The sequence below is a fragment of the Schistocerca americana genome, chromosome 1 (assembly GCF_021461395.2).
Source record: "Schistocerca americana isolate TAMUIC-IGC-003095 chromosome 1, iqSchAmer2.1, whole genome shotgun sequence".
Classification (NCBI taxonomy): Eukaryota; Metazoa; Arthropoda; class Insecta; order Orthoptera; family Acrididae; genus Schistocerca; species Schistocerca americana.
In genome coordinates, this window is record NC_060119.1 from 127,140,268 (window position 1) to 127,428,625 (window position 288,358).

Below are 288,358 nucleotides of genomic sequence, written 5' to 3' on the forward strand. Positions count from 1 at the left end.
GTGTGACCAGGAGTAATGTAACATTTCAAGTCGGAGCACTTATGTGCTAGCGAGAAACTCACATGCAGGAAGTTCAGCTGGGGTAAGGAACCCATACTCAAGCAGAGTGCGCTTTGAAAAGCTGGCAGCACAAGTATGCAGCTATATGGGTATGGATAATCGAGTTTAGGTGCACAAAGCATTCTGCCGTGAAGACATTCTGTCCCTGTCTTGAACCAGAGAAAATGATGGGTTTCTGAGTTTCAGAGAAACCATGGCTAATCCTTGACGATGAAGACTAGATGTCTACCTGCCGACTGATTAGCTCAGAGTTCCGGCATGAGGCCTACCATACTTGTGGTGAGGTGGTTATGAGGCTTGGGGGAATTTGAAAGATATGGGGAGCTGGTGTGCAGTCAACCATCACCCTATGAGAGACTGCAGTCCCTCTATGATCTGGTTAGAGAAGGCTCAATACCGTGGTCTCCTAGACACCTAGACGTCATTGGCCACTGTCATGGTCTACCCTTGAAGGTGACCAGGGCATCTAGTGTCGGCTATTGCACCCAAGTGCACGAGAAGGAGCGACGAGTACGCACGGAGATGTATAGCCAGCGAAAACCTGGAGGGCCTCTGTGGGCCATGCTTGTTTTTCGCCCACTGGCGACCCAAATGGCGCTCTGGCAGCAACAGGCTTTGGCCCAGGACAGCAGCACGATCGGGGCAGCAGAGCACTCCACAATCAGCTGCGTTTGCGCGCGCACTCACACACACACACACACACACACACACACACACACACACACACACACACACAATGCGGCTCTGAGACCGGCTGAAATACTGTATAATGCTGCTTGAATAACGACTTGCGAATACTATCAGGGTTTAGCTGCATGCTCTACCTCGTCAATTTTCTCGTCCATCATAGCAGCCCGCAACAGGCTGGCAGATAAACAGAGATAAAATACATTGTAAAAACCTCTAGCAATGTCTTCAAAGTCAAATGGTTCTGAGCACTATGGGACTTAAAATCTGAGGTCATCAGTCCCCTAGACTTAAACCTAACTAACCTAAGGCCATCACACACACCCATGCCCGAGGGAGGACTCAAACCTCCGCAGAATGTTCTAAAGCGTCACAAAACTCACTTTGCACCTAAATGGGATGGGCGTTATCGTGTAAAGAATTATATTTACAGCACAAATTTTAAATGGATAACCTCCAATTAACTTGTTTACAATAAATTTACCAGCCTAACCAAAGACGAGGTGAGTGGGTCGCAGACTGTTTGTAGGTCTTAGATCGAAAATGTACACATACTGCACACTGATGGGTGCCACCTGGAGGTGGACAAAGGTATCAAGCAGCCTCAATTGCTCTCGAGGCTGAAGACTACTTGAAGTGTCTCCTCAGTGCTGTTGCGTGTGCGTGTACGAAATATTGACAGCTGACCATGTCTTCTGGGTGGTGCTCCACTTTCTTTGTCTGGCAGCATATATATATATATATATATATATATACAGGGTATAAATTGCAGGGCACATTCCCCTATGAAGAGGAAGAAATTGTATTATATGAATATGGTGTTGAAGCGCGTTGTTTCCATGATATAATTCATTTTCTCAAACACATTAATCATGGGAAACACACAAGACCATAACATTAGAATCATGTGGATCATGCACTCTTGATGACGTCTGGTTATGTTGCGCACAGCTTGTGTTTTGTTTTACACGTCTGTGTTGACATGCGACGTACATCATTGCTTGTTTACAGCCAATATCAAGTGTTCCAGCAATCAGTACGACTATTGCAAGCACATTGGTTACTATGTAGACCTAATCACAGACTTAGCTCTACAAGGAAAGATTTCCAGGACGAAGATGCCCCGACAGGAAAAAGTTGGAAGCCAAGGGGCATTTAAGCCTGATACTGGTTACCGCGGTACGCCTGGAAGGACGCGGACACCGCAACGGGAGGCGGCAATTCGTGTAGTTGACGAAGGCTCTATGTCGGTACAAGACATATGGCTGCAATACTGAATGTTGACCACATGACTGTCTGACGAGTGTCACACGAGGATCAGCTGCATCCATACCATTTACAGCGTGTGCAGCTGAGTTTCCCGCGCAGGTACTCTTCTGCGAATGGTTTGTTCGACAAAGTGTCAATCCTAATTTTAGGGCAACGGTGTTGTTCACAGATGAGACATTTTCACAGTTGGCTTCTATGGGCAGACGTCAGTCTTCACGCAGCTTTTAAAGCAAGTCACCAGCGAAGATTTTCTGTCAATGTTGGGCCGGAAATGTTGGTGACTTCTACCGAGGCTCAACGGACGCAATTATCATAATTTCGAAGAGAATGATCTACCTGCTCTGTTAGCAGATGTGCCTTTAGCTGTGCGACAAAACATGTACTTCATGCACGACGGAGCACCTCCTCATTTTACTGTTAATGACCGTCGGCTTCTAAATAAGAGATTCGGTAACGGACGATAGGTAGAGATGGACCAATTGCCTGGCCTCCACGTGCTCTGGTCCTAAGCCCACTGGACTTTTATTTGTGGGGGCACTTGAAAACTCTTGAGTATGGAACCCCAGTACAAAATGTTCAGAGTCTCCGTGCCCATATGATGGAACACTGCGGAACCATACGCAGTACTCTTGAGCCGTGGCTTGTTAATGTTATGCGTTGGATTAAACCTTGATTGCTACTCTGTGTTTAGTCTCGCGATTATGCTGTTATCCTCTCTCTCCGCGAGTGGCAGCAGCGGTATGTGTCGATATTCGCACCTTGTACTATCTTTGGCCTGGTGTTTATAGTTTCAGGCTGTGCTGTGTGCGACCAGTTGGTCGGTTGGCGTGGAGCAGCGAGGAAATCTCCGCGGCGCGTAGTTTGGCCGAGGCCGCTGGCGGCGTCCACGCGCGGTCGGAGTGTGTGGTGCTGTTCCCATTGCTACGAGATCCGTGGCTCACCGATCCTGGACACGAAGGTTGAGTTTTGACTTAAACTACCAGCGAGTCACGACTGCTCACATTGTGTCGTTTGGATTCCGTTGTCGGCTGTTGGGACATTCCTGCGAGCAACAACGTGTGTTTTCAAGTTGGCAAATTTTACCCACCCTCCGGTGGAGTTTACCTGTACTTTGTTATTTTGAATTGAAGTGCACCAGCGGAATCTTGTGCCTTGTGGCCGTTAACGTTCCGATTACCTGCCCTGGCTGTTAACGCAAATTCAGGGTATTTTCCTTATCGTGTTGTCGCTTTCCAGCACGGTGTGTAGTTCGACAGCTCAATGTACGAGGTCTGTTCAGAAAGTAAGCTCCGATTGATTGCCAAATTGAAACCACAGTGAACATCAGAAATGTTTTACTTGTAACAATTAGCTACACCTTTCAGCTACTTCTCTACGTAGTCGCCGTTCTGACTTAGACTTTTGTCATAGCGTTGTACCAACTTTTCAATAGCCTCATCATAGAAGGCAGCCGCCAGTGCTTTCCGCCAATTCTCCACGCTGGCCTACACCTCGTTGTCTGTGTCAAAATGTTGTCTTCAAAGACAGCGGTTCATGTGACCAAAGATGAAACTCAGGGGGAGACAATTGCGGACTGTATTGTGGGTAATCTCACATTTCCATTTGAAAACGATGCAGGAGCATCTTCATTGCCCCTGCAGAATGCGGCTGAGAATTGTCTTGAAGAAGAAACAGCACGACAGTTATGTAATGTTAGCTGCATAGCTTCAGGCGAAATTTCTCACCAGGCCCTCGTACTTGGCGGCAGACACTATTTTCTAGACATCTTTACGCACTCAGTGCGAGCTCAGAAATGCGAAGAGCGACGTGATGCTAACTGGGGTTATACTAGAGGCACTACCCAACACATCTGTGCAAAGCTTTATCGGATTTTCATAGTCGTTTCCATTTCGCGACCGATCGGAGCTTACTTTCTGAACGCCCCTCGTATAATTGGTTGCAGGCGCCAATACTTTCTACGTTGTTCCATTGAACTCCCTGTTGTGTGCTGATCGGGTGGAGCGGAAGCTATCTTGTCAGTGGGACCGTTGACTGTCCGTCGGTTGGGTTGTCGCCCGATCGAGGATGGTTGGTCCGACTGCCTGTCTCACCGAAGCGAGCGTTAATGTTTGAATTCCAGGCCGACCATCGGAAACTTTTAAACGCCGTTGGCTGTACTGCCATTTTCTTATTTGTTCTTGTTGTTCGTATTTGTATGGCTTCCAGCCGATTTTTAAATTAATGTAGTTTTGCCCTTAAGGCGTAAGATTGTTTGGGCCTTCAGCCTAATTTAAAGAACTGTTTTAAGGTAAGGCCTTTGGCCTTTTAAATTTCTCATATTGCTTTGAGTCTTAAGTTATTGGTCTTCAGGCGATTTTAAATTAAAGTCGTCTTGCCCTTAAGGCATGAGATTGTATGGCGCATTAAGCCGGTAATTAAGTTCCAAAAATTAATGATGTGTTTTTTTTTTAATTTCTTAGCTCTTGTAATGTTTGGTCAAATAAATGTTCGAGTGTAACTGACAGCCGCTTATTTTGGCCCCTTTCCGCAATTTAAACTACCAGTCCTGTCCTGCGGGTTTAGCAGGACGTCTCATCTCCAGGGATACGTCGGCGCGTCCCAGATCCACTACGACGGGGGGGTTGATGCATGTATCAGTGCCCACGGATAGCATATTAAACATCTCCTGTGGGAAAGGGTTGTATGTGGTATGCTGGTGCGTTCTGTTCATGCGTGTTTCCCACAATTACTGACAAGGGAACCTCCCCATCGCACCCCCCTCAGATTTAGTTATAATTTGGCGCAGTGGATAGGCCTTGAAAAACTGAACACAGATCGATCGAGAAAACAGGAAGAAGTTGTGTGGAACTATGAAAAAAGAAGCAAAATATACAAACTGAGTAGTTCATGCGAAAGATAGGCAATATCAAGGCAAAAGTAAACCGAGGAGCGCCGTGGTCCCGTGATTTGCGTGAGCAGCTGCGGAGCGAGAGGTCCTTGGTTCAAACTTTCGCTCGAGTGAGAATTTTAATTTTTTATTTCCGGTTTGCAAGACAAACTCTTATGTTTTAATCACTTTTTTGGGAGTGACTATCACATCCACAAGAAAACCTATAACGGGCAAGGTAGAAGAATCTTTTTACCCATTCGCCAAGTGTACAAGTTAGGTGGGTCGACAACATATCCCTGTCATGTGACGCACATGCCGTCGCCAGTGTCGTATAGAATATATCAGACGTATTTTCCTGTGGAGGAATCGGTTGACCTATGACCTTGCGATCAAATGTTTTCGGTTCCCATTGGAGAGGCACGTCCTTTCGTCTACTAATCGCACAGTCGCAAAACACAGACACTAAACTTATTATAGTGAACAGAGACGTCAATGAACGAACGGACAGATCATAACATTGCGAAAATAAAGAAAGTAAAATTTTCAGTCGAGAGAAGATTTGAACCCAGGCCCTTCCGTTCCGCAGCTGCTCACGCTACCCACGGGACCACGGCGCTCCTGAGTTCAAACTTTCCTTGATGTTGCCTATCTTGTGCATGGGCTATTCAGTTTGTATATTTTGCTTATTTTTTCATAGTTCCACACAATTTCTTCCTGTTTTCTCGATTGATCTGTGTTCAGTTTTCCAAGGCCTATCCACTGTGCCATCTTATAACTAAATGTGAGGGGGGTGCGATGGGGAGGTTCCCTTGTGAGTTGGAGAAAAGGAGTTGTAACATGGAAAGAAAACGTTTCCAGACCCATGTTCATAGAAAATAATTTATTCGTGTACGTGTGAGGAAAGTGTCCTGAAATTTGTGCTGTACATTTTTGTTACACCCTACATTTGGAGCCTTGGCCGTTTTGATAGACAGAACTCAATATTAGATACCGTATTGTTTTTTAAATATGAATAAAATTTCTTGAAAGACATTGTTTACTGTATTCTTTGCCGCCTAATGTCTCCGCAAATGGTTTATGACGCTGTTGGTGTGGCATCAGGAGACATACCACAGACAACGTGTGTAACAGTTTTCAGGTGATGGCTACAGTGACTCACAACGTGCTCCATTTACAAAAGCGGAGCGGTGCCAGCAAGCGGCGGCATCACCTGGCGCCATCTGGCCCTGTCTCAGCTAGATGCTGCCCAGTGGGGGGCTCACACTGCTGGACACCGGCCGACTTGGTGACACGCCACGCACACTGTTCCCCCGTGGCAGGGCTCTACGTGGCGAGACGACGGGCTGCCCGTACTGCACGGCGACAGCCAAGTAGTCCAAGGCCCGCTGCTCGCCAACTCCCTGCCAGAAAGTCTTCCCTACCTCTGCTTGCGGATGTCTCCGGTGAGGCACGACGTCAACCGCAGCTTGCTTTCTTCAAACACGAAATGCCGATGTCAGATGCAGGTCGACAAGTAGTTTTTGTGTTCTCAGGTTTCTGAAAGGCTTTCAGCACTGTACCACGTTGTTGATTACTAACCTGCGATCATACAGAGTATCGTCCCAAATACGTGTCACCAGGAATATTTCATTAACATAACCCAATGAGTTACGCTGAACGGAAAATGATGCACAAAGACGAAAGTAGCACCGCAAGTGCTCAAAGTAATTGTAATAGTAACTCTAAGTCAATAAGAGGAAGTGTTGTGCCCAAAAGATAGGTGTACCTAGTAGCACACGATGTTTATTAGACGTTTTTTCAGTCGTGTGATTGGTTTCAGAATCACATGATTAAAAGCGCGCTAGAGACCACCATAAGTACCTTCCCCACTTTCTAGTTTTTGCTGTTGTTATACATCAGATTGTTTTGGGTGCAGTATTTGTAAATTTTTCGCATTTGACACATTTGCGTGTTGTTTTAAGTTCAAGCTATATGGGAGGTATTGTTAATTTCTCAGGTAAAGGATATTATGTTGAGTAAAATGCTATGTATAATTTTAGAATTTGTCGGCACGTAATCCATGCTATCTTGTCACGCACCATCTTGTACCTTGAAACAAAACGTCTTTTTCCGTGGAACATATGATACTTGCAAAAGAATTGAGTTCATTACTTTCTAAACAATTTTACCTGTTTTTAAAATACAAATTTATGATGATTTCCAGTAGCTTCTTTTTCAAAATGTGGCTTTCGATAATAGTTGTGCTTAATTTGATTTCGGTTAGTGATTATCGGTTCGTAGTAATCAAATACAGTATTGACAAGATTTTCTCGACTGCGGTGCTATTATATGTCAGTCGAATATTTGTTTTAAGGTACATGACCGTGTTGTACCTTGGAATATGTTTTCATATCTGGAAAAACCTCGATTTTCCGGAGTAGGTCTTGTAATTTCAGAAAAAGGCTGGAGCAAAAAAAAAAAAATGTGGATGACGCAATTGCGGGTTGTTTTGACATCAGATGAAAATTCAGCCTATTGGTAACTCATGAAAATTTCTGCCACATACGCAACGTCTTTGTTCTACGTAGTTAGTTAAAAGTACATAGCTTACTTAAAATTAAACACTATTTATAGTAAAACTGAAATGGCCAATGTTAAATTCAGGTTTAAATGAAAAATTTGTAAAGTTAAACAGTGGGATGTTGTAATAAAAATAAAGCAGACAGTTCAGATTTATCACGTTGCGCTAGATAACGCAACTTCCCTAACAAAAAGATGAAATAAGAAAAAACACAAATTAAAATTACATGAAAAGGACTCAATACTTCGTCGAAATTACATAACATGTTCCTGTTATTCGTAAACAACTTTTGCATGTATCAGTAATAAGAGGACATTCATGCCCTGGGTCAATGATGAAGAACGTTCTATTGTGTATGAAAACTTAGTTACAGGCAAAAGTAATTGCTTTGGCTACATAAAAGTGCAGAATTTATGCGAGCAAATAATTCTTGTTACTTATAAATGCAATTTATATTCTGTAACGATTTAAAATACACAGTAGACTAACAATGAATGATTTGTAGTTCTAATCACGTGCAGAACAAACAACCAAAGAAACAAAAAAACAAAGAGATTTCGTCGGCTCCTAGTTTCTGTCTTGAACATTCATTTGTCTTTCTTTCGCTACCAATGCTGCCAATACTACCGGCAATTCTACCATCGTAGTTTCGGTAGAGCGCAATTCTCGTCCATGCTTGTCTGAAGGAACAGACATTGTGAAACAAGTGAATATATTAAACTTCTATTAAAGAGCTGACAAGAAGCGAAAATCTGAAAGTGTACCAATTTACAATATTCTGCCGTATATTTAAGCTGTTTATCAGGTAGGGCCAGCAACGCTGACGACGTTACCGTGTACAGGAAGCTATCGTTCTTGCACGACCGTAAGGTATTGCTGAAAGAATTCAACAAAATTTGCGCTTTAATGCGAGGTATCTCTCATTAAATCCGAGTAAATGTTAAGATAATGCTTGTAACAAAGAGAAATAAATCGATAGTGTCTGATTAGAAGATTAGCCAGGAACTTCTTGGGCCTATGTTAAGAAGCGATATGAAATGGAACCATCATATAAAAATCAGTCAGTGTAAGACTTCGAGTTTTTGGAGCGCTTCTGTGAAAACGCAATACGTCTGTGAGGGAAATCTTAAAAAAGTAGATCCTAGTGCGTCCAGTTCCAGAGAATTGATCCAGTGTCTGGAGTTCGTACCGAATAGACATGACAGCAGGTATCGAAAGAAAACAGAGCCCCTCTGCTAGAATCGTAAACGAAACGAAAATTGTTTCACCGACCGGCTGTTTCTCTGTTACCAATAAAAAACGGGCACATGTAATGTGGAATGTTTCATTCGAATTAGTCTAGTCTGTCATCTCCTAAAATAGTTACTAGTACCCTCGAAACACCCTATACACATAGCTGTAAATGTAGATACCTATCTCAGAGAATGGAAAGTTCGCTGAATCATGTGTATGTTCGTAATCATGATTCTTATAACGGCTTGGACCCCAGTATTCAGTTATTTCGTGTCAGCTATCAGGGCCATTTCTTTCGTAGAATCGGATAAAGACGAACAGTGTGCAATCATAAAACATTTTTACCTAAGAAATATGTAAGACTTACTAAATATAAATTGAATCTGAAAATGTCACAGAGATGTTGCACAAACACTTAATACCACCAGTCACTGGTTAAATGGACTCAAGATTATTATTACAGAACTGCAGTTTTGATGGACATCAATCGACCGATGGCTAAGCCATTTAACTGCAATGTCTCTTCTTCCAGAGGAGGTATTCCAGCTACTTTTGAAGAAGGGTTTCTGTGATGATTGGAAGCAAGGAGAAAGGTACTGGCACAGGTAAGGTTGTGGCCTCGAGTCGTGACTGTTGCCTGGGTGGCTCTGCCAGAGGGAGTATTGCTCAACGAAGACAACGTCCCAGCACCAATGTGGAATGGAAGTGAAGTCCCATGCTTCTTGACAGAGCGTAGGGGAACGATGCGGGAGAGTCGCGCCGCCAGGTGGTTTGCCGCTGCCTTCAACCGACCGTAATAGGGATGAATGATGATGAAGACGACACAACAACTCCCAGTCATCTCACGGCAGCTGAAAATCCCTGACCCCGCCACGAATCGAACCCGGGACAGCGTGCTCAGTAAGCGAGAACGCTACCGCGAGACCACGAGCGGCGGACGAGCACCAATGTAGCATGCGATTGTAATCTGTCTGGGTGTTTCAAAACATCGTTGTGACAGCTGTGGTTTCGGATGTTTTTACTTAACCAGAATGACGGAGAGAAATTAGTAACTGCTGACGCTGATATTTATGTCTCTTAGTATTAGCTTACGCTACACCTAACGGGAATTGTTCCTTGTAGTATCTCTTTTGAAGACAATATCCCCTGTTTGTAGTAAATACGATGCATGGTTTTTTTAAAGTACTAAATGATCAATTGCAACTGAGCACATCACCACTCAAACTTTACACAATAAAGTTAACCTGCTACTAACCACAACGTGCAACGTGTCCCAATAGTAAACAAATTCACACCCCAATATAATGTAATATGCCTTATGTGTTTACATTCCTAACAGTAACTCAATTGAAACAATGTAATATTTAGTATATATTAATGCACAATTTGCTAATAACAAAATGTAACTGCCAAAGGAAACATCGCTGTTGTACAGCCAACAATTAATGTCCGGTGCAACTGTTCACAACAAATACCAAAAAATTGAAAATCTGTAATATTGCGTATTCTAAATAATTCTAATTGTTGTCACACATGGTACTGAGAAATCATAAAATATGATTTTTTTATGTTAGAGGACAGTTTTACAGAGCAAAAAGTCAGAAGACCCGTTTGACAATACCATAAATATAGATTGTGTGTAAGTGCGTTGTATGTTAGTCCAGAATGTTTGGTTCGTAAGAACACAAGCTCCTTGTAAACAATAGGCAGTAGTTATCTGAAGATGGCCCAATAAGCCGAAAACTAGTTCATACAAATAAAATTCAGTAGAACAAAAAACCGCTTAAGTGTTATTCAACCCTCAGTATGAAATTGTTGTATTAATAAGCGACGGAAGAATCCTTAAATAAGATTGATGATTTCTCTATTTTCATTCCGGAGTGAAGCAGGTTATATGACAAACTGTCCTCCAACTGTGTGGGTGAAATGCCACTTTGCAAAGTGGAAGGACTGAATCTGCGTTTTAAGTAGACATCACTCACCGTTGGCAAACTTTAATACCATTCAGAAAACACTCTATATAAACTAAGAAAAAATCTGAGATCAGCAACATTCTTTTAAAAAAGCAATTAAAAAGGGAACAACGGTTTACATACAAACAGTTTTAAAATGAGACAGAGACTTTTATCAAATTGTACAGTTTTATAGACAAGGTCATAAACTGGAAATGTTTAGTGTCAAATCATGACCAAATATTATCGGTTAAAATACAGACAGTATTTATTTTAAGAAAGGGCAAAGCTTGGGAAAACAGTAACGGACACTAATAAGTTAAATACAACTCTCCATTACTTTCGACAATAACATTACAAACTTGCCACATTGAGTTGACTGAAAGTTTAAACAACCATGTAGCTAAGGCCTGAATTTTAGAATTATAAAAAAGTAACGGATATCAAATATTTGGACTAGACACTGTCTCTATACCTCCAACGATTAAAAAATTCCGGCGCCGTAGTTGACCTTACAGTTCAGTGGGTGAAGAAACAAATTTCATATTTGGCGCTGTGACCTTTTCCTTCCCCCTGGTGAAAAAAAGAGTAAGTACAAAATCAAGGAATTCTACCCTGGGCGAGATCGGTCACAGTTAACAGCGCGCGGCTGAAATGTTTGGCAGTGTTAAATCCCTTAAGCAGGAGGTTTAAGCCACGCAATGCAGGTTATACACTTTTCCTCTCACAAGACTGATTGGTAACACCAAACACAACAAACAGAACCCAACAGGGCGATAATCTGAAAAAATAATGAATAACTAGTAAGCTGTTGGTCTCTATGAAATACAATCAGCTGTGGCCAAACCAAGCACGAGGTCCCTAAAGCCATTGCCTTTACATTCCCCGACATTAAAAGAAAAACGGGGGTAGGGGGGAGGCTGCCACATTAAATAAGCTACTGAACCGAAAGAATGAGAACTTTACAACAGGAGCAGCTTCCCATAGTAATTAAGAAGACTTGGCCAAGTAAGCACAGTTAAAGCAAGGGGTACAAAACTGGCATAGAATAACTAATTACTTATCTGCTTAGAACGAGAAAAACAGCAGTTATATAAAATAGCTGGCAGGTTATAATTATAAATGTTAGCGAGTGGCGATTTCCATTGACCGCTTAGACCAGGGCTAAACAACTGGCCGGTTTTGAGCGCGAGTACTCGCGTCTGCTCAGGCACGTGCTTGCGAGCAAGTGCAAGGTCGCGGAGTAGGGAGGGAGGGGAGGGAGGGGAAATGCGCGCGCATGTTTGAATGTGATCTCGCGTTCTTAGCAGATTTAACTAGCCATCTGAATGCTTTGAACATTTTACTACAAGGCAAAGATCTGCTAATTACTCATTTCATAGATCGAATACGAGCTTTTAAAATGAAATTGACACTTTGGATGAGTCAGCTGGAAACAGGAAACATAGCTCATTTTCCTAAATTATCATCCATGCTCACATAGTTTAGTTGTATCAGCGCTTTCAAGATCTGACAGCACTAGACAGTGATTTTGATCTGTTCTCTCCATATTCAGCGAATATTTAAGAGATTCGTCCTGAGCTGCAGCAAGAAATTATTGACCTGCAGTGTGACAGAGAATACAGAGACAAATTTCATAAAAAAGAAAAACATTTTGGAATTCTACAGACGCTTCCCTCATGATAGATTTCCTCGTTTGCACAAACTGACGGCTACAATAATATCAATGTTCGATTCCACGTATGTTTGTGAAAAACTGTTCTCTGCAATGAAATGCAACAAGACGCGCCTGAGAAACGCATTGTCTGATCGAAATTTAAACTGCACGCTGCGCCTAAAATTCACAAGAACAATTACTCCGAACATAGATGCAATTGTAAAGGGCAAAAAGTACAAGATAACCGAGAATCCCACACTTCAGTGACACCTTTTATTGTGTAACAGTTCACAAATTAATGCGAATATAGAGGCATACACTAAGCTAATAAAATTATGTGGCGTGTGTACATTCTCCTTTGTTTGTTTCATTTGTCGCAGTAATAATTCGTGAGTGATATCCCTGCAGGTGGCCGCGGATTTACATTGACTGGCGGCAGCTGTTGTTTGCCCCACGTGACTCTCCCCACTCTCCGCTCTGGTCCGGTAGTGGGGGTAGCGTGCTCGCGCTGCTCCGTGCTCGCGCCTTGCTGCTCACAGCTTGCTCCGCGAGCACGTATGTTGTGAAGCCCTGGCTTAGACGCTTATAATGAGGAGAACCCCAGTTATTTTGAAGCATTTAAAATATTACAATTACATAACTTGGCGAGCGGCGACCTCCTCGATGAAGATGGTGCAGGTCGACGTTGCGTGTACAAGCACAGGTGCGAAGACACCAGCATACCACACTGTCCGCGACGCTGCAACGTATTGGAGGCGCGTCTAAGGGGGCCTTCACTTCACACTCACCAGTACCACGGCTGCAGCGCTCTGTACTGTGGGTATCACAATAGATGGCAGGCTAGAAAAATAATTCCACAAGTAATGCAAGGCATGGACCAGGAAACGTAAACAGCCAGAAATTTGCAACTCGGTCCTGTCGAATTTGCAAATGCACCGGTAATGAGGCAGGCGAGGCAGTGAGACTATAACATCGCCGGAACAATCACTCTCACTTATCAAAGTCCGGTCTACTCTTTCAGAGAAGTGGGTTTCTCCGAGCCAAAATTCAGACTAGGTGAACGAGCAACAAGAGGGCTCAACTCCGTGGCCACAAACCAGCTGTCAAGCGGAACTAGATTGCCACACGGAAATTTAATCAAGTCTGGAAGACTTGAGCGAGCTCTACACTAAGAAAGCCATTGCACACAAACCCACTTCCAAATGGCGAAGGTCAGTATGCCTCGCCACTAATTTAAACCACGCGACTCCCTTGACGCCGAGGGAGGAGGACGTCGCCGCCCACTCACTATTGGTTCAAATGGCTCTGAGCACTATGGGACTTAACATTTGAGGTCATCACTCCCATAGACTTAGAATTACTTAAACCTAACTAACCTAAGGACATCACACACATCCATGCCCGATACAGGATTCTAACCTGTGACAGCAGCAGCAGCGCGTTTCCAGACTGAAGCACCTAGAACCGCTCGGCCAGAGCGGCCGGCGCACTATTGGTCCCAGCTCACTACTCCCATAGCAACGCACCACCACCACGCCCCCTAAATAAACAGTGCAGTCTGTATAGTAGCTGCAAACACATGTGGATAAGGCAGGCCATTTGTAATAGAGAAGGGAGCCAACACGGGTCAACATCCTCCACCAAAACTAGAAAATGGGGAACAGGGCCCGCTCCCCCCTTTTTTTGGTAGAATTAGCTAATTATCGTTGACTTGGCTCATATGAGCCTGTGTGGAGATCCGCAAAAGGACGCTAAGAGGACTTAATTTCTGCACCATGGAGGAACCATGAAGCCAATTTACTAGCGTAACCCGCCTCCCCTTTTAAGGCGACACAAACACAGTCCCCTGCTTTATCTTTAAAGTCGTTACGACCACGACTGTAATGCCTGTCTAGTTTCTGATGGGAGTGATGGATGTTGTGTCTCGCCCTCCTCCGATTCCAATGAACAGTTTCTCTACAAACCAGCTACAGAAGAAGGTATTCAGTAGACTGGTTGTTGGCGCTTACGGGTGTTGAACGGCTCAGCGATCAATGGACCATTAAGTTAGGTAAAGGGGAATGCATCTGATAAGCAGAAGTGAAGGCAGGAAGGCCCTAAGAGACTCATGTTGGGATATACTGAATGCGAAATTGAGCCAGGGTATCGAAAGGTGCCACTACCTTTGAGAACTCCCATGAAAAGTTATCAGATGTTTTTTATTCCAGTCTTTGATCACAATATCAATTCTTTTGACGATGACTGGTTTCAGTCCGTAATGACCATCCTTAGATCTTTTCTACAAAATGTCCGAAAGTGATAAGGCCATAATGGCATCGTCAAAACATATAAATATAATCAGCACAACATCGTCACATAGATCTAAACGCGCAGTCCGGAACCACGGGACTGCTACGGTCGCAGGTTCGAATCCTGCCTCGGGCATGGATGTGTGTGATGTCTTTAGGTTAGTTAGGTTTAAGTAGTTCTAAGTTCTAGGGGACTGATGACCACAGACGTTAAGTCCCATAGTGCTCAGAGCCATTTGAACCATTTTAGATCTAAAATAAGGTGTAGAATAGGCCACATCGTCCACACAGTCATTATCTGTTCGTATACGCGACTATGTCGCAGCTGGTGAAAAATGATCAGCGCTACCTTTAAATAACGATTAATTCGTTCTACAAAGGAGGGTTCCTGGTAGTATGGTGTGGTGGTGATATGGTTGACAGCATTCTGTTAAACCCTTTAATGAACAGGAAGGAGCATGTATTTGGATCAAGGGTGATCTTGTATGTAAAAATATTACACTTTGTGGTGATGTAACATTATTATAGAAATTCAATAAATTTTCCCCGTTCCCAGGCTGGAGCATTATCACTCACAAGAGACCTAGGTGGTTCAAAGGTGGAAAAAATACTCAGAAGGTGGTGAATGATCAAAGTAGCCGCTCGGGATCAACACGCAGAAACGGGGAAAGGCCTCAACAACCACAAAGACATACTTATTCCCAGCATGAGTACGAGGGAGAGGTCCTATGTAATCAATAAAAAGGAGCTCCATAGATCAATCGTACCTAGTCGACTGCAAAAGTCCCTTACGCGAATTAGAATTGGGTTTAGCACTCTTGCAGCTTTCACACTCTCCAAAAAATCTCCAACTATCGTTATAAAGGTACACCAAGTCACATGTTCTTTAACCTCAGCAGTTTTTTTTTATGAATACCCTGAATACCCAAGAGGCCACCCACCACGGTAACGTGAATGTAAGGGACCAGCAAAACAGGTTCGCTCTCGCCGCGGCCTATTTACAAGCTGTACCCAGAGATCTCTTCCCTCTCTTATCACCTCCATGTAACCCCAGCAATACTAGGGGCAAGATATTGCTTCCCCTTGAAATTAGCAAAGAGTTCATGGACCTCCGCCAAACTCCTGTTACCCCCTTCACATTGAGAGTGGACGCCACCGTCCAAGCACCACCGGGCCCAGTTCTCTACTGCCATGGCAACGCCTCGCATCCGCGGTCACACCTCCACCACGTCCCTTAGATAAACAGCACACTGTATACCGTGGCTGCGAGCTCATTCGCAAATTACGTCACAATTGGCGGGCAGTTTGTCAAAAGACATGCAGCTGACTCGGCTCAACGTGGTTGCAAAAATGATTTACATGTGGTTATCCACAGAATAGTTCAACAGATAGTGTCGGTTGTCTTTTTTGCAGTCAGAATCGTTATCCACTATGCGCGTTTGGTTAAAGAATAGTAAATAGTTATGTTGTGAGTCGTGATTTCGTCTTTTGCACGTTTCTTAGAGGGCATCACCGATTAGCCTTAGCAGGGATAAAATAGTTTCCCTCTGCGCTTAAATTAACAGCCTCAGTCATGTGCGATATTTAGTTATTAGGCAGATGTGCTTCAGTTTTCAGTGTTAATCAGTTACATGTAAATGAAGAGTATCAGGCACATGCGTTTCCGTATTCATTTCCATTTTCTCAACTCAACAACGAAAAACGTTCGAACTGTGCGAACCCGAATAAAGTATACGTTACACGTAGAATCTTTTCAGCTAGATCCCAGCGAAGTGCAACTAGAGGGAATTTCCACTTTAGGAAAGAGACTACTTATTACTGAATTTGCCTTAAAACCGAGGTAACCTCACTAAAACACCGGTCAGAATTGATGGAACTGTTTTTAATACATTATTGTGTGAATTAACGGTAGTGAAAGAATGAGCGTATATTCCGCCTACGAGCACAAAGATTTTGTATCAGATATATATCACACTGTGTTACGCGTCGCGGCCGGCCGCGGTGGCCGTGCGGTTCTGGCGCTGCAGTTCGGAATCGCGAGGCTGCTACGGTCGCAGGTTCGAATCCTGCCTCGGGCATGGGTGTGTGTGATGTCCTTAGGTTAGTTAGGTTTAAGTGGTTCTAAGTTCTAGGGGACTTATGACCTAAGATGTTGAGTCTCATAGTGCTCAGAGACATTTGAACCATTTTTTTTTTTTTTACGCGTCGCGACTGTGAGATTAAATAAACATTATTTGTTTGAAAAGCGATATTAATGTACCAGACCTTTATTTGATAAGCTGGGGAGGTCAAAATGAAACATACTAGCTAGAATAGCGCTAAGGTCTGAACATTACTTCCATGGAAATTAATAAATAAATCGTCCCCGCCCCCCCCCCCCCGCTCCAATTTTACGGAGAAATATAGCTCTTAAATTTGAAATAACGTTACACCTGTTCTGTTTCACAACTATCTCCTGTAATTATGATGTAATTTGAGAATGTTATTCAACTAAATCCTAAATAGGAGCGTAATTGCTCTCCACGTAACTCGTACAATTTCTGCGAAATGCGCCACTCATCTGGTCCATTTTATGTATAATGACTGTTCTACAGTATCTGAAATTAGGGCGTGCAGTGGTTTTTCTGTAGTGAATGTTCATATTTCATTTGTTTTCAACGCACACAGAATTATACTGTCTACGTTCTACCCACCGGTTTTAGCTGTGTTTAACAGTTAATATGCAAACTTATTAAATAACTTCTGTACCAAAAATACAATGTGAAAAGCTGTGAGAGGGCAGGCTAATCATATGTAGAATTATTGACTGAAGAATCGTGATTTTGATTTTCAGTGGAGCTATATACTTATTCCGGGGTCATTAGGCTTCGAGTAGGTGCCGCGTAGTGATGTGTAGAGTGTGTGCTACTGCTACTAACATGTTACTCGCGTTTCTGTCGTCTTCTGCTGTTCTCCTTCGTTGGTCTATTTTATTCTTCACACTTCCTATTCTTGACTTTTTTATAAAATTTACAAGTACGAATGGTGATGAGTTGGTACGACCAGGGAATTTATCAACGTACAACCGCACCGCTGTTATAACAGTTTGGTGACATTCCCCTTAAAACAGAATGACCTTTTCTACTGTCGTATACATTGTGAATATCTGTATAGATTAAAGGAAAACAGTCTAATAGCTACAAGGGAATTTCAAAAACCAAGTTTTCTTCGTTCTGGTAGGCGAAGAAGTTACTTTTATTGAATGTTGCACTAGACTTTACAGTAACTCAGACACAAGACGCTATTTTTCAACAAAGTGTGGCCGGCCGAAGTGGCCGTGCGGTTAAAGGCGCTGCAGTCTGGAACCGCGAGACCGCTACGGTCGCAGGTTCGAATCCTGCCTCGGGCATGGATGTTTGTGATGTCCTTAGGTTAGTTAGGTTTAAGTAGTTCTAAGTTCTAGGGGACTAGTGACCTCAGCAGTTGAGTCCCATAGTGCTCAGAGCCATTTGAACCATTTTTTAACAAAGTGTGGCGTAACTGGCCACTAGAAAGAAGGTGTGGGACGGAATACACTAACTGGCATATATTTAAAAACAACATTTAAGGATCAGTACATGTTACAAGAACCTGGCAGATCGATCCGTTTTAATTTTAACTCAAGTACATTGCGCTTCAGAACTTAAGTACGAGCAAGATAAAGCAACATAACGTATCAATTATTCGATGGGAATGAATAAACGTACGGCTGCAGGCTGCCAGAGGTCACCAGTCGTACAGAGTAAGATGGACGACACATGGCGTGAGGGCAACATAACTGTAGCACCAAATGGCAGTGGCCCGGCAACACGAGACAGTAACAAGAACACATAGCGTTTGTCAATGAGCGAGCTATATCTTGCATGAAACTTCCTGGCAGATTAAAATTGTGTGCCGGACAGAGTCTAGAACTCGGGACCTTTGCCTTTCGCGGGCAAGTGCTCTACCATCCTTTTCTTTTTTTTTTTTTTTTTTTTTTTTTTTTTTTTTTTTTTTTTTTTTTTTTTTTTTATCTAATGAACCGCTGCAGGAGCAGGACGACGGGTAGGGCATGGGTCGACACCCGAAGCCTGGCCATCCCGCCGCCACGCCCAAGCAACGTGTTCGAGTTCGAGGATCGAAGGATCAGGAAGAGGACGGAGTGGGTTTGTCGATGTTGTTCTTTTTATTTATTTATTTATTTAATTTTTATAACATTTTTTTTGTATTATAGATTTATTTTTGTTTCATTACAAAGAAAGATCCTACAACTGCCGTAGCCGAGCGTCCGAGTCGTCTTCTCGTCTGTTGGGAGGGGTTCCCCCCTATTCCGTCCGTAGAGGATCAATATGCTCCAGGATTCTTCTTCATTTTCAGCGTCTCATACCCGGAACGCCCCAGTGAGCAGGAGGATCCGCAAATAATGAACCTAAATAATTTGAGAAACGAGTTCTGTACTTCGGGTAGCGGCTGAAAGCTGCATGTGTCGTCATCAATAGGGACCAAAAGTCGAGTGTGCCTTTGGGAGCATCGCAAAATATGTAGTAAACGGCCATGCCTTTTAGCCAGCTAACGGCGTTCGTTCTGGTTGATGGAAAGTATACGACGTCGGGGCGCAATACGTCATCAGGGGAGATAGACTCCGGCAATCGCCGCAAGAGTAATGCCAGCATGCGCTGCGTCAGTAGCCAGCACTCGCTGGTCGCGGCACACGTCAGACGGTGTGCATCCGAGTCAGCGACTGAGCATGTCGGACACAAGGGGTCGTCCGTCAGATGTATAGAATGTAACCTCTGACGAGTAGCGAACTTCCCATTCACAACTACGTACCACAATGAACGCACCGTCGTAGGTAGAAAAGGCGTGTGTACCGCTCGCCACACCGTGTTCCAGGCAACTTCAGGGTGTCTGTGGGTGACCGTATTTACAGGTTGCCGCTGCTGATAGAGGCGATAATAGTCTTTTGTGCTGGGCTTCCGTGTCGTCGGAAGTTCTGAACGTAAGTAGCTGAAGTCAATAAAGAAGTCTCTGATGTGGGTGAGTGCCGGTGAAATGTGTCCTACAGAAACCGGGGGATGCAGAGAGTGTGGTGCCACTTCCGCTATCAGGGTGCCCGTCAGAGTGGCGTGGGCAGAGGTCCACGTGCGACGCATAGTGTTGAGATAAAGCGATCGCGCACGGTTATATACGTGAATTAAACCGATACCGCCCGCCCGCTGCGGCAGTGTCAGGGTGGCGTATCGGACTTTAAAAACCAGACCGGTGCTTACGAAATGTCCATATGCTGCTTGAAATCTGTCGGCCATCGTAGCTGTCAAGGGAAGGATATGCGCAAAATAGTTCAGTTTTGAGACAAGATAGGTGTTGACATAACGTGTTCTGAGGAGCATATCCAAGCGACGCAGTTTGTTGTCCTGCAGCAGAGCACGTGTTTGGTGTAGGAGCCGGCGGTACGTCGCCGCCGCCGTGCGGCGGACATTGCTATAGAATTGCACTCCTAAACACTTGAGTACGGGCACCTTGTCAAAGGGCACCGCCGTTGTGTGGGAAATCCCCCCTCCGACATCCATGTATTTTGTCTTCTTCACGTTGATGACGCTCCCAGCGACCGCCCCGTACTGGCGTAGCCACTGTAGCGCCATATGCATTTCATCCTCTGATCTGGCCAGGAACACCACGTCATCGGCGAATGCACCACAACAAAAGGTCACGTCCCGCAAGGAGATACCAGTTAATCGCTGCCGTAGACCATGTAAAGCTGGTTCAAGTGCTGCAGCAAATAATATGCCCGACAGGGGGCACCCTTGTCGCACTGACCGTCCAACAACAATGTGACCAGACTGATAACCGTTGACCATCATGCGGGAGCGCGCTCCGTGGACCAGTCGAAGAACCACCTGTGCAGACTCCGGAGAGAGGCCCATGCGATGCAAAACTGCGCGTAAGAAGCCGTGATCGACGCGGTCGAATGCGTGGTCAAAATCTACGGCGACAAGGGCGCCTCGTATTTTGCAGGCCGCCGTCAAAGCAATTACGTCGCGGTATGCTCCTAACGCCGTATGAATGTTGCTGACACCACCTAAACATGTCTGATCGGTGTGGATGGCTTTCCCGATAGCGGTGTGGAGACGCGCGCGGAGGATACGGGCGAAGATCTTGTAGTCGTTGTTGAGGAGTGTGAGTGGGCGAAAATCCTGCCACCTACAACCACCATTCGGTTTCGGAACTGGGATCAGAATGCCTTCTGTGAATTCTCTGGGGACAGTGAAATCAGGGCGGATCAGGTCTTGAAACATTTGGAGCCACTTGTCACCCATAAGGTGGCAAAAAGTGCGGTAGAATTCCAGGGGTAAACCGTCCGGTCCAGGCGACTTGTTCGGTGCTCCACGTGCCAAGGCCGATGTCAGCTCATCGGGTGTAATGGGCAACAGCAGACTGTCATCGGTTGCCACGTCTCGAGGGGCGGGAAAATCGTGCAACAGCTCGTCATAATCACGTACATTTCGCGGATCTTCCATGTACAAGGTCCCATAGTGTCTGGCGAACGTGTGCGCGATGTCCGTTTGTGTCACTGCGCGCCCGCCGTCCTCCGTGTTTACCGCCATAATGAGCTGACGTTTGCGGTGGCGCCTCTCGCGCACAATGTGATACACTGACGCTGTTTCGTTGGGGATACAGTCTTGCACTCGCGCACGGATGCGGACACCGTCTAGCTGCTCTGTCCTGATGCGAAGTAGACGAGCTTTGATGCGTTGTACGGACATCTGACGTTCGGGAGACGGCGGTTGCGTCGCCAGCTCACGTAACGCTGTATAGTAAAATTCCGATGTTGCCCTTTGCCAGTTCGATCTGTCACGCCCGTAGGCCATCAAGGTCTTTCGGAGGGCAGGTTTGACACATCCCAGCCACCACAGCAACGTGGAAGCATACATAGGCAGGCGCCTGATACATCGACGCCACGTGTCAGTGACTGCTCGCCGACACGCTTCCTCGCGAAGGAGGGAGACGTTCAGCGTCCACGGGCCCCTGCTGCGTCTTGTGAGTTGTCGGGGCAAGGTGACAGTGCAGATGTACGCGAGATGGTCCGTGAAGGCCGTCGGCCAGAGTTCTGCATCACGGGTTGCTGTGCGGAGGGCACGCGAGACGTATATCCGGTCCAGACGACTGGCAGAATGGCTGGTAAAGTGCGTATATCCACTCTGGGTCCCATGATGCAAGAGCCATGTGTCGTGGAGGTGGTGGTGGTGGTTAGTGTTTAACGTCCCGACGACAACGAGGTCATTAGAGACGGAGCGCAAGCTCGGGTTAGGGAAGGATTGGGAAGGAAATCGGCCGTACCCTTTCAAAGGAACCATCCCGGCATTTGCCTGAAACGATTTAGGGAAATCACGGAAAACCTAAATCAGGATGGCCGGAGACGGGATTGAACCGTCGTCCTCCCGAATGCGAGTCCAGTGTGCTAACCACTGCGCCACCTCGCTCGGTTTGTGTCGTGGAGCGCGAGGTCACGTATCAATGCTTTTAGAGCCGGGCATGGGACGTAATGCGGTATCTGGTCCTCGGGCCGCAGAACACTGTTAAAATCGCCGCCCACTATGTAATGGTCCATATTTCCTTGCAAAAGTGGGGCCAACTCCTCCGAATAGAAGACATGCCTGTCACCACGGTGCGAATTACCGGAGGGAGCGTAGACGTTAATGAGGCGCACTGCGCCAAGTGTGAGTGCGATGCCTCGTCCGTTCGGCAAGTACGTCGCGTCCGTCGCGTCTATGCCATCTCGGAGAAGGATGGCCGTTCCTCCTGCGCCATCACCTACGGGTAGGCTGTACGTGGTGTAGCCATATAGGTCTAAACACAGCTCGGGACGGACCTCCTGGAGAAGGACAATGTCCAAGTGTGCCGCTCTGATCATGTCGTATAACATGCGGGTCTTGACAGTGGAGTGGACACCATTTACGTTGACTGTTCCCACACGGTATGACTGAGACATATCAAGTGGCGGAGGCAGTGTGCCGGTGCAATCCCACAGTGATTTCACACACCACACAGCCATCCACCTGCATGCTGTGCATTACTGTGCCGTAGGAGTCCCTGACTGGCAGAGCCCTCCGGGCTCATTGTCAGCCATGGGCCCTGGTGGAGATATCGATGTTTGCTGTGCGTCATCTGCCTCCATATAGTCTGCCCAATCACCAAGAGACGATTGTGATGTCATTGGGGGCTGGACGCTTTCACAGGAGCCCACATTTTGGGAGTCGACGCAGTGCGCCTCGTTTTCTGGGCCACCAGATTTAGGAGAGTGTTCCTTGTCTTCAGGCACCTTCTGGTGAATGATGCCACTGGAGTCCGTTGCAATTGTGGGCGAGTCAACGAAGTCGATGTCTTCCGCCGGCTTCACATTCCTGTCCTGTTCGTCAGCTGACAATCGCCTCTTCTTGTGTCGCTTGGGTGATTTTTGCTTTCGGGTCCGAGATTCGACATCCACTGGAGGGCGGGGCTCGACACAGTCTCGGTCGCTAGGAACCCCTGTGTCTGATCCCGACAGTGACGGTGGCTGGGTGCCCACGACGCTGCGGTGGGCGGAGGCTGTAGGAACCTCTGCACCGTTGGGCTGCGGCGTCGTCGACGGCGCTGACTCTCCAACGGAGCTGGCAGCGGCTTGCGGAGGTAGCAGGTTTTGATCATCCATCACATCATGTCGTGCCGCCTCCACATATGTGAGCGGGAGGGAGGTCATAGTGGATCGTTGGGGAAGTTCATTGCGGGGCACCTGAACGAGGCGGCGCTGCAGACACTCAGTTCTAACATGGCCCTCCTGGCCGCAGCCCGAGCAGGTCATCGGTTGTCCATCATATATAACAATTGCGCGGCAGCCACCCACGAAAACATACGATGGAACGTGCTTCTTAAGTTCTATGCGCACTTGTCGTACCCCGTTAAGGACAGGGTACGTTTCGAATGTGTTCCATTTCTCCTCTGTGTGGCTCAGAACTGTGCCGTATGGCCGCAGCGCATCAACGACTAGGTTGGCAGGAACTTCGAACGGTAGTTCAAAGATGCGCACGGTACGCACCCCCAGACCAGCATGGTCAACTCCTACCACGCTCACGTTACCGTCTGCGTGACAGAAGCGAAAGCCGTTTGCAGATCGTTGGAGTAATCTGTCGCAGGCCGCTTCGTCAGTCAGTTTGAGGTACACCGTGCTGGTTACAATAGACAGGTGAATTCCTATCAGTTCTTGTGGTTCGATGTGCATGATGTCTCGTAGAAACCGTTCAATTTCATGTGCCTTCGGTCTCGTGTAGGATGCGTTGAACGTTAGTTTGATTGTAGCTTTTCGATATGAGAACGCCATGTCGGGTCGGTACAGGTACTATACGGCAAGACAACGACGCGACCGCGCGCTAGCGGGTAAACAACAACACCTGCGGAGCACTGCCCGGCGCGCCGAGCCCGTCCGCACGGTAACACGGCTGAAAGCCGACTTTTTAAACCTAACTAACCTAAGGACAGCACACAACACCCAGCCATCACGAGGTAGAGAAAATCCCTGACCCCGCCGGGAATCGAACCCGGGAACCCGGGCGTGAAGTAAATGAAAGGGAGCCAACAGCACGTGGTGTTCCTATCTGAGCTATCCAAGCACGACTCACGCCCCCTCCTCACAGCTTTACTTCTGCTAGTAACTCATCTCCTCCTTTCCAAATTTCACTTCCTTCCAGGAGGGCTAGTATTGCAAAGTTCGCAGGAGAGCTTCTGTAAAGTTTGGAAGGTAGGAGGCTAAGTACTGGCGGAACTAAAGCTGTAATGATGGGGCGTGAGTCGTGCTTGGGTACCTCAGATGGTAGATTACTTGCTCGCGAAAGGCAAAGGTCCCGAGTTTGAGTCTCGGTTCGGCACACAGTTTTATTCTGCCAGGAAGTCCCATATCAGAGCACACTCCGCTGCAGAGTGAATATTTCATTCTGTTACCTTGCAGTAGAATGGAGTTCTTCGTTACTTCACTTCACTTGGGGAAGAATCGTCAGGAAACTGGAAGAAGGGCAAAGTGTGACGACTGCAGCCCATGAGTTAGGTTTTGCTCACAGCGTTGTTTCACTCTGGTTGGGAGTGTTACGACCCACAAGCAGTGCTGCCCGAAGAAGAGGTTGACCACGGTCAACTGCAGCATCAGATGACCGCTGCATTGTGCAACGGGCAAGAAGGAATCCACTTCAAACTGCACCCACATTTTACAGAACTGCAAGGCACGCTGTCTCACGCCCCATAGTGGTATGGTGACACCGTGTGGATTGTCTCTTCGCCAGACGACCATTTCGTTGTGTTGCGTTGGCACCCACACATAGACGATACTGTTTGCAGCGCTGCGAAGAGGATAGGGACTGCACCAACGAGGAATGGAGCGCGTGTTATTCCTGGGTAAGAGCAGATTCAGTCTGAGTGTGATTCTTGAAGTACCCTCATACGGTGAGAGGTGGTAACACGTAATACACCTAGGTACATCGTCGAACATGATCGTTTTAGTGGTCCATATGTTGTGGAGACATACAATGTTGCACTGGCGTACTAATCACAAGATATTTGAACGCGATATACTCACCAGTCAGCATTATTGTGAGACTGTACTCGTTCCCGGTGTGCGTCTTTCCAAGGGTGTATTGGGCCCTGACTTCATTTCTATGGACGGCAGTGCGCGACAGCATCGAACGGCGCTGGTGGAGGAGTTGTTGAAACGGAAATATATTGGGCGAATGGACTGATCTGCCTATTCCCCCGATTTACACCCCATGGAGTACGTGTTGTATCGGTAGCACAGCACTCCGTCTTCAGCCCACAAGTGGCCCATCGGGACCATCCGACCGCCGTGTCATCCTCAGATAAGTATGCGGATAGGAGGGGCGCGAGGTCAGCACATCGCTCTCCCGGTCGTTACGATGGTTTTCTTTCACCGGAGCGGCTACTATTCGGTCGAGTAACTCCTCATTTGTAATCACGAGGCTCAGTACCCCCCGAAAAATGGCAACAGTGCATGGTGGCCCGGATGGTCACCCATCCAAGTGCAGGCAACGCCCGGCAGCGCTTAACTTCGGTGATCTGACGCGAACCGGCGTATCCACTGCGATAAGGCCACTGTCTGTTGTATCGGTGGGTAGATGAATTCCATCACGTACACATGCACCAAAAGCCATCCAGCAGTGTCACACAATGTGGCACTACACAAAACTGGCGCTAATAGCATCGGCTCATAGGGAACACACACGACACAGGTCTGTAAGTCCACGGTATTGGTGATAAGGCGTGAAAACCGTCCCGAAACACATGTGCTACAAAACGCCGCTGTGCCTGTACCCCGACATCAATATGGGATATGATCACCATGTCCACGTACACAGCCCGCACAACTGGTTGGCATACTCTGGATCAGGTGGTCGAGTAGCTGCTGAGGTATAGCCTCCCACTCTTGCACCAGTGCCTGTCGGAGCTCCTGAAGTGTCCTATGGGTTTGAGAAACGTGCAGCGATACGTCGACCGAGAGTACCCCAGACGTGCTCGATGGGGTTCAGGTCTGGGGAACAGGCAGGCCACTCCATTCGCCTGATATCTTCTGCATCAAAGTACTCCTCCTCGATGGCACCTCGATGGGGCCGTGCTTTACCATCCATCAGGAGGAAGTTGGGACCCACTGCACCCCTAAAAAGGCAGACATACTGGTGCAAAATGACGTCTGGATACACTTGATCTGTTGCAGTACCTCTGTCAAACACATGCAGGGGTGTACGTGCACCAATCATAATCCCACCTCACACCATCAAACCACGACCTCCATACAGGTCACTGTTCAGACTATACCTGGACTCGTCCGTTAACATAACCCGGGACCACTGTTCCAATGACCATGTACTGTATTCTTGACATCAGGCTTTACGGACTCCCCTGTGACCAGGGGTCAGTGGAATCGATCTTGCAGGTCCCCGGGCGAATGAACCATATCTCTTCAGTCGTCTGTAGACTGTGTGTCTGGAGACGATTGTTCCAGTGGCTGCAGTAAGGTCCTGGGCAAGGCTACCTGCAGTACTTTGTGGCCGTCTGCGTGTACACTCTGGACGTCTCGTAGCGCCGGGACACGTTTTCTCTCTACTGGAATCGTTGCCATAATCTTGAGATCACACTTTGTGGCACTCGGAGGGCCTGTGCTACGACCTGCCGTGTTTGACGAGCCTCCAGTCGCCGTAGCCTAACCCTCATAACGTCATAAATATGTGTTCTTTGAGCCATTTTCAACACACTGTCACCATTAGCACGTCTGAAAACGTCTGCACACTGACTCGCTGCGCAGTACTCTGACATGCACCAACACACCTCTGCGAATGTGGATTGCTGGCAGCGCCACCGTGCGACGACCGCAGGTCAAATGCACCGCATGGTCATACCCTGAGGTGATTTAAACCCGCAAACCGCCCACCAGAGCGTTGTTTCACCATGTATCAGCATTATCCTTAATTTATGAGCACGAGTGTAAAATGTAGCAGTTCTTTCTATGTATTGTCCAAGCTCAGTGAGTCATGTTACTTGGCAGTGACAGGTCATTCGACAGTTACTGTCATCCTTCAGTTTAGCGCGCCAGTGCAGTTCACCTTTTAAACACTAAGAGTTAGGCGGTCCAAATGCATCTACAGCTTTGAATAGCAAGCCTCCAAGTAACGTACAAAGATCACCACGTATAAAATCAAAAATCGTTTTTAAAATTTAGCTTAATGATAGTAAAACCAATATTTCGATGGTTCGCGGACAGTCTTGTGAAACGGGGCTGCTATTAAGGTCCAGCTGGTTCCATTACACACATGGACTTATACAGCATCATTCTGGGTACACAATCAATCCTCATCCACACAAATAGTTGAGAAGCATTTCAACTGTTACTCAATGAGTTCAGTATTAGGCTCAAGAAAGAACGACACGTTAACTACATAACTTAACACGAATTTACAGTCATTCACTGTGGCATGAAAGCTGATTACTGACAAGTAGCTAATTTCTAACAAGTTACCACAATTTTCGGCGAATTAAAACGCTTCAGCCACTGTTGCCAAACGATGGCGGAGTTAGCAAACATCAGCTGGTCGAAACACCAACTTTCTGGGCAGACGCTAATCACATTTACGTACGGGTAATGCTAAATGTATATTGTGCAAGTAGTAAAAAGCACTCGACACCAGAGAAAAACACGATGCAAAAAGCCAAGTCCGTACTCTGCCCGAGACAGTGTGCCTCCACTGCTTTTATCCTTCGCTCTGCGCCCTCCGCAGTCAACAACGCATAAACTAGGTTCACAGCAAACTCCATGCCACGGCTTGGAGCCGTGAGATATCACTGTTTTCGCCAAACGGAGCAAGCATCATTTCTGACCAGCGACTCGTAAAACCATCGCTGTGCCAACCTTGTAACCAAAATAACAATCGTGCCACGTATCGCACAGAAGTTACCAAATCACTGCAAATACCGGTCGAAACGTTCTAACCGATCGATGATGTAAAGCCACTCCTTCGTCATAGAGCCATTCCAGAACTGCTGCGCAAATACGTCTTCGTCAGTGGATAATCTCTTTCCCCCCTGATGTTCTTCCGGTAGATAAGGCAGAAATCGTTTGTACAAGCTTTCGACTTCTAATCAGCATAAGCCATGTCTCTGCGACCTTGGTCCAATTTTTTGTATCATTTCACTGACGCTGGTCGCGACATTGCATTTGGTCCATAAGCAGCCAGAATTTCACGGTCAATATGTATGTAATTTTGACGTTTTGGTACTCTCTTTGTTGTGACTTGGCAAGACAGCCAATTCACTATGAGAGGAAGCCGAAAGGCACGCGCTTAAGCTCACGCAGGCTGGCGCGAGGTCTGGAACAGTTAAGGGAATTAATAGTAGCAAATAAAGTGCGTAGTTGATGTAATACTTAACTTTAATCCATAAGTGGTGTACATCGGTCTGACGGTACAGGCATCACAAGTTAAATGTCTATTGATAATGGCGCCTTGCTAGGTCGTAGCAAATGACGTAGCTGAAGGCTATGCTAACTATCGTCTCGGCAAATGAGAGCGTATTTGTCAGTGAACCATCGCTATTAACGTCGGCTGTACAACTGGGGCGAGTGCTAGTAAGTCTCTTTAGACCTGCCGTGTGGCGGCGCTCGGTCTGCGATCACTGACAGTGGCGACACGCGGGTCCGACGTATACTACCGGACCGCGGCCGATTTAAAGGCTACCACCTAGCAAGTGTGGTGTCTGGCGGTGACACCACACTCTTCTGGCAATGCGCCGTGCTTGTTGGGCAGTGGTCTTAGCGTGAGATGACATGCGTAACTTACCTTCTGTAGTTCCCATGTACAACAGTAGAGCACAGACTCATAGCGAGCGCACACGTTAAATACACGGTCTGTGCCTGAGTTTCTTGTTTGTCTACTTTCTTTGCAATAGGAAAGACTTTTGTTGGAGTTCTTCTCTTGAATGCAGCATAGTGGTTTGCCACGCTTTATATCGGTAAATAAAGACATTGCCTCTGCCAGTTACTTAAATGTGAATTGAAGAGTACTGATGTTGATGCAGACAGAATCAAGTTTCATACGTGTTACGTCTTAAGTCCTCTACGATGCCTCTTCGCAAAGCTATAGACACCGAGTACATGGTTTTAATGTTTGGGCCAAACGTTCGTCGCCCTGATACTATAGCCACCTGAGAAAGGGACCACAATGCCCTGTGCACTTGCACTACGACGGATCCCTCCCCCCCCCCCCCCTCCCACCAACCCCATCAGGTATTATGGAACGCTCGTGGTTCTGAATGCGGATTGACAACTTGAAACGAAAGCAGATAAGCAGATATAAAGCCAGAGATGGCAAAGGGACACATCCATACTGTTCTTTAGGCATAACTTCCTTTTCAGTTATGTGCAGTCTTTTTGCCGTCAGAACTTTTTACGGTACGATATAGTGAACAATGAATTTTCAAAATAATTTGATTAGCCAGTAGAAGAACGTGAGCAGGGCTATCGAATGTATGGCCACACCCAGACACAGTGCTTAGGCGAACGCTAAGATACCGTCCTGGAGAGAGAGACTTCGAGACTGCAGACACTTCCTAGTGAGACTCGACAGTAGAGACTTTACTAGGAGACACCAGGAAAAGGCATCGCCGTTGGCCTTCATCAGACTTGCCACCTGAGCACTAATACCACTAATATCGGACATCATACTCTGTCCGCTGCTGAAAGACACGCTTGGCCAACCGCAAGCCGCCGTGAGATATGGTAGACTGGTCCCGGCCGAGGTTCGAGTCCTCCCTCGGGCATGGGTGTGTGTGCTTTTGTCCTTAGGATAATTTAGGTTAAGTAGCGTGTAAGCTTAGGGACTCATGATCTTAGCAGTTAAGTTCCATAAGATTTCACACACATTTTAACAAGAAAGCGAACTACAGTTGTGTAATGTTCGCTGCATAGCTTCAGGTGAAATTTCGCACCAGGCCCTCGTACGTGGCGGGAAACACTATTGTTCTAGGTATCTTCATGTGCTCCCTGTGTGCTCAGAACTAAAAAGAACAACGTAACGCGATCGACGGGCATACTAGAGACACTGACCATCACAATTGTGCAAAAATTCATCGGATTTTCACTGTGGTTTCCATTTCGCGACCGATCGTTCCTTACTTTTCGAATAACCCTCGTACTAACATGAAGTATGTGCGCCCCCGGTAGCTGAGTGGTCAGCGCGACAGACTGTCAGTCCTAAGGGTCCGGGTTCGATTCCCGGCTGGGTCGGAGATTTTCTCCGCTCAGGGACTAGGTGTTGTCCTAATCATCATCATTTCATTCCCATCGACGCGCAAGCCGCCGAAGTGGCGTCAAATCAAAAGACTTGCACCCGGCGAACATTCTACCCGACGGGAGGCCCTAGTCACCCGACATTTAATTTAACATGAAGTTGAAAGACGATTACTGTTAATGAAGTAAAGATCCACGCAGTGCACACCAAATGTAAAAGCTACTCCTTATGTTTCTGATCTAGACTGCCATAAAAATGCGAAGGAACTGTTAATCAGACTCAGAGAGACGCTGTAGTCTAATTCACAGTCGATTTATAGATCTTAAACAAGACAAGACAACAAAATTATTAAAGAATCATGATACAAAAAATATTTATTTATCAAAAGCCTTACTAAAACGGGATCTATGGTGGACAAAGTGATCTGCTGGGGATCGACACACGACACTACCCAGAACACTACTCGCTCTATCTCATTTCATACATGTGAATCCAGGTTATGGCATCAAACTACGCCACCACCAAGCATCTATGTTCATTCGAACAGGGTGCTGAGAAATAGATATTAGAGCCCTACGTCGCAGCAGCAAATACTTCACCATCCTACTGGTCAAGGCGCCACCCTACGATGAGTTCGGCGACTGAAGTCATGGACAGAGGCAATCTGTTATTAAAGCGCGTTCCCGAAAAATGCAAGTACGGAGTCTCGCGTTCAGTTAATTCAGAATGTAGGTACTTCCCTAAGAGCCTCTGAAACCCCGACGGATTCCAGTGTGCAGGTGGACCCGTTTGCTGGTCTGCCAAACCAATCTGACTGAGTGCCGCGACTGTGCGTGTCGGAATACGTCAAATGTTTGGGTGGCCGACTCAAGACAAATAAAAAAACGCGTAACTCGTTGTGACCGTGTTGATATAAGCAGTACCTCTGATGGTTCAGAAGGTGACTGGCACAGGCTCTAAGTCGCACCCTAGCAAAGGACACAAGTCTCACCGTTTAAGTAGAGACCTGCAGTTCTTTACTAGCGCCAGTACAAGAGACCTGTACCAGAGTGACGATCTCCCTTTCTCTGTGTTGCCTCCTCATCTCGGTTCCAAAAGCACATTTCTCTTTTTTAACTTCCCCAAATTTCGCACAAGCCAATCACGAGCTGGAGCCCGGCATTCTAAGCTCGGTGAACGGTCTTTGCGTGCAAACCGATTTGGACAATCAGAGACATACGTTAATTGGCAGAAAACGGAAGAAAATTCAGCTTTGCCGCCTCTTTCCCACATGTTTGACGTGTCTTTTGCTAACACAATACAGGGTGTAAGCACAGCCCTTCATAAACAGCTTGTCATCTCCCCATCAGAGGTCATTAGGGGCTGCAGTGGACAAGTCGTCTGGCTGCGTCAGCATGTTGATGACACTCCGGCCATACTTGTCTTTGAACCAAGATGTCAGTCGCAGTCATTCCTTGAAGGTGCGCAGATCAGGTTGGGAGCTCGTGGGCGATCACCAAGCAAAACAAACCCTGGAGAGGCGAGCCCCATAGAATCGCAAGGTGCATGAAGACAGCAGCAGTGTGCTGCAATAGGCAGCATGGGGCACGACCATCTGCAAAACATACATTGTCGAGCTGGGGTAGCAGACGGTATCATCTTGATGTGGCTAGTGAGAACACGACAGATCATATTCAGCGAAGCTGGTTACGGTAAGACAGTGCTATTTGGGCCATACATTGAAATGACAGAAGTTAGGTGACTCATCCTAAGATGTCGGACCTCCTTCTGCCCGGCATGGTGCAGCAACTCGACATTGCATGGACTCAACAGGTCATTGGAAATCCCCTGCAAAAATATTTAGCCATGCTGCTTCTGTGGCTGTCTATAATTGCGGAAGTGTTGCTGGTGCAAGATTTTGTGAACGAACTGACCTCTCTATTATGTTCCATAAATGTTCGCTAGAATTCATTTTGAGTATCCGAGTGCCTAAACCAATGGCTCGAGGTGTCCATCATGATCTTCAAAACAATAGACAACAACTGCGGCCCATGACATGGCGCACTGTCATCCGTCGGAATTCCGTCGTGGTTTGGGAACATAATGTCCATGAACGGCTGTGAATGGTTAATGATCGAGTCATTTGAACTAGAGGACCCCAGTTCATTCCATGAGAACACAGCTTACGTCATATGAAGCCACCACCAGCTTGCACAGTGCCTTGTTGACAATCTGGGTCCATGGCGTTGTGGGGTCTGCGCTACGCTCGAACCCTACCATCAGCTCTCATTTGAAAGGACCACAGTTTTCCGGCCGCCGAGGGTCCAACCGCCAACGCACGAGCCCAGCAAAGGCACTGCAGGCGATGTCGTGCTGTTAGCAAAGGCACTCGCGTCGATCGTCTGCTTTCGTCGGCCATTAACGCCAAATTTCGGCGCACTGTCCGAGAGGATACATTCATCGTACGTCTCACATTGATTTCTGAGATTATTTGACGCAGTTTTGCTTTTCCGTCAGCACCGGCAACTCTACACAAACGGCTCTGCTCTGCCGTCGGTGTTGTCCGTAGTGAGAGCTAATTCCTGAAATTTCGTGTTCTTGGCACACTCTTGGCTCTTTCGATTTCTGAATACAGAATTCCCTAACGATTTCCGAAATGGAACGTCCTATGTGTGTACTCCAACTACCAATCCCGTCGAGCCGCGAGGAGTGGCCGCGCGGTTTAGGGCGCCATGTCACGGAATGCGCAGCCCCTCCCGCCGGAGGTTAGAGTACTCCCTCGGGCATGGGTGTGTGTGTTGTTCTTAGCATAAGTTAGTTTAAGTAGTGTGTAAGTCTAAGGACCGATGACCTCACTAGTTTGGTCCCTTAGGAATTCACACACAGTTCCCGCCGAGCGGCCATAATCACATAGGAAATGAGTCACCGAAGTACAAGTGACAGCTCCACCAATCACTCCCCTTTTTGCACCTTGTGTATGCGACAGTACTGTCATCTATATAAGTGCATATCCCCAGCCCTTGACTTTTGTCATCTAAGGGTATTCGGCATTGGCAAGCAGTAATCGTCAGAGTTCAGAGGAATAGTTCACGCTGCGGCGGCGCGTCCCGCGAAAGTTAAAATCAGCTAGATTCAGATTGCTGTTTCACTGTTTCATGAAAACATGTCAAGGCTGTGTGGAAAGTGATTGTGTCAAAACTACTGCCAAATGTTCAACAGAGCGCGGCCATGGTGTCATAGAGTCTAACATTGTTTGTTGTCATATCGTAAAAGGGTCTTGCCCATTTCTGAATGACAGTTTACTAGCAGTACGTCACTGTGTCTTTTGCTTATCTATGTTTTATGTCCTTGTGCCTTTGATTATCTGCATTTTGTTGTGATCGACGTAGTACAGTTATGTGTGGTTTTGTTGTCTGTAGGAGCCTGTTCCTGGTAGTGGACTGTAGACAATTATAGCGAGGCAGCTGCTTCTCCTGGTTTATTTTAGTGCACATTTGTAAAGTTATTAGCAAGTAGAAACTAGTCTGTTCTTTTGATTGGTGCCCGAGCAGATACAGGTTATTTTATTTTGACGCCCTCTTGTACAGATATTCTGGGCTGAAGCAAAATTATTTTGTTTATAAATGTGTACATGCATTTTAGCATAAGATCTCATGTATATTATTATCGCTCTTAATGAAATAAACCTGTTGTATTTCTGTTTGGTGTGGCATATTTTTGTTATTTCTTGTATCAATAGATTCCTGAAATTTTTATTTTTGAAACGAAACTGAGAGAAAAGGATTAATATTTGTAGCCGCTCTGATGTTCCAATATATTGTCTAGTGTAGGAAATATCAATGATAATCCACGCTTGTACAACCCCCAGTCAAACTCCACTCCACCCAAATTCTACGCCGCAATTTCATTGACTACTCAGCATTCTGGGCGCCTGATACTAGACATTATCTAACCTTCTTTGTCAGCATCCGTGCCTGTAGTAATTTGGAAACGACTCTGGTTGTTTCCAGTGAGATTGCCCTCGAAGTAAGTAATTAGACTGCGTGACAAAAATGGCCTTAACCGATATAGTCCTGTGTTTTCATTTTAACCGATCTGATGTCCAGCTAAACAGATATTTCCTGTGAGTTTGGTGTCGCTTTACTCGGTTGCTGAAAGATATGCAGTTATGTAGTTTTAATAGTAGTGTACATCTATGCTCTGCTCAGCTCACTGTAGCGGACCTACCAGGCATCGGCGGAAATAGAAGAGCTGGTCGCGTTTCATAATAATTAAAATTAGCTACAGGAGATAGTTGCCAACGGCCTTGCCGTAGTGGTTACACCGGTTCCCGTCGTATCACCGAAGGTAAGCGCTGTCGGGCTTGGCTAGCACTTGGATGGGCCACCGTCTGTGCCTGCCGAGGGCTGTTGGCAAGCGGGGTTCCATCAGCCCTTGAGAGGCCAATTGAGGAGCTACTTCACTGAGAAGTAGCGATATCGGTCATGGAAACTAAAACGAACTGGAGAGCGGTGTCCTGACCACATGCCCTTTTGTACACGCATCCGATGACGCCAAAGACCCGACGATGACACGGGGGCCTGTCGGTACCGTTGGTCCTTCAAGGCCAGTTCAAACTTTATTTTTATTATTGAAGGAGGTAGGTTAAAGAGGGATTAAATACTACAGAAATTCGTGCACTATGTGTACATTCGTCTTGGCATCATGAAATGCACACATCAAAAAAAGTTTTGCATCACCTCGGTTCCAAGAGTTCTGGAGTCTATACAGAAAATTGGAATAGAGATCGACATCGTTTCCGCCCTTTTTATTGCTCATGAAAACCTCACATTGCTTGTTGTACTACCATACAGCGAAACCTTCAGAGGTGGTGGCCCACATTCGTGTACACACGGCATTTATAATACACACTAGCACGTCCTCCTGTGTTGATGCATGCCTGTATTCGTCGTGGCATACTATTCTCAAGTTCATCAAGGCACTGTTGGTCCACATTGTCCCACTCCTCAACGGTGATTCGGCGTAGATCACTCAGAGTGGTTGGTGGGTCACGTCGTCCATAAACAGCCCTTTTCAATCTATCCCAGGCATGTTCGATAGGGTTCATGTCTGGAGAACATGCTGGCCACTCTAGTTGAGCGATGTCGTTATCCTGAAGGAAGTAATTCACAAGATGTGCGCTATGGGGGCGCGAATTGTCGTCCATGAGGACGAATGCCTCGCCGATATGCTGCCGATATGGTTGCACTGTCGGTCGGAGGATGGCAGTCACGTATAGCACCACCGTTACGGCGCCTTCTATGACAACCAGCATGGTACGTCGGCCCCACATAAAGCCACCACAAAACAGCAGGGAACCTCCAACTTGCTGCACTCGCTACACAGTGTGTCTAAGCTTGACCTGGCTACCTCCGAACACGTCTCTGACGATTGTCTGGTTGAAGGCATATGCGACACTCGTCGGTGAACAGAACATGATGCCAATCCTGAGCGGTCCATTCGGCATGTTGTTGTGACCATGGGCACCACTTTACATGGTGTCGTGGTTGCAAAGGTGGAGCTCGCCTTGGACGTCGGGACTGTAGTTGCGCATCATGCAGCCTATTGTGCACAGTTTGAGTTGTAGCACGACGTCCTGTGGCTGCAAATGGTTCAAATGGCTCTGAGCACTATGGGACTCAACTGCTGAGGTCATTAGTCCCCTAAAACTTAGAACTACTTAAACCTAACTAACCTAAGGACAGCACACAACACCCAGCCATCACGAGGCAGAGAAAATCCCTGACCCCGCCGGGAATCGAACCCGGGAACCCGGGCGTGGGAAGCGAGAACGCTACCGCACGACCACGAGATGCGGGCTCCTGTGGCTGCACGAAAAGCATTATTAACATGGTGGTGTTGCTGTCAGGGTTCATCCGAGCCATAATACATAGGTAGCGGCCATCCACTGCATCCCTTGGGCGGCCTGAGCGAGGCATGTCATCGACAGTTTCTGTCTCTCTGTATCTCCTCCATGTTCGAACAACATCGCTTTGGATCACTCCGAGACGCGTGGATACTTCCCTTGTGGAAAACCTTTCCGGCACAAAGTAACAATGCGGACGCGATCGAACCGTTGTTTTGACCGTCTAGGCATGGTCGACCTACAGACAACACGAGCCCTGTACGTCCTTCCTGCTGGAATGACTGGAACTGATCGGCTGTCGGACCGCCTCCGTGTAATAGGCGCTGCTCATGCATGGTTGTTTACCTCTTTGGGCGGGTTTAGTGACATCTCTGAACAGTCAGAGGGACTGTGTCTGTGATAAAATACCCACAGTCAACGTCTGTTTTCAGCAGTTCTGGGAAACGGGGTGATGAAAAACTTTTTTTGATGTGTGTTGATTTTTTCCCAAATGTAGATTTACAATATCCTTTCGCCCTTTAAGTATGGCACCCTAATGTCACTGGTTCCAAGGCTCATATCACAGTGATTAGAAAAAAGATATTTCTTTTCTTGAGTTATACCACTTGGATTTAGTTGCTTTCATCAGAATAGGAAACGCAGGCTTGGAGAGAGTGGACACATTTACAGACGCAATGCTGGTCTACTTTCGAAATTCAAGAAGTTTACAATAAATCGGATCGTTACGGAAAACGAACTCAAAAGCCGTTTTCTCACCTTTTGTAACGAAGTTGAGATATCGCACTGGAAACATCGACATCTGTTTTGACCTGAATCGAGAATTTCCCAGCGTAAATTCAGAGTGGAAATTATGTTCTAGGACGCTTTCAACGGAACCAAATATTACTGGCCAACTCCTGTTTTGGGAGTTTCACTGACTTAACAGAATTCCAGCGATGAACGTCGAACAGAGAGTACTCGGTGAGGACAACTTAAACCTATGTCGCCCGCTAGGATTAGAAAGAGAATTTGATGGTTTCCTTTCGAAGAACTGCAGATAGGAACGTTAGTACGTGTATATGGGATACAGGTATTAACCGTAAGGAAGTACCTTAACGGCATGCTGTTGCTTCAAACGATCTCTGATGTGCAATTTAGAGTGGTACAAGGCACTTAGAAGCCGGAGCAAGTACTACATCAGCCGAGCCACGCCTACACCAGCAGTCACTGACGTAAAGATGCAGCCCTCACCACAAGCGACTGAAATCGAAATTCCACCAAATTAAATTTCAAAATACTTCGATAAACACACCGCAGCATGCAAAAATAGGTTACATTACTTCCATTTTTCCAGTAAACTTACTTTCATGTTGAGAATGTGCAGATTACATGTTGTTACCAAAATGATACAGTAACAAATTATCGAAGAAGCAACCATGTATCGAAGTGATGAAACTTTAATCTGGCTCCTGATAAAATATATTGTGTTTAGTATCTTTTTGATCTACATTAGAGCACACTTTCTAAGAATTTGTATTTATTTTTATTTGGCCTATTGGATCAAAAGATGTACCTCTGTAATTGCTCGTCAGAAATGAGGGTACAGCATTGTGTGGAGGTGGGGACAGCGGTAGTCAATGGTAAGCAAGCTGATAGCCGTAGCAGAGGAACATATACTAAGTGAGACTATGTGACGAGACTCCGAGAAGGGGGCACAGTGTGTAGACACTTCGTGGTCAGAGGAGGAATAGCAAAGAAAATCTGGTTTCAAAACTCATATTTGCGAAGTGTTGTAAGATAGATTTTAGGCGGTGTATGACAATGTAGTGCAGAAGCATTACGGACTTAGAAATTTTCGTGACTCTAATCTACAGGGGACATAGTATTTTCGCATGTTATGCCACATCTGTCAACATTAAAGATTTTTAGTAGAAAGTGTAAATAGACATTGGAGACCATGCTATCGAACATTTACTTAGGTATCGCGTGTAACACTTCTGAAATTGGTTTCCAGATAGTGTTACTGAGTAGATCTACATGTAATTTCCGCTGTATCAGAGTTCTTTTGTATAGTTAAACAGTTGACTTTTACTGATGAATGATTAGTGTTACATAGCTTCCTTTCAACATTTTTATCTCCAATTACTTTAGTTGTAGCTGATGCAGTCAATAAACCTGCTGACAATCATATAAACTTATCATAAAAAATAGGAACTGTTTTACACCAGTGTGCCATCGGTCTCTAGTCTGACGACTGATTATTTGGCGACAAACATTTGTATAAACCCAATCGTTCATTCTCGTCCCCTACTCAGGTGGTGGTTCACAAATCATGGTGGCAGGTCGCAAAGTCCGCAACTTCGATAGTCTCTGTTTCCTGTGCTCGCCCCATTTACAACTTGAATATCTGGGATGGCGGATGGTCGAGACGTGATAAGGGAAACTAACTTCGCTAACCCACAGGTTTGTACGTTCTTCTGTCGGTCGGGATAGGGGCTGATATAGCCTCTCCGATCATCACTTTCAGATTATTTTCTCTTTTGAATGTTTGTACATTTACGAATAGCTTGTACTCAAAGTGTGCTACTTGTGAAGGCGATCAGTGGCAGCCCAAGAATTGTGATGCTTCCTGTGCCTTGTAATAACAAGAAAGATATGGCATTGCTGTAGGACACACGGTAGTCTTGTACTTCCCAGGATTTGTGCTACCACAGAAACTAAGCAGTATGTTTTCCTTAAGTCGTTTCCCTCCACCTGGAAGCATCAGAAACAGGCCCCAAGACGCTAAATTCATGATGTTGATCCTTTGCTACCTCGGCTTAACCTGTCATATTAATTATGGAAACAAGTCACCAAAAAAAACACTTGAAACCACTTTGCACACTAAACTGCGTTATTCCACAAGGATACCAATCTGAAAATTACAGCAGATCTCATATTTTAATTTAATCTACTTGGAAATAGGACACATAAAAATCTGAATAAAAATGAGGTTACGTACCAATTCTATACACCGTTTTATCACTCGGTGAGCATTAAAGGAAAAAAGCTCATAATGAACATTTCCATTACCTACCGCTTTCATTCCTGATTTGAAGCTCTTTAATTTCGTACCCTAACAGGTTTGTATTTGTAACTACCATTTAATATTAGGAGTGTATTTCACCATCATCATTTGACATGCAGTGCTCCATAGTGGCCTCTACATTTCTCTGTATATTACGTCCTTCAGCCGTATGATGTTGCTACTATAGATATATATTTTTTCATCAACCAGCCCTCCATTAGGTCACATCTCAGTCCTCTCAATTCACTTGGCTGTCTGTCCCTCCCACTTGCATTACACCTGTAAACTTAGTTTTGAAAACTGTATTTAGTTTATCGAAACCACTCAAGGCCATCTTCTCCTCTGTTTACGTCTTTTGCTGCCCAACCAGTCGTTCTCAATTGCTCTACTGTACTAATCTACGTCTCTTTATTCTACGACAGAATTGTTAATCTGATCTATGAATTTATTTCTTTAGCTAATCACAATTTTTAATAGTTATTAAATTTCAAGACATCAGCAGCTGAGGAACCGTACTTTTATAGTGTCTTCAAGACAGCCTCATGAAAACAAGGTTATTTGTCTAATGAACAGAAAGAATTTAATCTATGAAATTCGCCGAGTAAGTTTTTCTCAACCCTACATATACTCCACTACACGTGTGTGGACCGGTGAAATTGCTGACTGAGTAAAACATCACTTATTACGTTTCTTGAACTTCGTCGGGCCCCGCAGGAGCTATGTCACGAGATCTCTGGCGTGCTCCGAATTGGAGAACACTAGCCAAAAGGATTTTTTTTTTAAATTACGATCAATAGAGTACGTAAAATCCTCCCTACCCTCCTCAACAACTCTATCATATAATCAAAAATATGGTTCTATGACTTTTTTTGAGAGTTGATGCCGAAAACAAGATACCTCAGTATAAGAGCTGAATTGTCACTAGCCAAATATTAAATACATCTCCCTGGTCAATTTCGTTTGCAACCGTAGGTGGAACACTGGCCAACATTACAACCTGCCACAGTTTTTCAGAAGATTGCCAATGGATTCTTCATCATCTGTCTTATGGTATTTAGCATCCACATCTGTTACGTCACCAAACTGTTCATTCCATTTGCTCTTACTTACAATTAAAGTTTTTTCTAAATATTCAAAATATGAACTGGTAATGTACCCGTTGCGGCTTGTTGCTCACTCTCGATGGTTTTGTATGTAGTCGGTGCAGAGCCTGTCTAACAAACATCACGGCCGCAACATCTGGTGTGAGCATCGGAAACGACAGGAAACGTTGGACAGCTTACACTGATGACACATTCCTTGCCGTATCGTCGTCGGAAGATCTCGATTTGGCGAGCAGCGTCACAGTGATTTTACTGTGGCAACGGCTGCTCAGCTAAATAAAAGTAAAACCTCCCTACTCCACATCGGTGACAACATCACTGGCACAGGCCATTCTGACTAGTATCAACAAAGCAGCTACCACAAACCCCCTCAGTATATATCTGGAAGCAATACCCCACAAGACACGAAATTGGGTAGACATGCTAAACGAAATTACGACCAATATCAAATTTCGTTGCGACAGGCAGCTGAACTTGTTAGAAAACCTGCAAAATATCTCAGTATTAGGTAAACTGAGTTATTGGACCAAGATATTTTAAGCTCATGTTGTCATAGTATGTAACATCCGACGAGCGCTATGCTGGTTTATCATGACAAGATATATTTTTTAAGTGCGTTGCAGCACCTAAACTCTGCCACTCATGACGGTTGGTCTAAACCCTATGGGTGTAAGACAGAAACTCATATCTCTTGTGATCAGCTGCATGCACAAAAGTACACGAAACTGGGGCCATGGTATTATAGAAATCTTAAGTAAGAAATAGGAGCCAATAAGGGTGGAGTTGCCGGTCGACGTACCAATTATACCAAAAGCATTAACACATATTAAGTGATACAGAGCCGCCATCGAAAAAATAGTAACCAACGAACAGTTATTCAACATTCACCTCAGCACTGCTTTCATAAGTGAAACGTATGGTGTTATTGACATGTTAATTCACAGGTTCACCAGTGGAACCACATCTGAGCTGTAGTCTTAGAAAGAAACTTATAATCATAGATTGCTCAACCCGTACTGCATTGACATAACGGGAATGATAAGGTCGCTAAAGCTCCGATACGCACGGTCCAAAAGTAACGCAACAAACTGACTGATCGAACATACGGCTGCTTATGTGATTCGTAGTCTATCATCCGTCTATTACTCACATACAGGGTGGTTGTTTTAGCTAGCAATCTCGAAAACGACGCATCGTACAAAAAAAAATGTAGTAAAAGGAACATATGCCTGTGCTACAACTGGCCACCCATTAACCACCCCTCCTCCGTGGGGGTGGTGTTTTCGAATGGGAACCCAGCATTTTTCCTGCATATTCAGACTCTTCACCAAGCAACACGTACAATTGGCTCAAACCATTGTTTCCCATTCATGGTAGATGGCATTGCAATCGACAAATGGCTTGTGTGTCTGTTTCTGCAGTTAAGAGCCGACGCATTTGATTCTACGTTTCATTTATGGTGCCCCTTTTTCGGGGTAATTAGTTGTCTCAAGTTAAAACAAACACCCTGTGTGTAATTATAAAATCAATCAATAAGATGTCGTAAGAACTGTGCACACTTATTTGGCATTTGGCTGAACACAACGAGCATACCACGGCATCTAAGAAGAGTCGAACGAAACGGAAGAAGAAAGGGGAGAAAAGAAAGAATAAGGAAGAAGAATTAAGCGTTCCAAAGTGTCGAGAGTACCTTCACATACTGAAGATATTGTTAGTTGCGATAGATAAGTTTTTCTTCTTTCTTTGCTTTTGCTTAATTTAATCTGCACATATATCTTTCATGGTCTATAATATTTCTTTGTTTTGTTCTATAGTATGAAATATGACTACTGTCTGCTTTAATTAATTTGCGACATGAATCTCCTACTAATTTAATATGCAGAAGTTTGAACTTCCGTGGAATGATTTTGTCAAACGCACATTGTATAACTAAATGTGATATGCAACACTGTTGTACAAACGGTGATTCGAGAGCAATATTGATAGCTGCTGCGGTAGTGGGTGTGCAATGTGGTGACATTTACCTGCGCCTATGTTGCATAATTGAGCTAGAAGGAAACACACCAAAATTTGCGGCCTCTGTCTGATGTTTCGACCACAGGTTTGAACTAAATTTCGATGTTAGCCCTTGTGAATACTGTAAACTTTGTGGAGTACTTTAAACAGCAGTGACAATACACACGCGAATGGCCAGTGATTTTCGTTGTTAGAACCGAACTTGGTTGTATTAACTAACATATTATAAAATTATATTTTAGTTGCCACACACGGAACGGCCGCGCTCATTAAAACATTAACCGCTGCTGTGGAAAATTTGAACTTTTTATTACGTGTGGAAATGTTTCGCTGGAACCGTGAATTCGCAATTGCGAGGTTATGCTGAGATTGGATGGAATGTAACTTCGCGACCGGCGAGCTACAGTGAATTATGTACTGTTTTAAAACCTTGTTCTGAATGTTAGTAACCGTGTCGTGTGCATAAGAGACGTTATTGTTGCGCACATACGAATCTGGATCAGTACAGCAACGTTAGCTCCGACTGGCCTGTGACGAAAATTGCGAGGAAGGACAAAATAACTGCCAGAAGAAACACGTACTAAGCAGGCTCACAACTGGTGGAGCCACAGTAACCATGCCGCTGGCACCAACGCACAGCCGCTGACGCGACAACGCGTCAACTACGAACAGGTAAACTGCAATCTAAAACTCTGGCGTTTTCTACCGCCGAGTAAAGACTCAAAGCGTTGTAAACAGTAAAAATTGTAATTTTTTTTCCTTATTGTGAGAAACTTCTCTAATTTTTTCTTTCTTTAAAAATAACTTTAGTTTCAGTTAAGTGTGAGACAGTCTGTGTTCTGATTTCAGCGTTAGCAGTAGTCATTTCTTTCTACCCTCTTCATCTTTATCTTTCGTTTCGTTGTAGTTGTTGTTGCATGCGTTTTTTCGTATATTTTGGAGGGCAGTGTTTTATCAAATCTGTTCACATGTTTTGTTGTGGTATGCGGTAATCCGCTTAGATTCCGAACGCCTACCAATCATAGTAAGGCTGTTCGTTCGATAATGCTGCAAAGCACGCTATCGATGGGAACTTTAAATCTGATTGCTGTCCAACTACGTGAACCGCCTTTCCATTAAGTAGAACTTCATATAACCGCAAACTCAATACCAAGTGAGAGTGTATTTTGCTTTACATTTACAACTAAGCAGAATTACAGCCTTTTTCATCCTCATTATTGAAATTATTTAGTTTTTTCTTAAATTTGTATTCTTTTGGAGATCGTTACCAAATTCTGACATGGATACTTTCTTTAACTTTGGAAGTGAAACTGGTTCTTTTGAGTTTAACTAATAGAAATTCACGGTCAAAATTGCGCAGAGTAAATCTACTAGAATCATTTTCTTTTCAGCTTGACGAAAGAAACCGTAGATGCATCGGAAGGAAGACAAATATTGCAGTATACATCACATGGTAGATTGTTTGTTGTAATTCACTATGCACTGCAATTTTTAGAGTTATCAACCAACAAATTTCGTTAAAAGCATCTATGCTCCCCACCAAATGTCGTGCATGTTTCACGTATCACATAAAGTAGGACCTCATCTTCTCCAGACGCTTGCTTTGGGTGATCTTTTCAACTCTTGTTTACTATTGATGCTGCAATTATTTCAGTCTTCAGCGGTGGGTTCATCTCCTGGCGGTTTGGTAATTCGTCGGTACCTTCGGCTTTAACTTTAAATCATGTAATACTGTTCAGAGACAGAATACCAACGAAGTAGTGGTACCTGTATTGATCAAATATCTAGAAGTATCTGCCTACAACAAATATCCGCTGACAGATAGTTAGAGAGACCTAAGAAACGAAGAAAAATACTATACTTTTTCAATGTATGAAATATACAGCCGTCTGGATACATAAGTTTAATGTACGAGGGCAGTTCAATAAGTAATGCAACACATTTTTTTTCTGAAACAGGGGTTGTTTTATTCAGCATTGAAATACACCAGGTTATTCCCCAATCTTTTAGCTACACAACACTATTTTTCAACGTAATCTCCATTCAATGCTACGGCCTTACGCCACCTTGAAATGAGGGCCTGTATGCCTGCACGGTACCATTCCACTGGTCGATGTCGGAGCCAACGTCGTACTGCATCAATAACTTCTTCATCATCCGCGTAGTGCCTCCCACGGATTGCGTCCTTCATTGGGCCAAACATATGGAAATCCGACGGTGCGAGATCGGGGCTGTAGGGTGCATGAGGAAGAACAGTCCACTGAAGTTTTGTGAGCTCCTCTCGGGTGCGAAGACTTGTGTGAGGTCTTGCGTTGTCATGAAGAAGGAGAAGTTCGTTCAGATTTTTGTCCCTACGAACACGCTGAAGTCGTTTCTTCAATTTCTGAAGAGTAGCACAATACACTTCAGAGTTGATCGTTTGACCATGGGGAAGGACATCGAACAGAATAACCCCTTCAGCGTCCCAGAAGACTGTAACCATGACTTTACCGGCTGAGGGTATGGCTTTAAACTTTTTCTTGGTAGGGGAGTGGGTGTGGCGCCACTCCATTGATTGCCGTTTTGTTTCAGGTTCGAAGTGATGAACCCATGTTTCATCGCCTGTAACAATCTTTGACAAGAAATCGTCACCCTCAGCCACATGACGAGCAAGCAATTCCGCACAGATGGTTCTCCTTTGCTCTTTATGGTGTTCGGTTAGACAACGAGGGACCCAGCGGGAACAAACCTTTGAATATCCCAACTGGTGAACAATTGTGACAGCACTACCAACAGAGATGTCAAGTTGAGCACTGAGTTGTTTGATGGCGATCCGTCGATCATCTCGAACGAGTGTGTTCGCACGCTCCGCCATTGCAGGAGTCACAGCTGTGCACGGCCGACCCGCACGCGGGAGACCAGACAGTCTTGCTTGACCTTGCGGCGATGATGACACACGCTTTGCCCAACGACTCACCGTGCTTTTGTCCACTGCCAGATCACCGTAGACAATCTGCAAGCGCCTATGAATATCTGAGATACCCAGGTTTTCCGCCAAAAGAAACTCGATCACTGCCCGTTGTTTGCAACGCACATCCGTTACAGACGCCATTTTAACAGCTCCGTACAGCGCTGCCACCTGTCGGAAGTCAATGGAACTATACGAGACGAAGCGGGAAAGTTTGAAAATATTCCACAAGAAATTTCCGGTTTTTTCAACCAAAATTGGCCGAGAAAAAAAATGTGTTGCATTACTTATTGAACTGCCCTCGTACAAACACTGACCAGATTTTGATACCACTAAGCGTAGTTCTTTAGAGAAAAGTCAGCTATATTGCTTAACATATTATGAAATAAACGTCTAAAATACTTAATACTTGAACAAACTGAAGAGGTGAACGTGGAATAAAATTGGTAGTTATACGACGTTAAAATTGTAAACATACACGATGTGCTGAGGATCTCAAGTCAGAAATCATAAAATATGAAATAAAGTCCTTCATAGAAACTGTATAAATTGTTACAATAGGTACAGCGTGTTAAAAGAGCAGAGATTAGACCGAACGTTTGGCAACTAGTTACGATGTCAGTTAAAAATCGTGTCGAGTGCATCACTTACTGGGCGCTGGTATCGTAATTAACACTCAACTGTCCGAAATTGTTACATTAAACTTATGCAATCGGTTGGGTGTACAGATTGTGTGTTGACAAATTTTCTGTGGTCGCTGCTTTCAGCCATGTTTAAAACTGTGAAAAATATAATAGTATTAATCGTGTATCTACAGATTCCTTATATCTTTAAACAGCCCCCTTCCGGGAATCACCATTTTTTACCTTTTTCTTAGATTGCTTAAAGTGGATGCAAATATAGTTCCTCGAACGTTTCTTTTTAAATAATATATTATCCATGTTTACAACCTCACTGCAGCGTCATAATGTCAGCTTTTCACAAGGAAACACAACGTGAATTTGTCACTCACTGTAAAAGAATTTACAATTAACAGGCAGCTGTTTCGGACATGGAGAACGCTGACATAACTCAGTCGCTGGAAAATACGCGAATTAACAGTTGTTTAGTTGGCAACCATGTTCCATTCTGTTACATATTCCAGAGACTATAATATTTGTTGTTTATAAAAAGATATTCATACAGGGGCTTTGACGGATGCTGTGTTATTTCAGCTGTGAACCAACAAGATCGTCGGGCAAACCCACTCATGTTAAACGCTTTCAGTACACAGCAGAGACAGCTATGCACTGAGTGCACTCTGTTCCATCTGACATGCGCGCCCGCATCATGTGTAAAAACTAATTGTATCATCTGCTCTTGTTCCCTTTTTTCCCATCTGCACAGGCACTGCAACGGACATTACTGTTTTATTATGAGTGAAAAAGATGAGATCGAATAATCGCCACCAAAGCTGCTAACATGAAGTCAGTGATGGCAGTCTCATACTGTGCACCGGGCTTGTGTTTGTTACTGCTTCGTCCTTTGCTATAGATCATATCTAGGTCTTTAAAATAATTCATTGGTTTATCTCATGCAATGGCTATGCTTTTCTCTTGCGATTTAGTCTCCACAGACTTTGTAATCAAGGTACAAAAGACACATAATGGAGCTGTGAAGAGTAGAACACTACATTTCGCACATAGGAATTCTATGTCTGCTTCACAGATATGTTTGAATTCTGAACTGACGAGTTACTGAGTGTATTTTAGCAGCGAAACTGACCTTGCGTGAAAGTGGTGCCCTAAGCTCATTCGGTTTAAAATCGCAGTAATTGAAAACGTTACTCAAAACTGGCATAAACCCCGTGTAATACGGCAAAACAAATGAAATGGATGACTACACCAACAAGCATTTGATAATTTGCACTATACACGCGCAAAGTCTCTGCTGGTTAGTTTTAAATTACGGAAAAAACATTTTATAAGAAAATTGAAACAGTACATCGTTGTCCTCTGACTAATTAACAAAGTAGATTGCTCCAAATAATGACCATTACATAATAAAGATCAAATGGAGATAAAAGAAATTTTCTTAGGTACGAAATCAATTATGTTCAGACACTCTGCTTTCAGTGACTACAAAAATAACTGCTTCTTAGTTTTAAGTAATGAGGAGTTAATACCCAAATTGGTCGCATTTGAATCTGCCACAAAAATTGATATCGGCTGTATTTCACCTCGTAGTTGGATTACGGTGATTCATAACGACAATGGCTCATGATACGGGCATTTATCCATGTAAATTTTGATAACTGCAGATTCTTTATTTGTTCCTTTCACGTAATCTTCATATTCTTGTCTTTATTTAAATTAACCATCAAGAGAATTAATGCTCTTAGGTGTTGTGTGTAGTGAATACACTGAAGAGCCGGCCGTGGTGGCCGAGCGGTTCTAGGCGCTACAGTCTCGAACCGCGCGACCGCTACGGTCGCAGGTTCGAATCCTGCCTCGGGCATGGATGTGTGCAACATCCTTAGGTTAGTTAGGTTTAAGTAGTTCTACGTTCTAGGGGACTGACGACCTCAGCAGTTAAGTCCCATAGTGCTCGGAGCAATTATATTATTAATACACTGATGAGCCAAAACATTAGGACTACCTGCTTAATAGGTTGCTTGTCTGTCTTTTGAACGAAATACATCAGTGTTCTGCGTATCAGGGATCCGACAGTTCGTTGATAGGTTTGTGAAGGTATGTGGCATTAGATATCTACGCACAGGTCATGTAATTCGCGTAAATAACGAGCCGCTGATATTCATAGGCGGTGATGACGCCCGATAGCGACCACTGTTGGTTCTGTAGGATTTATAATAGACGGGTTTGGACACCGAGACATGAACGTGAGTTCACTATAATGCTCCTCAAACCACAGTAGCACCGTTCTGGCTACGAGACATGGACAGTTATACTGCTCAAAGATGACATCGTCGTTGGGGAAGACATCGAGGATGAAGGGACGCAGGTGGATCGCGGCTGTCAGCGTATCTTCGATTACAGCCCAGAGCATTATACTGCTCACATCAGTCTGCTTCCATGGCGCGCTGCACTTTTCGAGCCACCGTTCGCCTCAATGATGGCGTTTGTGGAGACGAACATCGACCTGTGTAGCATAAAAGTGATTCACTCCAAGAGCAGACACGTTTCCACCGATCAACAGTCAAGTCCCAATGGTCTCGTGCCCATTGCAATCGTAATTGACGATGTCGTTGGGTCAACATGTGAACACGTAGGGGTGTTCTGCTGTGGAGCTCAATGGTCAACACTGTACTATGAACGTGCACCAAGATTGTGCTCTTGCGGCAGAGATGCCACAGACCACCATCTATCCTGCTTTACAGAGCAGACAATCCTCCGAATGCTACGTCCTGTGAAGAGTCGTGGATATCCAACTATTTAGGGCCTCGCGCTAGTTTCACTGTCCTTCCACCTCTTTCTGTAGATGCTCACGACAGTAGCATTTGACCATTCGACAAGCTTCGCAGTTTTCGAAATATTCCTTTACAGGCTCTGCGTAATAGTAATCTGCCCTTTGTCAAAATCCCTTCTCTCAATGTATTTCCCGATTTGCAGCCCATATCTTCGCTAGGGCGAACGCCGTCTGCGTCTGCTACGCTTACATATTTTTTATACAGTGTCACGTGCCCGCAACTCCGCCAGGTGGCATCCAACATTTCGGAGGGCAGTGGTCTAAATGTTTTAGCTGAACAGTTTCCGTATTTACTGTTCCAGAGTCACGCATTTCAGATCTCCTTACTGGTTCACATTGGTTCACGGTTATGGCACAGATCTTCCGTATACCGTAACGGATGGGTGGGAGCTGTCATTCCTGCTCTTTCAGAAGTTATTGGGCTTTGTACAAGCATTACTATTAATACATATATAACACTCCCAGTTGAAGCTATATCGTTCACAACGAAGCTATGTAATATTAATCTCACTAATGAGAGTTATTTAATTAAGTTTACAAATTTTTTAATTTTTTACAAATTTATTAACAACTGTGTACTGGCGAGATTATAAATTAGTCGCCAAGTAATGTCTCAGCAGTGGATTTTTCTTTGTTGTCCGGTATCGTTAAGATCATGTTAACATTTTGTAAGTTTGACGGCTTCGAGTTATGTCAGCGATGTTACTTGGTTACAGATTTGTTTTTATAGATCTATGGAGTTTTGTGATAGTAAAATCTTTGCAGTTGTGTATTGGTGTTCGTTTTACGAAATTATCGGTTGTCAATGATTTCCATAAAGTTATCAAAATAGTTTTTATGTTTTAAATCGGTTTGTTCGTTTAAAATTTGTTCTGGATATTTGCGGGAGTGTATATAGATTTCTATCTCTTCCAGAAAGTTCAATATAGGGCCTTTCGGAAGAGACAGAAGTCTATATACACACCCGCAAATATACAGAACAAATTTTAAACGAACAAACTGATTTAAAACATAAAAACTATTTTGATAACTTTATTGAAATTATTGACCACGCATAATTTCATAAAACGAACACCAATACACAGCTGCAAAGATTTTACTATCACACAACTCCATAGATTTATAAAAACAAGTCTGTAACCGTGTAACATCGCTGACATAACTCGAAGCTGTCTAACTTACAAAATGTTAACAAGATCTTAACGATACTGGCCAACAAAGAAAAATCCCACTGCTGAAACTATCTACCGCTTGTAGGCTGATGCTTTGGGAGTAGACATCCTATCAACCAACGAAGATTCGCTTCTTTTCTACTCCCTTTCTGTTTGCCTCACTTTCTTTTAGGCAATTTATGTCCTATATTCTCCTGTGCAATAGAGGTACAGTTAAATTTTGAATACAACTGTGACGAAAAGTGGAAAAAATAAGATTTGTTAACTCGAGTTGCTAATCCTTGCTCCTATATTATGTTGGAAATTCATAAGTTGCAAACCAGGTTGGACATCGATTGTCTTCAGCCACATTGCTCCACAGGCCAATTTTGAACAAGTTTCAAGGGGAAGTTCCCTAGACTCTACAAATAGAAGTATGAAAAAATTACTCTGATCACTATTGGTACATTTGCACATCCAGTTATCGCACTTCGACAAACTGCAGAGCTTATTCATCTTGGATAGTAAATCCGGTTATTCGCCTGGCAACTGGGATTACAACGGTCGGGCATACACCCAAGTGCTGCCGGTAGTCTAACTGCATGCGCCTTAGGGGCTTCTCCACCAGATTCGCCAGTTTCTCCACAAGCTGTGATCACACCTCCAACGGCGGTGTTACGATCACAGTCGTTTAATGAACAAAGTAAGAGCATATGAACTATCAGACCAAATGTGTGATTGGATTGAAGAGTTCCTAGATAACAGAACGCAACATGTTATTCCCAATGGAGATAAGTCTTCCGAAGTAAGAGTGATTTCAGGTGTGCCACAGGGGAGTGTCATAGGACCGTTGCTATTCACAATATACATAAATGACCTTGTGGATGACATCGGAAGTTCATTGAGGCTTTTTTCAGATGATGCTGTGGTGTATCGAGAGGTTGTAACAATGGAAAATTGTACTGAAATGCAGGAGGATCTGCAGCGATTTGACGCATGGTGCAGGGAATGGCAATTGAATCTCAATGTAGACAAGTGTAATGTGCTGCGAATACATAGAAAGATAGATCCCTTATCATTTAGCTACAAAATAGTAAGTCAGCAACTGGAAGCAGTTAATTCCATAAATTATCTGGGAGTACGCATTAGGAGTGATTTAAAATGGAATGATCATATAAGGTTGATCGTCGGTAAGGCAGATGCCAGACTGAGATTCATTGGAAGAATCCTAAGGAAATGCAATCCGAAAACAAAGGAAGTAGGTTACGGTACGCTTGTTCGCCCACTGCTTGAATACTGCTCAGCAGTGTGGGATCCGTACCAGATAGGGTTGATAGAAGAGATAGAGAAGATCCAACGGAGAGCAGCGCGCTTCGTCACAGGATCATTTAGTAATCGCGAAAGCGTTACGGAGATGATAGATAAACTCCAGTGGAAGACTCTGCAGGAGAGACGCTCAGTAGCTCGGTACGGGCTTTTGTTAAAGTTTCGAGTACATACCTTCACCGAAGAGTCAAGCAGTATATTGCTCCCTCCTACGTATATCTCGCGAAGAGACCATGAGGATAAAATCAGAGAGATTAGAGCCCACACAGAAGCATACCGACAACCCATCTTTCCACGAACAATTCGAGACTGGAATAGGTGAACCGATAGAGGTACTCAGGGTACCCTCCGCCACACACCGTCAGGTGGCTTGCGGAGTATGGATGTAGATGTAGATGTACTGCTTCTCACCAGCAGTCGCGTGCTTCCATGGCGGATATCCGTCCGTCCGCCTATATAGATCACAGCACGACAGCCAGCATACAGTTGGGCCCTGCTCTAGACTTCATGCCGACCGCATCCTGCGGTCCATTAATTAGAGCCACATCGCTCGTTTTTTGCAACTTCGTGTTGGGTTTCTAGCCAGCTTTCCATTTGGTGGCAACAGTTTTTTCCCATTACCACTCCATCTGCATTGCGAATGCTTTAGACGCGCAAGAAAATGAGAGCGTCATTGCACTCGTGTTTCAATTTTATTCTACACTACCCAGTAGCAAGTGAATAGGCGGCTAGGCGTAGTCATGATATGTTGAGCAGCTGAACAAGCGATGACACTTTTTTTTCCTATAGTGGTTCAAATCATGGCACTGGATGACGTCCCAGAACATGTATATATAGCCTGTTGTGGTTCTACGGAATTAGTGCGCGTCTCTTCAGTTTTACCATTCCGTCTTTACACCAGCCCTCGAAGAACACGGATTATCATCTTCCTGTCAAAAATTGTTTGGGTGGTGACTGCAGAACCCTAATCGCATCAGTTATTAATAAAAGGGAAGAAGACAACCTACATCTATCGTCTAGGTAGGTAACGGAGTGTAGTGTGGCTGAACTTAGAGACAGCAGAGTCGACCCGTAACAAACAACTGTTCCCCAATTTCAGGTACCAACCCCGTCTGTAATGTTGAAGGTAGAAACGCTACGTGATATTGGTAGCGGTTTCACCTATGTCAGGCATTAAAATGAGTTGAAAACGATAGAGAAGAGACCTTTCAAGTTGAACCGCTGAATGTAACCCACATGGTCTTTCCATTAATTTGCCATCATGAGTTCCCACATAGTGACGCAGGAAGCGCCGTGTATAAATACTCTAAGGCGACAAAAGTCGTGGAATACCTGCTGATGTAGTGTCGGAACTCCTTTTGCCCGGTGCAGAGTAGCAACTTCACGTGGCATGGACTCAAGAAGTCGCTGGAACTCCTCCGCAGAAATATTGAACCATGCAGTCTCTGTAGCTGCCCATAACCGAGAAAGTGTTGCCGGTGCAGCATTTTATGCACAGCTGACCCCTAAATCACGTCCCACAAATCTTCTATGGGATTTATGTAGGGCGATCTGGCTTGTCAAACAGTTTGCTCGAATTGTCCAGATTGTTCGTGAGACCAAACGCGAGCAACTGAAGCCCACTAACAAGGCGTATCATCCAAAAGGCGTGTCATCCACAAAAATTCCATCGTTTTTTCATATGAAGTCCATGAATGGCTGCAGATGTTCTCCAGGTAGCCGAACATAACGGTTTTCAATCAGTGATTGGTTCAGTTTGACCAGAGGAGCCAGCCCACACCCTTATGGAGCCATTACCAGCTTGCTCAGTGCGCAGTTGACAAACCAGTATACATGGCTTCCTGGAATTGGGCCACACTCGAAACTCCCATAAACTCTTACCAACTCGTCTGACCAGGCCACGGTTTTCCAGTCGTCTAGAGTCCAACCGATTTTGTCACGAGCCTAGGAGAGGCGCTGCAGGCCAAGTCGTGCAGTTAGCAAGGGCACTCGCGTCGGTCGTCTACTGCCTAACGCCAAATTGCGCCGCACCATCCTAATGAATACGCTCGACGTACGTCCCACATTGATTTCTGCGGTTGTTTCACGCTGTGTTGCTGGTTTGTTAACTCTGAGAACTGTACACAAACGCCGCTGAAGTCGTTAGTGGAGGGCGTCGGCCACTGCGTTGTCCACAGTGAGAGCTAATGGATGAATTTAGTATTCTCAGCACACTCTTGATTCTGTGGATCTCGAAAAGTTAAGTTCCCTAACGATTTCAGAAATGAGATGTCCCACGCATCTACACTACTGGCCACTAAAATTGCTACGCCAAGAAGAAATGCAGATGATAAACGGGTATTCATTGGACAAATATATTATACTAGAACTGACATGTGATTACAGTTTCACGCAATTTGGGTGCATAGATCCTGAGAAATCAGTACCCATAACAACCACCTCTGGCCGTAATAACGGCCTTGATACGTCTGGGCATTGAGTCAAACAGAGCTTGGATCGCGTGTACAGGTACAGCTGCCCATGCAGCTTCAACGCGATACCAAGAGTAGTGACTGGCGTAGTGTGACGAGCCAGGTGCTCGCCCACCATTGACCAAACTTTTTCAGTTGGTGAGAGATCAGGAGATTGTGCTGGCTAAGGCAGGAGTCAAACATTTTCTGTATCCAGAAAGGCCCGTACAGGACCTGCAACATGGATCGTGCATTATCCTGCTGAAATGTAGGGTTTCGCAGGGATCGAATCAAGGGTAGAGCCACGGGTCGAAACACATCTGAAATGTGACGTCCACTGTTCAAAGTGCCGTCAATCCGAACGAGAGGCGAGCGAGACGTGTAACCAATGGCATCCCATACCATCACGCCGGGTGATACGGCAGTATGGCGATGACGAATACACGCTTCCAATGTGCGTTCACCGCGATGTCACCAAACACGAATGCGACCATCATGATGCAGTAAACAGTACCTGGATTCATCCGAAAAAATGACGTTTTGCCATTCGTGCACCCACATACGTCATTGAGTACACCATCGCACGCGCTCCTGTCTGTGATGCAGCGTCGTAGCCGCAGCCATGGTCTGCGAGCTGATAGTCCATGCTGCTGCAAACGCCGCCGAACTGTTCGTGCAGATGGTTGTTGTCTTGCAAACGTCCACATCTGTTGACTCATGGATCGAGACGTGGCTGCACGATCCGTTACAGCCATGCGGATAAGATGCCTGTCTTCTCGACTGCTAGTGATACTAGGCCGTTGGGATCCAGCACTCCGTTCCGTATTACCCTCCTGAACCCACCGATTCCATATTCTGCTAACAGTCATTGGATCTCGACCAACGCGAGCAGCAATGTCGCGATATGATAAACTGCAATCGCGCTAGGCTACAATCCGACCTTTATAAAAGTCGGAAACTTGATGGTACGCATGTCTCCTCCTTACACGAGGCATCACAACAACGTTTCACCAGGCAACGCCGATCAACTGCTGTTTGTGTATGAAAAATCGGTTGGAAACTTTCTTCATGTCAGCACGTTGCAGGTGTCTCCACCGGCGGCAGCCTTGTGTGAATGCTCTGAAAAACTAATCATTTGCATATCATAGCATCCTATTCCTGTCGGTTAAATTTCACGTCTGTAGCACGTTATCTTCGTGGTGTAGCAATTTTAATGGCTAGTAGTGTAGCTGCAGCTACCATTCTGCGTTCCGAGTCTGTTAATTCCCGTCTTGCAGCCATAATCACTCAGGAAATATTTGCACATGAATCACCTGATTATAATGAACAGCTTCGGCAGTGTACTGCAATTTAAATCTTGTCCACGCGATGTTAGCACCAGCTGTATATTTGCCTATTCCTATCGCATGAGTTTGTCGCCTCAGTGTAATATTATCTGTTTATTCAGAGTTTCTGAAAACAAAAGGTTGAGAAGCGATTGATTTCGTCCATAATGACCATTTTCAGAGGTTAGTGGTCAAGTCTGAAGATGCCTCATACGGATTTATGATCAGAAAATAGAATTTTAAAAGCAGTCAATACTGAAGATAATAAAACCAGATTTTGCATGACTGAGCGACTCAGGCTGTGGAAAGGGGCCCAAATCAGATGCTGCTAGTTGCACAAACATACAACGTTTATTTGATAAAAACATTTAATCACACATGCCCTTAAAAGAATTCAGAAGGAATGCGGCTGAAAGCCAGAACACAAGTTATTAAAATCGCGTTAAGGAATACGCACGGCAGTAGGCCTTAATTAGAAGAACTGAGAGCTTAGGGCCTGGATAACAAGATCTCCAGTAAGAAAATTTTAAAAAAGGTTTTAAAATACTTATCGATAAGCGCTGCTGCTGCTGCTGCCACTCACGAAGAAGCAAACCAGCAACTTAGTGACGCCAAAAAAAAAAAATTGAATAGGAAAGAGGCGACAGAACCATAAAAACAAGATGACGAGCAATAAACGGCATGACCGCGATCCGCGCACGGCTCGGGTAAGTTATAAAATTTCCTGTTTTTCCTTTACTTTTCATCCAGGACATAGGCGGACAAATAACAATTTTGATGCTACTTATCTACTCAAGCACTCGCAAAAGCGTGGTTTGAAAATCGCTACAATGTCTTGAACTATGGCCAGAAATGCCTGGCGTTACGAAGCATTGTGGTGGAAATTGAGGATGCTATTTCGTCGATCTACCGCTACACTTCCTTTCTTCTGCGATGTAGATATCTCCATATTTAGACTGTGTTCCACTATTGACGCACATTCTCTTTCGAGAATAAGCACAGACAATCTTTATCACCTCCTGTTTAATAGCGTATTGGAAGGTAGCGGTTCTGCATTTTGCTAAATGTTAGCACGCGTCCCACCTTTGCGTCCAGGACACAACGTGAATTCTGTCTGCAGAGACAGCTTTGTAGGTAAATACCAGCCCTGGCGCTGTAGCATCCTCAGGGAACTCTCTCTCTCGTTCTCTCTCTCTCTCTCTCTCTCTCTCTCTCTCTCTCTCTCTCTCTCTCTCCCTCTCTGCCTGCAGTTACTGGCGCAGCAGTTCCCTTCACACACAAATTAGATTGTGGTTTAGTTCCTTTTGTACAGGTAAACTTCGCCAAGAACTTGGGTCAAGGAGAGACGGGTGTACTTCTGTGTGTTGAGTAACTGAGTAACAAAGGCAAGTGATGCGCCGTAATGGGCTGTTACACTACTCCACTGTACCGTGTTCAGTGACTCTGCTACTGTCTGGAACTGTACTAGACACAGACGCTGAAACTAAACGAGAAAATCGTAGAACAAAGCTCGCTCTTTGCAGTGCAGTTAGTTATGTAACGGAATTCTCTGGGAGATTAAAATCGTGTACGGTATCAGGACTTGCATTCGGAGTTAGTCTTTGAAGAGGAATACTCTTCCTGCGAAGGACCTTTAATAAAGCCTGGCAGTTGCTTTCTAACAACTTTACACAGATGTGACAAAAGTCATGGGATAGCTACATGCACGTACACAGATTACGGTACTGTCGCCTACACAAGGTATAGAAGGGCAGGGAATTGGCAGAGATATCACTTGCACTCAGGTGACAAATGCGAAAAAGTTCCCGACGTGATTATGAACGCACGACGAGAATTAACAAACTTTGAACACGGAATGGTAATTGGAAAGCGTTACGGACTTCAATATTCCGAGATCCGCAGTGTCAAGAGTGTGCCTAGAATACCAAATTCCAAGAATTACCTCTCACCATGGACAACGTAGTGACCGATGGCCTTTACTTAACGGCCGAGAGCAGAGGCCTCTGCGTAGAGGTGTCGGTGCTAACGGATAAGCAACACTGCGTGAAACAACCTCAGATATCATTGTGGGACGTACAACGAACGTATCCACTAGGACAGAGAGATGAAATTTGGTGTTCATGGGGCAGCTCAGATTGATCCCACTGGAAAAGCGCCACACGGCAGCCGAATAATGCCTGAGTGCGAAGTATTGCTCAGCATAGCGACAACTAGCGCCCTCTTATTTGCGTAATGTTGAAGTGAGAAAAGATTAGGGGGAAGAGGTTCATGTCTGCCTAACGTAATTTGAAATCTTGTTCGAGAATACATATACCTTTATGCTGAAATGGGTAAGTACTTCAGGTGCATAATACACTAAAAAAGATCAAAAGTATGCGGACACCCCCAGAAACATACGTTTTTCGTATTATGTGCGTTTTTCTGCCACCTACCGCCAGATACCCCATATCAGAGACCTTAGTAGTCATTAGACATCTTGAGAGAATAGAATAGGGCGCTCCGCGAAACTCACGGACTTCGAACGTGGTCAGGTGACTGGGTGTCACTTGTGCCATACGCCTGTACGAGGGTTCCACACTCCTAAACATCCCTAGGTCCACTGTTTTAGATGTGATAGCGAAGTGGAAACGTGAAGGGGCACATACAGCACAAAAGCGTACAGGACGACATCATCTGTTGACTGATAGAGACCGCCGACAGTTGAAGAGCGTCCTAATGTGTAATAGGTAGACATCTATCCAGACCATCGCACAGGAATTCCAAACTGCATCAGGATCCACTGCAAGTACTTTGACAGTTAGGCGGCAGGTGAGAAAACTTGGATATCATGGTCGAGCAGCAGCTCATAAGCCACACATCACGCCGGTAATTGCCAAACGACGACTCTCTTGGTGTAAGGAACGTAAACATCGGACGATTGAACAGTGGAAAAACGTTGTGTGGAGTGACGAATCACGGTACACGATGTGGCGATCCGACGGCAGGTTGTGAGTATGGAGAATGGCCGGTGAACGTCATCTGCCAGCGTGTGTAGTGCCAACAGTAAAATTCGGAAGTTGTGGTGTTACCGTGTGGTCGTGTTTTTCATGGAGGGGTCCTGCATCCCTTGTTGTTTCGCGTGGCACTATCACAGCAAGCGCCGTCTTGTTGAAGAGAAATTCGGAGATGGCAACTGCATCTTTCAACACGATCGAGCACCTGTTCATAATGAACGGCCTGTGGCGGAGTGGTTACACGACAGTAACATCCATATAATGGACTGGCCTGCAAAGAGTCCTGATGTGAAACCTATAGAACACCTTTGGGATGTTTTGGAACGTCGACTTCGAGCCAGGCCTCACCGGCCGACATCGATAACTCTCCTCAGCGCAGCACTCCGTAGAGAATGGGCTGCCATTCCCCAGGAAACCCTTCAGCACCTGATTGAACGCATGCCTGCGAGAGTGCAAGCTGTCATCAAGGCTAAGGGTGGGCCAACATCATATTGAATTCCAGCATTATCTATGGAGGGCGCTACGAACATGTAAGTCATTTTCAACCACGTGTCCGGATACTTTTGATCGCATAGTGTATCTGAATGGGACGGAAATCGGTAGATGTGACGTACATTCACGGGAAAACAAATGGGTACAATTAAAGAAAAATTCGACCTTCTCAAATTAAGCAAGTCAATAACGCCTTAGTCCGTGTGTTGCCCTTAAGCAAGCAGGTACTCAGCTTGGCATTCATTGACAGAGTTGTTGGTTGTCCTTCTGATGAATATCGGGCCGAATTCTATCCAATTGGCTCGTTAGATCGTGAAAATCCCGAAGTGGTCGGAGGTTCCTGCCCATAATGCTCCAAACGTTCTCTATCGGGTAGAGATCCGGTGACCTTGCTGACCAAGGTAGCCTTTGGCAATAGCGGAGGCAAGAGGAAGAAACTCCCGCCGCTTGCGGGAGGGCGTTATCTTGCTGGAATGATAAACGTAATTGAAATAGTTAGTGGAAGAATCGTTGCAAATACTAACGGCTGTAGTATATACAGTCGTATGTGTTAAGAGTGGAACAGTCACATGAAGCTAATATCACGGGAGGCGTATGCCAGACAGCGATACACTAGGAAGATCCTAAGGACATTACAACACTCGTTCGACCTAGACTTAAGTATCGCTCCCTCCAACATAGAGTAACAAAGCAGATAGAGAAGATCATATGAAGCGCACTGCATTTCGCCAAGTGATGGGCCACTTATTACTTCCTCGCACTTTCGTCTTGTTAACTAACTAAGGCAGAGAAATTTGAGGTCATACAGAAGTTCACCCATAATGACACATAGTCACATAGTCATTCCTGCTCACAGTTCGCGAATGGAATGAATAAGGGAAGAAGAAATAATGGTACTCAAAGTCACCTGTACCATTCACAAAAAAGGCTGGCTATGTGTGGCTGTAGATGTAAGCACGGAAAGTTGCTTGTCATAATGTGAGATTTCAAAATCATCCTTTCTTCTATCTGTTCTAAACGTAATTATGAAGCAGAAATATTGGGCATAAAATGAATGAAGGTATCACAGTCTGGTTATCTGAGTAAGGGGATGTCTCCCATGAGGTACTTCGATGAGTGGAGGTGCCAGCCAATAGAAGGGTAGACTGACCAGGTGGTCTCAATTTTGGGCTCCATTTGAATGACCGAAAGCACGCTAGTTTATTCCTGTTTGAGTTTCCAAGTGGTCTCCCGCTAACGGTTCTGACTGTTGCTTCCTCGTTTCAGCTGTGGTAAATCCCTTTCAAGTTGCTGCCTGATGTCCATTCTCACGCAACGAATTACGGAAGTATGGTGAGGCTGCAGCTAGCACTTCGGCACCTTGGTGTCGTATTTGCTTGCAGCATCTTCAGTTCATATTTTTAATGCTCCATTACTTGTGTTCAAATTTAACGTCTGTTGTTCAGTGAGGTAGTTAGCTTTCAATGTACATTGTAGAAAATGAGGTGTTAATTAATCCATCTGTACAGTAGGCGTGTTTAATACATCAATATCTCGTTCTTTTAAATGATTCCAGAATTTCGCAATATGTCTATAACTCTTGTATGTTCTATTCTTTCTTACGTAGTGGCCTTGTTTGCCATGCACAGCATTTATGGGCAATTTTGTTCTTTTCTGGATCCACGACTACGGTGTAATTTGTAATAATTATACACTGATTTGCAGTTTTTATGATTCATTAATATTCTCTTTTCACTGCCGAATTCAGATTTAAATATATGACTATTTCTGTAGCATTGTACACTTCTGTCTCTGCACTTCAAATATGAAAATTCACCCTTCTTCTGCCTTCAGCAGGAATGTTAGTCAATACGAGGCACAACTGAAATCAGTATAAATTTATTTTCCAGAACTGCAATAAGCAGAATCATTTTGCTGTTCTTAGCATGCTTTACAGGATAGAAGATAGGTGAAAGTGTGAAATTCCGAGAGTGCTGATCGTATTACGTTCGTTGCGACTACTTTGCATTGTTATATTTCAGATAGAGTTGTACCAACTTTCCAGAGCCGTTGTCCAGAGCCAGCGGTTCATATGAGCAGAGATGAAACAGAGTGAGACAATTACGGGCTGTATTGTAGGTAATCAAACAATTCCAACTGAAAACGATGCAGGAGCATCTTTACTTTTCCTGCAGAATGCGGCTGAGAATTGTTTTGAAGAAGCTAAACGCACGACAGTTGTGTAACGTTGGCTGCATAGCTTCAGCCAAAATTTCTCACCAGGCTCTCTTACTTGGCAGGAGACACTATTCTTATAGGTATCTTTATGTGCTCCCTGTGTGCTCAATACTAAAAAGAACGACGTAACGCGATCGGCGGGCATACTAGAGACACTGACCATCACACCTGTGCAAAAATTCATCGAATTTTCACTATGGTTTCCATTTCGCGACCGGTCGTTCTTTACTTCCCGAATAACCCTCGTATTTCTCCGAAGACATACTTTCGTGTTCTCAGAGCAATACGCAAAAGCGTTGCTGGCTTACCACGTAGATGAACATTCCTGCACAAAGAGCAACACACTTGCTGCGGGCACAATATTCTTTTTCTCAGTGCGAAATGTAATTAGATTAGGGGATGAACGTTGGTGAGAAAAGTCCTTTGTTGGCAGTCTACAAGTAAGGCAAAAACAGGAAGACCCTAAGCGGAAGGGAAATATCAGTGAACATTGTTTCTTCCTTCGTATATCTTGCGAACAGACCACGAAGATAAAATTACACAGATTCCAGCTCGCACGGACGCTAACCGGAGTCGTTCTTCACGCCAATTATTCGCTACTGGAATAGGAAAGGGGAAAGTGGTAATGGTACACGAATTACTCTCCGCCAAATACCCCAACGTAGCTGCAGAGCACAGAATCGGCGGGGAAAGTAAACACTCACTAACAGAAGAGAAGTGAAAACACCATGGAATTGCTGGTGGCCGAGCGGTTCTGGCGCTACAGTCTGGAACCGCGCGACCGCTACGGTCGCAGGTTCGAATCCTGCCTCGGGCATGGATGTGTGTGTTGTCCTTAGGTTAGTTAGGTTTAAGTAGTTCTAAGTTCTAGGGGACTTATGACCTCAGCAGTTGAGTCCCATAGTGCTCAGAGCCATTTGAACCATCGAATTGCTTCCGCAATATCAAAGGTGGTCGCAGATGGACAAACTGCTGAGGAACACAGAGACTGGAAACTAATATAGATAGCGCCCGCCCGGTTAGCAGTACGGTGTAGCCCACGGCTTTCCGGAATGGGAAGGGGCGCCTGGTCATTCTATATTCACGAAGATGCAAAGCTGGTACTTTTTGCCGATGATACAGGTATAGCTATAACACCCAACACACAAGAATTAACTGATGAAATTGTAAACGATGTTTTTCAGAAAATCATTAAGTGGTTCTCTGCAATTGGCTTTCATTAAACTATAACAAAACACAGTATATACAGTTCAACAAAGTAAATGGAATGACACCATTAATAAAGATAGACTTCTATCAGAAATCGGTGGCTAAGGTAGAATATTCAAAATTTCTAGGTGTATACATTGATGAGGACTTGAACTGGAAAAAACACACTGAAGATCTGCTAAAACGTAAGAGTTCAGCTACTTATGCTATTAGGGTCATTGCAAATTTTGGCGATATACATCTTAGTAAATTAGCTTACCACGCCCATTTCCATTCTCTGCTTTCGTATGGCATCATTTTCTGGGGTAACTCATCAGTGTATAAAAGAGTGTTCGTTGCACAAAAGCGTGTAATCAGAATAATTGCTGGAGCTCATCCAAGATCATACTGCAGACACTTATTTAAAGAGCTAGGGATCTTCACTGTAGCCTCACAATATATATATTGTAAGTAGGCTTTTTAGGTTTTCTTATTGGTAACGCCACGTAACGCTGTGTATGAAAATCACTGGCTGTGCTGTGTGCAGTCTGTGGCTAGTTTGCATTGTTGTCTGCCATTGTTGTGTTGGGCAGCTGGATGTGAACAGCGCGTAGCGTTGCGCAGTTGGAGGTGAGCCGCCAGCAGTGGTGGATGTGGGGAGAGAGATGGCGGAATTTTGAGAGCGGATGATCTGGACGTGTGTCCATCAGAGACAGTACATTTGTAAGAACTGCTCTATATATTATGACCTTTGAACACTATTAAGGTAAATACATTGTTTGTTCTCTATTAATATCTTTCATTTGCTAACTATGCCTATCAGTAGTTAGTGCCTTCCGTAGTTTGAATCTTTTATTTAGCTGGCAGTAGTGGTGCTCGCTGCATTGCAGTAGTTCGAGTAACGAAGATTTTTGTGAGGTAAGTGATTTGTGAAAGGTATAGGTTAATGTTAGTAAGGGCCATTCTTTTGCAGGGATTTTTGAAAGTCAGATTGCGTTGCGCTAAAAATATTGTGTGTCATTTTAGTGTTGATCAGAATAGGTAAAGAGTGAAATGCGAAATGTCTGAGTACGTTCAGTTTGCTCAGTTGTTTGAAAATCAAATAACGTAGGGGCTTACCAGCACAGTAATTCATTAATTTTTCTAAGGGGACGTTACATATGTCGACCCTTAGCCTAGGATACCTCACTGGAATCTTCTGATTTTTTCTTGTAGTTTGTGTAATTAGTGTAGCTTTTGTTTATTGCTAGCGCGTAATTGTAGAGAGAATCTCCTTTGTAGTTGCAGTCTTTCGTTGTTGTACGGTGAAACAGTTGTGGCATGCATGTAGATCTGCACAAAGTATTTCGCAGCTGCGCTTGCAATTAAGTAGATATTATTTTCAATGCTATGTTAATGTGTTTTCTTATTTTGCTCTTCAAATTGTGCTTTTCTGTGTTATCGTGTGAAATACGTGATAATTATGGCGTGTGAAAAACGTAACACTAGGCTCCAAAGTAAACTGAGAAATAATAGTGCCGACGAGCGTAGCTTATCAGCACCACTGTGCAATGAATTAACAGACATTCAAAGTAGTAATTTGGTAATTGTGTATAGGGAAATGGAGCGGGCGGCAAATAATGGCAGTGAAACAAATAGTGAACAGGGAAGCATTATCGATCGATCGGTCGGCATCAGCTCGCCTCAGGAATCCAAAATTACAGGACACAATCTTGCAAATACTGTAGATTCAGGTTTTGTGTCCTCACCGTTTTCTCAAATAAGTCAAGACACATTTTCTGCTTTTCAAAATGCGAATATTCAGTTAATGCAAAAATGGGACAAAGGCTACACAAGGTAGATACAACGCTTGAACAAAATCAGAAACAAATAGGACAAAATCTTCAAAAGTTAGACACAATGGAACAAAATCTTCAACAGTTAGACACAATGGAACAACACCAGAGACAAACACAGCAACAGTTAGACGCAATGGAACAAAATCTTCACACCACGCTTGAACAAACACGCGAATATTTAACTACTGAGTTACATAAAATCGAATCGAAATGTCAAAAAGTCTGTAATGACGTAAAAACACACATTTGTGAGCATTTCCAACCTATTTTTTCGCGGCATGAAAATACGTTACAGAATCACGAAGCAGCCATAAAACAACTGCAAACTATTGTTCATGAAAATCATGAGACCTTGCAAGCTAAAATTGACTCAGTTGCATCTACCGATTCGGTTACGCAACTTGCAAAAACTCAGGAAAACTTAAAGCACACAGTAGACACGATTTCAACACAAATGGACACTCTGAAACTTGGTTGAGAAAACACACTGAGGAAATAAGTACACTATCGGAGAAAGTAGCCGAACTTTCGGACCAGTTCACTAACTTATCTACAAAGGTAGATGATGATCTGAATGACACAAGACCTGTAGCCAGAAGAGTATGAACAAATTAAGAAATTTAAACAAAATCAGAATCAAATTAATACGCAACACAAAAGATAAATGCGGGAAGTATAAGATCAGTTGGCACAAGTAATACGTAAATTACATATGTCAGAGGACACTCGCGCTCCGACACGGGAAGAGGGACTTAGAAATACGGAAAAGCCACAAAATAATAACACAGGGCATTTCGGAAATTATAAAAGAAATTGGCAAGGTGCATCGAATTTTGAGATGGAACCGCCGACACGACGTAACAGTGACCGATATGCGACTCGCCGACACGATGATTTTGACTATAAGTTGTTCATTACTACACGTAAATTCAAAACAATTAAGAATTCCGGCAACGACAGTCGTCCACAAGCGTGGCTTCATCAATTCTCTCATTGTTTTCCTCCCAACTGGTCATTACAGCACAGATTAGAATTTATGTGTGGCTACTTAGAGAATGAATCAGCTGTAAGAATGCGATCGGTCATTCACGATTGTCACAGTGAAAGAGAATTTTATCATGCCTTCCTCTCAGCATATTGGTCTCAAGTTACACAAGACCGAGTTAAACATAGCATCATAATGATGAAACATTTCGAAGGGTCTGAATTTTCCAGTCTTGTGAAATATTTTGAAGACATGTTGCTTAAGAACCAGTATCTTTCAAACCCATACAGCCCCTCAGAACTCATCCACATTTGCTTAATCAAATTGCCAGAACATTTACGACATATTATGTTGGCAGGACGTTGCAAAGACGACATTGAAGCTTTTCAGGGACTGTTACAAGAATTGGAAATTGACACTGACAATCGCGGAACGCGAGAACAGGAGTACAATAATTACAGGTCACATCCGTCACAATTCCGCGATGACAGAAATAATAAATGGACACGACAAGGCTATTCTTACAACATAAATCGTGACCAAAACAGACACCACCTGTATGACAACCGTTGGCAGAGTAATAATAGTTACAAAGAAAGATCGCATTTCTGTAGTAATAAATGTGAGAGAGACAACCATATAAACAGACAATATGGGAACCAAAACAATTATTATCAAGGTAGACAGAATACCTTCGGACACAACGGTACTCCCCACAGTTACGACTCAGGGAGAAGTTCTCCACCACATTACCGACAAGAAATTAATTACAGAAATTACCGACATGACGACAGACGATGTAATCATAACGACAGGCTTGAATTTCATCAGAACTGGCGTGATTCAAACAGGGCTGGGCCCTCTCGGCAAGGTGAATTTGTAGAAGTTAGGTCTCCTAATCCCAGTAACAACACACGCCAACAAAGAAATGGCTCTGAGCACTATGGGACTTAACATCTACGGTCGTCAGTCCCCTAGAACTTAGAACTACTTAAACCTTACTAACCTAAGGACATCACACACATCCATGCCCGAGGCAGGATTCGAACCTGCGACCGTAGCAGTCGCGCGGCTCCGGACTCAGCGCCTAGAACCGCTAGACCACCGCAGCCGGCGCCAACAAAGAGATAGGAGACAATGACTCGCACTGCAGGCAGCCACGTCCGCCGACTGGCTCAGAGAAAAATAACATAGACGTTAACCTTGAGAAAAACTTGAGCATTCTTTACCGATGTACCATATACCACACGATAATTCCGTTGAAGTTGAAACTCTGCGTACTAGGAAGAGTAAAGGTTTACATCACATTTCACATGTAAAACCGTTTATTGAAAGATAATCTGCAATGTTTGAAGTTAAATATCCAATCAAGAACCAAGAGAACTTATTTAAACATAAATTACGAATTCATTGTTATAGTGAACAGACGACACAGTGTTGTTATTTGTCCATTATAATTATCCGGGCTGTTATGCCGTGGTCGGTTGATGTATTCTGTGGTGATTCCCAACGATTCGTCTCCGACTGCGGGAGACATCTTCAAGGGGGTCCGTAGCTTGATGGAAGTTCCAACACACACACTGGCTCGCTACTGACTGCCGCTAAATTCCGTGTCCGCGCGCCCCCGCGCCGCGGCGTGACGTCACGTGTTTTGAAAACGTCAGAGCAATTGGCCGCTGTCCGTCGTCGTCGATCGCCGTTGCCATCACCCAGTAGTGAACGGGTGGTACACATCTTCTTTAACACCGGCATCCATATACCGTTTAATTTCACGCCCTCCTCCTTTCCGTTGAAATTATTTGGGTGTTTAGCGATTTCGATTGCCTCCCTGTAGAGCCTTTCGTAGTATCCGCTCGTGGCCGCTAGTACTTGCGTCTCCTCGAAACGAAAATTGTGGTTCCCTGGCTGGAAAGCATGCTCCGCAACAGCTGATCGTTCCGTTTCTCCTCTTCTACACTTTCACTTGTGCTCTTCCAAACGTTTAGAAACAGTTCTTTTGGTGGTACCCACATAAACATCACCACAGCTGCATGGGATCCTATACACTCCAGATTTTTCCAATGGTTTGCGAGCGTCCTTGGCAGGCCTAAGGTATTCCTGTATCTTCCTGGTGGGCTTGTAAATTACGGTAATATTCCGCTTCGTCGAGATCCTCCCTATTCTTTCCGTTACATTTTTAACAAACTGCAGGAAAACCTTAGATTTTGCAGTAACCTGTACGTCAGTATGATTTCTGCGTGGCTGCCTCAACGCACGTTTTATTTCGGCGGACGAATATCCGTTCTTCGTTAGTGCATTGTGGAGATGTTCCATCTCAGCGTCGAACAATTCCAGTTCACAAATATTTCTAGCTCTGTCCGCTAACGTCTTGATGACACCCCGCTTCTGTTGTGGGTGGTGGTTCGAATCCCGGTGCAAATAACGGTCCGTGTGCGTGGGTTTGCGGTACACTGAGTGGCCCAAACTACCATTTTCGTTTCTAAACACAAGCACATCGAGGAAATGTAGTTTGCCGTCTACCTCCTCCTCCATTGTAAACTGAATTCTTGAGTTTATACTGTTCAGATGTTCGTGGAACTGGCTTAGTTCCTCCCTACCATGTCTCCACAACACAAACGTGTCATCCACGTATCGGAACCATACATTTGGTTTCTTGCTGGCAGTACCTAAGGCCTGTTCTTCGAATTTCTCCATAAAGAAGTTTGTACATTCTTGCTTGTTAGTTGCATGATCACGTAACGACTATAAGGCTCACATACTTAGAACATATAATGGCACTGCTAATGAGATTTTAATGCAACATTTTGGTTTACTTGAAAAGACATTCTTTATTTGAAGTACTTTCTGTGAGATTAAAGATGACTTAGTATTTGGTTTCTTTGACATCTACACGATTATATCATGATGCTACTAATGTGTGACACAATTTACATTGTTGCTTTTGTGCTGTACCTGCTTTATATATGCACAGTTTTTCTGAATTCTTCTGGAATGTAAAACATGTCTTAGTAGTAACTTTTGTGGTATAGCTACAATGAGACAGCTCTTTTCGTAGCACAACAATACGTTACAGTGTGGTGCTTTCTTGATCACGGAATTGTAAGTAATAACTACGATGTGTATACGCATAGCATTTCGCTTTTGTTTATTACGAGGTAAGTACATTGACTTCCACAGAACTTTGCTTACAGACGACGATAATTACGACACTTGGCACATTTTTTACCTTTAAGTAATGACAGAGATAATGTTATAACAAGACGCACAATTTAGTGCGGCAGTACACGTACTTGAGTGATTAATTTTGTACTTAAAACATTTATTTTTAAAGATTTTTGAATTACAAAGAAAGTTTTCCCTGATACATTTCCTTCCATTGCTGTAATCTGTAACATCTGAGGATATAAATACTTTAATCCTCAGGGGGGTACACGCCTACTTTGTGTACCATGTGTCTGGCAAGCACAAGGAGCCCTAGCTAGTATGGTATTTGCTTATACAACTTTACACATCGGTAACATATTTCTCTAACACATAAATTACACAGCTATCTGATCATTTAACTGAGAGAGACAAACATTTTTCTTACTACATCAGTGACAGATGTTTGCGTAATTACACAGTTGTATAGCTTCAGACTTATGAAATTGTATTTCATCTGTACTTTGTGAACTCTTTATATTTTTTCAGAACTATTGTGATACTATGAGAGCTTTGAATGATGTATTTGGTATGGGATCATGATACTTAAAGTACATTTGAGGTAGATGACAATATTGAAATGAGCAGAGAATTTTTTTTTGGTTTTGAAATTATTGCAGAAAGCTACGATGTTTTTGAGATTTGGCTGAGTTTTTATGATGTTATTATTATGATGACAATGTGTATTATGCTGTTGAGGTATGTCTATGATCAATAAGCTGATGCTATATGAGGAATATGATTATGCTACGTATTTATTATGTTGAAATATTGAAGAAGTGTCGATGAATATGTATATGTGTAATAAGGTAAGGAGTAATGAATAGTGGTTAGGGACTCTGATATGTGAAAAAGGATGTTGGAAACCAAGAATCATACTTTAAGAGTTATGACATGTGTGTACATGCGTGAATGTATCACAATGCCGCCGAACATTTCTGTGCTTTCTGTACTTTCTGTGAGATTAAAGATGACTTAGTATTTGGTTTCTTTGACATCTACACGATTATATCATGATGCTACTAATGTGTGACACAATTTACATTGTTGCTTTTGTGCTGTACCTGCTTTATATATGCACAGTTTTTCTGAATTCTTCTGGAATGTAAAACATGTCTTAGTAGTAACTTTTGTGGTATAGCTACAATGAGACAGCTCTTTTCGTAGCACAACAATACGTTACAGTGTGGTGCTTTCTTGATCACGGAATTGTAAGTAATAACTACGATGTGTATACGCATAGCATTTCGCTTTTGTTTATTACGAGGTAAGTACATTGACTTCCACAGAACTTTGCTTACAGACGACGATAATTACGACACTTGGCACATTTTTTACCTTTAAGTAATGACAGAGATAATGTTATAACAAGACGCACAATTTAGCGCGGCAGTACACGTACTTGAGTGATTAATTTTGTACTTAAAACATTTATTTTTAAAGATTTTTGAATTACAAAGAAAGTTTTCCCTGATACATTTCCTTCCATTGCTGTAATCTGTAACATCTGAGGATATAAATACTTTAATCCTCAGGGGGGTACACGCCTACTTTGTGTACCATGTGTCTGGCAAGCACAAGGAGCCCTAGCTAGTATGGTATTTGCTTATACAACTTTACACATCGGTAACATATTTCTCTAACACATAAATTACACAGCTATCTGATCATTTAACTGAGAGAGACAAACATTTTTCTTACTACATCAGTGACAGATGTTTGCGTAATTACACAGTTGTATAGCTTCAGACTTATGAAATTGTATTTCATCTGTACTTTGTGAACTCTTTATATTTTTTCAGAACTATTGTGATACTATGAGAGCTTTGAATGATGTATTTGGTATGGGATCATGATATTTAAAGTACATTTGAGGTAGATGACAATATTGAAATGAGCAGAGAATTTTTTTTTGGTTTTGAAATTATTGCAGAAAGCTACGATGTTTTTGAGATTTGGCTGAGTTTTTATGATGTTATTATTATGATGACAATGTGTATTATGCTGTTGAGGTATGTCTATGATCAATAAGCTGATGCTATATGAGGAATATGATTATGCTACGTATTTATTATGTTGAAATATTGAAGAAGTGTCGATGAATATGTATATGTGTAATAAGGTAAGGAGTAATGAATAGTGGTTAGGGACTCTGATATGTGAAAAAGGATGTTGGAAACCAAGAATCATACTTTAAGAGTTATGACATGTGTGTACATGCGTGAATGTATCACAATGCCGCCGAACATTTTTTGGACACTGTTATATTTATAGGATTTTGTTTCTACAGATTTGTAATGCAAATATTTCGACCTGTGAAATTTTATTTGTACCAAACTGTCACTGTAGCGTAAACTGATGTCATAAATATTTCGGTAAGGAAGTTAGGTCACCTTGATGTAATCCACTGTAAGCACCCAGCTGCGTGACAGTTGCCTGGAAAAAGCCAGTAGTGTGTGCCTTTCAGAGGCTCAGGCGGAGAAAAAAGGAGACCATTAACCTCGCTATTGACATTCCTTTGTAGAAAGCATCGCAAATACGACACCCTAATTACTTGGAAACATATCGTACTTTGTGCTACTTACTGAAATGCTTATGAATTGATGGGAAATATTCTTACATCTGCACACCTGATTATGACAAGTGTCTTTCTACGAGAATTGACAGAATTTCTACTAACTTATGAAATGCCACATGGCTATTGAATGTTATTTTTAAGCTTTGCTTTACATAGTTGCTTATTTTATTTGATATCTGGTTTCCAGCTGTGTTGCAGCATTGGTTTTATAAAATAAAATTAAAAGAATTTGCTAATGTGAACACTTTCTGTCAACAGATCTAGTAAATAACAATTTTATGATCCACATTCTTCGAAAAAGGAGCACTTGGAACGGAAAGAACAACAAGAAGGGACTAATAACAGTAACTGCATACATAATTTTCTTTCCAAGTACTTGGTAATTTTTTGTAGAATAAGTTTTTGTGGTGCAACACTTTAATTACATAGACATTAAGATGTGAATATACATTTCCCTTATCTGCATTGTTGTCTTTAGTGTACTTTTTTTTTGCTTGTGGGTTTGCCATGTTTAGATATAAGTTATTACATTTGCTGCTTCTGTTTGCCAGGCATAGTGCTACTGAATTTCACTTTGTATTACTCTGTTAAGCCCTGAATTTCACTTTGTATTACTCTGTTAAGCCAGTTTTACTACTGATTTATTTTTCTTTTTGCTACACATTGGCTCATATTAGTGATAATGTTGCATTTTATTTGCTAATTTGTATATATTGCTGCTTGCTTCACCAATTTGCATTTTTTTGTCATGTTAATTGTTTTGTACTGCTGCATTGCCTCGTCCCTTAGTATATACATCTGAGCTCAGTAAATTTAAGTTAGCTTAAGAGGAGGTAGACTATATAAGAAACTAACTATGGAGGTTAGGGAAAGAATGCATTGAGAAGTTATACGAAAAAGTTTGTAAAAGGAAAAGGTACTGTGCAATGAAGAATAATTATTTGGAAAGAGGATATGAATAGAATACTGAAAGTAGATATAGATAGGACTTTTTGGGAATAATGATGAAGGAATGGAGATCTCCAAGAAGTAAAGAAAGTTTTGTTTGCAAAATACTGCAGTAAAACAAACCCTGTCCTTTCCTTTTGTATTATTCTGCAATGTGTTTGTGTACCCTTGTATATTTGTGTTTTTCCTGTCTTTATGTGTTTAGCTGATGAGAGTTATGTTGTAGAATGTTTCTAATAGTATGTTATTTACTTTGTAAAGATGTTTAGACATTGTTTATCTGTTCTGTTTTGTTGTTCATGTGTGAAGTTGATGTTTCAAAAGTTATTCTGATCTTTTATGTATGTACTTATGTCATAATTCCTGTAACACTGATGTATATGTTATTTCTATTCTTTTGTACAGCCTGTATTACTACAAATTTTATCTGTATTGTTATGTCCTTTAATGATGTATTTTGTACTTTTGTAATTGTATTCGTATGTTGTAAATTTATAATTGTATAGACACCAGTTCTTCAAATTATGTTACATTTCACTGCACACCTTTCTGTTGGTCATAGTATATACACAATACGCGAGAAGTTGGAGCTGTTAGTGTTTGCACATGTGTTAATAATTCAGCAAGGGACTGGTTAATAGCATTGCTGGTTCCAAGGACAATTCCAAAAACTTTGTGAGTACACAATTGGTGGTTTATGGACTTGCTATATTGTCCGCAAGACTCTTCAATGGTGATTTTGCACCTGCACAGTCACAGCAGATGGCTGCTGGCCATCTCTACAAGGTCTGCAGTGGGTCTGCGCCTTTGATGACCCACCAATACCATTATTTCTACAAGGACCGCAGTGGGTCTGTACCTTTGATGGCCCACCAATACCATACTTTCTACCAGGACTACAGTGGGTCTGCTCCGTGATGTCCTACCTACCAATATTCTTCAAAACTTCGACTGACTCTGCTGTGGGTTTGCTCTGTTGTGGCTCACTAATTGTCTGCATGTCAAGAGTCAGCACTGTCTTTCCGTTGGAAGGACAACACTACTTCCACAAGATTGCATGGAAATACACTACTTCCGTGTGCATTTTATTTTACTGCTCAGACTTTGTGCATAAAATTGTAATTAATACTGTGATCAATGATCAGGACTGTCTTTATGGACTGTGAGAACATTTTAGCTTTTGACCAACATTGTATCAATAAGTGTGTGCATTTGATTTCTTTGTTATTGTAATTGTGAAAAAAATTTAACAAATATGTATTGGCCAGTGCCCAAAACAATTTTTAAAATTTTTTGTGGGGAGCATGTAAGTAGGCTGTTTAGGTTTTCTTATTGGTAACGCCACGTAGCGCTGTGTATGAAAATCACTGGCTGTGCTGTGTGCAGTCTGTGGCTAGTTTGCATTGTTGTCTGCCATTGTAGTGTTGGGCAGCTGGATGTGAACAGCGCGTAGCGTTACACAGTTGGAGGTGAGCCGCCAGCAGTGGTGGATGTGGGGAGAGAGATGGCGGAATTTTGAGAGCGGATGATCTAGACGTGTGCCCATCAGAGACAGTACATTTGTAAGACTAGATGTCATGAGCTGCTATATATATTATGACTTTTGAACACTATTAAGGTAAATAGATTGTTTGTTCTCTATCAAAATCTTTCATTTGCTAAATATGCCTAACAGTAGTTAGTCCCTTCAGTAGTTTGAATCTTTTATTTAGCTGGTAGTAGTGGCGCTCGCTGTATTGCAGTAGTTCGAGTAACGAAGATTTTTGTGAGGTAAGTTATTTGTGAAAGGTATAGGTTAATGTTAGTCAGGGCCATTATTTTGTAGGGATTACTGAAAGTCAGATTGCGTTGCGCTAAAAATATTGTGTGTCAGTTTAAGTACAGTCATGTATAATTGTACAAAGGGGACGTTTCAATATTCACTTATGAAATTTGTTATTAACAATGCGAACTAATTCAAAATTAATAGCAGTGTACATGGCTACAACACTAGGAGAAAGGATGATCTTCACTACTCAAGATTAAATGTAACTTTGGCTCAGAAGGAGGTAAATTATGCTGCCACAAAAGTCTTTGGTCACTTACCTAATAGCATCAAAAGTCTGACCGATAGCCATATGGCATTTAAAAGGAATTAATAGAATTTCTAAATGGCAATTCCTTCTACTCAATAGATGAATTTTTGGATATAGTAAGTGGGTAATTTCCCCACGCCCCCACAAAAAATATATTAAGTGTCATGTAATATTTTGTGTAGTGTAGAATCTTGTATAGACACCTTTTATTAACCTGACACGTAGCACGTCATTACGAAGCGTCGTATTCATGATATATGGAACAAGTACTAATCTAATCTAATCCCCGGCACGAATCCGCCCGGAGGACTTCTGTCGAGGTCCGGTGAGCCCGCCAGTCTGTGGATGGTTTTTAGGCGGTTTTCCATCTGCCTCGGTGACTACGGGCTGGTTCCCCTTATTCCGCCTCAGCTATACAATGTTGGCGACTGCTGCGCGCCGGCCAGTGTGGCTGAGCGGTTCTAGGCGCTTCAGTCTAGAACCGCGCGACCGCTACGGTCGCAGGTTGGAATCCTGCCTCGGGCATGGATGTGTGTGGTGTCCTTAGGTTGGTTAGGTTTAAGTAGTTCTAAATTCTAGGGGACTGATGACCTCAGATGTTGAGTCCCATAGTGCTCAGAGCCATTTGAACCAATTTTTGATTCCTGCGCAAGCAAGTTCAGGTTTAAGTAGTTCTAAGTTCTAGGGGACTGATAACCTCAGATGTTGAGTCCCATAGTGCTCAGAGCCATTTGAACCAATTTTTGATTGCTGCACAAACAAGTTCTCCACGTACGCGCACACCACCATTACTGTACCACGCAAACATAGGGTTACACTCGTCTGCTGTGAGACATTCCCTGGGGGGGGGGGGGGGTTTCACTGGGGGCCGAACCGCACAATAACCCAGAAAGAGTGGTTCAGTGTGGGGCGGCGGAGGGGTGAAGTGGACTGCGGTAGTCGTCGTGGGTTTGTGGACCACTGCGGCTGCGGCGGGGACGGAGCCTCTCCGCCGTTTATACGCCCCTGGTTAACATACGATACAATACAATATAGATAGCAAATAACTGAGGACGTACCAATAGATTGGCACGTGAGAGGAAATCGTGTCGAGTAGCTAACCAGTCAGAAGACTGGTGATCCGAAACAATCGCTACCTATTTCTATAGTGCAAACCCCTCCCCCCGGTGTACACGGTAAATCCACGGTCTCGGCAGAATGAGAATTTGTATTCGCAGCGCTACAGTCGTACCTCTCGGAGCGCGCGTGTTGCACTGTTGGGCTCTCGCGTCTCATTGGCTGCGGCGGCTCCGAGGGCAGGAGACGGAGACCCGGTGTATTTCAGAGGCCGGCCGCGGCCCTCCGCTTCCCGGCGACTTATCGCGGCTGTTTACTGTCTCGCCGGCGCCCACTTTGCGGGCGCTGTTCTCGCCGCAGGAAGTGCGATAGCCGCGGCCGGCCGTAACTCAGGTATCGGCCGCTTTATCTGGCCGCCTCGCCGCCGCCTCCGCTTCTGCTTCCGTTCACCGCGGCGCGCATTTACTGCAAACGTTCGCCGTTCACTGCTGCCCGCTGCAGTACGCTGCGCCGCGCTTCCGAACGCCAGCCACACGCCGCGTTAACTCGGTGTGCCGATCGAGTACCCAGCATTGTCCGCCCAGTTTCATGTCCCTGCCTGGGGTCTCATGGCAGTGACGACGTGAGAGCGTGTTTAAACGTAACAGTCACCCAGGATCTTAGATTTGCAAGGCAGTCTTAAAGAGGAAAGACCAAGGACATTCGTCGATCTAATAGGGACGTACATAGTTGTCAGCAGTGAGTGATTCGTATTGAACATATAACCTGTCGTGAGGAATTATACACCACTGGCCATTAAAATTGCTACACCATGAAGATGACGGGCTACAGACGTGAAATTTAACCGACAGGAAGAAGTTGCTGTGATATGCAAATGATTAGCTTTTCAGAGCATTCACACAAGGTTGGCGCCGGGGGTGACACCTACAACATGCTGACATGAGGAAAGTTTCCAACCGATTTGTCATACATAAACAGCAGCTGACCGGCGTTGCCTGGCGAAAAGCTGTTCTGATGCTTCGTGTAAGGAGGAGACATGCGTACCATCAAGTATCCGACTCTGATGAAAGTCGGATTGTAGCCTACCGGGATTGCGGTTTATCGTATCGCGACATTGTTGCTCGCGTTGGTCGAGATCCAATGACTGTTAGGAGAATATGGAGTCGGTGGGTTCAGGAGGGTAATACGGAACGCCGTGCTGGAGCCCAACGGCCTCGTATCACTAGCAGTCGAGATGACAGCCATCTTATCCGCATGGCTACAACGGGTCGTGCAGCCACGTCTCGATCCCTGAGTCAACAGATGGGGACGTTTGCAAGACAATAACCATCTGCACGAAGATTTCGACGACGTTTCCAGCAGCATGGACTATCAGCTCGGAGACCATGGCTGCGTTTAACCTTGACGCTGTATCACAGACAGGAGCGCCCGCGATGGTGCACTCAACGACGAACGTGGGTGCGTGAATGGCAAAACGTAATTTTTTCGGATGAATAGAGGCTCTTTCTACAGCATCTTGATGGTCGCATCCGTGTTTGGCGACATCACGGTGAACGCAGATTGGAAGCGTGTATTCATCGCCATATTGGCGTACCACCCGTGGTGATGGTATGGGGTGCCATTGGTTACACGTCTCGGTCACCTCTTACTCGCATTGACGGCACTTTGAACGGTGGACGTTACACCTCCCAAGTGTTACGACCCGTGGCTCTACCCACCATCGATACCTGCGAAACCCTACATTTCAGCAGAATAATGCACGATCGCATGTTGCAGGTCCTGTACGGGCGTTTCTGGATTCAGAAAATGTTCGACTGCTGCCCCGGCCAGCACATTCTCCAGATCTCTCCCCAACTAAAAATGTCTGGTCAATGGTGGCCGAGCAGTCACTACTTTTCATGAACTGTGGTATCATGTTGGAGCTGCATGGACAGCTGTACCTTTACATGCCATCCAAGCTGTGTTCGACTCAATGCCCAGGTGTATCAAGGCCGTTGTTACGGCCAGAGGTGATTGTTCTGGATACTGATTTCTCAGGATCTATTTACCCAAATTGCGTGAAATAGTAATCACATGTCAGTTCTAGTATAATACATTTGTCCAATGAATACCCGTTTATCATCTGCATTTCTTCTTGGTGTAGCAATTTTAATGACCAGTAGTGTGCAACGCTTTGGTGACACAGTCAAAATAAAAAAGAGAGAAAGAAAAGAGAGAGAGAGAGATTTATTGGTGGTGCAACAGTGCATCTGGAGTACATGCAATGATAACCTTTACAGATCAATAGCACAAGCGGTTCTGAGGTACCAGGTATCGACACGTGCTGAAACACGCATATTACTACGTGGCGTAGCTGTCACGAGCCTGCAAGCGCTGACTCTGGTATCCACCCGATCCTACAGATGGTGAATACTGTCCTGCGATACGTTATTCCACAACTGTTCGACCTGTTCACGAAGTTCTGTAAGAATTCTTCGCTTTCATGTCGGACGAGTCACTTCTCGTGCCATCATATCCCAAAAGTGCTGGATTGGAGACAAGTCCTGATATCCGGAGACCATGCTGAGTAGGGAAGTTGCCGCACGTCTTGCAGAGCACGTAGAGTTTCACAGGTAGTCAGTGGGCGTGCAATATCCTGTTGGAACAACACATCGCCTTCCTGTTACAACAACGGCAAAAAAGCGGGCCTAACAACATTCTACACATATCGAGCGCTCCAGAAAGACCAAAGGTGAACGTGAGCTGTAGTGTATCGTACCCCAGAGCGTAAGTACTGGGAGTGGGGGCAGTTTTTTCTTGGACAAGTCCGCTCTACGAGAGAACGCTCACCAGGTCTGCCCGGCCGCTGTGGCCGAGCGGCTCTAGGCGCTTCAGTCCGGAACCGCGCTGCTGCTATGGTCGCAGGTTCGAATCCTGCCTCGGGCATGGATGTGTGTGATGTCCTTAGTTAGGTTTAAGTAGTTCTAAGTTCTAGGGGACTGATGACCTCCGATGTTAAGGGGGGTAGGACGTCAAACTGGCCAACTTGGAGCAGGAGAGGACCACAGGACATTTTAATTTCCACTGCCTATACTTTTACAAATAAATTCATAAAACTTTGTCAGCATGATCAGGAGGGGTTCAGGATTCACGCTCATAGCAGTAGAAGTTAAAAAATATAACAAAATGGCTCTGAGCACTATGGGACTCAACTGCTGTGGTCATCAGTCCACTAGAACTTAGAACTACTTAAACCTAACTAACCCAAGGACATCACACACATCCATGCCCGAGGCAGGATTCGAACCTGCGACCGTAGCAGTCAAAAATACAACAAAATATATTTTTTTTACATGTGAAATGTCATCACTTTTTCACTTAATATTGGCTACATTCGTTGCTATAGGTACACTTCTCTTCATAAGTAACGGAGATTCTTCGATGAATTTTGTACAGCATACAAACCATACTTACATGTGTATGAAACTCTAGAATTTTCCAAATCTATTAAAAACTGTGCTAAAAATTGAGATAATTGACCATAAAATTTGAGTTTTTTCTAAACATGAAGTTTAAAATGTAACAGCTCATTCATTTTTTCATTGATTAAATAAATTATAGAGTCTCATACACCTGTAAGTATGGTTTGTATGCTGTTCAAAATTCATCGAAGAATCTCTCTTACTTGTAAAGAAAAGTGTACCTATAGCAACAAATGCAGCCAATAGTAAGTGAAAAAATGATGAAATTTCACACGTAAAAAAAATTATTTTGTTATACTTTTGAACTTACATTGCTATGAGTTTGAATCCTGAATCCTTCCTGGTCGTGCTGACATAGTTTTATGAATTTACTTGTAAAATTATAGACAGTGGAAATTAAAATGTCGTGTGGTGCCTCTCCTGCTCCAAGTCGGCCCGTTTGACGTCCTACCCCCCTTAAGTCCCATAGTGCTTAGAGCCATTGGAGCCATTCACCAGGTTTACGCCGTATGTGCAAACGACCATCACTTGCGTGCACACAGAATCTGCTTACATCGCTGAAGACCACGGTGCGCCATTCCCCACAAATCTTTCAAGTGATCCCCTTGCGGTGCCAGTCGACTCATGCACCTGGATGGTGTTCTTTGTGCAGAAGACGAGGCAGAGATGTGCCTGCTCATAGTCCCACTGCTAACAGCCCTACACTGTTCGTGTTGCCACGTCTGTGCTGGCAAGTCCAATTATCTGTGCTGTGGTAACTGCATGATCTGCCACTGCTGCCCTTACAATACGACGATCCTTGTGGGCGTCTGTGCTGCGTGGACGTCCAGAACGTCATCTGCGGCTGTGACAATGTTCACGTGATCACTGATACCAGCATCGTTGCACTACCGACGCGGCACTTTCAACTTGTGTGGCAGTTCTCCCGAAAGAACCATCCAGCCACTCGGAAGGTCACAATTTATCCCCTTTCAAACTCGCTCCGATGGCTATAGGAAGTGTCTGTGGAATGTTTGCCTGCTTGATTCACAAGTTTGCACCACACTGAACCTTCTTACTGCGAGCAGTTCCTATGAAAGGGTACACACAGATGGCGCTCTGACAGCTATGCCACTACGCTGTTTGTTGGTGGACAATGTTAAAACAACCGTCGTCGGATCAAAATCAACGTCGTTTTTCTAGGTGTCCTAATTATTTTTCCGACTGTGTATGTTCCTATTAACGCTCAACCAGTTGGATACTAGAAAAGCTTTTTCCACTGTGCAGATATTAGACAGTTGCAACTCATAATGAATTCTTTTCTTTTTCCTTTGAATGGATTTCGCTGTCGAAAAACTCTCTAAAAGTCACTGTTGTCGAGTTCTACTGTTAAATTTTTTTTTAAAAATCTACTGTTGCAATTCCAGCCATTAACCACTATGAAGTGCAACAACTGCGCAAATTTCGTGCCTTAGCACATCTCATAATTTGAAAATATCACATATGTGTATATGTTACCTTCACTGCGTGATGTACACAAATGACAAATTCTGTCTTGTTCCTTTCCCTCTCTATGCTATTTCCCTCTCTGCGCTATTTGAAAGTTACTGTCAAACAATGAGTACGTGTAGTAAGTTTATGTTGCACTCTATTTATTCATTTACGCGTCAAGTTCTGTAGGACCAAATTGAGGAGCAGATCTTCAAGGTCATGGAACGTATCAGTACACGAAATTAAAATATAAAAGTAATAACACATAAAAATAAAATGTTTGTGAACCCGAAAAAAGTCAAGCCGTGAGTTTAAGTAAACTCAATCAACAATACAAGAAGAATCGGCTTAATTTTTCAAGGAGCTTCTCGACTGAATAGAAGGAATGACCCGTGAGGAAACTCTTCAGTTCCGATTTGAAACCGCTTGGATTTATGCTAAGATTTTGGAATTCTAGTGGTAGATTACTGAAAATGGATGCAGCACTATACTGTACACCTTCCTGCACAAGAGTTAAGGAAGTCCGATCCAAATGCAGGTTTGATCTCTGACGAGTCTTAACTGAATGAAAGCTGCTTATTCTTGGGAATAAGCTAACATTTTTAACAAGAAATGACAGTAAGGAATATATATTGAAAGGCCAGTGTCAAAATACCCAGATTCGTGAACACGGGTCGACAAGAGGATCGCGAACTTACACCACTTATTGCCCGAACGCCCGTTTCTGAGCCAAAAATACCCTTTTTTTAATGGGAAGAGCTACCCCAAAATATAATACGACATAAGCGAATGAAAATAAGCAGACTAATTTTCGTGTCGAAAGAACATTCACTTCAGATAACGTTCGAATACTAAAAATGGTGCCATTAAGTCTTTGAACAAGACCCTGAACGTGCGCTTTCCACGACAGTTTACTATCTACCTGAACACCTAGAAATTTGAGCTATTCAGTTTCACTAATCATATGCCCATTCTGTGAAATTAACCTGAAAAATCAGGTTTTGTTGAAATGTGTGTTAAAAACTGTAAAAACTGAGTCTTACTGTGATCTAGCGTTAGCTTATTTTCTACAAGTCATGAACTTACGTCATGAAGTGCACTATTTGAAACCGATCCAATGTTGCTCACAACATCCTTTATTACCGAGGTAGTATCATTAGAAAACAGAAATATTTCAAAGTTACCCGTAATAATAGAGGGCATATCATTTATATAAATAAGGAACAGGAGTGGCCCCAACACTGATCCCTGGGCCACCCTCAACTTGACCGTACCCCACTCAGACCACACATCACAGCCATTCTAAACACTGTGAATAATGACCTTTTGCTGTCTGTTACTAAACCAAATGTGAGGTACTCTAAGGGAATAAAAAACAACACACTACGAAGCAGTTATCCGAATGGGTCGGAAATTGGTAGATGTGCGATACATGTACAGACAAATACATGACTACAATCTAAGAAAAACGGGAAGATTTATTCAACAGAAGGAGCTTTACAAACTTAGTAAGGTAATAACGCGGTGTTCCTCATCTGACCCTTATGCAAGCGTTTTTTCGGCTTGGAACTGCTTGGTGGAGTTGTCGGATGCCCTCGTGAGAGATATCGTGTCAAATTCTGTTCAGCTGGAGCGTTAAATCGTCATCGTCCCGTGCTGGTTGGATGGCTCTGCACACGCTGCTTCAAACGTTTTCAGCTTGGAAGGGGGGGGGGGTGATCCGACAACATAGCTGACGAACACAGGGTTCGGCATTCACGGACACAAATAGTAGGATTTTATCAGTTTTTTGCGCACACCCGTCCATCTTCCGTCACCGATCCCTTCACTGGCACAGTGTAGCTCCAGCCTGGAGCTTTTTTACCAGCGTAACACACCATGATAAAGAGAGTAGCGCGAGCGGAGTTACATTAAAAAAAAAGAAAAAAAAAGAGATACCCGTTTTCAAGTGATCATCAAAGGAACGCAGTAGGCTACTCTTGTGGACAAAATCTTCTATTTTCAGTACTTTTACCATAAAATTTTAGCTACATCGAAAGGAGGTACTGAGTCCAGGGGTGAAGCAAGAGTAGAACTAGAAGTGCAGCGATCGGCGCAAACTACTGGCCCAGGGACGCCAGTGCTGGCCGCTGCAGCTGTCGGTCCAGGCTCTCTCTGCGGTTACGACCGCAGGTGGACTGGCCACCGATACGGCCACTTTACGGCCGGCGCAGAGTAGCCAGTGAGAAACTTCCTGACGACGGCATTTATGGCCGAAACAGCCGCGCTAGTAGCAGCTACTACTAACACCCGTAAATGTCGATACGAACATCCAGATAAGCTACCGGCGTTCACTACTGCCTTCTCGTCATATCAATTTGCTTCCCACTTTTTTTTCCAAATGGTTTTGTCAAGTCATGTTACACGTATGTATACAGGCAGAATGTGGCGGTGCGGTCGGCAGAGCGTATATGAGACAACAAGTGTCTGGCGCAGTTTTTAGATCGGTTACTGCTGCTACAATGGCAGACTATCAAGATTTAAGTAAGTTGAAATTAATGTTATAGTCAGCGCACAAGCGATGGCACACAGCATCTCCGAGGTATGCGATGACTCGCGGATTTTCCCTAAGAGTGTACCGCGAATATCAGGAATCCGTTAAAACATCAAATCTCCGACATCGCTGCGGCTGGAAGCAGATCCTGCAAGAACGGGACCAACGACGACTGAATAGAATCGTTAAAAGCGACGGAAGTGCAACCCTCTCGCAAGATGCTGCAGATTTCAATGCTGGGCCATCAACAAGTGCCAGCGCGTGAACCATTCAACGAAACAACATCGAAGGCCCATTCCTGTACCCTTGATGATTGCACGACACGTAGCTTTACGCCTCGCCTTGGCCCATCAATACCGACATTGGACTATTGATGACTCGGAACATGTTTTCTGGTCGGTCGAGTCTCGTTTCAAATTGTATCGACCGGATGGACGTGTACGGGTATGGAGACAACCTCATGAATCCATGGACCCTGCTTGTCACAGGGGAGTGTTCAAACTGGTGGAGGCTCTGTAATGGTGTGGGGCGTGTGCATTTAGAGTGATATGGTATCCCTGATACGTCTAGATACGATTCTGACAGGTGAAAAGTACGTAAGCATCCTGCCTGGTCACCTGCATCCAATCATGTCCATTGTGCATTCCGACGGACTTGGCCAATTACAGCAGGACAATAAGACACCCCACACGTCTGGAATTGCTAGAGAGTGGCTCCAGGAACATTCTTCTGAGTTTAAACACTTCTTCTGACCACCAAACTCCCCAGATCTAAACATTATTGAGCATGTCTGGGTCGACTTGCAAGGTGCTGTTCAGATGAGATCTCCAAACCCTCGTACTCTTACGGATTTATGGACAGCCCTGCAGGATTTATGGTGTCAGTTCCCCCCAGCACTACTTCAGACATTAGTTGAGTCCATGCCACGTCCTGGTGCGGCACTTCTGCGCGCTCGAGGAGCCTGTACGCGATATTAGGCAGGTGTACCGGTTTCTTTGGCTCTTCAGTGTATTACTACCGCCCGCTGGCCTTCAGCTCACACAGCAAGATTAGCTAGAAACGACTCAAACACGTCAGTGGAGAATATGGACCTGTCCTGGATGGTGTTTGAATTCCTTTCTACAAACACGACGAGAAATATCGTCCCACAGACCTGTTGGATTACTCATCGTGGAAAAAGGGTGCCACGATCGTTCTTTGTGGGCCTGATAGTATAATTCAAGTAATTTGCAGGCAACTAACACGAGGCATCTGTATTACTAAAACGCTATTCTGGGGAACCGGGATCCTGGTACCGTTTGCAGCGCAGAGAAAAATCTAAACTTGGCGCACCTAACTCTAATGTTCAAAAAGGCAGCAGCATTTCTGCATATCATACAAAGATACAAGAAGCTCTTCCCTCTCGACCTGGAAAAGAAACTTGTAGAAACATTTATACTTCCAATTATTGATTACAGCGGCATTATCCTGCAAGGCCTTTCTCAGGAAAGCTCACTGCGAATGGAACTGGTTGTGTACACCTCTGTTCGGTATATCTGTGATGTTCGACTCATTGAACGCAGTTCACCATCATATGCGCAGCTATTCTGGCTGCGTGCAGACAAGCGCAGAGATTTCTATACCCTCCGTCTTCTCCACTTTCTTATCAATGAACATTGTCCCTCATACGTCTCGTCTATCTTAAGGCTCTTGTCTGAAAAACATGGCACAAATATCTGTTCTCATCGGAGTAAAATCCTTATTGTCCCACTCCATCGCTCAGCCAGCATATCGAATTCCTTCTCATCGGCAGGAACACGACTCTGGAACAACGTCCCGCATTTTATTAGAGCACTAAATAATACCTCCAGCTTCAAAAGACATGAAATGACATCTCTGCTGAAGAAAAAATAAGATTACCATTGTTCCTTTACGCACTCGTTACCCTTTTACATTTTTCTTTCCAACCTGATCTATTCATTTCCCAGTATTCTTATCCGACGTAGTATCCTTAAATTTCCTTTTCCCAGAACTCGTTATACGAGAAAAGACACATTTTGTAGACTTATAAATTCATCGTTTGCTACTATGATTATCGTTATTAATATCACAATTATTGTATTATTGCTATTATTATTATTATTTCTTTACTTTCTCAGACGTTAAGTCTGGTTAAAAATGGAAAGTGACGCGGACCTTGATCAAGCGTCACTTCCTTTTAACTGTACGGTATATGTTATATTGCATTTAGGAACTTTCGGGTAATTGAACATGTATCAATAATTACAGATTTCTGTAGTTGTATATATAAGTTTGGATGTAGCTGTATTGCATTGATGTACTGGTGGATATTGTGTGGTATGACTCCTGTAGTTGATAGTATAATTGGTATAATGTCAACTTTATCCTGATGCCACATGTCCTTGACTTCCTCAGCCAGTTGGATGTAATTTTCAATTTTTTCTCCTGTTTTCTTTTGTATATTTGTTGTATTGGGTATGGATATTTCGATTAGTTGTGTTAATTTCTTCTTTTTATTGGTGGGTATGATGTCAGGTTTGTTATGTGGTGTTGTTTTATCTGTTATAATGGTTCTGTTCCAGTATAATTTGTATTCGTCATTCTCCAGTACATTTTGTGGTGCATACTTGTATGTGGGAACGTGTTGTTTTATAAGTTTATGTTGTAAGGCAAGCTGTTGATGTATTATTTTTGCTACATTGTCATGTCTTCTGGGGTATTCTGTATTTGCTAGTATTGTACATCCGCTTGTGATGTGATCTACTGTTTCTATTTGTTGTTTGCAAAGTCTGCATTTATCTGTTGTGGTATTGGGATCTTCAATAATATGCTTGCTGCAATATCTCGTGTTTATTGTTTGATCCTGTATTGGAATAATGAATCCTTCCATCTCACTGTATATATTGCCTTTTCTTAGCCATGTATTGGATGCGTCTTGATCGATGTGTGGCTGTGTTAGATGATATGGGTGCTTGCCATGTAGTGCCTTCCACTTCCAATTTACTTTCTTCGTATCTGTTGATGTTATGTGATCTAAAGGGTTGTAGAAGTGGTTATGAAATTGCAGTGGTGTAGCCGACGTATTTATATGAGTGATTGCTTTGTGTATTTTGCTAGTTTCTGCTCGTTCTAGAAAGAATTTTCTTAAATTGTCTACCCGTCCATAATGTAGGTTTTTTATGTCGATGAATCCCCTTCCTCCTTCCTTTCTGCTTAATGTGAATCTTTCTGTTGCTGAATGTATGTGATGTATTCTATATTTGTGGCATTGTGAACATGTAAGTGTATTTAGTGCTTCTAGGTCTGTGTTACTCCATTTCACTACTCCAAATGAATAGGTCAATATTGGTATAGCATAAGAATTTATAGCTTTTGTCTTGTTTCTTGCTGTCAATTTTGTTTTTAGTATTTTTGTTAGTCTTTGTCTATATTTTTCTTTTAGTTCTTCTTTAATATTTGTATTATCTATTCCTATTTTTTGTCTGTATCCTAGATATTTATAGGCATCTGTTTCTTCCATCGCTTCTATGGAGTCACTGTGGTTATTCAATATGTAATCATCTTGTTTAGTGTGTTTTCCCTTGACTATGCTATTTTTCTTACATTTGTCTGTTCCAAAAGCCATATTTATATCATTGCTGAATATTTCTGTTATCTTTAGTAATTGGTTGAGTTGTTGGTTGGTTGCTGCCAGTAGTTTTAGATCATACATGTATAGCAAATGTGTGATTTTGTGTGGGTGTGTTCCAGTAATATTATATCCATAATTTGTATTATTTAGCATGTTGGATAGTGGGTTCAGAGCAAGACAGAACCAGAAAGGACTTAATGAGTCTCCTTGGTATATTCCACGCTTAATCTGTATTGGCTGTGATGTGATATTATCTGAATTTGTTTGGATATTAAGTGTGGTTTTCCAGTTTTTCATTACTATGTTTAGAAACTGCATCAATTTAGGATCTACTTTGTATATTTCCAATATCTGTAGTAACCATGAGTGGGGTACACTATCAAAAGCTTTTTGGTAATCAATGTATGCGTAGTGTAGCGACCTTTGTTTAGTTTTAGCTTGATGTGTCACCTCTGCATCTATTATCAGTTGCTCTTTACATCCTCGTGCTCCTTTGCAGCAGACTTTTTGTTCTTCATTTATAATTTTGTTCTGTGTTGTATGTGTCATTAATTTCTGTGTAATGACTGAAGTTAATATTTTGTAGATTGTTGGTAAGCATGTTATGGGGCGATATTTAGCTGGCTTTGCTGTGTCTGCTTGATCTTTAGGTTTCAGATAAGTTATTCCATGTGTAAGTGTATCAGGGAATATGTATGGGTCTGCAATGTAACTGTTAAATAATTTAGTTAGATGTGAATGTGTTGAGGTGAACTTCTTTAGCCAGAAATTTGCTATTTTATCTTTTCCAGGGGCTTTCCAATTGTGAGTAGAATTAATTGCTCGGGTGACTTCATGTTGCAAAATTATCACTTCAGGCATTTGTGGTATCATCTTGTATGAGTCTGTTTCTGCTTGTATCCATCGTGCGTGCCTGTTATGTTGTACTGGGTTTGACCATATGTTGCTCCAGAAGTGTTCCATGTCTGTTATGTTTGGTGGATTGTCTATTTTTATGTGTGTGTTATCTATTGTTTGGTAAAATTTCTTTTGGTTTGTGTTGAATGTTTGGTTTTGTTTCCTTCTATTTTCACTTTTTTTGTATCTTCTAAGTCGTTTGGCCAATGCTTGTAATTTCTGCTTCTTTTCATATAATTGCTCTATTGCTTCTTGTTGTGAGATTTTACCTAACCTTTTTCGTTTTTTGTCTGATATTTCATTTCTTATAAATTGTGTTAGCTGTCCGATGTCTTTTCTCAGTTTTTCTATTTTGATCTGTAGCCTGCGTTGCCATGCTGGTTTTGTGGGTTTCTTCTGTGTGTTGGTTGGTTCTGATCTCTGCCTAGTGTGTATATTTAGTGTAGTGAGTGATCCTACATAAACCAGTAGTTGTAACTCTTCCATAGTTGTGTATTCATTTATTTTGTTGTGTGTGATTGTGTTGATAGTTTTTATTGTTGTTTCGACTTGTGGGTTATTTGGTGGTCTATGCAAGAATGGTCTAATGTCTGTATTTGTGTCTTTGTATTCTATATATGTCAACTGAAATTTTTCTTCTATATCTAACATGTGTGTCACTTCATGTTCTATTTGTGCTTGTGCTGGTGGCTGTCTTAAGATTCGTTTTCCTCTGATTGTTTAATTGATGCGTCTTGTTCTTTGTTTGTTTTCTCTGGGATGTTTGAGTCCATTACTGTATTTTCTTCTTCTTCTGATTGCACATTATTTTGTTCCAGTATTTGTTGTACTTGTTGTTTGATGTTTTCTAATTCTGACTGGGGTATCCTCTTATTTTTGGTTATTACATGGATCTGATCAGCTAGTCGTTGTTCTGTTAAAAATTTTAGTTCCGGGTATCTGGTAATAAATGTTGTGTATACTTGTGATCTGTATCCAGTTGTGTTGGTTCCTAGGTTTGTTGCTTGATAACAACAGAACATCAGGTGTCGATTGACTTCATCTGACCATCTCATCCTCTGTCTTTGTTTTCCTTCTAGGGTGGTTGCAGGAAGCATATCCTGCAAAACACTTCTATTTGGATTTAAATCATTTTCCAGTTGGCTAGCAGTGTCGTTACCATTGTGGGCGGGCATAGGGTTCAAGCGTCGTCCCCGACCATGACGGCGCTTGTCCGAGGCTTCTTTAGTTCTGTCCTGAACCAAGTAATCACTCTAAAAGGGGGGTTAGCCCTATTAGTGGTTTGTTCTTTTCGTCGCCTTTTATGACTGGCAGAACATACCGAAGGCCTATTCTTTTCCCGGGCCTCCACGGGATTTATTATTATTATTAAGTTATTATTATTATTATTGTTAATATCATGGTTATCATTATTAGTGGCTGCATCTGCAGTAGTACAAATAATGCCAGTATTAATCCGGTTACTTCATAGTTACTATAACATACCCGCACTGCCACTGCAGACACTCAGATCATTTTAATACTATTTGTCATATTAAAATTATTGTTTTCGTAGGTAGCTATTATGTACCATACACTGTATGTGTGTAACCCTGGTCCGATCTAAGAGAGGGGCTGATGGCCCCAACTAGATTATGTTAAATAAATTAATAAATAAAATAGAGGCAATAAAAATTCGACTTGCAATACTGAGAGTAATTACTGACCGAATTTAAATGTTTAACGCACTGAGACAAGTGTTAGCAGATAGAAACAGTGTGTTTGTTTTGAGACAGGCTCACAAATAAGCGTATTTCATTCATCCAGTATTTGTGAATCAGAGCACTTAGTGACTTCCAACAAAACTTTTTCTCGCGAACACCGCCCCCCCCCCCCCCCCCCCATAAACATAAAATGATGTAACGAAAAAACTTCATCGCTTTCTACACTTCGCTGTTCGTGCAGTCAAATTTCACTGTCAGGCATCTCGTTTTAATTTATTACTTCTTTAGCACTAACTCTAGTCGAAACACAGTTTGCAGACGATATCCATTCAATGTACCTTCACAATTATACCATAGTACGATTCATATTTCAGTGAATATGACGTCATAAACATTCATATGTGTGAGAAACTAGCTCTTGCTTCAAATGAAACCCAAACTACCTACATTGTATTCATCTAACATTCCATAAGGAGAGTACTTAGTGACTTCCAACAAACTTTAAGCGTAATTTCAAACCTTTCCTGAGCTTCTTCTCGCTTATATGCTTAAAGGCAAATATTTAACACATTTACTCGTTTGTAGAGTAATAAGACGTTTAACACAGTTTATACACGACTCTAATTCTTTAAAGAATCGGAAGCCTACTGGTATAATTGTCGGGTGGTTGTAATTAAAGTGTATCTATTCACGGAGATCTAGCGTGTGCTGTAACTACTGTATGGTAGCGAAACTTGGTAGCTGTGCTTCTGCGTTAATGCGGAACCCATTTACGATGGGAAACAGATTAGTTTAAATTATGCCCACCAGGTGCAAATCCGGCGCTGTAAATCCTTTGTGTGATGGTATGACATCCACGCTGTCATTTGAGAAGCCATAGTGTGAGTACACAGTATGGTTATCGAGAAGAGAGACCGTGAGTTGTTATTGAAACTGTTTCATGTGTACGGCAGCAGTATTACAGTGTTGTATCGAGAGAGTATCGCCGACTCAAAGACCTGAGAAGTGGTCCAACGTCATTAAATGGTTTAAAGAATATTCAGTTAACAAAATTGCAGCCAAATAGCCATATACAGTTTCTTTGCTTAACATTTTACATTTACATATTACATTTTTGCATATTAATTTATCGATTTCACTCTTTTACTGCACAGTTCTATGTGATATCGTTCACAGGCTTCGTTACTCAGTTTACAAACACATGTTGTGGTTGGGTCGTGATAAGTTTTGATTTTGCAAATTAGATGATGAAAGCCGTGAATAGAAAATCTAGTTACGACATGTCGCAGTTAGAAGTTTGGTGCTGTCCATGAGCGGTTCGTCATTGCTTCGGTGCCATAGAACTCCGGCCATACTTTATCTCGTTTGTCCTCCATGATCTTCTTGATTTCTGGAAGCCCTGGTGTGTGGCATCATATATCGAAGTTTGATGTCTTCAATTAGGAATGTCTCTCTCGCTAGCAGGTACACCAGTGTAAATCTTGTTGGCTTTGAGAGACCTAGTGCTCTTTTAGATAAGTCGATTTTACCTTTCTAGTGTTTCTAGAGTTTTTTCTGTTAGGTGGTCCCATATAACCTCCATCCCATAGGCCAGGATTGGCATGATTTTTGCGTTGAATAATTTCATGGCTAGACTGAGTAGGTGGATGTTTTTGATGTCCTGTATTGCTATTATTGCTTGGGCTGCACGTTTTGTTGTATGTTTTGTGAAGCATTTGGCTGTTGGTTGCAATGTCACCCCTAGGTATTTAAAGCCCGATGACATTTTTGTTTTTTGTCCTCTGATGTTGATTTCCGGATTCTTGGGTATTCTGCTTCCTTTTCTGAAAACCACCATTTGTGTCTTTGCTATGTTTATGTGCAGTTTGTATTCACTGCACCATTTGTCTATTTTCTCAATGATTTTATGCAGCTTCTGTATATCTGTTGAACCTACGGCTACGTCGTCAGCGTATGCATATACGTGTACATCTTCTTCATTTTCCCCAACTCGCAGTACGCCTTCAGCGGCAGGAATGTACAAAAAGGGCTCATTGGATCACCCTGTAAGACTCCGTTCGATTGCAGAATGAGGTTCGAAAAAGAGGAGTTGTCTGACATTGTGATTAAGTTGTAGTCGAGGATTGACTTGATTGTTCTTGCCCATACGCTATCTTCTCCCATTGTGTTTTCCAGTTTTCAGACTATGTCTTTCCAGTAGGTCAAAAGCTTTGGTAAAGTCTATGAACACTGTGTAGAACATTTGTTTCTTTTGTAGCGGTTCGTCATTGTTGTTTAGAAGAAGCCTGATTGCCGTAAGTGTTTATCTTCCAGATCTGAAACCCATTTGTCGTTCTGGGAGATGACTGTCCACACAGGCTTTGATTTTTTGTGTAATTATCTTTAAAATATCTTGAACAGAGTATTTTCCAGGGCTATGCCTCTGTACTTGTTTGGGTCCGTTGGGTCTCCTCTACCCTTGTAAACTTTTATTGTCGAGTGTCTCCATTGGGTAGGAATTCTTCCAAGTTCCAGGCATTTGTTGAATAGTTTGATACATTCGTCTTGGAGGGCCTGCTTTGCATCTTTTATACGTTCATTATATATATTATCGGGTCCTGCTGCTTTCTTGTTCTTCAGTGCTTTCATTACTTCTTTTACATCTTCTTCATTTAGTGGTTCCCATACATTGTCTTTTTCCTTAGTTTGATGTTGTTTCTCTTTCTTTGGGGGTGCTTTGATTCCTCGTTTGTTCAGTATCTTACAGAAGTGGTCTTTCAATCCGTAAACACGTCTGAGCTTGGAGTGACACCTGGAAGAAAAAGGCGTCCTATTCCAGTGGAAATTATTGACGTGGTTGCTGTCGCTTTAACTGAACATGCAGCACGTGCCCCGTGCTTTTGCGATGTCACAAGAATTGTCCCTCCTATGGTCAACAACGTGGGGAGTTTTACAGTCTATTTTATTCTGGTGCCGGTGCAAGATCCAGACAGTGCAGAAAGTGGAATCTCATGATCCACAGCAAGATTCCGAGTTTGCTCTTTGGTTACTGACATAAATCGAGGTTGATATGATGCGACCAGGCAATATTCTATGGAGTGACGAGGCACATTTTATATCAAAGGGTTCAGTGAATACACAGGACTGCCGAATCTGAGGTAATGTTGAACCACGTGTTGTATACGAGGAAGCATTGTAGTCACCATATGTGACTGTGGGTGCGAATTTACTGGCACCTTTACTCTCGGTCCTCCCTTCTTTGAAAAGAATACACCCAGAGATCGTGTCAGGTGTATCGTGACGTCTGCACGTTATCGAGACCACTGTTTTCGTGCGAAACGGGACAACATTCTATGTCGCTCGCCCAACGAAAAATCTGCTTTATGCAACCTTCGAGGAACATGTTATATCCAGATGTTTTTCAGATGCGTGGCCTGCAAAATAATCTGATCTGAGTCCATGTGATTTTGGCTCTGAGAAAACTCGTTTAGCAGGAACGCCTTCGGACTCTACCTGACGTGAAGGCCAGTATACAGAAACACGTTACCTAGACTGCACTGGAAGTGCTGCATGCATCTGTTGATCACGTCGTTTTACGGATGCAGCCTCTCGTCCAGGTCTCTGGTGCACATACTGAACAAATTGTGTAAGCGACAGAAAATAGTGAAATCAACATTATATCTTTCTCATTTGTTTGACCTTTTCTGCTCACCTCCCGATCCTAATCCATTACATGTGGAAACATTTCTGCACATCTTCCGTGCATTCACAGCACCGGATTTGCACCTGGTAGCCAAAATTGGAACTAATTTTTTTCCAGTTTAAGTTCTGCGTTAACGCCTCAGAGTACCTACCAAGTTTCGCTGCCATGCGACATCTGCAGCCCACACTAGACCTCTGCGAGTAGCCGACTCTAATTGTAGCCACCCATCACAAAACGAATATCAACATAAAGCAAGGCTAACGGAATGTAGTCGAATCAAAACAGGCGATGCTGAGAGAATTTGATCCCACCGTTAATTACACCAACAAAATAGGGGTAAAGAGCAAAGTCGGCAAAGAAAGAGTGACACAAAAACATCACACTTGACAAGTCCGTCCAGATCACGACAACACCGTTGTCCACTCAGCAACTGGCACCACGATCTGATGTGAGGGCTCTGCTTAGCGGTCACATTTAGCTCACCTAAAAGCAACACCCGCTTAGAACACTGGGAAGTTCAACCCGAAATCCACACCAGCACATTGGACAGACTTTCGAAATCTCTCAAAATTTTCGTACCGCAAGAGATAACTTGATTGATCACGAAGGATCACTCTCCTCAGCTTCTGCAATTTGCTATGAAAACTCCACCTCCGCTCCAGAGGACCCACGGTTTCTGCACCGCACGAGGGCTGCCGGCCGACTCTTAGATTTCGCCTGCTCCCAACCGTGAAACTAACATCCGGGCCCTTTAGCTAATCAAGAAAGGAATCAAAGTAGTTTCAGTGGTCATTTCCTGCTCCTACTTATAACGCTTCTCTAGGTGCTGCTTCCTCCAGGGGCAATTAAAAGATTCTGTGTAATAGATGTTGGAAACATCGGACATCCTGAGGAAATCTACATCTGTATCTACATCTATGTACATACTCGGCAAGCCACAGTACGGTGCGTGGCGGAGGGTGGTGTACCACTACTAGTCATTTCCTTTTTTAATCCTCCAGTAAGTAGTGCGAAGGAAAAACCACTATCTATATGCCACTGCATGAGCCTTATCTTCGTGGTCCTTGCTTGGAATGTACGTCAGCGTTCGTGGATCTGCAGTCAGCCTCTAATGCTGTTCTCTAAATTTTCTCAAAAGTGTTCGTCGAAGAGTACGTCGCTTTCCCTCCAAGGATCCCCGTATGAGTTCCCGATGTATCTCCGTAATATCTGCGTGTTGTTCGAAGCTACTGGTAATAAATTTAGCAGCCCGCCTCTGAATTGCTTCGATGCCACCCTCTAATCCCACTTGCTGCGGATCCAAAACACTCGATCAGTATCCAAGAACAGGTCGCGCTAGTGTCCTACATGCGGTCTCCTTTGCAGATGTACCACACTTTCCTATAATTCTCCCTGTAATTTTCAGCGACAAACCGGTCTACCATTAGCATTCCCTTCTACAATTCTTATACGATCGTTATATTTCATATACCCTATTCGAACAGCACCCTGGTCCAGTCTCATATACGCAGATCTCTACCCATTTAGCAACTGGAGGCTGAAGGAAGCCTCGTTCCCTGAGAAACAGATCCTATGTTAAACAATAATATTGGTCATGCTGAGCACCACAGCTGAATTGACACTGATTTTAATGATGAAGCAAAATCATCTCATTGTAGTCTATTATCATATATCTGCAGCAGTCGAAAAGAATAAAGCCTTCGCTTGCTGCACATTAAGGTTTTTTTATTTAACTTGTGCACCCAAACGCGTTTCATCCTATTTTCAAGGCATCTTCAGGGGTATTCTGAAATATTATACGGTTTTTGCATGTATAGGCTATCGTTGCTAATAAAGGTTACAGATTTAACACAGTTCATTGTTGTTTAAAAATGGGAAGGTACCTACAGTTCAGCGTCTAATTCATTGTTTATATAAGCCAAACAGCTTTCTCTCTTGTGGAAACCTGGCTGAAAGCTTGTAGTTTTCCTGTTTATGAAATATAGCACTGTAACTTCCATTTTCTGTGAGTAAAATGTGACTCCTTTCTGTAAGTGTTGCCAATTTTCTCAGTTGTTTTCTGTTTCACTATAAACATGTTGATGTAAGTTTTGTGTGTGTATGTATGTCTGTCGGTGTATTTATACGGTTTTTATTGTGTTTATTTTTATATGTTATTTACTTTATTTGATTTATATTACTTTCGCTTTTTCATTTTTCATTCCTATAGATAGACCAACGGGATTTGTGATGATCTATTGGGATGTCTGTTTATTTTATGATCAATCAGTATAAACAGTGAGTGGTTGGTTAGTCATAGTCACTTGACCATTCATTAGTAGCTTCCTTTAGGCCGTTGTATTGTAAATGTGATACTATTTAAACTGACTGATCAGATAACAAGCTAAAATCCCAATAGATGATAACAAATCCTATTCCTCTTCAAAGTATGTAAATGTAAAAGAAAAAGAAGTAATATGAATCAATCATAGTAATCAAATAAATAAAAATAACAGAAACTTCATAATTAATAAATAAATATTAAGTAAAAGTAAAAAAGAGAAAAAACACATAACTTATGTCAACCCACATATAGTCAAATAATAAAACAATTGAAAGCAAAAGCTGAGAAAGTTGGCAACACTTACAGAAACGAATGACATTCTAGACACGGAGAAAGGCAATTATAGTGCTATATTTCATAAACAGAGGACCCCCGAGAAAATTTCAAGCTTTCAACCATATTCCCACATGACTGAAAGCTGTCTGGTTTATAAGCAATGAATTAGACGCTGACTTATAAGTACCTTTGCGGTTTATTATAACAGTGAACTGTATCGAATCTATAAGCTATATGTGCAAACGACAAACTATATGTACAAAGAACGTGTAATATTTCAGGACACACACCGAAGATGCCGTTTAAGTAAGACAAAAAGCGTCTCGGTGCATGATTTAAATAAAAAACATAACGTGCAGCAGTAAAAGGCGCTCTTCTTTTAAACCACTGAAATTTGTATACAGCTACTGCGAAAATAGCCACCAAAAGAAGCTTATTTTTACGCATTTATTGTGTTACTTCCGGTTTCGTTGTTAGAACTGGTAAATTGTGCTAACATCATGATATAAATGGTCTGGTTACCGTACGTAATGTTGAAGGATGTGATATCAGTTCATTTGTTATTTACCGCAGTTTAAATCATCAACAGTTTTTCACGCGCAGAGTTTTCGAATAATCCGTATTTCACCACTGCTTGTTGAAGAGTTATTTTGTAACTGCAAAGACATTGCTTGAGGATATACATGCACTCCTTATTACTGCTACTTTCGAATTTTGCCGTTACCAATTTCCATATTTGACTGCAGAAGAGGAATCCGTAAAATGCCACTAGCTATTTAATTTTGGCTAACTGTGTAGTTTTATGTGTTACCTATACCGCTCCATACTCTTATATACTGCCTCACTAGTACCTGTTTTTTCTCCAGTAAATACTTCTGCTGCCAAAGTTCAGCATTTAGGCAAAGTTATTGTCAAGTTTATATTTCGCTGATTATCTTTTTCAGTCCACTCTTCAAAGTTTCAAACTTCGTCAGCATTTTAACAATGCAGCTGCCTTTAAAACTTGAGATATGGCATTCGCTCACTCAGCTACTGGATACGCAGATGTTACTAGCGAAACTTTTCTCATACAGCTACAGCCCTGCTGGAAACTAATGTATGTGCTGGTTACTCTTGTTGCTACTACGATAAAGTTTACAATCATATTTTCTCTCATTCCGCCAAGAGCAATTCATTATTCAAAATCACACAAAATCACACTTGAGTGAACGATTGCTATGAACTTTTAATTGTTGCACATGAAATATCGTTAGTAAAAGTTTTATCCTGTAAACGTAAGATATCCCTTTGCAAAGAACCACTCACATCACCTATACTACTTTAAAATATATTTCCAGATTCCGCCTCGAATACCACAGTTTCTTCTTTTCCAAAATTTTTAAAGATGCGTCGGCCCATTACAACGTTCTCAGTACGGGTTACTATGTTTTATTGTAAAATATAAGTAGTACTAGAAAAAACAAGTACGAGAGACATTCCATATTAATTTGCACTTTATTTTTTTCCTCGTCATTCAAAGTTCGTCATTTCGCTCGTTATAGTTGCAAGTTTGTAGTACTTTGGTCTTACCACAGGATTTGTATTGCAGTGTTCTGCATGGAACTGGGGACCTAGAAACAACGGAGGAGCTTCGTCCCCGCCATAGCCCTCAGTGGTTCACAGCCCCACAACAGGCTACAGCAATCCACTCACTCCACCGCCGCCCCAAGTCGCACCCAGGATTATTGTGCGGCCCCCAGTGGACCCCCCCCCCCCCTCCCACAGGAACATCTCACACCAGACGAGTGTAAACCCAGTGTTTGCGTAGCAGTAATTTAATTATGGTGTATGCGTACGTGGAGACAGTGTTTGCGCAGCAATCGCCGACGTAGTGTAACTGAGGCGGAATAAAAGGAACCAGCCCGCATTCGCCGAGGCAGATGGAAAACTGCCTTAAAAACCATCCACAGACTGGCCGGTACACCGAACCTCGACACTAATCCGCCGGGCTGATTCGCGCCGGAGACCGGACGCCTTCCCGCCCAGAAAGCAATACGTTAGACCGCACGGCTAACCGAGAGGGCTTGCCGCAGGATAATCGCTACAAATCGCAGCTCAATTTTCCAACTGCTGTCATTACGTGAGCGTGGAGTTTGATCATCAAGGGCAGCTCTGTACGACGTGGTTTCTGAGGAAGGAGGGGGTAAACACTGCTGATATTCACAAGCGATATATTTTAACTAAAGTTCAGTCCTGATCACAACACTTATGTTTCAATAACATAGGTGACCAGTTTCGGTTATATTTATATAACGATCTTCAGACCCATGGCTTCCTTGGAGGATGGTAGGCGGAGCTCTCCTCAGCTGCTGTGAAGTCAACTTCGAAGCAGCTGAGAAGAGGTCCGCCTACCATCCTACAAGGAAGCCATGGGTCTAAAGATGGTTATATAAATATATCCGAAACCGGTCACCTATGTTATTGAGACATAAGCGTTGTGATCAGGACTGAACTTTTGTTAAAATATCATACTCTATTGATCACTGTTTCCAAAAATGTTTGCCAAAATTGTACAAGCGATAGGTGGCAATACGTGGATGGACAGCGTTCATCACATCGTCACGAAAAATGCTCGTCCCCGTACGAGTCGGCTAACCACGGCTGAGACTGCTGAAATGGAGTTCCACCATATTCGCCTGGAAACTCCTTCAATCACAAATTTTCGTGTTTTGTTAAATACACAACCCATTTCGAACCTTGTAGGTCCATCATCAGGTGCAACTTGTCATAACACATGATTTATTTTTGTCTTGAATGAGGTGAAATGCATATCCCCGTCATGAAAAGGTTTGACGTTAGGTTATGAATTTCGTAAGTCAATTGAAGAAAATATGTGTGAAATAGTGGAAAATGTGAACAGTGTAAACTTAACACATAATTAAAAAAAAACTTATTTTATTTTTAACAGCATCATGCAAGTTTTTCTCCATCCTGTTCATGCATATCACTTCACTCAAAAGGTACATTTGCTTACACACGTTTGTAAACACTGCACAGATGTTGTACATCGTCTGACCATATATGAATTCGTAGTGCCAGAAATCTAACTACTAAACAATTGATGTATGCAAGGAATAATTTTAGAACACGTCTTTAAAATTACTGAAATAACTGTGACTTGCGGAATCTGTTTGTTGATTTAACACAGATTTTGGTTTTCTGATTTTATGGTGGTATATCTCCAGTTGTTTGAACAGGTTTAGGGTCTTACCGTTGGCTCCATTATGTAACACTACCAAATTTTTTTCTAGACTGTTGATTTGTTACGTGTGTCACATATGTTGTGAAATAACCGATTTTTCGAAGTGGCTGAGCCTGAAAGCATTTATGTGTTCCCGAAAGCGGGTTGTGAAGTTTCCCTATATAGTGGGCAGGACAGCTGGGGCATGATACTTTGTAGTCTCCGCTGTTGTTGAATTTTTGTGTTTTTGATTTTATTATTATGGTCGAGTAAGTCTCCTAATTTATTATTAGTTGAGAATGCAGCTGTTACATTTGTTTTTTTGAAACGTTTAGAGACTTTTGTTATATGGGACACAGGTATGGGATACTGGCAAATATTTTCTGTTCTTTCACAGTTTGGCCATTTGTTGTCTTACTGTTGTGTATTTGTCTGTCTAAAGTGTCAGTTGTTTTGGCTGTGCAGCCATTGTTTATGGTAATGCTTTTTATTGTATCTAGCTCATTCTGCGGAATGATGTCAACCGAAAGACTTCTTCATAGCCTCGAATAGGAGGTAATCGGTGGGTGTGGTGGTACTTGGCGCCCCATTTCAGTGACAGCAGCCGTGATTTTTGACTCGTGCGGCAGGCCCTCTAGATTCTTATTAAGGACCATCAAACCAGCCTATCTCTCATTTCTAAAATTTGAATTCACCTGCATGCAGATTAATGTCATTCAGCTACTGCGTTACACTTTCATGCAAACTAGGTAATCGGATGCTATGTATTAGGATGTACGTGATCGAGTGAAGGATGAACGCATATCGTGATTCTGTTAATTTCAGAAAAGAGACGAGAGGGAACTTTAGGGCTGTGAGGACACCAGTGACTCACAATAGCAGCGAATGCTCAGAGGGCCTGTACAGGGAGGGTGGGGCGGGCCGGTGGGGGTGGGGGGGGGGGGGGGGGGGGTGTTGCAGCCGGTTACTGGGAACTGTGGACAGAGTTCTGACGCTTGGCTGGAAGATTTCTCTTTTAATGTCGGGTATGAGGCGGCAGAGTGACGGATCCTCGCTATTTTTGCAGTGGCTTGGGGCAGTTTTCTCGTGAAAGACTCACGTTTTGGGCAGGAACCCACCAGCTCGGCAACATGGCTGTGTTATTTTTTGAGACGTTCCAGAGAAATAGTCGCCGAGCTCCACGGGATAGGCGACGGAACAGTTTCACTCGTGGCAACCCAAGTATCACATTCCTTTGCCGCCCGTCGTCGGAAACATTACGGCTCCAAGTCCTGGCGGAGGCTGTGATTGGCTGCTCAACTATTAAGTCAGAAAATGTTTTCGGTCATCGACGGGAACTGGCGTGAAGGAATGGTGCTGGCCCATAGGTTGACGGAGTACAGTACAAGAATTTGTTGTAAGGCCATAACTGGCGAAAGGTTTTGGACAAGTTCTGGCACAGCTAACCGGTTGTTCTCTGGGTGAGGGGTGGAAGAGAATTTTGAACGAGTTGGTTGCTGGCCGCTGAATGAGTCGGTCGCGTACTTTGCCACCCTTGCTGCACAGTAATCTCATTCGCAGCTTCACTTTTCAGGCCACACCGGACAAACACTTAGGTTTTTTTTTCACGCTCTCGCTTCAATCGGACTCCCATGCGAAGCCCATCTCCATGCTGCGAAACCGATTACAAACTAGTAGCTGCCGTCATCAGCATGTCGCTTGCCGTACTGTGAGTAATATCCAGAGGTCCGACCTATAGGGTTTCAGTTGATTTTTTCAGCCTCCCACAATTTGAAGTTTCTCAGCGGTGGCATTTGTAGAGCCACATTGCCTCCTTAGCTGATATCATGACACTGCATCCGATTACTCACTTGTTTATCGCTGTTATACATTTCACCTATTTTCTTTGCTCCCCATTCTCGTAGTAGAGAAGCACAGTAGATTGCATGCAGTGTTGTTTGTACTAGATTCTTCCCAGTCCCCTATCAGTTGAAGACTATTTACACTGTTGGTCTATGATAATATATATGATTGTTCCTTGCACAAATTAATGATCAATTTTGTTTTCCAGTTTTAAAAAATGTAAATGTATAGCTCTAGGACGTCATCTATCTCTTAAACAATCACCCTCGCCAGCAGCCTCTCCCATCATCATTTTTAGAGGAGGAGTTTGCTCAATTAATTACAAGTTTGCGTTACACACCTTGTGCAGATTCAATACAAACCCACTTGGGTGTTATTTCCGTAACACCATGATTCTGCCCCTAAATTGCATATCAGTTATGGGTCCCACAACTGCATAAAGTGGCTATCCTCATTACCCTTTTATTACAGCATATTTCAAAACCTTCCATTCTTTTCTTGCCTGCACTTCGTATTGTCCACGTTTAGCTTTCGTTTCAGTCTACACGTCACACCAAAACATTCAGAAAAGACTTACTAACTGATAGCGTTACCTCTTTCCTAGAGAGACATGCAAACAAAAACATACAAACTTCAATAGTAACTAACACCTCACCAGGGACCTGCAATGGTTGTGCGTGAGAAGTAGGGATCATGGAAGGACTGGTCAAGCTGGTTTAATTAAACATAATTTAGCATGACATTTTAATGACATACTTACTGTAAACTGGTAACTGTACTGAATATCCAGGGGCAGTACAATTACTCTTTTGACAATGACAATTATTAAAAAAAACAATTGGGTAATATTTTAAATTAAAACACCAAAACAGATCCATACAAGGACCCGAAACTAGATACCCGTTTCCCGTTGATCGGAGTCATCTTTACTTTCAGAGGCCGTAGATCAAAGTGAAAACATAAAATTGGGCACCCAACGAACATCAAAAAAATTACTATAGCTACAGCAGTTAACTCTCAAGCAGAATCTTAAGTCTATAATAAAAAAACTATACAAGTGAATAACACAATAAGGCTGCACTTGACGTTGGGTCCACAAGCGTTCTTTCAACGGCCAGCCCTGGATACGATGACCGCTCCGACCAGTACAACCACCGGACCAAACCCATGCAGCGGCCCTGATCGGGTGCGGCAAAGGAGAGGCCAACTAGGACCACTACACAAACGCTGTCCAGAACAGCCACAAACCAAATTACAGTTGAACTTCATAACATTCACACATCAACAGTTAGTTTATGTACGCATGAAAATAAGGATTATTCACCATACAGATGAACCCATAACCAAGAGACACACCACAACCTGCATATATGTAAGGGGTGGCTTACAAGAATTTACAAACAATGAAGCAGCGTGCAAATATATACATATCCGTATGTATTTATATAGACCTCCACAAATAATGAGAAAACTATTTTGAACTGCTGTGCTTATAAATAAATGATAACTTATTTACACTTTTTTTAAACAATCAGTGAGAATAACAATAAATATGCACAAGTAACTTTTAGACAGCAGAGACGTTTTAAAACTCCAACGGTTCAGTGATTAAAACGAATTCGATATCACATCTCAATTAAAAATAGGTTAGCCTATAATAAATAATGTTCCCCTTAAGTAAGACAGGATAAAGACTACGGTTTGATAACAGGTAACAACTCGGAATTCAAACTTCACAAAAGTGACTCAGCATTAACAGAGGTTGAGCCAGTACTGGATCACCAAAGCGACAAGCCAGACGCAGAACAGATAAGTAGTGAGCTTAATTGCTGATTGATTTCAAACAGTCAGAACTGACAAAGACGGTCGTGAGAAGCAGTACAATACCAGCAAGCTGTTGCGGCCGGAAGCACTCAGTCAATATCACGAGTTACAGCCTCGGATCCACCGGCTGATAGCACCCAAAGATCACTTCGTGTTGAGTCGGCAATCCCCGCCGAGTCGTGCAGAACCCCCTCCTCCACCTTAAGGCGCCGGCTAACGCCACACAGCCGCAATCCGGTTCGGAAAGCCAGCAAGTTTCCACGTGCAGAGTTAACGACCGCCAAGTAGGTACACCCTTTACACGCTCGCTGCCACAAATAGGCTCACTGGGCACCGTCCAAGCGCTCGCCCCTCACTTCTTCCCTAACCCATTTCAAAACCAAATGCGGCCAAGGAGGCAAGACGTGAAAATAGGACAACACCAAAGATGTCAAAACAAGAATCGACCGCAACAGGTGAGCCGCACCGGCTCAGTAGCAGTTTTCATTAGAAGGTAATACAGTTCTCTTTTTTTTCAGAAAAGCTTGACTTTACAGCCTCTTTAGTTTTGCCGTCGATAGTTATTTTGGCCCTCAGAGGTTCAACACTCCTATTCTGGGTATGGGCTTCGCGAAACCAGTGTTCGTGATCTGTGGACTGGTAAGTGCGGCCAGTCTTCTGTCACCGTAAGTAGGGCATGCTTAAGCACTACCGTGTGGAGTCGCGGTGAAACACTGTGTGTCTCAGGGAACGGGGATCTAGTCTTGACTGCCCGGATCACGAGGATGGTAAAAACCTCTATACAAAACCCATCAATCACAAGGTGTGTTGCGCGCCTGTGAGATGCACGGTTTTTGAGATGAAACAGTCGTTAGCGGGCAACCTCTGGGGAACCTGCTGCATCTTAGTTGTAAAAGGGTCGTTCAGAAAGAAACGAGCCAGAGGCATAATTACAGAAACCAGTACCTGCATGTTAGAAGCACTGACACTGGCTGTTGAAACACGTGTCCCACTGTGATACAAGGCGGTGAATGGCTGTCTCATACAAATTCTTGGGTCTGCGAGGTTAACCAGTTCCGCACGTACAGCTGAACGCTCCTGTCCACACGAGTGCAGGAAAGGTTATGCTGATGTTCTTCTTTGACCACGATGAGCTCCTTCTGATTCATTTCCTGCAGCACGGGACAACAGTGAATGCCCAGCATTACTCGCAAACCTTGACCACTCTTCGCCAAGCGATCAAATCAAAACGATCAGGCAATTTTACCCTGGTGTCATTCTGCTCCACGACAATGCAGAGCCTCATAGGGCCAACACAGTCACGGCACAACTACAGAAATTCAAAAGGGAGGTTCTCGGCCGCGTTTCATACAGTCCGGACCTCTCTCCCTGTGATTTCGCCATTTTCGGTCCCCTTAAAAAGGGGAAGCAGCTGTACGTGCGAAACTTGTTAACATCGCAGCCCCGGGCATTTTATGAGACAGCCATTCACATCCTTGTGTCACAGAGGGATAAGTGTCTTAACAGCCAGGGTCAATACTTCTAATATACAGTTACTGGTTTCTCTAATTACGCCTCCGGCTCCTTTTTTTCTGAACGCCCCTTACATAAGGCTTGCTTAGGCACGGCGCCGGCCGCTGTGGCCGAGCTGTTCTAAGCACTTCCGTCCGGAACCGTGTTGCTGCTACGGTTGCAGCGTTGGATGTGTGTGCTGTCCTTAGGTTAGTTAGGTTTAAGTAGTTCTAAGTCTAGGGGACTGATGACCTCAGATTTTAAGCCATTTGAACCATTTAGGCACGGCGGGCTATGTCTGAGTGGACCCGTATTTCGCTGACCGAAATGGAACTCCTGACATTATATCCTTCTACCCACATTGGAAAGAGTGATCCTCTGGTAGGTACTAACAACCTTCTAACAAGAGGGCTTATGTAGCCAGTCCTCCTGGCTCAGGGGCTGTAAAGAGTTCTTTAGTATATAGTAAGAGAACGTATGTTGCTGGTCAGAGTCGGTTTTGGAAAGGGGATAGCTTTGACAAGGTTTCGCCTTTTTATATTGAGATCCGATGATGGCACCTATAGTGTGTTGAAACCGGTTATCCAGTAAACAGTATTTGAGCGATCTTGGCTTTTGAATTATTTCTATATTCAGAAAGGTTTTGAAGGCATCATTGGTACTCTGTGATTAGTCAAGCGGTTGTGTAACAGAACACAGTTGACTGAAAAAACGGAGCTCCACAACATCTTGTACCATAGCAAAGGCGTTGTGAGCTGCAGAGATCTGATCGACATTCCCAAGGTGGAATTGAAGGATAAGTGGGATCAGGATCGTTGATGTGCAAAATATATTGGAAAGGTTGGATGGAGATCTCATAAAATGTAATTCCTCCACTTTTACCTTCAATAGCACGTAACTCCCACAGCATATCAAGCTAGTTTTCCTTCGACTAAGCATACGCCCAAATGACCCCAACCCAGTGCACTGTTTTAAATGTCAGCGCTTTGGACGCACCACCTTAGGATGTAACGGTGAAGCCACTTGCGCCACCTGTGGCAAGGCCGCCCATGAGAGTGTTGGTTGCACCTCCCCTCCACAGTGTGTAAATTTCGCTGATGATCACCCTGACTGAAGTAGGGATTGCGCTATCTTACTTGAAGAAAGGAGGATACGGGAGATTGAGACTTCGGAACGTATCCCATATCGTGAGTCAGCAAGTTCTATAAGACCAAGCAGCCTCCCATGTTCACATCTTTTGCTTCGGCCCTTAAAACTCTTTCGACAGCCAACGCTTCTATGCAAACGAAGGTTGCTAGTGTCAGCAGTAGTTCTTTCGTTTATAGTGGACATTGAAAGGTTACAAGCCGACTGGCGACAGGAATGGCACTTTAGTTGCATATACTTAACTCTTTATTACAGGGAAATGCATTTTATAAAATTTCATTGGTCATCAGAAAAGTGACTTATAATTCAAGGCTGTCAAAATGTGAGAAATGCACAACTGGCGCACTGCTCTCAACGGGGCAGGTATGTCGCTGGCACTCAGAGTTTGTGCTGGCTTGCATGTTTCAAGTGGCCAGCAACGGAAGTTGACGAAACCTACTGGTCCCTGTCACTAACCCGGTGTTAGCGGTCTGTGGCACGGCTCACCTCTTGAGATGACCGACGGTAACAATTTCAAGTGCTTGCTGAACCACCACAATTTATGGTGAAAAAGTACAAATCTTGGTATATAGTTTGGCCTCGGGAAATTCAGAAGTGTTAAACTAAGCTCTGATTCGCCCATCCCCAACTGACGTCAGACGGGAATTTCCATGACAAACTAACAAGGAAGATGTGCTGTGATTGGCAAGTGACAGACACGCTTTTGACGGAAAGAATAACGTTTTCCCTGATTTGGCGTCTCTAGCCAGGTTTTTCGGGAATATACAGCACCGCAGCTCATTAGATGTGGTTTAATTTTACCTTTGCCATAGCTCCACTAAATGCGATTCATGCCTTAGTATCGTTTGAAGTAGTATTCAATGGACCAATCGAGTTTCTAAATTAACCGTTCGCTTGTATTGGATTAATGATTTAATTTGCAGCTACGATACGGTAGACATCCCTCGCTCATCTATCCTGTTAGTTGTTGTCAGTAAGGGGACTGATGACCTCAGAAGTTAAGTGCCATAGTTCCCAGAGCCATTTGAACCATTTATTTGAAGGAGCACCTAGTTCCCTTCAATTCACCGATTTATTCTACTGACTGAATGTATAGTTATATAGTAGGATTATTGCAGTTCCTACCTTACGATTCTATGTTAGGGCGTTTCAAGATAGCGATTCCTTTGCATAATTTATAGTTAACATGGGGTCTTAAGGGGAGTGTGACGGAGTCTGGGTAGGTCCATTACTCTGCTAGAGATATTGTAACATATCAAGTTGCAGTTGTTTCAGAGCCCATAGTCCTCCCAATAACGCCAGATAAAGCAACGGTTGCCACCACTGTGGACCTGCCAGTACCTCCAAAGGCAGAGCCAGGTAGAAAAATCCGGCACTGCCTAGACCGCTGCTGTAGTAGCTCCTACAAAGCTCTCACAGACTAAAAAAGCAAATGGGAAGCTTCCACCGCAGGCGAAAACAGGCAGTAAATCATATCATGTCGATGTCGTTAGACTTTATGGCTCTACTGCTTCTGTTCCAGAGCCAAAAGATTGTGAAGTCTCTCCAGGGCAACTATCTTGTCCCAAGGCTGCAACTCCACCCGTTGTGGGCTCCCTACCCTAACCGAAAGATAGGGTGAAAGTGTTACCCCCGTAAGAAATGGTTCCCATATTGTAGTGGAGCTTCAGTGGATTCAGCACTCATATGGAGAAACAGCAACTCATGGTATTCGCACAACCGCTATGGTCATGTTCACAGGAAGTATTTCAAAGCTACTGATGCCCCTGCGCTCTGGGGCTGCACACTCCACCGAGAGGATGGCCTGACTACGGAAAGAGCCAAGGGAGTAGTTGCTGTGTTTGTCAAAAACACACACCACTGCTCTGCCCTCCTTGATTACTGACTTACATGCAGTAGCCAGAGTAGTCCATGTGAATCGAAAGGTCACTATCTGCTACCTGTACATACCTCCACAGGGTGCAATAGACTCAAAGGCTCTCGCAGGTCTTATAGAAGCACTCCCCGTTTCCCCTAATGGATGATTTCAATGACCATGACGTATTTTGGGACTCAAACTATACTTGCCTCAGGGGTCCACTCTTGGACAACTTCATGATGTCTCAGAACTTGTGCATCCTCAACATCGGCAGTCCCATTCAATTCTCAGCTGCTACTGGGTCGTCCTCAGCCATCGATCTCTCTTTCTGCTCTCCAGTCCTTGCAGTGGGAAGCAACTGAGTATCATCATTCCAGTGACCACTTCCCACTGTGGATCCACCTACTTGATGTAGGAATGATTGAAACGTAGTCACCGTAATGCGTGGTCAGCAGGGCTATCTGGACACTATTCAGTCAACTGGCTGTGTTTGGAAACCACGACTGTATACAGGAATGGGTGGACCACATCACAGCAGTGATCCATCATTCTGATGGCCTATCGATCCCAGTGTCCTCATGGAATTTTAGGAGGCTACCAGTACCTTGGACGGCTTATGATACGTGGTACTTACTGGAATTAAGGAAAATCGTGGAAGGGAGGACCCACCAATATAATTTTCTTTTCACACAACCTGTTTATTTCACAATATATAAACTTTGTTTTACAGATAATCGAAGCATATAAACATAAAATTTTCTTTAACAAAATGAACAAATTTGCAAAATTCTTTTGATCCTAAACCTCAAGTTGAATAAACTTTTAGTCTTTGCAAAAGAAATCTGGAGTGCTGCACTGCAAAACAGCAAACAATATGACAATGATTACAAGAAGAGCGGACCTGCAGCCCGCCCGCTATCGGGTGAAACCGCGGTGTTTACTACGGAGCTGGACACAGTCTGTCTTATTAAGTGCCCTTCTGCATTACATGAAAACTATATAAGCTGATAACAAGAGTGATTCAATTACTCAAAACAGATGACTTAACTTTTAAGCTGAAGGCTGAATGTCGAAAGGTTCGGGGTCAAGATGTGCACCTGTGCTTAAAGGTTAAACAGATTAGCAAACAATATGACAATGATATGGCTTACTTAGAAGCAACCAACCTCTTAATTTCAACCGGCAACTAAGGTGCGACTGGATCCCAACCCGTCCCTTCTGACAATTTCATTTTGACTAAAGCCCTGGTGACAGTTGGCTGTTAATATTTTCAAAGTTACTAAGACCGCTCTGAAGGGACGTCTTAAAATATTACTTGCGAACACTTATTACACGAGAACTTACTCGGCGGAACCACAAGGTCCAACTAAAATACATCAATGATGACCCAGTATTTCAAACACATAGTCGAACAGCTTAGTACAACAGGTTGTTCATATTATAACTAATGACTGACAAATATAATTACAATCAAAGAATTGAAGCGGTTAATCTAATCACAAGGTCCCTCTTTGTGTAACAGCAACCTATGGCTTAGTACAATTGTTCCGGCTGTATTTATAACCAAGAGCTAATTAATTAGAACACTAATGGTCGGGTACAAACCAGAAAGGAAAAGCAATAAAACAGTGGCAAATTTTCAAACGACAACTAGTGTCTTAGTACAATACTACGGCCTACATTTATGATCAAAGAGCCGACTGAGTAAAACTCTGAGGGTCGGGTACTAACCAGAAAATAATAAGGAGGACAGATAGACAATGAAACAAATCACCACGAGGATTACAGAATGTTACTCCCCTGTATCAGCAAGCAGTTCCATGGATCCACGGTGCGTCTCAGCGGAAGCCGGGTAGAAGAGGGCAGCCAGGCCACGAGCGGTCGTCCGACACGGATATCGCCAACCAGCCTACAGGATGTTGGCCTGCTGCTTGTAGTAGACGCTGACCCCAGAGAAGTGCTCTGGTATCTTTACTCTGCGCAGGCCCTCCTTGAGCAGCTCGTCGCTTCACTTCGGCTGCTCGGACCTGGTGACCACCTCTTGTCGCAACGCTACGGCCAATCCCCAAACTTCGTACCTTCCCCTTGGGCCGGCGAACCTCGTATATATATCGGCAAGCAAAGATCTAAGGACATCACCCACAGATACCAACTCTTCCTCATAGACATTGGCAATGGGGCCGCAAGAGGGATAGTCGATACTACAAATGAGCCAGTGGCGCCAGACAGAACAGTCTACTAACTCTATGGCGCCACGACTCAAATACCGTTCAGTAATCTGGAACAGGCACTTGGCTCTTCCACCGTTTAAATGCCACCTGACAGCAGACAAACTCACAGCCTTTCGAGTCGCGAGACGAAGACTCAAAGCGTAACTAATGAGAGCGTTTCTGAGCTCTACCAACTGTTCCGCTTGTTCTACCAAAGTATGGGAAGCCATCTGGAGGATTTCTGTTAAACACAGTCGGTTACCAATAGCAGCAGTTGTGAAACATGGGTATCTCCAAAATGCCCAGAGACATCGTTCAGACACGGCAGAGCATTTTGCAGCAAACACAGCCACTGCCAGCCAGGTTCCGGAGTTTTGTCGCTACTGTGCAACTGCAGAGGGGGACAAGTTGGACTTAAAATCCCACAATTCTGTCTTACAACTAACCTTTCTCCATGTGGAACCTGAAATCGGCACTGTCTGAGATTCGTGACACTGCACTCTGTCACGAATGAATCCGTTACTGTATCCTTCGACTTTTGCCAGCAGGGTCAAGAGAAATCCTCCTCGAAAGATTTAATCTTATATGGCAGACAGGCAAGTTTCCCAGCCCATGAAGAGAAACAATTTTGATACCTCTCGTCAAACCGGGAAAGGACCATGCATGTCCCAGTAATTACTGGAGCGTCGCTTCAATGAGCTGTGCGGGAAAGACCCTGGAGCACTTGGTTAACCGCCATCTAGTCTGGTTGTTGAAGACCAGACAACTCCTCAGACGCTCTGTGTGGATTCCGGTGTGTTCGGTCCACTATTAACAACCTGGCCCTACTCGAGGCTGGTGTTCAGCAGGCTTTCCTATAAAAAAATCACTGTCTCGGTATATGCTTCGATTTCAGTAAGATGCACTAGACTACTTGAAGACACAATATCCTCTTACTGCCACATCAATGAGACTTTCGTGGCCACCTCCCCATTTTCGTATGGTACTTCGTGTCTAAGCGCTTTTTTCGGTCACGAATTGGTGACGTGCTGTGAGATCGTTTTTTAGCGTCTTTGCCATAGACAGTTCACATCTATGGTAAGGAATACTGTACAGTGCTCCTTATTTGTGGACGATTTCGCTTTCTTCTGTTCCTCCTCCAGTGTTGCAACAGTGACACATCCAAACTTAGAGTGCAGAGGTTACAGGACTGTGCTGCGAAGACGGGTGTTCAGTTTCGTGCGGATAAGAATGTGTGTTCATTTTAATCATTCTCGTCGTATTTTTGGATTACCAGACTAGCAGTTCAAGGACTCAATGAGGTTTCATGGCCTGATTTTTTTACCCCAAATTAGAGATACCTGGATGCACTGAATGCACTGAACTCTCTTAGCCACATGTTTTGGGGAACAGACAGGGTGTGTCTGCTCTGATTTTATAGGAATAGGCTATGGATGCTCACTGTATGGGTCAGCGAGGCCTTCTTACCTGAAGATTATTCACGCTATCTACCATGAGGGTATCAGGCTGGCAACTGGTGCTTACAGGACCAGCGCCATACCCTATCTCTGTGGTGAAGCTCATGGCAGGTCAGGCATGTACGTTTCTCACATACTGTTGCTCGTCCATCGATAGAACAACTTTTCTCCAATTGCCCACAAGCAACAATGCAATTTGGAACCTCCGTGCAGGGTTTGTTGGAGTCACTTGGTGTAGAGCATATGTTGTTGTTGTTGTTGTTGTGGTTTCAGTCCTGAGACTGGTTTGATGCAACTCTCCATGCTACTCTATCCTGTGCAAGCTTCTTCATCTCCCAGTACCTACTGCAGCCTACATCCTCCTGAATCTGCTTAGTGTATTCATTCCTTGGTCTCCCTCTACGATTTTTACCCTTCACGCTGCCCTCCAATACTAAATTGCTGATCCCTTGATGACTCAGAACATTCCTACCAGCCGATCCCTTCTTCCAGTCAAGCTGTGCCACAAACTCCTCTTCTCCCCAATCCTATTCAATACCTCCTCATTAGTTATGTGATCTATCCATCTAATCTTCAGCATTCTTCTGTAGCACCACATTTCGAAAGCTTCTATTCTCTTCTTGTCTAAACCATTTATCGTCCATGCTTCACTTCCATACATGGCTACACTCCATACAAATACTTTCAGAAACGACTTCCTGACACTTAAATCAATACTCGATCTTATCAAATTTCTCTTCTTCAGAAACGCTTTCCTTGCCATTGCCAGTCTACATTTTATAACCTCTCTGCTTCTACCATCATCAGTTATTTTGCTCCCCAAATACCAAAAGTCCTTTACTACTTTAAGTGTCTCATTTCCTACTCTAATCCCCTCAGCATCACCCGACTTAATTCGACTACATTCCATTATCCTCGTTTTGTTTTTGTTGATGTTCATCTTATATCCACCTTTCAAGACACTGTCCATTCCGTTCAACTGCTCTTCCAAGTCCGATGCTGTCTCTGACAGAATTACAATGTCATCGGCGAATCTCAAAGTTTTTATTTCTTCTCCATGGATTTTAATACCTACTCCGAAGTTTTCTTTTGTTTCCTTTATTGCTTGCTCAATATACAGATTGAATAGTATCGGCGAGAGGGTACAAGCCTGTCTCACTCCCTTCCCAACCACTGCTTCCCTTTCATGTCCCTAGACCCTTATAACTGCCATCTGGTTTCTGTACAAATTGTAAATAGCCTTTCGCTCCCTGTATTTTACCCCTGCCACGTTCAGAATTTGAAAGAGATTATTCCAGTCAACATTGTCAAAAGCTTTCTCTAAGTCTACAAATGCTAGAAACGTAGTTTTTCCTTTCCTTAATCTTTCTTCTAAGATAAGTCGTAGGGTCAGTATTGCCTCACGTATTCCAACAGTTCTACGGAATCCAAACTGCTCTTCCCGGAGGTCGGCTTCTACCAGTTTTTCCATTCGTCTGTAAAGAATTCGCATTAGTATTTTGCAGCTGTGACTTATTAAACTGATAGTTCGATAAGTTTCACATCTGTCAACACCTGCTTTCTTTGGGATTGAAATTATTATATTCTTCTTGAAGTCTGAGGGAATTTCGCTCGTCTCATACATCTTGTTCACCAAATAGTAGAGTTTTGTCAGGACTGGCTCTCCCAAGGCTGTCAGTAGTTCTAATGGAATGTTGTCTACTCCCAGGGCTTGTTTCGACTTAAGTCTTTCAGTGCTCTGTCAAACTCTCCACGCAGTATCATATCTCCCATCTCATCTTCATCTACATCCTCTTCCATTTCCATAATATTGTCCTCAAGAACATCGCCCCTGTATAGACCCTCTATATACTCCTTCCACCTTTCTGCTTTCCCTTCTTTGCCTAGAACTGCGTTTCCATCTGAGCTTATCATATTCATACAAGTGGTTCTCTTTTCTCCAAAGATCTCTTTAATTTTCCTGTAGGCAGTATCTATCTTACCCCTATTGAGATAAGCCTCTACATCCTTACATTTGTCCTCTAGCCATCCCTGCTTAGCCATTTTGCACTTCCTATCGATCTCATTTTTGAGACGTTTGTATTCCTTTTTCCCTGCTCCATGTACTGCATTTTTGTATTTTCTCCTTTCATCAATGAAATTCAGTATCTCTTCTGTTACCCAAGGATTTCTTCTAGCCCTCGTCTTTTTACCTAATTGATCCTCTGCTGCCTCCACTATTTCATCCCTCAAACCTATCAATTATTCTTCTACTGTATGTCTTTCCCCCATTATTGCCAATCGTTCCGTAATGCTCTCCCTGAAGCTCTCTACAACTTCTGGTTCTTCAGTTTATCCAGGTCCCATCTCCTCAATTTCCCACCTTTTTGCAGTTTCTTCAGTTTTAATCTACAGTTCACAACCAATAGATTGTGGCCAGAGTCCACATCTGCCCTTGGAAGTGTCTTACAATTTAAAACCTGGTTCCTTATTCTCTGTCTTACCATTATATAATCTATCTGAAACCTTCTTGTATCTCCAGGGTTTTTCCATGTATACAACCTTTTTTAATGATTCTTTAACCAAGTGTTAGCTATTATTAAGTTATGCTCTGTGCAAAATTCTACCAGGCGGCTTCCTCTTTCATTTCTTAGCCCCAATCCATATTCACCTACTACGTTTCCTTCTCTTCCTTTTCCTACTGTCAAATTCCAGTCACCCATAACTATTAAATTTTCGTCTCCCTTTAGTACCTGAATAATTTCTTTTATCTCATCATACATTTCATCAATTTCTCCGTCATCTGCAGAGCTAGTTGGCATATAAACTTGTACTACTGTAGTAGGCCGGGGCTTCGTGTCTATCTTGGCCACAACAATGTGTTCACTATGCTGTTTGTAGTAGCTTATCCGCACTCCTATTTCTTATTCATTATTAAAGCTACTCCTGCATTACCCCTATTTGATTTTGTATTTATAGCCCTGTATTCACCTGACCAAAAGTCTTGTTCCTCCGCCACCGAACTTTACTAATTTCCACTATATCTTTTAACCTATCCATTTCCCTTTTTAAATTTTCTAATCTATCTGCCCGGTTAAGGGATTTGACATTCCACACTCCGATCCGTAGAACACCAGTTTTCTTTCTCCTGATAACGACGTCCTTTTGAATAGTCCAGCCCGGAGATCCGAATGGGGGACTATTTTACCTCCGGAATATTTTACCCAAGAGGACGCCATCATCATTTAATCATGCAGTAAAGCTTCATGCCCTCGGGAAAAATTACGGCTGTAGTTTCCCCTTGCTTTCAGCCGTTCGCAGTACCAGCACAGCAAGGCCGTTTTGGTTAGTGTTACAAGGCCAGATCAGTCAATCATCCAGACTGTTGCCCCTGCAACTACTGAAAAGGCTGCTGCCCCTCTTCAGGAACCACACGTTTGTCTGGCCTCTCTACAGATACCCCTCCGTTGTGGTTGCACCTACGGTACGGCTATCTGTATCGCTGAGGCACGCAAGCCTCCCCACCAGCATATACAACACCAAATCCAGGGTTTTAAGGGCCTGCCATCATGGTTTCTGCAGAGGCCAGTGTAGTTTCAGATTTGGCGCAGTGCAGGAGAGATTACACTCCTGCTTCTGCTTTTAATGCGACAGTTTCTGACATTTTAACCGGGCACCGCAACTATGCAGCTGTCCTTAGAGACACGGTCTGAACAGGGGTACTCCTTTGGTTGCTATGTTGTTTCCCCTGATCGTGTCCTCAAGAACCACCTGCATCGAGACTTTACTGTCTACAGTGCAGAATTATATGCGCTCTTGCACGCTGTGGAGCAGATGAGACGTTCTTCACGTGCTGAATTCAAGTTCTGTTCCGACACTCTGAGTGCCCTTCACTTTCTATAGTGCTTGTACCCAGCAGATAAAGTAGTCCAGAATACCTAAGACGCCCTCCTCCAGCTGCAACAGATGGGTAAGGTGTCTTTCTGCTGCGTAACAGGGCACATGGGTATTGCGGGGAACGAGAGGGAGGGTCTGGTAGCCAAGGGGGAGTATCGTCATCCTCAGTTATTTCAGTGTGCCACCCCACTGCATGACATTTCCTCGCTGTCGAGGTACAGTGTCTTGGGTCGAATGGCTGGAAGTGACAGACAATAAGCTCCGCCTAGAAAAGCCCGTAGCGTACCTTCTTCCAGTCCCGTCGTTGAGACGAGGTCCTCCTTACTCGTCTTCGCATAGGCCACTGCCCTATGATGCATGACGTCCTGCACTGAGAGAGGACTCTCCAGTGACTGGTGCTTGTGGCGCACCATATTTTATTTGACTGTGTTTGAATTTCAGAACAGAGGGCAGCGACGGAATTACCGATAGATCTGCCCTCTATTTAAGTAACGTTCAAAGGAAAGTGATGAGAATTTGAAGGTTCTATTATTTGTTCAATTTACTCCTAAAATTTTAGAGAGATGTTCTTAACGTGTTAACAGAGTGATTGACTCATCCAGTTTTTTTGTAACTGGTCAGTCAATCACATTGCCCTGCGCCTTTCTCTTTGTTCTTTCGTGGTTTTACTTCTCTTTCAATCACATGTGTCGCACCTTTCACCCTTTCTCCGTTGGGTGATCGTGTGAGTGAATGCGAGTGAGGTGGAAGTAAATGCTGGCCGGAGTGGCCGTGCGGTTCTAGGCGCTACAGTCTGGAGCCGAGCGACCGCTACGGTCGCAGGTTCGAATCCTGCCTCGAGCATGGATGTGTATGATGCTTTAGGTTAGTTAGGTTTAATTAGTTCTAAGTTCTAGGCGACTGATGACCTCAGAAATTAAGTCGCATAGTGCTCAGAGCCATTTGAACCATTTTTTGGAAGTGAATGAGTGCTTGTCGTTATATATGCTTTCTCTTCACTATGTGGCGGCAATTTTAGTCGTTTTCTCCACAATCATTTCTTTTAATATGTGTAAGGGCCCTAATTACCTCGGTGCTGGGCGCTTGTAAGCTCCACACACACACACACACACACATATATATATATATATATATATATATATATATATATATATATATATATAGAGTCATTTTGGTTCAGTCATCAATTGCTTTCATTGTTTTCTTTTCTAATCTGATTCTCTAAACATCACCTGGTTTAATTCGACTACATCTCATTAACTTGTTTAATTTTTATTTCTGTTCATTTTATAAACTCTTTTCAAGACACTATCCAATGCTTTCGTATGCTCTTCCAAGACCTTAGCCATCTCTGAACGAATTACGGAGTCACTGGCATGCCACAGAGTTTTAACTTCTTCTCCCTAAACTTGCTTCCCCAAATTTCTGTTCCGGCCGTGGTGGCTGAGCGTTTCTAGGCACTTCAGTCCGGAACCACGCGGCTGTTACGGTCGCAGGTTCGAATCCTGCCTCGGACATGGATGTGTATGATGTCCTTAGGTTAGTTAGGTTTAAGTAGTTCTAAGTCTAGGGGACTGATGAGCTCAGATGTTAAGTCCAATAGTGCTCAGGGCTATTTGAACCATTTGAACCAAATTTCTCCTTGACTTCCGCCACAGAGTGGTCAATGTAGAGATTTAATGACATTGGATATAAGCGACATCTCTGTTTCATCCTCTTCTCATCTACTGCTCCCCTATCATTTACTTCAAATCTAACAAATGCTTTACAGTTCCTGTACAAGCTGTAAATAACCTTTCGTTCACTGTATTTTATCTTTGCTTCCTTCAGAATTTTATGGTGTATTCCAGTCAAAATTATTGAAATTTTTCACAAAATGTACAAATGCTATAAATATGACTTTTCCTTTCTTCACTCTGTCTTCAGTTCATAGCCATCAAATTATGGCCAGGTTTCACATGCGCTCCAGGAGACGTTTCACAGATTAAAATCTGGTTTTGAAATCCAATTTCTGCAATTATATAGCCTAACTGAAACATTTTGATGTCTCCGGGTCACGTATATAAACCTCATTCATGACTTCTAGACTAAGTGTTAGCCATTATAAAATTATGTCCGTTGCAAAATTCTCCTTCTACTCCCTTCCACGAGTACATGCTGTCCTACTATTTTTCCTTCTCTTACTTTTTCTCCCATCAAATTCCAGTTCATTACCACACTAAAAATCTGTCTCCTTTAACTGTCCGAATTATTTATTTTATCTACTCTTTGGTTTCAATCTCTTCAACATCTGTGGAGCTAGTTGTCATATAAACTTACGCTACTGCCTTGGGTGTTGGCTTCGTGTCTGTCTTGGCCACTATAATGTGTTTCATAAGCTGCTCACATCTGCATATTTATTATTAGAACTACTATTGCATTGTCCCTATTTCTTTTTGTGATGTTAATCGTGTACTGACCTGATGACAAGTCCTCTTATTCCTGCGCCAGAAAATCAGTAATTCCTACTATAACTGCAAACTATTTATTTCCTTTTTTAAATTCTCTAATCCATCTAACCGAATGATGGATCTAACATAAAATGTCTTGATCTATAGAACGTGTAACGACACAGTTATAGTAAGACAGTCACACACACTTAAAGGCAGTTAACTGCGAAACATAAAAGTACAGCATAAAGTTTTGAGTGTATTAGTTCCACTGTGCTGAGACCATAACCAGTAACATCATCTATTAGTAGTGCAGGGAACTGTTGGCATAAATATTGTCATTTTTGTCTGACCACTGTAGTATTTGCAGATAATATTATTTGTGTAATCAGTTATTTCGAAAGTGAAACTGTACTGAAAAGTAGAATGTGTTTTAAACGAATTTTTATCGTTATTGTAAGAGAAACTACGTTAGTTAGTCAGAGACTATACTTACCAGAACAACTTTTCGAGTAGTAGTCTGTGGCAGTCTATTCGTTCGGTAATGGCGTATACTCTGTGTGCACTTGTGAGTATTCTGTTATGATCGATGAAATACATATGGAAGAATATTTATAACCTGGCTATGTATGGAGATACTGGAAGAGTAAATGTGCCACTATGTTATTATTAGCGTAACACGGCAGTAAAAGGAACGAGGAACGATATGGACATTATTTTCCTGGCACTAAACAGCAACATCAATCCGGCCGAAGTGGCCGCGCGGTTCTGACGCTGCAGTGTGGAACCGCGAGACCGCTACGGTCGCAGGTTCGAATCCTGCCTCGGGCATGGATGTGTGTGATGTCCTTAGGTTAGTTAGGTTTAACTAGTTCTAAGTTCTAGGGGACTAATGACCTCAGCAGTTGAGTCCCATAGTGCTCAGAGCCATTTTGAGCCAGCAACATCACAATAACAATCCAGCTAAGCGTTATTTACTGATAAAATGCAGTTTCTCACTAACGGTTTGCTTTCATATTCTGAAACTGAGGAATTGAAAGCAGAGTAAACAACTGATTTCTTTTAATACCTATTTACACAATCCTTCGTTACATGTTATTCTGGCACTCAAGTAAAAACTTTCGTTACGATCGTGCTGTTTTCACTATTACAGTAAATATTTCAGGTTAGTAAGTGAACTTCATTATCAGTGTGGACACTTATACTGATTAGTCCATGAATAGTATTTTAATGTGCGTGCGTGTGGTGTGAATGATTACAGTGGGCATTGCATTGATAGATCATTATATGATCCAGTGAAGAATGAAAAGCACGTCGTTTGCTGCTCCAGATCGACCATCGTTAGTCGTGTTTGGTTTGTTTCATGTTAATAAAATTGTCAGGACGTGTACATAAAGTGGGATAATATTAACGCACGTACTGAAATATCGTTATAACTGGGCCTCGGGTAGTCTGATGTCTTCACGGTTATATTTTCAATAAATTAACATCTTTCATTGTATGTTGAATCCCAACGGCTGCGTTAAAAACGTAAGTTTCGTTTTTTGTGATGGCCATATTCTAAGTAATCTCCGCCCGAGGAATCGAATGCCTGACTATTTTACTTCTTGAATACTCTACTCAAGATGATGGCTTCATCGTTAAGCCATACAATATAGCTGCACGCCCTCGATGCCCCTGCAACTACTGGGAAGACTGATGGATCTCTTCAGGAACCGTATTTCAGTCTAGAGAATGGAGAAAAGAACAGCAATCGATCGGGAAATCTGTCGTTTTATTACAGCAGATATATACTTCATCTATTACATAGCCATCTTCAGTGCACATAACAACAGGTGACATCATTAAAAAAGTCACGTGATAAACAACATTGGTAGATGTCGAACATCAATAGAACATCAACTACTAGATGTTCTATATGAACAAATACTGTTTACTACGTGACACTTACGACTAACGTCACCTGTTTTGATGTGCACTGAAGACGACTATGTAATAGTTGAAATCTAGATCTGCTTTAATAAAACGACGGATTTCGCGAACGATTGCAGTTTGTTTCTCCATTGTCTGTTTTCAATTATCGCTGCGAACACGAGATCATATTGATTTCAGTCTCATTAATACGTCAGTCTGGCATTAGCTAAAATACTTCTTCAGTGTGGTTGCTCCTTGGTGCGCCTATCCATATCTGTAATGCACGCAAACCACCACACGGTGGCAAAGTTCGTGGTTCATAGGGTCAGTATTCCGTTGCACATTCCTACATTTCTCCAGAAACCAGAGAGATCTTTCTGTAGCGCTACCAGTCTTTCCCTTCCTCTGTGAATATTTTAAAACCACGACATGTTAAACTTGTAGGCCAGTAATACTCTGTTACGACCTTTCTTGATTGGTGTTGAGATTATTACAGTCTTCTTGAAGTCGGGACTACTTCTGGTGTCTGATATATCCCGTATACCAGGTGGAACAGTTTGGGCATGATTGGGCATCGCAAGGTTTTTTATAATTCTGAAGAAATGTCGTCTACACCAGGTGTCTTGCTTCAGTTTAAATGTTGCAGGACTTTCAATGCTCTACCCATCTCATTTTTATCCACTTCTTCTTCTCATTCAGTAACATTATTCTCAAGTTTCTTTCCATTATACAGGGAAAAATATGCAACGTATACAACATTTTGTATTGTTTACAGGATATAAAAAGAAACACGTTTTTAAGTGACAAAAATACCAGAGGTGGAGCGTTTCCTCCGACGTGATGCTCAGAGACGGTGTTGTAACTGTGATGTGATTGACATTGTTTCACAGATGTTGCTGATAATGTCGCCGTTTACATTAGTGCACAACTGGCATCTGTGTGCTAGTGATCGTCTAGCACGCTTGAATTTATTTTTGATGCTATTTGTGGCAGTTTTCGTGTTTTTATATCTATATCTCAGTTTACAAAAAACGCACTGCTACAATATTTTCTATGCACTCACCTTGTACCGATACACGGTACAAAATATTAAATCGTGCGATGACAAGTCAGACACAAAACAAAGTAAAATGAAAATTGTAAAACAAAACAAAAAAAACCCTCAGAAAATGCGCGTGCAGTTAGCTCTCATAACGGTAATTTATAGTGAAATGAAATAATAATGGTACAAGCAGACTCTATAACATAACTGTATAGGATGTTTGTGATAGTTAGTTGTTCTTTAACTCGCTGACGAAAGAAGCTAAAAAAAAAGACCAGCATTATTACTCACTCTCTTTTTTAGTCTCGAAGCTAACGAACGCTACGGCGGCCACTTCGCATTGTAAGTTGTAAATTTTAAATAATATATGGTAATTTATGCTGATTGTGCATTTTTCTTTCATGTGCATAGTGACCTTCATACAGAAGTAAGCGGGATAAACAACAAGAACGGTCGAACAATCGACCATTCTTGGCAGACATCTTGCGTAGGAATAATTTCATTATAATTTCACTGCGTTCCGTTATCAACGGACGCTGTATAAGACTCGCACCATAATTATTAAGGAAAAGAAGGTGAATAAATTAATTTTTGTCGTATTAAGGTAAAAACTAAGAACATTCAGTTAAATTCAGATATTGGCCACTTCTCGGCAAGACGAAGTTATTCCGTTAAAAAGAAGGGATATAGTTTCTTTCATTTACAGATTTCTTTTAATTAAATTTCACTACAGTAAAGATATCCTGCAGCAATATTTTAATGTGATAACACGAAATACAGTTCCTGAGATTACGTCTAGCTTTTTTTGTCAGTATGAACGCTCCACATAGATATTAGTTTTAACAAATTATAAAAGCGCCTCGCGCAATCCTATATCAACAAGACGGTGAGTCGCGCGCTGTTAAATAATCAGAGCTCATAGAACTATTTTACGAAAGTACAGATTCTAGTCCCCCAAATTATCATGATTCTTTCTCGTGTCCGCTCCACCAGATAACTGTCTGTTCACGATCTTTCCAGGCGTAAATATCAGTAAGGTTAGGCGGTAAGATCTTCTTACACTCTTTTCATCACATTCGTTGAGTACACCTTGAGTGTACTTGAAACGGTGTCCGGACTGTGGTGGTAGTGGTAAAAATGGCACCCAACGTGGGGCTTGACTAAATAAATATTGCTGTTCGGTCCCAACTTACAGATCAGAAATATTGCTGTAGTGAGTACAATATTATTGAAAAATGAATAGTACCAGATTATGTTTATGTATGTATAATAACAATTTTGTACAGTTTGTAATTCTGTAAAGGTTTGTTTCATTTACTAATAACAATTACAATCCATCACTCAGCACGGACAATAAGTAACTCGAGCTGCTGAACTGAGACAGACTCCAGGTGCCTTAAGATTATTGAACAAAATAGACATCGGAACCTTGATGCGGAGCGACGAGCAACAGAGATTGCCTACCAAGCTAGGGATACGACTGCATGAGCTCCCAAGTTCAATACTAGAATCATTAGGTAACTGGGGGCCATGCAGAGTGTTTACTGATTAAATAAAGTGCGACATTCAGTACTTCGATTAGTGCAACCGGCTATATTAATTTTAAACATGTGTTTGTTTGACAGCAGTGCTAAAGTTCAAGTGTAGCCACATTCTTTCAATTGACGTAGATATTTTGTGTGATAAGCTACACAGTCAGCTGTGTGGCTACAGTTCGTTTAAAAGTTCCTTTCAAGAGTAATTTTATTTTTTTGCCAAGGTGCTACGACCAAGTTTTTCAGTGTGAATTGGTTAGGATATAGTGCATTATTGTGTGTACAGTGTATTTGTTTGTGTTAGACTTTGTAAGTTGTGTTTTTTTGTGTCTTTTCCGGTACCAGTGTTAATACAAATAAGACCCAGAAAGAGAGAAAACTAGGCATGGACATCACAACAGAGATCGATGACGAATCTGTTTCAGCAATCCACAATTTGGAAACTGAACAGAGTAATGTGCTGCTAGCGGTCAACAACTGGAACAGCAGACAGAAGCTCAATGACGACTCGAACAAAACAACATCATTTGTAGAAGCAGTTAATGTGCTGCCTCTGCCAGCACCAAAGAATGATTTTCTAGTCATGTTGCAAATCTCGAATTGATAAAACAGGAACGAGAGAAACGTGAAAAAGGGGAATGTTTAGAAAGAGAGGAACGCGAAAAGGAGGAACGTTTAGAAAGAGAGAAACGCGAAAAAGAGGAGCGTCTCGAAAGAGAAAAGGCACTAATAGCTCAAGTGAAGAGTATATTAGAAGTAGAGCGTGCAGAAAACTAAAAATCGATAATTAATCTAGTTAAAACTATAGTAACCGCAGAATGAATGGAAAGGGAAAGGAAAGAATTGGAACGTGATGAACGTTTAGTCGGTGGACTAAGCCAGATTTTAGACGAACAAGATAAAGTCATCTTAGCACATCTTAAGGGGGAAATAGATGGTCTGCAGGAACAAGTTTCCGAATTGGTAACACAAAGCAAAGGTATTCCAACGAAAGTCCAGAAACCTGACGAGAAGGTAACCGAAGTCGACAGAGCGCAACAGGCACTGGAAGGTCAGGTGAAATCGCTAGCTAAAAATCTAGATCAAATGCTTGACAGTTGGGAAACAAAAATAGAACAAGAAGTAACGAATGCGTTGCAGAGATTAAATATAGGTGTTGAGTGCGATAGCCAGCGCTCGGTCACGCAATTAGGCCGTTTCCTACGTGAGCGATAAAAGCGAGCGACAGCGCACGACAGCTTCAGGCGACAAAACACAACCGCAGACGTGTCCTACACATCTGTGTCGCTGTCTGTCTCCCTCTGCAACTGGCGACGTTTGAATTCAAACGAGTTTGAATCTTGTCGCTGCAGCACGCGCGACACAGGGCGACAGCCACGTGTCTTCTGGGCAAAGCAGTGGAGCGGAATCGACGGCAGCTATGAATTACTTAACATCCGATTTTAAGAAAACCATTCGGTGGAAAAATTTGGTTCTTCCACAACCTACAGCTTTAAACAATGTTTAAACAATAAAGATCTGAATTTATTTTCGTTATTCGTCATAGTTACTGTGCTGCACGAAATTGAGTACATGGCTGAATGAAATTTTTAAAAATTTGCAGAGATAGAATCACATTGTGTAGACGTAGACTTCCCGTATAGTTCATTTAAAGCGATACATTATGCTGTATAAAATGTAACCAATATATCTAAATTGTATTTAAAGTTGAGACCGGAATGATATCTCTTTTCATTCTTGAGATAATGGTTGTTGTATCCGCGGACGGGTCGCTCGCGGCGCGTCCGAACCTTTTTCTGCGCTTCGGGAATCAAGTGGTCGTAAAAATCGTCGTATCTCATAAAAGGTTCAAGATATCGAGACGACTAATTTTGGAAATAACAGCAGTCAGAAAGGACTATTTTATCGTATGATTAACACTCGATACGCTTTAGTAAACGCGCGAGCAGAGCCGAAAACAAGACTCCCTATAACTTACACAATGACGTTTTGTCCAAATTTTCATAGACAAACAAAGGGAGAGAAGCAGGTAAAAGGGGATCAAAGTGACCAGTATGAGGTCAAGTTCGGCACGAAAATATTTAACTGCTTGAAAGTAATCAGGGTAATTAACGGAAACTTAATTAATAAGCTGAGGAAAAATTCAAATATTTCACGAAACGCTGCTGTAAATGAATTGTCAAAAATTTCATCTGTACAAGACCTAACACATAAAAAGATACATTTTTTGCGGTATTTAAATTTCAAAAAGGCTTCCTTCGAATCAGGTATGCTAGGAAGGCAAGCGAGGAATCAGTAAGATCATGCTTCTGAATAAAACCAGAAATTAAAAAATGAAATAAATCAGTCAAATATTTTCGACATCACGAACAGAAAACCAAACGTTTCCCTAATATTTTTTATTTCACACTTTTAGGCAAGTCATTACACAAAACATTACTTTCTTTTCAAAAAATTTTGTTAGCTTTTATTTTTACAGACTATTTAGAGTAATTGAAAAGCTTGGCCTTAACATTGACTGCTGATGAATTACGTTCGCAACATCAAATATCTGTAAAATTTCAAGGTTCATTGTAATTTATTAGGAATTAAATATGTGTGATAAACACAAAATTAGTGTACAGATTGTTAATGAGTCGTAGAAATATAAGAACGGCTCGAAATCTTTTTTTTATAAAAATATTTATTAAAGAAACAATGTTATACATTCCAAATACATACTAAGTACTTATACTAACCCTGTACACATGTTGTACATGAAATGATTTAAACAAAAACAGTTTCAACATTGCAATTATCCTGATGCTAAATAAATACAACAGAAGATTGTGTTACTGACTAAATTACCAGAAAGAAAACTTTTTTTGAGGCATTCAAACTTCAATATGAAGAAATAAAATCAGCACTTTGAATTACATGTGCTCCAATCTTTACAGAAGCATAATTAGCTCTTTATGAAGGATATCAACAAGCTGGTGGGATAATTTTTAATATGTGAATATACACAAGGAAATTGTCTCTGTGAGAGACCGGTTAAGGGTAGAAACTGATCTTTAACCTTCTCAGCTTAGTGAGACTAACTATGAGCATTTCACACAAATGCGTGGAAGTTACCAAATATAGAATATGGAATATTTATGCCCATTGCACATAAAAACAATTTAATAATCATATTAGACAACTTTTAAAATACTTCAGAATGGCGGAAAGGAGATATTATAAAGTTGACTAGCTTTCCAACTACACTTTCTGGACGTTAATTGAATGTTAAGTATCTGAAGTGGTCAGACCTATATAATAAGTCTTTCACCGCAAAACTCACTTACACATCCCAGTGCAAAAATGAACAGGGCATCGTACAGCCATTGAACACTAAATTATATCAGATAGAATCTTATGGTTTTAACCAATCGATATGGACATTTCCATAAAAACTATCAAGTTCCAGATTTCTAATATAAACAAATAATGCAGCTTTCATGTTGTGCGTTTTGACACTATTAGACACACAGTCTGACTGTCACATAAGTTCTGTACATTAGCTTACAAAATTTAAAAAGCTGCTCTTTAAAGTAGGAAAAGTACACACCAAAAAGTATAGTAAAATTTTAAATAATATCCTTAAGGTAACAACAATACATCACTGGCAACACAGTCTTCTTTTTCATATTAACCAATGCCCATTCTTTCAAATATAATTTTTAATATATTCCCGAACTTTTGCTTGTGGTTCGAATACGTTCTAATTTTGTGGAATTCACACAGCATGTGTACCTTGAGCTCTATGGTGCTGTCGGATCCCAATTTGTTAAGGAAGTAATTAACTAAATTTCCCAAAAACAGCGTTATTTTTTGCCTCTGGGAAATAGCGTGCTTCAGGCCTGTGTATCAATGACAGCGATATATACTTAGGGGATGTCCGTGTAATCAGAGCTATTTGCTCCTGGATCCACTTCCAACTATTCATGTGACCACTGCAAGTATATCTATGAATTTTTGTGTCAACTAGATGGCATTGTTGACATAATTTGTTTCACAGAGTTCGACTGCGTACAGTCTTTCATTGGTGCTAACTATGTTGTTAACCGTCTTGTACCATGAAGTTTTTATATTAGACTGAGCACATTAGAACTAATGTTTCTCCAAGTCTCAGTCCACTCAATGTTTGGAAACTGCCGTTTTATTTGGCTCCTTCCTTCGCTTTTCTTTCATTCCCGCATTATAGCTTTTGATGTTAAGTTTCGTGACTGCCTGAGTTGGAAAATTACATAAATAAACTCAACATAGAAAATCCTCACACGCTGTAAACGTCTGCTGATATACTGCACGCCAATCGGGGGAAGCAGGCTTCGAGGTTTAATGATCTCGAAAAGTCGACTGGTTATGCTTTCTCGCCAGTCTCTTATTAAATTAACCTGCCTTTTGATAAAAAGCGCAGAGGCTTTATCCGTTATATCAGCTAATCCTTGTCCACCATTTTTAGGATCTTAAGTGGCTGCTTTAGCAGGTACTCTGAACACTCCACCTCTCCACAAAAAGTTGGTGATTCTGGACGTTATTCTCCTCGCTAACATTCTCGGTATTGGAAACAGTTGGGCAGTATAAGAAGCTTTAGCAAGGATGCATGAGTTGACATACTTTGTTCTTTGAACCTGGTTCATATATCGAGTTAAATTCTCTGTCATGGCTCCTTGCGCTTTATCTGCTGCAACTTTCCAATTTAAAGCCGTCATTTTCATGGGGCATACTGTTAGGGTGATCCCAAGTGTTTTATGTTGTCGGACTAATTTTGCCCATTGACGTTGATATTATCAAAGCCTCTGAGATTTAACATCTTACTTTTTTTCGTTTGTATTGGCTCCAGATGCTCTACAGTACGAATCAATCACTGTTGCTAGCGTGGCTACCTCGTAATTATTCTTTATAATGACCACAATAACGTCAGCATAGGCTCTTATAACTGTGTTATGTACTGATAATTTTAAGCCCTTTTATCTAGCATGGACATGTCGGAGGAGAGGTTCCAGCGAAATGGCGAAGAGCGACATGGACAGAGGACTTCCTTGAGGAACACCTCGTTGTATTTGCATCGGCCTGGATTGTTGACAGTTCACCGCTCTTTTAGCATTTATGCTATGTTCTTAATCAACTGTATGACCCTATCGTTGAAACCTATTTTCTTCAATGCCTGTAGAAGATATTCATGATGTATTACATCGAACGCTTTATAAAAGTTTAAAAAAAAGCACACTTTATTTTTGTTACAGAAGTTATTGCAATGATATCCCTGAATTCTGCTATATTTTGAAACATGGTTCTGCCTTGCGCACAGTTCTGATGTTAACTAATAATTTTATCTGTAAGGCATGAAATTCTCTTATTTACTATTCTAGCTATTGGTTTATAATCAGAATTCAGCAGTGGAATTGGACGAAAATTATTTAAATCTTGTTTACATTATTTTACTCCCATTAAACTCAGCCGGAATAATTTTACCCTGAGTAACCTCATTTACAATGCCTGTGATTTTCGCACCTACTATTGGCCAGTGACGGATGTAAGACTCTGCTGGCAGACCATCCGGTCCAGGGGATTTTTTTGGTGGTGAGGCGCACAGAGTCTCACACACGTCCTCTTCACTGATAACCTCGAGAAAATTTTGGTTGTCATCTTCAGTCAGCTGTGGGGCTAGGATGTCAGGGAATTCTTCCAAGGAAACATCACTACTTTGATGTAAAGAATATAGCTCGCAATAATAGCCATAAATCTCGTACATGATACCCTGGTGGATTCTCAGAATTGTACCGTGTTTTGTCGAATTTCCTCAATAAAAGTCCTCTCGTTTTTCGTATGCTTCACTAAATGATACAGGGAAGTAGTTTTATCTTCTGACGTCGAATTTGCCTTCAATTTTATTTTCAACCCCTCCATTTGACTTCTCTTGATATTAAGTAACTTGGCTTTGATTTTTTTTTATGTCTGCTATCCGAAGTGAGGAACCTGTTGAGACTTGATCATATAGATCTCTCAAAACGGAATAGTAATATTCTATAGTGCATTTCATTTCTCTTGCCCTCTGGGCACTGTATTGAATAAGAACCTTCCTCAACTTTGGCTTCCCATTTGACTTCTGTTGATATTAAGTAACTTGGCTTTGATTTTTTTTTTATGTCTGCTATCCGAAGTGAGGAACCTGTTGAGACTTGATCATATAGATCCCTCAAAACGGAATAGTAATATTCTATAGTGCATTTCATTTCTCTTGCCCTCTGGGCACTGTATTGAATAAGAACCTTCCTCAACTTTGGCTTCGTCATTTTAACCCATCAGTCGATAGCAGTGGCATATCTACTACGAGCGCGCAGAAATATTGCCCATGATTATTTAATCAAGTCTTCTAATTCATGATTTACTAACAAGGAAGTGTTCAAATTCCACTGAATCGGCGAACTGGCTGTCTTGTTAGATTTATGCAAGCTAAGACACTTGAGTGGTCTGAAAAGAACGTAGGAATGGTTTTTACTTTTGCCACGGAAGTTTCAAGACTTTTAGAAATACATAATCTATCAATCCTGCTACGTGATGTTGCGGTGACATAAGTGAACTCAACAATAGAGGGTATTTGATTTCCCATATATCATATAATTCTAAACCAGTAACTAGTCGTTATAGTTCACTTGAGAAATTAAAACTAGGTAACTGATCTTTTCGCTTTTAAGCACAATTAAAAACACCTCCAAGTAATAACTCTCTTGGAGTTTTCCTTAACAAATATATCAGGTCATCTCTGAAGAAACGTGCCCTGTCAGCCCGATGAGAACTTCCTGAAGGGGCATACAAGTTGATGATAGTCACGTCAAAGATATTTAGTCATATTCCCCTTCAGGATTCCAGTCGTTCCATCTCGCTTACTGTAATCCCTTCCCTCACCAAAACAGTTGTTCCAACACTTGTTTCGGGAGTCACATTTATGTAACTGACAAAACCGGGAATTACTAAATCCGAAATTAGAACTTCTTGTAACTGGGCAATATTATTGGCGGATTCGTACAAAAATTCCTTAAGGGCTGACAATTTCAAACCAGACGTAATTTTGTTTATGTTTATAGTGGTGACAGAATAAGACTGCGTCATTGCGCTGTCACTATGTAGTTGTTTTGATGAACTAATTTAGTTTTCTGTGGTTCAGGGTTCAGTTGAGCTATAACAGTTTTCTAAGAAGACTGAACATGGAATAACACTTCAGTCAGCTTATTAGTTACTGTCCCGTTTATTTTTACTTCTGATGTTTTCTCTTGTACCGCAAGCAGACCGATTTCCTGGTAAACGTCCTGATTTTTCCACCAGTGATTCGTGTAAGACCATTTCGGACCGAACATTCTTTGGGTTTGGGCCGCCCTTACTGGAATTTCCCTTCCATTGGTTACGAGATACATTCTCATTTAGTTGCGTCGGTATTTTACTTCGCAGATTATATGGAGCAGCAGCAGACGCTTTCACAATTTCGGTTCCGGCGCCTGCCCTGAGGTGTTGACCGTGATTTCAGTTTGGCCACGACTTCCTCGTTCTTTATTAATATCACTTACTTCCTGATCGAGGGAAAAAATGGAGACCGCAGTTTTGCAACCTCTCCCTGAATTTGTTCATTAACAGATAGCTGCTGATCTTTGCAATCGGCTACTGCGCCTGTTGTTTCTTGCAAATTGATACTGATTACACCCCCTTCATTTTCTGGCACCGTATGCGTATTATCTTTCTGTTCATTAGTTTCTATTCGCATTTTGCCTTCCGGTTCCTCTCTCTCCTCATCGCACTGTTTTTGCTTGCGAAGTGAGGGAGTTGGACAGGACAGCTCGTCCTCTGAACAACTATCATTTGTCTCCAGAGGTCGTTTTTTCGGTTGCATTTCAGTTTCACGAGTAATGGTAACAGTGTTTCCCTTTGTTGTTAACGGGGAAAATTGACTGTTATCGTGAAGGGAGACATCAGCTTGGCCCGCTGCGTTAACATCCTCAACCAGTTGATCCGGGCTATTCTTTAGTAAGAGATCATTTAAGGTAAGCTTCTGACGCTGTATCAAATTACTTTTTAAGAACAACAGTTCGTCGCGGACATTCCTGTCTGAAGTGGCTGGTTTCGTTACATATATGACATGTAGCTTCCTGACCAGTATAAACAATTTGTGCCTTATACCCACAAACAGTTATGTGAGACGGAATATTCGTTTTAACGTCCATCTCTACACAGCGGAGCCCGTTGAAACGCTGCAGTTTAAAGCGAGGCGACCATCTTTCATTTGCAATTGATTTAACGTCCCAGTAATTTGAAAGAGCTTCCTTAATCTTATCATTTTCAATTTCAGTGGGAAGTTTCAAGACACGAACCGTTTTGTAACGAATGTCCTCACTATAGATGGAAACCTTACTTTTATAACCATTTCTATGCACAAAATCTACTTCATAGCTCCACTTTCGTAACACTTTATCAACAGTCACAGCACTGATTAACTTGACAAAAACACAGTATTTTTCCTGATCCAGTTGCCAGGTATGGACGGTTACCTGTGTAATCCAGTCATCTATTTCCAGGGATGTCGGCTGAACAGTTCGGGATTCCATGTGAAAAGCAAGCCAAGGTTAATCCAGCGGTGCAGTTTCAGTTAAACAACCGAAATTCCAATTAGCAGCAACAAGACCAGAAAGAGCGATCAAATCACAAGGAATATGAATGGACACGGAGATTAACGGACGGACAGTACTCGGCGAAGCACAAGTACAGCGATGTAAACACGGACGTGCAACGCAGCAGTTAACACCGACCACTCGCTAGCGCGGCTGAAACGGAACTGGAATCGAACCCACGACCTCTTCCTTATACGTAATCACTAACTGTAAACACTACCGCTACACCACAGCTAACTTTTGTTTTACTGGTTTTAATCTGTGTAGTTATCTTTGCATATAGCATAGTTAGTCATTCTTCTGCATTTATTGGCTGTTAAAAGTTCCTGATCATGTAAAAAAGACACTCGTATTTAATTTATTGTGAGATAGTCGAATGCTCCTCTGCTCATTCATGTGTATTCGAAGAATTTGTCTGGTGATCTTCGTAGTTGATGATATTTATTAAATTCTCCATGGAGATTCCTCCCTTTGTAAATTTCATGCACAGCATTCCTTTTCGCTTTATTTTCTTAAGTAGACCTAATCCTGTAGCCTTACTCTCGAGCTACAGTATTCTACAGGTTAGGGACGCCGTTTTATAGAAACAGCTGGTTGGCTGTAAGCAGCCATCTTGTAGCGCGACATGATCGCTCGCACGCAGGACACCCAAGCTTTTCCCCCGATGCTGATGATTGTCGCTGGAGTGTCGCGTATGCAAAAGTCGCTCGCTGTCGCTCGCTGCTGTCGCTTACGTAGGACACGACCTCAGACCCGGAACTAAGAGAGATACTGCAATGCACTTTCGCTTTAGAAAGGGAAAGTGGCAGTAGGCAACACGACAACAGCCCACCGCACATTAGTACTCGGTACAGAAACGTACCTGTGAGTAGGTCAAACGGTGAGCAGCTTGCAATAATGCCAAGCAGTATAGCCCGTGCAGTTATGAGAGTATTGTTGGTGCAACAGATGCGGGTGCAGTGCCAACTGTCACACAGTTAAAACATGAGGAGTCGCTTATTAAGCACATGCAGTTCCAAATATTCACTGACGAATGAAAGTCAATCCACCCAGTGATATGTATATATATCAAGAGTTTTAAAAATGTTTTACCTCTTTCGTCGACAGAGAAACAGAAAATAAAATCCGCGATTTATTTTATAAACGGAGATGCAGCTCTCGGGGCAATGGAGGCTGCAGAGAATTGTCAAGCATACTCAGACTTTGAGAAGATGTTTTTAGCTCGTTTCTGGTCGTCATGTGTCTTTCCTTTCCCTTTCCAAGCGTTCTGCGATTACTATAGTTTTAACTTGATTAAGTATCGATTTTTCATTTTCCGCACGCTCTACTTCCAATATACTCTTCACTTGCCTCTGGGCAATGGAGACTACAGAGAATTGTCAAGTATACTCAGACTTTGAGAAGATGTTTTTAGCTCGCTTCTGGTCGTCATGTGTACAAGAACGACTCAGAAAGCAGGTGTATAACCCCGAGCCGTTCAATCTCCAGCAAGTCAATCTTCGAAAATACTTCGAAAGATATTTAAACAAGACACGATAGTGGGACGAACACATGCTTCAGAGAGATGTATTGCGTATATTAAAGAGCAAGCTACCCATTTCAATTAGGGAAAAGCTTGTTCATGTACCTGATACGGACCTCGTACAATTTATGACCACCATATATTGATTGGATTTGATACAAGAAGACGGCAGGCAAAATGAATTTGGCAATGGTGGGCCAGGATCGGACAGTAGCAACAATAAGCAAAGAAATCCGAATGGAAACAGTCTCAGAAAAGGTGGACAGAATAGAGAAAGTGATTACCACGCCGACCACAGTAACAACAAACAAAATAGTCAGATGGTTCGGCTTGCTATCAATGCAATGGAAGTAGTAACCGTTCCCCGAATATAAACGGAAACAGAAATTTTAATAGGAAACGGGGGAATGAAGATTTTTACATCTCCCTCGCTAACAAAAATATGCGAACTGCAAATGAGCAGTAGATATTTTGTGTGATAAGCTACACAATCAGCTGTGTGGCTACAAATCGTTTAAAAGTTCCATTCAAGAGTAATTTTAATTTTTCTTGCCAGGGTGCTACGACCAAGTTTTTTAGTGTAAGTTGGTTAGGACATAGTGTACTGCAAATGAGCAGTGGCATAAATCTGTCCCTGCAAATTGGCGAACACAGTACGCTTCCGACGACCGGAATGTGCCAGTGAATAACGTAAATGTTATACCAATGCCGCCGTCAACTATGTAGCAGCAATGACACCGCAACCGCAATATGTCCCCAAACAGCAACAACAGAAACAAAATGAAACAGTACGCATTGTGGAAGTGCTTGAAGAGCCGCAACGGGGATGTTCGAGGGCGGTCAACTACAACCGACCTGTGTAACCCTTCCACATAGGGTCGGTATGGCATAGGGCAAAGGCAGGCATAGCGTGCAAGCATTCATGTTGAAATATAATGAAGGCGGAAAACTCAGGGAGGACGTAATTGTTGAACCGAGACAAACACAGCAACAAAAGGCTGAGTTAGTACAAGCTGCTTTTAAGGCTGAGATAAACGGAATACCGGTAACTGTCGTTATTGATACAGGAACAAGTGCTGCAGTTATTAATCATGAATTTTATAAATGCGTAGACCAGGAAAAGAGATTGCCAAATTTACCAGTGTAAAACTAAAATTGTGGTCCTGAAATGCTCACTCTTGGTCATTAGGAACTTAGCGGTATCCTGTATCCTGGTTTTGTATACGTTGCGTGAGAGGAACGCAAAGATAGACCTCTCTCGTGCGACATGCACCTTGAAAAACCAGCACCGATAAAGACTGCTGCCACATATAACAATTACTGTATGCAGGTTCCGGTGGATGTCTCTGACCAAAAGGTACTGCATGTAGAAAAATTACCGCTACAGGGGGACTTACAATAAGATAGACCATCATACTGAATTTGAAACAAAAGAAATAAGACAAGGCATTGAAGTAAAGGTGTAGGAATCGAGTTACCTCGGCCTAACCAAAATAATGAACTGACTCATCTGCTAAACAAGTATAGTCAGGTATTCTCCGAGAAACCTGGTATAATAAGTGGATACACGTATAACATGCAAATTAAACCTCATGATACGTTTTGCCGCACCACGTATTCCGTGCCACGGGCTAAAAAGCAAGCCGTAACTAAAGAGATTCATAGATGCTTAAATGGCAAATAATAGAACATTCATTGCCGCCATGTAGTAGCATTCTGCTCGCAGTCGCGAAAGCAGATGGAAGTATGCGGTTAGTACTCGATGCCCGAGACAGTAACAAAAACATTATCTGTAACAACCCGACCTGAAATGAAGACCACGAAACAAAAGTAGTTCCAGTAGTGTCAGAATTTTTAACATGTTGCAGCTCAGTCAGCAACTGTGATAAATTAAAATGTCAAAAATCCACCTCAGTTGCGAAGTGTTACTGGTCTTTACCCAGATTTCAGCTAATCTAGCCTTCTTCAGAAGCATAAAGTAATACTCTAGATGAAATCTGGGTAAAGATCAGTAACATTTCGCAACTGAGGCGGATTTTTGACATCTTAATTTACAGTAGTGTAAGGTTATTTCATTAATTTTAGGTTCATTCTGCTACTTTTCTTGTCTGTGTGTATTGTAAATATGTGTCTAAATGGTTATGTGTATGTATATTTATGTGTCTCTGTATGAACGCAGGATGTCTGCATGAATACGTGAGAGGGCATATAAACAATGGTAACAAAAAGTGAATTACTAATGAGGACAGTGCACTCACTTAGTGTAAATTTCACAAAATCACAATGTGAGTAAGGACATTTAAGCAATTTGCGTGATCCCTAGGTGACTAATGTGCGCCTGTAAATAATAGATAAATATCAAAGAATTTTAGAATAACAATAATGACAAAATTGTAAATCGTAAGTATGGAAAGTAAATTTCTATCACAGTGGAGGGTATAAATCCTTCACACATTAGATACGTGGGAGTAATGTGCTCGGATCCTGTTGTCAGAAATCAAAGTAAACACTAGGCAATGAATGAGTGTTGAGAGCAAATATGATGGTTAAATATACTGAACTGAATAGTCCAGGTGACCAGTTGGTCGAACTTTCTGCATTGGTGGACACTGGCTACATCAGTCCCATCGAAATATAGAGACTTTTATTGTAAAATATGTACAATGTGTGTTACATAATGTAAAAGTGAAAGTGCTTGTAATGGAGTCTTCACACGTGCAATGCACAAACTGTGTGCGAAAAGTGCATTTTAAGTGTCGAACAATGTGGACGCTAAAGTAGCGACAGTAAATGGTCAAAACCCATTACCAAACAAAAGACAAATCCACGAACTGTGTAGGCGGAAAAAGTGGTGAGCATAATCACAGCAAGGAATAATTGTGATACACAGAAAAGACTGTGAATCTATAAATCGTATGTAAATTTGTGGCCAAAGTCCGTAGCGTGTGGAAATGTCGAAGAATTAATGTGAAGTTTCACCTACAAAATAGTTATATGCAGCGTACAAAACTGTTAAAATATCACATGCATAGAAGCGTTGTGTGTGCTGTCCAACTGCGGAATCCGCATACGGCAGTGAATAACGTGAAAACACGGGACATTTGAACACTTGAAATGACAGGTGGACCAACAAACAACAGAAAATCTTACCGGAACACGACGACTGTATGAACGCTCTGGGAAGTGAACATGCAGTGCATGTATGACAGGCGGTGGCGACAAGCTATGAGCTGTGCATTTTACTAATCAGTGAAATAGTAAAAGCCTAATCCTAAATGTTGTAAAGTGCTGGACTTGAGACATTCAAAACAAAGTACAATACACAAACAACAAGACAGTGACACGTGTGGCTGAATAGTGATCTTTTAAGCATATATGAGCACATCTCTTCATGATAAGAAAGCTGATGCGCGGTAGACTTGTTTCATGGTTGCTTCGGGGTCGCGCGATGCCGTCCAACAGTTGATCAGCACGCGATGAGAGGGACCCGCTGCTACGACAACGATGCGCAGCTGTCCGGTGTTCGATAACCGGCGGCAGGAGGCGAGTTCCAGATCGTTTGCCCAGCATTCCAGCGACACCAAACGAAAATGTGAATTGACGAGAGCATCATTGTAATATCTTATAAGAAGTCTGTAATGTTCTGTGACTCCAAATTATTGATGTATTCTGCATTATTGACTGTGAGAGACATGAACGAAAAGGTTTTTGTGTTGTATGTATCTCCTAAAAGCTATGTTAAGTGGACCGACATTGTTTATCCCGCGTGCTGAAAACCTTACAAATAATATTTTTACTTCTGCGCGAAGGTCACTATGCACATGAAAGAAAAATGCAGAATCACCATAAATTGCCATATATTATTTAAGATTTACAACTCACAATGCGAAATGGTCGCTGTAGCGTGCGTTAGCTTCGAGACTAGAAACAATCGAACAATCGACCATTCTTGGCAGACATCTTGCGTAGGAACAATTTCGTCATAATTTCATTGCGTTCCGTCATCAACGGACTCTGTAAAAGACTCGCACCATTATTATTAAGTGAATATATTAATTTATGTCGTATTAAGGTGAAAACTAAGAACATTCAGTTACGTTGAGATATTGGCAGCTTCACGGCAAGATGAAGCTATTACGTTAAACAAAGGCGAAATACTTTCTTTCATTAAAATATTTCTTTTAATTAAATTTTAGTACAGTAAAGATATCCTGCAGCAATATTTTAATGTGATAACACGAAATACAGTTCCTGAGATTACGACTATGTTTTTTTTGTCAGTATGAACGACCCACATAGACATCAGTTTTAACAAATTCTAAAAGCGCCTCAATCCTATATTAACAAGGCGGTGAGTCGCGCGCTGTTAAATAATCAGAGCTCAGAAAACTATTTTACGAAAGTATAGATTCTGGTTCCCCATATGATGATTCTTTTCTCGTGTCCGCTGCGCCAGAGCTCTTGCCGAGCGTAATTATCAGTATGATTAAGCGGTAAGATCTTCTTATACTCTTTTCATCACATTCGTTGAGTACAACGTAAATATATGGTACTTGAGACGGTGTCCGGACCGGGGTATTAGCGGTACAACCTGTTTCATCATTTGTTTACTGTTATAGGCGGGCATCAGGAAAAGTGTTTTTACAGCAATGTGTGTGTGTGTTTATTGGTTATATCCACACCGTTTCCTGTTTGTCTTTTCTTACCTTCAAGCTGCGGTACTTCATCAGTTATGTAATTTTTCCACCTCTGCATCTACCTACTGTGGCCTGCCTGCCATAAATTTATTATCAATTATGTTCCACTTCTACTGATGTACACGCAGCGCCTTTGCGTAGACCGTTGGTAAGTGTGATAACTGATTTATGGGTTCCAAATTGATTTAATCATTTCTAAGTTTACTTCATATGTTGTTATCTTTTGTTTCGCCGTAACAACAAGGCTGGGAGAGAGGAAGGGGATAAACGATGGCGTCCCTACGCATAGCCACAGCGATTGCCGACAGAGAAATCTAGCCTGAGTTTTTTCCATAAACAGTGTCTCTTTTTTGTAGGGTAGGGGTTATTATAGTGAAGCTATTGTTGTGACGTGTTTCAAGCTATGGCGGTAGTTCAGTTCATAATTTTGGGTGCTGGCGCAAGTACTGGCTACACAGCGAACATGTGAGATGTTTACGACACAAAAACGTAATCCACAAGGAAGCAGAACATTAAACCAGTCACTTTTGAATCTATGTTTACAATCTGTTTGTGTAGACTAGTTTATGAAACTTGTCATATATTGTCCGCTGACTAGATTAGCAGGCAACGTAAGAGACCTCTCTTCAAGACAATATGGCTATTACCAGTACGGTTAGGAGTCACTTAGAAATTATTGTACGAAAATACCATTACACAGCTCGTGTAAATACAATAAAAATAAAGCAGTGATAATATAATGACTGTATAGTACCATAAATAAAACAATGAAACAATTTTCTTACAGGGCTTTACCACGCACCTATCCTGGAGCCAGTTTTGTTTTGTAGAGAAGTTGCAAACGATTAAAGTTGACAATCTTTCCCCGTCTATTCACGGCGCATCTCCAACTAATAAGCTATACAGCCAGTGGCAGATCAGTGCCATACAGTTTGGAGAATGTCTGTGGCGGAACATTTCTCTATACATTTGATTGATTTCAGCATCACATTAATGAAGATTACATTTGCTTCAATATATGTGTCGAACGTTCCAATTTCGTCAACTACTTCTTTTTATATTTTCTGATCTCTGTCTTCCCCTGCTGTGTTTACCCTCTAGTAACATGAAATTATACCCTGATGCCTTATCTTCTGTCATCCTTTCCCTTCTTCTGGTTAGTCTTTTCCACATATTACTTTCCTCGCCGATACTGTGAAGAACGTCTTCCTTATTTATCTTATCAGTCCTCTTGATTTTCAGCATCTCAACAGTTCGATTCTTTTCTTGCCGGTTTCCCCTTAGTCCGAGACTGCTTTCCATTCCGTGCTGTGCTACAGCTGTACATTCTCTTGTTACTGATCTTCCTTTCTTTTTTATCTTTTCACGTTCTCCAGTTGTCGCTGATAATATACAGCAGGGGTCTCCAAACTACGGCCCGCGGGCCGAAAGCGGCCCGCGAGGGCCGGCAAACCCACACACGTTAGCTGGCCGGACATCCCCGGTATCCGGCCCGCCAAATATTTGAGGTGGTACCTATACTGGCAACAGTTGAGTTTCGAGGCCTATCGCGGCCAGTATACCGCGACATTGTCGGAGCTCTATCTTTACAAAGCGGAACGTCATGGTTAAACTTGTGGCTACCTACAATAAACAGACAGACGATTCTCCGTTCGATAGTGAAAAAAAAGAACTGTTAACGCACTAGTTTGGCGAAAACATTTTAAGTAAACAAATTCTTTGCATTTTATTCTAATCGCGAGTCTGGTGCAAGTCTTTCAAATGGACGCCACTTCGGCGACTAGCCTTAGTAATCAGTCATTATGGAAGATGCTTCTTAAGCGAGGTTTCATTTTCTTTTGGTTACGTTGTAAAATACACATAGCAAGTAAACCCTATAAAATATATTTATTTAAAAGCAATCTAAGGAAAATACAATACCTGGTGTTCATAATGATATTGGATATTTTAGTTATAACTGATGTATAAAAACAACTGTAATTAATTTATATCTTGAAAACTCACAGTGTTAGAGTATTCACGTAAAGATATTTAACATCTTAGCGATAATTAGTGACTTTTATGTAGCTGTAACTTTCCTTTCATAATTAACTCCAGTTGTGGATCAAGTTTACTGGTAGAGATAATCATCAGCGACTTCAAATGCTCATCACTTAATTTTGATATGTAAATACTTTTTGCATGTTTCATTTTGGAGAAAGTTTTTTCACACAAATAAGTAGTGCCAAAAGCGGAAAAAAGGCCACGGGTAAATTTATGTAAATTTGGAAACTGTGTGGGTGGAAGACACTTATAAAATTCCAGTAATGTTGACTTTAAACGTTTTTCTTTAGAAAAGTCGCTAAATTGCAAATCAATAATTTCAAACTGAAGTTCTGCAGGTAACGCTTCTATATCGACGTCAAAGGGATTTTGAAATATCTTGATATCGTTTGAATTTGCATCGATATCTGAAAAACGCGATTCAAAATTAATTTTTAAAGCGCCCAAAGCTTCAATTGCGAAAGTTACAGGAAACGGAATCTCAGTTTGCTGACTGAATGTTTGGCATGTATTAAAATGCGTGAAGCATACTTTGTTCAACTGACATTAAAACAAAGCAATCTTCTGTCAGAAGGACTTAACATGCGTGTATAAATCAGGCAGAAGCTGGTTTTCACCTTGCAATTTTAAATTAAGGTCATTCATATGTTCAGTTAAGTCTGTATAAAATGCTAGCTTCCATGACCACTCACCGCTCCGTAACTCAGCCAGAGGGCGATTCCTTTCGTTCAAAAACGACTGAAATAACTACCTTTAAAACTTCTGACATATGTAAATGTTTTCCACAAAAAGACTGTTGGTGAATAATTCAATGCACTACTAATGGTTTTGAACCACCGTCGTTTTCTACGGCCGTAGAAAGGAGAGCAACAACACCTTTATTTTTCCCACACATGTTTTTGCCACCATCAGTTGTAATACATTTTAATTTCTTCCACTGAAGATTGTTGTTCTGAACTGCCCTTTCAACTCCTTTAAAAATATCTTCGCCAGTGGTCGTCCCGTGAACACTGTGAGCATCAAGGAGCTCTTCATACACTTCATAATTTTTGTCAATCCCTCGAATAAAAAGTAGTACATGCGCAGTATCTGATACGTCTGTTGACTCATCCACGGCCAAAGAGAACCAGTCTAAGTCTTCATTTTTGTTACGCAGTTATGCTGATATATTTTGTGCAATGTCATCTATTCTTCGAGCCACAGCGTTTGCCGACAAACTTATGTTTTTAAATAAATTAACTTCTTCTGGACACCTTTCTTCTGCTGTTGCAATAATGCAGTTCTTAATTAATTCACAGTCGGTAAATGGCTTACACTGTTTCGCTACTAAATGAGCCACACGAAAACTAGCACGAGTTGCTACATGTTGTTCAGCATTTACTTTCTTAAACAGCGACTGCTGGGTTTTTAGTTGGCGTTTCAGAGCCTTATACATTTCTAATCGTTCGCATCCTGTAAACTTGGAATAATTCTGAGAGTGCTTAGTATCATAATGACGTTTTATATTGTGTTCTCTGAAGACTGATATTGCTTCATTGCAAACAATACACATTGGTTTGTTGCTTGACTCCCCCACGAAATATTGACATCCCGACTGCTCTTTAAAAATTCTACATTCGCTGTCAATCTTTCGTTTCTTTTCCATATTTGTACAGAACTTCACAAAAGATTGTAACCTGAAAATAAAATTGTGCTATTTAACACTAATGAAACTAGGGACTGGTCTGTCTAAACAAAATGCAATGAATTTATTTTTAGGGTATTTTAACTACTTAATTAAATACTCACAATTACACTGTAGTTCCACTAAAAATCCAGTGAAAAAATACTTAAGTCATGCTATATGTATTTCGATTTTCAAATTTTCCTTGTCTCTTCGAATTCAAACTTTGAATTGGCCCACACATCGTCGTCTCACCTACTAGTACAGCGCACAAAACACTAAAAAAACTCGCGAGACACTCGCAACATAGACACAATCACGCAACAGAACAATCGAATATATGTCCTGGCTCTGCTACTCGCTACAAGACTACATAACTAAACTTATTGTTGCGCCGCTTGAAATAACAATGCGTTGACATACTCTACCTCTGTTACGTCTTGAGTAATAGTGTTGCTAACAATGATTTTGAGATTTAGTTAACTTTCTCGAAGAATGTACAGTGACATACCTTTTTGTCGGTGAAATTCGCCAGAATTTCGGTCAGGATGCCCACCAATCAAAATTATGTAATTAAATAAAAATATTAGTTCGTTTCAGTGCTAACTATTCCCGAAACGTTAGATTTTTGTGATTTCATCTTTCCTTTAGCCTTACATTACGGTGATCATGGAGTGCTAGGGTGCTTTAATCCCACTAGGTAGATCTTGGCCCTTATGACTTCGTGGAGGAATCAATGTGGCCCGCGGACTAGAAAGTTTGGAGACCCCTGATATACAGAGTGTTAGGGCATAGAGGCAGATATTTTTATTGAGTCTGAAGACAGTATAATCAACAAAATTACGTCAGTATTTACGTCTTTTGCAAACTAATAATTATGGCTATTAGAGTAGTTTTTTATTTGGTTAGTACCTCCAAGTACATGTGGCAGCAGATCGGGTGTTGAACTATGGATGCATGGACGCAAAGCGGTTGGTTTATACTAAGAGGTGTCATGCAACCAGTAGTGCAGTTACTACTAAGCAGGAAACTTCAGCTAGTAAATCGTATGTCGTGTTTGCAGGAAGACTGTTAGGTACAGAGAAAAAACAGCTAACACACTGAAGTGGGTTCATATTAAGGTACCAATAATCATAATAGTTACACTTACAACCCTAGCTACATTCCGCATATTTGCTGGTTAGCCTGTTGTAGCGCTTGGCTTACGTTTTGCTGGAAAGATATGTTATTCTTTTGACGTCTTTAATCAATTTACAAACATTACAGAATCGGCTTTCTTATTTATTGTCTACATTGCCTACTTCACTGATTTATATAAGTTCCTTTACGTGACAACGTTGTAGGTAGTTCCCAGGACATCATAGAAGCTGGATGTAAACGTCACCAGTGGTAGATTCCCGCAGGAAACTCTGCCGCTCACAAAAACCTGCCTGCAACGAAAAATTTAATGTGACCCCACCTTAATTTTCTTTACTGTGCAATTACGGCAGTGACTGTGAAATTCCACAAGAGCCACTTTTTAATTACACCTTCTCTCTCGCAGACGGAGCCAAGGAGGGTCTACGAAATGCCAGACGCAACTATTATTCGCTCCTCTGACAGGCACTCCCTTGGGTAGGTGTGGGCGTGGGGAGGGGAGTGGGGTGGGGGGAGGGCCATCAAGCAAACTGCTTCTCCCGTCCTGCGCCAGCGGAGACTGTGCAGCAGAGACTGCTAGCAAAAAGATATTTGTAGAGGGAGAAAAAGCAAAATTTTGAATAGTTGCTGGTACAGCATTATTGAATGAGTTGCACGTCTGTGGAGGCTTCTATCCATCGCTTACGATGGTTCCTTAAATTCTCCTAGCATTCTGGGTGGTGTAACGTATTTGTTGATGAAATCTGCCTTCGTCAGTTCTCTACATAGATTCGTAATTTTCAACTTTATCTATAGTGATGCATTTTGTGCATATGATTTTCTTTATTATTTCATATATAGCTGCATTCTGTGCATCTGAATATATTTCTTTCTTATCAATAGAGACAGGAAACGAACTGCAGATTATATGAGGAGTCACCATCACTTACACAGTTGCCGGCCGATGTGGCTGAGCGGTTCTAGGCGCTACAGTCTGGAGCCGCACGACCGCTACGGTCGCAGGTTCGAATCCTGCCTCGGGCATGGATGTGTGTGATGACCTTAGGTTGGTTAGGTTTAAGTAGTTCTAAGTTCTAGGGGACTGATGACCTCAGATGTTAAGTCACATAGTGCTCAGAGCCATTTGAACCATTTGAACTTACACAGTTACAGAGATGAAAATTTTACAAAATCATTGTAAGCCATCACGTTAATACCGTGTGACTTCAGCCCTAGGTTTGATAATGGGTAATGGCATCAGTTCGGAGATACCGATTGTGCAAGAGTGAGCCGTAGTAAAATTTTGCTGTTTTGAAGTGCGCGCCGCAGCGCGTAGTGTAAAGCAGTCGCTTTCCGTTTTTGGCGGTGGCGCCGCTGTGGCTATCGCAGCTTTGGTCTCTGCCTCTGATGGGAAAGGGGAAAAATTGCCTGTTCACGTGCATTTAAGGGGCGCTATGATCTCCGCAGGGGGCCGCCAGTTTTCTTGTTTTTTCGTCGAGTGTGAACGGCTTTATGTTTTTTTTTCATTATTGTATCTACTGTTTTTTAACCACCAGTCTGTTACTTTTCTGTCTTCATTGGTTTTTCTCTTTTATTGTACTGCTTGTGGCTGAAGAGCGGAGTAACATTTTTCCACTGCCAGCCCACCTTGTATGAGGTGCAAAATAACAATAAAGAAAAAAAACTCCGCAGGGGGTGAGTCTGTCAGTCTGAGTCTAGTGAGTTGGTCAGCCGGCTCAAGTGTCGGGCAGTCAGTGTCTGTCTGTCGGTCTGCCGTACGTTAAGGGGGTCAGTCGGAGTGAGGCTCGGCCAGTCTCACGTCACCAGTTGCTGGTCTGTCTCTCGTTTGCATTTGTGCGGCAGTTAGTGTCTGTCTGTCGTCGGGGTGTTAGTATGTCTGTCGTTTGGATCAAATTTTAAATCCAGAAAATGAGAGTCTTGCCACTCCGCCAGTAAGAGAACTCAACTAGTGGTCGTCCGGTCGGGGCTGAGTTCCTGCATCTGAGTCTGCGCGTTAGGCCGCCAGTCTGCTCGAGTTGCTCAGGCAACGGCCATTGACGGTTGGATTGGTCGGGTGGTCGGTCGCGCACTGAGAGTCGCGCACTGAGACACGAGATGACTTGTCCGCCTTGAGCGGCGGCGCATGTGAGGTCCCCACGTGAGTCCAGCGGGCAGCGCCGAATAGAGAGGGGTAGTGGCTTCGCGGTTCACAAGAGAGCAACAGGAGCGAAACCACGACATCGCGAGATTGGCGCGCCTTCCTGCGTCCGTTGAAACGGCTGGCAGCGGACGGTTCGGGAGAGCGTTGGGGGTGCTGCGCCAGGTCTTCGCCAGAAATCGCAGTTTATTAGAAGTTAAGTGCTTGGAGATATATTGTTTCATTTACTTGTTAAATTCTAGTTGTTTTCCTGGTGAGGTCACGAGCCGCTCTGTTTTGGGCTTGTCCCACCATTCTTCTCCGTTTGCCCACCCACAGGAAGGTGGTTATTGTGAATTGGATGGTCCGTTTTTCCCTTGTGGAATTGGGGAGGTTTAGAGCAATCTGCGGTTCGGGTTGTTTGGTAACCCCCCCCCCCCCCCTTGTCAATCTGCCATACGTTAGCTGCCTCTGTCATGTTTGTCGGATTCGGTGTTAACGAATTTATTGCTTAAAGGCCGAATTCTTGAAATATGTTTCTATCTTGCCTATCATCTTGCGAGGTGGTATATGTGTAATGTAGAGCATATTGTACATTTTATGTAAGTCTGCATTTTATGGGTTTTATTTAAATAGTCATTTTAGGTTATAAGCTTGCGACCCTTCCACCGTAAGAGTCCTTTAAAAAGAAATTGCACTTTCGGTGGCAAATAATTTGAGGGTTGTACCATTTCCATTCTTCTTACGGTGTGCATAGTTTATATTTTTGTGTGAATTGTTAAAAAAATTTTGTTTAAAGTAATGTGGTGTGTTGCAGATTTGCACCAGTGTACTCTTTCAGAGGTTTTTGTGAGCGGTCATAACTATGGCCGTGTTGAAAGGGAGCAGGCAAGCTTCTCAGCCCGAAGGCCCTTACTGTCAATATTGTTCTTTGCCTCTAAATAAAACTGTAACTTGATATTTCGAGGGTGGTTTTCTGCTTATAATTTTTAATCTGTTTTGAAAAGGCTTTTAGGAATAAAATTCACATTTGTTAAATTGTGACTTGGTATTTCCAGTGTGCTTTTCAGCTAATGATTTTAAATCTGTTTTGAAAAAGTTTTTAGGAATAAATTCGCATTTGTTGAAAGTAATTTTCCATCAGTTACTTCCTGGCAACTTCTTCCACGCTCACCTAGTGTGATTATATGTCAACGTTCGTGATGAATCGCCAATAAATAAAGTAAATTCTTTAGGAAAAAAATTTTGAAAGTAAATTTAGTGTTCAAAGAGTTTCTTCAGGTGAGCCATATCAAACTGAAGCCACTCATTAACGTTTAGATCCCACGCAGCAATCAAATTGCAGCGATGTTAACTGCTACGTTTCACTTGCTGTTCCAAACAGTGCCAGACATTTAGTATGGGATTAAGATCGGGTGACTTAGCGGGTCAGTCGATATGCAATAGAATGTCTGAGTGTTCGTCAAACAAGAAACGGTTACGGGCAACATTTTGAACATGACTGTTGTCATCTTGGAAAACGGGGCATCCACGGCACACTCATCGCGAAAACACAGATGGAAAGTGGCACAGCTTGGTCCCAGAGAATTTTGAAATACACATCATGGTCCATGTTCATGGAAACATGAACGATTCGCGAGAATTATTTTTATACCACGACTCAATTTGTGGTACGGAAACACCTCCAAAACATCACTGAAACATCACCGGCCTGAACTACAGGTTAAATGCCTCATTATTCTGTTGCCAAACTCTCTCTCTCTTGTGTCATTTGAAGTGAGACAATATCGCAACTCATCGGGCCAGACTACACGGCACTAGTCAATCATTATCTAATTTCTGCTTTGCTTGACCGATACAAGATTCACAGCCAAAGTGAGCAATGGCCTTTTGGGAGATAATTGACACCGAATGTACACTGCATGTAGTTCCCTTCGGAATATTTGCTCGGAAAGCAGTTGATGGAGCTGCTTCGAATGAGTTCACCATTTCCTGTCGATTCTGTAACCGAATATCACTGACAACGCGTGACACTCATCTCCAATGCCAGTCAATTACGCCGTGTTGCAGGTCTGCGAGTGGTGCATCAATCCTTGTAGACCTGTTGGACGGTCCACATCGATACATCAGCAAACCAGGCAACAGCATTCAGAGTGTTGCCGCAGGTACGTCCAGACACGATAGTTCGTTTCAGCCTTTCTGACACGTCTTCATGTAGATCCATCGTACTGCACTGAACCCGTTCCACCGGCTGATATATACACACCCCGTAATTATGCCCGGTACCAGTTCTACAAAATCTTGTCCCGTGATACTACAGTATTCCATCTGCATATAGCGCGCAAGGTTTGTGAGGGATGGGAAAGACTCATTATGGTAGAATAGCTGCGTTAGCAAGCAAGAAACTTTTTTGAGTAGTAAATTCTGAATGAAATAAAAAAGAGTTTAAATGTTCAATGAATTCGAAAGTTATGTTTTATATACCGATCTGAGCTAAGACCCAACGTCAGCGAGTGAATCAAAATCATCTATTCAATCGCTTAGTGACCATAGTGGCACTGAAACGAAAGATGACAAAGATAATGCCAAAATACTGGGTTCGCCCTTCCGAAGTTGTTTCAATAAACATTGTTTTGACCGTATCTTGAGAACTGTTCATCAGTCTGGGAATCTCATTGTGATGAAGTAGTAACAGCAATAGACAATATGCAGAGTATATGCTTGACGTTATCAAGCCAGGGGGCGATCTACACTCCTGGAAATGGAAAAAAGAACACATTGACACCGGTGTGTCAGACCCACCATACTTGCTCCGGACACTGCGAGAGGGCTGTACAAGCAATGATCACACGCACGGCACAGCGGACACGCCAGGAACCGCGGTGTTGGCCGTCGAATGGCGCTAGCTGCGCAGCATTTGTGCACCGCCGCCGTCAGTGTCAGCCAGTTTGCCGTGGCATACGGAGCTCCATCGCAGTCTTTAACACTGGTAGCATGCCGCGACAGCGTGGACGTGAACCGTATGTGCAGTTGACGGACTTTGAGCGAGGGCGTATAGTGGGCATGCGGGAGGCTGGGTGGACGTACCGCCGAATTGCTCAACACGTGGGGCGTGAGGTCTCCACAGTACATCGATGTTGTCGCCAGTGGTCGGCGGAAGGTGCACGTGCCCGTCGACCTGGGACCGGACCGCAGCGACGCACGGATGCACGCCAAGACCGTAGGATCCCATGCAGTGCCGCAGGGGACCGCACCGCCACTTCCCAGCAAATTAGGGACACTGTTGCTCCTGGGGTATCGGCGAGGACCATTCGCAACCGTCTCCATGAAGCTGGGCTACGGTCCCGCACACCGTTAGGCCGTCTTCCGCTCACGCCCCAACATCGTGCAGCCCGCCTCCAGTGGTGTCGCGACAGGCGTGAATGGAGGGACGAATGGAGACGTGTCGTCTTTAGCGATGAGAGTCGCTTCTGCCTTGGTGCCAATGATGGTCGTATGCGTGTTTGGCGCCGTGCAGGTGAGCGCCACAATCAGGACTGCATACGTCCGAGGCACACAGGGCCAACACCCGGCATGATGGTGTGGGGAGCGATCTCCTACACTGGCCGTACACCACTGGTGATCGTCGAGGGGACACTGAATAGTGGACGGTACATCCAAACCGTCATCGAACCCATCGTTCTACCATTCCTAGACCGGCAAGGGAACTTGCTGTTCCAACAGGACAATGCACGTCCGCATGTATCCCGTGCCACCCAACGTGCTCTAGAAGGTGTAAGTCAACTACCCTGGCCAGCAAGATCTCCGGATCTGTCCCCCATTGAGCATGTTTGGGAGTGGATGAAGCGTCGTCTCACGCGGTCTGCACGTCCAGCACGAACGCTGGTCCAACTGAGGCGCCAGGTGGAAATGGCATGGCAAGCCGTTCCACAGGACTACATCCAGCATCTCTACGATCGTCTCCATGGGAGAATAGCAGCCTGCATTGCTGCGAAAGGTGGATATACACTGTACTAGTGCCGACATTGTGCATGCTCTGTTGCCTGTGTCTATGTGCCTGTGGTTCTGTCAGTGTGATCATGTGATGTATCTGACCCCAGGAAAGTGTCAATAAAGTTTCCCCTTCCTGGGACAATGAATTCACGGTGTTCTTATTTCAATTTCCAGGAGTGTATATTAATGTAGCAACAGTAGTACAACTTAAGACACCTGTGTGAAAGACACAGATGACAAGACTGCAGTAATCAATAGCATAATGGTGCAACTTGCTATGTAATACGAGAAGGTGTAAGTCAACTACCCTGGCCAGCAAGATCTCCGGATCTGTCCCCCATTGAGCATGTCTGGGAGTGGATGAAGCGTCGTCTCACGCGGTCTGCACGTCCAGCACGAACGCTGGTCCAACTGAGGCGCCAGGTGGAAATGGCATGGCAAGCCGTTCCACAGGACTACATCCAGCATCTCTACGATCGTCTCCATGGGAGAATAGCAGCCTGCATTGCTGCGAAAGGTGGATATACACTGTACTAGTGCCGACATTGTGCATGCTCTGTTGCCTGTGTCTATGTGCCTGTGGTTCTGTCAGTGTGATCATGTGATGTATCTGACCCCAGGAAAGTGTCAATAAAGTTTCCCCTTCCTGGGACAATGAATTCACGGTGTTCTTATTTCAATTTCCAGGAGTGTATATTAATGTAGCAACAGTAGTACAACTTAAGACACCTGTGTGAAAGACACAGATGACAAGACTGCAGTAATCAATAGCATAATGGTGCAACTTGCTATGTAATACAAGAAGGTGTAAGTCAACTACCCTGGCCAGCAAGATCTCCGGATCTGTCCCCCATTGAGCATGTTTGGGAGTGGATGAAGCGTCGTCTCACGCGGTCTGCACGTCCAGCACGAACGCTGGTCCAACTGAGGCGCCAGGTGGAAATGGCATGGCAAGCCGTTCCACAGGACTACATCCAGCATCTCTACGATCGTCTCCATGGGAGAATAGCAGCCTGCATTGCTGCGAAAGGTGGATATACACTGTACTAGTGCCGACATTGTGCATGCTCTGTTGCCTGTGTCTATGTGCCTGTGGTTCTGTCAGTGTGATCATGTGATGTATCTGACCCCAGGAAAGTGTCAATAAAGTTTCCCCTTCCTGGGACAATGAATTCACGGTGTTCTTATTTCAATTTCCAGGAGTGTATATTAATGTAGCAACAGTAGTACAACTTAAGACACCTGTGTGAAAGACACAGATGACAAGACTGCAGTAATCAATAGCATAATGGTGCAACTTGCTATGTAATACAAGAAAAATAAACTTGCTATATAATATAGTCGTATCAGCTACACAAACAGGGCCATGTAGTTTGCCCCACACAGTACACACTATGTTAATCTACCAACTTCTAGCTCGAGGTCTAGGTACTAACAAGGGAAACAACCCATCGCACCCCCTCAGATTTAGTTGTAAGTTGGCACAGTGGACAGGCCTTGAAAAACTGAACACAGATCAATCGAGAAAACAGGAAGAAGTTGTGTGGAACTATGAAAAAAATACGCAAAATATACGAACTGAGTAGTCCATGCGCAAGATATGCAACATCAATGATAGTGTGAGCTCAGGAGCGCCGTGGTCCTGTGGTTAGCGTGAGCAGCTGCGGAACGAGAAGTCCTAAGTTCAAGTCTTCCCTCGAGTGAAAAGTTTAATTTTTTATTTTCAGACAATTATCTGTCCGTCCGTGCGTCTGATGCGAGGTAACTGCGCCGTAGTATGGGGACGCTACACCTAAACAAACATCGAAACACACGACATCAGTCGACTACAGCGCACGGAAGAGAGAGTATTCCTGCTAACGAGGCTCCCTGGCTGGCAGTAGACTGTTCGTTACTTTGGACGAGAGTGCATTAAATACGTGAGACGTATTCCGTGGGAAATATGAATCCAGCAAATATAGCTCTCGACTTCAATAACAAGGTCAATGAATATTTTCCGAACTGTAAGGAATCGGAAAGACCCTTAAGGGATCGAACGATTGTCGAACATTTGTACGATTATTTCCTAAATTTGTTGATAAGCAGTACGTGTGGAGATGACGATACCTTGCTAATTGCTGCGGGCCTGTATGTACCAGATGATGAGATTGTTGACGATCCATATGAAGAACACGAAGAGGAAATACTGCGACTTCAATCTGATGGTATTTCTTTGGGCTACATGAAGGAAATGCTCCAATACAGGTTACTGTCCAAACCAATTCAAAGACGCAAATATAGATCATCTAGTGAAGCAACAAATAAATTTAAGAAATTTAAAGGGATGGAGGAAAAAAGCACAATTAAATATTGCAAAGAACTCGTGGAACGAGGTGGAACCCGACGACAGAAGTTCAGTGAACTCGAAAACCATGTATACCGACAATTTATTAAAGCCAGAAATGAATTAAGTGCAGTGCATGATACAGACCTACAGATTTTGGGATTGCATTACGCTAAACAAATCGGCCTGGACTTTAAGGCTTCATCTAATTGGCTTGTCACGTTCAAAAGAAAATACGAAATTACTAGTAGGAAGATTACGAAATATGTAAGCAAGAACTACGTGAATAAACTGGAAGAACTTTTAGAGTGTTCCAAGACGTTTGTTACAGAAAATAACGTGATATGCCAACAGTATGAAGACGCATATATTATCAACACAGATCAGTCCGATTTTAACTATGAAATCGACCCGCACGTTTTCGTTAGTTGGAGAAGGCGACACGGAATGTACTGTAGACCAGCTGCATGCCACTTCACATAGTTATACCATACAATATGCACTGAACAAAGCAGGAGTTCTTTTACCTACATTTTATTTACGTTTGCAGTAAAAAATGATGTATTTGGACCGCAAGTTCAGCAACAGGTGAATAGGGTAGTTGCGCAAACGCCAAATGTCATTGTGAATTGCAGTGCGTCAGGAAAAATGGAGAAAAGACTAGTGAACGTGTGATTGCTCCTTACGCGGACAAAGATTTTGCCTTACTCCTTGACAGCTATACAGCACAGAAGGATCAGGCATTGTACAATTTTAGTGTGGGAGTAGACGTGATTACCATTCCTCCAGTTTGTACATCTCTTGTGGAACCGTTAGATGTGTTTGGTTTTCGGCAAGTGAAATACTTTGTGAAAAGATTCTATGATTTTGCGAAGCTGCACAGGTACACAAAGCAGTATTGTTTACGTGATCGTGTGTCAATTATCAAAGATCAGGCACTCACACTTAATCAACTTCACTCTCCAAAATTCCGGGACATGTTCAGATTTGCTTGGACATATGCAGGATTTGACGGTCTACACAAAGAAAAATTTGAAAACCTTAAAGACATGTTTTGACAGAGCACAGGGAAAACTGTGCGACTGTTAAACTGTTGCATTCATTTGTTGCAGTTTACATGACAAACTCTTATGTTTTCATCACTTTTTTTGGGAGTGATTATCACATCCACAAGAAAACCTAAATCGGGCAAGGTAGAAGAATCTTTTAACCCATTCGGCATGTGTACAATTTAGGTGGGTCGACAAAATATTCCTGTCATGTGACGCACATGCCGTTACCAGTGTCGTATAGAATATATCAGACGTGTTCTCCTGTGGAGAAATCGGTTGACCTATGACCTTGCGATCAAATGTTTTCGGTTTCCATTTGAGATGCACGTCCTTTCGTCTACTAATGGCACGGTTTTGCGGCGCTTATTACAGTGAACAGAGACATCAAAGAACGAACGGACAGATCATAACTTTGCGAAAATCAAGACTATTGACGTTTCACTCGAGGGAAAACTTGAACCAAGGACCTCTCGTTCCGCAGCTGCTCACGCTAACCACGGGACCACGGCGCTCCAGAGCTCATATTGTCCATGATGTTGCCTATATTGCGCATGGACTACTCAGTTTGTATATTTTGCTTATTTTTTTCATAGTTCCACACAACTTCTTCCTGTTTTCTCGATTGATCTGTGTTCAGTTTTTCAAGGCCTATCCACTGTGCCAACTTATAACTAACTTTGTGGGGGGTGCGATGGAGAGGTTCCCTTGTAAGAGTGAAATAGGAACAGACAGGAACGAAAGGAACGAATAGCATAATCTCAAAAAATTATCATGTCATAGAGTTTAATATTTCTATACATTTTATAATTTTATACATATAAAAAACAAAATGTGGCAATCTAAGAGTGTGTCACCCAATGTCTAAGTGATACATAACGTAAGTGGGTAAAATAATTTTCGAAGCCAAGGTATTACAATGAATGTCGTCAAACCAAGTGGACAAACAGTGTTATTCTAGTGCGGGTTTTCCACAATTCTAATACTTGGGCGAAAGGAAATCAATATCGAAGAACAAGAAGACCTCAACTTTCCTGATATTATAGAAGTACATCACCTTGATAAGAGAAACTGTGTAAAAACAAATCACAAAAATCATGAAAAATAGTAAAAACTAAATTCTTATTAAATTCTAAAAGGTCATTCAACAAATTATTGGGAGATCTTTTCTTGTAACTACAGATTTATAGATTTTCTAAGATACGTAATTTTTCCTTTTGGGAATATTATTCAAGATTGTCATGTTACGACAAATATCAGTAATGTTATGCTTCCTTTCTCTGAGATGATCTCCTAAAGTTGTTTTATTGTGATTACTAGTGTGTTCCTTAAATCTCGTAAATAATGACCTCCCCGTCTGTCCTACATAAAAACCACTGCACTCGACACAGTTTAATTTGTAAACACCTGTTATATTACATTTGCCATCACTCATCTCAAATTTGTATCTTAACTTAGACTTTAGCGTACCGAAAGTTTTAAAGGGAGAAATTACATTTGACTACTGTAAGTGCCGTTCAGTTTTGTCCGATAGCTTCCCTGTGTATGTCATAAAATGTATTTTACTTTAGGTTTCACCTTTTGCTTTGACCCTGAAGTAACACTATGCTTCCTATCTTTACTTAACTTCTTTTTCAGTTTTCCATAAAGATTTACGACTAAGCCATGAAAATAGCCTTAACTACAGCAAAATGTTTTAATGTTGGCAGTTTCCAGTCTACACTTTTGACATCCAGTGGTAACGTTAGCATTCTGTACAACACTGTGTTGAAACAAGCCATTTTATAACGCAATGGACTGTGTGAGGAAGCGTTAATAATCATATCAGTATTCGTCGGTTTCCGAAATGAAGGCATGCTTACCATTCTGTTTCTTAACGGTGATATCCAAATAATTAATGGCATTGTCTTTTTCTATTTCTAATGTAAACTGTATTTTATTATGCATTCTATTAAAGCTGTTGTATAATCCTGAACCTCTACTTCACTACCCTTTCTCAGGATGATATTGTCATCTATGTAACGTTTAAAGTATAAGGGTTTTGCTTTAAGATCACTATTACGAAGAAAAAGTTATTTTCTAAGTTGTAGATAAAGATGTCTGCCATGGTTCTAGCCAGGCTGTTACACACGGCCAATCAAAAATGGTTCAAATGGTTCTGAGCACTATGCGACTTAACTTCTGAGGTCATCAGTCGCCTAGAACTTAGAACTAATTAAACCTAACTAACCTAAGGACATCACACACATCCATGCCCGAGGCAGGATTCGAACCTGCGACCGTAGCGGTTGCTCGGCTCCAGACTGTAGCGCCCAGAACCGCACGGCCACTCCGACTGGCTACACGGCCAATCCCTCATTTTGGTGGTAAAACTTATTTTTGAATTGGAAATAATTGTAAGACAGTGATAATTCAAGCAGCTCAATTAGCTCAACAGTTTCTCCATAATTTCACTTACGATGAGATAACAATTTTTTTATTATTTCAGGACACTCCCCAGTTGGTATGTTCGTTATGTCAAAGGATGTAAATACTGATTAACTGGGTATCTGGATGTCTTTCAGAAAATTTGTAAGCTCCTGACTATTTTTTTACATTCATGGGTTCCTCAAGTCCAAACATCTCTTTTAATTTATTATTTAACCACTTATTTAGTTCGTAATTTGGCGATGATACTTACTTGAGAGTCACAATCTTCAGTCTACTAATCTACAAACATAAGCTTCTATAGTCAGTGCAGTATGGACGTCGGTTTACGTAATATTTATTTTATCCTTGACTTGCTGATATACTATTGTTCTCATGTTCATGAGATATCGTTCTATGATTTGATACCGAATAACATGCATTTGATCAAGATTCAGTGAAATGTACTGCAGGAGGTATGTTATATTCCATGGTATTGTCCATGTTTATGTAAAACTGTATTACACCTTTTTATATCTGATCCCAGTATGCCTTAGTATGTTGATCTATGCTTTATAGACCATATGATTGCAACGTAGTTTGCTGAAACTGGTCATCATAATAAATGCTGTACCATAGCGACTTCGTCTGTTTGAAGTTGTACTTCTATCTCTATAATACAAAGAGCGTAAAAAAGAGGTATAGCCAAGCCTTCAGGAAATATTGCTCACATTTAGAAGAATTAATTGAGTTATATGGGCATGAGTACAATAAAATGTTCAATTTCCATATATGAGCTCATTTCTACCTCTCTTCATAATCGTATTAATCGTGGGAAACATGCAGGAGAAGAACGTATCGATACAGTGCGAAAGTCTTTCCTAAGTGAGAAGTTGAAAATGCTCTCCGTTAGCAAGAATACACGTGTCACCGCTGTCGTATTGTAATCCTGATGCGCTGAGGTATCCCTGAAGACATGCATATTATTTCGCAGCCTTCCGCAATACATGCACAAAGACCGTACATTTTGTGCAGGGGTTCTAAACGCAGGAGCTTTCGAATGCCCCCACAAATGTAAGTCTAGTAAATTTAGGTCCGGAGAGCGTGGACACCAAGCAACTGATTCATCTCTATGTATCCATCCGTCACAGAACATGTTATGTAGAAGCTTACGAACATCAACATTGAAATAGAGAGGACCTCCATCGTGCACCAAGTACACGTTTTGTCACATTCATAAAGGAACATGTTCTAGCAGAACTATGGTATATTCTCTAAGAAAGCATGGTAAGTTTCTTCGATGAGCGTGGGTGAAAGGACATTAAACCCTAGCAAACAGTCACCAACAGTGCCTGTCCAAACGTTGACAGAAAATCTTTGTTGATGGCGTTATTCCACAAATTCTTGAGGGTTCTCGACAGCCAATACGTTATGATCGTGAAAATTTGCAATCTGCTCACAGTGAAACGAAGCGTCATCCGTGAACTGCACATTTTCATTAAAGTGTGGGTTGATACGTTGTGGAATGGACCACTTCGCAGAAGTGTAGCCGTGCAGGAAAATCAGCTGCTGACAGTGTTGTGTTTCTGTGTGTTTCCCATAATAACGTGATTACGATGAGAACTAGAAATTGCGCTCTAACAATCAAATAAAGGCTTTCAAGACAGCGGACACGTTTCGCAGCAGGATCGTTTAATAAAGCCCACAGCGTTACGGAGATGTTCACTAAAATCCGGTAACAGACAGCGATTAGAGAGTCGTTGTGCTAAATAACAAAGAAGTGACATAGTCAGGTAGGAGGCGAGTGATCATTTTAGAAAATATGCGTAGATCTGTAGTTAAGGTGGCCAGGTCGCATAAAAATTATTCAGCAGCTGAAGAATGATTTTATTGCTCACGAAATATGCATGAGACGTTTCCGTATTCAGAAACCCAAGTGCAAAGGTAGCACAAGGACAAGAGCGTTATCAGTTGTGCAAGTAACATGAGATGACAGACTACTTGCTGTTCATCATGTAGAGGTCTCTTTATTGAAATTCTGATGGTACATGTAGATGAACATTGTCGCAGCGCTTTTACAAAACATAGATGAAATACTTTTGGTGTTGCGCTATATACATGGAAATATTAGATCAGCCATGGACCATGAGTCCTCAGCTGCCTTCTGTAGTTGGGTTTGCACGTATAGCTGAATCTTGATAGCTTTACTAGGTATCATGCCTACAGGAAGGTACTCACAGACTTAAATTTTCCAATAGCTAGATACCAATAACCAGGACAGCAATTACTTACTGCCCTAGTACGCAGAGCAAGAGCTATATACTCGTATAATGATGAACCTTCCAACAGAACTGGATTAGCACTAAAATATCTTTGCTGTTTACAAGAGTAGGATGTCTACGGCGACTTTGGATAAAATTTTACATTTGACCGTCGGGTAACGTATGTTTAGGGAGAGAGCAGGGGCAAAAGCATAATGTCTTCTTGCTTCACCCTTTCCCCCTAATAATAACACAAGAACTACATATTACCAATACATGTATTAGTACAAAAAAGAACTGGGGTTGTTATCTGGTAAAATAGCATCAATCAAGAATCGAACTCTCACCCCTGAAAATTTTAAAGAATTTTCAAGAAAGGTTAAGCATGTTTTTTATATGCATTTTATGTTTCCAGCCTTATTACGGTTTTTAGTTATTTATTTATTGTTGGGGAGTATCATCTTTTTAGAGCTCAAATTCCATAAGGTTAAACTGCTGTTTAATTCTATGTACGAATTTCTGGTATCTTTTTATGAGTATCGCCCTGGAACTGTACGCGTTGTCCTCTTTACATCATGATGTCCGATTTTCAGTGTTTACGAGTATATTTCATACAAGTACAATATTTTCACAACGTGTATTTGTAGTTTCACAACGTGCATTGTTTTCCTCTCATTTCGTGTTAGATGGTTTTTTGGTTTCTACACTGAGGTGACAAAATTCATGAGATACCCATAACGTCATGTCAGACCTCTATTTCTTAGGCGTAGTGCAGCAACTCAACGTCGCATGAACTGAAAAAGTCGTTCGAAGTCCCCTACAGAAATATTGATCCAACATGTAACACGTCAGCTTCAGTTGCAAACAGAAACCAAATTTCATCCAGGTTTCAGCCAAAATAATTTTGCCTCCAGAAGCGAGTGACACTAAACTACTAAAGAAGGCCAAATTATTTTGGCTGAAACCTGGGTGAAGTTTGGTTTCTGTTTGCAACTGATGCTGACGTGCTACATGTTCAATCATCACAGTTGCTGACAGGGCTGCACAATATTAAAAATTCTTAATACTGATCCACGTTGCCTCTACAACCGTCCATAACTGCGAGAGTGTCGCAGACGTAGGATTTTGTGCACGAACTGACCTCTCGATTATGTCCAATAAATGTTCGATGGGATTCATGTCGGGCGAACAACTGTAACCTGGTGACATGGTGCATTGTCATCCATCAAAATTCCATCGTTGTTTGGGAACATGAAAACCACGAAAATTTACAAATGGCCCCCAGCTAGCCGAACATAACCTTTTCCTGTCAATGATCAGTTCAGTTGGACCAGAGGACCCAGTCCAATGCTAGTAAACACAGCCCACACCATTACGGGGCCACCACCAGCTTGCAAAGTCCCTTTTTGATAACTTGGGTCTATGGCTTCGTTGGACCTGCGTCACACTCGAACACTAGCATCAGAGCTGATTGAATCTGGACTCATCTGACCAAGTCACGGTTTTCCAGTCGTCTTTGGTCGAACCGATACGGTGACGAGCCCAGGAGAGGCTCTTGTAAGCGATGCCATACTGTTAGCAAAGTCCGTTGCGTCGGTCATCTGCTGCCATAGCCAATTAACGCCAGATTTCGCCCCACGGTCCTAACAGATACGTTCGTCGCACATCCGACACTCATATCTGCCGTTGTTTCGAGCAGTGATATTTGCCTGTTAGCTTTGACAACTCTACGCAAACGCGGATTCTCTCGGTCGTTAACTGAAAGCCATCGGTCACTGGCCTATCTTTGGTGAGAGGTAATGCCTGAAACTTAGTATTCTCGGCACTCTCTTGACCCTGTAGCTCTCGGAATATTGATTTTCTTAACGTTTGTCCCCTTAGTGTACAGTGTTCACCGAAGGTACACTGGCTTGCTATCTTGACATTCTGTCTGGTACATTCTGGCTTCTTCGTATTTCTCTAGCTTTTCTATTGGTGTGTGTAACTGTCACTAAACACTGATTCTTGTTCTGTATGTTGCGATTAATCCATGATTCCTCAGAAAAATTGCTATCCTCTGTGTTGATTTGTTTATGTATGTTAGTATATACCATTTATTTTTTGTTAGTCATAAGCGTCAAAGTGATTTTGTTTCGACTGTTTGTTAATTATAATTCTCGTAAGTGGTTTTGTTCTGTCTTTTTGTTAGTCATCAATGTCATAAGTGTTCTCGTTCTGTGAATTTGTTTGTGGTGTAGTGTCGCTACTGGTTGTAGAGGTTGTTTCCTCTGCTTGTTTTCACTTTTCTTTAGTTTCTTTTGATTTTGTTATTCTGTCTCTGAGTTGTGATGGTGTTATATCCACTCTTTGTGGTTAACTGTATTGTTTCCAATCATTTATCCTAGATTTCTTGGCTGTGTGGAATTTTATGCAGTTTGTACATCAAGTTTTCGATAGCTTAGTATTTGTGCTTCTGTAAATGAGTTGATGTGGCATGTATAATTGTGTCTGTCACTGATGGTTTTCTGTAAATATCAAGTTTGTGATTGTTGTTTCCTCTCATAATTGTTACAGCTAAGAAGTGTACTAGTTTTTCTGATTGTTTTACCATGGAGAATTGAATATCTTTGTATTGTTTATGTCTGCATGAAGTTTATTTCATTAGTTGGTTGATCTCTGATATGTATTATATAATCCGCAAATCTTTACCAGTAACTAATTTCATTCCTTTCCTTTGTGCTTATTGTATCAAAGATTGCATTTTCTATATAGTTATAATGTTCTCAACGTCCGCATTCGTAGGTCATCTTAGTTCCTTCTCAAACCAGGAATAATTTTGATGTGTGATTGCCCTCAGAGTTTTGGCTATTTCTCTGATGGATAATTTGTTGTAAGCCAATAGTTTCTCTTCAATTAATTTCATTTTGTCAGCAGTTAGTAATGAGATGTACATTTTCTCTGAGTCAAAAGTAGTGAGTGAAGCTGTTTGTGGATTGTCAGTTTTTCATCTATGTTTACGTTCGTTTGTGTTTTTCACTATTCTGTTGTTTCTCGTTACATAGTGTTGTATTATGATTTTTTCATATATTTTACCGCACAGCGTGATACAGTATTCATAAATTTTGTGACTTACCTTATCGTAGGCTTTGGTTGGTCTATTTTTAGTTGGTTTCGGAGTGTTAGCGCTTTTGGCATCTTTTTAGTAATTCAGTGTTTCTATTTGCCTGTGAATATATTGGTTTTTATATGTCTCTACAATCATACTGTTGGATCAAGCTTCAGTTTTGTGATTTTGTTAGTAGAGACAAATGCTTTTGTTTATTTTATGTATTGCTCTTTGTTACTCATTACCACGATGTTCCATTTATCAGTTTTGGTCACTAAGTGCTGCTGGAATGTAGTTTTTCTTTTAATTCCCTTAACGTACTGTTTGTTGAAGTTTACCATGCACTTGTTCCTTCTTCAGCAGTTCTCATTTCAGCGCTACATTTACAGCACTAATTTCTTGTTGATCTTCCTCTGTCAGGATATTCCTGTTTCTACAATCAGATTTCTGTGTAATGGTGGCCTATGTAGATGCTCATGATGTGTTAAAACCCTTTTTATAACTGCAGTGTTTGTTTCTCTACTAATTCCGTATCTGTGAGGTTTATTAGTCTTCACTAGAATGTGTGGATAAGTGTGTATTTGTGTTGCTCGTTGTTAAACTTTTCTTTCCTGTTACGTTTACTACTGAGATTTTATTTTTTGCATTCTGGATCTATTTTGAGTGGTCTCGCTGTGATGTGTTGAGTTTCTGTTCCAAGCTAATCATCACTATTGGATTATTAATAAACGCAGATTACTTGAGGTTTATATCAAAAACATTTTCTTAAGCAGTATTACTAATAAGTTGTTTCTGACATTTACGTTAATATAATGTGGAATTGCATTATTTATTTTGCAAGTCTGATTGAATGTAATGTTTTGGATTGTCTTGTTGAGTCTAAGATAAAAAACATTTGCCGGAAAGATTTCGTTAAAAAATTGTTTTATGTTAAGATCATGCTTAAGAGTGTTGTGCGACGTACACCTCGAGTTATTTGCTTTTATCACTGATGATCTGCTTGGCGCAGAAAACTCACACATCACAGCATGAACAGTGAAATACTCAGGAAATGCATAAAAGAGAACCAAAACATTCACAAGGAAACACAAGACTAAAAAAGCGCAAAAATGAGCAATACAATAGCACAAAACATTCCACCAACAACTAATAAGTCTCACAGATGCAGAATTAACACCAAATGGGAATATGGGAATAGGTCTAACAGCACCTTTATTAGCATTAATGAAAACGATGAAATCAAGTTTCTAGGCACAACCACGAAGTTCGAGCTTTTTGCAAGTGCGTAAAGTGTCACGTTGGTGAAAGTGACCACGGAGCTCCTAAAGGAAACTTCTTGCGGTGACGTTGCCGGCAGTCAGGCGAACTTACATGACTTGCTTGAGAAGGACTCCTCATGGACACAGCACGACTTGGCATAGGTTACGACATGGATGCATTCCCAGGAAAGGGACAGAATATTTTATGCTATTTATGTGTACAGATAACATAGTTATTTTGAAGTTTCGTCCAGTTCACGGTAAGTAAAGCGAATCCTCTCTCTCACCAGAGCTAGGCTTTTCTTACGTGTCATGAGCTTCGTAGGACATTCAGAAAGAACTTATTCAAAGAAATAGAAACTTATTTCCGCAAGTGTACATTCCAAATGACAATGAAACTGTTTGTGTTTCGGTCTTACAGAAACACAGGGCATTGTGTAGTTTCGAATATGATGTGAAAATGAGTGCCAGTGTCTGAAAGCGTTAACCACGAGATAATGAAACAGCGATCCACAGACGAGAACATTTTCAGAGCGGGGAATGATTATGGTAAACGAATTAGACTCGACTACACAGTGTAAAGGGGCTTTCTGAGTATATATCTCAATGAAGATGTAGAAAATACGTTTTACATGTCCTACTTTACATGAAGTGGTGTAGACTGTTAAAGTGAAACAATGGGAAGTGAGTGTCCAGTAAAATCTCAGCGATGCTGACTGCAATAGAGATGTTCAGAACTTCTTACTCCCTTGTACTCGTATTTTAGTATGGCGCTATATGACAAATTTAAGTACAGAATGCAGCATATTCTCAGACGATGTCGGTCAGAACCATATTTATAATATAAAATAAAAAAGGAGAAACTCATTCAGCACAAGAACATTCATCAAGCTGCGCAATGCGACAAAGCGGGGAAAACGCTGATAAGGAAAGCCATGAAAGCGTGCTCCATTGGCCGGAAACACATTATGCGTGATTAAGTGCTGAAATAAAGCTGGGACAAAAGACTGCAGTCCCTTTTCCAGAGCGAACTGCTGACTCGAAATAAAGGGCTAGTGAAATGCAGAGAAGATTAAAGCAGCAGAAAAGCGAGCGAAATCGTTCACTGGATTCTGAAAGGTACTACTCTGAAATTACTGGTAAGAGAAGTGCTTCTAAACCTAAAAAGTACTTGTAATGCTAATGTAAGTACTTGCATTCGCAAAAACCAGGGAGAACGTCGGCGAAAATATGGAAATTTTGTTACTTACGAAATAAAATGTTGCCATCATGACACTTGAATAAGGTAATTTATACTAGTATTTGTACTAATCAAAAATTCAGAACTTTGTCTCTGTTTCCAGCATCTTCCTTTTTAGGTTGGTCGGTCTAGAAGACATGATCCAGCTTTGATATTCAGAAATACAACGTTCAAGAGTGCTTTCAAGTGTCTTAAAGCAGTGTTTCCATGAAAAACGATGGAGTGCATTAAGCATTACAGTTTGTCATGCGTGACTTTTGTTACGGATGCGTTCGAATATTGTAACATCTACAAACTGAGTTCGTTTGTTGGTAGCTGCAATATTTATTCATGGGTGTCACATGTTTCGTATGAAAAAAATAACGAATCTCTTGCATTAATGAAACTGCAGTCCACAGGAAATTTCACGAGAATACTGCACTACCATTTTTACTGGATAATGTAGAAAGCTCGAGTAAAAATAGATGATCCACTGAGTACAACTGAAATTTGATGGATTTAGTTGGACACTAAGATGGGCGTCACCGAAGTGCTCTTCCTATAGACGTATCAGTTAGAGTAAAACAACTTTTAAGCTATTGTTGATTATGTGCTGATTAAGCGCTGAGCACCCAATGCCTTGGAATGGCATCAATCGATTGACGCATTTCTGAAACGCACGTCTTTTTTCGGGTGTCATCAGTCTTCTAGCTGACCGCCAGAAATTTCCCTCTGCGCCAACCTCTTTATTTCTGATTGTCACTTAAACTCTGCTGTTTGTTGGTTGTACTTCAATCTCGGCCTTTCCTTGCAGTTTTACTCTCTACAGTTCCCTATAGTATCATGGAAGATGAGAACATCCATACCTTCATCAGCCCACTTAATTTTCAAAATCCTTCTCCAGCACCACATCTCAGTCACTTAGATTCTCTTCTTGTTTGATTCTCACACAGCCCGTGGTTCAGTCATCAGCGAAATTTATCACTGATATCCTTTCGCATTCAATTTTGAACTCAATCCGTAACCATTCTTTTATTTCCGTTAATGCTTCTTCGATGCAGAGATCGAACAGTCGGGGAAAAAACAGCATCCCTGTCTTACACGCTTTTTAATGGGAGCACTTCGTTCTTGGCCTTCTATTATTATGGTTCCATCTCGTTTCTTATACATGTTGTATATTACCACAGTTCCCTATACAGTTCACAAATTTTTCTGAGAATTTCGAACATCTTGCACCATTTTACATTGTCGAATGCTCTTTCAAGTTCGAAAAATCCTATGAACGTGTCTTGCTTCCATTATCAAGCGAAATGACAAGACGGCCTCTCTGGTGCCTTTAACTTTCCTACAGCCAATTTGATCGTCGTTTAATAGATCCTCAATTATCTTTTGCATTTTTCTGTACATTTTTCTTGTCTGCAATTTGGATGCACGAGCCGTTAAGTTGACTGTGGAATAGTTCTCGCAATTATCTGCCCTTGGTATCATCGGGATAGTGTCAATGATATTTTTCCGGAAGCCTGATGGTACGTCTACAGACTTATAGATTCCACAAACCAACTAGAATACGCATTTGTGTGTCATTTTTCCCAATGATTTGAGAAATTGCAGTGGATAGTATTTTACATCTTCCATCTTGTTCGCTCGCAAGTCTTCCAGAGCTTTATTATACTCTGACTCTTGTATTAGAGACTCTTTGTCTTCCGTACTGACTCTCACTTAATCTTGTGTCACGTCACTGAAATATTTATTCAGTTACCAAAATTAGTTCCTTGTTCCTGTATCTGTCTTGCAAGCCTCTGTACCCGACCTTTTCAGAGATGTCCATTGCTATGCAACTGAATTCCTTATATTGGAGTCATTTTCACAGCATCTCCAGCCCTCCAGAACTTCAAACGTACCTCATCATTCCTTAGTACTTCCGCATCACACTTCTTTTAGTAGTGATTCTTGCGGACGATTCTCTTAAAATGGAGACTATTCAACAATATTAAAGTGTGGTACGAGTCTGTACTTCTTCAAAGTACGACTCATGTTCTAATATCTGATTTCAGAATCTTCTTTATCGTACCCTGATGCAATCCAGCTGGAATATTCCGTGTCTCCGTTTCTTTTCCAAGTACAGCTCCATCTCTTGTGAATTTTGAACAGCGTATTCGCTATTACTAGCTGAAATTTAGAGCATTATTCAGTCTTTCTTCTCTTTCATTCTTACTACTGAGGACATACTCTCCCTTAACAGTGGGAGCTGAAGATTAAGTGGGTACATCACCTAATTAATGAGGAGGTACCGAACAGAATTGGGGAGAAGATAAATTTGCGGTACAGCCTGACTATAAGAAGAGATCGGTTGATAGGACACATTCTGAGACATCAAGGGATCACCAATTTAGTACTGAAGGGAAGTGCGGGGAGTAAAAATCGTAGAGGGAGCTCAAGAGATGAATACAGTAAGCAGATTCAGAAGGATGTAGGTTGGAGTAGTTACTCGGAAAAGAAGAGGCTCGCACAGGATTGGGTAGCATAGAGAGCTGCATCAAACCAGTCTTTGGACTTAAGACCACAACAACACCACTGTCTTGTTCCCCGTGATTCTAGGCGCTTCAGTCCAGAACCGCACTGCTCCTACGGTCGCAGGTTCGAATCCTCGGGAATAGATGTGTGTGATATCCTTAGGTTGGTTAGGTTTAAGTAGTTCAAAGTCTAGGGGACTGATGACCTCAGATGTTAAGTCCCATAGAGCTTAGAGCCGTATGAACCATCTTGTGCCCCATTCTCTACTACAGCATCTAATGACCTTTGATTATTAGATTTTCCTCTCCCGTTAAATAATGAATTATGTATTCATCTTTCTCATATACGTTGCCTCTTCCTCTTCTACTTGTGACATTCTGATCAGAATGATTCTATAACCGAACTTTCATAGCGCTAATTCGCTCTCTGACAGACTACCCTATTCATGTCGAATAGTGCGGTGATAATTTTCTGCTGTTGTAGGTATTACCCTATACTCGTCTCAACAGAGATCTCTGTCCATTGCCCTCCACTAACATCCACGACATCTAAGCCACTGCGTTTCCCTTTTCATGTTTTGCAGTTTCACTACCACAGTCATACTCTTGGAATCGCAGATTATTCTTTTTCTTTTCCTGTTCTCATTGTCACCTTCTCATTTTTAGCCCCCTCCCGGAAATTCAAATGGGCATCTAATCTGGTCCCTGTTTCCAATGGAGGGATCATCGTCACACTTTTTCAACTACTGGCCACATGTACTGTGGATGCACCTTACGTGTCTTTAATGCAGTGGTTGCCATACGTTCTGTATCCACATGCCGTCGATCATTGTTGCCTCTTCCAAGTTATAAAGCCAGTCACCACCCCAAACTTTTTCATATCATTCACCTCTTTGGTAAGAATGGTGGCATAACAACTACGTCGCCTTATGCAGGGAGTCATCGGCTGCCACTGCTGATGACTTTAAGTCAAAATTTAAGAAATGACTGGATCGAACGCAGAATGCATGAGGTTTCATTTGTCAATCACAGACGCTAGATGATCATATCTGTCAATAAGAGCAGCAGCAGCGCTAGTGCTACTGACTCTGCCGGCCGGAATGGCCGAGCGATTCTAGGCGCTGCAGTCTGGAACCGCGCGACCGCTACGGTCGCAAGTTCGAATCCTGCCTCGGGCATGGATGTGTGTGATGTCCTTACGTTAGTTAGGTTTAAGTATTTCAAAGTTCTAGCGGACTGCCGGCCGAAGTGGCCGTGCGGTTAAAGGCGCTGCAGTCTGGAACCGCGAGACCGCTACGGTCGCAGGTTCGAATCCTGCCTCGGGCATGGATGTTTGTGATGTCCTTAGGTTAGTTAGATTTAACTAGTTCTAAGTTCTAGGGGACTAATGACCTCAGCAGTTGAGTCCCATAGTGCTCAGAGCCATTTGAACCATTTTCTAGGAGACTGGTGACCTCAGAAGTTAAGTCCCATAGTGGTCAGAGCCAGCCATCTGCTACTGACTCTGACTGAATCAGGCGGTGATTTCCCTTTATCTGATTAGTGAGCCGTAGCTTAATTTACTTTAATTAACTTCTAATTTACATTAAATCTTACGAAACTCCTGACATTACCTCTTTATGCTAAATTACTCTGCATTTTGTGTAGATATCAAGATGTCATTTCAGTGAGTGTAATACAAATAAACAAACAAACACCGTCCGAACAGACCTTGAAAGCCCAACAATACCGACCGGCCGGCGTGTCATCCTCAGCTCGTAGGCACCAGGGGATGCGGGTATGAAGGGCCATGTGGTCAGCACACCGCTCTCCCGGCCGTTGTCAGTTTTCGCTACCGGTGCCACTACTTCTGAATCAGGTAGCTCCTCAAATGGCCTCACAAGGGCTGAGTGAACCCCGCTTGCCAAAAGCTCTCGGCAGACCCAGACGGTGACCGATCCAGTTGCTAGCCATGCCCAACAGCGCTTAACTTCGGTGATCTGACGGCAACCGGTGTTAACACTGCGGCAAGGCCGTTGGTCTGAGTGTGATACGAGGACGGATGAAAAGTAACGCCACCGAAATTTTTGTGTGAAAACTCTTAAAGCTTTTTAAATAAAACGAACGTTAATAAAATTCTTCAACTTTATTGATCACCTCCACATGTTTGCAGTTGTGTGCCGCTGGAGGACTCCAAATTATAACGTGTAACGTGGTGGTATGTAACGTAACGATGTCGGCGCGTGAGAAACAGCATGTAATAATCGAGTTTCGAATTCAAAGAGTTCATCTGTATTTGGAGCATCCTATGCTTCAGCGCTGCCACCTTAACAACAATCTTGCGTTCACTGTCATCGATCATCCTCCATACAGCCCTGGTCTGACCCCATCCAGTTTTCATCTGTTTCCAAAACATAAAAACACCTCCAGGACTGTCCGTGACTCGTGCTCTTGCGGTAGCGTTCTCGCTACCCGCGCACGCGGTCCCGGGTTCGATTCCCGGCGGGGTCAGGGATTTTCTCTGCCTCGAGATGACTGGGTGTTATGTGTCTTTCATCATCATTTCATCCTCATTAACTCGCAATTCGCCGTAGTGGCGTTAAAGAACTTGTGGAGTGGCGGCCGAACCGCCCCGCGAGGGGTCTCTCGGCCACCAATGCCATACGCTCATTATTATTATTATAACCTCCAGGTTCAAATGGCTCTGAGCACTATGGGACTTAACTTCTAAGGTCATCAGTCCCCTAGAAGTCAGAACTACTTAAACCTAACTAACCTAAGGACATCACACACATCCATGCCCGAGGCAGGATTCGAACCTGCGACCGTAGCGGCCACGCGGTTCCAGATAACCTCCAGGACTTCACTTCGATAGTGATGAAGGGTTGGGAGCAGAGGTCAGGTTGTGGCTCCGTCGGCAGAGTCAGATATTCTACAGTGAGTGTATCAACAAACTGGTCTCTCGTTGAGAGAAATGTTTTCGTCACCAGGATGATTACGTTGAGAAATAAGTATATAGACATGGAGGATAAGAGATACAGTGTTACGAGTGACAAAGTTTGTTTTATTTAAAAGCTCTAAGAGTTGTCACATAAAAATTTCGGTTGTGTTAGTTTTCAGGATGCTCTTGGAGTTTGCAATAATAGATATGCAGCGATAAAAAAGAAACTTCTCCAGACCGAAAATTTAATATATTTCTATAGCTAATGTGACATCAGCCCTAATGAAAACCGTGAAAATATTTTTCTCGTACTTAGAGATACTAGTGAGAGCGATATGTGACTTTAAATGTTATAGCGTAGTTTTTAGGAGAAAGAAAAGTTCATATTTGATACAAATTAAATAATGACACAATTCGATAAAAATCCCGTTTTCGAAAGCTTATATACTGAAAACTCAGTGAAATACGCAATTTTAAGGGATTCGTTGACGAGCGAGGTGATCTTGTAATCAACAAACAAAAAAGCATTACTGTAGTTCTGTAGTTTTCGAGGTACTGTGTATGACGTTTTAAGTTCGAAGCTGGTCACAAAGAAGAAAATTGCATCCATCTAAGAAGCAAAAAACCGGAAAGATGCGAGTACGACTTGAGTTCCAAAGGCTCCGTACGAACTTAATTCTATATACACTGAAACGCCAAAGAAACTGGTACAGGCATGCGTATTCAAATACAGAGATATGTAAACATGCTAAATACGGCCCTGCGGTCGACACACCTATGTAAGGCAACAAGTGTTTGTCGCAGTTGTTACATCGGTTACTGCTGCTACAATAGCAGATTTTCAGGATTTAAGTGAGTGTTAACGTGGTGTTATATTCGGCGCACGAGCGATGCGACACAGCATCGCCGAGGTAGCCATGAAGTGAGGATTGTTCCGTACGACCATTTCACGAGTGTACCGTGAATAGCAGCAGTCCAGTAAAACATCAATTCTCCATCGCTGCGGCCGGAAAAAGAACCTGCAAGAACGACACCAACGACGACTGAAGAGAATCGTTCAGCGTGACAGAAGTGCAACCCTTTCACAAATTGCTGCAGATTTCAATGCTGAGCAGCAACTAGTTTTAGCGTGCGAACCATTCGACGAAACATCGTCGATATGGACTCGTGCGCCCTTCATGACTGCACGACACAAATCTTTACGCCTCGCCTGGGCCTGTTGACGACTGGAAACATTTGCCTGGTTGGACGAGTCTCGTTTGAAATTGTATAGAGCAGATGGAATTGTACGGCTATGAAGACTACCTCATGGTTCCATGGACCCTGCAAGTCAGCAAGGACAGTTCAAGCTGGTGGAGGCTCTGTATTGGACGTGTGCAGTTGGAGTGATATGGGACCCCCTGATGCGTCTAGATACGACTCCGACAGGTGACACGTAAGTAAGTATCCTGTCTGATCACATGCATCCATTCATGTCCACTGTGCATTCCGACGGATTTGGGCAATTCCAGCAGGACAATGCGACACCGTACACGTCCATAATTGCTACACACTGGCTCCAGGAACACCCCTGTGAGTTTAAACGCTTTCGCTGGCCACCAAACTCTCCAGACATGAACATTATTGAGCATATCTGGGACGCCTTCCAACGTGCCGTTCAGAAGAGATCTCCACCCCCCTGGTACTCTTACCGATTCATGGACAGCTCTGTAGAATTCATGGTGTCAATCCATCCAGCTCTACTTCAGACATTAATCGAGTCCATGCCATGTCGTGTTGCGACACTTCTGAGTGCTCGCAGGAGCCCTACGCGGTATTAAGCAAGTGTACCAGTTTCTTTGGCTCTTCAGTGTAATTGGCAGCTGCAGATGCTTTGACTTCGTCTGCGTTCATCCCTGTTGTGATTACTGGTAAGGTTTGGATAGTCTTCAGAGAAGAAAATGGTACAACTTAGAGCTATTGTTGTTACGCAAATGTCCAATTGTTCCCTGGATTGCTTCGACGGTTATTTTATGGCATACCGAGACGGGATCTCAAACAATGGAAGTGGAATTATTACTTGGCTTAGAAACATTACAGTCGCTGACGTGTAGTAGGCAAGACTATCAGGGAACTTTTTTATGTAGAATGAGCGGTAGTAGAGAGGCCTTAAGCCATCACGTCTAGATGGCAAAGCCATCGTATTCACAGCTGCAGAGGACTTCACTTCATCGTAGCTCAGCCAATTAGCGCGAAATATTTATAAATTATATACACAAACCATCTCCGTCAATCACTTTACCTGTTACTGCAAACCAAATCGAAGTGCCTTATGTAGTTCCCGACATTTTTGACGGATTCGTAACGGCAAACAAATATTTAGTTATGTGATATAATTATAAATTAACAATATCGACTTTTTCCTTAACTTGTACAGTGAAACATTGCTTCTTGCTAAATTTCATGATCATAAGTCGACTAGTTTTTGATGAGTGTGCTCAAAAAATGTGTGTATCTGCATTCATTAAGAAGTTTAAATTTTTCACGTCTCCAACAGTCCATAGAGCTTACTACGTGACGTAAGTTTCAACTTGATACATCTACCAATTCGTGAGGAAAAAGAGGTGTAAACACTTGGATACACAGATAGACAGACAAAAAAGTGGTCCCGTAAGAGCTCCGTTTTTATCGCCTGAGGTACGGAACCGCAAAAATTAACTTAACTCTAGCGGTAGTTAATGTTAGAAACAGATTTTTGACATGCGTAAAGAGGCTACAGAGATCCGTGCCGTATGCCAATTTGAGTTTTTACTTGATTTTTGTTGGAGATAGACGTTTAAAAAGGATTTTATGTTACCGTCGAGATCAACGTGCTGTGACGACTGCCTGCAACAGCACTTGACGCAAAAAATAGCAACTTCAGACCTTAAACGTCAAAACCGAACTCTCGTGTATAAAACATATTCAAACGACTGATCACATATGAGATAATGTTTTACATATTTGACGATAAGCTTGTAAAACCATTCTGACTGAAGAAGCAAAACAGTAATTATGAGGGTTTATTAGTTTCGAATTATTCACCCATAGACTGCTGGAAAATTAAAACTGGACATATTTGTCGCAGGGAGTTATTTGCGATCCATATTTATATAAAATAGGCTGGTTTTTCTGCCTGTCTGTTGCTGTATTATTTCACTTTTTTTAATTTTAAAATGAGTTCTTTCGGCCAATCGCGCCAGTGTTCAGATGATATGATGAAGTTACAAAGGAACATGTAACTAGTATATATGATCTGAACATCGGCGGCCCGCAGCTCGTGGTCGTGCGGTAGCGTTCTCGCTTCCCACGCCCGGGTTCCCGGGTTCGATTCCCGGCGGGGTCAGGGATTTTCTCTGCCTCATGATGGCTGGGTGTTGTGTGATGTCCTTAGGTTAGTTAGGTTTAATTAGTTCTAAGTTCTAGGAGACTAATGACCATAGATGTTAAGTCCCATAGTGCTCAGAGCCATTTTGAACATCGGCGAAATTGCCTAAAACCTGTAAATTTGAAGAAAAACCTACGAGTACAAAACTGTTAAGGCTTTTGTGGCCACTTGTTGACTAATTGCTTGTTGGTTTCTGTGGTGTCACCGCCAGACACCACACTTGCTAGGTGGTAGCCTTTAAATCGGCCGCGGTCCGGTAGTATACGTCGGACCCGCGTGTCACCACTGTCAGTGATTGCAGACCGAGCGCCGCCACACGGCAGGTCTATAGAGACGTCCTGGCACTCGCCCCAGTTGTACAGCCGACTTTGCTAGCGATGGTTCACTGACAAATTACGCTCTCATTTGCCGAGACGATAGTTAACATAGCTTTCAGCTATGTCATTTGCTACGACCTAGCAAGGCGCCATTATCATTTGCTATTTATCTTGTGATGCTTGTACCGTCAGACCGATGTTCACCAATTATAGATTAAAGTTAAGTATTCCAGAAGCTACGTACTATTTTTGCTACTATAAAGACCTTGTCCTGTTCCAGACCTCACGCCATCCTGCGTGAGCTTAAATGCGTGTCGTTCGGCCTCCCGTCCTAGTGGATTGGCTGTCTTGCCAGTCCACAAAAGTTTCTGTCTCGGTTCTTCGGTCGAAGACTGATGATTTTTCTGCCGTTTCGCCAGGACGAGTGGTTGGCATTGGCGAAGTTTCACCCTCCGTTGCTGGTGATGGACTGGAGTCGAGCTCGCAACCACAAATTATACACTGAGGTGAAAAAGTCATGGGATTCCTCTTAATATCGTGTCGGATCCCTTTTGCCCAGCGTAGTGCAGCAACTAGACATCGCGTGGACTCAACAAGTTGCTGGAAGTCCTCTGCAGAAATGCTGAGCCATGCTGCACCTATAGCCGTCGATAAACGCGAAAGTGACTCAACGAAAGAAGAAATGTAGGCTAATTCCTTTCGGCCATACATTTCCAGAGGGACAGACAGAATCGGCCGTATATTCTGCAAAGGTGTAAGGACAGTTTATAAACCGACAATGAAGATGAAAGAGTGGCTCTGATCGGCAAAGGAGAAAATGGACTCACTTGCAATGACGAGAATATACCGCTTACCGTGTACAGCTCGAAAAGTTTATGTTGGAATGATTGGAAGATCAAACAACACGAGGGTCCAAATGGGATTTTCACCCTGCAGCGGAGTGTGCGCTGATATGAAACTTCCTGACAGATTAAAAATCTTCCAAACTTCACAGAAGCTCTTCTGCGAACCTTGCAAAACTAGCGCTCCTGGAAGAAAGGATATTGCGGAGACATGGCTTAGCCACAGCCTGGGGGATGTTTCCAGAATGAGATTTTCACTCTGCAGCGGAGTGTGCGCTGATATGAAATTTCCTGACAGATTACAACTGTGTGCCGCACCGAGACTCGAACTCGATCCCGAGACGAGGTATTGGCAGAATTAAAGCTGTGAGGCCGGGTCGTGAGTCGTGCTTGGGTAGCTCAGTTGGCGCCGACACGGTAGCTCAGCGTGTCCGGTCAGAGAGCTGGTTGGCCTCTGTATTAAAAGAAACTGAGTAAAAGGATCAACAACGAACTTAAACGGATGCCGTGTGACGTCCGCAACGGCCAACCGCAAGGCTCAACAACGAACAAAATGAAAAAAAAGTTGGTAGGGCACTTGCCCACGAAAGGCAATGGTCCCGAGTTCGAGTCTCGGTCCGGCACAGATTTTTAATCTGTCAGGAAGTTCCATATCAGCGCACACTCTGCTGCAGAGTGAAAATCCCATTTGGACCCTCGTGTTGTTTGATCTTCCATTCATTCCAACATAAACTTTTCGAGTTGTACACGGTAAGCGGTATATTCTCGTCATTGCAAGTGAGTCCATTTTCTCCTTTGCCGATCAGAACCACTCTTTGATCTTCTTTGTCGGTTTATAAACTGTCCTTACGCCTTTGCAGAATATACGGCCGATTCTGTCTGTCCCTCTGGAAACGTATGGCCGAAAGGAATTAGCCTACATTTCTTCTTTCGTTGTGTCACTTCTCTGAGTGTTTGATTTTGTGACACTTGTTATGTCACTGCTGGAGTCTCCACTGCTCTCCAGAGCCCTTTCTAGGTGCTGCATCTCGTGTCTGAGGTGCAGCGATTTACATATTCGTCTTGCTCGCGTTACAAGTTTATTAATCATGCCTCTTTTGTGGATAGGATGGTGATCTGTGTACGTACCGGTCCGTGTGCGCCGCTTTTCGATACGCGCTTGTCCCAGGTTTTCACTATCCCTCGTAACAAGCATGTAGAGGAAGGGTAGCTGTTGGCTTTTTTTCTCTGTTGTAAGTTTTTCGCGTGGAGACTGTTCAGGTGTCACAGGAAGTCATCGAGCTGTTACCTCATATGGCTCCAGACAGTGAAGGTATCGTTGACGTATCTATAGGACTCCTTAGGTTTACAAGGTGTCAAATCCAGCGCACGAACTTCGAAATGTTCCACGAATAAGTTGACCGTCGCTGGACTAAGTGGACCGCCCATGAAAACGCCTTCCAGGTATTCAGAGAAGTTTCCATTCCACATGAAATACACTACTGGCCATTAAAATTCCTACACCACGACGCGAAATTTAACTGACAGGAAGAAGATGCTGTGATATGCAAATGATTAGCTTTTAAGAGCATTACACAAGGTTGGCGCCGGTGGCTACACCTACAACGTGCTGACATTAGGAAAGTTTCCAACCGATTTCTCGTACACAAACAGCAGTTGACCGGCGTTGCCTGCTGAAACATTGTTGTGATGCCTCGTGTAAGGAGGAGAAATGCGTACCATCACGTTTCCGACTTTGATTGTCGGATTGTAGCCTATCGCGATTGGGCTTTATCGTATCGCGACATTGCTGCTCGCGTTGGTCGAGATCCAATGACTGTTAGCAGAATATGGAATCTGTGGGTTCAGGAGGGTAATACGGAACGCCATGCTGGATCCCAACGGCCTCTTATCAGTAGCAGTCGAGATGACAGGCATCTTATCAGCATGGTTGTAACGGATCGTGCAGCTACGTCTCGATCCCTGAGTCAGCAGATGTGGACGTTTGCAAGACAACAACCATCTGCACGAACAGTTCGACGACGTTTGTAGCTGCATGGACTATCAGTTCGGAGACCATGATTGCGGTTATCCTTGACGCTGCATCACAGTCAGGAGCGCCTGCGATGGTATACTTAACAACGAATCTGGGTTAACGAATGGCAAAACGTCATTTCTCGGATGAATGCAGGTTCTGTTTACAGCATCATGATCGTCGCATCCGTGTTTGGCGACATCGCGGTGAACGCACATTGGAAGCGTGTATTCGTCATCACCGTACTGGCGTATCACCCGGCGTGATGGTATGGGTTGCCATTGGTTACATGTCTCGGTCTCCTCTTGTTCGCATTGACGGCAATTTGAACAGTGGAAGTTACATTTCAGATGTGTTACGACCCGTGGCTCTACCCTTCATTCGATCCCTGCGAAACCCTACATTTCAGCAGGATAATGCACGACCGCAAGTTGCAGGTCCTGTACGGGCCTTTCTGGATACAGAAAATGTTCGACTGCTGTCCTGGCCAGCACATTCTCCAGATCTCTCACCAATTGAAAACTTCTGGTCAATGGTGGCCGAGCAACTGGCTCGTCACAATAGGCCAGCCACTACTCTTGATGAACTGTGGTATCGTGTGAAGCTGCATGGGCATCTGTACCTGTACACGCGATCAAAGCTCTGTTTGACTCAATGCCCAGGTGTATCAAGGCCGATATTACGGCCAGATGTGGTTGTTCTGGGTACTGATTTCTCAGGATTTATGCACCGAAACTGCATGAAAATGTAATCACATGTCAGTTCTAGTATAATATATTTGTCCAATGAGTACCCGTTTATCATTTGCGTTTCTTCTTGGTGTAGCAATTTTAATGGCCAGTAGTGTAGCTCCTGGTGAGACATGTATGAAAGAGCTTCGTCTTGCGGGAAAATGAAACCGATATACTCCAGAGAACCATTGATTGGCACGTTGGTGAACAAAGACACTACATCAAAGATGATCAGGATGTCGTTTGGTCCAAGTTTTAGTTTCTTCAGTTTGTCACTGAAATATCCCGAGCCCTTTACGTATGTGTCAGTCTTCCCACGTGCGGCTGGAGCAGGGACGGCAATTGTTTTCCTCCACATTATACTTCAGTGAGCCAGGAAAGCTAACTATCTGTCTTAAGAAAAATTATTCTTACGGAGCTTGGGTAATCCATACAGTCGAGGTGCCCGCATCTCGTGGTCGTGCGGTAGCGTTCTCGCTTCCCACGCCCGGGTTCCCGGGTTCGATTCCCGGCGGGGCCAGGGATTTTCTCTGCCTCGTGATGGCTGGGTGTTGTGTGATGTCCTTAGGTTAGTTAGGTTTAAAAGCCGGCCGAAGTGGCCGTGCGGTTAAAGGCGCTGCAGTCTGGAACCGCAAGACCGCTACGGTCGCAGGTTCGAATCCTGCCTCGGGCATGGATGTTTGTGATGTCCTTAGGTTAGTTAGGTTTAACTAGTTCTAAGTTCTAGGGGACTAATGACCTCAGCAGTTGAGTCCCATAGTGCTCAGAGCCATTTTGAACAGTCGAGGTGTTAGGGCTTCTGTGTTGCACAGTTTCCTCTGTACGTCCGTCGAGGGAGGAGGAGACATGACTGGCCGATTCGCATTCCGTATGATCCGCTGCGTCGTATTCGGTAAGTTGTCGGGTCTAAAAGGTTCTGGATCTTCTTCTCATAATCTTTGGTCTTAATTACGACGGTCGCATTTCCCTTATTGATAGGCAGTACTTATATACTGGTGTCGGCATTAAGACTCTTGACTGTTTGTAACTCTCCTTTCTTGAGGTTGCAAGCTGGTGGTATTGCTCCGCGTAGTTTCTTGGCGGTTTCAGTGCGTATTTTCTCAGCGCTTTCATAAGAAGAATCAGAATGGCCGCTTCGATATTAGCAATGGTATCCTCCATAGATGTAGTTCTCGCGATTGTAGGGAAATTCCTCTCTGTTTGAAGGATATACTCCTTCTCCTTGCTCAGTTGTCGTTCACTGAGGTCAATCACTGTGCGTGAAATATCGGTAATTGCCTTATCAATCTGCTTCCCGCATCTTGCAAAATTTTTCTTCTGCCGATCGGTGCCATGGTCGAGTGCTGCATGCTCCTCTGAGTGATGCTGTCGATCTTGGCCCAGTCGTTTCGATACATGGTGCTACTTAGTTGATAAAAAATGTCCAAAAGGTCCTCATACGCTCTTCCCAAACATTTCCGTGTTGTGTGAATTCGCTGATGAAGAAAGCTCGTTCCATTCTGTCGCAGATACGATGTGCTTGGACGGTTCTGATTAGGCACATTTCAAGAACTTTTGTGTGGTTCCTTCATCCGGCGCGTCAACAGAGAGAGTGAGAGAGAGAGAGAGAGAGGGGGGGGGAGGGGAACATAAATTGCGGTTTCTTCTTCTGTTGTTGGTCAGGGCGTTGGTACACTCTGCAGATTCCGCTATCAGCAGTGGATGGTGAAGCTTTGACAGTGCCATCAAATCGTCTGGCGAAACTTAAGATAAATCACCCAACAGACGTCGACCGAAGAACCTAAGAAGGAAGCCAACAGGCATTTTGTCAAAGTCTGGGTAGCTTGCGCGCCATGAGTTACAGTACCTCAGCACACATATACAGTTTCTAATTTTAATACGAGATAACTTATTTTCGTAAACTTTTAACAAAAAATTATACCTCTTATTGAGTAGATTGAGACAGCATCTTCAGTACTTAAAGTCGGTCATTTTCTTTATAAAATCCTGAAAATCAAATTTTTTTAGCCCCTGGAAGCCGTCAGATGGTAACCTGCAATAGAGACTGCGAGATTGGTTGACCACTTGAAACGTCCCCTTAGAAAAATTATGAATGACTGTGCTGGTAAACTTCTGGGTTATTTGATTATCAAACACCGGAGCAAAACTGAACGTACTCAGACAGCTCTCTCTCTACTTATCCTGATCATCACAAAACTGACACACAATATTATTTTAGCGAAACGCAATCTGACTTTCAATAATCCCTGCAAAATAATGGCCCTGACTAACAGGAACCTATACCTTTCATGAATCACTTAACTCAGAAAAATCTTCGTTACTCGAACTACTGCAATACAGCGAGCGCCAATACTGCCAGCTAAATAAAAGATTCAAACTACTGAAGTCACTAACTACTGATAGGCATAGTTAGCAAATGAAAGATTTTGATAGAGAACAAACAATGTATTTACCTTAATAATGTCCAAAAGTCATCATATATAGATATCTATCAATTCATGACATCCATCTTTACAAATTTCCTTTTTCTGGCGGACACACGTCCAGATCGTCCGCTTATAGTAACCTCACAAAACTCTGGCATCTCTCTCTCTCCGCATCCACCACAGCTGGCGGCTCAACTCCAACTGCTCAACGCTACGCGCTGTTCACATCCAACTGCCCAACACTACACAAGCGAATATTCCAACAATGAGTCCAACCAGCAACAGACTGCACACAGCATCTGTAGATTTTCGTACAGAGGACTACGAGGAGTTACCAACATAAAAACCTAAACAGCCAGCTTACACACTTTACGGTTTTAACCGCTTAGTAATGTAGGTCAGGTGACAGGAACTTCCGTCGCCGTCAGTATGCTGATGGAATAGGACAAAGGAAATCGAACGTTAGTGGGAAGTCTCTTCAAATGGTTCAAATGGCTCTAAGCACTACGGGAGTTAACATCTGAGGTCATCAGTCCCCTAGACTTAGAAGTACTTAAACCTAACTGACCTAAGGACATCACACACATCCATGCCCGAGGCAGGATTCGAACCACAGCAGTAGCGCAGTTCCGGACTGAAACGCCTAGAACCGCTCTACTACAGCAGCCGGCTAGGAAGTCTCTCCTCAATACACTGTATAGTGGCTTCCAAGGCACATCTACAAAACGTGCTGCTCTTCTTTGAACTTTCTGAATGTACTTCGTAATCCTATCTGGTAAGGATCCCATATCGATCGGCAGTAGTCCAAAACAGGAAGGACAAGCGTAGTGTAGGCAGTCTCTTTAGTAGATCTGTTACATTTTCTAAGTGTTCTGCCAGTTAAACGCAGTATTTGGTTATCCTTCCCACAACATTTTCTGTGTGTTCTTTCCATCTCAAGTTGTTTGCAGTTGTGATTCCTAGGTATTTGGTTGAATTTACGGCCTTTAGATCTGACTGACGTATCTAATAACTCATTGTTTAGGGTCAGCTGCCAATTTTCGCACCATACAGATATCTTTTTTCTAAATCGTTTTGCGATCCGTTTTGATCTTCTGGACTTTACTAGACGATAAACGATAGCATCATCTGCAAACAACCTAAGACCGCTGCTCAGATTTTTTAAAAAATCGTTTATACAGATAAGGCACGGCAGAGGGACTACCTCGGAAAACGCGAAATATCGGTTTTGTTTTACTCGATTACTTTCCGTCAGTTACCACGAACTGTGACCTCTCTGACAGGAAATCAGGAATCCAGTCGCTTAACTGGGGCGATATTCCATAAGCACGCAATTTCACTACACGCCGCTTGTTTGGTAGTGTAAAAAGCCTTCTGGAAATCTAGAAATACAGAACCAATTGAAATCCACTGTCAGCACCATTGGACACATCGTGTGAGTAAAGAGCCAATTGTACCGTATATCACAATAACGTCGTTTTCCAAATCCGTGTTGACTGCGTGTCAATAGACCGTTTTCTTCGAGGCAGTTCATAAAGTTCGAACACAATATATGTTCCGAAATCCTGTTGCATATCGACGTTAATTATATGGGCCTGTAATTTAGTGGATAGGTCCTTGAATATTGGTGTGACCCGTGCAGCTTTCCAGTCTTTGCGTACGGATCTTTCGTCGAGCGGACGGTTGTAAATGATTGTTAAGTATTGAACTATTGTTTAAGCTTACACTGAAAGGAGCATAACAGGTATACAGTCTGGACCGGAATACCTGCTTTAATTAAGTGAGTTAAGTTGCTTCACTACTCAGAGGATATTTGCTTCTGTGTTATTCATGCTGGTAGCTGTTCTTGATTCGAATTCTGGAGTATTTTCTTCGTCTTCTTTGGTGAAGGAATTTCGGAATGCTGTATTTAGTAACTCTGCTTTGGCAGCAGTGCCGTCGATAGTATTTCCATTACATGTGCATTATACAGGGTGTCTCACCTAACACTGCCACCTCAAATATCTCTGGAACAACAATAGATATTCAAAAATGGTTTTCACCAACATGAACGTACGGCAAGGTCTTAGGAAACTAAAAACTATGCGAAATTTTAAAACGTAAACAAATACTATTTTCAACACAAAATTGTGAATTTTTAAATGGATAGCCCCTATTATTTCGTATGCAATCAACAGCATGAAAAATCCAAAAAATAATGCCATTAGTTACATCGCAATACGTCAATTACATCCCGAGAAATTGCAAAAAGAAGTTGACGCTTGAAATAAATGGAGCGCACGGCTAACGCACGTTCTCACAAGGGAACCTCCCCATCGCACCCCCCTCAGATTTAGTTATAAGTTGGCACATTGGATAGGCCTTGAAAAACTGAACACAGATCAATTGAGAAAACAGGAAGAAGTTGTGTGGAACTGTGAAAAAATAAGCAAAATATACAAACTGAGTAGTTTGTGGGAAGATAGGCAACACACGGACACTGGGCTTGCAGGAGCGCCGTGGTCTCGTGGTAACGTGAGCAGCTACGGAATGAAAACGCCTTGGTTCAAATATTCTATCGAGTGAAAACTTTAATTTTTTATTTTCAGTTTATGTGACAAACTCTTATGTTTTCATCACTTTTTTGGGAGTGATTATCACATCCACAAGGAAACCTAAATTGGGCAAGGTAGAAGAACCTTTTTACCCATTCGCCAAGTGTACAAGTTAGGTGGGTCGACAACATATTCCTGTCATGTGACGCACATGCCGTCACCAGTGTCGTATAGAATATATCAGATGTGTTTTCCTGTGGAGGAATCGGTTGACCTATGACCTTTCGATCAAATGTTTTCGGTTCCGATTGGAGAGGCACGTCCTTTCGTCTACTAATCGCACGGTTTTGCGATGCGGTCTCAAAACACAGACACTAAACTTATTACAGTGAACAGAGACGTCAATGAACGAACGGACAGATAATAACTATGCAAAAATAAAGAAAGTAAAATTTTCACTTGTGCGAAGACTTGAACCAGGGACCTCTCCTTCTGTAGCTGCTCACGATACGACGAGACCACGGCGTTCCTGAGCTCACGTGCTTCTTGATGTTGCCTATGTGGCCCATGGACTACTCAGTTTGTATATTTTTCTTATTTTCTCACAGTTTCACAACTTCTTCCTGTTTTCTCAATTGATCTGTGTTCGGTTTATCAAGGCCTATCCACTGTGCCAAGTTATAACTAAATCTGAGGGGGATGCGATGGGGAGGTTCCCTTGTCAGACTCAAGTGTGCACCTCACGCTGCCTGTGTCAGGGGCTCATACAACGGGAAGATACGCACAATCCACAAAAAGAAAGAAGTAACACGTCCAACGCAAAGTTACGTTTTTCAAATTGTAAATGCATGTTTACTCCAGCGAAATGACAACTGGAGCTACAATTAGAGATAACTGACTTGAATTAACTATGCTAAACACATTTACTAGTGCCCTGTCGCCCACTGAAACTGTATTGTTGTGCATTATATCCAGCACTGAAAATACACTCACATCTTGACCAATGAAATTGTGTCACGTCAACATTTGTTCGAAGTGCCCTCCGTTTGCATCTATACATGTTTGCAGAAGGGTAACGAGAGAGTGTTGCACAGGTTGTAGAGTTTTTACAGATATTGCTGCACACGTCGCAGTAATACGATGTTGCATATCCTCTATTGTCGTTGGGGGTTCTTGATACACTAGGTCTCTCACTGCGTAACAGAGAAAGAAGTCTAATGGCGTCAAGTCGGAGGACCGTGCTGGCCATCGCACAGTACCTCCCGTCCCATCCACCTATTTTGAATGTCGCACCTAGAACGTCTCTGGCAACTTTTGCATTGTGTACGGGACATCCATCATGGTGGAACCACATTGATAGACGAGTTTCCAATCACGGATGCTCCATGAGGACCGCTATTGCGTGTTGAAAAAATGATGCGTATCGCTGTCCAAGGTAAAAGTAGGGACCTACAATTCAGTTAACAACGACATCGCACCAAACATTGACACACCACTGCCGTTGATGAGCAACTTTGCGAATCCAGTGGGGATTTTACACGGACCAGTAGTGCATGTTCCTCAGATTCACATTACCACGATTTGTAAATGAAGCCTCGTCCGTAAACAACGTATTGCCTAAGAATACTGGATTACCTTGCAACTGCTGCAGTGCAAAACGACAGAATGCAATGCGGGATTCAAAGTCATTCCAGTACAGTTCTTGGTGCAGTGAGATATGGAACGGATGAAACAGATGCCGATGCAAGATTCTGCACACACTACTGCGGCTTATTCCCACACCTCGTGCAATTTCTGGTACACCCACCTGAGGATTGTGAGCTACAGCAGCCAGAACAGCAAGTTCGTTTCCATTGCCAGTCGCTGGCGTTGTACGTCGACGTTTTGTGGGAGCCCAGCTTCCTGTTTCTGTGAGTGTCTTTCAGATGTTGCCAATGTTTCGGCGTGACGACACCGCCGATCTGGGTAGCGATCAGAATACAGTGTCACAGCATTCCTGTGACATTCGCGATGAATAATATCTAGGTTTTCTTCATTACTGAAGGCTAGCATATCGACTAGATGACGGCAAATGTATGAAGCCACAAGAAAACAGGTTTTAATGTGGAAACGTATGTGAATTACGTTACAGTATGTGGGCAGTTCAGCAGACCAGATTAGGAGACACTTGTACACTGAAGGTAGAGCGTGCCGTGGTGATATTGGTATGTTTACGGCACGATACAGGCTTCAGTGCAGGCAACCCCTACTCTGAGCACAGTACTACATGCCATGCATTACGTCAGAAACTGTGACGCCGTTGCTATCCTTAACAAGTCACATATTTCAGAACTTACGACGTTTAGAAACCTGAAACCAAGTGTGTTACCACTAATTGTACCTCTAGTTGTCATTTCGCAACAATAAACATTATGCGTAGGACATCCATCATTCTGATACCGCATTATTTGACACATTATAAGAGGTGGACCGGTTCAAGTAAGGTACAGCTCAAGAAGGGGCTAAACTATCCCCCTTTAGGAGTGCCGTCAATGAAATATGGGCCAATGATGCGTTGTCATACAATACGACGCCATACATTAACACTCCACTGACGTAGTACGTCAGTCACATCAGGATTACCGGCAGCGTGAGGTGCACGATTGAGTCTCAGGACGTGCGCTAGCTGTGCGCTCCATTTATTTCAAGCGTCAATTTCGCTTCACAGTTTCTCGGGATGTAATTGACGTATTGCGATGCAACCAACGCCATTATTTTTGGGATTTTTCATGCTAATGATTGCATACGAAATAATACGGGGTGTCTATTTAAAAATACACAAGTTTGTGTTGAATATAGTATTTGTGTACGTTTTAAAATTGCGCAGAGTATTTCGTTTCCTCAGCCCCTACCGTACGTTCATGTTGGTGAAAACACAGAAGTAAAAATTGGCTTCAGCACGAACAACAACTTAAGTAGGAAGCTTATTCACAATATAAAACCACCAGATACAAGTCTTGATGCATCTGGCATTTACAAAATTACCTGCAGCCAATGTGATAAATATTATATCGGCCAAACAGGCAGAAATTTCAGAACCCGATTCAAATAACATTTAGACTGCTACAGGCTTGATAAGTGTAACAAATCAGCAGTAGCAACTCACATTAAAGACACAGGCCACCCTTTGAAAGTCGAAGGCAACCTCGAAATTTTACACAAAATAGGAAAAAGTAAAAGAATGGATATCATGGAAGAAATAGAAATTTTCATACATAACACAAAGCATGGAGATAACATTCTTAATTAAATAACCGTATTAAAAAACTCAAAATTCTTCAACAGTCTTAAGCCAGTTCTAACTCAATAGATTCAGGAAATGTCAATGTAAATAATCGACTAGAAACAAGAATATCGATACAAAACCTCGATAATCGATACAGTCACATGCTACAGTTCGCCATCTTGTGTTGTGTGTATAACATCGAAACAATTTGTGCAGTGGCATTCAGTGACAAAATATAATGTGCAATAGTGTAATGTCAATCAACAGCTCCGCCATTACACCAGTGATACAAGTGAAGCAGCAAGAGGATGTAACTGTAAGTGATCAACTGTCATATAAAAGCCTTTCGCATTACTTTCGTAACACATAACTGATGCAAATCTATCTGCATCCGATGCAGGCTGTGATATACATAGTCAACAACAAAGAAGAAAACCAGCAGAAGACATCACTGACATCGATTTCTAGATATACACTGCCCCCCTCCTTCCCCCCAAATGCCACACCAGCAGAAACAGTAAAAAATAAACTGTTCTAGATTAATCTAGTTTAAAACTGTTTATTTTTAAGTAACATATCTCGATGTATGTATGTATGTACAAACGCTTGAAAATGAACAAAACATGTTCGAAATGCGTTGCATTGTGTTAGATTAAGCATAAAATAAAAAGTGACTGGTAGCAGAAACTTGAAATAAATAATTTTCCCACACAGTCACGGTTTACTAACCTAGCCATTATGGCTGAAAATAATTGGTGAAAACCGCTTTTGAATACCTATTGCTGTTCCATAGATAGTATTTGTTTACGTTTTAAAATTTATCATAGTATTTGCTTTCCTAAGCCCCTATCGTACGTTCACGTTGGTGAAAAACATTTGTGAATATCTATTATTGTTCCAGAGATATTTGAAGTGGCAGATTTAGGTGAGACACCCTGTATATGCGATATATATGCAGATGTAGATTACAGTATTTGAAATCCTAATTCTTGCGCTCAGGGGCGACAGTAAATGTTGGGCACCGTGTTTAGCCTTCACCGCGAGTCGTGAAGAGGAGACAAAAGAGCGCCCCAGGGAGGGATCGCTGCTGCCGACGACGCGCCCTCTGCTGGTCGCGTGACTCACGCAGCCCTCCCAGTATGTGTGTGTGTGTGTGTGTGTGTGTGTGTGTGTGTGTGTATGTGAGTGCCGCGGCGCGGAGGACTGCGGCATCTCAGGGGAGCCCACCTCAGCTGATGACTCAGTCTCCTCTTTGCCAGTCAAGCTGCGTCGCCACTGCAGCCGTTATCCATGCAGAGCTCGGGTTTTCTCCTTTCTTACTGAAGTTACTGGCTAATTACCGCACGATCAGCAATGTTGCCAATCACCCTTGGGGATGCAGCACTAACACCGCTCACACGTTTGGTTTATTTTGCTGTAGGCCTCCCAGATTTGTCATCTCCTCCCTACCCTAAACGGGTATCATACTACCACATTATTTTCTATCACCTAAGTGATATCGGGAGGTTATCATTAAAGTACTGCTACTGATGGCGGTCCAGAGTGTGGTGTAATTATCTTGTAGCAGCGAAATTTCATAGATACGGGCAAAAGCGTTAGCGGAACAGATTTATGCTGGAAAAAATTAATTTTGCGCCAAGAGGTGTAAATATGGCGCTGTACAGTATCTCGTCAGCGTCTCCAGTATTCATATTAAACAAATTGTGTATGCAGCAGTTAATAATAAAATCAACAATCAACATCATGGCTCTGTCTTTTGTTTGACCTTTCCTGCCCATGACCCGTTCCTAATCCATGATAAATGAAAACATTTCTATATGTCTTTCTTGCATTCACAGCGCCAGACTTGCATCTGGTGTCTAATATTGGAACTAATTCTTTTTTCAGTGTAAATAGGTTCCACATTAACACATTAGAATATGCACCAAATTTCGTTGCCACACTATAATTACGACCACCAGTGGACCTCTGTCAATAGCTGCACATCAGTCACAATCACCTCGTATGCGTCTAAACTTTCGTAAAAATTGCACATGTTCCACAATTTGATTGTTTTTGTGTTTCGCCTCCATCTCAACCCTACACACGTTCCCTAGGAGTATTAGTGGCAACAGATGCTCATAGACTTTTTTTTTTTGTAAAGTTAGTGTGTACGTGTTTGAATGCATTAGCTGCAAGTAGCACTTATTATTACATCAAGTTATCTTTTTCTATAACTGATTGGGGTGTCTCACACCCACATATGTATTCCTTTTTCGAAATGATACCTGAATCAACAAATAGAATATCAAGCGTTCTATACAAGACTTATAAGCAAAAATGACCGTGTACAAGATCACGACAAGACACACACCCTACACCACGATGCAGTACGTGAGATAACAGGGGTTCAGACGCCGATATGGAAACAGATGAACATACAGACACAGACGATGACATGAACAAAACAGTATCACCGTATCCAGATACATATATCGCGTAGTAGGAGATAATATGACTACAACAATATAACAAGTAACATATACACTGAATTTAGAAATAAGTTAGTGATAAGACATAATTTCCTAGTTTTTACAAAGTAAAAACAAAATGCAATTCTTCAGTTCTTTGGGTCATCATTTTCAAAGAAGTAATTGTGTAATATGTAAACTATACAAGATGCAAACTGTAAAACATGCGAACTTTATAATATCGTGCATAAAACTACACTGTAGTGCAATAAAATTCGACAACACAAACACGAATGCGCAACATAGATACCAAGTACCCTTCTGGCAGACGAGGCCGATGTCACCCTTCTGAAACACTTCTCAGACTTATGGCATAGACAAACCACTTATAGGTAATCTCAAGGCATACATACGTATGGTAGTAACCGTTGTAAAACAGAATATGCTAAATCAGATGAGAGGGGCTCGAAGTTATTACCAAAGTTCGCCAACATGAAATATCGTGGTAAAGAGAACTCTGGTATTATGTAACTCTTTCCTTTCGCCTGTTATTTTCTTCTTAAGAATGTAGTAAAATTTTTCCTTTACCAAAATGTACTTTATACACAACACGCTTTTTTAGTTAACGACGTAATTATGTAAAAGACAAGACAAATAGCAACACTGAGAGAAGCTGTAAAAAACGATGGAGCGTCTACCTCTGCAGCTTGTTACCAGTTTTTGAAAGCAAGTCACCCAGTGGAGTTAGCAAGATGATGGGTCACTCTGTAATTATAATAAACAAAAAAATAAATAAAGTTGACAAAGACTGAAATTGCTACAGGTATTCCAGGATAATTTTGACTTTTAGATTTCATCCCTTACTGTAACTACCATTCCTTAGGATACGTTTATGCTCCAGGCTCGCTGTTCCCACATCGCTGCTCGCCACTCGCAGGGACTAATTAACCTGCTACTGTTCATACCCTCTGGCGGTGGTGGTGGTGGTGGTGGTTACTGTTTAACGTCGCGTCGACAACGAGGTCATTAGAGACGGAGCGCAAGCTCGGGTTAGGGAAGGATTGGGAAGGAAATCGGCCGTGCCCTTTCAAAGGAACCATCCCGGCATTTGCCTGAAACGATTTAGGGAAATCACGGAAAACCTAAATCAGGATGGTTGGAGACAGGATTGAACCGTCGTCCTCCAGAATGCGAGTCCAGTGTGCTAACCACTGCGCCACCTCGCTCGGTCTTCATACCCTCTGCAGAGTGCATTATTTGCAGTTGTGTGAAGCGTAAAACATGTGCCCTGCATCGTCTGATAGCAGTGATGGTGATTCGTTCGCCACAAAAATGTGGTTATTGGGAGACAGAAGAGGAAGTATGAACTGCATCCTACTAATACAGAACGTCAAAGGTACAGATACTTCCTCTACTTCTACCAGCAACTCAAGAAATATGTAGATAGCTGATTCAGAGAGCTATGAACGTCTCAACAAATTTTCCAATATCTTTTAAATGTTATCAAACCAGGAATCGCCAAACAGTGGAAGATTTGAACCAGTATTGTTACTGCATTTCTTGTGGAGAAACGACTGGTACTCACTCCAAGGTGAGAGTTATATCTACTTTATGTTGTGCGTCTGTACATCTGTCACGTACGCGTGTTTTTCTTGGTAGGGCATATAATACGTTACATGAAACAGTGACACCAACATCAAAAATTTTCCTTCTAATCGTTAATCACAGATTAAATTTGAGTTTTTTATCTTACAAGGGGAGGCCGCCAATTGTGAAATTCAGATTCGATTCATACTGCGCATAATAAAAGCTCATGGCCAGAGGTGTAATGTGGCAAAGCACCAAGATGCACTTCTCAGCCGTTGTCGAGAAAATCGACAGTTAAAAGAAACCGTTGCGGTGAAATACTCTCTACGGTTAATAGTTTTATACAGCGTCGTGGCGCAGCGGTAAGCGCTCGGGTTTGTAATCGAAAGGTCGGTCGCCGGATCGAATCTCGCGCCATGCAACATTTTTTTTTATTATTAGTTTTTTGTAATTCAAATATATATATATAAACTATTAATGAATTGCTTATGCATTTTGGTGAAGGCGGATCGCTCTCCAATTGTGCCGCCTCCATTTTTCCGTTTGTTTAACAGTGTGTACCAAAGCTCTCACGTCCGCATTGATTTTCGACGATGTTATAAGTTGCGCTAGGGACCGCATCTACCTTCTTTCGAAGTTAGCAGGCAACTACGCTTTTATGCGGCGGCTCGTTTCGACCCATTCAACATCTGTCCTTCAAGTGTAACGAGCGAGTAACGGAGCTTATATTTCATACCTGCCACAGAAAATTTGTGTTCGTGGGGTTTCTATTCTAATTCGAACGTTTGACTTACGCTGTACGTATTCGTTTCGGAATATCGTTTCTACGTCTTCCGGTAACTATACGTGGTTAACATTATGAAGACAATTAATAACATTTGTGAAATACAACTTTGTTTGCGGAAAACATAATGATGCTCGAAGTCGCCAGTTTTTACACGACAAACGACCTTCAACAACTTATTATATGCATAATTGTTGCAACTGATTGCCGAGAATTATGTGTGTGTGTGTGTGTGTGTGTGTGTGTGTGTGTGTGTGTGTATAGACACATTTGAATAACAAAAAACAAATACTAAAAAAAATGCATGACGCGAGATTCGATCCGGCGACCTTCGGATTACGAACCCTTGCGCTTACCGCTGTGCCACGACGCTGTCTATAATTATTAATCGTTGAGAGTATTTCACCGCAACGGTTTATTTTAACTGTCGATTTTCTCGACAACGGCTGAGAAGTGCATCTTGGTGCTTTGCCACATTACACCTCTGGCCATGCGCTTTTATCATGCGCAATATGAATTGAATCTGAATTTCAGAATTGGCGGCCTTCCCTTGTTAGACAATGTTGAATCACAAGCTTTCCAAGAATTGTATACTGGCAACGAATAAACAAAAAAATAAATAGTTTTCTCACAGCACTGTTTTACATTGAGCCGACAAATGTCGTGGGATACCTCCTAATATAGTGTCGGAGCCGTTTTTGCCCGGAATAGTGCAGCAACTCGATGTGACGTGGGCACAAGAATTACTGAGCATGCTGTCTTTATAGTTGTAGATAATTGCGTAAGTGTTGCCGGTACAGGATTTTGTGCACGAACTGCCTGTAGATTGTGTCTCATAAATGCTCGGTGAGTGGGCAAGTAATCCGCTCGAATTGTTCAGAATATTCTTCAAACCAATAGCCAAAAATTGCGGTCCGATGACATGGAGCTTTGTCACCCGCAAAAATTCCATCGGTGTCTGGAAACTTGAAGTACATGAATGGCTGCAAATGGTCTGCAAGTTGCTGAACATAACCACTTCCAGTCAATGATCGGTTCGGTTGGACCAGAGGACCCAGACCATTCTATGGAAACACAGTTCACACTATTATGGAGTCACCACCAGTTTGCACAGTGCTATGTTGACAACTTGGGTCCATGGCTTCGTGGGGGTCTGCTCCACACTGGAACCTTACCATCAGCTCTTACCGAATGAAACTGGGCCACATCTGACAAGACCACAGTTTCCCAGTCGTCTAGGGTTCAACCGATATGGTCACGACCCCAGGAGAGGCTGCTAGCAAGGCACTTGCATCAGTCGTCTGCTTCCGTAACCTAGTAACACCAGTACTAACGGATACATTCGTCGTACGTTCCTTACTAATTTCTGTGGTTCTGTCACGCAGTGTTGCTTGTCTGTTAGCACTGACAACTCTACGCAAATGCCTCTGCTCTTTCTCGTTAAGGAAGGCTGCCAGCCACTGCATTGTCCATGGTGAGAGGCAATGCCTGAAATTTGGTATTTTCATTACTCTCTTCAAATTGGATATCGGAATATTGAATTTACTTACGATATCCGAGGTGGAATGTCCTATGGATCCAGCACCAACTACCAATTCGTGTTCCAAGTCTGTAAATTCCTGTCGTGTGGCCGTAACAGCGAAACCTTTTCACATGAATCTCTTGAGTACAAATAACCTCTCCGCCAATGTATTACACTTTTTTAGTTTGTGTTCGCGATACTACCTTCTTCTGTATATGAGCGAATCGCTATCCCACACTTTTTGTCACCTCAGTGTAACACCATAAAGTGAATTAAAATTTTAAAAAACTTCATTTTGTACCATGTTTATGAACAGTTTTAATGTGGCTCTGTGATATTTACAGAAGTTTCTGCAGTCCTGTCTGGATGATCGTAGTCCCTAGGACCGGTTACTCCATGTATCTCACCTAGGTGTGAAGTCTGCACATCAAAAGCTTTTCCATATTGGTTACGAAGCGATGTTTTTGGTTCAAAATCGCTATATCCTTGGTGACCATTAACGTTTAATGTAGACGTCAGTGGATAAATAACTGTACATCGTTGGGTACCTACATCATATCTTCTATAATTCGGCCGTTATGATTTAGATTTCCAGTGATTTCCCTAAATCACTTCAGCTAAATACTGGCATGGTTCCTTTGAAAGAGCACGGCTGACTGCCTCCCCATCCTTCCCTAATCCGATGGAACCGATGACCTTGCTGTTTGGTCCCCTACTGCAAATCAACCACCCAACATCTATAATCCGGATCCGGGTATTCTTTCCATAACAAGCTTCTCGGCAACAATTCTGAATGACGTTTTATCGAAGGGAGTTATGCATCTCACGTGGGCAAGAAGACAAATGGAGAGAGCAACATCTTCATCATTTGTGTGCAATAACTGTGACTTTTTTCTTTGCACATATGCAGTTTCTCCTTTTCTATTTCTATTAACTGAATGGCAATTGGATATATAGGTCGTGCTCTCTTCCCGCAGCCGAAACGTCTAGCTGTTGTCGAGATAAGTGATGTCTTAGGGTAGTCAGATGACAGTAGAGAAGATGGTGATGTTAAAGATGCTGTCACTTGGTGGTAAGCTTCACCAGACTCAAACCTGTATTTGCTGATTTCTTCAATGTTATCACTGATTTTCACCGGATTCAGGTTCCAGCTAGTTGTTCTAGGTTCAAACTTATCTCTTAGAAACAACATAGGTTCGAAATGGTGCCACTGCACTGGATCTGGGCGAGCAGCATCGCCTGAAGCATATGTAGGATGCTTGATCAAACAGTTTTTGAACTACTGTCGAATCCTTTTCCGTTGTTTCTTAACATCGCAGAAAGCTGGAATAAGCGCAAAAAAAAAACAGTTGTAGATACTTTTGTAACGGTATGAACTGTAGCAGAACTCAAAGCTCCAAAATGAGGCGAAAAGCCATGTACATCAGCCATAGCCAGCCATCGTCCTTGCTTGATCAGCACTAATCAGCAGCAGCAAGACTTCCATGACCTGGGGTCACTCTGGCTTAGCCGACTTCTACATCGTCGATAAGCGCTGCCGATGAAGACAGACCCGAGCCATTACTATTGAGACGTGCTGTCGGTGATGCCAGACCCAGGCATTACCGTCATCTGGATGGTTCAGCACCCAAAACCGGTATTTACACGCCAGTCCAGCCAAATTTGGTATGTCTTGTTCAGCACAGCATGTGATGGCCTTCGCTACGACTTCTAGACATGCAGTCCTAGAGTCCTCGCCATAAACATGTTGCCACTGGGGCACAACCCATGGACCTCTGTCTGACTGCCCTGCTCTGCAGACAGCACCCTGATGTCACTTCCACGGGACCACTTCTCATCCCTGGAATCCGCCAGCAGCTCACGACTGGTCTCCAACTGGCAACTCTGAACGGCGCCTGACATCTGTCACTTCCACTACCTCGCCTTACTCCACAGAGTCACGTGGGGTGCCCTGGACTGTCCCTATTGAGTCAGTGTGCTGAGTCACCATACTGCTGAGTAAGCAGCCTCGTGTCCCTGCATCTCTGACTGTGCTACACTTGTCGCCTGGATATTAGACGAAGACACAAAAGCACTCAGTTGGCGGATTAACAACTGAAGACTTTTTTTGTTCATCATCATGCCTGACACTCCTGACCAGTTATGTAGTGGAATCCAGGCTGTGTAAATGAGTAAACAAATGGTAAATAAGTTATTGTATACTCCTCAAAACCTCCTTCTGCTGTTACACATGTACATCCCATTTCTGCCAGAGAACCACCACGCTCACAGCCAGCAAAACCACTTTCTCCTCTGACATGTTATATAAAAATCAATTCTATTAAGTAGACAAAGTATGTGTATTGACAGTCAGAAACTAACAATGTTATTTCATTTTAATTACAGATTCTTGGCAACAGGGAACTCTTAAGCAAGCCTAGCTGACGAATTTAGAGTATCTAGTAAACTGAAATTTCTCACATGTGGCATGATATGACACGCAGATTACTAATGAGACCACCCCACCAATAATTTAGTAGCTGCTATGACCTTTTGACAACAAAAGGTCACGTGCTGACGGGATTGATATCAGAACAGAACAACTTAATTAGAAGATTAAAACATGAAGTGTTTGCTTTTATTAAGGTACCTTTTACACAAGTTACAAATGTCAGAGCCAGTGTGATTAGGCGTGGACATGTCTCAGTTGTTACGGGAAAGGATGAGACGGAATGAATCGTCTCACCATACTTTGTAGTGGCGGCAGACGCTGGGTCGTTACGGCGTGTCGCATCGTCAACTGTGCGGCCTGGGCTAACTGAAATGCCCTGCTAAGCACGCAGGGCAGGACAGGTAGTGTAAGTTGTGGAAATGGGTCAAAATAAGCGGCTGTCAGTTACACTTGAACATACAACCTTTTATTTGATCAAACATTACAAGAGCAAAAAAAATTATTTAAAAAAATCACAGCTTTAGTTTTGGAACTTAATTAGCGGCTGAATGCGCCGTGCAAATCTTACGCCTTCAGGGCAAGAACACTTTAACTTAAAAACGTCTGAAAGCCAATAACTTAAAGCTCAACCACAATCAGAAATTTAAAAGGCAAAGCCTTATCTTAAAACAGCTCCTTACTTAGGTTGAAGGCCCAAAGAATCTGACACTTTATGAACAAAACAACTTAAATTCAAAATCGGCTGAAGGCCTAACACTTAAGACTAAATAACATTAATTTTAAAAATGCCAAAGGTTTTACGTAAAACAGTTCTTAAATTAGGCTGAAGGCCCAAACCATCTGACGCCTTAAGGACAAAACAACCTTAATCCAAAAATCGGCTAGAAGCCATACAAGTACAAACAACAAGAACAACAAGATCAGAAGATCCGACGACAACCCAACCGACAGAAAGTCAACGAACCCACCTACAAGATAACCTCGACCACTTCACCCGACCAGCACACAACAGGGAGTTCAGTGGAGCAACGTAGAAGGTATTTGCACCCACAACCAATTATACATTGAGCTGTCAAACTACACACCGTGCTGGACAGCGACAACAGGATGAGGAAAATACACTGCCTGAAATTACGTCAACGGCCAGGGCAGGTAACCGGAACTTTAACGGCCACAAGGCAGAAGATTCCGCTGGTGCACTTCAATTCAAATAACGAAGTACAGTTAAACTTCACCGGAGGGTGGCTAAAATTTGCTAACTTGAAAACATACGTTGTTGCTCTCCGGAATATCCCAACGGACGACAACGAACTCCAAACGACACAATGTGAACAGTCGTGACTTGCTGATAGATTAAGTCAAAACTCAACTTTCGTGTCCAGGATCGCTGAGCCACTGTAGTGTAACGACGTATAGATTTGTTTAAATGATTTTCTTTTGACATATGACCATGTGCAAACTTCGTCACCTACGTCAGTTACAACCCACTTCAAAATTATTTATATTCTTTTTAAATTGTCTCAGAATGGTTCTTGAACGAAACTGTAAAACATCATTTGAGTCGTATGCACAGAATTACGTCACTCGGGCCAATTGGTTTGCGTAAACTTTTTTCAATTTTAGATGTCGTTTCTTTCTCCTCAGAAATTATATTGATACACGTTATCTGATTTAATCGATATTAAAACCATATTGAATAAACTTTTTGAGATTCAAAGTCGCGATGAACGCTGTCAAAATTCAATAATCTTGTCAAATATATTATTAATTCATTCACATAATTCTTCATAAATAAATCCTCGGAACACGTATTTCAACTTTAGTAGCATCCACTAGTTTATTATCTTCCTACATACAGACGTGAACCTGAGCCTTGACAAGACAAAACTAACATTTTCAATAAGATTACACTTCCTATGATATCATTGTTGCACAAAACATTAGAAATTATTCATTTTCAATTTTTAGAAGCACGACGCAACAAATCCGTTTCAGAATCTTCTGTCGCTCTTTGGCTGTCGACCCGCGACGTATAGTGGCCAGCAATTTTCTCTCCGGTCCCGGCAACGAAGATGCTGTCTCCGTTCGTTGCGCCGCCCTCTCCGTACATGAAACATAAAAAAAATACAAAACTTTAGACACTTCACAACCGTTACAAATATTACAAAAATACATAAACAAAACTAAAAATGGTTCAAATGGCTCTGAGCACTATGCGACTCAACTGCTGAGGTCATTAGTCCCCTAGAACTTAGAACTAGTTAAACCTAACTAACCTAAGGACATCACAAACATCCATGCCCGAGGCAGGATTCGAACCTGCGACCGTAGCGGTCTTGCGGTTCCAGACTGCAGCGCCTTTAACCGCACGGCCACTTCGGCCGGCAAACAAAACTAAATTAAACTTATATTCATCTGCAAACTGGGCTGACACTGGTGGATGGTTGACGCTTCAATTTCGTCCCACTACACCACGAACCTCGCAGCAATCAGAGCAGCACCACACACTCAGACACTGCGTAGAGGCCGCCAGCGGCCCGGCCAAACTACGCGTCGCGCAGATTTCCTCGCTGCTCCACGCCAACTGACCAACTGCGCAGGCCCGGAAACGGTGAAAGGACCAAATATACGTCGGCCGATGAGACGACCAACCGAACGACCATCCAACAGTCGTCCCGCTCCAATCTCCCTCCGTCGGACAGTTCACGTGTGTCGCCAGCGGTCGGCGAGCACTGGCTGTCGGCGCCTCACCGGCCAACACCGACTCAAAGGAAGGCCTCGGCGCTTGTTGGTGACGTCACGTCAGCTAGGCACGGCGAACGCCAGCTCTGTTGCAGGCAGAAACGCCTGGGCGTGCTTATCACTGTAAATCTCTTATTTTTGTACAAAATGTTTGGTATTGTTTTGGATTATGGAGTTTTATTTAGATGAAAGATTTTCTTACTATCGTAAAGCTACAAATGAAGATCATAGTTCTGTATTACTGAATCCTGTCGAAACAAACGTAAATCGATATGAGAAGATGCTTTGCCCCATTGCAAGCTTCGGAAATTTTACATTCAAGTAACTATATTTACTTCATCCATTTTGTTATCGAAACTTATCCCAATCCCCTTACAATTAACTCGTTTTTTTATTTTTATTTCTTTTTTCGTTTGACATCGTCACTGGAAATGTGAACTAATTTACATGTGTAAATGTCCAACTGTTGCCAGTCATTAGATTACAGTCGTTTTCAACGAAAGGAATTCTAAACAGGAAACAAAATAGCTTCATACATCGAAAATACTGCTGAGCTTAAACTTTTTTAAAAATACACATTAGAAAAGATAAATATGCCCCTCTTGCAACTGAAAGGAGAAACTTTATAAGATAAAAAAATTTTATTTGATAAAACAAATATCTCTCTTTTGCCTCTTCTTCTGTCCCCCACCCCCTCCCCCAACGTGTACAATCGCAAGATATTTCATTAACATTCAGCGCTCCTGACCCCATAGTCAACCAAGATACCGAAAGAAGAGCACCAATATGTTCACAGTTTCTTGTAAAAGCAACCCAGTACAAACGTAACTTCCTCAGATTTACAAATAAGGTAAAGAAGCACGAATTCTGTTGCTGCTGGACCATGAAGTTATTTTTGTATGTCAATCCTTAAAACAGGTGGAAATTTACGTTCAGGAGTACACTATTTGTTAAGAAGTGTAAATAATTGCACAATTAATTGATTGCAGAAATCTCTCAGAACAATGTGTGTTGGTCAACTACCGCCAATAGTTTCACATTTTCCTGCATCAGAGCGGGAGACACCACCGTTATGAGTATGCCTGCAACAGAGCTGGCGTTCGCCGTGCCTAGCTGATGTGACGTCACGAACAAGCGCCGAGGCCTTCCTTTGAGTCGGTGTTGCACCGGCGCTCCGTCCCCGACTTCACAGCTGCTGCGTCCCGACTGCACTGCTGGTCCGTCTTCCACAGACTGCAGACACACGAGGACCCGGAAATACTGTCGGTCACTCCAAAGATGGTACGACAGTACAATTATTGATACGCGCTGCACGGGCAAGTAAGGCAGGAAGTCAGTGACGCCAGTTAATTGAATAAGAAAACGAGGCGGCAGTACCGTAATAGAAGACGACAAACAATAAATGGATGAACGCGTGCCGTGCGCGGCTCACTGACAGTTCTCATCGGTGCTCTGTGGCTTCACGGCAAGAGCCCCGGAACTACCTCTGTGCTGACTGTTTGCCATGGGTTGTGTCACCGAAGCAGGTTGGGAGGTGCACGTTAGGCAAACAAATTGTAACGCTAAGTCGAGTGCTTCATCCCCAAGCAATTGATTCGTCCATTTACCGCGGAATAGGAAAAAATAAATCACAAAGTAATGATGAACATTGGAATGGGAGTAAGTGTCAGGTTCAAAATCAACAGACTAAGTAGCTGATGGGTGGAAGAGCCTCCAGTTACTCTCGCTTTTGCACTGCCTCACCAACTGTCTGCTCACTTCTCGTGACTCTCCTTAGCTCACAGACTCCCAGAATTTTTCTCGCCTTGGTGTTATCACTGATGTACTAAATTTTAAATTTTCAGATACCTGCCAATGACAGATCGCCATTTGGCGACCATGGCTCCCAGTACATCTACATCTACATTGATACTCCGCAAGCCACCCAACGGTGTGTGGCGGAGGGCACTTTACGTGGTGTGGTGATTTTCTAACTTGTGTCAACTGGAGTGTGACTCAGGAACCGGTGTCTTCCGCACGTGTTCGCTGTCAACGCTGTTCACAGAGTTGAAAGCACATCGTTATGAAGTTTTTCCACGTTCCTTAGTTGCTGCGAAAACGGCCACACAATACTCCTTTGTAACGGCTGTCTCTGCATGAGGCGTGGGCAGTCTTTGTTGTGTATAAGAATCTGATGGCGTTCATTATTTATAGGCAGCCTTCTCACTGTCTGCCAAATTTCTTTTAAAAATGCAGGCTCATTCTTCTTCTGTAGTTCCATAGTGACAGCTGCCTCCCTGTGTAAATTCTTGGCATCTTTGGTCAATGCTCCATCTCAGTGACTGTGTGGGGTCGATGAATTATCGACAAATTACACATTTTGTAAGTAGGCCTAAGGAATTTCACATGCCTTTGCGTGTGCGTTCTTGACACTTACCCATCTATGCCTAGTGCCTACAAGGGTCCACGAATTACTCGCATGTTTCTCTTTGTTCGCCAGGCCCTTCTCAGGGTGTTTATTCTCAAGTGAGCCGAGGGCATCTTCTCTGTGTGACACAGAAGGCCCAATGTCTGCATCTCTGTCAATCGCCGTACGAGGTCCAGTTTTCCCCTCTGCTGGGCCGCTGGCGCTGGGAGTCGATAAAAGTGTCCACTGGCGTAGGCATATCAAATAAGGTGTGCTACAACGGCTTTTCTGGGTGTTGTGGCACACCTTACAACGACTGAATATCAAGCCACCTTCGACAGAAGAATTCCAAGAAATACAAGCTTCTCAGAATTCTACGCCCTAAACCGTTTGACTCACTGTGCTTCGATTGTGAAAGCTACTTTTCTGTAGTTCTACAGATGGTATGTTATGAAAACTGTAATTTCACTTTTATTGATGTTCCAGCTTTTTCTTTTTTTTTTGTGTTTCATCGCTCTTCATGCTGGTTTAATGCGACCCGCCACGAAATACTCTACTGTGCCAACGTCTTCACCTCACTTCATCTCACAGCACCACTTGCGACCTACGTCCTCAATTATCGTCTTGATGTATTCCAATCTCTGTCTTCCTCTACAGTTTTTGCCATCTACAGCTCCCTCTACTACCATGGAAGTCAGTCCCTGATGTCTTAACAGATGTCAAAATGGCTCTGAGCACTATGGGACTTAACATCTGAGGTCATCAGTCCCCTAGAACTTAGAACTACTTAAACCTAACTAATCAAAGGACATCACACACATCCATGCCCGAGGCAGGATTCGAACCTGCGACCGTAGCGGCCGCGCGGTTCCAGACTGTAGCGCCTCTTAACAGATGTCCTATCATCCTGTCCCTTCTCCTTGTCAGTATTTTCCACATATTCCTTTCGTCTCCGATTCTGCGGAGAGCCTCCTAATTCCTTCCCTTACAGTCTGCCTAATTTTCCACATTCGTCTGTAGCACCACATCTCAAATGCTTCGATTCTCTTCTGTTCCGGTTTTCCCACAGTCCATGTTTCACTTCCATACAGTGCTGTGCTCCAAACGTATATTCTCAGAAATTGCTTCCTCAAATTAAGGTCTTTGTTTTTATACTAGTAGACCTCTCTTGGCCAGGAATGCTCTTCTTGCCAGTGCTAGTCTGCTTTTGATGTCCTCCTTCCTCCGGGCGTCATTGATTATTTTGCTACCTAGGTTGCAGAATTCCTTCACTTCATCTACTTCGTGACCATGAACCGTGATGTTAAGTTTCTCGCTGTTCTCATTTCTGCTACTTCTCATTACTTTTGTGTTTCCCATCCAGATTCTGTACTCATCAGACTGTTCATTCCATTCATTAGATCATGTGATTCTTCTTCACTTTCTGCCAGGATAGCAATATCATCAGCGAATCGTATCATTGATGTCCTCTCACCTTGAATCTTAATTCCAGTCCTGAACCTTTCTTTTATTTCCATCATTGCTTCTTCGATGTACAGATTGAACAGTAGGGCGAAAGACTACATCCTTGTCTCTTCACCCTTTTTGATCCGTACATTTCTTTCTTGGTCGTCCACTCTTATTATTCGCTTTTGGTTCTTGTACATATTGACTACTACCTGTCTCTCCCTATACCTTAACCCTATTTTTCTCAGAATTTCGAACATTATGTACCATTTTACACTGTCGAACGGTATTTCCAGGTCGACAAATCCTATGAACGTGTCGTGACTTTTCTTTAGTTCTGCTTCCATTGTCAACTGCGATGTCAAAATTGCATCTCTGGTGCGTCTACAATTCCTAATGTCAAACTGGTCGTCATCTAACACTTCCTCAATTTTCTTTTCCAGTCTTCTGTATACTATTCATGTCAGCAACTTGTATGCATGAGCTGTTAAGCTGGTTGTGCGGCTCTTGGCAGCTCTTGCAGTCTTCGGAATTGTGTCGACGACATTTTTCTGAAAGACAGACGGTATATTGCCAGCCTCATACATTCCACACACCAACGTAAAAGTCCTCTGTTGCCACTTCTCCTAACGATTTTAGAAATTCAGATGCAGTGTTATCGATCCCTTCTGCCTTTTTTGATCTTAAATCCTCCAAAGCTCTCTTAAATTCTGATTCTAATACTGGATGCGCTATCTCTTCTAAATCGATTCCTGTCGCACTCTTAATGTTATGGCCGGCCGCGGTGGTCTCGCGGTTCTAGGCGCGCAGTCCGGAGCCGTGCGACTGCTACGGTTGCAGTTTCGAATCCTGCCTCGGGCATGGATGTGTGTGATGTCCTTAGGTTAGTTAGGTTTAAGTAGTTCTAAGTTCTAGGGGACTGATGACCACAGCAGTTGAGTCCCATAGTGCTCAGAGCCATTTGAACCAATCTTAATGTTATGACCCTTGATTTTAATTTCACCGAAGGTTCTTTTAAATTTTCTATATGCTGAGTCAGTTTTTCCGACTGTCATTTCTTTTTCTTTCTTCACATTTTTCATGCAGCCATTTCGTCTTAGCTTTCCTGCATCTCCTATTTATTTCATTTCTAGCGACGTGTATTTTTGTATTTGTGAAGTTCCCTGAACATTTTGGTTCTTCCTTCTTTCATCGATCAACTGAAGTATTTGTTCCGTTACCCGTGGTTTCTTTACACTTACGTTCTTTGTACCTATGTTTCTCTTTCCACCTTCTGTGATTGTCCTTTTTAGAGATGTCCATTCCTCTTCAACAGTACTGCCCACTGGATTATTCTTTATTGCTGTAGCTACAGCCTTAGAGATCTTCAAGCGTATTTCGTCATTCCTTAGTACTTCCGTATTCCATTTCTTTGCGTATTGATTCTTCCTGACAAATCTCTTTAAACTTCAACCTATTCTTCATAACTTTTGCATTGTGTTCGGAGTCTATATCTGCTCCTGGGTACGTCTTATAATCCAGAATCTGATTTCGAAGTCTCTGTCTGATCATGAAACCTCCATCTGAATTTTCCCTTATCACTCGGCCTTTTTCGATTACACCGCCTACTCTTGTGATTCTTAAACAGAGTATTCGCTATTACTAGCTGAAATTTATGCCCAAACTCAGTTAGTGTTTCTCTTCTCTCATTCCTTGTCCCAAGCCCATGTTCTCCTGTAACCTTTTCTTCTACTCCTTTCCCTACAACTGCATTCCAGTCCCCCATGATTATTATATTTTCATCTTCCTTTGCATATGTATTACCCTTTCAATATCCTCATATACTTTCTCTGTTTCCTTCTCTTCAGCTTGTGACGTAGGCATGTATACCTGAACTACCGTTGTCAGTGTTGGTTTGCTATGGATTATGATCAGAACAACCCTATCACTGAACTGTTCACAGTAACACACTCTCTGCTCTACCTTCCTTTCATAACGGATTGAAATAGTAAAAGGTATGCTTCACACTCCTCAAGACGACTTCCTCCAAGGTAGTGCTACGAAAACCTGCTTTGTCTTTACAGAAGATATAGCTTACACCCTGCTCTGACACCTAATGAAACCTTACTCGATAGAAAGAATCAGCAAGCCCTTCCACAAGACAGAAAAACTGTTCGAAGTGCTTCTGGAATTGCAGCGTTCAAACTGGCGAGTACTGAAAAGAAATGACAGCACAACTGACTGTAAAATCTGTCTGTGTTTTACATAACGTCATTATAGACAAAGGAAATACAGTGAACATTACGGACTACGGACAAATACTTCCTGGAGTTCATTTTACAAGAAGGAAGATATGGAAATAAGATATATGTTTCAATGTCACTTTAATGAAGAAAGTATTGTCTGATGAAATAAACAATATTCAAATGCAACTTACTTCTTCCACATTTTATTGCAACTTGTTTCTACATCTTATGCGATACGAAATGGTAATGGTGTCCTGCATAGTTCTGGTCCCAGACGGCTTTCTGTTCCAAAACAGCTGAAAGAAACCTGTGCTTAAAATCCTCACTCATAGTTGTCCTTACTGAATTGTCTCCACAGTTTGCAGCAAACAATGCTGGCTGCTTATAGGCCCCAGGAAACCATGTGCAATGAGCAGTCAAACACGGCATTGGTCTTAGAGTGAGTGACCTTGAAATTATCAGTCGAATCTTAAATTTCAAGGCTGATGGCGATGGTCGCATTGCGAAACACAAACCATGTTGATATCATCGCCTGGCAAGGACCGAAGCGAGCAGCGATGGTGCAGGTTAAACTGGGCGGTGTGACTTTGTGGGCTCGATTCATCATCCGTAGCCACGCCGGCGGGCAGCAAGCAGCGAGGCTGCAGCATCAATGCACCTTTCAGGTGGGAGTCCTATGCAGCGTCTGGCGCTTGCATCTGCCGTTGTCCGTCTGCCGGTCCGTATGCTGCATACGGTGTTAAATGGGACCGTGTCCCACAATGTATCAGCTACCAGCGACTAACGCTATGGAAGCATGCGGCTGCAGCCAAGCGCTTGGAGAGCGGTATACACGCACCCGCAAAGGAGAACAAGTAAGAACAACCGATGGAAAATTACTATTTACGGTAGTGGAAGATGAGAAACTTGTGGAAATGGTATCAAAATTTCCTTGCATCTGCGATATATCGTTACCACTACAAAAACACCAAACTGTGAAGAATAATGCTTGGAGAGAAATAACACAATAAATGGAGAAAACAAGTTCGGAAAAGTACAGTTATTTTCAGTTTATTCTTATTGTTCCGGCTTTAGACTGATCATCAAATAAACTATGCAAAATATTTGACTTAACAGAGCAAAAGCATTTTCAGAAACTCTACGAGCTCTTGAAAGAAGGTACTTAAAAATAGCTTTTTTTTTATTTTTTGGTCAGTACTAGCAGTTCGACTAGAGTAAGGTTTCATCTTTGGATGTAATAGAAATGGCTCTTCGTCTACAAAACCGTGTCTCACAAATATGTCCGAATTGGGAAGTTTACTAGGTGGAGGAAACGTCTTACCAGTTGCAAATAATTTTCTGGCATTACGTTCATCAAAAGTTTCTATGTCGACTTCCTTCCCATACGATCCGACAACAATGAAAATGAATTTGTTGTTCGCCTCAGTCACGGCAAGAAGGGCGGTAGAGAAAAAAATGATTGTAACTGAAATACAATGAGTGTGACTGCATAGGGGACAAAATTCGCACATTTTTCGTCGATGGCACCAACACAGTTAGGAAATTGGCTTTTCTTAAAATTCTTTCCAGTTTCATTTTAACTCGTCAGATGAGACCGGTGGCTAAAGGATCGTCAGTATTTTCTCATGTAGAACTAACAGCAGAACTTTTATGATTTTTCCAACGTAAAGACACATATTCTGAATAGAAACATTGGTTATCTGAATATTTCTCCTGTTTCCATAAACATAAAAACGAAATAAAACTAAAGATATCTAGTAGTAAAAATGACTATTATTTTCACTACTGACTATACCATGCACAGTTATTTGTCTGAATTGTGTGTTACAGTTAAAGATTACAGGGAAGGTGGAGGAACATCGGTGACACACATCAAACAGTGCACATGAAAGGAAGAAGCAGTGGATGTTTTGCTTCCAGTACAGGGAATAAATAGGCAGTGCCTGAGATTTTAACATAAAGAAACTGAATCACAGGCGAGAGTAACTTACTACTCAATCTGCCGGTTTACCTAATTTTTTACTGTGTTAATTTTTTATACGTTAAATTAAATTATTTCAACTAAATTATTTTTATAACGCCTCATCCTTTTTGCTACCGTATCCTGAGTTTTCCGTTCCTGAAATGCTAACATAGGGTAGGGTAGGGAAGGAGGGCGAGAGGGACTCTTACCTGTAGTGAAGGAGACTCTTCGGGAGTAAACCCTGAGGAAAAAACCCGGTCCTCCGGGTTGGGAGTTTGGCGGGGTATTGGCATCCCATCCCGGTAAAAACAGGCTTCGCAACATTTCCCACAAAATAAAAAAGCTGGGAGGATCAAAGACATCTGGTTAAGAACAAGGCCTCTGATTTGTGGAACATGGGACGTACAGGAGTCAGTAGAAAAGATTGAGAATATAATTGAAGAAATGGAAGTACTGAAAATGGATATCCTGCTATCGACAGAAACGAAAAAGAAAAGCTTTGGACCAGAAGTATCTGGAAACGTTATTCTGTTTTGGAGTGAAGTAGAAAAAATTGAAATAGCAAAATTAGCAGTAACAGTCCATATAAAAAGAAAATGGAAACAAGGCATATCTAATTGTAAAGAAGTGAATAAAAGGATTATCAGTGCAACAATAAAAATTCATGTAATAAAAACTATAATTAACTGTATAGCCCTAACTACATAAAGTGTGGATCCGATCGTTTTATAGCTACTTCAAAAATTGCTTTTCCGGTTAAGATCAAGGTGAAACTGGAGGGGTAAGAAGGGGGTTGCTGGATGTAGAACTACAGAGGATCCAAAATGTAGGATACACTTGCTACAAGAAGAAAGTGTGAAAAATTTGTATCAGCAGAGATTAAATCTAAAACTGGGTGCAATGGAAGAGGACTGGAGTGCTAATGAGTGCTACAGACCCCTGAAACAGTTAAGTAAGCATGGGCGGAGGAGTTAAGAAGGAAATGAGATAGCGGAGTAAGAACTGAATGGATGACTACGGGGTTGTTACAGGTGGCTGAAGAAAAGAAGAAATTATATCATAAATGATTAAGCTCTGATAATGAAGAGGACTGGGATTGGTGCAAGGTGTATAAAAAGAGGGCTAAGAAATCAACAAAAAAGTGTAAGGAAGAGGAATGTGGAAGAGTATGTGGGGAAATAGACCATTCGTTTGGATACAGGAGATCAGCAGAGGCATGGAGGATGATAAGGAAGATGGGAGCGGCTAGTAATCACACGCCCACAATACAGCCTTTATCTATTGGACAGTGGAAAAAGCACTTTGAAAAACTTCCACTAGAGAAAGGAGAAGACCACGTGATAGAAGTCTACAACAAAAGCAGAGCATTATGTAACACAGAATCTATACTAGAGGGAGAGGCAAAAGGGATGCTGAACAAGGCAATAAATGAACAGGCAAGTGAACCGGGAGGAGCTGTGATGCAGTTATGAAAATATTGACCCACTAAAATAGTGAGACTTACACCACCGATCAGCCCAAACATTATGACCACTGCCCACCGTGGCATTGGATACTGCCGGGTGGCGTTGCAAGCACATGACGCGGTAACAAAAGTATGTAAGCGGGACATCACCTTACCGCAGGTATGGGCTGTAAATGAAGAAACCATTGGGATACGTGGCTTTGGCAAAGGGCAGCTTATTATTAACCACAGCCTGTGACAAGCTGGTCAAATGTTCACGTACTACTTTCTTAAGTATCTACGGAAAGAGGTAGAAGGAGAATGAAACTACCACTAGACGCTAAATGGTTAGACGTCCACGACTCTTCACAAAACGTGAGGTTCGGAGGCACGTAAGACAGACGGTGATCTGTGGCATCTCTGCCGAAAGAGCACAATGCTGGTGCATGCACAGGTGTTTCGGAGCACACAGTTTATCATACTTTGTTCAACATGGACCCCCTCAGCAGACCACCCCTTCGTGTTCACAAGTCGACCCAACGACATCGTCCATTACTAGTTCGGTGGGAACGGGATCATTGGGCTTCGATCGTCGATAAATGGAAACGTGTCGGCTCTTCGCGTGAATGACATTTTTGTTACACCAACTCGATGGTTGTCTCCATAAGATTGGAACTCCTACGAGACACGTTTACGCCAACATTTCCAGCTTTTTCGCGTGACTGATGCAAACTTGTGTAGAGCTTCTTTTCATTCCTACCTTTCGCCGCGCATGTACGAGGGTTGGCTGAAAAGTAATGTCTCCACCTTCGTAACTCTTCAACAGTTGGCAACACTGGTATGCGACAGGTAATGGCTTGTTCCGTAGCCTCATCTCTATACAGCTCTAGTTGGCGGAAAGCCTTAACATTGAACGGTTGTGTTGTTACAGTGTAAAGTATGGAACCCTGGGCAGACGGTCGGTCAATGCGATTTAAGCAACGTGCAGTCATTGACTTCTTGACAGCAGAAGGCGTCACCCCAAAGGAGATTCATCAGAGAATGAAAGCAGTTTATGGTGATTGTGTTAATGTGAGTACTGTACGTCGTTGGGCAAGTAAGTTTAAAGATGTTGAGGTGGGAACATCTAACCTGCGTGACGAACAAAGAGTAGACCGTCCTGTGACAGGAACCACCGAGTTTCACAAGCAAAATGTTGACTGATTTCAGACAAATTGCAAGCACAATCGGCATTTCACAGGAACGTGTGGGTCACATTACTACTTTGCTTGGCTATCGGAAGATCTGTGCACGATGGGTAACCCGGATGCTGACTCCTGAAATGAAAGTGCACAGACTTGAAATTTGCCAGGAACTCCTCTCGCGTTACGATAATGAAGATGACGCTTTTCTCCATTCAATTGTGACAGGAGACGAAACGTGGGCACACCATTACGTCCTGGAGACGAAACGTCAGTCTATGGAATATCGACACAAAGTCTCGCCCCAGAAAAAGAAATTCAAGACGCAGCTCTCAGCCGGAAAAATCATGGCCACAGTGTTCTGCGACGCAGATGGTGTTATATGTGTTGATTTCCTTGACCGTGGAAAAACAATAGATTCAGAGCGTTACATCACAATGTTGAGAACTCTGAAACGACGGTTAACAAGGGTCCGATAGGGCAGGGAAATATTTTGCTGCAGTATGACAATGCCAAACCACACACTTCGCGGGCCACCACTGCAGAACCTCACAGACTGAATCTCACTACCGTACTGCATCCTCCATACAGTCCAGATTTGATGCTTATGCTTCTGATGAAGACGTTGAGAGAACTGTGAGACTCTGGTCGCAGAAACAGTGCGAGTCCTTCCGTTACGGCTTCAGAAAACTTGTTCATCCTTGGCAGAAATGTATCCAATTGTCTGGTGATTACGTGGAAAAGTGAATATTCGTAATTATAGATCACATTCTAAGGATTATTTCTGCGTTTGATTTATTAAAATATTCCCATCCAGACCCAATTAACGAAAGTGGAGGCATTACTTTTCATTCAACCCTCCTATCAGTTGTTATGCCAACTTGCACCGTTGTAAGAACCGGTCAGCTTTTCACCTGATTAAATGTCCAAATTTCTATCAACCTTTTATTATGACAGAACGCGGGTCACTGCGACACCCGTAGAATTTTACTATTGTCGTCCGAAATCCCGCGTGTCAAGAGTGAAAGCAGACCAGGGACCCATCGTCTGCAGAAACTCGTAATAATGTAACTATGATTTATTTGGTTTGCTACCGCAGTCACCCCCGTTCCTGCGAAAATACCATCACAACAGTAAAAAAGCCTTTAATATGGAATGACAAAACATACAACACACGACACGGAGTAACGTAACAGCCATCAGACAAAATGTTTGCTGACACTGCTGGAACAGCTCGGTATGGCGTCCTTGTGCCGCTATTCCATTGCCTTCTGTGAACCCATACACGAGGTGCATATTGGCCGACTGTTCATCGGTAAACCTGTCCACATTACTGCTGTGTACCAGTCAGTGTTAATGTCCGTCTAACACTGCAGAAAAACAAAACCCTAGAGAGAACCGAGCCGTACTGAATGCAAACTTGAAGCCAAAGAGCTAAAGAGGCCATTACTGCTGTCAACAGCGGGTTCCTTGAGCAAGTGGAAACAAGACACACAGCACATACTGTCGTCATTTGCGCTGTTGTGCATTATTGATCAGCGCAGTACAGATACAAAACTAAGTGTGCCAAGAAACCAAACGAAATGCGATAACAGTACAACGAGTCGCCGGAGATTGTGGATCACTTATGCCAAAACACTTACAAGAGACCCCTGAACAACCTCCGTAAATTTGTCAGTGGGGGTATGGTTCACCCTGTACACACTGCTCAGACAGAAGACTATGGCCACAGATTTTATATCGATAAAAAACCCAACCAGGAGGTAGCAGCGTTATCTGGCGAGTAATGACTGCTATCAGACACACACACGTGCATATAGTATTAGTGAGCGCACTGTCCATGTTTAGAATGGGGAAGCCGCGCAACGTATCTGTGTTTGACCGAGGGCAGATTGTGATGGCCCTGAGGCTCGGCACGAACACTTCGGAAACTGCATGACTTGTCGGGTGTTCGAAGAGTGTTATGGTCCCTGCAACATGTGACGAAACTACTTTGGAACCACGTCCAAACTTGCGGGGTTGGGCATTCACCCCTCATTACATAATGACACATTTCAGCCGTCTAAATTTCGGAAATTGGAAATTTGTGGTAAGTTTTATGAGACCAAATTGCTGAGGTCTACACACTATTTAATCTAACGCTAAGGACAACACACACACACCCGTCCCCGTGGGAGGACTAGAGCCTCCGACGGGAGGAGCCCCGCGAACCGTGGCAAGTTGCCTGACACCGTGCGTCTAACCCGAGCGGCTAAATTTCGAAATTGTTATTTTGTTGGGCTACCAGTTTGGCGATATATTACGTCATCTTCAGGCTCCCTGACTCACATCTAGGAAGATTCCCACCTTTGGCCCACTCGAAGTAGCATTAGGCTCCCTGACTCACATCTAGGAAGATTCCCACTTTGGCCCACTCGAAGTAGGCGCCAGCATTAAAAGATTGGTATCCGTATATTTTTGAGACAGCAATCATTTCATACCTGCCTCACTGCAGACGTCTGACGTCGTAGGCTGGGCAGACTGGTAAAACAAGACAGGCGGAGAACAGTGGCGGAACTTTAAAAATGGCTCTGAGCACTATGGGACAACATCTGAGGTCATCAGTCCCCTAGAACTTATAACTACTTAAACCTAACTAACCTATGGACCTATGGACATCACACACATCCATGCCCAAGGTAGGATTCGAACCTGCGACCGTAGGAGTCGCGTGGTTCTGGACTGAAGCGCCTAAAACCGACTCGGCCACAGCGGCCGGCTGTGGCGGAACTATCATCAGACTTTAATGCTGGGCTGAGTACAAGTGTGTGTGAACACACAGTGCACCGAACACTCCTACCAACGGGCCTCTGCAGCCGACGACCTATGCATGTGCCAATGTTAACACCACGACATTGGCAACTATGACTGATATGTACACATGGTCATTGGCACTGGACGTCGGCGCAGAGCGTTGTACCATCTGATGAATCCTGATACCTTCTTCATCATGCCGATGAGAGGACACAAATCCGTCGTCGTCCAGGGGAACAGCTCCTTGACACCTATATGGCGGGACGCTGACAGGCTGGCGGCGACTCCATTATGCTCTGGAGACATTCACGTGAGCATCCATGGGTCCAGTGGAGAACGTTCAACACACCATGACGGCTACAGAATGTAGTACACTAGTCGCACTACACGTACACCTCTTCATGACGATCATGTTTCACGACGGCAGTGGCATTTTTCAGCAAGATAATGCGCCATGAGTGTGATGGAGTGGTTCGACGAACACAGTGGCGAGATGCAAATGATGTGCTGCCCCCTCCCCTCCAAACTCACCAGCTCTGAAACCGATCGAACACATCTGGGATGTGACTGAACGCGGCGTCACACTTCATCTCCCCCTTCCCTGGAATTTAAGGGGATTAGATGACTTGTGTGTGCAGATGTCGTGACAGCTCCCTCCAGTGACCTACCAAGGTCTCATTGCTTCCATGCCAGGACACTTCGCCACGGTTATCAGTGTCAAATGTGGACATACCAGCTATTAAGTAGGTGGTCAGAGTGTTCTGGCTGATCAATGCATATAAATCAGCACCGTTCATAAGCCATGTTTCACGAACAATTTGCGAACCCCACCCCCCTATCAAAAGCAGATGTCTTATATTTGGCCCTTTTCTGCCTTGTGTTTTCTAGCGTGGGAATGACACGAGAGGAATAAGAAAATGAAAGAAAAGAAAAGAAAAGAAAAGAAAAAACGATAATGTTGTGCTAGATGCAGAAGAGACCACCAACGCATTTGGCCGTCATTGCCATGAACTGCCCATGTCTTTTAGAAAGCTTTCGAGATCGTCATCTCCCATAGGAAGATTTCTCTAAAAATGGCTCAGTAACTGGCAGCGTTATTTAGCACATTCTCTTTCCGCCAAGGAAACCTTTCACGGACGCTCTTAACAGAAGAATGTTGCAGAATGTGAGCCTGGATGAAAAGTCATTCTAGGAAGCCGACAGAGAACAATGCACAGCTATGTGCCGCATACGTCCTTCCCTATCCTCAGTCGGACACCAGAGACAGACGCAAACCAGCAGAGACTGGAATGATTCTCCTGTTGGACCCCTTGCTGCTGTGCGGCTGGCACAGCACGCAGAAATCGTCTTAGCCCATATCCAGTACATGCAGTAGAATATCTACAAGTGTCTAGATGGAAGAAAGGGAAGAAATTACCTACACAATCATTGTTGTTCTATTGCAGTTGAAAACAAACGTCCGTGTCCACAATCTCTTAGATTTCGAGTGGATTTAACTTGAAATGTAAACGATTTGCGTATCAAACTGACCCTAATCTGCATGTAAAATGTATCTGATTTGCGTAACGATGTATTGCTGGAATGAAAAGAGGCAAGGCATTCTGCTTTGGTGCTTTTTAAACTGAGACGATTTATATCAGACGGAAAGCTCTCATTTAAATCAAACTTGACACATCCAGTGAACCAAGGGATTTACAAGCCTGATTACATCTTTCATATGTCTTGTCGACACTTTTTATAACATGAGATGTTGTAATTGGTATAACGTTGGCGGTGTCCCTTGTTTCTTTTGTGGCAACAACGAGTTGCTGTTGTTATTGAAAGCAAATTCAGCTCGGAATTTTGAACAGCTACTGATTTGTAACTTAGCAGACGGTATTAAGACTAGTGTCGGATTTTGTGCATGTGATGCAGTTATGTGTAACTAAGTACTGCCCAAGAAAAGGTGCACAAATATTTAGTTCACCATAAGATTTCAGGGAAGCGCAAAGATTGACTACTTGCTTGAAATACACAGTGAGACACAACTGGAATCAGTGAGCTCATACAAATTCCGAAGTGTAGCAATTGCTGGGAAGGTGAAATGGAATTATCACATCGGCTCAGTCAAGGGTAAATCAGGTATCAGACGTCGTTACGTTACTAGGAAACTGTCAAAATGTAATCCATCTACAAAGGAGATTGTCTACAAATTACCTATGCGATCCATTGTAGAATGTTGTTCATACGAATGAGACTTCGATCAACAGGTAAACCATAACGCGTACGAAGAATGCCAAAAGAAGAATGGCAGTAGGAATGTTTACAGGGCTCTCCAGCTTACGAGAGATCGAGATTAAGATACTGGAAAACCTGATTCGGCAGACACGTCAAGATACACTACTGGCCATTAAAATTGATACACCAAGAAGAACTGCAGATGATAAACGGGTATTCATTGGGCAAATATATTATTCTATAACTGACATTTGATTACATTTTCAGGCAATTTGGGTGAATAGATCTTGAGAAATCAGTACCCAGAACAACCACATCTGGCCCTAATAACAGCCCTGAACGCCTGGGGATTGATTCAGACAGAGCTTGGATGGCGTTTACAGGTACAGCTGCTCATGCAGCTTCAACAAGATACCACACTACATCAAGAGTAGTGACTGGCGTATTGTGACGAGCCAGTTGCTCGGCCACCGTTGACCAGATGTTTTCATTTGGTGAGAGATCTGGAGAATGTGCTCGCCAGGGCAGCAGTTGAACATTTTCTGTTTCCAGAAAGGCCTGTACAGGACCTGCAGCATGCGGTCGTGCATTATCCTGCTGAAATGTAGGGTTTCACAGGGATCGAATGAAGGGTAGAGCCACGGGTCGTAACACATCTGAAATGTAACGTCCATTGTTCAAATTGCTGTCAATACGAACAAGAGATGACCGAGACGTGTAACCATTGGCACCCCATACCATTACGCCGTGTGATACGCCAGTATGGCGATGACGAATACACGCTTCCAATGTGCGTTCACCGCGATGTCGCCAAACACGGATGCGACCATTATGATGCTGTAAACAGAACCTGCATTCATCCGAAAAAATTACGTTTTGCCATTCGTGCACCCAGGTTTGTCGTTGAGTACACCATCACAGGCGCTCCTGTCTGTGATGCAGCGTCAAGGGTAACCACAGCCATGGTCTCCGAGCTGATAGTCCATGCTGCTGCAAACGTCGTCGAGCTGTTCGTGCAGATGGTTGTTGTCTTGCAAACGTCCCCATCTGTTGACTCAGGGATCGAGACGTGGCTGCACGATCGGTTACAGCCATGCGGATAAGATGCTTGTCATCTTGACTGCTAGTGATACGAGGCCGTTGGGATCCAGCATGGCGTTCCGAATTACGCTCTTGAACCCACCGATTCCATATTCCGCTAACAATCATTGGATCTCGACCAACGCGAGGAGCAATGTCGCAATACTATAAACCGCAATCGCGAGAGGCTACAATCCGACCTTTATCAAAGTCGAAAACGTGATGGTACGCATTTCTCCTCCTTACACGAGGCATCACAACAACGTTTCACCAGGCAACGCCGGTCAACTGCTGTTTGTGTATGAGAAATCGGTTTGAAACTTTCCTCATGTTAGCACGTTGTAGGTGTCGCCACCGGCGCCAACCTTGTGTGAATGCTCTGAAAAGATAATCATTTGCATATCACAGCATCTTCTTCCTGTCGGTTAAATTTTGCGTCTGTAGCACGTCGTCTTCGTGGTGTAGCAATTTTAATGGCAAGTAGTGTAATAAGTTTCGAGGACCGGAGGCAGAACAGAGGCATTTGAGGAGTCATTCATACTCGAATGCAATGGGAAGGAATCGTATCACGTGGTACAGTGGGGTGGGAATTACTCACTTTCATGCACACCACAGTGGTTTTCTGAATATGAAGGTAAGCACATGAAAATGTAAACACGACTCTCCTACACTCAATATGCCTGTACAAAATCTTACCAGACGCTTACCATCGCTTATTCCTCTTCACAAGCCGTTTTCCAGTGGTACAGGGTGTACTGCTGTTGACTAGGTTCGTAATTTCTACTTCCAGAAGTACGCATTTAATTTTAATGTACTACTCAAACCTTGGTCTTAACTCGGTTGAGGATCCATGTCACGAACAGCCCGATCGAGATAGTCCCACAGTTCTCCATTGGGTTTAGATCCGAGGAGTTTAGAGACTAGGGGAGTACGGTAAACTTATCCTGGAACTCTTCGAACCAAGCACCTACGCTGAGAAATTTGTGATACGTTCCATTGTCCTGCTGGTAGATGCCATCGTGCCGAGGAGAAACAAACTACATGTAGGAGTGGACGTGTTTCCCATGATAGATGCATACTTGTGTCTATCCATTGTGCCTTCCAGAATGGCGAGGTCACCCAGGGAAATCCTCTAGTACGGACGCTTCGGACGACTGTTGCCGGCTGTTTGCTGTCAGGCGGTCTATGGCGTACACACCAACGACCATATATCCGATGGAGCGTAAAACGTGATCCATCTGAAAAGGCCACGTATCGCCGCACAGTGGACGTCCATTTTTGGTACAGGCGGGGCAAATTCCAGCCTTTGTCGTCGATGCACAGCAGTCGGCAATGGCACATGAACCAGCCACTTGTTGCAGAGGCCCATACACAAGAACGTTCGCTGAACGGTCATTGAGGACAGCCGGCCGCTGTGACCAAGCCGTTCTAGGCGCTTCAATCCGGAACCGCGCTGCTGCTACGGTCGCAGGTTCGAATTCTGCCTCGGGCATGGATGTGTGTGATATCCTGAACTTAGGTTTAAGTAGTTCTAAGTCTAGGGGACTGATGACCTAAGATGTTAAGTTCCACAGTGCTTAGAGCCATTTGAACCATCATTGAGGAGATACTGTTGGTAGCCACATGGTACATAAGGACAGTCAGTAGCTCAACAGTTGCACGTCTGCTCGGCAGAACACGTCTCCGCAACCGTGTTTCACCATTGTCATCTATGGCCCGTAGCGCAGCACATTTGCCTCGGCTCCGGTTTTGGATAGCGCCATTTTGCCGTAAACGGTGTACTTTAACCATGGTGGCACACAAACAACTTACAAAAATTCTTACAAGCTTGTCCCAAAAGCCAGTCAGATAAATCGCTCCGTTCCCGCATTACGAAAACGGCTACATTCTTGTCGGTGTCGGCCCGACTGCAAGTGCTGCCACCTGGCACCTATGGGTGGTTATTGCATGTTGACGTCGTACATAGGTGGTGGTCACATTAATGTGGCTGGACAGTGGTATTAAACAGGAACCATTTCTTTCGTGTTATGCCGAATCATTGGCCTACACGCTTCTCTGCAGAACACAGAAATTGCTGCTTCACACAAAGTCACGTTTAAAAGAGACACGTTCTTTGCGTTGACTACTTCTTTTTTCAATGTCGACCGAAAGAAACTCCATCTAGAAAGCATAAGCGGAATACCTTCTCTCTCACATCGAACTAAGATTTTGCTCTGTGTATAGTAACCTTAGCCTTGACGAGATACTATGCTTTCTCTGGTTACGGTGACTAGTTTCACGTTCAACCAGTATAGTGCAGCCTCTACATCGCGTGCAGGAAAACGGATCCAACAGCGAAAGACGACCTCTCCCGAGGGTCGGGGGCTGCAGCTGAACACCTGTCACGAACGCTGTAAAAGCTGAAAGGGGCGCGGACAGCCGCTTTCGTGAGAATGCTTGCGTGCATAGTCCCAACTCCCGCCCATTTACAACGGAACGAACGAAAGTCTATGCACAAAACATGCGTTACTATTAGCGATAATTTCTTCACTAAACAAAAGGAAGCTGTTAAGCGTATCGCTACGAATGTTTCTAAATATCTTTACTTCTATCCCTGAATAATTTCTAAATCGAATGAGAAGCAACAAAATGCCTATGACAGGTGCCTTTTTCAGAAAAAATGAAACAAATGCTTTTTTTTGGTACAAATCGTTTTACTGTTTCTCAAAATATTCCTATTTCGAAATTTGTCCACTTGTGTAATATGTCCGAAACAGTCCTGGAAATATTTTTTCCACTTTCATGTTGTTTTCTTAAAAAAAGGGTTTTTTCGAGGATCCAATAGCTTACGCGGAGAAAATTGCCGTTCACGGATTTCTTATTTGTTATAAACGAATAAAACGAAGGCTGACAGTGTCATGATATCGAAAGGTGCGATGATTCAGGTGCTTTTGCTGGTTTCATTGATGAAAAATTGTTGCATGCCATTGTTGTACGTTCTTCGATCATCTACAGTAGTCGTTACCAACATGGGAGTAAGCACTCACGGAGGGGTAAAATGTGACTAGGCTAAAGACAAAATGGTTCAATGGAGTATCGGCCATGAACCTAGATTACTTCTCGTAAATCACTATTTCATAAACCGTAGCCTGATGCCGATTACATAAGTTAGCAATATTTTTTTTTTTCGAATACTAACACAGCGTGCTGTAAGTTAGACTTGTGAGACGAATGTATGAACAACATCTTCCTCACTTAGTGCACCCACTACACATATATGTTATTCTCTGTACCAGGCATAAATGACATATGCTTAAATACCTCATGAAAACGTTTCTCCGAGTTGTAGATAGATCCCCCAAGAGACCGGAAACTGCTTCATTAATCGCTCCGTAACAATAAACGAACTAATAGGCAGCACAACACTACGATAACTGCGTATAATGGCGCTTGGCAGGCACTATTATATGAATAAAATTTTGGCTACCACAGCAGTTGTGAAAATTGTGCTTTTTTTGTATTCAATACCATAATAACATTCGTTATATCTGGCGGCAATTGGCATTAGAAAAGGAATCTAATTACTGTAGGCCTACCTTCGAGTAATCAGAACAATTATATTTGACACACGCAGCAATTTCATATATCACAAAATAATGACTAGTCTTGAGAGCGACTATGAAATTCTAGCCTTTCAGGTAAGATCACGAAACGGGTTCATGAATTTCACGTTAATCATTGTTTTTAGGTTGCAGTCCTTTTCCTTCTTAAATATTTCAGTGATATGGGTAAGTAAATAATTCACACATATAGTTAACAGCAATTATCTATGGCTTTGTTCACTATAAATATACGTCATCCCAGAATGCATTTCGCATAGCTACATCGCAATAATAAACTAAATTTTTGACTTGAAATAATTCTGAAGACACGAATTGTCTGAACGATTCAATAAGCTGAAGTAAGGCCTGACTAAAATCTATCGCAGAAGTGAGCGTTTGGACAGAAGTGAGCTCTGTCCAGAAGTGGCACGTAACGCAGAAGTGGGCCGCATAAAATGGCGGTTATGCCTTTTATATTTTCTAATACGAGCGATTAAAACGAAAATGACTACAGCGATATTTTAATTACGCACGCCGGCATTCTCGTATCTAACTCGACCGACACTCGAAGTAAAGGAAAATGCGTAAAAAAGACTCATGTGTTAGATAACTCTAATGGTAACAGACTTTATTTACAGAGAAAACGAATATATTGCCATTGTAGCTCTATCTACGTTTCATTTTATTTCATGACATTCTTATTCGTTTCATTTTCCTTATATCCATTATATTCCATTGGGACCTTTTCGTTTATGATTTGCAGTGTTTTTCTTTATTTACACATGCATGCAGCTAGAATGTACATTTGTTTCTGTAATATTCTGTAGATACAGAGGTCAATAGTTGACAATAAAGTTGTTAACGCCGTTGCGTGACATTGTACTGTAGCGTAACAGCGAATAAAAAGATTTACATATTAATTTTCAACGAATACATAATACGACAATACAGTAGTTACAGTTTGTTTTGACAATGCGTACATCAGCGTCACCGTTGTAATTTCTTAATTACTGTGAGGTTGGAGTTTATTTATCTCTTGTATACATTTTATTATTTCACCCCCCTATTCAGGCATGATCAGTGGCGACACCAAGGAAAACTATACGGGAATTTCAACGCCGAACACCATGTGTTAATCGTACAAGTTAACAGCATGGGGCTGATTCTGTCTGACTGATACGCTACTTTTATCCTTTACGAGATTTGTTGTTTGTAATTATTATCTAAGGTCGGTGTTATAAGCTATTACGCTGATATTGTTCTTTCTCGGAAAATATGGTAAGCGGCTACGTTTATAGTTATTGTAGGAGATCGGTGATACAAAGATATTACACTGACATGTATCTTGTTTTAAAAATGCGGTGAGCAGCTATGCGTGTCACAGATGCTTCTTTGGTGGAGCCGGTATCGCCTAAGCCAAGGATACAACTCTTGTCTCATCAGTTTACTGCATCCTCAGCACGATCGGATGTGCAACTTGCACAACGCCATCAAGAAAGTGGTAGCAGACGCGCAAGAAAACAATCGTATAAAAGTCTCGGAGGAAAAGACGGATAAATGACCAATTGGACTTTCTGGAACAGGGGTATGTCTCACAATAAAGAAAAGATTTTATCACAACTAACAATCGTGTGAGTTATGGAGGTGCTATCAGAATGAAAGTTTATTTAATACCAGCAAAACATGTTCGTCGTGACAGTTTTCCAAATGTCCACAAACCTCTCTACTGTCGTCCAAGTCACTGAACCTTACGCTATTCATAAGTTAAAGCAATGTCTTAAGATGCCCTTTGTATACAGTTTCTCACCCGCGACACTGGCGTACAGTTTTAATTGTTGCGTACTCGGCGGATATTCATTCTTGCGTGTGAAATGCAGAGCGTCCATTCACGGCACATTAGCATACACGTTCATGAATAGCAACGCCCACATTATGCACACACAGAGACACGCAGAAATTCACGGCTTCAAGACCCGAAAGCCGTGTGAAGATAAGTGTTTCACCCAGTTTTTCGTTTACCTGCAATGAAGTTGTCTTACTCTCCCTTGATCACGTTGCAATGCCAGTTCACACGTTTATGATTGGCTTACTTAATGCTTTAAATGTTTGTATTGTCAGTCTGCGAATGAAGCTCTGTCTAAGTTATATAAAATCCTCACAATACAACATGTTTGGCTGCTATTGCAAACCCCTGACGATTAGAATAGCTTAATTACTCCAATGCAAATTATTCAAAAAAATCTGAAGTATGGCATACCTACAGCCTATATAGTGGCTCCTGTTACTTCATCGGTTGCCATTTCAAGTTCAAGTGGTTCGGATAAACAGCAGCTGCCTAGGCAGTGTGTTGGATGTCTCGTTGATTTCCCCGTTCCATACAAAACTAATTTGCACCACGTTTATAAAAAGTGCAAGTCACAGAATCTATAAGAGAGACACCAAACTCTAGCAAACTGTACAATAATGTATTAAAATCTGAACCTAGGCTGAAACATCGTCTTTGGTTAGATTACTCTGACCCAGTTTGCTTAAGCCTGAAGTTCACTGAACCTATGAAATAGTCTGTTCTACTTACGGCTGCAAGCAGAGTGGAATAATTCCACAGCCCCCTTTGTGTTTCAGTACTAATTGTATCAATTTCCTTTGTGAATACAGATCACATAACAGCTCATTTACTAGACGCTTCTGTTACTATTTTGTGACTGCAATACAGGCTTTTATTTTTACAAGAAACGATTGGCAGAAGTCGTCTAAACTACTTCAGCTAATGCTGTATTGGTTCATTTAAATTTTCACTTGTCTTATGATTATCATCTCTTTTATAGCCATAAGAGTTTACTGTCTTCACCTTGAGCCTATATACATAAGAGACTGGTACCTTGGTTGCAGAAATACACTCTTACCTTACTACACACACATGTATGTACATATTGTGATCCTTTCTCACTGAAAGCTAAAGCCTGTAGCACTCCTGCTTTATATACCCACATTTATGCATGGTCTTGTCTGTACATGACTTAATATATATATATATATATATATATATATATATATATATATATATATATATATATATAATTTCTCTCCATACTGCATCTGCATGATGCAGTGGGGCAAGGGATGACAGGGCGGCTGGTAAACTTCCCTTGGCCCTCCATGGTCTGGGTAGGAGCTCTTTCATCCACTTCTAAATATCTTGGTCCTTTCAACATAATTGTATGACAGTTAGTTATACTGCATGAATATCACAGATAGTAGTTCATTTCGCATACATTTAGCGATATCGAAGAAGTATACCTCATGAAATGAAGTTAAGTCTACTTACAACTACAGATAGGTATATAAGACACACACACACACACATACACACACACACAGCGTCATTCTTGTTGTTTTACTAACTCCAGAGATCCTTATTAGGATACAATCCTCTCACCTTGCAATTTCAGCATAACTTAATAAATATGCCATCACATTGGTATGCTGGTTGTTATGTAAGGACCAATGTACCAATATACAATATCTGCTATTTTTTATTTTCTGTGTTGAAGAGAAGACTCGGGATAGTTTCTCAATAGTAACTTCGCTCCTATCCTGTATCTTTGTAGATTTCCTAGCCGTTTACAAGCTGTTTCTTCTTCCGAGCAGCTCTTCGAGTTAATGCTACAGTAGTTTACCTCACCTTTTCTTCTCTGGACATTTTACGTAAAAGATTAAACCATTCGCTCTTAAGCACACTGGATGCAGTAAATTTTTAACTGCTACTTAAACATGTATAAATAGCTAACCATTTCGATTACTTGGTCGAACAGTATGTTCTAATGCGGGGGCTGGTATAGAAATAACAGCGGTAATTGTCACATGGTGCAACATTTGTGTGGTGTTCGGCTCTTCTGATAGACCATGGGCTCTCTTGAAATAGTTTGGTGTACTTCAGAAAAATACCTGACAAGCTCACGCCTTGGTCATAGTTTAAGTATGTAGAATCTCTTATTTTCTCCGCTATCTGCTGCTGTATATCGATCACAATACTTAATACCAGTAAGTGCTCATCTGCATAGCTACTTATCATGCTGTCCCACAGGCGATCAGTGTTAACCAAGTTCTACTTCAGATGTTAACAGGCCTGCCAGTACCCTGCTTCCGTTAATAATCATGTGCGACTGCCCCATCAACAGATCAATTCTTACATCCCTTCTTTGGAGAAATTCTGTGCCTAAGGTGCAGTCCACTGCTAAAAACATGCATTTTGTGGGTACATTTTCTAATGCAGACATACCATTTTACATTACGTGAGTGACAACCTGTAGTTCCAAGTATTTTATAGTTATTCGATTGGAAGGCAGGTACATGCATTTTCTCTCCATTCTTGTACAAGCTATTCGAGATCACATTTTCCACAGCTCGTGTGTCCAGAACAACCGTAGTTAGGATGCTGCTTAGATAAGCCTTGAATGTGGAATGTGACACCATCACACATCTACACACCGATTATTACACTTTTCGCCATCAGAACACAATTCATTCTTAATGTCATTACCATAATCATATCGGATCAGTTGAATACTGATCACTCCCTATTGCACCGCACCATTTCCACATACAGACTTATTGTGGCCGTTGGTCGTTTTCCTGGTTCTATGTATATGGGCGACTAACAGCATCTGTCACATCGTTACACCAAATGTGGGTGACAGGATTATTTTGCAGTTTTGGCTGTCACTAATTGTTACCATTGACATTATCTTATAAAAGATTAATTTTATTAATTTTGTCTTCATGGCGCCTTTATTTGTATCTGTTCATGTGACTGTTGTAATTATTATGGTTACTACTATGCCACCATTCTGTCAGTCTTCTGACCCACTTCGTGGCACTTTGTGATTTATATGGCGCTTTTGTTCCGAATTCGGATTGTGTCCCTGCTTTGATAAATTTTTCTCATATTTTCAGGGGTATCTTGGCCTTTAAAATCCCTAACATATCCCGTTGTGCCATTGGATTGTCTCGATAGCCTGTTTTGTTAATACATTTGTCAATGTATTCTCTACTTATTTGTGCATTCTTTTCAGATAACTGAATATCAATTTCTTCTAGCTGCCCTTGTTATTTAAATTCCTCTCTCAGCGATTTTTTTGTCTACCTCCATGTTATCCGCCCTCGTGGACCAATCATGGACAGTTCCACGTAAGACAGATCACGTTTTCTTAGTTTCGTTACCGACGGTGGAGACCTTCACTACCGTTTTCGATAAATCACGCTCTGAAGCATTTTCCTTTGCAGCGATCTTTTCGATTTTGGATGCGATAGCAATCTGACTTTCAGTTATTTTCCCCTGATTTTATGATAATTCTGTCACCTCAGACGACAAAGTTTGTTGATTCTGTAATAATGACTGCTGATCCTTAACATTGCTGGTTCTGTGCTGTGTCGCCCTCTGCCTTGCGGCGTCACGCAGATATGGTACAGATTGGAATGTGGTCTGCACACCACTCTCCCGGCAGTTTTTCCAACTTCCCAAACCGTGTAGCCGCTACTTCTCATTAAGGTAGCTTCTGTCACCAAGCCACGCCTTGGAAGTACCGATAATCGAACGTGGGTTCTCTTGCATGACAGCCATCTACAGTGACCACTTTTCTATTCCTTTTTATATATTTCCAAAAAATACAGCAAACCACTAGATAACGTTAGAAAATGCAAATGGAAGATGCCGAGACCGTTCCTTGTAAGTGGATTGGAGAGGAGGGATGATGGGAGATGAGCATATTAGGGGCACCTCAGGTTCGATGACAGGGCAGGTGCCGGAGTGGGCAGGAGTCGACCACACATTGCCTTTCCATGGCATCCCCAACACTATCAACCATTTAGAAGTCGACAAGAAGAAACTGTTAAGGAAGGAGATACTCAGTTTTGATTACGAAATTGCAGTGTGTGTCACAGCAATGGTAGGGGTGGTGGAAAATGGAAAACAGCAAACAGAGACAGCTTGGATTAATGCAAGAGGGTGTTAGAAGTGCTCTCGACAGCAGTCAGGCCAACCACACCAGGTACATTCTAGCTGAGTGGGGGGTCATGCAAAACCTCATGAGAACTAACTGGCAAAGCATGCGCAGTAGCTGGATGTCGTCCAACCACTGTATGTGCATTATGTAGAAAGGTCCAAAGACTGAGACCAGTTTGATCTCCTCTCCATAAACGTAGGCGACCGTCCAGCCGACCGTCCATCCTTTGAACCAGACTATCACATGAGTCTTGGCTACAGGAAGACACACATCGGTGAATGTTAACAGACGGTTCAACCATGGATGGAGGGGAATCGAGGAAATACGCCATCATTTGTCACCCCATCATCCAGACATCACAAACGCCGGCGCAGGTTAGGCGATGGAAGTCGTCGTCCACTGAGTGACGGGTGCAGTATAAAGGAGAGTCTATTAAACCAATTGCGCGTAATAGCTGCCGAATTTTCCACAGGCGATGTGATACCGTCTCACTGAGACTGATATTGAGAGGTACAGTTGATGAAAGCTGCACTTCGCTAAAGGATACTTGATCTCAAAACTGTTGCAAGATACACCATACAGTAACTGAACAAAGAAGTTTTTCGAATGTGGGTATCTACGTATGGGAGGTCAGCGGCCATATAGCTAAGGTTCATGAAAGATAGATCCATGAATAGAGGTGCAGTGTATGCTACCGATACCAGTGGCACCAGCGTTACAGGGCATTGGACGTTGGCGAGTCCAAACCACGCAGCCTTCCAGGGGAGGGCGAGTTGCTACGAGCTGTCAGGGAGTAGCCATCATAGCCTGTAAGATGCGGTTGGGACATTGGAAGGCCCCTTGCTATGTGCCCCAGTTTGGAAACTACATGGATGTTCAGATATTCCATACATTGCAAGGCATCAAACAAATGGAGGTGATGTTCCTGAACAGTCACATGAGTGATTTGGAGTGCACGCCGCAAGTTGACCACAGTGGTGTGGCAGACAGCGGATGTTGACCTGATACCAAGGTAGTGGAACGTCTTCACACAAGGAAGAGGCGCTATTTATTCTTATGTGAATCCACAACCAGTGGCATCACAGTAGATTTGGCCACTCTCAGAGTACTGCACGCCAGGACCCCATACATGGAGATCAAATCAAATATATGCATGATCTCTTCTCATGACTGTAATAGCAGCACCATATTGTCTGCATAGGCACAATGGTGGAATATGTATCGCCACAGGGTGAATCGCGACAAGTGGGTTGTGACAGTCCCGAGAAGCGGTGCCAGGTTCAAATGGTTCAGATGGCTCTGAGCACTATGGGATTCAACTGCTGAGATCATTAGTCCCCTAGAACTTAGAACTAGTTAAACCTAACTAACCTAAGGACATCACAAACATCCATGCCCGAGGCAGGATTCGAACCTGCGGCCGTAGCGGTCTTGCGGTTCCAGACTGCAGCGCCTTTAACCGCACGGCCACTTCGGCCGGCGCGGTGCCAGGGCGAGAGTGCAATGGAGCATCAGTAGTGTAAGAAATGTTTGATTGGTACTGGTCCATTGATATTGAACCATGCTGCGGCTCGCCCTGGTGCCGTTGCTAGGTTGGCATTATTTAGTTGGTATAGTTACGGTCGTCATCTTCTTCTTCTTGCCGTTTGCAAGCGTTCTCTGTCCACTAGTGGCAGCAGTGGCGGTTATCGATATCTAATAACAGTGGTACTATCTTTGGGGTGACGTTGTGGTGTTTCCGTGTGGTGTGAGTCGGCAGTTCGATTGGGGGCGGACGAGCAGCTCGGGAACACGCCGGGACCATTGACGGCACGCATGCGCTGCTGGATGGAAGAGCTGTACTCGCGAGGAGTACAACCTCGTTGTCAACGGGACCCAGGAACTTTGAGAGGACCTTAAATCACATAGTGAAATCTCCACCATTGTCAGCCATTTGCTTGCGTGTTGCTGCTCGCAGTGTCACCGAGACGAAGAGCAGCGAGTGGAGAGTTTGGGGAAGGCGAACCTAATTAGCCTTCCTCCACTTCTTATTATTAATTGTTCATTGTATATGTTATTATTTGTGAAGTTCAGTCAGTGGTATTTTTCCTTCCTAATGGCCAGTAACGCCCCAGTTACCTGCCCTGGAGCTTAGTGTATGTTACAGCAGTGTAATTTTTCTTGTCTTGCCGCTGCTGTCCGGTAAGGCGTGTAGTTCGACAGCTTCCTTGATTTGTGTGCCGGGTAGTAGTGGTTCCTTTCTGCTTCTGGATGCTCTAAACAACGGATTCTGAAGATGTAGTGCTGACTGCCGATTCCGGCTTGGGTGTTTTATTCCATCGTTGCATTAGTCATTGAACGTTAGGTAGATTCGGCTAATGATTATTGGTCATGCGTTTAAACTGCCACTAGTCTGAGTTACCATCTCCACCTGGCTTTGATTGTTCAGTGGATATTACTCAGAAGGACCCAATGGGAATGTGTCACCAATATACTTGTAAATGTCTTATAGTTGGTACTGAGTAACGTTAGGGCTGGTAATGGACAACCATAATCCCCTGCATCGGTATACATTCTGGGATGATAATTTCTTTGACAAATGCCAGTGCAACCATGGTAGCTGATGTAAACAGTTCATGGAACAATGTGCCATCAAATCCTGGAATGCTCAGTAAAATTCCACATGGAGATCATCGACGCCAGGTGCCCTGTTTGAAGCACTCTTTCTGTCACATTCTTGAGGTCGTCACAAGTATTGTCCTCTGTCACCGTTTCCACTCTGGCGTTATAGATGGTGCAAGTGATGACGGACAAAACCAGTTCCAAATCGTGAAATTCATGTTTCTCACAGTGGTAAGTGCCCCACAAAGCGAGGTGTGATATCTGCCTGGCTAATGGCCCAATGCCACCAGCCAGTGATGAGCTCCAAATCCAGTTGTTGCCAGCAGTGCATCCTGTCAGTCATGATGTGATGCATTGAAAGGTCGTCTTGCCATGCCATATCTTGATAGCATGTCCTAAAGATCCTCACGACCACTGCCTGCAATCTGCGACAGACCAGCGCCACTATGTGAGTCTTGGGCCTGTTGCGACACATCTGAATTGCTGGAGAGGGCTGTCGCATATCAAGATCATGGAGCATAGTGAAGTAGCAGTCTGCTGTCCACAAAGACACCTCCCTGTCAAAGTGCATCAAGAGTCACAGTAACAAAGGCTTGGCGCACTCCAGCCACCAAGCCATTGCCATTGGATATGCTGGATGCTGGTGTCTGCACGCTGTCCAAACCGCCACCACATACCACCAGCAACCAGGATTGGTAAGGTGTATTGTGTTCAATTTGCAAGACACACAACGGCGCCACAAAACCTACTCTGGGGGAGAGATGGTGCTTGACATAGTGACAGGGGTTCGAGAATGCCAAGGGCCAATTCTGCATCTTGCATAGCACCGACGAGACGTTGGAAGACATAAATCCTATCCATGTGACTCGCAGTGGCCCTGCTATGTATAGCCTCGCACATTGCCATGTCGAATCTCCAGAGTGTCAAATAGGGAAAGATCAGGGACGATGAAGCAAAGTTCCTGGCAGAGTTTGAAGTGTGGGCATTGGTCCATCTCAGGGGACTGATCTCCTCAGAGTCAAACCGAGCTCTGTCCCTTCTACAGACAGAACCAGATGGGATGCACACATTTAAAACCATAAACGTGATTCCTCTTGGGAATGGTAGGTACATTACATCCTTAGCTGATGTGCCCTCAGGAACGTATATGGGCGCTCTTCATCCTACGTCGTCACCAGAGGAGGCATAAGAGTGTAGCCTGCCACATCCTGTAGCTTGAAAGTGCTTTTTACCCTTGTCTTTAAATTTTGTAATTTTCTTTATTGGTTTGGAGATTTTATTTATTTCATTTATTCAGTGTTTTGAGGAAAGTTAATAGAAGAGTTAAACTTCTAGTTTTATGTTTTCAAAAGTATGCTTTTCCTAAGCTAATTAACTTCTTTTAGTTTTATTAATTGTTTGTCTCATGCATTTGCAACAATTACATTAATTGATAAGTATGTAAAGTAAATAATTGTTGGGATTTGTCCCGCCAAGTGCACGCCCTGAAGAAACGCAACAGTGTCAGAATTATTTCATGCCGAAGTTGGAGTTCCACCAAGATACACTCCTGGAATTGGAAAAAAGAACACATTGACACCGGTGTGTCAGACCCACCATACTTGCTCCGGACACTGCGAGAGGGCTGTACAAGCAATGATCACACGCACGGCACAGCGGACACACCAGGAACCGCGGTGTTGGCCGTCGAATGGCGCTAGCTGCGCAGCATTTGTGCACCGCCGCCGTCAGTGTCAGCCAGTTTGCCGTGGCATACGGAGCTCCATCGCAGTCTTTAACACTGGTAGCATGCCGCGACAGCGTGGACGTGAACCGTATGTGCAGTTGACGGACTTTGAGCGAGGGCGTATAGTGGGCATGCGGGAGGCCGGGTGGACGTACCGCCGAATTGCTCAACACGTGGGGCATGATGTCTCCACAGTACATCGATGTTGTCGCCAGTGGTCGGCGGAAGGTGCACGTGCCCGTCGACCTGGGACCGGACCGCAGCGACGCACGGATGCACGCCAAGACCGTAGGATCCTACGCAGTGCCGTAGGGGACCGCACCGCCACTTCCCAGCAAATTAGGGACACTGTTGCTCCTGGGGTATCGGCGAGGACCATTCGCAACCGTCTCCATGAAGCTGGGCTACGGTCCCTCACACCGTTAGGCCGTCTTCCGCTCACGCCCCAACATCGTGCAGCCCGCCTCCAGTGGTGTCGCGACAGGCGTGAATGGAGGGACGAATGGAGACGTGTCGTCTTCAGCGATGAGAGTCGCTTCTGCCTTGGTGCCAATGATGGTCGTATGCGTGTTTGGCGCCGTGCAGGTGAGCGCCACAATCAGGACTGCATACGACCGAGGCACACAGGGCCAACACCCGGCATCATGGTGTGGGGAGCGATCTCCTACACTGGCCGTACACCACTGGTGATCGTCGAGGGGACACTGAATAGTGCACGGTACATCCAAACCGTCATCGAACCCATCGTTCTACCATTCCTAGACCGGCAAGGGAACTTGCTGTTCCAACAGGACAATGCACGTCCGCATGTATCCCGTGCCACCCAACGTGCTCTAGAAGGTGTAAGTCAACTACCCTGGCCAGCAAGATCTCCGGATCTGTCCCCCATTGAGCTTGTTTGGGACTGGATGAAGCGTCGTCTCACGCGGTCTGCACGCCCAGCACGAGCGCTGGTCCAACTGAGGCGCCAGGTGGAAATGGCATGGCAAGCCGTTCCACAGGACTACATCCAGCATCTCTACGATCGTCTCCATGGGAGAATAGCAGCCTGCATTGCTGCGAAAGGTGGATATACACTGTACTAGTGCCGACATTGTGCATGCTCTGTTGCCTGTGTCTATGTGCCTGTGGTTCTGTCAGTGTGATCATGTGATGTATCTGACCCCAGGAATGTGTCAATAAAGTTTCCCCTTCCTGGGACAATGAATTCACGGTGTTCCTATTTCAATTTCCAGGAGTGTACAAAGGTTATTGATGTTAATCATAGCCATACAGTGAGTCTGAAGCTGCGGCTGGTGGATGGGTAGCGGGTGGTTGGGTGTTCCGCCAGAAGCCATGAGAACGGGGGCATCCGGCAGCGCCGTGCACCAGGTACACGAGGAATACAACAGTGCTGCCTTCATTGCTCCGTCACATGGTGTCCGGCGCACCTTCGACGCCGTCGCTCCATGCCGACGTCGTCGGCGCCTCAGATGTGCCCATATGATCCACTGCCAATGGCACAGGCAGCTAATGTGCCAGTGCTGGTCTATCAGCCGAGGCAACATTGTTGTCCTCTTCATTTTGAGAAATCGCTGTCATCAGTACGATCGATCACAGAATCCCCAATGGGAGTCGAGGCATCCCGTCGAGGGTCGTGGGGTGCCACTGCTTGTGTACCCAACGCTCAGTGTTGGAAGATCAGAGGATTACCTGAGTTCCAGCACAAAAGCCAATATCATGACCAATGGAAGTTCAACCAAATCGTCTGGCAAGGCATTGAAGGCGACTCCTCAGGTAGGCATGTCACTTGTGATAATGGTGAGGTGAGGGGCATCACATAGGTGACAGGCAATACCGTTGATGGAGTCTCTCTCGGAACCTCAGCGGGCGGCCATTGAGCTATTCGCTATTGCAGGCATTCTTAATGGAAGTGACCCTCCTTGCCACAGCTAGAGCATTTTTTTGGATTGACCGTCGCATGTAACGATGGCGCGACACCTGCTGATGATTAAATAGGATGGACAAAGATCAAATGTGATCTGATGTACCCTGTTTAAAACAGGTTACGCACTGAACTGCGTCCATCGCTCTCTACGTGACTGTGAACCATGCCACAGGGCTGGAAGGCCGCTATGGAGTCTTCCGCCTTTAGCTTGAAAGGCAGCTCAAACAAGCGTGATACGTGCGTATCGATTGGACCTGTCAATCGGCCGTGTAGCTTTATCGATGCGGCTAAAGTCAGAGGTCGTACTCGTTCGGAGCATAGTAAAAGCCCTCTGCCTGTGCGCTTGAGGAGTGAGCTGTGGGCCGTCAATGGGAGAAGTTCTCTGTAAGGAGGTTTGACGGAATCACGTGCCGTGGACGCGACTGCGCCTGGGCAGTCGATGTTCTGCAGTTGTTTTGATGCGGGCCAGTGAGGTACCTGTGTGTGACGGAGTGCACCATGTGTTGGAGCTGTTACTGTGTTTCACTTGATCCAGCACATCAACTCAACATTGAGAAATTGGTGTATTCGTGCGTTGAGGACTGTGGCGGGTGCTGACTTTCAGACTCCAGCATGAATTAACATTTCTTCCTATCTGTGGTAGAAGCAGGGAAGTTTATATGTAAGCAACAAAACATTCTGAGTGTGGTGATTGCTTAACGTTATCAGCTGAAGGCTTGTGTTTACCGACGGCCGGTTTCTGTACTGACAGCATAGAGTAATTTTGATTCCCAAGTGCTGTAAAAGTGGCTGTCGCCTCAAGACACTTTTAAGTGATCACATATGCTTATTTTATCATGTCCAAGAGTAAAGTTGTGGGTTATTCTCTTGGAGGACAAGTACGCAGATCACAAACTGAAGTGGTTAAATTTTAAAAGGACAAAAGTTGATTCTCATTTATGACAAAAAAGCACCAATTTAGGTGCCGGCCGCAGTGGACGAGCGGTTCTAGGTGCTACAGTCTGGAACCGCACGGCCGCTACGGTCGCAGATTCGAATCCTGCCTCGGGCGTGGATGTATGTGATGTCCTTAGGTTAGTTAGGTTTAAGTAGTCCTAAGTTCTAGGGGACTGATGGCCTCAGAAGTTAAGTCCCATAGTGCTCAGAGCCATTTGAACCATTTGAACCAATTTAGGTGTTTAGGTGTCGTAAGGGAACCGACAGTTGTCCTGTTGCTAAGTGTGATTATTGATTTCCAACTGAAATTGTCTTCTTGACATTTACGTAATATCGCTTAAGGAAAATTGCCTTATTAACCTTAGTATGTCATTTAAAGTTCGTATCAAAAGATATGCGTTGTGCATTGTCTCGTTGCAATATTGGTCATGTGCGTTGTAATTTTAAAAGGATTATGTGGTGTCACCGCCAGACACCACACTTGCTAGGTGGTAGTTTTAAATCGGCCGCGGTCCATTAGTACATGTCGGACCCGCGTGTCACCACTGTCAGTGATCGCAGACCGAGCGCCACCACAAGGCAGGTCTCGAGAGACGGACTAGCACTCGCCCCAGTTGTATGGACGACTTTGCTAGCGACTACACTGACGAAGCCTCGCTCCTTTGCCGAGCAGATAGTTAGAATAGCCTTCAGCTAAGTCCATGGCTACGACCTAGCAAGGCGCCATTAGCATTACATAGCAATTGATACTTATCGTATAAAGCATGTCTCATCAAGAACGATGTATACAACAAGGATGGATTAAAGTTAAGTATTCCAAAAGCTACGTACTTTTCTTTATAGCATTCATTACGTATCCTGTTTCAGACCTCACGCCATCCTTCGTGTGTTTATAGCGTGCATTGCGGTCCCCTCAAATCACACTGTGTCGGCACTTCCGTCGACACATCAGATTATATCCCAGGTCATTTAAGAAAATTTGCTAAATTTCAGATTTAAATGTTAGGTCGTTAATTCCAAAGGTGTAGTTCCTATGTTCATGCTAGTTTCGTGCAAAAAAAATTTTCTCCTAAGCAAATTGTCTTTAAAGGTCTTATCCTTTACTAAAGGGGCTAGTGCCTATGTTTTGTAGTCCGCAGATTTTCCTAAAGGGGCTACTGTTTGGCGTTGTGCAACCATTGTTGTGCATACTTATTATCTAGTTGCGTGCGCTAATCGCTGTTAGTTCTGTCTTAGGCTGAAGGTAACACTGTGGGTGGCCACTTCGCAGATTTGACACTGTACCCATTGACTTTAGTCAAGATATCATTGTGTGTTGTTGTTAACTTTTCTTTGTAAAATATGTGTGGAAGTAATCAAATAAATCTTGCAAGTTTTCGTGAGAACTTTCTATGTGGCTTACTGCCACCAATCAGTAATGTTAACTGTTTTTATTTATTTGGATAAAACGGTTCATGATCTGCAATCACGGTATTAGTAATCCTGTTGAAGGCTCCATGTACCAATGTATGTCCCTTACAAGATGTTAATAAATGTTTTGTAAATCTAATGTCCAGTGGCTTTCCACTCAAGGAGCTCTGTTTGCAAGGTAACCTTCTCCAAAGGTTTTAAAAGGTCCGTTAGTTCCAAAGTAATTCCATCTACCTTCGTCAATACTGACCCCCCCCCCCCCCTCCTATTAACGCGTATGGTACGAACGCCCAAGCGCGCATGTGCCACCGTGACTACTCCGTTGTGGCAGATCGGAGGCCATATTCAGGAGCTGCGTTGTCAACGACCTTCACATATACAACACTAGTGAGTACGGCAAAGTGTATTCCCATTATGTTCAATGGCGGTACCTTTGCTTCATCATAGAGGAAGCGTTGAACCTCGAGAACCTTTGGTCATGTCTATTCACTGTTAAAGGTGAATTGAAGTGTTGCTTTTCTTAAGCGTTTGGCCATGTGCCTGTGCAGAATGAAGTGGAGTGTAAGTCCAAAATGTACACAAAACAGGATGTGCACGTCAGAGGCAGAAACTCAATGCTCATTTCCACCACTCGGATTCTAAAGCCAGACTCTCACCATTCAGCTGCGGGTGACCTCTTTTTACCTTCAAAAAAATGTGGTCGAATAAATACGACCTAGAGCAATGGAGAAACTGCATAACGAAATGTAACTATTCTGGTCATAGCTATCCAAGCAGTCACTCCTCCATGGACATGATGTGTTTGTTGAGATTTCAGTATCTTCTCAATAGTCTTTTGTGAGATTTCTGCCGGTAATGAAGCTCAGAATAAAAATTTAAAAAGGCATCCTTGACATTTTATGGTATTGTTAACTACCGTCATCCAACAAACGAAAAACTTACTATGACGCTGCACGATTTTATTCGATCACAGGTTTCATTTACTTTATAGGACTGAATAACATTAGCCGAGAGGGCTTGCATCATAGAGGCTACGTGTAATCCTTGAGATTCTTGCACGTTTTGCCAATGCTGTATTATGCCTACAAAGAGGAAGGAAGTGTAATGATAGCTGCCATAATTGCGCAGATTTCCGTAATCAGCTGGCATAGCATTTCCTCATTTTGGCTGCCATTGGCATATTAATAGGGCCAATCAGTCGTCTCTCTAAAATCCAGGACACTTTTGAACATTGTCACAAGGAAGGTAAGCCGTGCTGTGGAGCGTGTTGGTGTTGGTTGTAGGTTTCCGCCCTCTGTTGGAGGCCAGACCGTATCCTTTAGCTGGCATGGTTGCAGTTGTTTTTTTCTCGTCTTGACGGGCGCCACTCGTTTCGCAAGCGTTGTCTGTCCGCTAGTGGCAGCAGCGGTAGTTATCGACATGTAGGAACTGTTGCCCTATCTTTGGGGCGACGTGGCTGTTTTTTCATGTCCTGTGAGTGTGGCAGTTCGGTTGAGGACTCAGGAGGAGCCAGGTCCGCACAGTGCGAGAGCACGCCGGGACTGCTGGCGGCGCGTGTGGACTGCCGGATGGAAGGGCTGTGGTCACGAGGGTGCACGACCTCATCGTAAACCAGATCCTGCAGGCTGTAAGATTAGTGCATTTCAATTCAAGTAGGGGAACCTCCACCATTGTGACATCTCGCGATTCTCCAGTGACTTGGGTTCGTGCTGCCGCTCATAGTGTCGCTAAGGTGAAGAGCAGCAAGTGGATTGCTTGGGAAAAGCGACTTCTTACTAAGATTTACTGCGTTCAGCTTGTCACAAGTTTTAAGTTCAACCAGCGGTATTTTTCCTGCCTTTTGACCGCTAACGCCCCAGTTACGTGCCCTGGGGGTTAGTGCATGTAACGGCAGTGTACGTTTCCTCGCCTTGCCGCTGTTGTCCAGTAAGGCGTGTAGTTTTTGTGGTGTCACCGCCAGACACCACACTTGCTAGGTGGTAGATTAAATCGGCCGCGGTCCATTTAGTACATGTCGGACCCGCGTGTCGCCGCTGTGTGATCGCAGACCGAGCGCCACCACAAGGCAGGTCTCGAGATACGATATAGCACTCGACCCCAGTTGTACAACGACTTTGCTAGCGACTACACTGACGAAGCCTTTCTCTCATTTGCCGAGAGACAGTTTGAATAGCCTTCAGCTAAGTCCATGGCTACGACCTAGCAAGGCGCCATTAGCCTTACATAGTTTGATAGCTATCGTATGAAATGTCTCATCCAGAATGTTGTAAACCACAAGGATAAATAAAAGATAAGTATTCGAGGAGCTGCATACTTTTCTTATTAGCTTTCACTACTTATCCTGTTCCAGAATTCACGCCCGTCTGCGTTAGATAGCGTGCATTTAGGCCGCCTCTATCTACAAGGTGTTGGCACATTTACCAACACATCATTGGCGACGAGACAACGGAAAGGGTCTTGTTCTTTCTAATTGCTTACATTTACTTGTGTCATGGCTTCGCCAGATGTACTGTCCGAATTTTATCGCTTGCAGAATCAGCAGACGCAGGCGTTATTGGATGCCCTTGGACAGCTCGTCCAGGGTCAACGTGCCATTCAAACCGATGCGGCAGCCGCCGCTTCGCCGCTACCGCAGCCACAACATGCAGTTGCACCGCCTTTTAGGCACTACGATCCAGCGCACGAATCATGGACTGAGTGGTCACGCCAGTTTGGATTCCATCTCGCCGCCTACAGAATTCAAGGTAATGAGCGGCAGCCGTTTTTGCTTTCGTGTGTAGGTGTGTCCACCTACCGTGTGATGGTGAAATTGTTTCCCCGCCGCGACGTAGCAACTCTGTCATACGAAGAAATTTTGTCGGCATTGGACGCCTATTTCAAAGAAGCAGTTAATGTAGTTGCAAAAAGTATTCGTTCTTTCGTACAAAACGTACGGCCGGTCAAACTAATCGGGAGTGGGTTGCAACTTTGCAAGGCCTTACTAGGGATTGTGCGTTGAATGTGACTGTGGCCTTCCTTATTCAGATACTATGGTGCGTGATGCAATTGCACAGAACGTTTCTGATGTTCGTATCCGGGAGCAAATTTTGAAACTAGTTAATCCCTCCCTTCAACAAGTGATAGACATATTGGATAGACAAGACACGCTTGACTTTGCTCAGGAATCTTTTGAAACTTCGCCAGCTGTGTGTCGCATTAACCGGCCCGCCGGGCGCGCTGCAAGGAACTGTAAACAGACTTCTCGCACGTCCGCACAACCACGTGTCCCGCGAAAGCGAGCAAATGCAGTCAAATCATGCCCGCGGCGTGCAACTAGACATTCGCTTGAACATTGCCCGTCACGCCAAGCTATTTGCTTTTTCTGTCATAAGAAAGGACATGTTCAAAGTGTTTGCCAGAAAAAGCTTAGATCGGACACTCACAACCATTCCAGGCCCTTTGCTTCGCGCCGGAATCGAACCAAGGACACTCAGGCTCGTGGACCTTCGCCCATGGATATTCATGTAGTTAATTCCGCTTCGTCCAGTGCCACTTTCTCTAGCAGTGACTGTGTTCGTCCCACACAAAGTGTGCGTCGACGTCGCCGGAAATCACGTCAATTAGCAAGTGATGCTGTACCTGTATCAGTTCAAATTGCACGAGACAGTCGCTCTTGTCGTCAGCAGGACAATAAACTTTTTGTAGATTTGGACTTTAATGGCAAGATCATACCATTCCAGCTCGATACCGGAGCTGCAGTTTCATTGCTCAATCACGACACGTACAAACAACTGGGCAAACCTCCGTTGCGTGCCGCAAATGTTCAGTTAAAAAGTTATTCAGGACAGCAGATCCCTGTGTTAGGACGGTGCACCCTTCTTGCAACATATAAGGGACAAACAAAACTTGTGTCATTTTACGTTCTTCGTTCGTCTACTGCAGTGAACTTGTTTGGCTTAGATTTATTTCAGTTGTTTAACTTGTCTATAGTAAATCAGGTCCTCTCAGTGAATCAGACTGTGCCTACAGACAGTGTTTCTAGTCTATGTGAAGAATTTGCAGACATTTTTGCACCGGGCCTTGGTTGCGCTAAGAACTATGAAGCACACTTGGAACTGAAAGTAAACGCGCAACCGAAATTTTTCAGAGCGCGCAATGTTCCTCACGCATTGCGTGTTGAGGTCGCTAGAACATTACACGATTTAGCATCACAAGGTGTAACTGAATGTGCGCAATGCCTCGTCCCTTTCAGCTCCGCTTAATCGCTTACGCCGTACAGGTGTTCCGTTTCTCTGGACGACGGAATGCGAACGCGCCTTTGGCCAGTTGAAATCGGCGTTGCTTTCTACTACTTGCCTTACGCCATTCGATCCCCAGAAACCCCTTTTGTTGATTGTAGATGCTTCGGATTTCGGGATCGGTGCTGTGCTTGCGCACAAAGTTGGCTCGCATGATCGCCCTACTGCCTTTGCGTCCAAATTGCTCTCGTCTGCGCAAAGAAATTATTCACAGATAGAGAAAGAAGCTTTGGCTCTCGTGTTTGGTGTTACTAAGTTCCATGATTTCTTGTATGGTCGTCACTTTACCATCATCACAGACCACAAACCTTTGACGTCGCTTTTTCATCCGAACAAGCCTGTACCTCCACGTACAGCGCAGAAATTCATTCGCTGGTCTATTTTCCTCTCGCAGTACCGCTACGATATCTTGTATTGGTCCACTGCTAAGCACGGAAACGCCGATGCGTTGTCCCGTTTGCCTGTTGCTGAGGATAAAGCATTCGATTCTTCCGAACTTGCTTGCATGTTCATTGATTCGGAAACCGATGAAGTGGTCGAATCGTTTCCGATTGATTTTCGTCGTGTAGCTACAGCCACAGCTGCTGACCCGGTCCTTCCTACCGTTTTGCGTTTTGTTGCTACGCGATGGCCTTTGTGAAAGTCACGGATCGAGGATCCGTTGGTTCGCCGATTTTTTGCTCACAAGGAGAGACTTTTTGTTAGACGTGGTGTTTTGTTGTTGCGTTCTGATAATGATCAGTCCAGAGTCGTGGTCCCACGTTCGTTACAGTCCTCTGTCTTACGGCTTCTTCACCAAGGACATTGGGGTATAGTGCGAAGGAAACAACTTGCTCGTCAGCACTGTACTTGGTTCGGAATCGATGCTGCGATTACGAAATGTGGTCTTCTTGCATGGCGCGTGCCGAACAACAATCCGCACCACTGCGGAAAGTCTTTGCATGGCCAAAAGCCACTTCCCCTTGGCAACGCTTGCACATCGATTTTGCTGGTCCATTCTGGAATGCTCGATGGTTGGATCTGGTAGATGCCTTCAGTAATTTTCCTTTTGTTGTCCGGATGTCTTCCACGACGTCGTCTGCCACCATCCAAGCGTTGTCTGCTATCTTTTGCATTGAAGGTCTTCCGCAGACTATTGTTTCCGACAATGGCCCACAATTCATGTCCGCCGAATTTCAGTCATTCTGCCAGGCCAATGGTATTCAACATCTGACATCCGCGCCGTTTTCGCCTCAGTCAAACGGTGCGGCTGAACGATTGGTCCGGACTTTCAAGTCACAGATGTTGAAGTTGAAAGAGTCGCATTCTCGGGAGGACGCGTTGTTGCTCTTTTTGTCATCGTATCGCTCTCAGCCCCGAGATGGTCGCTCGCCGGCTGAGTTGCTCCACGGTCGTCCTCATCGAACCTTGATGTCTTTGCTGCATCCGCCGCATCAGGTTCCTGTGCAGCGGCAGACTCCTGCTTTTGCTCCTGGCGACGTTGTATTCTATCGCAACTATCGAGGTTCACGGCGTTGGCTCGCAGGGCGCATCCTTCGCTGCCTCGGCCGCGCGATGTATTTGGTTTTGGGGGCCTCTGGTGAGGTGCGTCGGCATCTCAATCAGCTGCGCCTCTGTCGTCGCACGGGTTCTGCCGCTCCCCGTCTGCTTTCAGCGACGGTGCCGTCCGGTCAGCGCCCTGGGGACCCATTTACTGGCTCGCCTCATCCCCAGGTGTTACCGACGATGCCTTCCATTTGGCCCCATGGCGACGCGCCGCCGCAGCCGCCGCCGCCGCCGCCGCCTCTTCTCCCGCCGGCGCCGCCCGCATTCGACGCTTCGTTGCAGCCGCCAAGCGCCTCTCTGGGTCACGCGCCGCCGATCGCTTCCCGTGACCAGATGTCCTCCGCCATGGAACTCTTGCCCGCTCCGGACCACATGACGTCATCGCGCGTCGGATACCCCGACGCAATGGAGGTCGACCCTTCGGCCTCTCCTGTCTCTTTACGGGCGCAAACACCGCATGTTGACGTGCACACTGGACTAGGTTTTCAGGCGTTTCCTAGCTTCCCTCGAACCGAATGGCCGGGTGCGGGTGGCACAGCCTCGCCTGTTGTTAGGCTCCCCACCTCATCGCATACGTCAACATGGGGTCCTCCCCACGGCGGGCGGAAGCCTTATCACACGACCGTTCGCCGATTTGCGGGGGAGGAATGTGGTGTCACCGCCAGACACCACACTTGCTAGGTGGTAGCTTAAATCGGCCGCGGTCCATTTAGTACATGTCGGACCCGCGTGTCGCCACTGTGTGATCGCAGACCGAGCGCCACCACAAGGCAGGTGTCGAGATACGATATAGCACTCGACCCCAGTTGTACGACGACTTTGCTAGCGACTACACTGACGAAGGCTTTCTCTCATTTGCCGAGAGACAGTTTGAATAGCCTTCAGCTAAGTCCATGGCTACGACCTAGCAAGTGTGGTGTCTGGCGGTGACACCACAGTTTTCACAGCTTTCTTGATTGTAGGCCGTTTGTGGTTCTTCTACTCTGGTGGCAGTGATTCCTTTCTCGTTCTGGGCGCTCTAAACACAGTATTCTGGGGGCGGAGTGCAGCCCGCCAGTTCCGGCTTTGGTGTGTTGTTCCATTCTTGCATTTGGTTTATTGGACGTCAGGTAGCTTCAGCAAGATTATCATTAGTCATTCGTTAGACTGCCACCAACCTGAGTTACCATCTTGTGAAGTGAATGCAACTCTTGGCTGCCTACCTCACCGCTGGCGAAAGTGTTTCTTGCTGGACCTTCTTAGAGGTCGATTCCTGGAGCACCATCTGTCACTGGTCTTTGTATTTTACTGGTGTATTATTTATTACCATACCTTGTAATGCCTACATTAACGGTTATGTATGTTTAGTTAATAGTTCCAGTCACCTCCTGGAATAAATCTAGCAATGTAAGGGTTGTGTTACAAGGTTACCATCATCTTATTTCACCCGTTTGGTGTCAGTTGCTTATTTCTTTTGATTAACCTTTGCTTGTATTTGCTGTCTTACAGCAGGTTTCTAAATTTTTTATGTAATTGCCGTTCCGGCCTTCAGCCGTGATTGTGGTCACTTGCTTTGAAAAAATAAATAAATCGATATTTGTATTTTAGCAGTAAGCCTTAAAACCTTATTTACTGCCATTCCTGGCGTCTGATACCTTCTGCTGTGTTTGTGGCCACTTAATATTTTAATATCTGTAAGCTGTAATTGCAGCGAGTTCTTAATCATTGTTAAATTATTGCCATTCTTGGCGTGTAAGGCCTTTAGCTGTGATCACAGTGGCTTGCTTTTTTCTTTTATTTTTTAACATTATTTGTATCTGTATTTTATGGTGATTTGCTACATTGTAAGGCACTGAAAACACTATTATTTACATAGTTGTTTATTCCTTCATTAATAAAATGTGGTATTTTTTAAATTTATTGTTGAGTCTGGAATTTTTGTTTTAAATATAAATGTGTGTTACTGTAAAAGGCAACCAATAGTAAATGATTACGGCCCCATACAGAACCATAACCGAATCCTGCCTTCCCTTGACCAGCAGGTTCCAGAAGGTACATAAGGTGTAGGCCATCTGGCACATATAAATACTGGCCACCCAGCTGGCAAAAGGTATTAAATTGGCGATTGCTGTTGAGTGGGCTATCACTTTGTAGCTTGGAGCTGTACCATCACTCCGTCGCTGTCCACACGTGTAGCCAAAATCATACATTATCACGTAGGACCTCTTGCTGTTTCGACTAGCATCAATTCCAATACGCCGAGGGGTGAACTTAACCATTCACTGGTCGCCATCAGTTCTGTCACTCACCCCTGCTGGGACGGGTTCACGGCCTACCACCAAGGATTGTGGGTTCGATGCTCATTCCCTGGCTGCCGGTCGTGATCACAGGATTTCCACTGTAGGCTAAAAGTAATAAATAAATTAACTGTGACAGGAGTCGACCCTTGCCTACCCATCAGAGAATGGTGCGCCATTACAGAAGGAAGATTAAGGTTCCACGTCGCATAGAGAGCGTACTGTTTGGACCTGCAGCACAAGTTTATACTGGTGAAGGATATTGGCCATGTGCTTTCATTGGTACCAACCCATTATTTGCCACAAGCGATTTCTGAAAACGACAAAAACTCTAGACTAGGATGGCTAGATCAGGAATAGTACCCGGATCTTCCTGAGTGTAAGCCCAGTCTCTTCACCCCTTCACCACCTCGCTCTGCCATTGGGGTGGGTCTCTTGGGTAATTAAGTCTGCAGGAATAAATTCTGTCCTCTGACGAGAGGCTGAAGCAGTAATAAACTCAAATCCGTCTCTTCTTTGTTCCAGCTAATTGTGAGATTCTTTTTTACAGCGAAATTTGTCATCATGATGCTTGCAGTGATCATACAAAACAGGACAGCAAAATCCAAGCAGTTATAGTCCATTCAAAACACCGAGTCACTGATTTTAAAGGAGGAGGAGTAATGCTGTGTACCATATGTCATCTGCTATGATATATAATGTTACTTTAAATCCGTCTTGATTGCAAATTTTTTTTTTTATTATTCATATGACCGGTTTCGGTTCATCCAGAACCATCTTCAGATCTGATATTTAAGTTACAGGAGTAACCCGTCCAAATTCAGCAACTTTCACATGCTACGTCACATGTGAAAGTTGCTGAATTTGGACGGGTTACTTTCACATGTGACGTAGCATGTGAAAGTTGCTGAATTTGGACGGGTTACTCCTGTAACTTAAATATCAGATCTGAAGATGGTTCTGAATGAACCGAAACCGGTCATATGAATAATAAAAAAAAAATTTGCAATCAAGACGGATTTAAAGTAACATTATAAAATCACTGATTGCTGTTATCCCATAAGACATTATGTCTGTTTTTGCAAATGCTATGATATAGACATATAGTAATGGTTTCTGACATGTGAATCGCTGGTTTGATTCCCATGTCCTGCAGTTATTCGCCATTTAAGATTTATAAATTGTTTATTGTTCTGAAACTTGTAATTTATTGGAACATTCTGTGTGTATATAAATAGGATCATTCCCTGCTGGGGCAAGCAGTTGTTTTGCTTGTATCATTCATGTGTGCACTCAGTAAACATGCTTTCAGAGTGAAGTGTTAGCTCTTGTTGGCGACCATACTCTCGTAACTAGTTCCTGTTTCCATATAGTATGTGATAGTGTCATCAGCATTAAGACCTCCAGATAGGTCTGGCTTACTATTTCTTGTCTGGCTCCGTTGTTGTAAGGTGGAATATTTGCTTCATTGTGGTAGTTTTGGGGTATCGTCTTCCTCTGCAAATAATTTTGGAAGTTCCTTTTGTATTACTTTTTCCTTAACTCTAACCGTTGCGATTCAGGTACACTATGACAGATCGACTGGCGGTTTGTTCTCTTGCCGTATATAGTCCACACACATTAATCCTAAGTTTGTAGGAAAGAGACAGGTCCAATAATTGGTGTTGCGCTAGTTCCACAACACATTCCTGTTCAGATATCACGTGGAGGTCCTACACGTAACTGATGAGGGTTTCAAGAATTGCAGAATCAGTTGTCCTGCAGGAATAATAACTACATTTATATTATATGCTGACATGTATTTCAGGAAAGCTTTGTTGCTATTAACTGTCTCTATTTTCTGTCCTTGTTATCTCAGCCATTGTCAGTCACATTGCTGAACAAATAGTAAAGCTCATCTACTACTTTTAGTGGTTCATTTCCTAACGTAATCCACTTAGCAAAACCAGACTTAATTTTATTGCACCCCATTACCCTCGGTTTGCTTTAGTAGATATTCACCTTGCAGACTCTTTTTAAGACACTAACCATACCGTTCAACTGATTTTCGAAGACCTATTGTAAGCGAATGGGGGAGGGTGGGGTTATTGTTCCGTCTGGTTTTGCTAATCGTACCCAATCACCTCGTAAATCCAATCGTCATTCGTTTCTTCTCTTGCAGTGTAGGAACAGCATCTTGAGTATTGCTGTAATAAACGATAACTAACTAGGGCGACAAAGGAGTGCCAATTACAAAAATTGAAGTTTTAGTCTAGTATAATCCTGTTGTGTACATAGTTCCGCATAGTCAGCGCGTACACAACTTTCTCACTAGAGCGCGCCCCGCTAAGCACAACAGCGCAGGCGCAGCGTTCGTCCATCTCTGCACTATGAGATGGCGCTGCCTTAGAGACGGACCAAATTCTGCTTCCACCGATCCGCGTATTAATATATAACGCAGACAATGAGATTGCTGCTAACGTAGAATCTTTCTCCTCGCGGATTACACTCGCGCAGTGATATATGAATGCATGAGGTATTATAATGAGTGTACAGACCTCTGATCAGTTAGTCTGCATTTGTCTGCACCAGTCTGTACCAGTCTGCATTAGTCTGTACCAGTCTATAGTCAAATTTTAGTCTGCACCTAAGAAGATTATCATATTCCTGTACATAGCCATGAAGATAAATGTATAGACACTTTTGTCAAGTATCAGAGATATGTGAGAATGAGATTAACATACCAAGACCAAAGGAACTTCGGATTGTCAATTGTAAACAGCATCCAGAATCAAGTTACATAATGTCTATGCTTTTTATTATTTTAATATATGTGTGTGAAAATTAATCAAGTTCTGTTTGAAGTTGGTCACCGTCAATCTGCTACTCTAAGCGCGCAAGTGGCATTTCTATCTTGTGACCTAACGGCAGAAGATAAACATGCCACGATAAGACCACGAGACATATTGCTGACACTCGCCTACTTCGTTAGAGCGACAAGTCAAATAATCTGATGGTGTGTGTACCGAAGGTCTTACAGTACGCGCACCACAAATCCATTGATGTATTTTTTAACACTTGCACTACACAGGGCTGCACTGTTACACTCTTCACAAAATAAGAAATATGTTGATACACTGATACATACAGTAACACGACACCACAATACATTATCCCACACTGCAATCCAGACTCGGCGTTCGTGGCAATGCAGGTAATCCAAGTTTCATTTCACGGCGCGGATGAGATGCTCGCGGGCATCTAATCATGTTCTCGCGATCGTTCTCGTGGTTTTTGACTTCGCGAACCGCGGATTACGTCTCGTGAGGTACACGAATGATTACACAGCATCAAACGCCTTTATAGTCAAAAAATTAACTTGATCTCTTAACCTGATTCCTTAATATCTTCACACCAAACACACGGTTAGAAAACCACTACGTGACTCGCTCGCTCGTTCTGGCGCGAAAAAACAAAGAAGCGACCATAGCGATGTTATCATAATCGATATCAGTGCTACTCGATACATCCTTACACTGTGCTGCGTCTAATAGAACTACAAGTCACGGGCGTTCGATAAAGTTTTTATTTTTCTTAATTCTGAACTTTAATTTCCTTACCAAATATCTTTAATGGTCACGTACTTGGCATCATTGCAGTTGCAGCAAAACTGTCTCTTAGAAAAGAACGTATTTTCCAGAGACAACGAACATGTGGTAACAAGGTGCTTAATTCGCCAGTAGCACAACTGAAACCGTTGCCTCGACCGCAGCGCTATGACAATTACATGTAATTCTCGTAGACCATAACAACAACCACAGCGCCGCTGCACTAAAAAGGAGTGAAAAAAAATCGTAATAAAGGCGGGCTTAGCGCGCAGCTAGAGGGATTCAGTTTGTTAATATCGTACGGTGCGCTTGCCGCCGTTACTGTCTTTGAAGTCTTAAATTATTCATTTATGACTCGCTCGCGGACAGGAGTTTTTTTCCAGGAAAGAGTTTGCGTATGTGTGTGTGTGTGTGTGTGTGTGTGTGTGTGTGAGTGAGTGCGAGCTTGTTCGCGAGCGCCCGCGCGCACGCGCACGTGCCCGGCGCGCTCTCGCGTTTATTGAGTTTTACGAGACGCGTGCGTCGCACACAGAGCGGGCCGGCGTCACAAATAAACGACGCCCGCAGCCAGCTCGGCGGAAGGCAAACAAACCGCGCGGCGCGGCGCCGTCCCTGTCGGCGTCGATGGCGACGGCGGCACGCGTGCGCGCGCTCTGCGTCCCACATTCGCCCCTGCTCAGCACTCCAGGGCGGCGCATCTGGGCCGGTTGCCTCGGCCGATAAAACTGAATGTTCCGCTCCGAATAATCGCGGTCCCGTACAGGCTTTCGGCACGCGCTCTCATAAAAGTTTAGCTCCCGAGAGATGAGAGAGACAGAGACAGCACGCACGATTCCGCGGCGTGGCGTGTGTTTCCCTACGTGAAGAGCACGGTATGTATTATACTGTGCGCGGAAGAGGTGTCCTGATTCAGCGGCGGGTAGCTGCCGGCTGTTTGATCGGCGTGCTTAACGATTCTCGCTGCGCGGCTTCCGAATCGGGAACAGCGTAGCATGTGTGTGTGTGCGTGTGTGTGTGTGTGTGTGTGTGTGTTAAACCGCGGCGGGCGCGACGTCCACCGCATAATGATAACGGTGCTCGCTGTTGCCTCAGTCCTACGTGTCACCCGTGTGGACGGGCGAGATAGGCAGCAGTGTACCAAAGACCGGCGGGACGGATGAAGTAAGGCGGAAAAAGGCTGCAGCGCAAATAACAGATTTTGTGCTCTTTGACATCAGCTATCTGTTTCCCAATTCGCTTTATAAAGAATACTTTATAGCACTGGCCCCTTACTTAGATTGCATTTATCGCGAATCTCTCGCCCAGCGCAAAGCGCCAAGGTACTGGGAAAAAAAGTACGGGTGACTCCTGTGTATACGACAGGAAAAAGAACGGCCTCGCAAAACTTACAAGCCGATATCTTTAACATCGGTTTCCTGCAGAATCCTTGAACATATTCTCAGTTCGAATATAATATACACTACTGGCCATTACAATTGCTACACCAAGAAAAAATGCAGATGATAAATGGGTATTCATTGGACAAATATATTATACTAGAACTCACATGTGATTACATTTTCACGCAATTTGGGTGCATAGATCCTGAGAAATCAGTACCCAGAACAACCATCTCTGACCGTAATAACGGCCTTGATACGCCTGGGCATTGAGTCAAACGGATGGCGTGTACAGGTACAGCTGCCCATGCAGCTTCAACACGATACCACAGTTAATCAAGAGTAGTGACTGGCGTATTGTGACGAGCCAGTTGCTCGGCCACCATTGACCACACGTTTTCGATTGGTGAGAGATCTGGAGAATGTGGTGGCCAGGGCAGCAGCCGAACATTTTCTGTATCCAGAGAGGCCCGTACAGGACCTGCAACATACGGTCGTGCATTATCCTGCTGGAATGTACGGTTTCGCAGGGATCGAATGAAGGGTAGAGCCACGGGTCGTAACATCTGAAATGTAACGTCCACTGTTCAATGTGCCGTCAATGCGAACAAGAGGTGACCGAGACGTGTAACCAATGGCACACCATACCATCACGCCGGCTGATACGCCAGTATGGCGATGACGAATACACGCTTCCAATGTGCGTTCACCGCGATGTCGCCAAACATGGATGCGACCATCATGATGCTGTAAACAGAACCTGGATTCTTCCGAAAAAATGACGTTTTGCCATTCGTGCACCTAGGTTCGTCGTTGAGTACACCATCGCAGGCTCTCCTGTCTCTGATGCAGCGTCAAGGGTAACCGCAGCCATGGTATCGGAGCTGATAGTCCATGTTGCTTCAAACGTCGTCGAACTGTTCGTGCAGATGGTTGCTGTCTTGCAAACGTCTCCATCTGTTGATTCAGGGATCGAGAGGGCTGCACGATCCGATACAGCCATGAGGATAAGATGCCTGTCATCTCGACTGCTAGTGATACGAGGCCGTTGGGATCCAGCACGGCGTTCCGTATTACCCTCCTGAACCCATTCCATATTCTGCTAACTGTCATTGGATGTCGACCAACACCAGCATGAATGTCGCGATACGATGAACCGCAATCGCGGTAGGCTGCAATCCGACCTTTATCAAAATCGGAAACGTGATGGTACTCATTTCTCCTCCTTAAACGAGGCATCACAACAACGTTTCACCAGGCAACGCCAGTCAACTGCTGTTCGTGTATGAGAAATCGTTTGGAAACTTTCCTCATGTCAGCACGTTGTAGGTGTCGCCACAGGCGCCAACGATTGTGTGAATGGTCTGAAAAACTGATCATTTGCATATCACAGCATCTTCATCCTGTCGGTTAAATTTCGCGTCTGTAGCACGTCATCTTCGTGGTGTAGCAATTTTAATGGCCAGTAATGTATAATACAGGGTGAGTCACCTAACGTTACCGCTGGATATATTTCGTAAACCACATCAAATACTGACGAACCGATTCCACAGACCGAACGTGAGGAGAGGGGCTAGTGTAACTGTTCAATACAAACCATACAAAAATGCACGGAAGTGTGTTATTTAACACAAACATACGTTTTTTTAAATGGAACCCCGTTAGTTTTGTTAGCACATCTGAACATATAAACAGATACGTAATCAGTGCCGTTTGTTGCATTGTAAAATGTTAATTACATCCGGAGATATTGTAACCTAAAGTTGACGCCTGAGTACCACTTCTCCGTTGTTCGATCGTGTGTATCGGAGAGCACCGAATTACGTAGGGATCCAAAGGAAACGGTGATGGACCTTAGGTACAGAAGAGACTGAAACAGCACATTACGTCCACATGCTAACACCTTTTTATTGGTCTTTTTCACTGACGCACATATACATTACCATGAGGGGTGAGGTACACGTACACACGTGGTTTCCATTTTCAATTACGGAGCGGAATCGAGTGTGTCCCGACATGTCAGGCCACTAGATGTTCAATGTGGTGGCCATCATTTGCTACACACAATTGCAATCTCTGGCGTAATGAATGTCGTACACGCCGCACTACATCTGGTGTAATGTCGCCGCAGGCTGCCACAATACGTTGTTTCATATCCTCTGAGGTTGTAGGCACATCGCGGTACACATTCTCCTTTAACGTACGCCACAGAAAGAAGTCCAGAGGTGTTAGATCACGAGAGCGGGCTGGCCAATGTATGCGTCCTCCACGTCCTATGAAACGCCTGTCGAACACCCTGTCAAGGGTCAGCCTAGTGTTAATTGCGGAATGTGCAGGTGCACCATCATGCTGATACCACATACGTCGGCCCGTTTCCAGTGGGACATTTTCGAGCAACGTTGGCAGATCATTCTGTAGTGCTCTCCGATACACACGATCGAACAGCGGAGGAGTGTTACTCAAGCGTCAACTTTAGGTTGCAATATCTCCGTATGTAATTAACATTTTACAATGCAACAAACGGGACTGATTACGTATTTGTTTATACGTTCAGATGTGCTAACAAAACTAGCGTGGTTTCATTTAAAAGACGTAGGTTTGTGTTAAAAAACATACTTCCGTGCATTTTTGTATGGTTTGTATTAAACAATTACACTAGCCCCTCTCCTCACGTTCGGTCTGTGGAATCGGTTCGTCAGTATTTGATGTGGTTTACGAAATATATCCAGCGCTAACGTTAGCTGCTTCACCCTGTATATCTCCTTGAGAGTGTTAAATTTGTCTCCACAAATCAGTACGGACTTAAGAGCATTTACGTATTTGTTTATATGTTCAGATGTACTAACAAAACTAACGGGGTTCCGTTTAAAAAAACGTAGGTTTGTGTTAAAAAACATACTTCCGTCGTGATGGCTGGGTGTTGTGTGCTGTCCTTAGGTTAGTTAGGTTTGAGTAGTTCTAAGTTCTAGGGGACTGATGACCATAGCTGTTAAGTCCCATAGTGCTCAGAGCCATTTTTTTAACATACTTCCGTGAATTTTTTTATGGTTTGTATTAAACAATTACACTAGCCCCTCTCCTCACGTTCGGTCTGTGGAATCGGTTCGTCAGTATTTGATGTGGTTTACGAAATATATCCAGCGGTAACGTTAGGTGACTCACCCTGTGTATGTATATATATATATATATATATATATATATATATATATATATATATATATATATATATATACAGGGTGTTTTTAAAAATGACCGGTATATTTGAAACGGCAATAAAAACTAAACGAGCAGCGATAGAAATACACCGTTTGTTGCAATATGCTTGGGACAACAGTACATTTTCAGGCGGACAAACTTTCGAAATTACAGTAGTTACAATTTTCAACAACAGATGGCGCTGCAAGTGATGTGAAAGATATAGAAGACAACGCAGTCTGTGGGTGCGCCATTCTGTACGTCGTCTTTCTGCTGTAAGCGTGTGCTGTTCACAACGTGCAAGTGTGCTGTGGACAACATGGTTTATTCCTTAGAACAGTGGATTTTTCTGGTGTTGGAATTCCACCGCCTAGAACACAGTGTTGTTGCAACAAGACGAAGTTTTCAACGGAGGTTTAATGTAACCAAAGGACCGAAAAGCGATACAATAAAGGATCTGTTTGAAAAATTTCAATGGGCTGGGAACGTGACGGATGAACGTGCTGGAAAGGTAGGGCGACCGCGTACGGCAACCACAGAGGGCAACGCGCAGCTAGTGCAGCAGGTGATCCAACAGCGGCCTCGGGTTTCCGTTCGCCGTGTTGCAGCTGCGGTCCAAATGACGCCAACGTCCACGTATAGTCTCATGCTCCAGAGTTTACACCTCTATCCGTACAAAATTCAAACGCGGCAACCCCTCAGCACCGCTACCATTGCTGCACGAGAGACATTCGCTAACGATATAGTGCACAGGATTGATGACGGCGATATGCATGTGGGCAGCATTTGGTTTACTGACGAAGCTTATTTTTACCTGGACGGCTTCGTCAATAAACAGAACTGGCGCATATTGGGGACCGAAAAGCCCCATGTTGCAGTCCGATCGTCCCTGCATCCTCAAAAAGTACTGGTCTGGGCCGCCATTTCTTCCAAAGGAATCATTGGCCCATTTTTCAGATCCGAAACGATTACTGCATCACGCTATCTGGACATTCTTCTTGAATTTGTGGCGGTACAAACTGCCTTAGACGACACTGGGAACACCTCGTGGTTTATGCAAGATGGTGCCCGGCCACATCGCACGGCCGACGTCTTTAATTTCCTGAATGAATATTTCGATGATCGTGTGATTGCTTTGGGCTATCCGAAACATACAGGAGGCGGCGTGGACTGGCCTCCCTATTCGCCAGACATGAACCCCTGTGACTTCTTTCTGTGGGGACACTTGAAAGACCAGGTGTACCGCCAGAATCCAGTAACAATTGAACAGCTGAAGCAGTACATCTCATCTGCATGTGAAGCCATTCCGCCAGACAAGTTGTCAAAGGTTTCGGGTAATTTTATTCAGAGACTACGCCATATTATTGTTACGCATGGTGGATATGTGGAAAATATAGTACTATAGAGTTTCCCAGACCGCAGCGCCATCTGTTGTTGACAATTGTAACTACTGTAATTTCGAAAGTTTGTCTGCCTGAAAATGTACTGTTGTCCCAAGCATATTGCAACAAAGGGTGTATTTCTATCGCTGCTCGTTTAGTTTTTATTACCGTTTCAAATATACCGGTCATTTTTTAAACACCCTGTATATTATAGTGTGTCCTCCTCCTGTATACCAGCTTTCTGGAAGGCAGCCTGGGTGCATCCAGAGGTGGATGGTTGTGGCTGTGGAATTGTAGCCTGCAGAAAATCCCACCTGTGCATCAAAATACGATCTAACCCATGCATACTGCCCTTTGTGAATGCTTTACCATCCACATTTTCTATCTCCCGAAATTCAGCTGCGATGTGGGTGGCAAGGGTCACTATACCGATCTTCACGGGCATGCTGGGGCAGATTTTTGCTCATATCAGCTACAGACTTGAACGTTTCGGTGGCCTCCACAAGAATGCCTGCTGTAACTTTGCTTCTCTTTGTGGGAGGCCGCTCATGATGCTGGGGCTGTGGCTGTGGCTCATCGGTCTCTTCTTGAGAAGATTAATGAGCCTGTAAGTGAGGCTATATAAAATGTAGAAATAAAAGCCACTAGTTACATACTACACTCCTGGAAATGGAAAAAAGAACACATTGACACCGGTGTGTCAGACCCACCATACTTGCTCCGGACACTGCGAGAGGGCTGTACAAGCAATGATCACACGCACGGCACAGCGGACACACCAGGAACCGCGGTGTTGGCCGTCGAATGGCGCTAGCTGCGCAGCATTTGTGCACCGCCGCCGTCAGTGTCAGCCAGTTTGCCGTGGCATACGGAGCTCCATCGCAGTCTTTAACACTGGTAGCATGCCGCGACAGCGTGGACGTGAACCGTATGTGCAGTTGACGGACTTTGAGCGAGGGCGTATAGTGGGCATGCGGGAGGCCGGGTGGACGTACCGCCGAATTGTTCAACACGTGGGGCCTGAGGTCTCCACAGTACATCGATGTTGTCGCCAGTGGTCGGCGGAAGGTGCACGTGCCCGTCGACCTGGGACCGGACCGCAGCGACGCACGGATGCACGCCAAGACCGTAGGATCCTACGCAGTGCCGTAGGGGGCCGCACCGCCACTTCCCAGCAAATTAGGGACACTGTTGCTCCTGGGGTATCGGCGAGGACCATTCGCAACCGTCTCCATGAAGCTGGGCTACGGTCCCGCACACCGTTAGGCCGTCTTCCGCTCACGCCCCAACATCGTGCAACACGCCTCCAGTGGTGTCGCGACAGGCGTGAATGGAGGGACGAATGGAGACGTGTCGTCTTCAGCGATGAGAGTCGCTTCTGCCTTGGTGCCAATGATGGTCGTATGCGTGTTTGGCGCCGTGCAGGTGAGCGCCACAATCAGGACTGCATCCGACCGAGGCACACAGGGCCAACACCCGGCATCATGGTGTGGGGAGCGATCTCCTACACTGGCCGTACACCACTGGTGATCGTCGAGGGGACACTGAATAGTGCACGGTACATCCAAACCGTCATCGAACCCATCGTTCTACCATTCCTAGACCGGCAAGGGAACTTGCTGTTCCAACAGGACAATGCACGTCCGCATGTATCCCGTGCCACCCAACGTGCTCTAGAAGGTGTAAGTCAACTACCCTGGCCTGCAAGATCTCCGGATCTGTCCCCCATTGAGCATGTTTGGGACTGGATGAAGCGTCGTCTCACGCGGCCTGCACGTCCAGCACGAACGCTGGTCCAACTGAGGCGCCAGGTGGAAATGGCATGGCAAGCCGTTCCACAGGACTGCATCCAGCATCTCTACGATCGTCTCCATGGGAGAATAGCAGCCTGCATTGCTGCAAAAGGTGGATATACACTGTACTAATGCCGACATTGTGCATGCTCTGTTGCCTGTGTCTATGTGCCTGTGGTTCTGTCAGTGTGATCATGTGACCCCAGGAATGTGTCAATAAAGTTTCGCCTTCCTGGGACAATGAATTCACAGTGCTCTTATTTCAATTTCCAGCAGTGTATCTTACACCTACATAAATCTTATTTACAGGTACCCACAAGCAGTGAAGAGTGGGAGCAAATTGCAAATGATTTCGAGGAGAAGTGGAACTGTTATCACTATAGGAGCAATGGACGGAATGCATATTCGCATTAAATGCCCACAAGCTAGTGGATCTCAGTTTTTCAATTATAAATTCTTTAACAGTATAATTTTATTTGCCATTGTAGACGCTACCCACAAATTCATTATGTTGATGTAGGAGCTAATGGACGTGTTGGTGATACTGGAGTGTTTTCAAGAATGAAACTGCGGGCGTGTCTGATTGATCGATCTATTCTGAACATTCCTGAATGCAGAGAGCTTGGGAACACAAACATTACAACTCCAATGGCTGTATTGGCAGAAGATGCTTTCCCTCTGAGTTACAACATTATGAAGCCGTGCCCCATAAAGATAATCATTGTGTAACTGGGAACTTTGTCAAATCTCGCCTGTCGTCAAATAAATACGATCAAATCTGGGGCCTCGCTGTAGATGTTGATCATAAAAGTCGCATGTCTTCTGTTCTCTGCAATGTGAAATGTTACCACTTGGAGACAGACTGTCGTGAGGAAGAAGACTAGTGGAAAGCACCTTTCGCATTCTTGCCAGCCGTTTCAGGATTTTTCGAGGTGCCATTAATCTACCTCCAGAAACAGTTACTACAACTACATTGGCAGCCTCCACACTGAATAACTTGTTAACTGAGACGAGAAAGACGTGTACACTCGTCAAGTAACGTTGTCTACCGTAGTGGGAGACTTCGCTTATGTTGAGCCTCAAAGCACTGAGGATCTACAGCGAATTGAACCAATACTTTTAGTTTGCTAAGCTGCTTCTGGGCGTACAGTACATGGGAAAGCAGTCAGAGAATTCTTTAAAGCATTTTACAATGGTGCTGGGAAAATGCCCTGGCAGGACAATCACATTTCGTAACGTAAAATGTAAACAAATATAACCTCAAACATTTCTTCGAACGTGGGTGTCCCACGTTCACTGCCACTTCCTGTGCCCTCTACATTACAGACGCTTTCGTCCGCCTCTGTAGTCTGGTCCACGAACTTAAGCAAGCGGGACCAGTACACTTGTGGACCACAAACGGCCTGTGCACTGACTCCACTTTTGCTTTTAAGCATCTGCAATTATAGTAAAAAAATAATGTATGGAAAATTACCGAACTATCAGTTTAATAAGTCACAAATACTAACGCGAATGGAAAAACGGATAGAAGCCGACCTCGGGGAAGATCAGTTTGGATTCCGTAGAAATGTTGGAACACGTGAGGCAAAACTGACCTTACGACTTATCTTAGAAGAAAGATTAAGGAAAGGCAAACCTACGTTTCTAGCATTTGTAGACTTAGAGAAAGCTTTTGACAATGTTGACTGCAATACTCTCTTTCAAATTCTGAAGGTGGCAGGGGTAAAATACAGGGAGCGAAAGGCTATTTACAATTTGTACAGAAAACAGATGGCAGTTATAAGAGTCGAGGGGTACGAAAGGGAAGCAGTGGTTGGGAAGGGAGTGAGACAGGGTTGTAGCCTATCCCCGATGTTATTCAATCTGTATATTGAGCAAGCAATAAAGGAAACAAAAGAAAAGTTCGGAGTAGGTATTAAAATCCATGGAGAAGAAATAAAAACTTTGAGGTTCGCCGATGACGTAATTCTGTCAGAGACAGCAAAGGACTTGGAAGAGCAGTTGAACGGAATGGACAGTGTCTTGAAAGGAGGGTATAAGATAAACATCAACAAAAGCAAAACGAGGATAATGGAATGTAGTCGAATTAAGTCGGGTGATGCTGAGGGAATTAGATTAGGAAATGAGACACTTAAAGTAGTAAAGGAGTTTTGCTGTTTGGGGAGCAAAATAACTGATGATGGTCGAAAAAGAGAGGATATAAAATGTAGACTGGCAATGGCAAGGAAAGCGTTTCTGAAGAAGAAAAATTTGTTAACATCGAGTATAGATTTAAGTGTCAGGAAGTCGTTTCTGAAAGTATTTGTATGGAGTGTAGCCATGTATGGAAGTGAAACGTGGACGATAAATAGTTTAGACAAGAAGAGAATAGAAGCTTTCGAAATGTGGCGCTACAGAAGAATGCTGAAGATTAGATGGGTAGATCACATAACTAATGAGGAGGTATTGAATAGAATTGGGGAGAAGAGGAGCTTGTGGCACAACTTGACTAGAAGAAGGGATCGGTTGGTAGGACATGTTCTGAGACATCGAGGGATCACCAATCTGGTATTGGAGGGCAGCGTGGAGGGTAAAAATCGTATAGGGAGACCAAGAGATGAATACACTAAGCAGATTCAGAAGGATGTGGGCTGCAGTAGGTACTGGGAGATGAAGAAGCTTGCACAGGATAGAGTAGCATGGAGAGCTGCATCAAATCAGTCTCAGGACTGAAGACCACAACGACAACAACAACATATAAACATCATTGTGTGCTTCAAGTATCTGCAGTGAACAAAATTATGTAAATCATTTGTATGTCATGTGAACACTAATCGCATAAATAAAATGAAGTAAGTAAGTCGATACGTACTTTTGCTTTCTCGTGAGAGTAGCTTGATTGGAGGCCGTTAATTTTCTTTTTTATATAGTCAGCCGTGCATGCGGGCCGTATCTCACGGCTAATGAGCTCCGCAGCTTTTTTGTAGCTCTCCAGTTTTCTTAATCTATTTTTTGTACTCAGCCTACCTCACGTCGTAAAGCGCCTCAGCTTCATACATTTCCATTAATTTTGTAGTTGACAGCACACACCAATTATATTTCGCAGCCATGTTTACAAGCACACTACTGGTGGCAGAACGCTGCAGCGATGCTAGCGCTCCAAGCGGTAACATTTCACATTGCCGTGAACAGAAGAGAAGCTACTTTTATGATCAAATCTACAGCGAGGCCGCAGATTTGGTCGTATTTATTTGACGACAGGCGAGATTTGACAAAGTTCCCGATTACACCATGAAATTGATTTGACATGTCAACTTTCATGAAGAAATATGATAGTATAGTATTGGCCTAAGCAGTAGTCTGTGGCTGCTATTTCCTGATGATGCTGTGTTATATGGTATGGCGTCGTCGTTGAGTGGCTCTAGGAGGATATGGTGTGACTTAGACAAAATTTGTTGTTGGTATTAAGAATGGCGTGTATCTCTAAATGTAGATAAATAGAGTCAGTGAGTAGGAAAATCAGATATGTAATGTTTCAATATACCGTTAGTAGCATCCTGCTTGACACATATAACGTCTCTTCTTCTTGATGATTTGGTTTGATTTGTACTTGGCCTCGGCTAAAACTCGGTGACAGTCGATAGAGTGTTCAGATCGTTATCGAGTTACGAAGACGACGTTACACAAAATAACGGTGCTGAACCGAAATGTCGACGTGCGTGAGATATTTACTTCACCAAGAAACGTAATTGATCATTCGTAATCGATGTTTAACTGATTAATGATGAAATATTAATGATAAAACCAATACACTCACATCCACAACAAATTCCCTACAAGCTGGCTTTAATTTCAAGCAAGGTTACTAAATAATAAGGTTGGGCAGTAAGCGCTCTGCTCTGCCATTGGCTGGCCTAGTGACGTCAGCGTGGAAGCAAGCGCTCACAAGCAGACGACACGGCATGCGCGTTTACGTCAAGTTGTTGGCGGAAGATTTTGTTTATACCCGAATTGAGATGTCTAAACTGCTTTTCTGCTGCTAAAATATTACAGTTAAAACTGATGAGTTATATTCTTTCGCAGCTTATGCCTCACACAACGGTAAAATATCAGATCACAACCACACTTGAAATTCGAAACCTCGGCTCAAATAAATCAGAAACTATTCATTTAATCGCACTGAAATTAATTTACTTAAGAGCTCGAAGTTGCACACACTTGTTTGTAAGGACAGCATTCCTTCTTTCTAAAGCCGCTACAGTATTCATCAAAGTAACTTTATCTGTGTCTGAAAAAAAACTGTCATCGGTACATGTGCTCTTATTACGATGTTTCTTATTTGGTGACAGCTTTTCCAGAGTTTCCAGAGATCTCTTATGTAGTTCTCTTTTCTTGTACCGTTTGGTTCTGTCTTCTGTTGCGGGTGACACATTGACAGTCGCACTACTGCACGGCAAATTGCACGAAGGAACTGCATCTGGCTTGAGCATTCTTTTTCGGGGCAAATTAAGCAATTCAGACTGTAAATCCCTTAAGTAATCTGTTTCTGCGAAATGGCGAGAACATATTTGTGCATGCGCAACATTTACACTGTCTTTCCTACAACATTTCGGCAACCATAGTTTTCGTAATGTTTCATTACGCGGGAAACTGTGATACATTACGTCAGTTACCTTTGTGCTCCGGTTGTAAGAAAAACAGACCGTAACAGCACAGCCTGGCATTGTAAAAATTAATTTTCTCACTCACTTGTAGATTCTCCAATATGAATTTCACAGGACGAACCATAAACTATAGAACTGGCGAACACAATGTTGATCCCGCTGTCCACTATCGCTAACTATTTCAGTTCCGAATCAAATATTAATTACAGCAAAAACCGTTAACACTCCCGAATTCCGAATGTTTCCGCTGTTGACTGAGTACCTCAGAAGAAAGAACTCAATCAAAATACTCCTTCAAACACAAAACAACACAAGAAAAACAATCACACACAATTCGAACTGTGTACTGTTTGGCACAGCTGCTTCCACCGTGACGTCATGCGCATAGCTTTCTGCGCCCCCCCCCCCCCCCCCCGATTTCAAGTATCTAATAAGTCGTAAAAGTGGGCTTGTTATTTGAGTCAAAGATTTTACACAAGCGCCGAGCGCTACAGTTAAATATTACCATTGCGCGTAATTATTACTCGGGCGTTTCATGTCAATAATTCGATAGGATTTTAAATCACAAATGCACGACTTGGCACGAGAGGGTGTTTTATTGCACAATATCAGTCACTTCCTAACCGAGCCTTGAGAAGAAAACTTTCCCAGGTGTTGGGGGGATTTAAATTATATGCTTCGGACCTATCAGTGAAGTTCCATAAACCACTGGCTATTATGAATGAAAATTGTCTATTAGTGTTCGTTGCCAAAATAACTGTCTAAGTAATGTTTAGTTCAATTATCTAGTTAAAAGTTCACTTTATTCTAGTAGGTAAAAGTCCTCCGTTTGAATTCTAATGCCGTGATATTTGAAGTCAGAAGATCGTATTACTGCGTCATAATAGATCGCAATTATTCAATCTCAAAAACAATCTAAGCGCGCCTACATGTACGAGCATTCAAGTATATGACCTGCTTCGGCTAACTCTCATAACGTAGCGACAATGCATTGAATTATACTTAGTCATTACTCACGATTCCCTAAGAGTACTCACACGGAGTATTCTTTGGGGTCGTTGGTTCTACTTTGCGAATGTTAATTTATGCTAATTTTGCGATTTATTATGATTTTGATTTTAATTTTACTGAAATTTAATCTATCTTTCGTAGATTGCTAAATTGTCAAGTCTTAGATACCTGATTTAATTACTTGTTATTATCCTGATAATAGTGATAAATGGAACTTCGTTCGCTTATTCACTTTTCTGGGAATTTGGGACTTGGGGGAACTCTTTGGGGGTATTTGGAGCTAATTTTTTTTTTTATATTTCTCGTCCGAGGAAGTGGCATTACACACACACACACACACACACAGTCACGTTGCAGAGCAATATGAATTGGAACGACCATGTAAGGATAGTAGTACGGAAGGCGAATGGTCGACATCGGTTTATTGGGAGAGTTTTAGGAAAGTGTGGTTCATCTGTCAAGGAGACCGCATATGGGACACTAGTGCGACCCATTGCTGACTACTGTTCGAACGTTTGGGATGCACACCAGGTTGGATTAATGGAACACATCGAAGCAATTCAGAGACGGGCTGCTAGATTTGTTACCGGTAAGTTAGAACAACACGCAGGTACTACATGCATCCTTTGGGAACTGAAACGGCAATCCCTAGAGCTAAGTCACGCATGAGTAGCCGAGCGGTCTCAGGCGCTGCAGTCATGGATTGTGCGGCTGGTCCCGGCGAAGCTTCGAGTCCTCCCTGAGGCATGGGTGTGTGTGTTTGTCCTTAGGATAATTTAGGTTAAGTAGTGTGTAAGCTTAGGGACTGATGACCTTCGCAGTTAATTTTCACTCACATTTCAACATTTAAACCCTAGAGCTAAGGCGACGTTTTTTTCGAGGAGCACTATTGAGAAGACAGAAGGATGGCACGCCAGATTTTACATTCCAGTCACTGTTTTTTAACATTTTAGATGTGCATCACGGTTTCACTGTCGTTTACACTGATGGCTCCAAACAGGAGAATTTCCTTGGCTGTTCTGTGGTGTTCCATGATCATGTTACCCGGATTCGCCTCCCTGCTGAATATACCGTTTTCGCAGCGGAGCTCCACGCGATCCTGAAGGCACTGGAGCAGATGCATCGTGTTCGGGGCGATCGATTTCTTCTCTGCTCCGATTCTCTTAGTGCCTTACAATCACTGCAGAACCTATACCCGACTGAGGAGATGGTCCAGTTGATACATGACCAACTGTACTTGCTCCAACAGCGGGGTAAAGGGGTATCCTTCTGCTGGGTGCCTGGTCATGTCGGCATATGGAGCAATGAACAGGCTGATCGGGCTGCCAAGGAGGCCTGCAGAGAGCCGGATGTGGTCCAGTGTCCTATCCCCTTGCAGTCAGTCATCGCTGCACTCCACAGGAAGTGCATGGAGTTGTGGGAGGAAGAATGGCTCGTGGTGACGGCCAATAAACTGCGGTCGGTAAAGTCAACCACTCGGCCGTGGCGTTCCTCCTGTCGGTTGCTCAGGCGGGAAGAGGTGGCCCTCACACGTCATCGGATCGGGCACTGTCCTCTCACACATAGCTTTTTATTACGGCGGGAGGATCCTCCGTTTTGTGATGCTTGTGGTGTGCACATCTCTGTCCGGCACATTTTAACAGACTGCATTTTATACCGTGATGCACGGGCAGAAGCACAAGTTGATGGGGATCTACCTTGTGTTTTAGCTAACGATGAGACGTGTGTGTCTAGGGTTTTTAAGTTCTGTGATGTGTCTGGACTCTGGCCTAAACTATTAGGCTGGAGGTTTTAGTGTGTTGCAGAGTGGCTGACTCCTCCCTTTTTTCCTTGCGGTCAGCCAGCCACTTCCATCTGCTACATTGTTTTAGCTCCCTCTACTATTTTCGTCCTGTGTTGTCCATGTTTTACTGCTGACGCCCTGCTTCATCCCACGCTTCGGTGTGGGTGAGCACATTTTTTCAATGATCGTTCCCCGTGTTTTATGTTCCGTTTTATGTCAATGTTCTGAGGTTTTTTTCTTGACACCCGTCTCACTATGATACTGGACGGGCGCTGAAGACCTTGCTGTCGTGCGCCCACAAAACCCCTCTACTACTCTACTACTACTATTGAGAAGACATAGAGCTCCGGAATTTGAGGCTGACTGCAGATCGCTTCTACTGCTGCCAATGTACATTTCAAGTAAGGTCCATCAAGATAAGAGTAGAGAGATTAGGGCTCATATGCAGGCATATAGACAGTCTTTCTTCCCTCGTCCTATTTTCGGGTGGAACAGAAAAGGAAATGGCCAGGGTAGCTAGCGGAGTATGAAAGTGTATGTAAATGTAGATGTGGACTTATGATTTAGTGTTCTAAACGTGATATACAATCAAAATTGCAGAAAGAAAAATACAGCTCATACAAATAACACTGGCGACCTTCGGTCTCTGAAGTTGGCTGTTGCACACGTTTCATTGTTGCATTTTTATATGAGACGCTTACAAGAGAGAAAATTCTGTATCACCTGGCCTCGCTTTCAGTCATTAGCTATGATGTAAATACTCCTAGAATTAATTATGTATGGAGGTCACAAAATTCAGTTTCTTAAATCCACGTCACGATCCCGCGTAAACTTAGAGATACATTTATCACAGAAAATTATCTGTAGCAAAGAGCATGCTACGATTTATCGACTGTCTAGAAAAACTATTATCATTATGTAATTAGCTACGTTCCTAGTAGAACTGAAAAGCATTTTGAAAAGTTTTGGACGTTCCTATGAAAACAGTTTGCTGATTCAAATGATCATTTAGTGTTTCAACCATTACAGCTATAAAATTAATCAGTCCTGTGAAAACACATGGGTTTGATGATGATTCAGTTTCATTATGAACTTTTAAGGCCAGTTCGAGCCAGCAGCTGTGTCCGAGCGGTTGTAGGCGCTTCAGTCCGGAACCGTGCTGCTGCTACGGTCGCAGGTTCGAATCCTGCCTCGGGCATGGATGTGTGTGATGTCCTATGGTTAATTAGGTTTAAGTAGTTCTAAGTTCTAGGGGACTGATGACCTCAGCAGTTAAGTCCCATAGTGCACAGAGCCATTTGAACCATTTTGTTCAGCTCTATTGACAACTTTACTCAGTTTTGTATGTGAACAGCTGAAGATTCACCCTTCTTCACTCTGTACACAGTATATCTCACATTTTTGTCCACGATGATTCTCCATCAAAGAAAAGGCGCAGAAAGGAGAATAATGCGTTTTTAACTTCTCATCGAAAGGATCTATCACAGTTTTTGAGACATCCACTTTAAATTCTCTCTTAAGCTGTCGATTTCCAGTATTAATATTTTGTATAATATTTAAAACTGGTAACGGTCTTCCCAGTATCTTTACAGCAAGCTCTCCTCATCAGAGAGGTAGGACAAGTCTGTACTTTGTAAACTATATACACTATTCGTTTTCACTCGCAATCCACATTCTACACATTATGTGACAAACTAGTTCTCAGTGTCCGAACGTATCAAAAACAGCAACCCATATAAAACCGCAGTATAAAGAGGCGAAACACTCAGTTACCTAGCAAAACCACAACTTTTCTAGACAAGGTTCATAGAAATACCTTCTTACACGTTATAAACATTACGGCTATCGTAACAATAATCGCAATAGTCTAGCCACTTCTTCCAATGGTCATAATGTTGCCATTAAATCTAGGCTGAAATGACCAATGTCATGGGCTAGCTTTATGCACATGTACAAGTTGCTGTAGTATTGCGTACACGAGGTATAAAAGGGCAGTACATTGGCGGAGCTAACATTTGTAGTGTCTGTGATGAGAATATCGAATTTCAGGCACCATCGCTGGCCACGCACAATGCAGTGGCCGACGACCTTCACTTAACGACCGAAAACAGCTGCGTCTGCGTAGAGTTGTCAGTGTTAATAGATAAGCAACACTGCGTGAAATAATCGCGGACTTACCTGTTAAAGCGGAAGAATTTGGAGTTAATGGGCTATGGCAGCAGACGACCGACGCGAGTACCTTTGCTAGCAGCTTGATATCGCCTGCAGCGCCTGTCCTGAGCCAATGACAATGTCGGTTGGACCCTCGAAGACTGGAAAACCGTGGTCTGGTCACTACTTCTGTTGGTAATGGTAGGGTTCGAGTGTGGCACAGACCCCACGAAGCCATGGACTCAAGCTGTCAACAAGGCACTGTGCAAGCCGATGGTGGCTCCATAATGGTGTGAGCTGTGTTCACACGGTATGGACTTCGTCCTCTGGTCCAACTGAACCGATAATTAACTGGAAATTTTTATGTTCAGCTACTTGTAGACCAGTTGCAGCCGTTCATGGAATTCATGTTCTCAAACAATGTTGTCATGTCATCAGGCCACAGCTGTTCGCGATTGGTTTGGAGAAAGTGTGGACAATTCGAGCGAATGAAATGACTACCATGGCTTAATATTCCTGCAGAGGACTTGTTGATTCCGTGCCACATCGAGTTGCTGTACTATGCCGGTTAAAAGGCGGTCCGACACGATATTGGGAGTTATCACACAACATTTTTCACCCCAGTGTATGTTTTTCCATCCATGCAGTGGGAGTTAAAAGCCCTTGTGTCTCTGTGGTGCGTCAGTAAGACGTTTCACTTCAGGTGGAGCAGTCATGGTCCACATTTCGCGCCATCTTTTGTCAGAAATGAAGTTGCTATAGGCCAGCTGTTGGGCCAGTCACAGGCGAGTTTTAATATTAAAAACGAGTTTGAATAAATTTGTAGCAGGTGTTGAAACACGAAACTGAATCGTCTGATGTTCGACAGAGCAGACGAATCATTTCCTGTAAGATATCAGGCACGTAATGAGGCAAAGAGGAGAGTTAACACCTATTGCAATTTACCTCAGATCCGGATGAGTCACTATGGCATCCTCGTCTACTGTCTTTATTTCCTGTCATTTCTCGTGAGATACGTCTAATGCCAGTTGGGATTTTGTACGTTTAGCACTATCACTTACTTGATCTATTTTCCGTATATCACATCTGGCAGTACACATTCATTACAGACCTTTTCATGCACTATTCTACATCTACACCTACATCTACATGGATACACTGCGAATCATATTCAAGTGCGTTGCACAGGGTTCACCGAACCACCTTCACAATTCTCTATTCCAATCTCGTATAGCGCGCGGAATGAATGAACACCTATATCTTTCCGTACGAGCTCTGATTTCCCTTATTTTATCGTGGTGATCGTTCCTCCCTATGTAGGTCGGTGTCAACAAAATATTTTCACATTCGGAGGAGAAAGTTTATGATTGGAATTTCGTGAGAAGATTCCGTCGCGACGAAAAACGCCTTTCTTTTAATGATGTCCTTTTAATGATGTCATTTCTGTGACACTCTCTCCCATATTTCGCGATAATACAAAACGTGCTGTCTTTCTTTGAACTTTTTCGATGCACTCAGTCAGTTCTATCTGGTAAGGATTCCACACCGCGCAGCAGTATTCTAAAATAGGATGAACAAGCTTAGTGTAGGAGGAGGAGGATATTGGTGTTTAACATCCCGTCGACAACGAGGTCATTAGAGGCGGAGCGCAAGCTCGGGTGAGGGAAGGATGGGGAAGGAAATCGGCCGTGCCCTTTCAAAGGAAACATCCCGGCATTTGCCTGAAGCGATTTAGGGAAATCACGGAAAACCTAAATCACGATGGCCGGAGACGGGATTGAACCGTCGTCCTCCCGAATGCGAGTCCAGTGTGCTAACCACTGCGCCACCTCGCTCGGTCAAGCTTAGTGTAGGCAGTCTCCTTAATAGGTCTGTTGCATTACCTAAGTGTCCTGGCAATAAAACGCAGTCTTTGGTTTGCCTTCCCCACAACAGTTTCTGTGTGTTCCTTCTTATTTAAGTTGTTCGTAATTGTAATACGTAGGTATTTAGTTGAATTCCGGCTTTTAGATTAGACTGATTTATCGTGTAACCGAAGTCTAGCGATTTTCTTTTAGCACTCATGTGGATGACCTCACACTTTTCGTTATTTAGGGTCAACTGCCAATTTTCGCACCATTCAGATATCTTTTCTAAATCGTTTTGCAGTTTATTTTGATCTTCTGATGACTTTATTAGACGATACGCGACAGCGTCATGTGCAAACAACCGAAGACGGCTGCTCAGATTGTCTCCAAAATCGTTTATATAGACAAGGAACAGCAAAGGGCCTATAACACTACCTGGGGGAACGCCAGAAATCACATCTGTTCTATTCGATCACTTTCCGTGAATTACTACGAACTGTGACCTCTCCGACAGGAAATCACAAATCCAGTCACATAACTGAGACGATATTCCATAAGCACGCAATTTGACTACGAGCCGCTTGTGTGGTACAGTGTCAAAAGCCTTCTGGAAATCCAGAAATACGGAATCGATCTGAAATCCCTTGTCAATAGCACTCAAAACTTCATGTGAATAAAGAGCTAGTAGTGTTTCACAGGAACGATGTTTTCTAAACCCATGCTGACTGTGTGTCAATAGACCGTTTTCTTCGAGATAATTCATGATGTTCGAACACAATATATGTTCATAGTGCACAGAGCCATTTGAACCATTTTGTTCAGCTCTATTGACAACTTTACTCAGTTTTGTATGTGAACAGCTGAAGATTCACCCTTCTTCACTCTGTACACAGTATATCTCACATTTTTGTCCACGATGATTCTCCATCAAAGAAAAGGCGCAGAAAGGAGAATAATGCGTTTTTAACTTCTCATCGAAAGGATCTATCACAGTTTTTGAGACATCCACTTTAAATTCTCTCTTAAGCTGTCGATTTCCAGTATTAATATTTTGTATAATATTTAAAACTGGTAACGGTCTTCCCAGTATCTTTACAGCAAGCTCTCCTCATCAGAGAGGTAGGACAAGTCTGTACTTTGTAAACTATATACACTATTCGTTTTCACTCGCAATCCACATTCTACACATTATGTGACAAACTAGTTCTCAGTGTCCGAACGTATCAAAAACAGCAACCCATATAAAACCGCAGTATAAAGAGGCGAAACACTCAGTTACCTAGCAAAACCACAACTTTTCTAGACAAGGTTCATAGAAATACCTTCTTACACGTTATAAACATTACGGCTATCGTAACAATAATCGCAATAGTCTAGCCACTTCTTCCAATGGTCATAATGTTGCCATTAAATCTAGGCTGAAATGACCAATGTCATGGGCTAGCTTTATGCACATGTACAAGTTGCTGTAGTATTGCGTACACGAGGTATAAAAGGGCAGTACATTGGCGGAGCTAACATTTGTAGTGTCTGTGATGAGAATATCGAATTTCAGGCACCATCGCTGGCCACGCACAATGCAGTGGCCGACGACCTTCACTTAACGACCGAAAACAGCTGCGTCTGCGTAGAGTTGTCAGTGTTAATAGATAAGCAACACTGCGTGAAATAATCGCGGACTTACCTGTTAAAGCGGAAGAATTTGGAGTTAATGGGCTATGGCAGCAGACGACCGACGCGAGTACCTTTGCTAGCAGCTTGATATCGCCTGCAGCGCCTGTCCTGAGCCAATGACAATGTCGGTTGGACCCTCGAAGACTGGAAAACCGTGGTCTGGTCACTACTTCTGTTGGTAATGGTAGGGTTCGAGTGTGGCACAGACCCCACGAAGCCATGGACTCAAGCTGTCAACAAGGCACTGTGCAAGCCGATGGTGGCTCCATAATGGTGTGAGCTGTGTTCACACGGTATGGACTTCGTCCTCTGGTCCAACTGAACCGATAATTAACTGGAAATTTTTATGTTCAGCTACTTGTAGACCAGTTGCAGCCGTTCATGGAATTCATGTTCTCAAACAATGTTGTCATGTCATCAGGCCACAGCTGTTCGCGATTGGTTTGGAGAAAGTGTGGACAATTCGAGCGAATGAAATGACTACCATGGCTTAATATTCCTGCAGAGGACTTGTTGATTCCGTGCCACATCGAGTTGCTGTACTATGCCGGTTAAAAGGCGGTCCGACACGATATTGGGAGTTATCACACAACATTTTTCACCCCAGTGTATGTTTTTCCATCCATGCAGTGGGAGTTAAAAGCCCTTGTGTCTCTGTGGTGCGTCAGTAAGACGTTTCACTTCAGGTGGAGCAGTCATGGTCCACATTTCGCGCCATCTTTTGTCAGAAATGAAGTTGCTATAGGCCAGCTGTTGGGCCAGTCACAGGCGAGTTTTAATATTAAAAACGAGTTTGAATAAATTTGTAGCAGGTGTTGAAACACGAAACTGAATCGTCTGATGTTCGACAGAGCAGACGAATCATTTCCTGTAAGATATCAGGCACGTAATGAGGCAAAGAGGAGAGTTAACACCTATTGCAATTTACCTCAGATCCGGATGAGTCACTATGGCATCCTCGTCTACTGTCTTTATTTCCTGTCATTTCTCGTGAGATACGTCTAATGCCAGTTGGGATTTTGTACGTTTAGCACTATCACTTACTTGATCTATTTTCCGTATATCACATCTGGCAGTACACATTCATTACAGACCTTTTCATGCACTATTCTACATCTACACCTACATCTACATGGATACACTGCGAATCATATTCAAGTGCGTTGCACAGGGTTCACCGAACCACCTTCACAATTCTCTATTCCAATCTCGTATAGCGCGCGGAATGAATGAACACCTATATCTTTCCGTACGAGCTCTGATTTCCCTTATTTTATCGTGGTGATCGTTCCTCCCTATGTAGGTCGGTGTCAACAAAATATTTTCACATTCGGAGGAGAAAGTTTATGATTGGAATTTCGTGAGAAGATTCCGTCGCGACGAAAAACGCCTTTCTTTTAATGATGTCCTTTTAATGATGTCATTTCTGTGACACTCTCTCCCATATTTCGCGATAATACAAAACGTGCTGTCTTTCTTTGAACTTTTTCGATGCACTCAGTCAGTTCTATCTGGTAAGGATTCCACACCGCGCAGCAGTATTCTAAAATAGGATGAACAAGCTTAGTGTAGGAGGAGGAGGATATTGGTGTTTAACATCCCGTCGACAACGAGGTCATTAGAGGCGGAGCGCAAGCTCGGGTGAGGGAAGGATGGGGAAGGAAATCGGCCGTGCCCTTTCAAAGGAAACATCCCGGCATTTGCCTGAAGCGATTTAGGGAAATCACGGAAAACCTAAATCACGATGGCCGGAGACGGGATTGAACCGTCGTCCTCCCGAATGCGAGTCCAGTGTGCTAACCACTGCGCCACCTCGCTCGGTCAAGCTTAGTGTAGGCAGTCTCCTTAATAGGTCTGTTGCATTACCTAAGTGTCCTGGCAATAAAACGCAGTCTTTGGTTTGCCTTCCCCACAACAGTTTCTGTGTGTTCCTTCTTATTTAAGTTGTTCGTAATTGTAATACGTAGGTATTTAGTTGAATTCCGGCTTTTAGATTAGACTGATTTATCGTGTAACCGAAGTCTAGCGATTTTCTTTTAGCACTCATGTGGATGACCTCACACTTTTCGTTATTTAGGGTCAACTGCCAATTTTCGCACCATTCAGATATCTTTTCTAAATCGTTTTGCAGTTTATTTTGATCTTCTGATGACTTTATTAGACGATACGCGACAGCGTCATGTGCAAACAACCGAAGACGGCTGCTCAGATTGTCTCCAAAATCGTTTATATAGACAAGGAACAGCAAAGGGCCTATAACACTACCTGGGGGAACGCCAGAAATCACATCTGTTCTATTCGATCACTTTCCGTGAATTACTACGAACTGTGACCTCTCCGACAGGAAATCACAAATCCAGTCACATAACTGAGACGATATTCCATAAGCACGCAATTTGACTACGAGCCGCTTGTGTGGTACAGTGTCAAAAGCCTTCTGGAAATCCAGAAATACGGAATCGATCTGAAATCCCTTGTCAATAGCACTCAAAACTTCATGTGAATAAAGAGCTAGTAGTGTTTCACAGGAACGATGTTTTCTAAACCCATGCTGACTGTGTGTCAATAGACCGTTTTCTTCGAGATAATTCATGATGTTCGAACACAATATATGTTCTAAAATCCTGCAGCATATCGACATTAACGATATGGGCCTGTAATTTAGTGGATTACTCCGACTACCTTTCTTCAATATTGGTGTGACCTGTGAAACTATCCGATCTTTGGGTACGGATCTTTCGTCGAGCTAACGGTTGTATATAATTCTTATGCATGGAGCTAAAGCATCAACATACTCTGAAAGGAACCCAATTGGTATACAGTCTGGACCAGAAGACTTGCTTTTATTAAGTGATTTAAGTTGCTTCACTACTCCGAGGATATTTACGTTAGTCATGTTGGCAGCTGATCTCGATTCGAATTCTGGAATATTTACTTCGTCTTCTTTTGTGAAGGCATTTCAGAAAGCTGTGTTTAGAAACTCTGCTTTGGCAGCACTGTCTTCGTTAGTATCTCCATTGTTATCCCGCAGAGAAGGCATTGATTGTTTCTTGCCAGAATCTCTTTGGATTTTCTGCCAAGTTTCGAGACAAAGTTTCGTTGTGGAAACTGTTATAGGCATCTCGCATTGAAGTCCGCTCTAAACTTCGAGCTTCTGTAAAAGATCGCCAATGTTGGGGATTTTGCGTCTGTTTAAATTTGGCATGTTTGTTTCGTTGTTTCTGCAACAGTGTTCTAACCCGTTTTGTGTACCAAGGAGGATCAGCTCCGTCGTTTGTTAATTTACTTGGTATATATTTCTCAATTGCTGCTGATTTTATTTCTTTGAATTTAAGCCACATCTGGTTTACACTTATATTATTAATTTGGAATGGGTGGAGATTTTCTCTTAGGAAGGCGACAAGTGAATTTTTATCTGCTTTTTTGAATAGGTATATTTTTCGCTTATTTATCGAGGATTTGGGGATTACAGTATTCAATCTCGCTACGTCAACTCTGTGTTCACTAATCCCTGAATCGGTTTTGATGATTGTTATCAACTCAGGATTATTTGTTGCTAAGATGTCAAGTGTGTTTTCACAACCGTTTACTATTCGCGTGGGCTCATGAACTATCCTGTTTCCCTAATGAATTTACTCTACTTTATATTTCTTCCTGTGTTCATCAGCTGTTCACTTTCCTATGATTCAAATACACAAAGTCGTAGATTGTTTCAGTATCGTTACTGCTGACTCCTGATCACTTCACTCAGTGAAAAGGAAGAAAATAAATGTACAGGGTGATTCAAAAAGAATACCACAACTTTAAAAATGTGTATTTAATGAAAGACACATAATATAACCTTCTGTTATACATCATTACAAAGAGTATTTAAAAAGGTTTTTTTTCACTCAAAAACAAGTTCAGAGATGTTCAATATGGCCCCCTCCAGACACTCGAGCAATATCAACCCGATACTCCAACTCGTTCCACACTCTCTGTAGCATGTCAGGCGTAACGGTTTGGATAGCTGCTGTTATTTGTCGTTTCAAATCATCAATGGTGGCTGGGAGAGGTGGCCGAAACACCATATCCTTAACATACCCCCATAATAAAAAATCGCCGGGGGTAAGATCAGGGCTTCTTGGAGGCCAGTGATGAAGTGGTCTGTCACGGGCTGCCTGGCGGCCGATCTATTGCCTCGGGTAGTTGACGTTTCATAACTAAACTTTTTCGTAGGACTCTCCATACAGTTGATTGAGGAATTTGCAGCTCTCTGCTAGCTCTGCGAGTCGATTTTCCTGGGCTGCGAACAAATGCTTGCTGGATGCGTGCTACATTTTCATCACTTTTCCCTTTGCACAAACACCCATTCTCTGTAAACAGTTTATACCAACGTTTAATACACCACCTATCAGGAGGTTTAACACCATACTTCGTTCGAAATGCACGCTGAACAACTGTCGTCGATTCAATTCTGCCGTACTCAATAACACAAAAAGCTTTCTGTTGAGCGGTCGCCATCTTAGCATCAACTGACGCTGACGCCTAGTCAACAGCGCCTCAAGCGAACAAATGTACAACTAAATGAAACTTTATAGCTCCCTTAATTCGCCGACAGATAGTGCTTAGCTCTGCCTTTTGTCGTTGCAGAGTTTTAAATTCCTAAAGTTGTGGTATTCTTTTTGAATCACCCTGTTTAACGACCCGTCGAAGACGTCATTACAGGAGGACTATCAGGCTCGGATCGGAAGAGGACGGAGCAGAAAATAGACAATGTGTTTTTCGGTGGAACTACCCTGGGATTCACCTTAAGCTTCTTAGTTAAATTAGGAAAACCTAATTCTGAATAATTGTACAGAGATTTGAATCGCGCTCCTCCAGACTACGAGTCAATTGTTTTAACATCCACTCCAGCTATGTGTACCTCACGAACGTAATGTTGAACATAGACCTTGCGCCCCAATGATAATATTTCGCACTCGAGAAAACTCATAAAGTTTTGTTTCCTCCTTCAGTAAGACGTTGCACTTCAGGTGGAACAGTGGTGGTCCACGTTTCACGCCATTTTTTGTCAATCGTGAAGTTGCCATCAGCCCGTTGTTGGGCTAGTCGCAGGCGAGTTAAACGGAAACAGTGTCAGTTTGTTTTGAACCTGAGAATATCTTCGTGAAGATCATTGATTGTTTTCGAATATTTTTTCAACAGAGCTTCTTGTCTTCTTAACAGAGAAGGGGCTATTTTGACCTGAATCCCATGACATAGGGCATGTTTGAGACGTTCAAAGAAATTAAAATTAAAAGGGAAGGTCAGCGTTGGCCAACGCTGACCTTCCTATTAATTTAACATGAATGGTCATTGTGCGTACAGCACACCATGGAGTCGCCAATGAATAACGTTCTAAGAAAGTTTGTTGCTGCTTTCAGTTTATTGTGTTGAGAGCACCTTTTAGAGAAGAATGGCAGCTCTGCCTATGGCGTTTACAATAATTTGTCATTGTGCTGTATGTTTCAGGAACACAATAACGAACTTTGAGGAACGGTAGATCAACAGGGGAAATATTTCTGTTAAGAAATACATTCTTCCTAATCAATTATTTACGAGTTACGGGTTTTAATCTCCGTAAGGTTCTTAGAATGAATAACATCAAAGACGAGTCTGATAAATTTATAGTAGGTGTTGAAACACGAAACTAAATCGTGTCATGATCGACAGAGTTGATGAATCTTTTCCTGTGAGATGTCTAGCATGTAAGGAGGCAAACAGAAGACTGAATACCTCTTGTTTTTTACTTCGTACCCAGAGCAATCACTACGACATCCTCGGTTTCTGTCTTTATTTATTCATCTTCCTGTCATTTCTCGTCAATTGCTTGTAATGCCAATTGGACAACAGCAGGTTTTGTACGCTTAGGATAATTACTTGGTGTGTACCCCAGACACTACATCTGGCAGTACACATTCATTAAAGACGTTATCAGGCACTATTCTATTTCCCAAATGAATTTGCTCTCCTTTATATTTCTTGCGTGTTCATCAGCTACTTGTTGCCCTTTGATTTAAATACACAAATTCGTAGATTGTTTCAATAACGTCTCTGCTGGAAGCTGATGGCTTCACTCGCAAGAAGAAGGAAGGTACGTAGTGAAAGGAAGGTACGTAGTGACTACTGTATAATGACCCGTCGAAGACGTCATTACAGGATGATTTTCAGTCTCTGATCGGACGATGACGGAGCAGGAAATCACGAATGCGTTTTTCGGAAGAACTATACTGCCTTCATAAGTTTGGAAACAGCATACTGGTCTATGTGAGTTATTGGTAAGAATACGGAATAGCAAGCTCAAATAACGGTTAATAATGACACGTACTGTATTGTACACTTAATTATTGTACATATACATACATATTGGAACATACTAGTATTGCTACGTTTTATGTAAACTGACGTTACCTGTCCAAGCAGTTCTACTAAACATGCCAGGTTGATCAAGAAGACCGCATGGCTATGAAGAGGTGCGATGTTTACATTTCTGTTCACTTGCAGTTGCGTTTGCATGAAGGTATAACACGCCGCGAAAGTAATTGAAAATGGCCACAAAGTGCCAGATTCCTTATGAATCACGGGTAATGATAACCACTTTGCACCAAGTACGCATTAGTGCCCGACATATAGCAAAGAAACTGATGATTTCCATCAGCGGAGTTGTCAAAACCATACACCGGCATCGAGAAACAGGCTCCTATGGAGATCGTCCTCGCTCAGGAGCAACCAGGAAAATATCAGAACGCCAGGAAAAGTGTTTGGTAGTGACCAGTAATCGTAACAGATTAAAAATTGACTGCTGAACAAAACGCAACGTGGGATACATCGGTGAGTGGGTCAACAGCGAGACGACGCCTAGAAGACAACATCCTCCGAGGTTATGCAGCAACAAGGAAACCACAGTTGCGCCCTGTTAACAAGAAGAAAAGGCTTCTGTGGGCTAAGACACACCAATATTGGACAGCGGTGGATTGGGAAAGAGTCTTATTCACTGATGAATCCAAGTTCGAAATATTTGGAAGTAAACGCCGTCAATTTGTATGCCGTTTACCCCATGGAGGGGGTTCTGTGATGGTATGGGGATCCTTTGGAGGGAATAAAGTCGAAGATATGGAGAAAATAGATGGAAAGCTGAACCAAAAGGATTATCGTGCCATTCTCCAGAGACATGCTAAGACATCTCGTTTGCGTCTGATTGGGAAAGTGTTTGTCTTGCAGCAAAACAACGACCCGAAACGTACGTCTCGCTTGTTGACACCATGTGAAGTCTCTAGACGTTCGTAAAATATTGAAAAACATGGAATGGCCGCCCCAAGCCCCTGATTGTGACCCAATCGAGCTGCTATTGGATGAATTGGACAGGGGGATCCGAAAACGGGAAATCATGAGTGGGTCACAATTGTGGAAGGTCCTGCAGCAAGAATGGGGATTAATTCCAACTGAAACCATAGCAAAACCGAAGCAGCGCATGCCGAGAGTGTGCAAGGCAGTGATGAAAGCAAAGGGTGGCTATTTTGAAGAATCGAAAATTTAATTGTTACATCTTCCTGTGTGTTATCTGAGCTTAATAAACATGTGGAAAACAACAAAATGCATTTTTATTCTGTATTTCCTTTCCATTACTAGGTGTTTCCAAACTTATGGAGGGTAGTGTATCTTGGAATTAGCCTTAAGCATTTTAGTTAAATAATGAAAACATAATTCCGAATAGCTGTACAGAGATCTGAATCGCGCTCTTTCCGACTAAGAGTCTTATTTTAACATCCACTCCAGATAGCTAGGTGTACCTCACGTGCCTAATGTTGAATATACATCTTGCACTTCAATGATAACTTTTTGCACACGAGAAATACATTCCATTGCTGAGATCAGAAGTCATTACAATCCGTGAGCGAAGGGAGAATCACGTTATCGATTTCTGTATGAAACACTGTGAGCCGTTTTCAGCAATCTTAGACTCTGAAGCATACCACGTATGATTTCCGCATCTCTTTTCTCAGCCAGCTTTTGGATATGTCCTACTCAGCAGTCCCTTTTACTTGTTAACGGTTATTAGGATATCCTGGTGGACTATTACTTCCAATAGCGGTTTTTGTTCTTTGCCCATTTCAGTTTTTAACTACGTTTTGTACAACTCTCATTCACATGTTTTCAATGTACCACGCTTCGTTATCTTACAGTGCTGCGGTACAGATGCACTTTTTCAATAACTTTCTTCTTAATCCCATTTCAAAATCTTTGGATGAAAAACAATTTGTCTCTCGCGACAATTCTGATGTAGAAATTTTCTTTGCTATCGAACATCCTATGTAATCGGTATAACAACCTTTTTACTTCGTCTAATTTTCTTTCTCCGTCGTGAGAACTACATCAAGTATATATGTTTTTTACTGTCGCTGATTTAGTAATGATCTGAAATTTGAATCCACTGTTGTATTCTCAAACAGTTTATTGAACGTATCTTCTTCTACAATACAATAGCTGGCTGTACAATAGATGTAGATGTCCGTCGATCTAGCCGGAGACGTGGTTCCTCTAGATCGGCGGTGCAGTACAGCGGCTTCGGTGATATCTTCTCGGAGACTCTGCTATAGCGGTTGCCATTAGCAGCGGACGAAGACTGGTCTGCCTTCGACCGGCCAGGCCTATATAGTGAGCTGGAGCCAATAGAAACCCGGCGTAGGAATCCGTGGCCGGATACGTCGCGGCGACCTCTGCAAGGAAATGTTCCCATTAATCGACTGGAATCTTCGGCGTATTTACCTGATGTCTTCGCCTGTTTGGCTGTTGGTTTGTTTCCCTCATAGCGTGTCTGTTATGCGGTGCTGCCTGCCATTGAGGGGAACCCGATGGCAGACAGTACATCCACCATTTCCTTTTCAGATACGTGACCTTGAAAGCCTACCTGAATCGCTTACTAACATTGAAGGATATCACTAAGAAGATCCTTTGCATTCCTCCAAATTCTGCATTACTCATTGTTTTTGTCACTTGGTTGGTGAGACTGTTATTCAGCTTGTCGACTGCAGTACGAGAAAGCAAAGCATCTTTACTAGTGTGAAGATGCGGGGAACTCTTCTCTGAGTTCTGGTAGTCGAACAGTTGTCAGAAGGGCCGTACGGAGGGCAATGCGAGATAGGCCAATGCGAAGGGCGCAGGCACACAGAGGGCGAAAATATAGACCATAAAAATAACAAGAAAGGAAGTCGGTTTAAGGATTAACGTGGAGTGGTACACGAGACAAGTACTCCTGCATTCAGGCCGGTTCTAGAACATTTTTCCACGCAACTGACTTATAACTTGGCGCCCCCTTTCCCCTCGTACATTTTCACCCGTGTCGGTTTTCAGTACTAATTGTGATACGTGCTGCACACAAATCGCTCATTGGCGCCCCGAGCGGCCGTCATTAATTGTGATATGTCCTGCATAATCGCTTGGGGTTTACGCCGGTCCTGCTTACCTCTCATGCTCCTATCTTCTACGTACTGGAAGAAGCCTTTCCCTGCTATCATAAAAGCCTGCTGTCCCAGTGTCATTTCGTCCAGGTAGCATCATAAGATACGACTACTGAGGGAAAGATGTACAGGGTGTTCATAAATCACCTATAAAACTTTAATGTTCCTTAAAACTATGACAGATATTAACAAATGGTTTTCATCTTTAACATCTTGTAGAGATATACTCGTAACCTCGTATGTAAGACATTGTGCTCTGTTGATCGTCCCATTTCCAACTCTTTGGCCGCAGTACGCACCGATTCTGTCGCACTCCGTGCAAACTCCTGCCATACCTTGCCCGTGTTGGCGGCTGACAAAGATGGGCGAACCCTCACCCTTTTTATTTAGAACACTACCTGTTTCCATAAATGACGTATGCCAAGCGCGAATAGTTGGTCAGACGGTGGTTTCCTTCGATACCGTGTTCGAAAGGTTCGTTGCACTTGGGTATCGGATGTTGTCTGTATGAACCAGGCCACAATCTGAACTTTCTTCTGTGGCGTCCACACTTTATCAGGTTTTCCAGTTCAATTTTGCTTAAAAATTGCACCACTTGAAAGGTAAAAAAAAAAAACCTTATGAGATATCACATCAAGTGTTGAAAACTGTTCGTTAATACCTAGTATAGTTTTAAAGTCATTAAAGTCTTAAGCTGCGAAGACATTTTATGGGCACGCTGTATATCGCTTAAATTGTTTATGTGGTCACAGTACACATGGTTCACACAGCCGCTGCCTACAGAATTTAATCATGTTCAACAATGGAGTTCTTGCAGCTACTTCGCTAGGGTACTGTAGGAACTCAAATGTCAGCGACTGGGTGTTTAGAAGGAAATACGCTGTTTTACCAAAGACTTCCGCTTTTTGCCTGTTTCTGCCGACTGAACACTGGAGCGAGTACGTTAGAGCTAGAGTGCTTCAAGGTATCTGATAAACGGATAAGTGAAATGGAAAACATTTCACTTATTCATCCCACATCCAAGGTATCCCAGGAGGAGTGTTCAATTTTCTGGGGTATGACAGAACCGCCCATTCGATGCAAAAGTTACACTAAAAATGGGCTCTAAAACGCTCACCTCAAGAGCTAAGAGTACTTCTTCATCTTATATACAGTGAAACAAATCTCTTCTACTGCAAGCTACCTGCTTTCCACAATTTGGGAGCAGGGTTTGCATGTCAGACAACAGGAATGCCAGATGGTAGCTTATGCCTGTTCCGGCCACGTAGCTCGTGGCATACAAGGCACTCTTCTCTTCTGTTTGGCTGGCCTTGGTCCAGAGTGGCTGGCGCAGTGACTCTTGTCTAGTCGTCGGCTGCAGCGCGCTATATCAAGTAGCTATTCAGTCCTGTGATATCCGTTTGAACTATGGCAGCGCCATCTAGCGGGCCAACCATAGCGCCATCTGGTTTCCCCCGTGAAGCTAGACAAGTTTCGTTCTTTGTAGTTTTTTCGTTTGACGCTTATTTCGTGAGATATTTGGCCCGGTCACTATCAATGGACCACCCTGTATAGTCCATGCGGAACATAATTTTTTCATGTGGATTTTGAGGCACAGTCTAAAGGGCATTTGAAGTTAGATCATTTCAGTGTATAAACACGGCCACAAGAGCTGAATTTTGTACTTGACTGCGTTCTCAGTTATAGCATCAGTTAATCTGAATTGCCTAAAATCAGCCATTCATGTTTTTCGCACTTTTCCTGATTGATAAACTTTCCATCTGTCATAGAGTCGTTATTAGAATTATAAATAAACTGGTCCACGAGACCATGCAATTCGTGGAGTCGGGAATATTAAGGACACATTGCCCTAGCGTGCACCCTTTCCACTATCTATCGCAACAACGTTTCAGGACGTAGTTTGACTCAGATGCAGGTTTTTTCCGAGACCTTCGGCCAGCAGAGACCGTCAACTAACACTTATTAATGCTGGACAGACAGCAGAGGTTTACCAGTTGTTAAACAATGATCAGCTACCGATACAAATGCATTGTAGCAAAATGCCATGCGAGGGGCCCGCGTTTCTATTCTTGGTCAGGACTGAAATTTTCTCCATCCATGTACTGGATCTTGTCTTCATCATCATTTCATCCTCATAGACAAGCAAGTCGCCGAGCTGGTCCCAACTAAAAAGACTTAAACAGGTGATCTATCTATCCAACTGGAAGCCGTACCCACAAACACACCACAGTGTTCGACAAGGCATCACGCTTTAAACGATTTAGCCCCTGTAATTGTACTTCAGCATAAACTTGCTCTCCCTATTGCTACTCTTCTAAGACCGCGTTATCTTTTTTAAAAAAAATTCTTTTTGGCGGTATAATTCAGGGAATAAACAACTACTCTGAATTTGCATTGATATGGACGTTCCAATTCAGAAGACCGGGGCAGCTTACCCCACGAACCTGTACTTCTGAAATTTTATTATTTCTACTTCGTTTATTGCGATAACTTGTCCCCATCTCATACAACTAAGCATTCAATTAGCTTGCACCTGTGCCTACCATTTACGAATTCAATCTTTCTGTTTCGTAACAATGCTAGCAGCTGTGAACTGTCTCTCGATCTTCGACGTCCTTCGTAGTCTCGTCCATTCCAGATTCTTCAATTCACATAGATGTACTATGTTAACTGTACGTTCCTTTCATCAGTGTAGTTGTTCTCTTAAGCTGCTTCATACTAGCATACAGTATTCAGTTCTATCAGTGGCTGCTCACATTATTTCTTTCTTTCCCTTCTTTTGTTATTACGATGAGGGATTGCAGAGTTGAAAGCCTTCGAGCTGCCTGGGGAGAGGTAAGAGATTTTTTTTTTAAAGTAACATTCTTTACCATAAATTTGTTAAGAGTCCTAAGCTGAATTCATCTCAGGTATCCAACAATGCATTCATACACACATTGGGAAGTTGAAGGGGGCAGCTATCTACCAAAAAACAACATTATCCAAATAATTCTTTTAGAAAAATAAAAATCTTAACAAGTATCTCTTTCCAGAAGCCAGGAAGAGAAATGCCATTGGTTCAGCAGCCACGCTACAAAAGAACATTCCGTTTAAACTCTTTAGAAACGAGCATTCCTATTGTTTAGTAGTGCCATTTTCCATAGAGTGCTCGCTTTCTCGTGTGTGCCTAAACGTGACCTTTCAGTAAGTCTGCTTCAGTATTGTGAAGTGAGAGAAATCTCCTCGTCTCATTCCCTTGCTCCAGCATTATTGGTTAATAATAACGAATTCCGCAAGAGGAGAAATCTGTTTAACCTTATTACTAAATTTCTGCTGGACAGGGCTTGCAGCGTCTGCTACTATTGGCCAGTGAGATGCCTGCTGTGATAGGGACAGCCAGATTCCAGAGCATTAAGTTGGAGAGCACCTGCTGGTAGGCTATGGACAAGTAATAGCTTATCACTGGAAGATCACGGAGCAAACACTTGTTACTGTACGACTGAAAAGACGAATATTGCTGACTTAGAAAAACATGACTCCTCTTTAGCACTGAGTGCAGAAGGTACCCCGAACTCAGAATCTCTAGCCGCTACGAGTGCTACCTCCCACAATTACGCTACACGAGTCTGCTAAGATTGAGCCACCACTGCCACCACCGATTCGGCAGAGACACAAAGTTAGTTAACACCCTTCAGGAGCCAACTGCATAGTTTTAACGTTTTGCAGTCAGCTAGTATCTTTCATTATGCACTTTCGGGATGTTACTGGTGTTCCTATATATTTCCTTGTTCTTAATGTGATCCACCAACCACTCTAGCAATCATTGATCATATCTGTGAATTATTTTCGTAACTATATTTCCATCGTGCCAACCTACATATGCCACGGATAGATTTTAAGCTATAATCCCTTGTCCAGTTATTAAAGGCTTATTCAGTTATGTGAGTAGGTAATTCGTGTGTTTTGCCTTTCTATAGTAAAATTGACTGTTATGGTGGCCACCTGTTTCTGTTAAGGGCAGACAATACGACTTCTCAACAGTATATCTATGTCTGTGGTATGCTACCCATGTTTTCATGCCTAACACCCATTGATTATCACTTCAGTAAGAGATTTCTATTTTAAGAATCCAATCCATGTGATGGTGACGCTATTTGCTGATGACCAGATAGTTACTGCTAATAGTGAAAATGATCTACAAAGATTAGCTGAGCTTCATAAACTCTTCAGAAAACAGATACAAAACAAAAATGGTGACACACTTCAGGAAAAATAAAATTTAGCCTGAAGCTGCAATTAATAGAAAAATAATAGAGCAAGTAATAAATTTTGAATACGTAGAACGAAATATATGAAGATGAAACCGATTTCAACATCAGATACAGACATTTAATCTATCGGGCGAACTTTAAACAGGAAGACAGTGGAAAAAAATACAGCTAAAATTTTAGAACACATTTTTAGTTCTGCTTGTACTGTATGAAAGCGAAATTTGAGTAACAACAGGAAAGGATGAGCTAAGATCACGAGGGAGGAAAGGAAGCAGGACAAATTAGAAGTTAAATACAGATACTAACAGAATCAGGACTCACGCTTCAAAAGAAAACATACAAGAATGCAGAAAGAAGTGGAAAGACCTGATGCGTATACGTGAGTGATACAAGGCCAAAAATATAAACATATGAAACAGCATAGGGAGACCCACCAGAATCAGATAGGATTTCTGTATTGTGGAGGCTTTGTTATGTAAATTAGTGGAGAGAAGGAGACGCTCTAAAAATGGGCACTGGACTCTACGAGTAAAGAGCCAGTCTTCACCACAGACTTGGTTGCAAACGCTGCAGTTACACCTGGAAACAAATAAATCGTTGCGAAGCGGACGTGAATGTTCACAAACAAAGCTAGCGTAAACCGCAGCCTACAATAGCCCTTTTGTAAACCTCCTCTGATTTACAGTGTCTGCCGTGCCTGAAAGCACACATGACTAATGTGTTAACATCTCATTCCCAAACACAGACTTCCAACGTTTTGAGTGTCAAATGTCACCTCAAACAGCACAGATATGATATGGCTTCAACACAACAATTTCCACCATAAGTGTAACATGTATTATATCTCTCTCAAGTACATAAAACACTCATAGCTACAGCAGTAACAGAGAATTTCGAAAATATATTTTTTGAAGCAACGATGTCCTGAATAAGCATTGGGTCTGGTGTAATTCAGTTGAGTCCTGCATTCCTCTGCAGTATCTACTGCATGTACAAATATCAAATTTATAAATAAATGTTGCGAAATTAAAATGTACCCACAAATTTCCGATGCTAGTATTCTGATTAATGATTGTATTTAATACTTATCTGGCAACCAAAACAAACATCCTTAATACGGAATTTCTGTAAACACAAGTAGAAAATTATAATCAAATTACGTGGTAAATAGACTTAGAAATCAGTTTATTCATTCGCCACGCCTTCGATCTATGTCCGACATTGGTAAACGCAGCTACTGTGTGTCACAGATTTTAGATACAGGCAAAAAGAAGTATCTAAAAAAAATATAAAAATTAGGAATGTTGTATTAGCAAGGAGAAAATGATTTTCAATGGTAATTCGCTTACTCACATTGCTTAGCGCTGTTTACTTGTGCCTGAAAGTTTTTAACAGTTGTATTATTCGAGATGATTTATTCAGGTGCTGTAACATTTTCACATAGAGGCCTGTAACAGATAATCTTTATATCTCACCTGCTGATGATGTGTTTCGAGAAGACTTCTTTCATCAAGTTGAAATGGCCCCTTTGGAAAATTATTACTGTGCTGGTAAACCTCTACGTTATTTGATTTTCAAACAGCTGAGCGAGACTGAACGTACTCAGACATTTCTCTCTTTACTTATTCTGATCACCACTAAACTGACACACAATATGTTTAGCGCAACGCAATCTGACTTTCAATAATCCCCACAAAAGAATGGCCCTGACTAACAATAAGCTATACCTTTCATGAATCACTTACCTCACAAAAATCTTCGTTACACGAACTACTGTAATACAGCGAGCGCCAATACTGCTATCTAAATAAACCTTCTGCTAAGATTGAGCCACCACTGCCACAGCCGATTCGGCAGAGACACAAAGTTAGTTAACACCCTTCAGGAGCCAACTGCATAGTTTTAACGTTTACTGAATACTGTGTGCTAGTATGAAGCAGCTTAAGAGAACTACTACATTGACGAAGGGAATGTACAGTTGACAGAGTACATCTATGTGAATTGAAGAATCTGGAATGGTACTAACTACTGATAGGTATAATTAGCAAATGAAAGATTTTGGTAGAGAACAAACAATGTATTTACCTTAATAGTGTTCAAAAGTCATTATATATATATATATATATATATATATATATATATATATATATATTCATGACATCCAGTCTTACAAATTTCCTTTCTCTGACGGACACACTTCCAGATCGCCTGCTCTGAAAACTCTGCCATCTCTCTCCTCACATCCACCACTACGTAAGTGAGCTGTTTAGGATTTTATGTTGGTAACACCACGTAGCGCTCTGTATGAAAATCACTGACTGTGCTGTATTCATTCCTGATTTTGTTCCACTGCGTCTAACTTTTGAAGCTGCTGTCCCATTTGTTGCATTAATTGTAATAACAATGCACTGGTGTCTGAAACATGTTAAAAAAATGGTTCAAATGGCTCTGAGCACTATGGGACTCAACTGCTGAGGTCATTAGTCCCCTAGAACTTAGAACTAGTTAAACATAACTAACCTAAGGACATCACAAACATCCATGCCCGAGGCAGGATTCGAACCTGCGACCGTAGCAGTCTTGCGGTTCCAGACTGCAGCGCCTTTAACCGCACGGCCACTTCGGCCGGCCAAACATGTTCCTATGTACTTTTCGGCAGTGCATTTGCAACGGCAACATTGCATTTTGAAAAGCAGAAAATGTGTCTTGACTTGAGTGAGAAACGGGTAAAAGACGCAATACCTGAATCTATGGTATTTGCAAGATTGTGTCCTGTCTTTTCGGGTTCCTGGAGCGAGCTGTTGCCGACCGATCGATCGGCAGTATTGCCCTGTTCACTAGCTGTTTCACTGTCTACACGATTATTTATTGCCTGTTCCATTCCCCTATTCACAATTACCAAATTACTATATTTAACAGTAGTTAATTCATTACACGGTGGCGCTAACACACCACTCTCGTCTTCACTGTCATTTCTCAATTTACTTTGGAGCCTAGTATTACGTTTTTCACACTCCATAATTGTCACAATATTTCATACGAAAACACAAAAAAGCGCAATTTGAAGAGCAAAATAAGAAAACACATTAAAATAGCACTGAAAATAATATCCAATTAATTGGAAGCGTGGCTGCGAAATACTTGGTGCAAATCTACATGCATGCCAACAACTGTTTTACAGTTCAACAATGAAAAATTGCAACTACAAAGTAGATTCTCTCTATAATTACGCGCCAGCAATAAACAATAACTACACTAATTACACAAGCTACAAGAAAAACTCAGAAGATTCCAGTGAGGTATCTTCTCCTAAGAGTCGACATTTGAAACATCCTCTTTGAAAAATTGAGTATTACTGTGGTGGTAAACCTCTACGTTATTTGATTTTCAAACAGCTGAGAAGAACTGAACGTACTCAGACATTTCTCTCTTTACTTATTCTGATCAACACCAAACTGACACACAATATGTTTAGCGCAACGCAATCTGACTTTCAATAATCCCTACAAAAGAATGGCCCTGACTAACATTTAACCTATACCTTTCATAAATCACTTACCTCACAAAAATCTTCGTTACTCGAACTACTGCAATACAGCGAGCGCCAATAATGCCAGCTAAATAAAAGATTCTAACTACTGAAGGCACTAACTACTAACAGGCATAGTTAGCAGATGATAGATTTTGGTAGAGAACAATCAATGTATATACCTTAATAGTGTTCAAACATCATAATATCTACACTCCTGGAAATTGAAATAAGAACATCCTGAATTCATTGTCCCAGGAAGGGGAAACTTTATTGACACATTCCTGGGGTCAGATACATCACATGATCACACTGACAGAACCACAGGCACATAGACACAGGCAACAGAGCATGCACAATGTCGGCACTAGTACAGTGTATATCCACCTTTCGCAGCAATGCAGGCTGCTATTCTCCCATGGAGACGATCGTAGAGATGCTGGATGTAGTCCTGTGGAACGGCTTGCCATGCCATTTCCACCTGGCGCCTCAGTTGGACCAGCGTTCGTGCTGGACGTGCAGACCGCGTGAGACGACGCTTCATCCAGTCCCAAACATGCTCAATGGGGGACAGATCCGGAGATCTTGCTGGCCAGGGTAGTTGACTTACACCTTCTAGAGCACGTTGTGTGGCACGGGATACATGCGGACGTGCATTGTCCTGTTGGAACAGCAAGTTCCCTTGCCGGTCTAGGAATGGTAGAACGATGGGTTCGATGACGGTTTGGATGTACCGTGCACTATTCAGTGTCCCCTCGACGATCACCAGTGGTGTACGGCCAGTGTAGGAGATCGCTCCCCACGCCATGATGCCGGGTGTTGGCCCTGTGTGCCTCGGTCGTATGCAGTCCTGATTGTGGCGCTCACCTGCACGGCGCCAAACACGCATACGACCATCATTGGCACCAAGGCAGAAGCGACTCTCATCGCTGAAGACGACACGTCTCCATTCGTCCCTCCATTCACGCCTGTCACGACGCCACTGGAGGCGGGCTGCACGATGTTGGGGCGTGAGCGGAAGACGGCCTAACGGTGTGCGGGACCGTAGCCCAGCTTCATGGAGACGGTTGCGAATGGTCCTCGCCGATACCCCAGGAGCAACAGTGTCCCTAATTTGCTGGGAAGTGGCGGTGCGGTCCCCTACGGCACTGCGTAGGATCCTACGGTCTTGGCGTGCATCCGTGCGTCGCTGCGGTCCGGTCCCAGGTCGACGGGCACGTGCACCTTCCGCCGACCACTGGCGACAACATCGATGTACTGTGGAGACCTCACGCCCCACGTGTTGAGCAATTCGGCGGTACGTCCACCCGGCCTCCCGCATGCCCACTATACGCCCTCGCTCAAAGTCCGTCAACTGCACATACGGTTCACGTCCACGCTGTCACAGCATGCTACCAGTGTTAAGGACTGCGATGGAGCTCCGTATGCCACGGCAAACTGGCTGACACTGACGGCGGCGGTGCACAAATGCTGCGCAGCTAGCGCCATTCGACGGCCAACACCGCGGTTCCTGGTGTGTCCGCTGTGCCGTGCGTGTGATCATTGCTTGTACAGCCCTCTCGCAGTGTCCGGAGCAAGTGTGGTGGGTCTGACACACCGGTGTCAACGTGTTCTTTTTTCCATTTCCAGGAGTGTATATCAGTTCATGACATCTTGTCTTACAAATTTCCTTTTTCTGACGGACACACGTCCAGATCGCCCGCTCTCGAAACTCTGGCATCTCTCTCCCCACATCCACCACTGCTGGCGGCTCAAAAATGGTTCACATGGCTCTGAGCACTATGGGACTCAACTTCTGAGGTCATCAGTCCCCTAGAACTTAGAACTACTTAAACCTAACTAACCTAAGGACATCACACACATCCATGTCCGAGGCAGGATTCGAACCTGAGAGCGTAACGGTCTCGCGGTTCCAGACTGTAGCGCCTAGAACCGCACGGCCCCTCCGGCCGGCTGTGGCGGCTCACCTCCAACTGCACAACGCTGCGCGCTGTTCACATCCAACTGCCCAACATTACAATAGTTCGACGCGCAGGTCGCCGAAGTGGCGTCAATTCGAACGACCTGCACCAGGCGAACGGTCTACCCGACGGGAGGCCCTAGCCACACGACATTTCATTTCATTACAATAGCGAATATTCCAACAATGCCAACCAGCCACAGACTGCACACGGCACAGTCAGTGGTTTTCATACAGAGCGTTACTTGGTGTTACCAACATAAAAACCTAAACACCCCGCTCACCCCGCTTACAAAGTGAAAATAATCTTTTTAAAATATGGGTTGCAGTCTGACAACATTCGTATGGGCATGGAACTTCTGGTTTCATGTTATCTGCATTGTTCTGAAAGCAAGAGTCATGTAACAATTATTCATTGTTCAAATTATAGTGAGGTAATAAAATGAAAATTAAAACATTCGTTTACTGTGTAGCTGGGAAAATGGTCCCAGGACTCTACTTCTCCCTCTTCCCCTTTCTGTCTCTCTCTCTCTCTCTCTCCTTCTCTCTCTCTCTCTCTCTCTCTCTCTCTCTCTCACACACACACACACGCGAGCGCGCGCCGGCACGGGCTCTTCGTAGTTCACAAATTTTTTTCATATCTGGAGGTGTGGAAAACCTCCCGGCTCTGGTAATAAAATATTTATCAAATCGCGGTTATTAATTTGCAGGGAAACTAAATCTGCTAGTTTCAGGATTGGGTGAGCTCTACACTTTACAAGTACGTTGTTTACTCTAATAGTGTCGTTATTCAGCAAAGCACTAACAAAACACATTCTGGGGTGTTTTTAGTTTGTGTCACAAATCCATTTCATATTAAGAGTTACATTTTGCAAAATGAAAAAAATGGTTCAAATGGCTCTGAGCACCATGGGACTCAACTGCTGTGGTCATAAGTCCCCTAGAACTTAGAACTACTTAAACCTAACTAACCTAAGGACATCACACACATCCATGCCCGAGGCAGGATTCGAACCTGCGACCGTAGCGGTCGTGCGGTTCCAGACTGTAGCGCCTTTAACCGCTCGGCCACTCCGGCCGGCTGCAAAATGAACTGAGAGCTTTTGACTCAACAGTAAATTATGCATATCTGTAGTAAGTATATTTTATTTTTCTTCCGTCCACTGGACTATGTTTATGTCTGTGAAAATATGGAACTGTGCGAAGTTTATCTTGCTCTACGCGATCGTATTTTCATTTCTGATGACTTGTGAATATTACCAAACATTTTTCGAACAATTACAATTGACAGTGACGTATTTTTTGGTCGGACGTGACGTAAGAAGGAGCACAAGGCAAATGATTTACAGACTGTGTGGTTGTGTCTCTACTGAGTCTAAATATTTTGATAGAGCTGTCTGCAAGATGCTTTTTACCAGGCTTGCAACTTTAATAGTGGCAGCTATTTATTTACAGCTCGTACAAAATAGATACGTGTTTCAAAGTTTTACTGACCTTCAAAGTAGTCACCAGCAATGTCAATAACCCGTTGCCAGCGATGTGGAAGTCGTAGGATACTCTTAGCAGTGCCCGTTGTGTTGATAGTTCGAGCGGCGCGGACTATTGCCCGACGAATTTGTAGCAGTTCTGAAGTGAATGCCATGAAGTGTTTCCTTCAGTTTAGAAATCGAGTTGAACTCACTAGGGCTTAAGTCAGGTGAGTACAGTAGGTGGTATAGCACTTAGCACCCCCATCAGTCAAACAAATCAATAAGAGCTTGCACTGTACGTGCTTGAGCATGCGCCTGCAAAATGATGGTCAGGTGCTGCAGAAAGTGTCATCACTTCTGTCTCTAAGCTGGTTGTAGGCTGTGTTGCAAATGAACAGCATAGAGACAGAAGTGATGACACTTTCTGCAGGACCTGGCCATCATTTTGCAGGACAATGCTCAAGCACGTACAGTGCAAGCTGTTACTGATTTGTTTGACAGATGGCACTGCTAAGTGCTATACCAACTACTGCACTCCCCTGACTTGAGACCTCGTGAGTTCAACTCGATTTCTAAACTGAAGGAAACACTTCATGGCATTCGCTTCAGAACTGCTACAAATTCGTCGGGCAATAGACCGCGCCGCTCAAACTGTCAACACAACGGGCACTGCTAAGAGTATCCTACGACTTTCACATCGCTGGCAACGAGTTATACACATTGCTGGTGACTATTTTCAAGGTCAGTAAGACTTTGGATCACGTATCTGTTTTGTACGAGCTACTGTTGTTGTTGTGGTCTTCAGTCCTGAGACTCGTTTGATGCAGCTCTCCATGCTACTCTATCCTGTGCAAGCTTCTTCATCTCCCAGTACCTACTGCAAACTACATCCTTCTGAATCTGCTTAGTGCTTTCATCTCTTGGTCTCCCTCTACGATTTTTACCCTCCACGCTGCCCTCCAATGCTAAATTTGTGATCCCTTGATGCCTCAGAACATGTCCTACCAACCGGTCCCTTCTTCTCGTCAAGTTGTGCCACAAACTCCTCTTCTCCCCAATTCTATTCAGTACCTCCTCATTAGTTATGTGATCTACCCATCTGATCTTCAGCATTATTCTGTAGCACCACATTTCGGAAGCTTCTATTCTCTTCTTGTCTAAACTATTTATCCCCCACGTTTCACTTCCATACATCGATACACTCCATACAAATACTTTCAGAAACGACTTTCTAACGCTTAAATCAATACTCGATGTTAAGAAATTTCTCTTCTTCAGAAACGCTTTCCTTGCCACTGCCAGTCTACATTTTATATCCTCTCTACTTCGACCATCATCAGTTATTTTGCTCCCAAATAGCAAAACTCCTTTACTGCTTTAAGTGTCTCATTTCCTAATCTAATTCCCTCAGCATCACCCGACTTAATTCGACTACATTCCATTATCCTCGTTTTGCTTTTGTTGATGTTCATCTTATACACTCCTTTCAAGACACTGTCCATTCCGTTCAATTGCTCTTCCAAGCCCTTTGCTGTCTCTGACAGAATTACAATGTTATCGGCGAACCTCAAAGTTTTTATTTCTTCTCCATGGATTTTAATACCTACTCCGAATTTTTCTTTTGTTTCCTTTACTGCTTGCTCAATATACAGATTGAATAACATTGGGGAGAGGCTACATCCCTGTCTCACTCCCTTCCCAACCACTGCTTCCCTTTCATACTCCTCGACTCTTATAACTGCGATCTGGTTTCTGTACAAATTGTAAATAGCATTTCGCACTCTGTATTTTACCCCTGCCACCTTCAGAATTTTAAAGAGAGTATTCCAATCAACATTGTCAAAAGCTTTCTCTAAGTCTACAAATGCTAGAAACGTAGGTATGATTTCCCTTAATCTTTCTTCTAAGATAAGTCGTAAGGTCAGTATTGCCTCACGTGTTCCAATATTTCTACGGAATCCAAACTGATCTTCCCCGAGGTCGGCTTCTAGCAGCTTTTCCATTCGTCTGTAAAGAATTCGCGTTAGTATTTTGCAGCTGTGACTTATTAAACTGATAGTTCGGTAATTTTCACATCTGTCAACACCTACTTTCTTTGGGATTGGAATTATTATATTCTTCTTGAAGTCTGATGGTACTTCGCCTGTCTCATACATCTTGCTCACCAGATAGTAGAGTTTTGTCAGGACTGGCTCTCCCAAGGCCGTCAGTAGTTCTAATGGAATGTTGTCTACTCCCGGTGCCTTGTTTCGGCTCAGGTCTTTCAAAGCCACTATTAAAGTTTTAACCCTCGATTAGTCATAGGTGTTATAACAAATGTGTTCATTAAGTTCCGTGTTCAGACATTTGTTATGGGTATTATACCTGTACTTTGGGTCAAATCTGGGATCTCTGATCACATGTTTGTGAAGTATTGCAATTAATTATTACACAGATTTGTCTGAAATAGATTTGATTTGAGGAAATTTTAGTTCAGTACGAGGTGCTGGTTTTTGTTCAAGTGTCCCTATATATGCAACCAATAATAAACATTGAGCCGATAGTGTAATCAAAATTCGTGCACAAAACTCACTATCGTCCATTATAACATCAGTCAACAGCAGCAGTAAGGCTGCTGATCAGACTTTCACTTAGGCTCCGTAAAAAACTTCATTAAAATGAGACGCTCCCTTCTTTGACAATTCTGCGCCTGATCTCCTCCCACGCATTTGTCCATCTGAACAAACACTCCACCTAGTATGATGACATAATCGACGAAATATTAAATTTTAAACTTGTTTTCTTTTCAGACACTGGATATATCACTACTAGTTAACTGTTAACTAATCGCTCATATCGTGAAAGCATTGAGAGTGCATTATGGGAAAGAAGGATTCAATTTAGAGTCCTATACACAACAATATTCAGACAGATTACAGGCGTAGTTCACCGAAGATGAGTGACGTGGGCACCATGGTCTTGTTAAGTGAAGCATCCTAGCATTTATTTACTATCAAAAACAGTCTTCATCACAATTTATTTATTACGGTGACCGGTTTCGACCTCTACCGTGGTCATCTTCAGACCTACAAGTCATATACAAAGCTTTAATTAGGGGGCTACATACATTAAAGAAAATACATAAAGTTATAAACCTATAGAACGATGAATTACCAATGAGTAAGAACCTCCTCCTGCTGAGGAATCACTACTGGAGAAACCAGTGCACGTCATACTATAAATAATGGATGCTCCACCTACGCTGACGGAATGATGTCATTACTAACCAATGGGTTATAGGTCGAATAACAATGTAAAATTTCTTACTACATTGTCAAGAAAGGAAAGTAATCACACACTAAATTTAGCTTATTTAACAGCAATTGTCAATTAAGAAGTGTTAAAAATATTTAAACATATAGGACAAATGAACTTCGTTTTGACAGTACATAGGTTGCCCTTTCAAGGCCTGTTAGTGAACCATTTGGAACCACTGGTTGCCATGGTGAAGTTGGACGCCGTTCCATAGATGTGGCAGCAGGCTTCTTTCCACTGAAGTTGCGAAGTCAATAGGCAAACTAGTGGTTGCCATGGTGAGGATAAACGCCAATGCAAAGATGTGGCAGCAGGCTTCTTTCTAATGAAGTTGTTGCGAAAGTGGAATGGCAAAGACTGTCACGTCAGACGATTTATTATTGAGCAGCAACATGTCTTTACTGAAACGATTTTTAATGAGTAGGCTGCAACAATCGTTAACTGACATGTATAGTACATGCTGAACAGATTCGATTTACTGGTGTAATAAGAGACTTCCATTACATAGATCACGTAATAATTCTTACAGTCAGTGGGTGGATAAATCAATAGACTTGCAACTCTCTAAGGTAGGTAGAACGGCCACCAGAGTGTTGGTACTAGGTCTGGGAGAGTATATAAGGGGCGTGAATAGCGTCAGATGTTGAGTGACCACTGTGGTCTCGTGTGAGATAGCGCTATCGGCACTTGACAGTTTTAAAGGGTCCTCATTCTGGGTCTCCATTTTACCCAGTGATCGAATCACGCAATATGCAAATATTGGGGGCATTCGGATGTGATGGTGGCTCGTAGTTGAACTCCATGGAAACGTGAAGTCAGCCATACTTGTCGTCAAATTTCCTGTCGACCACGTCTGTCAACCACACCTGTTTTTTAATCTCGTCTACAACAATTTAATTGATGGTTGTATGAAAAAGGAGATTATGAAGTCCGTGTGATGTAGAAGAATGGGATAGAATAAAAGAAAATCATAGCAACACATAGTACTTCATCAGTTATTTGTATTGTATGTTATGTTAACCGGGGGCCTAGAAACGACGGAGAGGCTCCATCCCCGCCGCAGCCGCATTGGTCCACAACCCCACGACGACTACCGCAGTCCACTTCACCCCTCCGCCGCCCCACACCGAACCCAGGGTTATTGTGCGGTTCGGCCCCCGGTGGAACCCCCAGGGATTGTCTCACACCAGACGAGTGTAACCCCTATGTTTGCGTGGTAGAGTAATGGTGGTGTACGCGTACGTGAAGAACTTGTTTGCGCAGCAATCGCCGACATAGTGTAACTGCGGCGGAATAAGGGGAACTAGCCCGCATTCGCCGAGGTAGATGGAAAACCGCCTAAAAACCATCCACAGACTGGCCGGTTCACCGGACCTTGACACAGATCCGCCTTGCGGATTCGTGCCGGGGACCGGGCGCTCCTTCCTGCCCGGAAAGCCGAGCGTTAGACCGCACGGCCAACTGGGCGGGCCATCAGTTATTTAGTCACCTGGAACCCAGTAATTCAAAATTTCAGCCGCAAGAATGTGCCCCTAGACGCAAGAACTGGAGCCAACAACAAGGTAAAATGGAGATAAGTAAAAAAATTTGCATTTCTATACCTTACGCCTCACGGAGGTTTCACAACTTGTGCAGAGACAGAGAATTTTAATAGTGATGTGTGGGATGGTAATATTACAGCACCAAGCAGTCTTCTGACTGATTTGATGCGGCCCCCCACGAATTTCTCTCCTGTGCCAATCTCTTCATCTCAGAGCAGCACTTCCAACCTACGTCCTCATTTATTTGCTGGCTGTATTCCAGTCTCTGTCTTCCTCTACTGTTTTTCCTCTCTACAGCTGCCTCTGGTACCACGGAAGTCATTCCCTGATATCTTAACAGATGTGCCTTCTGTGTTGTGTCACCGCCAGACACCACAGTTGCTGGGTGGTAGCCTTTAAATCGGCCGCGGTCCATTAGTATACGTCGGACCCGCGTGTCGCCACTGTCAGTGATTGCAGACCGAGCGCCACCACACGGTAGGTCTAGAGAGACGTCCTAGCACTCGCCCCAGTTGTACAGCCGACGTTCATAGCAATGGTTCACTGACAAATTACGCTCTCATTTGCCGAGACGATAGTTAGCATAGCCTTCAGCTACGTCATTTGCTACGACCTAGCAAGGCGCCGTATTCAATTGATATTTATCTTGTGAAGCATGTACAGTCAAGAAAGATGTTTTACAATTATGGATTAAAGTTAAGTATTACAGCAAATGCGTCCGTTTTTCTAAGTTCTCATTTCCTTGTAATGTTCCAGACCTCACGCCAGCCTGCGTGAGCTTAAACGCGTGCCTTTCGGCTTCCTCCAAACCCCGTGAATTGGCTCCTGCCAATTCACAACACCTTCTCCTTGTCAGTGATTTCCACATACTCCTTTCCTCTCCGATTCTGCGCAGAACCTCTTCATCCCTTGCCTTGTCAGTCCATCCAATTTTCAACATTCGTCTGTAGCACCATATCTCAAATGCTGGATTCTCTTCTGTTCCGGTTTTTCCACAGTTCAACTTTCACTACCATAAAATGCTGTGCTCCAAACGTACATTCCCATACATTTATTCTTCAAATTAAGGCCTATTTTTTGAACTAGTAGACTTCTCTCAGCCAGGATGCCCTTTTTGCCAGTGCTAGTCTGCTTTTGATGTCCTCCTTGCTCCGTCCGTCACTGGTTATTTTGCTGCCTAGGTATCAGAATTCCTTAACTTCATCTACTTCGTGGCCATCAATCCTGATGTTAAGTTTCAAGCACATAGAAATTCGTTTACATCTGGGCCCACTATCTGACTATCTGGGAACAAATAATGGACTGCCTAAAGCATTTTGATCTTCGTACATCCATATTTAAATTGGGTTATGGTGGGACACAGCTGGTATAATTTTTACTGAAAATGAAACTCCTCCAGCTGTGCTTACGATTTTATATATTGATTTAGCTACTAGTTTCGACTTTGCGTCAACGCTATCTTCAGGCCTGTACCCATTGATGAAATCAGTTGTGTGTGGCTGTGCAGTAGAAGTCCGCGGTGAGACCAATACGTGCTACACATGTAGGCGGGCAGTAACTAGTGTGAAGTTTAAAGCAGTGGGTCAAGGATAGTAGTCGAAACTAGTAGCCAAATAAATATAAAATCTTAAGTACAGCTGGGGGAGTCTCATTTGTGATAAAAATGAAACATTTTGTGTCATCCCGCACCAGAGGTGAGGGACCAGCAGCAGCCAGACGAGGGAATAGTAGGACTGCTGATATTTTGAGAAATACCAGAAATCCGATATATCGATATTTAAAGAAATATCAATGTCGTTTCTCGTAAGTGGATAGCCCATCAAAAACTGAACACAGATCAAGCATGAAAACAGGAAGAAGCAAAATAGAAACACTGAAAGATCCAATATCAAGATGCGCAACATCGAACGAAATTGAGTAGCCACGGCGTCGCGATTATGTGGCCATGGTGCTGGACTGCGAAGGGGGAGATCCGCGTTTGAATCTTTCTCGTGTACCTTTTTCTTATGAAATGATGGTCCGTCCTGCATCGACGTCTCTGTTCTCTGTATTCAGCTTTGTGCCTGTGTCGTGACGTAACGTCCTTTTGCAGCAACAAGGAAGGTACCTCCAGACATACATACATCGCCAGCCGGAGTGGCCGAGCGGTTCTAGGCACTACAGTCTGGCACCAAGCGACCGCTACGGTCGCAGGTTCGAATCCTGCCTGGCGCATGGGTGTGTGTGCTGTCCTTAGGTTAGTTCTACGGGACTGATGACCTCAGCTGTTCCATAGTGCTCAGAGCCATTTGAACCATACATACATCCCATTTTCTATACACAAGTTTCTGTTATGACTCTAGCGTTCCGTTTCGCAAGTTTTGACTCTTGAATAACTTTGTTGTTACATAGTTTACACCCATTTAATTGTTGTATTCACTTCTAAGAGACGTCTATGCGGCATCTTGCCTGCTCTCATTATTTATAGCATTTACTTGCGACGTTATTATATTCTTACCGCATGACTCGTATTCTATAAAAAATGGTTCAAATGGCTCTGAGCACTATGGGACTCAACTTCTGAGGTCATTAGTCCCCTAGAACTTAGAACTACTTAAACCTAACTAACCTAAGGACATCACACACATCCATGCCCGGGGCAGGATTCGAACCTGCGACCGTAGCGGTCTCGCGGTTCCAAACTGCAGCGCCCAGAACCGCGCGGCCACTTCGGCCGGCTCGTATTCTATAACCAGTATATAGTATTACATTTGCCAAGAATACAGCAGGAGAACAGACACCTCATCGAGCGGACGGAAAATTCGTAATGTTGTGAAAAAAAGGGGTATTAGGGAGATCTGAACACGGACCTACAGCTTTGCAGTCCAACACCGTGACCACACAACTACGACGCCGTCGTTCTTGGTACATGTTCGATGTCGCACATCTTATACTTTTACCGGTCATTCT